This window comes from Lampetra fluviatilis, chromosome 19 (genome assembly GCF_964198595.1).
Source record: "Lampetra fluviatilis chromosome 19, kcLamFluv1.1, whole genome shotgun sequence".
NCBI lineage: Eukaryota > Metazoa > Chordata > Hyperoartia > Petromyzontiformes > Petromyzontidae > Lampetra > Lampetra fluviatilis.
The window spans coordinates 13370765-13659122 of NC_136293.1; the positions used below are offsets into that span (position 1 = coordinate 13370765).

The 288358-nt window shown below is 45.1% G+C and overlaps 1 protein-coding gene across 5 annotated transcripts; it reads right to left on the reverse strand.

Annotated features, from left to right (window-relative positions):
- Positions 1–7213: 7213 nt before the first annotated feature.
- On the reverse strand, positions 7214–239004 carry LOC144937706 (protocadherin Fat 1-like). 5 transcript variants are annotated; one of them, XM_078865139.1, is made up of 31 exons: positions 238793–239004; positions 208859–212158; positions 140339–140463; positions 138216–138405; positions 93474–93535; positions 79794–80108; positions 74049–74259; positions 72307–72446; positions 58225–58500; positions 57256–57466; positions 53284–56973; positions 51974–52363; positions 47342–47538; positions 44564–44717; positions 43306–43539; positions 42623–43012; positions 40945–41159; positions 38659–38796; positions 38160–38303; positions 35366–35563; positions 34308–34784; positions 33302–33635; positions 31794–31886; positions 31214–31368; positions 25380–25797; positions 24477–24585; positions 23840–23953; positions 21072–21757; positions 20020–20211; positions 11324–11359; positions 7214–9552 (listed from the first exon to the last, which is right to left on the reverse strand). In XM_078865139.1, the coding sequence occupies exons 2-31, from the start codon at positions 212133–212135 to the stop codon at positions 9002–9004; spliced, it is 13722 nt and encodes a 4573-aa protein (XP_078721265.1). In that variant the 5' UTR covers positions 212136–212158; positions 238793–239004; the 3' UTR covers positions 7214–9001. The 5 variants fall into 5 exon arrangements, with proteins under 5 accessions (XP_078721265.1, XP_078721264.1, XP_078721268.1 ...); XM_078865138.1 differs by having other exon boundaries at positions 57256–57469; XM_078865142.1 differs by lacking the exon at positions 11324–11359.
- Between the last annotated feature and the right edge of the window lie 49354 nt (positions 239005–288358).

The following is a 288358-nucleotide window of genomic DNA, read 5'->3' on the forward strand; positions in this document are numbered from 1 at the left end:
TAGAAACGATCATTTTCCTCATGAAGAAGTGTTTCAAACAGGGTAAGTATGTATCCATTAAGGTACTGTAGCACAAAATATGAACAATTGTGGTGACAATGCTTGTCCAAACATACCTTCAGTTTCATCTCCAGCATTGCTTTAATGAGTGCATCTGTGCTAGGCAAGAACAATAATCGCAAATACAAAAGTTAACTATCATTGTTGTATGTTTGTTGAACTTCTTTCGAACCGTACGTAGCCAACCGTGCTAATCGGAGGTGTGGGGGGAGGTCAATAAACAAAAGACAAAAGAGTTGTAAAGAAATTCGTTTTCAGTCTAAATTTGAAAGTGTATCGCTCCAGTGGTTTCCTTATAATGGCATTGTTATGATATTTGATGATTGAAAGGCTTTGGTCGATCTACTGCTGGATGACGGGCTCACACCAGGCTGAGGTATTCCACCTGGGGTTGTCCAGTGCAACACGCTCCCATGTTTGAGTGTCGATCCTGCACGCTTTGAGTGTCAATCCTGCACGCTTTGAGGATCGATCCTGCACGCTTTGAGTGTCGATCCTGCACGCTTTGAGGATACATCCTTCAACCCGTGTCCTTCAATCTGAGGATGGGCTTGTTGTGTACTTGCCTTTGTCGATTTTGAACGTAATATTTATTTGTATGTCTGTCTGTTTACAGCACTCCAAGAGTTGAAACACCACACGAAGCCATCTGCGATGTACCAGCAGAGCTTGATGTTTGGTGCGATAAGAAGTGAGAGGGGCTTTTGAAGTTGCCTTCCCACAGCGTGCTCCAGAAGGGCCATGAATGGGCACCCTGCTGATTGGAAAGTGCCCTCGCTCGGTTAAAAATCAAAACGTGCAGCACTCAGCAACAGAGTTGTTTGCTGTTTACATAAACAAAGTTCCTTTCTTGTTGGCGCATAAATGGGAATGGCTAAAACGAAATCATCAGTAAATGAACCTTATGGCGGGACCCCGGGGTCCCATAATCCCCCGGCTCTCGCATAAACATGAGATTATAATGAGATTATAATGTAAACAAACACTTTGCTCTTCTTCACAAATGGGTTTGAAGGATGGTGGCAAGTGCCGTCTTGTTAAACTATGCCGCCTTTAAAACTGAAAACTACTTACCTGCAGCACCTCTATTTAAATACACTGTCGAAAAAATAATGTACACCCCTCTGTCAATCATCGTGTTTCTCAGTGTGGATTTGTGAACTCACTTTGTAAACAGTACATGAAATAGTACGCGTTTTCAATGCGCTGTTCATAGTGTAACAAGCGTTTATACCAATGTTACTCTACAGAGTAGTGGGTGGCCGCTCCTCTTATCCGCATTGATACGAGCGGTATGTGGGGACTATGGCTTAACCGCAAAAAAAACCTATCTGCGCAGATGCATACGGACAAGAGAAGTATGATCAAGCAGGAAGAATTAACGGTGCAACGCATCTCATCTGTTAAATATCTGCAGGTAATAGGATTGTCATCCTGGCTGCAGACATTGGTAGGTCACAAATAATAATGAAGATAAGAGAGCAGTTTCACCGTATTATGCAGACCGTGATGACAATTAAAGAACTTGAGTCGTGTAGGCAGCTTGAGCAGCTTTGGGTAAGACTTGTGATCCTGCCCATACCCGAGCATGGAGTGCAGCATTCGCTTGCTCAGCTCTTGTGCGCGTTCGTCCTCGCTGCTGCTGCGCTTGGACACGACAACAGAATGATCTGCTCCAGGCGGGTCGCGGCGTTTGTGTGCGCGGTGGTACGCAGTCGCCAAAATAAATTAGTTAATTGCGATTTTGACTTCTGTTTATTCGGTACCCCGGGGTCCCGCCATAAGGTTCAAATGACCCACGGCAGAATACAAGTTATGTAGGACTGGAGCTGTTACATAAATCAAGACTGTTACATATCCTTGTTTGGTGCTGTTGCTGACAGAAAACAAGCAAGATTGTGTTGCGAAGCAAGCCGCTACGGGGAGGGTTTCCACACAACTGTTAGCACCTGAAGACGATTGCTTGTGTTGCGATCGAAACGTCGGGATCTATGATTTTTTTTTCTACCTACGTGACTTTACCGAAAGAACCAAAGAGTATAGATTCCTGCAGTCACGAAAGCTTCAAATCAAGACTACACGTTCTTCAATAAAAAAAAGCAAATTACATTAAGAGATACAACTTCCGACTCATTATTTTATGATCTCATTCTCTGAATGCCTCCATAACGTTTCCAGCATTTAGATTATTTATCAAATAATGCATATCTTAGAACCATTTTCTTGGATAATGAGAGAAAATAAAAAATGTAACTCCTCTTAGAGATTCATTTTTAATAATCATCAACCACACCAGCCTTGAAAGGAAACCTTGAAAAACAAACAGTTGTTTGAAGTTAACTTGCAATGCTTTATCACACGTTTCAAAGGGTTTGTACATTTCTCTGCGATAAATAAAAAACATGTTTTCAATCCACCACTGTATGTCTGTTGAACTTATTATGCACCGTACGTAGCAGAGCCTGCCAATCGCGAGGTGCGGGGAAATGACAACAAACTAAACACAAAAAGTAGTTCTAAAGAAATTCCTTTTTAAATACTAACTTCAACTGTGGATGAAGGTGTCCCAATGGCTTGTGGTCTATGGGGACTGTTTGACCATACTTCACCATGCTGGTCTGTGCCGGTTTGTGAAAGTAGAGGCCCCAGGACCAGTTCCGATCTCGCTCGTGCTTCATGTTAGCTGTGTCCAGGAATCGAACTCAGTGCGCCAGGTTCTTAGCGCAGTGGACTGTCCATTATGGACAAAACATTAATTACTTTAGCTCAGTTCAGTTGTGCTAATATTGATTCAAATACAGAATCCAGTGCCCGCATACACAAATAAGACACATCCTAGACACACACGAACAACACAAAACATTCAAATTAACCAAACACCCTTAGACCATATGAATGCAATGTTTAATGCGATATGGAACTTTGCTTAGGAGTTGGAGCTGAACTATCCATTTATTTTTAAATAATCAAATTAACAGTTTGTAAAGATGTCGGGTTGATTGATGATCCAGCGCATACCGATTCAGTCACCCACAGTTGCCTCCCTATCACTCTTCTACCACTACGATGGCGTGGGTTAACAATGCTTTGCCACGTGAATGTTGACTGCCAGGTCTACTTCGGCTGCGCTGCAAATAGAGGATTGACACAAACTTCCCGTGGGTTTCTTGCGACTCTGCTTTTCTCGTAAATACAAAACTGAATGTTTCCCAACTCTGACCTAAACCTTTCTTTCACAAATAACTCAACACCGCGTCCAACTTTATTAGTGTTACAAGTTTAAATGAAATGGCAGTGGACATTCCCTTTCAAAGCATATTACATTACAGCGAACCTGACTGCCGCCTCGAGTTGGTGTTGGCCATATGGCGTCAGCATCGGAAGAAGAGGCTCAGATGCTATCAATCATCTGCACAGAAATATGTTTTAATGGGTTTTATTCTGCACATGATTAACCCTTTTTCTTTAATCAACTCAAGGTCACACTCTTCCATTTCCAGAGCCGACATATCGGTCACATTTTTTAAAAGGTGTACCTTTGAATGTTGGCATAGCAGTGGCTTTGAAATATAATTCTTTTTGTAACCCAATAAAAGACAGGCGAACTGAACAACTTGGCCATTTAGACGACACAGTACAGATATCCATAGATTCATGAAGGGATGCGCTCTTTAAGAAACACACGCATATAATGGCATTTCGTAAATGGGAATGGCTTTTCCCGTTAATTGATTACGAAATGTATTCATGTGTTTTGGACAGTCATTCCAACTCTACTCCTAAACTAAAAAATATACACTACCTTAATCACTTTTTACAATACAAAAACATAACAAAAAATGTAAATATTGAAACGATTGAATAATAATGTATTAATAATTAACCTTTTTATCGAACTCACCAAAATATGTGCATGTTGGAATGACTGAGAAGGTGACGTGGAGGCGTTTCTGTTGCACTCCAGATACACCGTGACGCTGTGGTTGTTTGCCGGGGTGAAATTCCGTTAATCGACGTGTCCATAATTAGTCTATTGTGTGAACGCGACAATTCGTGAACCGAACATTTGTGGATTGAGGGATAGCCGGATTGCAACTATTGGATGTACTTGTAAGGGCTCAAATATAAACAAAACATAATCAGACTGTGTCGTGTAACATTTCATCAGCCAAATGCTTCAGGACAGGTGTATGGATAAAATTTAGATTTTGTCTTTAGGAGATTAGGAGTGGGCTCACTTGACATAGTGGATAAAACGAATGCTCTCTCAAAGCTGCGAAGGAAGCACTATGGGGGAGTAATCAGATCTTAATACACAGCGCACTCTTAACATTTAATATAGATATACTTAATGAAACTACACAGTTAACAAATAGGAAAACTTTTTGGGAAACCTTTAAAGGTTAGAAAAGTATCAGATGAGCCAGTATCTAAGCAGTAAAATGCATTCCTGCTGCTATTTATGCGGGTACAAACATATTTAAATCTCATGCAGAAAGTGCTCTTTGAACAGTGAAAATGTCAGATTTTACACACATTTTTTGAAGGAATCATCATCCATTTACTCTCTACCACATCAAAGTGTGATCGTTATTTGGAGATAATATTCAAATTATAATTATTTATAGTAAATTTTATATATTTAGACTCGATAAGATGAGCATTTCATTTAGAAAAAGGATGACGTGGATTACAGAAGATCAATCAGGTTAAGAGTGAATTGGGAAGGACACGTCGCTCTAAGGGGTGCTGGATGATTGGTCAAGAATAACAACGGAATGGCAACGAAAGAATGGAACTAATCGAGGAGCACATCCACCGAGGAGATGGAGTGATGCATCGGCTCATGTCCAGGTGCAGGATGGATTATCACATCACAGGATAGTCAGAGGAGACAGCAGCTCGGGGAGGCCTTATCCAGCACTGGATTTATTGTAGCTGACAACAAAGATTATTGTGTCAGTAGCAATAGCTCAGTGAAGCTGATAACAGACCAATATGCAGACCAAACACAGCTGCAATACCACCGACATGTTTAATTTTCTGCTTTTAAGCATCTTATCTCATGTCCAGGATTAAGGACAAAATGAGAGGCTACATTGGCAGTAATTTTCTGCACAAATGACCACTGAGGCATCTCCCATTTATAATCGTGAGTCAGTGGTGGAAATTCCAGATTTCATTCCACCGGGCAAGCAGATTTTCTTTCCTCGTGCACCTTCTTTAGACAAATCTGCCACAAAAAGCCAAACAAATGACCCATACAAGAGGATATTCCTAGCAGCAGATACGAGATGTACCTGGTGCTGCCACAGGGAACAGCATCCAACCACAAAGGCCACGCCGTTCATACTCCGCTGGGATCAAGCATGAACCAGGCTGTGGGAACCATCCTTGAAAGCGTCATAATTAATTTGTAGGCCAAGTCACGAGAGCACAATGCCAATGTGTGTTATACACCCTCCTCCATCTGACACACAGCCAAATAAATAACTTTCTCAAGTTAACAAACGGGACAATATTATTGCTTTACCGCACCGGTATGTTGAAGAGCGATCCAAAACATTTAACAATTAGGCACAACCGCTTTGCAGGAAATTACAACCAGCATCAGCAAGGGATCACTCGAATTAAACTCCTGTCGTAAAAATGCCATCCGATTCCAGGCCGTAAATAAGAGACGTCACATCATCCACATACCCCCCACATGTGAGCAGGAGGTAATGCCTGGAGGTTAATATATTCACTTAAATTAGAATACATGATGTTATATTACAGGGCTGTTAGCACTAGATGATTACAATCAATGCACTTACCCATGAAGCCCATGCAGACACCCATCCAAACCATCAAAGATGCAGCCTCATGGCACCACCTCTCTCTCCTGGCCTCTTTGCAAAGGCTTCAGGTAAGGGCTGAGTGTTCCCCTTTTCTAAATCATGGTGATTGTGGAAACCCCCAGAGGCCATTGCCACATCCACCGGGGAAACAGCCAACATCTCAGCGCCCGTGACCTTGATTGCGAGCCGCCATCTCGTGGCAGACAACCCTGATGACCTGTGAGCTCCACCGCCGTTGCTGCGTGACAGCAGGAAGGAGAGCGACTGGGAGAAGACAAAATAAAGAGAAACACCAGGGCAAGGAACAGGCGCGAGCACCGGCGTCTGGATCAACCAACGTGGAGAGCAGAGCCCCCACCCACCACCCCTCTAATGTCGGTACAGGTGTGTGTGTGTGTGTGGGGGTGTGTGTGGGGGGGTGTGTATGTGTGGGTGTGTGGGTGTGTGTGTGTGTGGGGGTGTGTGTGTGGGGGGGGGGGGTGTGTGGGTGTGTGTGGGGGTGTGTGTGGGGGGGGGGTGTGTGGGTGTGTGGGGGTGTGTTTGGGGGGATGTGTGTGTGTGTGTGGGGGTTTGTGTGTGGGTGTGTGGGTGTGTGTGTGTGGGGGGTGTGTGTGGGTGTGTGTGTGTGGGTGTGTGGGGGTGTGTGGGTGTGTGTGGGTGTGTGGGGGTGTGTGTGGGGGGATGTGTGTGTGGGGGTGTGGGTGGGTGGGTCTCCTGAGCACGGGCTCGTGGCAACCGGAGAACACCACCAACAGCGAAGCCTCTGCATGCGTGCTGCCAGGCCATACAAACATTTAGTTTGTCTTACTTAACTCAGGACAATTAAGCAGCAAGCGCAACTCTGTGTCAAGTATATGACGTTTTGCATAATACGTTCTTCATAATGAGACTATATTATCGGGCCCCAGTTGATCTGGATCTGCAGAAACATTAATAGGACCCGTGGAGAATTGGATTTGAAATACCAACATAACCACATCAAGGGGTACAGTGAAACGCGTAATATGCAACCCTATTATATATCCATATCTATTATTGTTTGTCTATTAATTTATTTGGAAGATAAGCCCGAAACAAACTCGATTTCGACACATTCACACTTCTGTGAGGCAATGCCCACACGTGGGCATCATAGTTGTGCTAAACTTATTTAAAAATCAATGCCACTCTCAAAAGTAATACCGCTGCGGGTGATCCTTACGGTGGTACGAACAGACATTACCTCTCACAAGATTCATTAGGCCCTATTAATATATTGAGTACTGTATGCAGTTGAATGAATTGTGTGCACAGGTTATTTCACAATGTATAGTTTTATTCTAATATAACTTTGAACAGGACAAAGCAAATGGCAGTTTCCCAAGTCCCAATACACCACAAAGCAGACGCGTTATTTCAGTTATACTGGCAAATGGCAACACATCAATCTGCTGCAAGGAAGAACTAAACCACACCTTGTAACCAGCCTCCAAAACAGACAGGGTTAGAATACTCACTTGATAAATGGCTAATACCTACCCAGAGTTGACCCTGCAGATGTAAGCAGTTAAACAAGGCCATGATTTATCTGCAGGTATGTAAATATTTACTCTCTATTCTCACTTTTAAATTAAATAGTAACAGTGCACACAGCAATTTAAATCATACCATTGAGGCAGCCTCAAACGCAATCATACTTTGCCTCACTTATGCCAACTCGAGGATTGTGCTCTGTTGTAAATATCTGATTACATTTGGCCGTCAAATCATTGTATTTTAACACCCTTCGGTTTAAACGGTCCCGATAAGGCTGTGTGCCCGCTTCGTCTCAGATGTACTAATCACACAACACTTGCGAACTGACGAATGGCACATACAACTTTAGCAAAGATTGTGTTCCCATCATCAAGCAATTCCTCAACCCCGACCTGCCATCAGCCTAGATTACAGGCCATGTACCATTGCTCTCAGCAGCAGCAGTGGGAGCAGCAGCAGTGGTTATTTTGTACTTGTATTAGACAGTGCAGACTTTGCCTGTGATATAAACAAAAAAAAGGCCTACTTTGGTGAGCACCAAAGCTACTTCAAGTATTTGTTTTTTTCCTCACTTATTTATATCTGCAACATTTAAATCAACACGTTACAAAAACAACCACACTGTTCCGTTAGTGCAGTGAATGCTATTGCTTTTCATAGCACTGCATTTTCCCATTTTTATAAAAAAAACAAATCATTTCTTTATAAACCTGTTACCAAAAATTGCTTACAAATACAACATTTTTAAATCCACTTGAAAACAGATTTTTACACAGAAACTCAAAAAGCACGCGTGAGAAAACCTACGACATTTATCCGTAAAAATACATGTGGAAAAAATGGTGTGAAATTTGAAATGTGACAGCGAATGATAAACACACACACACCCGACTGCTTTGAGCTAATTAAAGGCAGTATTGTCCAACAGTTACACATATATATGACCTTCAATGGATGTGAAATGGAAATTAAAAAAATGTCAAAAGCTGCGCTTTTTTTCTTACACCGATTCAAAAAATGGTAAAAAAAGTCCTCTTCATATCTTCACGTAATTAGTCTTTTCATAGCCGTGTGCTTTTATGTTACTTTTATAATTGGTCTTGTTAAGAATATGTCAAAGCAAAGTCAGTTGTGGCAGAAATACATGTTGGGGCTTAGGCAGGCATCTTCAGAGTAAAATGTGGTCAAGGTGCTTTCGACTAACACATAGGCACAGTGTTTGGTTATTATAATTGTGCTTAGGTGCCAGGCATTTCCACAGTTTTTGTGATTCTGTCCCATGTATCGTGCTCTGTGCTTAAACTTTGTTTAAATCTCCCAATGCCTAGAGCAACGCCGTGACGAAATTACGGTGCTATTCACTATAAACATCCACACAACGGCGCTTGGTGGAACACGGAAACGTGTCCGAGCTGCTGGTGATAAAGTTTAGAGCACGCCGATTTCCTTTTCTTTTCATTTCTACGCATATGCGTTGGGCTTTCACGCCGCGTCGGTTCGCCGTACGCTTCTTCCTCAACTCAAAATCGCAGCGTTGGGGCCGGGGTGGCGGCATCAGCCAGCCGGGCAAACGTCCTGCCGGGCGGCTAGACCTGGGTGTGGTGCCTCGTGACGACGCCGGGCATCTTCACGTCCAGTGCGTCGTCCGGGCCCTCCCCGTCGACGTCGTCCCCGTCCAGCTCTGCGTCGGGCGCCAGCTCGCGGCCCGCCGACGCGTCGAGCCTGCGGCGGGCGCGCGAGGGCGGCGGCGAGCCCCCCGTCTCCAGGTCGTACTCGCCGTCGTAGCGCGTGAACATCGCCCCGTAGTCTCCCGCGGAGCGGCGCGACGGCATCTCGTGCTGCGGCAGGTACTGGCTCGGGTGGAAGTTGCGGCGGTGCCGGGCGGCCGTGGGGCCGCCGGGCGGCGCGTCGATGCTGCCCGTGGACGGCACGGCGCAGAGCGGCAGCAGCGGGTCGAAGCGCTCGTCGTAGGCGTCTTCGGGGAGCGGCAGCTCGCTGTCGATGTCGTACCCGCCCAGGTAGTAGTCGCCCTCGATCTCCGCAGGGTCGGCGTACTCCGGGCAAGGCGCCTCCCCCGACTCGTCGATGTCCGGCAGCTGGTTGTGCGGCATCCAGTCGGAAGTGTCCCACGTCAGGCCTGCGGGGAAACCATCGATTCGTTGCTGCCGTTAGCGAGACGTTGATGGGCGAGCGTTCAAAGCGGGCACGTGTTTTATTCTGATGGAGCAAGCGGTAGCCGTGTTCATCCTCAACACTTCACCCGTGGCATCATGCGTTTGTGTTCCTGAAACCCGGAATGTGTGCATCACAGGATTTCTAACCATCCTCACAGTCGTGTAAAATATCCGATTGTACAATTCTTACAATTACATTAAATACTAATACAACTGTGAACTGAAAAATATATTGTCATTTGAAGAGATTAACCGCTGAACTGTTAAAACAAACCACGGGTATTAATAATCCTGGGAAGATTATAATAATGTTTCAATAAATAATGAAAAGATAATTATTATGCTTGGTGTTAAACTATAAACTCCGTAAAAAAAACATTTGTAGTGTCAGCCAAATGTATTGGTTGATATATATCTATTTTATTGGGATGTAAGATGATAATAAAGCAATGTTTTCTTGTATATTTAATCTAATTTAAAGCCTCAATTTCAAGGCTACTTATCATTATTGTTGCACGAATTGAACATATTTATATGCAAGTTATTTTGACCAGTGAAAACAATGATCCTTATCGTTCATTTATGTTGAAGGGAGTCTGAAGTAAAATGTGTATATATAATGTGTAATATATAATGTATATTATCTAGATCGAACTTGTACTGAAGAAATATATCAGTGTCAATATTTGGGCAAGTCTTCCAAATGGCATGATAAGAACAGTGAAAGGTTCAGAACAATAAACATTTAATAACGTTTGACATTTATATGACTTTGGCACTAACGCTATGCCAATGCCATACAAATCTCTTTGAACACAACCAGAAAGGCTGCAATACTGACTTGTATCTTTTTTTAACGGCAGCAGAACCAGCACTGGACAAAATGCACACATATCGGTTTACCATGCAACCACTTTCCCTGCAGGGCTTTTACAACAGCCAAGCCAACACTGGCCACAAAAAAACACATGCAACGTTCCTTTTACCATCGCACAAGTAAGCAAGCAACCCATCCAAGCACAATAGCAGCATCAGCAACACAACATTTAAGCGCGATATAATTTTTTAAAAAGTGGATTCCTACACCATTTTGTGTATATTCTCCATGTATTGTAAAAGTTGCTGAGTTAATGATTCTAAAGTGTCAGCGATGTATTTTCACATGTTTAATATTTTTAACAGGAGAGAAATCCAGTGGGGGGGGGGAAATAAAAACTCGGCTCGCTTTTCAAAATTCCTCCGATTTGCGAAAAAACCAAATGCCACATTTGGTCACGTGACAACCTGACGTGATTGGCTCTGTCAGGTGGTGGAAGATTACGGTCAAAACTCGATATTATACACTGCGCAACCTAACCCAACAGAATCTATTTACGAATAGCAACATTGGTTGTGAAAACATGTTAAGACAGTGACTGAAATGAATACATGAGCAAATGAATACAAGAACCAAGAAGCAAATAAACATTGTGTTTTACTTGAAAGCAGCCACATGCCTTAGAATTCAGTACCTTAATTTTGTATTTAAATTAGTGGTCAGAATGCACTGCCATGCTCACAAACCGCAGAACAGTCCATGCAGACAGACAGAAGAGGAGCGAGAGAATGTGTAAACACACGTGGAGGAGACGGGCACATTGTTCAACAAAGCCAAACATGCAAGCACGGCACGCCAGCGTGCCCACATGCCCACATGCCCACATGCCCGCCACCGCTCTCATGCACACATGTCACCTCGGTGTACACTCCTTGCCGGTTCCACTATGGATGCTGAAATGGGAAGGAAACAAATAACACATTGTCGTAAACAGGAGGGAACATTTTCAGCAAAAGGCAGCAAACTACTGCTACTGTCATGATACAAACAGCAGCGTTGGGTGACGCCGCTCCCTGTGTACCATGACAACGGGTGTCAACCCATGGTACCCCGCCACGTGGCACAGCGGCTCGCAATCGGAAGTATTGCGAATTCAAATGCTGGTTGTGGATTGACTCGGCCCATCGTTCCTCCAGGGTTAGTAAAATAGGTACCACTTTGTGGTGAAAACTACATTTTCACCACTGGCTCTGGCCTGCAAACAGGGTGCTCGTTTTGAAAAGGAAATCGCCGTGAGTTTTCACTTAAATCATCCCACCATCGGCCCATTTCATGTCAAGCTTTATGGCTTATAGGTCTGGAACTACAGTGTACAACAATGTCAATTATATTTATTATTTGCGCCGCGCAAGATGTTAACTACCTCGCCTGGTATACAGGAGGTCGTGGGTACGACCCTGACCCTGACGATGCCTGTCTATTTCGAAATTGCATCTTCTCCTCGTGGTCAAATCGATTTTTCTCCGGGTCCTCTGGTTTTTCCCTCTACATTTAGAAACATGTGTTTAGAGTATTTCATTGTTGTACATTTCCACATGATAAGCCATTTCATTGGGCTGTCATTTGTGGCCAGGTCGTTTCTGCCTTCACCAACACGCACTGACGAGCGAGGTGAAGCGTGCTCAAGCCGTCTCTCAGCGCCAGCGAGCAGTGGGGAGAGGCCCTCATGAGCAGTGCACTAACTAAACGGGCTGCACGTACTTATTTCACTCTGTCGACTTGGAGTTATCTCCCCGTCCCCCGTGTTTGAATGGAATCTTTAAAGTCACCAAAATGGCCATTGCCAAACTGTTCTCGCGAATAAAATGTGTCTGGGGCACACTTATAATGTAAAAATGTGTATTTGAATGAAGTGCATTAAGGTCTAATCATTCTTGATTGTTTTTCAAGTGATAAAACATTCCATAAATTCTGAAAATAAACCCGAAGGGAAAAGTAAATATTGAAAGTTTTTCTTTTGTGGAACAAATATTTACAGAAAATGCAACTGGTATAAAATGTAATTTTGTGCTCAGTCATAACAATTTAAAAACATAAATAAACATAGGATCACACTCATAAATGTAGGCAATATTAATATTTTGTAAGTATGTTTGTTATTATAGTTAGATACCTTATTTACATTGGTCTAGAACATTGCGTACATTTTCAGTGTATCCTCAGGGAGAGAGGCACCAACGCGGCCTTGTGGTTCGCTCTAACGCCACTTGTTCCTGCACTTCCTACCACACGGAACACATCGATGGCCTAAGCAGTGCACACGAACGTGAGCTTCACGTCTCCTCACACGGTACACGTACAGGCAAGGGTGGTCCAGGCCACCAGTGTTGAGAGAAAGATGTTATATATAAACTTTCGTTATATACAATATAATAACATCTTGCCACGGTAGTGAGATGTGAGATGTTAACTACCTCGCCTGGTATACAGGCCGTGGGTTCAATCCCGACCCTGACGCCTGCTGTACATTTGGAGTTTGCACGTCTCTCTCCCCGTGGCCGCGAGAGTTTTTCTCTGGGTCCTCTGGTTTTTCCCTCCACAATTAAAATCAACACGCGTTAGTATTTGGCTGCTATAAATTTCCCCATTTGTGGCCAGGTCGCTTCTGAAAAAGAGCTTACATAGCTCAGTTGGGCCTTACCTGGTAAAATAAAAAGAGGAGTGATCGTAAATAGTAATAATGAAGTCACGCTAGAGCTTCTGGACCCAGGCTCTTAACCTTCAACAATGGAACTTCCACCCTTCATGATGATGATGCTTGGAAAATGGAGTTCACAAGGAGTGCCGAACAAACGCCTCACGGAAGAGTCCCGACGTAGAAGATCCCCAGCTTTGATCTTCTGAAAAGTCTCTGGGCCACAAACCCTCAACCGCATTTGAACACAAACCATGTGAGAGGTCCGGATTCACGAGTTACTAAATGCATACCGATTCCCTCTTCGTGACCCAAGAGAGTGTGTGTACATAGCACCAGGCCACTGGGGAGGTGCATGCTGAATGTTGTCACGCTTGAAACCGTCTGCGAAGATTCGGCACGTCTCCTCGGCTGCCCGCTTAGCCCTCCGTCCCACAGTAATCGGGCCCTGAACTCACTGTTGTGCAAGATGACTTGACGCGTACTTACAGTCGACTCGTTGAAACACGTCGCTTTAATCGAGTTGACTGTGAGGTCCATTAAAAAGAACGCGAATGCAATCTGTGAGTGTGTTGTGGCTAGCGCTTCTCAAAGTGCATTTGCATGCATGTAGGATTACAGTGAGCATTCAGTACATCTTTGAGAGATGCATTAAATGCATGCACATAATGAAAAACGTATTTTAATCTAAATATTATTTACTTCACAGTGAAGTGACCGCACCGCCCTTTTGCACAGTTAGCTACATACGGTGCGAAAGAAGTTCAGCAAACATTGCACGATTAATACACAAAGCTGCGTTAATCTTAAGACTAACGGTACCAACAAGTTGGTGACAGATGTCCTTAGTATTCCATTACATTTGTATGCTTGTATACAGTATGCAGAAGCAATTATCTACAATGCTTCACGGTATATCTAAACTTGCAATCACAGTACTTAATTTACATGCAACATATCAATCAGCTGCTGGATGAAGGCCTCCCCATGCCTTTAGGTGATGGGGTTTGTTTGACCAGAATGCACCGCGCTGGACCGGTGCTGCGTAATGAAAGGGGATGGGGCCCAGGGCTCGTTCAAATAACGCAAGGCACCGACGTTAGCCGTGGCTGGGAATGGAACTCTGGATCCAGATTCAAAGTGCGGTGCGCAAACCACCGTGCCACCATCTCTACCCTCCCAAAATGGACCCTGTCCCTGTATTTCCTACAGTTGATACGCACGAAGTTCAACGTGTCTCTAGATGTGCAATATAAAAAGAAATGTGCGACCACTGTGAACTACTGAGAATGCGATTGCCCGACAAAGGGTGGTGAGGGTCTCTCCAGCCCAGCCGGTCCCTCGCAGTGGTCCGTCCGTGCCTCCGCAACAGAGGGCCTTGGTGGGCAACAGAGGGCCATGGGGGGCCACAGAGGGCCTTGGTGGGCAACAGAGGGCCATGGGGGGCCACAGAGGGCCATGGGGGGCCACAGAGGGCCATGGGGGGCCACAGAGGGCCATGGTGGGCCACAGAGGGCCATGGGGGGCCACAGAGGGCCATGGGGGGCCACAGAGGGCCATGGTGGGCCACAGAGGGCCTTGGTGGGCAACAGAGGGCCATGGGGGGCCACAGAGGGCCTTTGTGGGCAACAGAGGGCCATGGGGGGCCACAGAGGGCCATGGTGGGCCACAGAGGGCCATGGGGGGCCACAGAGGGCCATGGTGGGCCACAGAGGGCCTTGGTGGGCAACAGATGGCCATGGGGGGCCACAGAGGGCCTTTGTGGGCAACAGAGGGCCATGGGGGGCCACAGAGGGCCATGGTGGGCCACAGAGGGCCATGGGGGGCCACAGAGGGCCATGGGGGGCCACAGAGGGCCATGGTGGGCCACAGAGGGCCATGGTGGGCCACAGAGGGCCATGGGGGGCCACAGAGGGCCATGGGGGGCCACAGAGGGCCTTGGTGGGCAACAGAGGGCCATGGTGGGCCACAGAGGGCCATGGGGGGCCACAGAGGGCCATGGGGGGCCACAGAGGGCCTTTGTGGGCAACAAAGGGCCATGGTGGGCCACAGAGGGCCATGGGGGGCCACAGAGGGCCATGGGGGGCCACAGAGGGCCATGGGGGGCCTCGGCACAGTGGGCTGTGCTGAGGCCAGCCACCTGGCCACGTCCTGCAATGGTACACTGCTATTCGGCACCGTCAACGCGAAATGTTCCAATTATATAAAGAAAGCTTTTGGGAAATTATGCATTATTAGAACTATCTGTTGAGAATGGGGAAACCTTTAGCAATTGAGAAAGGTTAATATTTGTATTGAATTAGGTTACAAAAAATACGGACAAAAGTCACAAAGGCAAGCGTTTTCAGATACCGCCCTTTTGGCAATTTTAGCCACGGCTTTTCCCGGGGGAAACCAGATTATAAACAAGGACGGGCGAGGGATAAACGCACTTACAAACTCATCACGAGCACTTTCAATACACGCTGAATAATTTCCTTTTGAGCTTAAATAGGTGAATAAAATTATCCATGACTGCACACAAAATTGGTTTTCATTGGTTGAATATGAACAAAAGATAAATATAATTCATAAGAAATACGGAGATTGGAATTTGAAAAGCAAAAAGCCTAATTTGATAAAATGTTATGCCACAAAAGTAGACATTGTTATGACAAAAAAAGCTTCAATTACCGTAATTGACAAATTCAGTAAGCTACACCGCGCTTGTGGAGAATAAATCACTAAAGATGCTTACAATGACGTACGGACAAAAAGGAAAAGCCTTATTATTATTCAGCAAAGGTACAACATGATTGCGGATAACCAACATGATAGGAATCCAAGATTTGAGTGAGAGCTTTACTTGATGGGCCTTGAAAGCTAGGACCGTGCTCAGACACGAAGTGCATTCATTGATGGACCCCCCAAAACGTCATCAACTTCCAACCTTTAAAATCACGGGGAGAATGTAATCCTCTCATAAGCTTCAGAACAACTGGAAACACAAATAAAAAAATACTTGGAGTAACATCAGCCCAGCAGAGGGCCCCTAACTTGTGGTGATACTTCAGTGAGAATACGTGTTCCCCTTTTTTCTGGGAACAAAACAGGTGTTGAGATGTTAAAACACCAACATGAAACCTTTTACAAGGAATCATGTCTGAATTAACCACAATACTTGTGGTCAGAATGCAAACAAAAAACATCCTCTGATAATAAATGCATTGTCTTTGAAACGTATTGGTCCACACCAGAGACAGCTTTCTTTTGAGCCTCGTCTCAAAACGGTGTTAGACCAGAGGACGCCAAAAGGCGTACTGAGAATGACTAATATTTGATTGCAGAGTGATTTTGAAAACTGGAAATAAGTGTAAAATGTTAACATCTTCAAATTCTAACATGGCATTATGTTTTCATACCAACAATTATTAGGATTAAAACTAGTGAGCTCTCAATGACGATATATTGCTTCAGGACATCCAATGAGGCATCGTCACAATTCAGGAGCAAACTTTAATTCGTAAATATACACACGACGTGATTCCCCTTCTGGTGCACGTAGCTCGTAAGCTGGCTGCGAGGTTTGCCAGCGCGAATCACTCGCAACGCAAACGAATCAGAAATAATAATAGCCACCATTTAACACATCGCCAAGAGTAAAGTTTGACGGTGACGGTGTCGCGTCCTGGTGCACACAGCAGCTGCGAGCCGACCTGGATACCTTGAATGCTGTGCCCCACTGTGCATGAACATGTCCCTGGCCCCGAGTACGAACGCTACACACACACGTCTGTGCCCCCTCTCTGCCGACTTGTTTGTTTTTCGAATGAAACAGCAGCATCGTAAATTGCGATGTAGACGTACACCTGTGCCCCGTCAGACTAATAATGAGCATGCAGGATCCCCGACTCAAACATTGGCATGAGTTTGACATTTCAAATACCACACGGGCTCCACATGTTTCTTTGCACAATTAATGGTTGTATCGGTTTTGAGTACAGTATCCTAGAGGTCAGGATTGGCAAGACAGGTTCCAGAACATTTAAACAGCTTCTATGTGGTAAGAAATACACGGTACCCACTTCTTGAAATTCGATTCGATTGTGTTTTAAACGTAACCGGAAAAGGCAGCTTTGAGGTGTTAATCACGACAGAGAACGTGAGGCCGAGGTCACGTTTCTGATTAGCTGCAAGCCATAGTTTAGCAAATGTCACTGTGTATTATAACGCACAATTCACTGATTCGTCAACCAGACATTGCACATACTGAAATTTGCTTCCAAATGTACAGTCCTGGAAGGAGTAATAATCATAATACAAAGATAAACTTGCAGCCCTTAGCCAACTCACTGCTCGAGGATGGCATCCCCGTGTTTTGTCAGTCGTGGGGGTTGTTTGACCAGATGTTAGTTACCACGCTGGTCAGCGTGGGTCGCTCTTTACAGAGGTGGGGGCCAGGCCCTGCTCAGATGTCACTCGCCACTTTTGTTAACTGCGGCCGGAAATCAAACAGGTCGCCGGCTTCTTAGCGCAGGGCACCAACCACTGCACCACGACTCCTCCTCCACACAGTTTCAGTTTCATTTCAGTTTCATTTATTTGGTATAGCCCTGTGAGCCATTCGGCTCTTGAATCGGGTGCACACATTGGGTATATACCGTGTTCCACTTTAAATAGTCACTGCTTTAAGGTGATGCCAGAAGTGGCACGATGAGAACAATTATACGTGATTTAAAATATATATATTTTTAAATGCTATAGCAATTGGGATAAGGGAAATATAGCATATGTGTATTTTATTTAAAAAAAAATGTGAACGCAATATGCTCATTCACATTGCTTGGGAAATCTGTGAGAATCCCATAACAACAAATGCAGTGTTTGACAGTAAAACAATCGAAGCCAATTTCATATTTTCTATCCTGTTGACTTAAGGTTCATTATGCAATATCTTGGATGACGTAACAGTGTCCATGAGCTAAGCATTGCCACCGTATTGACGGCACGGTGTCTGGGGTCCACTTGACTTGTGGGCGCATACAACGAAAATGTTTTGCCAAAGGCGATTCCATAAATTAGTGCTCATTTGCAAAAACAAATTAGCATGAGCGAGAGTGTTGCAAGATTCCAGGGGGTTGAAATAGACGTGACCTCATCTGTCTTGTGATTTTAATTGCAGCTGTTGAGAGTTTTATGCAAATTGCGGTTAAGCATGGCAAATGGGAATTAAACAAATGAGCAATTTACATAATGTTCTGATTACATTTAATCACCTAGACATTCAAAAGTTCAGCTTCAAAAAACGGATTTTAAGAATGATTTAAATCGCACATGTGAATGGGAAAGGGTAACATTCATGTGATGGGCAGCAGTGGACACATTCGCTGTTTTTAAGAAACAGGTTTTTTTTGCCTAAAAGGTAGCTGCAGGTTCAGTTCCTACCCAGAATAGTTACACGTTATTTTTAGGCTTTCTACTTTTAGGAGACTTGTGAGTATGCACCTCTGGTTTATTTCCCCAGGGTGGCATATGCTTTCTATCTATATCCATTACTATTTCAAAACTGACCACTCGCCAAATCACGCAACCAACCAAGAGGAAGAATAAAGGGCAGCGCTGCTCGACTGAGGAACGTGTCTAGACTTCGATGTAAATGCATTTCGGCTGAAACCAACATACGTGCAATTACCATCCCTGCAATAATCAAGTGGCATTATTTCAGGCCCATCAATTGCAGCATCGCAACATGGGTTGAACCACCAAAAGATAGATTAAAAGTTAACATCTTTAAAATGTGTCTGGTAAATTGCAAAATGTAATTGATATTAAAAGAGAATACAAAGGAACGTCGTGTTCTTCTATTGAATACATGGGATTGAGAAATACTGTTGAAACGAACAGTTAATAAATTAATCACGTCAAATACATCTTGTGGTTTATGCACTGCCACTAATGTGTGTTCCTTAAACAACACCAGTTAAGAGTTTTGGGTTCACGGTGTATCGCATCCCTTGAAGCCACACCCAACACACAAACAGCTCTTCTGACATTGGTCCTTGTAGACTTTAGGACACTCCTCTTACTGATGGTTGAAAATGGGATGGGTCAGTGTGACCTGTGACGTAGCTGCATGCGACATCAGCGGGGTGAAACATTTGGTTTTGTTCATTTTATTATTTTTCGAATGTTAGAGGAATTGCACTATCCGCATCATATCAGGACGTGAATTCCCATTGGTAAAGCTCTCAGAGCAGAGTGCATGCCCCGGTGCGTCAGAAGTCGGCCTTCAGAAGAAGATAATCGCGCAACTGAGATCACATCAAGTAACCGTTTGTACTGACATCAGGGAAGACACACATATTTTATTTTTGCATGGCAATCAAACCAATATTTCTTTTTGATTCTCAGAGCTAGCATCCATTCAAATGAAGTGAAAAACTGAATGTTACATGACGTAAATCTTGTGTAGTCATTTTAGACCAGACCAAGACCATAAACTCACTACACTTGCGAACCCGGTCAAACCTTTTCCCATTCCGATGGCGTACGTGTAAAATAACTCTATCGCTACGTCTTCAGGTTGGAAGACGTATCAATGATAGCTGGGGAAGTTTTGCGCCAGCTATCATCGATTGTGGTCTCGTCGTTGCAGTCTCTGCAGTGAGTACATGACAATGTCTTTAAAAATAGCGACACTACGCCTCTCTAAATAAAATTAACTGAGAACCCCTTGCATGTTCAGAGGTTCAGCGGTGAAGGGGACATCCACCCTGCAACTTGCAGACATCTCAGAACGGGACAGAGGGAATCAAGGTGTGACTGCCTGCATTCACACCCAGAACGTGTCAACCACCGAGCCACCCGACCACCTCCGAGCGGAATTTTGTATTTTTTTAGCATTGGAAAAGGCGCATAGCCGGGGTAAAAGTGACTCACCGTTGTCATCGCAGGACTCGGACTGGAAGGAGCTGAGCGACTGCACCTCCGACATGCTGTCGCGAGGGTTGTAGGCGCTCGGCTCGCCCTCGGGGACGTCGCGGGGGCACAGGCGGGGGTCCCGCTGCGGCGGGTAGGAGCGCCCGTCCGCCTCGTGCAGCGCCCGTGGGGGCACCGCGCCGCCCTGCTTGCCTGCAACAGCGAGCGTCAGGAAGCCGCTACAGCTGTGCACTTGTAAATCATCGAGACTGAAAACTCGTTTTTTAGAACCGCTCGTTGCGTTTAGTTTGTCGTCCTTCCCCCGCACATCTGATTGGCACAGATGGCTACGTACGGTGGGAAAGAAGTTCAATACGCATGCATTACGAGATCACAAAATATCAAGATGGCTTTTGGAGGCCTTCATCCAACAGTGGGCAGATTGTGGCTGATGATAATATACGGGAGACCCTTGAACGTCGCGGGTTCATCCTTCGCGGATTTGACCTTTCGCGGGCAACCTCTTTGTATACCAGTTTAGCTACCGCGGGGGTTAGTTTTGGCCATTCGCAGGTACACTGTACATGCGTGGCTACGTACGGTCTGCCCAAAGTAGAGAATTCCTGAGCATGGGATTTGATGTTTTTGGCAATAAGTTTGTCTAAGAGCTTACACCTGTAAATGTTATAAATGGGCCCACAATGAATCAATTCAAGACTATGGATGCATTATTTTCAATCGGCGCACACATAAAGATAAAGTACTCATCTGCATGCATAAGATCATAGACAAGCTATATAATGATATTCTGCGCAAATTACAGATTTTCATCACGTTGCAGCATCATGAGCATTGACGACGGCTGTGGGATGCCTTCACCCTGCTATGGATTTGACCATGGCTCTTGATCATGACGCTTCCTGGCTAAATCTGAAACACGGCCAGGCATGTACACTCACGGGAAAGAGGCGCCGGTAACAAACAAAACACTCGAGTCTCTTCGCACAAAACTTCACGGCGAGAGGAGTTCCACAACACTTTGAGTTCCCCGAGGTGCACGCCACGTGACCCACCATCAATGTCCTTCTGCAGGGACTCGCTGTCGGACGCCGGGTTAGAGGACGACGGCGGCGGCAGGTTGGGCGCGACGCTGCACACGGCGACCACCTTGCGCGAGCCGTGCACGGCCGCGGCGGCCGCAGCGGCGGCGGCGGCGGGGGCCTCTCCGCCGTGACCGCCCTGCGAGCCCTCGCCGGGGCCGCGCGACTCCCCGGGCAGGCTGGGCGTGTACGACATGGGTCGCACGGGCACCTGGGGCGGAGCGTGGGCCGAGGAGCCGCCCTGCCTGCCGTTGCCGTGGTGGCGCTTGCGGTCGCGGTTGCCGTGCTGCCCGCCGCCCGCCCGGCCGTTCGGCGGGAAGGCGTACGACTTCCCGACGAAGGAGGCCGTCACGGGGTCGCCCTGCACCAGCGCGATGTTCCGGTCGGCGTAGTGCCGGCAGCAGATCCTCTTGCGGAAGACGACGAAGACGGCGGCGAGGATGACGAGGGCGACGAAGAAGACGATGATCCCGATGAGCTCCTCCGAGCTGAGGGGCCACGAGCCGATGGACTCGACCTTGGGGATCTTCGTGCAGGTCGGGTCGCCGAAGCCGTCGGTGCAGTTGCACACGTACGAGCCGTACGTGTTGAGGCAGCGTCCGCCGTCGGAGCAGGGCCCGCCCGCCACCGTCTGGCACTCGTCAACGTCGCTCTCGCACCTGCGGCGGAGATCATCAAAGTGGCGATCGTTTGTCGCGCGTCCTCGATGTCAAAATGAACGCTCCCTTACGTTGAGCAATATACCGTGGGCCCGCTCCTCGATTATCGGACTTGCCACACTGGATTTCCAAGTGGTCGGTGTAGAAGCCGCCTGAGCGGCTTACTGTTGCTAAGTCGGAGCACATATTCCACTATCTCATGGTGAAGTTATCGATGTGAACGTTAACACTAAAGACCCTGTGATGTAATTTTCAAGAGTTGTTCGTGGTGTGTTGATGGCATTGGCTCCAATTTTAAAGCTGCCCACAACTGAAAACCTATCAAAAGAAGCGTCAATAGACTCCTTTGATTATCCCTGACCAGGCTGTTTTACCTCAATGGATTTCATACGTAATGTGAGAAACTGAACAATTAACAGCTTTATTTAATTGGCTTTATCAGGTGGTGTAGGGTTATAGTTAAAAATGTACATCATACCAACTCGGCCTTTCCCGAAATAAACTAATTATGAATCAAACGCCTACATATAAAATGAACAATGTGTGTTACAATCATCATATATATCAACAAAAATACTTGCAAATAAAGCGATCTTCATTGCTAATGAGTAATCAGAGAGAATGGTTTGTAACATCTCAAGCTAATCACATGTTAATCAGTCGAGTGCAGTGATTATGCAATTGAGGGGCTTAGGGCACCTCGACGCATGTTAGTTCATTGTTAAGATGCGCAAGTAATGAAACGCATTTATTCAATTTGGCGGGCATGAAAGCATGTTCTTAATTTAATATACCGTTATCCCATGCTGTTGTCTTTCATTTAAATTAACGCTGATTTATCACTTAGCCAAAGTGTACATTTTGAGAATACCGATGACTTCTTAAATACAAAATTGTGTTTCATGTTGCAGCAACCACCAATAATGGCCGACGTTAGTTTATGTTTTGAACATAAACCATCGCCTGCAGTCGTCAGTCGACTCCATTGGCTCGGCTTCCAACTGAGCGGCAAGCTGGTGGCTCTGGAGTTCTAAACCAGCATCAACGACTTTTTGTTTTTGCTTTGAGGGTCCTTTCACAAGGCAGTGCCACAAGCGTTTATTGACAGAGCAATTGCTACAGCCAGAAATACTTTGTGCGACTGTCAGCGTGTTTACCGACGAATGACATTGGCAACTAATGGGCCTCACCTCTCTCACCGGCTGCCAAGGGACATTTCATATCTGGAAAAAAACGAACGAACCCATCCAATGCGAAGGACCCCGGCTAATTTGATCATATTTCCCTAACACTTTGGAAATTGATGATCGGGGTGTGTGCTGGGGGCTGGGAATTGGCACTGCATTGTAGTATTTTGAGTATAGAGGTGAGGGACACATTGCTAGAAGAGGGCATTTGGAAAGCAAGGAGGTAAGAGCTTTCAAGAGGTGACATTGAATTGTATACAAGCCACAGCTCTGAACCATCCAGTCAGCCTTTAGGTTAAGCAGATAATGTTGCATTATAAACCTTACCAGCTCTCCTGAGCCAAAAGCACAAATGTCCTTGCGGTGCAAGCTTCTGCACAGTCCACCGCATTGTGATATTGAAACAGGCTGTGGATTTTACGAGGCAAACTTAGCTGCCTCGGTGAGATCAACAATGTAGCTCAGCAATTTGCTGAATACCGGAATACAGGAAATGATGGTGAGGTCACGGGTTAGTTTTATATTTCTCTCACAGTCATGGCAATTGAAGATACGGTATTGCAGTGCCATGTACCCTTGATAATTGTTCATTGAGGATTGCTTCCCTCTGAAGAATGAAGGCTGTTGGTGCAATGGGCAAACTTCCCAAATAAATGTCTTTTGTAGAACGGGCACGTGACAGAGACATGCGGCCACTGACGGAGACGCTAAACGTTCACCGTTCCACCGACGGACGCTCGTGCGGATTCCGGGAAATGTTGGCGGTGAGAAAAACTCCGAGAGGCGCCTCTCATGCAGGTGCAACAGGTGCGACATGTAGAACGAAAGAGCGTCAGGGCAAGGCGACATGCTGCGGTGCGAGACAGAGGGAAATGGGGGGGGGGGTAGCACACACCTTCCCCCAGTGAAGCCATCAAGGCAGAGGCAGAGAGGCCCCTCCTGGCTGTCTTTACACATCCCACTATTCTCACACTGGAATGTGTACGTGCACAGAGCAGTGACCTGGCATCTGGAAGGGCAGACGAGAGTTGGAGAGAGACAGGAGCAGGGCCAGAGAGAGACGGGAGAGAGACAAAGCCACCACCCAAAATAGATCCATCACATGCAATAGAAAAAAAGTTAATTCATTCACATTCATCGTTGAAATTAAGCATTCCAATGTTTTTGTTCAATATTAGTAAGTGTATATTTTGAAATGGTTCTTGACCTAGGCAGCAATGCCCTGCCTAAGTGTTTCTGAAAAACATCTGAGATAATTGTACAGTATGGGAAAAATTAAAATTTGAAAATAACTGAAAAAAATTGCAAATCAATTGATAATGAAGTACGCCTTAAAAGACACTTAATTTTAAGGGCCCGCAAATTATAAATATTTAAATGGGTCTAAAGTTGAAAAAACTAAAAAAAAAACATTCTTCACCTTTTAAGTAAAATATAAGCTTGAGGCTGCCGCTTCCAAGGTCAAGAACTGCTGGATTAATGAGAGATTGAGGTGTAGCAGCAGCAGCAGCAGGTGGCACGCGTGTGTGTACCTTGTGCCAGTGAACGCTCGAGGACAGCTGCACGTGTATCTAGAACCCGACATTTGGCAAACCCCTCCATTGGCACACGGCTTGGAGGCACACGCATCACACTCCACACCTGGGAACGACAACAACAATGACAACAACAACGACAACAACGACAACAATGACAACAACTCCTCTCTATTTAGCCGAGACGGTGCATCTCGTCGTCACAGCAACATGCACTGCAATGCCTCGGCTAAGGTGCAGCAATGCAATCTCTTACTCACTCCACTTGCTGGCAGAAGACCTCCACGAGAGAGGTTCCTCTCAAGGGTATTTGGCCTTCTGCTCCATGCTGGGCAGACATCTTAACAGGGGTGAGAATACCCCACACCTGACCCCACCGCACACCACCTGCCGATTGGCTGTAGTTTCCACGCTCGTACTGCCGGGTGGTTACAAACTGGCGGATTTAAGAAAATTACCTCATTGTGTCTGTCCACTGCTACACTGCCAGATCGAACTGGCGACATCTGGATTGCAAGTCCAGTGTGCGAACCATTACACCACAGCGGTATCCCCGAATGTATGCCCAAAAAAGGTATCCAAAATTGCCGTATTCCAATTCTTTATCAGCATCCTCATCACCAACAGACTCATGGGAACAGAGGGTTCAAACACATGTCCTTGGCTGCTGATCTCGGCCAAGCGGGGTTCCTATTTTAATTCCTGTTGCTCTATGCCCCCTGTAACGTTCCCGTTCCATTGTAATGTACACCGATGCCTACTTTATGGAGGGCGATATTGGCACGTAAAATAAAAAGTGTATTGATTGAAACACAAGCGAGATGCGCGTGCGCGCGCGCAAGTCCGCGCAGAGCGTCCCGTCCCACACACGTCTCGCACCGACATCGCGCGCTCGCCTACCGGGCTCACACTCGTCGAGCGGGCACGAGGAGGACACGTCCACGCTCTCCTCCAGCTTGACGAGGGCGGACGAGGAGGGCGCCTTGAGCGGCAGGTCGAAGCCGTTGAGCGCGGGCATCTCGAGGCAGCCCCGGAAGCCGCTGCTCACCATGACGCCGCCGTGAGCGCTGCGGCCGCTCCGGCGCCGCACGATGCCGCCCAGGTAGAGCCGCGCGTCGGCGGGCAGCGGGCCCCGCCAGCCCGGCGGGCATCGCAACGGCCCGCTCGCCTCGATGCCGTTCACCGTCAGCCTTGCCCGGGTGTCGTCCAGGGCGAGCGCCAGCGAGTGCCAGCCGCCGTCGCTCACTGGCTGGATGGACGTGACCGAGCCGGGCCCGCCTCCGCAGTCAAAGCGGAACTGCGGCCTACCTTCGGAGAGCTGTGGGAAGCAGACGGCTGCGCGTTACAAGAGGGACGTAAATGGTTTTGACATCGAACCGGCAATGGATACCCACTGTAATTTATATGCATTTGTAACGGGTTCCGGAGACACTTGTAGAGGTAACTTCTTTATTCCAATCCAACACTCCAACTCTCCAACTCTCCAACTCTCCAACTCTCCAACACTCCTGATACTCTGTTACAGCCTAGGTACACAGCCTAGGTACACAGCATAGATACTCTACTCTGGCTATGCTCTGGAACTCGCCCTCACAAGATCGTAGAGTCGGGAGTTCCAGAGTCCCACCACTCGCTCTCACAACATCCCAGGATCTTCAGATGGCTGGTCGTGGGTCTTGGGTCTTGAGTTACAACTGGCCCTGATCGTCCAGGGAGCTCCCCTTTTATGCCTAGTCCAACGAGGGGTGGGGCCGTGTGCGCCACCAGACATCCCACAGAGCACACACAGCCCCCCCCCCGTTGGCGGCGCCAAGAGGCTTAAGCGCCTGGGAACCCAACGCCTGGCGCCAAGAGGCTTAAGCGCCTGGCCCACCCAGGGTCCCAGAGCCCCCAGCAGCCCCTCCCTTCTTATGTCACTACACATTCATTAACCCCCTCCCCTTGGCACGTGAAGTGCTCATAAATGACGTCATCACATATATCCCTCTATTTAATGAACGAAACAAGATTTCTCCACAAATCTGGCTCTCCGCCTGATAATGCCGGTTGTAGTAACTGGCGAAATGTCGTACTCAGATTGTAAATGTTGTGGATTTTTTCTCCAACACACCGGTGTGCTGTACTAGTAACGAATTGGCATGTTCTGTTTACGTGACAAACCTCCCTATTTGGCTGTGTCAGGTGGTGGCGGGTTTAACGACACATTTATATTTACGCGACCTAACACCATTTTTTTATTATTATGGATCCATTAATAGCACAGGCTGAGAACAAAAAGTTAGGGACAGGCTAGACTAGCAGTCTGCATTGCACCCGGGAGATCAAGTGGCTGCAGAGAGGTTGTCAAGAGAAACATATGAAAGAGTGAAAACAAAAATGCAGCTGGCTTGAGGCCCTGCCTTGTACTGGCTTTATGCTGTGGCCATGCACCTTACCGATGTTATCTGTGGAATGGACTGCTGCTCAAGAATGTGACTTTTTAGCCACTCGCAATTCTGCAATATGACGCACACTCACTGAAGCACTGTGGTGCTTACACCATCAGCTGTTCGAGATGGAGAGATGGCAATCTAATCCCGTGATTGCTACAGAGATACCTAATCCCTGCAATGGGAACATTATAAATGTAACAATCAAGAGCAGAACTCCAATTGCCATTCCATTACAGCAGCACACAATGGCTTTGCTTTCAGTGTGCATGAGCAATTTGAAGAAAACATCTTCATGCCCCTGCAAATAAAAAATAAAGGCAGTGTGTGGACTTATCCATTGGGACTTTGGTTATATAAATATATTTGTATATATCTGCAAGTTCTCCACTGCTCGGCTTCGCTCAAACATTGTTTCAAATGGCAAAAGGGCGACTCAAGTTCTTTAAAAATATGACGGGACTTCGGGGTTTCAGCAGGTCTTCACAAGGTCCAATCGTAAAATATTAATACATTGGGAAACATGCCTATCCAACAAATCCTATGGGGTCAAGTCAAGTGGAATTGATGAACTAGGTACGAACTCAGGGCACCAGCGTAGTCCCATTGGCAAGAGTGATCTGGGAAGAGTTAGAGGGACTGCTGCCTCAGGGATTATGATAACTTTCCTTAAAAAAGACCTAAAAAAAACATTAAATTTACTTAACTTTGTCAATCCAATGCTGGGTAAAGGCCTCAATATGCCAGACCGGTCATTGTGTTGTCTGACCATATTTCACTACACTGGCCAAGGCAGGATGTTGAAGGAACATGCGAACTCCAAATATACAGGCGTGAGGGTCGGGATCAAACCCACGATCTCCTGCATACCAGGCGAGGGAGTTAACATCTCGCCTCCGTGGTGCAGTGCATTAACCAGTGCACCATCGCAACACAGTGCCCCATGGTTCCCTAGAAACTATGGCACAGTGTGGCTAAAGAGGAAGAGAATTGGAGAATACAAGCAATATCAACGGTTCAAATAGAACAAATATCCAAATATAAACATAACCCTACTCCAACCCTCGTGATGTTCGCAATAGAAGGATGAGTTGGCTCTTGAATTGAGAGCTCATTCATTTATAATCTTTCCTGTGCAATTATCTAGTCTGGATACTACATTGGATACTATATTTAAAAAAAAGATTACGTAACATATTGTTGTGATAATAATGTAACAATGACAAAAGCGAACCTTTTATTAAAACGCTCAAGTGAATTCTCAAATAAATATCTGTAGGAGTGCTGGCGAAGTGATTGGTGCACTGCGCTATAAACCTGTTGGCCTGAGTTTGATTCCCGCTCACGGCAAACATTGGTCCAGGGCCTTCTGTTCAACAACCCACATTGACTAATGTGGTGAAGTATGGCCCAACAACCACCATGAATGGCATGCTGTGGGGAGGCCTTCATCCAGGGACTGTAATATATGTAAATTAAATGCGAATAATAAACTGTAAGTTTAGGCTAACGGAACGAACAAAACTGCATAAGTGTGACAGAAAAAAGCTTCAACATCGTAAGATCGAGAAAGTAAAAAGAAGACCTGAGAGAAGTGACGTTTGAATCAAATTGTGACTCCTAATTGTGACAATTCATAATGGTGCCGTGGTGTGGGCGGTACATTGTTACACAACACATTTCAATTACGTGATGGGTGCATCGGTGAATACACAAGGCCATAAAGAGTATGAGAGCGCCACCACGAAAATAGGCGATAGCTTTTGTTCTAAAGTCATGGGCACTCACATACCCTGACGTGGAAGGGTCTCAGGTAATCTGAAGATGGAGGAAAGGGCAACAGATTCTAGCTCTCATGATGCAACCACTCAATGTGAATTTTCACAGCTATGTGAGAAACATCTGCGAGCCAGTTGGGGGGTTCTACATACCTGGTGCGGTGTGCTATCGGTAAATTATCCAAGTTAACTCTCAAGGTGCAGAAATCGCGATTACAAAAGAGCACACTCAGGTAGCTTGCGAATATGAAATTATAATTTGCAATGTAGATTCATTCCTCAGTTTCATCATCTTCTCGCCAGATCAATGCTAATCTCTGCCCTTGGCGTGTAGAGAGTAAGAACTGAAAAACAACTTCAATCCCATTCTTACACCACCGCTTCTTTGTGCGCTCAGGGAACATGTCCTTCCGGCATGGCAGGATGCTTCCACAACGGGGAGGGTAACATTCATTTTCCGGTTGTCTACCCCTGCAGCCCAACACCAGGCATTTGAAGGGTTCTGCGTGAGTGCTCTGACACATCATGTCAGAGCACAAAGCCACCTGACCCACCGCCTGCAGTCTGCATGGCTAGCTCGTGAATGCTACCAGCAAACCCAACTTCGGGGCCACTGCATTCGTTGGTTCCTTCTATGCGGCTTTGCTGAATTGCCCGCCAAACATTGCACCAATGAATACAGCTCACAATGTAGGTCATCGTATTGTAGGATGGAAGTAAAAAGAGAATGAAAGCCAGCAGCTTTAGAGACCATTGCACTCTTCATGTTGCTTTTACTTTTTTATACCGAGCTATTATTGGAAGTCCGATGGGTTGCTAAATTTAGATTTGGCTTTTACGGGAAAACTGTTGTTGGATTTAAAATAGCATCTCCCTTCACTATAAAATACCATCTCCCTCCACTATAAAATATCATCTCCCTCCACTATAAAATATCTCCATTCATAATAAAATATCATCTCCCTCCACTATAAAATATCTCCCTTCATAATAAAATATCATCTCCCTCCACTATAAAATATCATCTAACCTATAAAAGTCATTTTTTGTGTGTCTGTCCGTCTGTCTGTGTGGCCGACACTTGCAAGGGATTTGACTCGCGAACCGTGAGGTTTACGTTTAAAAAAATACCCAGGTAGCATGCCATAAGCCCCGTGGCGAGCCAGCGCAATTCCCATTTCACATCCGTCACCTTTAAAGTAGTTTAATTAGCAATTTAGAGATGTTTTGGTTATTTATTTATTAAGTCGCGCCTCCGAGCATGCGCCAAAGCACGCGTCTGCGCATGCTCGCCCCTACCAAGTCACACGTGGGGGGGGGGGGGCCCTACCAAGTCACACGTGGGGGGGGGGGGGCCCTACCAAGTCACACGTGGGGGGGGGCCCTACCAAGTCAAACGTGGGGGGGGGGGGGGCAATTCTCATTTGTGTGGACACTGTGCAAGGTAACACACACGCAGATTTACAGCTCCCTTCAGACATTTATTACCATGACTCTTTACTCATTACTATTGCTGTTATTAAATATTTGTAATTGAGCTTTCCACACCTCATTCACAAGTTAAAGTGTTCACTGTTCTAAGGAGCATCTTGTGGTGGTCATTCCTCTGGACTGTCGGGTCAAAGACGGCAACGGACAACTACTGGGTGACTTCCCATCATGTGGTACTCATTTTATTCTGTCAAATGTTGCTTAACTTCCGAGATCTGGTGACATCGGGCCCATGTCATGGTGAAGAGATTGTCACAAACGGCAGAGCTGAAGCCCATTGTTACCCCCACCAGTCTGCTACAAAAATAACAAAAAACATTTTATTTTACCAGGCAAGGCCCATTGAGCTGTGTAGCTCTTTTTCAGAAGCAACTTGGCCATAAATGACAGCTAAACGAAGTGTCTCATCAAGTAGAAATGTATAGCAGCCGAATATTCTAATCGCATGTTTCTAAACGTGGAGGGAAAAACTGGAGGACCCAGAGGGAAATCCATGCGGCCACGGGGAGAGAGACACGCAAACTGCAATTAGACAGGAGTTAGGGTCGGCATGGAACCCACGACCTCCAGTATACCAGGCGAGGTAGTTCACATCTCGTCACCGTGGCATTATTTCCCCATACTTCCCCTCACTGGTGAAAGCTGGTTGGTGAGAGTGGGGAGCATAGAAGTACATTGCAGCAACGGACTTCCCCTTCGCTGGCCACCGAGTGGCCTCCGTTGGCCCAATGGCAAGCCGCCCGTCCAGCGTGGCGATGGCTCACGCAAGCACCTCGATCCTTGCTCAATGCAGGAAGGGTGCCAACTCCTTGTCTATTCCATCTCTGACTGTGCCGGTTTTTGTGGGCAATTTGACATTATGGGTCTTTTTTTGCTCGGCATCTGCGTAAAAATAAAAGATAATTATCCTAGCTCGACTCTTGCTTAGCTTCTGAGATCTGATGAGATGAAGCACTTTCCGGGAGTACTTGTATATATTTAGAATGTATCCCAGGCAACATTTATTGTGTTAAACAGAAGCAAATGAAGAGGGCACCTCTAAGATCATGTAGTCCGTTGTTCCGCGTGAGTACGCGATGACGCCGTGATTCTGCGTGGAGCGCACGTGCATGCTCAGGGTCACGTCTTGCAGGTCGTGCACCGTCCGGAACTCAGCGTAGCTCCCCTCGGCAAACGACACGACGGAGACGCCTGCAGCCACGGCGGACAAAGCATCGACAAAGGTGAACCGCCGTGGGGATATGCAAAGTCCGTGCCACTGGCAACTTGTGTCAAATTAGCGAAGAGCGCTGTAATTTGCTCATTCATGCGGTCGTTTAGAAAAAAAGTGACGTTAGGAATAAAACGTGTGAACGTTCGCGACCCTACTGCCTGGTTCACATTTGCTAAAATTGTATTTATTGTGCAATTTACGTTGATCAAAAACCAAATGAGTACACACACACATGCACATATATGCAACATGTTTATAGCTGAGCAAATATTACAAATTTAACACAACAAATTAATGGGTCCACATTCCCTTAATAAAAAAATGTCACTTGCCATTGGCATTTTGTGTCATTGCATTTCCTCTGCTGTAACAAATTAACAATGAAAACCAAAATATAACTTACACACGAAGCCTGTTGGGTTGGAGACATCAAGCACGCACTCCCCCTTACTCAGACACGGGTTTGTCAAGCACGGATCACGCACGCAATCTTGTTCTGCAAAACAAAGACCGTTTCAATAGCACATACACCAGGGCATGCACACACACACACACGGTTAACACAAGGCCTCACAGCTACTGTGTAGGTGTTCGCCATTGTCCCGTTTGGCTCTCCAATGTAATTTGGAATTGTACCGCGTGTTTTTCAATCAATCAAATCCATCTATATTCATTTGTTACACAGAAAGTTCTATTTAGCCTGTTACCCAGTCAGTGTGCAACGGAGATCCGTGGTGCACCAGCACTGAACACGAACAACATCAGAGTGGTACGTATGGAGGGATACGCAACAACAGAATGCGTCAGAGAGGCAGGCAAATACAGAGGAGTGATGTCTGAAAAATTCAGAGGAATTCAGTTCTTGAAGAAGCTCCCAGCATGTGGAGGGAAACGTCGGACATCAAGCTGGACAACCCGCGGCACAATCCTTCAAACATCATCGCGAGACCTCACTATGGACAAGAAGAAATCTCACTATCAACAACTACTCGAGTTCCAGTTGACGCCGTGGATATATCTTGCCATATCAATGCACAAGCTCTGCAGTGAGCGTCAGGGGCCAGTGACTGGCTAAGCAGGATGGAGAAACCTCAAATCACTTTCTGATAAAACAAATTAAGTTTGATTTCCCTTGAAAACTGAGCAATACAAAGGTGAAATTTGTGATTATCTGCACACCTAGTCAAGCCAAAAGGCAGTGTCAAGGTCCCCTGTCTGTGGATTTTTAATGAAACAATTAAAATGAAGACCTATTAAACCTACACAATAAAGCACTATCCCCAACCGAATAATAGCTTTTTAGACATTTATTTTACATTTCTTGTCGTATGACCTGCACAAGTTCTAAAACATTACCGTGTAATGTATTTTAACATATCACTTTTCAAGCTGGAAATATGGTCATTTTGTAGTGGGCACATGCTGCCGCAAAGTCACCTTCTAACGCTCATTTTGGAAAATGAAGAAAATGTGGGTAGCATGTGGGAGCCAAATTGAGTTTTATATTACAGAATTAAAATGTAAAAACGCAGGTATATTTTAGTCATTAAAGTTTTGTAGTTATTATTCAACCCGTTATCGACTCAATCTCTTTGGCCTCTAGATCTAAAGCAAGCCGACACTGCTGACGAGACACCGAATATCAAAACCAGTGAAGAGTTTTCTTCGTGTTGAACCAATTCTGCTGAAATTATGCACTCCCCAGAATGTCATATGGCTGATGGGATTTGTATTTTTTTTTTGTAAGTGGAGGGTCATAAATGTCAGAGGCACATTGTATGCTAATTTATTTTGCTATGAAGAATGGCCATTACCCAAAACCTCCCCTATTATAAATGTATCCCTCTTTAGGTCAGCGCCATCGACGAACACGTTGGCTTTTTGTTATCTCTCGCCATGGCCACTACGAACCGGAGCAGAGGCAGATGCCGGCAACGCGGTGCCTGGGGGACACGAGGCTGAGCCGCGCCGTGCTGTGCGTCGACACGGCGCCATCCTCCAGCGCCGCCCGCTGGAGGCACTGATCCTGGGGGCAGCCGCCGGTGCCCGCGGCGCAGGAGACGAGCGGGACGCCCAGCGCCCGCACCCCCGTGCTCTCCTCCAGCCGCGCCAGGCTGGCGTTGAGCGCTTGCGCCAGCAGGGCCGGCCTGTAGAAGTAGGCGCTGGGCTTCTCGGCCACGAGCAGCACGTCCAGCTGGCGTGCCCCAGCGGCCGTCTGCACGCCGAGCACGCGGATCCCTCCGTGCTGCACCCCACGCAACGCCATCAGTCAGCAACAACAACAACGACGACGACAATGACGACAACAAACTAAACAAAACTGTGACTGTTTCTGTCGTGGACGCATAGCCTAATTGTATGCCAGACTATGTGCACTTTGAGGCCACGTAAAGTGTCGAAGGCTCGCTGGCAGGTCACGGGACAGACCTAGGTGCCATGGGCTTGACGGACCGAGATGACCGGCAGATGAGTGAACGAGCGTGCGCGTGCGTATCCGCATAATTGCACGAGTGACAAAGACGGCCCCTGCAGCCATGAAGACTGTTGGGGGGGTAGGTTGTCAAATCAAATCATGAGCACATCTAGTTTCTGCGCCACTTTTATAGCGCAAGGCTATGACGAAGAGCCAAGTCTGTTAAACAACAGCTGAAGGTTGCCAAATATAGGCCAGACGACACTGGACCTTCACGACGGGGAGCGTTCTGCGGTGGCGGCAAGCATCAGAGACGATCGTGTATTCTTCTTACTTCTTCTTCATAAAAATGTACGAGAGCCTCGGGCACGCACTCTTCGTATGCATCATCTTTCTGACTCTGAGCAAAAGTGACCATACTACCGCCAAACTATTTGCACACAGAGACATCATCTTCCCACCACTAAAGCAACAAGCACGAGCGCGGTGTGCGGGCGTGCGTACCTTGAGGTTGAGGATGCTGCGCAGGGCGCGTTGGAAGCTCGGATACGTGACGCCGACGAACTTGTCAGGAGAGATGTCGGCCAGGCGCAGCACCACCGAGGCGTTGAGCTCCTCGGCCGACACGCGATGCGCCCGCACCGTCACGTTGGCGAGGCGCGCGTGCTTGCCGTCGCTCACCGTCACGTTGAGGTCGTATCGGCCCGGGTCGAGGCCCGGCAGCGCGATCACCGTGCCGTCGCGGCTGTTGACGGCAAAGAGTCGGCCGTGGTCCGAGTGCAGGCTGTACGTGAGCGTGTCGTACACGTCCTGGTCCGTGGCGTGGATCTTGCCGATGACGCCGCCGGGAGCCTCGGCGTCTCCCGGCACGGTGATGGCGATCTCGAGCGGGATGATCGCCGGGGGGTGCACGCTCTCCTCCGTGATGCGCACGCGGACCTGGCAGGCCGACGAGAGGTGCGGGTGTCCGCTGTCCTGGGCCTGCGGTGTCCGTGTCCGTGGAGTTGAACAAAGTACAAACACGCAAATGCACACGCGCGCAAAATGTTTTCGTTAGAGACAAAAATAACAACGTGTATTCTTAAACAGGCGATAGGCTGAAACTAATCCGTGTTGTATACAAACTCATTACGCATTGTTGTGGAGCATTATGGGTAAAAGCCTCTAAAACCAAAGGGCTGTTCTGTGTCTCCACATATAAATACACGCATTTGTTTAGTCCATCGGCCAATTGGCTCTCTGGCTCGCTGGCTGACTAGCTGGCTCACTGGCGCGCTGGCTGACTAGCTGGCTGGCTCACTGGCTGGCTCTCTGGCTGGCTCTCTGGCTCGATTGTTCTCTGGCTCGCTCACTGGCTCACTGGCTGGATCTCTGGCGTGCTCGCTGGCTCACTGGCTGGCTGGCTCTCTGGCTCGCTCACTGGCTGGCTCTCTGGTGTGCTCGCTGGCTGGCTCTCTGGCTAGCTTGTTCACTGGCTGGCTGGCTCGCTGGCTCACTGGTTGGCTCTCTGGCTAGCTGGTTCTTTGGCTGGCTGGCTCGCTGGCTGGCTCACTGGCTCGCACCTGCACGGTGAGCAGATGCTCGCGTCGGCCACCGCTGGCGAATCTGACGGCGGCGGTGACGACGCCCGCCTGGTCGATGGCGAACTCGCTGCCGTTGTTCCCGGCGACAAAGCTGAAGCCGAAGGGGGGGCCGTTGTGCGACGCGTCCATGTCCATCACAAGCAGCCGCACGATGCTGGTGCCTGGAGGCTGATTCTCCTGGGGGGCGGCAGGGGGTGGGGGGGAGAGGGAGTGAGTGGGGTCACACATTCCACCAGTTGGGTCACACGTGCCACCATGTCATCAACCCGTTACAGAAAAACACCAGACCTTGTGAATGGGAACAGCTCTTAACTGTGAAAATGCGAGACATGTCACGTAAACTACAATAGCTGAATAGACGTGATCACCTGCTATAGCAGGGTATGGTAGTCTGAAGTGTAAATACAACGTTAGTAATGTAATCTGCGGGTTTTTCCATCGCCATCAAAAAAACACTCCATAATATATTTTTTAGACAAAAAAACGTGAAATGAAAAATGTTGAGGCACTTCAATATTGGATTTTGAGATGAGTTTGTTGCAGATGATAATTTCCATCACCATAATGGTTGGTGCTTTGGTCAACACATTTTCAACAGGGGTATTGGGCTTTTCATGGTGAGCCACATTGTATGAGAAACTTTTCACACATGCAATACGTTTGTCCTTTTTAATGAGAGTGGATTTCCAATAAGGGAACGTCCATTTTCCTTTAGACTTTAAAAGTGTGTCTTTCAGTATTTGCCAAAAAAATTCCGTGTAGAAAAATGACAAGTGAAAATATGCTGTCTAATGACCTTAAGATATGAGAGCTAAGGACATAGAACTGCATCTGCTTGTCATGATAATCCAATGAATACCAAAAATAAATGCATAATCAAGTGTCCTACGTGTACCGTGAAAGTCTTTTTTAGCCAGTGGCAAGGATTCTTCGATCCACTATTGTCAGCAGTCTTTCAAAACTAAACTGTGGACACTAAAGGGCTTACCACCCCTGAGACAAAGCAGAATATTAAAAAGCCACCATGCAGTGGCTGCCAGTCTCGTTATTGAAGTGCGTGGAGAACTAGCGGTGAAGAACCGCCACATACCCTGGGTGTGCGTGCCACACAGAAATGATGACCACGATATTTTTGGGATAGAAACTTCATCAGGGTCCGTTTACCCTGAATTTTTGTCGCCGTCGTCATTTGGAAATAATGAAAAAATGTATTAAGGGACCTCACTTAAGATGTCAACAAACAAGTCAAATGGAAGTTGATGAATGGTAAATCACAAAGAGCAGCTGAGAGGGGAAGATTAAATAATACCACATTATAGCCATTGAGACAAATAACACGGGAAACAATTTCACTCACGTAAGCCTCAGCCCATGACAATAACAGTAAACAGATTTGTTCGTGGCATTTACATTGCTGACAATTCCAGCAGCAGCAGCACAATTGTATAACAAAGCAAGCGGAGGTCAGGCTCTTTGATCATCAGACAGCGAGCGAGTGCATTCGCGCTTGAAAAATCCACTGCGAAACAGGATTATGGAAGTGAGTGCATATTGGGTTCAATTCCCAGTCTGGAGCAGCGCTCTATAAAGGATTACCCACGAACCATCAGAGCATCTCCCTACACTTTCACAACTTGCAAGGCCAAACACACTAATGCAGTAGCTTAACCTGCAGCCATATGAATCATATATGTAAACATGCACATGAGCAATTGCCAAGAGAAAAAAATGCAAACATGTAAAGGGTTTTAAACAAAATATTTATAATCATAATAATGTGGCCTCCAATGAGGCTGGAAAAGGCACTTTCAAATATTGTTACAACTCGCTAAAGCAAACACAGAGGGTCCTTTTCATGGCGTGCACACAGTTAATAGCAGAGATCTATATTAAAATTAGGGTATTATTTATTTGCTTTTTCATTAATTGCTGTATTCCAAAGTCAAAGTTTTGTTGGCAGCATCAGCCATGGCTGCATCCCTCCCCAACCATGTTCTGAGGCAGCCCTGTACCACAGTACCACAATACAGGGCTGCTGCCTCAGGGCTGCAGAGTGAAATCAGCACGGTGTGGTCATAAACGATTGCCGTCTGGGTCTACATCTACCCTTTCTTTGTCTGTCATAGCGGTCACCCTTTATTTTTAAATCAACCTGCAATCATTCTTCACATTCAATTGTATAAATCTGCCTTCCACATTTCGACTGTCAGAAATGTTCTTCATATGCAATGTCATCCGATTCAAAGTATTATTCCTATTGCAATCAATGCCCAAATTCCCAGACAGTACACTTTCATCAGACAACATTCATTCATATGCAAATGCATAGAGCTTCATGACACACACATTTATTGGTGGGTACATTATGCCAGACAGGAACTCGCAGGAATCATTCGGTTTGGAGATTGAGAAACATATTTTCTAGTACCGGCGATGCATTTAGCCCACTCTGATGAGCATGAACAAATCTCCGACTGTTCCCAACTGCAGCCAACTGCGGCCTTTCCAATGAATGTAGTTGGAGAGTCGGTACCAATCCATTAGGTACACTGGACAAGACTAACAGTCGGTACTGATCCATTAGGTATGCTGGACAACACTAACACATAAGTTGCTTTCCAAAACGTTGGCCATGGTTCACGCTGAATAAGGAGGGTTCAGTTTGTGAATAAATAAACAGCGCAACGTTTAAAACAAAGGTGTGCGGAAGGAAAAAGAGAAACCAGAAATTTGGCTTACGTCGATGCGATGGTAAACACGATGGCAAGCTTACCTGGATGACGGCCGTGTAGCTTTGCTCCGAGAAGGAGGGAGGGTTGTCGTTGATGTCAGAGATGTCGACGTTTACCAGCACGTCGGCCGACCGTGGCGGGGTCCCGTTATCCGTGGCCCGTACCGTCAGCGAGTAGCCAGACACCTACGCACACCCCCAAAACGGCGTGGAGTTAATGACGCCTGGCCGTGTCGAATACCGCAATCGATGTGTCAAGATATCGCATGCACAAGGACGGTGCAGTGGTTAGAACACCGGACTTGCAATCCAGAGGTAGCTGGTTCAATCTCCAAAGGATGCAGTTAAAACAGTGGGCTAGTTTCTTAAATCCACCCGGCAGGATTAGAGAGCACACCACAGCCAGCACTTCTAATGCAACTGGAGATGAAGAAAAGGTGGCGATGACAAACAGCCATTTTTAAAATGCACGCATACGGCGAACGGTCAAGGCCCCGCGCGACCGGAGAGCGTGAGGCGGCCGTCGCGGCAAGGGGTTCACCTTCTCCCTGTCGAGCTCCCGACGCACGCGCAGGGTGCCCGACACCTCGTCGACGGCGAAGCGCTCCTCCTGGTCCCCGCCGACGATGGAGTAGCGCACGATGCTGTTGAGCGGCCCGTCTCGGTCCTCGGCCACCACCTGCAAAGGAAAGCGGCGGAGATGACGACGATGAGCGCGACGATTATGATGAGCACGGCGATGACGACGACGAGCTCGGAGATGATGACGATGAGCACAGAGATGATGATGAGCATGGCGACACACAAAGAGCAGTCCGTGCCAAGGCATCTTACACCGCTGTGACGTTCGTCCAAATACCGCTCGCAACCTTGAGTGGGAATAACCTAATAATCGTGAGGGTCACGTGCGGATTTTATCTTTAGACGTGACTTAACCGAAAGAACCAAAGAATAATTCCTGCAGTCACGAAAGCTCCAAAAATTAAGATTGCGTATTGAAATTCAGGTATGGCGAGCGCCTACTTGCAAGAATGCAACTTAGACTCGAGGCAGGGTAAAGTTGAGAAGACAAGTGGCCTGCCACGTCTGCACTAGAGGTCGGGCCTGTGTGCGCGTGTGTGTGTGTGCGTGTGTGTGTGCGCGTGTCTGGATGTTAATTAATTGTTTTTTATTTGGGTCAGCCAAAGGACAAAAAATGAATCCTTGTGGAGGAGCTTCATACCCCCGATAGCCCCATCCCTCGAAGCAGTTGCTCCCCTCGTAGTTCATGTTGTTATTATTATTATTACTTTCTTTCAACACGGGTTAGTGCAGCACACAAAGTGATTGTGGCTTGAGCTACACAAATTATCCAACGTGTCAATCTTCACTGTAACGGGAGGTTTTATTTGTAAAGTCAAAATTATGTAATTTGTCTGTCCGTTTTCTGAATAAATAAGTTCACATGATAAACAATGTGCAAGAATAGAAATTGATAAGAACATATTTGACAACAATGCCTTGGATGTATATGCTGTTCGTTGGTGTTTATAGGTCTTCGAATTACTTTCTAAATGTACAACTAATGGTATTTACAGCTTCTAATGACTTTATAAATGCACAACTCTTGACAATAAAGGATGTATACATTTGAGTGAATTTGAAACAAAACATTTAAGATTAACATATCAGGATAATCGAAATGGCACAATCAACAACAGAATAGGATGTGTGTGTGTTTGTTGTCTTGCACAGCAGATTGATGGGAGGCTCTCAGAGCCACTGCCAGGGAGTTTCTGAGATCCTGCGATTACACCTCGGGGTAGAGACAAGTGACAAATAAATGTTGTCTCCTCGTAACCATCTCAAGGCAACTACGCGACCAGGCAGATGTCAAACTCAATATTCGTTGCCTTTTTTGCCTTGGCATTTATTTATTTAGTAAAGATTTTGTTACTTTATTCTTTGTTTCATTTTTCTTTTTAATCACTTAATATCGAATTTTTTTTTTAGGAAATGGCTCTCAGAAACTGGGTTCTCATCGGCGAGCGGAAAAGAAACCCGGATGTGATGTTCCATCTTCGGAGGACAACTCGCACGAGGGAATAGACGGAGCACAAGAATAATGTTTATATGAAAATATTTAACAATTCTCAGCCAATCAGAGGCGTTTGTATATTTACATATATATGTGCATGATATAGAAGTAAATTCAACATGATTTATTATATGACCATTATTTAAGAAAGTCATAATTTTGACAGAAACTTATGATAATTTTCCAGAAATTGAGACCCCCCTATGAGTGCGATAGAACAAATACAGACACTGAAAATATTGTGACCGATATTTGTGAACAGCTGTCATCTTATTTTGTGGTGTGAATAAAAACCAATAAACATTTTGACCATGTAAGGTCCAATGAGCTATAAATCTTTTTTTTCAGAAGCAATCTGGCCACAAATGATAGCCCAACGAAGTGGCTTATCACGTGGACATTTTTAGCAGCCAAATACTCTAAACGCATGATTCTAAATGTGAAGGGAAAAACCGGAGGACCCGGAGAAAAATTCACGCGAGCACCGGGAGAACATGCAAACTCCAACTATACAGCAGGCATCAGGGTTGGGGATCGCAATAATCTTTGAAAGACTGGCCTCAAAAAGAAGACTGTCTGGTAACACCAGGACAGGTGGCAAAACACAGCTGGAAAATGCCTTCCAAGTTAATGCCGTTAACGTTATGATGGTATCGTTATAATGAAAACGCGTTGTTATAAGTTAACGGTGTTACCGTTATGACGGTGTCGTTATGATGAAAACGGTTTGTTATAAGTCAACGGCGTTACCGTGATGATGGTGTCGCCAGGCAAGGCGTCTTCGCCCACAACGGCGCTGTACACGTGCCGGCTGAACTCTGGTGCGTTGTCGTTGACGTCGGTCACGTTGATGTTCACCGTGACGACGCCGCTCAGCGAGGGCGTTCCCCCGTCGCTCGCCTGCACCGTCAGGTAGTAGTCCCGAGACGTCTCATAGTCCAGGGCCTTCTCGACGCTGATCACACCTGGCACACGCGTCGTGCGTGTGAGATTCGACCGAACGACCGGCGCCGACCGAGTCCACGTGACGCGCGCGAACGTTGGGAGTCTGCTGCACGTCGCCTTCGGAGGTCCCCGAAACCGGTTCTGAAACTTTTAACTTCATGTTAGGGGCCTAGCGAACTACATGTATCTTGAGAATAAACAAATAGGTCACAATTTCGGGGAGAGAGGAAAACTACGAGGAAATGCACCGTCTTGAGTATGATCCTGACCCTGACACTTGTTTATTTGGGTTTTGCGTGTTCTCCCTGTGGTCGCGTAGATGTTTCTCCGGGTCCTCTTGTTTTCCCCTCTATATTTAGAAGCATGCGTTTAGAGTAGTTGGCTGCTGGATAGCTCTTCTGAAAAAGAGCTGTACAGCTGAGTGGGCCCTACCTGGTAAAATAAAAATAGTTGAATAATTTAGTTTTCGTTAAGTTACCAACACCATGGCAAACATAGTGGAGGGTTAGAGAGACGAACCTCAAGTAAATCTATCTTCACACGATCAAGCGTGTGCGTGTGTGCACAGCGTCAGTGGCCAAGCTTAAGCAGCTGTCTAATTATTATTATTTAATAACGGACATCAACCTTCTTGACATTCAAGCGTTTAGAGGCACGCACAGGAGACGCAATCCATCACGGAACGCCTCGAGCGTTCTCTACGCATCAACCACCCTGCGTGCGCGAGGCGGCCACCGGCGAGGGGCTCGAGGGGTCGAGGTCCCGGGAGCGCTGCACAGACAGCACCCTGTGAAGACCTCTCGCCATCGAGCCCCGCGACTGGCAGCAAATGCGGTTTGCATGTAGCACATTTGCATGGAAGCAGTCCGATTCATACTGAAGAAAAATATAGACGTGGATTAATGCAAGTGTTTGTAAGAAAGGCAATTTCACGTAACATTTGGCTGAACAAAAGCCAAATTGCCTTAAAATTGTTGTTCTTGCCAACCTTTTCTCTGACAAAATTCCATCAAATCTCCTCACGAGAAAAACACGTGAATTTGGCCAACACTCTTGCGACAACGAGAGGCCCCGGCCTCGCAGGTCCATTCCCTCGGTGTTCACAACCATCATATTAAATCCTGCCCGCACGACAGATATTTCTGGTGATTTCAGAAACACAATTTTCTCAAGTAAAAGAAAAACGATGCACATGCAACACAACACAAAAACCCTTTCAGAACGTGCACAACCTCTACACATGGCCAGCCACAGAGCACACGGAAGTGAAGATTGCCAGTGTTCATTCCCTTCAGCAAATCTATGATGGAAATATACGTTATCAAAGTTTGCATTTATTTTTAGTCAACGATGGCCATGGGTGGATGAAAATCGTCAATCGTAACGATGACTAACGACTGCCCACCAAAGATCAAAGTGTGACGAGGCACACTCAGCTTATCTGAATAAAGATGCCCCGCCTCTAACCGCCGCCGGCCCTTACCCAGCTTCTGGTCGATGCTGAACATGCCGTGCTCGTTGCCGCTCACGACGCCGTAAGTGACCTCCGCGTTGGCGCCCGCGTCCTTGCTGATGGCCAGCACGGAGAGAACGGCGGAGCCCGGCGCCGTGTCTTCCGGCGCCGCCGCGTGGTACTCGCGCTGCTCGAAGGCCGGCGGGTTGTCGTTGACGTCCAGGACGGCCACCGAGACCCCCACGGTGGAGGTGAGGGGCCGGAAGACGTCACCGTCCTCCGCGCGCACCGTCAGCTCGTACACGGCCTGGTGCTCGCGGTCGAGCGGCCGCTTGAGGCTGATGATGCCCGAGCGCTCGTCGATGGCGAAGTGACCCCCGGCCGAGTCCAAGAAGGAGTAGGTCACCTTGCGGTTGAGCCCTGCGGCGCGGACGGGGGATCAGAGAGGGGCTCGCCCATGAAGGAAGGCGCGGAAGCCGCCTAGCTGCTGCTGCGCTGCTGCTGCTGTGCTGGAGAGCCGAGTGAACACTTCGTGTTCGGCGACGCAATGGTGGCGGCACAATCGGGACACGAAACCGCGGGGGAGAATTGCGCACGCGTGCAAAAAAGACACCACAAACACACACGCACGCACACATGTACGCACACACACACGCACGCGGACGACGGCGTCGCCCGCCGAGCGTCGAGGCCGCGGCGGTGGCGGCACGTACCCAGGTCGGAGTCGGTGGCCTGCACGCGCGTGAGCAGCGTCTCCACGGCCGTGCTCTCGTACACGGACACGGCGTAGTGCGACGCGGGGAACTGCGGCGCGTTGTCGTTGACGTCCTCCAGGCTCACGAGGATCTCCGCCTGGCAGGAGCGGCCGCCCCCGTCGGTGGCGCGCACGCTCAGCGCGTAGGCCGGGATGGCCTCGCGGTCCAGCGGCGCCAGGGTGAAGAGCTCCCCTAAACGACACACGGTTGACACGTCGCGAGATGTTAACTACCTCGCATGGTAGGCAGGGGGTCGTGGGTTTAATCCCGAACCTGATGCCTGCTGTATATTTGGAGTTTGCGTGTTCTCCCTGTGATCAGGCCGCTTCTGGAAAGAGCGATCTAGCTCAGTGGGCCTTACCTGGTAAAATTAAAATAGTTCAGTTATGTTTTGATTTAAAGCTTTCGTGAGTGCAGGGATTCATATTATTGGTTCTTCCGGTAAAGTCACGTAGAAGGGAAAAAAACCAATACAATTCTCACGACGTTTCGACTGCAACACAAGCAATCATCATCAGGTGTGAAATCCATAGCAAGAAAATTTGAAAAAAGTGGCAGTCGAAACGTCGTGAGAATTTTATATTTAGATGTTTTCTTATTTTATTATTTCCCTTCTATGTGACTTTTACATTACAATGCTGTACCGCGAATGGTTGTTGCCAAATACATACTTGGCATCGATGATGGCAACAAGCCTACCACAAAATCACCCAGCCATGTGCCCAATGCCATCAGATCTTAGAAGCTAAGCTGAACCGAGCCTGAAGAGTGCTTGGAGGGATGACCGTGTGGCAGTATTACAGGCTGTAGAGGTGTATTGTGGGTAGATAAGGATGATACAACAAAATCCATTGTTGCACTGCAATTCTACGTTCCCTTGTCAGATAGAGGAACGTGTAGATCCATGCTCAGGTGTGTGCATGTTGACCTTCTTTCACAACGTACTTAGCCAACCGTGCTAATTAGAGGTGGGTCACACGGGCCTAGCCGCACTTAACCAAAGTGTCGCTGAAAGTGCTGGATGACAGCTGTTTCATTTTACCGATCGGCCGCTTTGAGTTTATTTTGTTTAACCAGGTGAGAGCTCCAGAGACGAGGACAGTCTGGGCCACCAAAATGGCAACAGCAATAAAATGAATCAGTCGAGGAAAGACGCACGCACGAACGCGTACACGTGCACGCACAGCAAACTGTCGTCGACGGCTGCGTGCGTTACCCGTGGCGGAATCCATGCGGAAGTGCTCTGCTCCGGGCCCGTGCAGCGTGTACTGGATGGCGGCGTTGGCACCGACGTCGGCATCCCGGGCGGAGACGAGCAGCAGGAAGATCCCCGGAGCGACGTCCTCCGCCACGGCCACGGCGTAGAGCAGCTGGGGGGGAGGGGGGCAGTGCACAGGAGAGACGGCAGTAATTGTTAGCGCACGCACGTACGCACACACGTATGCACGCACGCACGCACACACGCACGCACACACGCACGCACGCACGCACACACGCACGCACACGCGCACGCACGCACGCACGCACGCACGCACGCACACACGCACACACGCACGCACACACGCACGCACGCACGCACACACGCACGCACACACGCACACACGCATGCACACACGCACGCACGCACGTACGCACACACGCACGCACGCACACACACACGCACGTACGCACACACGCACGTACGCACACACGCACGCACGCACATACGTATGGCCGGGGCGGGTGCTCACGCGCAATGACCTGCACCAGGCCACATGGCTGGCGTGGCCGAGTAATCTCTTGGCTCAGTGAGCACCGGTTCACAAAGAGCCCTGCCACCTGATGAAGCAGGTGGAGACCATTCTATGCCGCTTTGAGGATGAACAGATCCCGTGCCATTACTCTAAAGAACCTTCATCATCCACTGAATCACAATAATGGGTTAATATTAATGAATGACTATAGTATTTAATAATATATATAGCAGGGAAAGTCCACGTGTACAAAGACTGCTTCGGGAGAATACATTACGTATTTACGTGCGCGCGCGTTTTAGCCCTGCATAATTGGCGTTTTCACTTGTGTCGTGACATCGCAGACACCCCGTACATGTGGGTGTAGTACCAGCCCTAGAGGGGCTCGGTGAGCGCTAAGTGACACCACGCTCAGCGTGCAGTGCCGACCCCTATAGGAGGGCGTGTGAGGGTGCCGGCCATGAATGGGGTTAATGTAGGCCATGGCACTCTGGTTGACCCTGAAAGGCACGTGACGGGTCAAGTCTACACAGGGGCCCCAAGTGGGGGCTAGGGGTGGTCACGTGTCGGGGCGAGATCCTGCTAGAGGATTTGAGAAGGTGGTCGTGACCAAGGGCGGAGCCAGCCACGACCAGGGAGCATATAAACTGGGTCCCCAGAGGGATCTACGTTCTACGTCAGAGAAGAATCACCAACACGTGGACCTGGGACAGTTACCCCTTTGTGTTGGTATCCATAAATGTGTTGCCTCCAAAGAGTACGTCTGCGACTCAGTTGAATCCACTACACTTGCATACACCCAAGCTAACGTCATTTTAACTGACAGGATAACAACTACTTCCATATTGCAATATTGGCCACCGCATTCAAAAATGCCACTCAAGTTTACTTCGACATAGTGGGGGGGATGGGGGAATCAAAAGCTCGCCAGTTGGGTGCTGCGCAGGTTTCACCGCTTAAAGCCTGGGGACAGAGGAGAGCATTTAAAGGGCAGCCAAACACCGCGACGGTTTTTGGGCTTCATTTGGCGAATGAAAACAAAACAAATTAGCGGGAGAGTAAAAAAAAATAGTAAAAAATCAATCACCTGCATCCCGGCCGACGATGGCTTACGCGAGTGTCGGCACATGCAGAGGCATTTGGGCAAGGGATCTTGGCGAATGATTTTACCAGTCAATATTCCTCACCTGGAATTGCTTTTGGATTCAGGCTTCAAAAAAAACCCAACAATATCCACTGTCGATTCTCAGCACTGAAATGAAGCCACGCTAAATAAATTGTCGGACGAAAGACTCGTTCGTGCGAACAACATCGCCCGCTCAGCACAATCCCTTTTGTGTTTCTTTGCTCAGATAACCCCCCTCTGCTGAGCTGAGGGAGTTGCCTCTCGGCTAATATTTCAAAAAGACAACTTACTGCTGAAGACGATGGCAAATGTGTTCATATGTTCTTTGTGAAGAAGATAATATATTTAACTTTCAGTTCCGGGGCAGCAGGTTTGATGTACACTGAGTGGCTATTGATGACCACACGATCTCTTCACCTGCCTACGCTATATAGGTCGAGTCAAGAAACAGCTTCAGGTGGGGGGTACGTGTGGGAACCTACAGCTTTAACAAATCATCTAAAAGGTTTAAATTGTCAGCAAACTTGAGCTGAGAGAGCACTATGCAGGGGACCGATGTTTACCTTATGTAGATGCAATTTACTCACCAACCTATTTTGGCATCTAAATATTTTCAATAGTGTTGAAAATGTAAAAGCCCAAGTGAGAGTTCAAGTGAAGCTACTTGCTTCAGTAGTTTAATCCGCCAATCTCTCTGTGCTTGACTTCTGCGTAGGCTAAGGTTGTTGCGACGTGTCTTATTTCACACCACTGAACCCCTCTAGATAATATTTTGCCTACTCCTCCTCCTCACAGGCCACATGTATTGCAAGAGGAACGAGCAGCCACACTTCACCCCACCACACATGACCTGCCGATAAACTAACGGTAGCGTACTAATCTATATCTCTGGGTGGACAGAGCTGAGCTGCATTTTTTTCAAATGCCGAATTATTTCAACTGCGCGCATACCAAGACACCGCACGCACGCGCGTCGAACTTCCTCCGCACCATACGTAGCCAACCGCGCCAATCGGAGGTGCGGGGGGGGGAAGGACAACAAACTAAACGCACAAAGTGATGGCCACGGACGACACGGGCGTGCAGGTCCCACGAGAGAAGGGCGCGGTTCTCGGGACCGCCCTCCCCCCCGTACCTTGTCGCACACGGGGCTGTTGTCGTTGGCGTCCAGCACGGCGACGTCCACGACGGCCTTGCTCACAAACGCCCCGTCCGTGGCCGTCACTTCGATCTGGTAGCGGTCCCTCTCCTCCCGGTCGACCGGCTGCTTCAGGTGCAGCTTCCACTCGCCCTGAATGTAGCCGATGGCGAACTGGCCGAGCGGGTCGCCACCTGCGGTGCGACACGGACGCACGCCGTCTCTGTCACACTCCGACATCGCCGCCGCCGTATTTCTCCGTATCGCGCCTCGCAACGAGGACGACGACGCACGCCCCGAAGCGCCGAGGGAATAGAGGAGCACGATTGAACAGAGCGCTGCACGCGGGAAGTTAGAATCGTATCAAAATTTCCAACGAACAATAATGTTGGTTTCCCACTGGAACGTATAAAAAGTGAAGATTTTTACAAGGCTTTAACACGGCGAGTTTTCAATTTCCTGTAAAATTGGGATACATGTTCATCGGGAATTATTTCAATTATCGGGGAAAATCTGAGCCACTTTTTGAGGCCACCATAGCACTCATCATTATTGCTCATTTTCGCTTCAGTTCTCCTGGGATTTGAATTCTGAATCTCAAAATCTTTTGAATGTGAGTTTCTCTCTAACCACCACCTCCATGGTGCTTAGCGAGCAGCTGGTGATGGTAGCATACATTTTTTAAATATATAAACTTTATTTTACAAAGAAACAGAACAGTGACCGTGCATCTAAGTTCCCTCAAGGAGAAAGAAACCCGTTTAATTTGGTTTGAAATAAGCGAGTGCATTCAGGACACCCCACTTGAGGCCGGTTGAAGGTCAATTAAACAAGATCCACTCTCATTATCCCAGAGAAATTCCGTTGTTTACCGCAGCAGTGACACCGTCATTCGAATCTCTATAACCGTTATCATCTGTGGAAATCCACTGATTAATGCATTCATAAATGCGTCCAATACACTGAGCTGGTGTGCATTTGACTTTTTTTGCTAAAAATCCTCATGGAGTAAACAAAGTACAGTGTGCGGTTCCCTGTAAAGCCAACGGACGCAGGTTCCACGGGTCACAATTTTGTCCAAAACAATTTACGGCTTCTTGTCCTTGACGCTGACCCTCGGCTCCCAGTCGAGGCACACAACAGCTGACAAAAATCAAGGTGATGGAAGCCCACAAATCCTGCTGAGCGTTCCGTCGCCGTCACCTCGCAGCGCGCAGACAAAAAACACTCAGCACGGTCACCCCGCCGAGACTTTTCAAAGACGTGGCAGAAAACGTTCAAGACTCAGTCAGGCCATAGCGTCCTCCTGAGAGTTGGAATAACAAGGCGAGGACACTGCGTTGGAGATGAGACTGCCTTTGGGGTTTGACAATTTAACTGTTAAGTGTGCATATTCATCTCCACTCAATGGTTCTCATCAGGACGCCTGGCTGTCCTTACGAAATATTTTTTCAAATGAAAAATATGTGTCGTTCAAAAGGCATGAACCAAGTGATAAAGATTGGCTGCGTGTGCATCGAGTACGAGCTTTACTGTCCCTACCCTTCATTCGGTGTTGGACTTTCATTTTCCGCTCTCTCACTTCTGCAGTGTGAATGTGTCGCGTGGAATCAGCAGAGCCGGCATCAAAAGGGGAAAATATCCCTGAATATGGATGGAGGCACCTCACAATGAAATAGATTAATGCTGCGAGGGACTCCGTCTGAGCTGTACTGCATGAGTGGAACAATATAAAATCGGCGATGGTAAAGCGTGGACATGAATTTTGTTTGGAATTCTGAGGTAAGGCAGGTGACCTCCGAGGTCAGAGCGTAGAGCTGGCATTGCTGAGATCTTTGGTTGAAATTGAGGCAGCCATCTGTGATTAAACGGGGGGATTCCCAAGTGTGGTGAGTTGATGGGCTCAGCCAAGTCGTCATTGACCGCTCATTTCATGAATATTCACTTCTGCACTTAATTTGGCCAAACGTTCTAGCGTTGAGAAGTAAATAACGGTTTGTCTCTCTTGCGAGGAACGTTCCTCTCGTACGCAGAGGGGGTGGGGGAGTGGTGGCCCTCGACTGTGTTGACCGGAGATCACTTGAAGGGATCGCAAAGGGAGCTCTGTGACATCGGCTTCTGTGGACCGTCATCTTTAACACCACGAGTTGGACCGCTCTGCGAGAAATACGAATGGGTCCTTGGTCTCGTGACACGACGCCGATAGCACATTTGGATTTATGGTTGTGGAAAAACATGACAAAAATGTGTGGCGATCGAAACGTCGTGATCTATGATTTTTTTCTACCTACGTGACTTTACCGAAAGAACCAAAGAGTATGGATTCCTGCAGTCACGAAAGCTTCAAATCAAGATTAAAAATGCATTTCATGAAAACATATGAAACAACCTTCAGCCAAAATTTTCACGTCAAAAATTAGCTACTACTGTGAGCATTAACTTTAAGTCGAAAAAATCCGCCCATCACCTTTGAAAACAATTCAACTAACTAAAAAATTTAATTATTTACTTTGAAAGCATACAGTAGAACAGGAGTACACGACTATCTTGATGAGATATCACATCTCAGATGTAAGTTCAACAGCACCACACTGTGGACTGGCTGGGGATTGCACTTTAAATGTTACTTAAGAGTTGTCAGCATGCCTTATCCCTCTCTCACTGCAATGGATCTGTCACCACTCCGTTTTGGTGAAGGCCAAGCTCATTAAACACATCAAGTTCAGAAGATCAGCCTGGGTTTCGACTACGTTTATGAGCCAGGGTTCACAGTCTGGAAAGATCGACCATCACGCGAACTCCGGTCATTTATAATATTTTGTAAGGATCAATGGATGTGTTATTCATACCACTCATAGAGAAGTCATCCATCCTTTACAGGCTGTCCCAAGTTACTTGTCCTCATATTGACAAGATTAACAGGATTCGTGGGAAAACTTTAACCCATTTCTCACAAACAGCGGCTGCTCACTTTGCACCCCAATAACTGTCCGAGAATGTGGGAAGGTCACGGGAATGTTTGACAGAGTCGCCACCAGTGGTACGCAACTTAATTTCCCAATCACTTGCACGTAAATAAATCAAGCCCTTTTTAACAAAAAAGCCACTTTTCAGAGCCACCTGCAGTATTTCCTCTGAGTAACATTTAAAGTGTATTGTATCTGCGAATTAAGAATAGAAAGCACCTAATTTCTCTCCCTGGGACACTTTCAAAAGCAGCAGGAACAATTATTTTGACTGATTAGCATAAGTGGCAGATAAACCACGTGTAGATGAAAATTGTCCTGTAAAATGCACTTACTCATGCAATCAAACATCATTTGCATGAGCTCCTAGACAATAACTACATTTGAAATAATATTTTTGGGATAAAAAATTATAACTGCCTCATTTAACTGCCTACAATAAGCAAGCAGTGCAAGTAAATATGTTTCGGATTTCTCCACCTTGCGTGCAAAGTGGCAGTAATGTTGAATCCTCAGAGACAAAGATCGTCAAAAATAGATCCGATTATATCTACAGCTGTCTGCCGAACCATTAAACACAACATTGTATTTGTAGACGTTACATTAAAAAACACTCACAGCCGGTGAGCGAACTTCCTGATTACATAATTTGTCTTTGACATTTAACTGAACGAGCTCAATACTGGTAGGAACCTCCTGGTTACACCAGCCCACAAGGGATTATTGTGTCCGTCGTGCAGGGAGGGGCTGGGTGGGGAGGGAAGGGCTGGGTGGGGAGGGGAGGGTGGGGAGGGGCTGGGTGGGGAGGGTGGGGCTGGGTGGGGAGGGTGGGGAGGGGCTGGGTGGGGAGGGTGGGGCTGGGTGGGGAGGGGAGGGTGGGGAGGGGCTGGGTGGGGAGGAGCTGGGTGGGGGTGGGAGGGGTGGGGCTGGGTGGGGAGGGGCTGGTCACCCCGTGGTGCCCTTATAAAACTCAAGGTTTAACCAACTCACGCCGGCTTGTGCCAGCCCTCAGAGTCGGGCATATTTGCGGAATACACCACGCCGCCGTTGACCCTGGCCATTGACCGAGCAACCCAACGTTCCTACCAGCTCCCTCCGCAGGAATGTGTTGTGGGCAATAAATGCTTTAAAATGTAATTCTGAAAATCTAAAACATATGAAATTGATGTTCAATACAATCACCAGCTTGAGTGCAGATTATAACCCATGATATTCAATAATTAATGTGTTTTTTGTCATTTGCTAACATTGCAAGCAGCAGGTAAATTTGATTTGTAGGACATACATGCTGGACAATGCAACTGGATGGTTATGCCCGTTCTTCAAATTCGAAGACTTGTGTTTTAAAATCACTCAATGCAGGCAATTTTCACTCTTTAAAATAATTTGAAAATGGCAGCCCTTTTGGCGATGACGCCACAACATTGTTCATATTAAATTCCCAGAATAAGGAAACGATAACAACACGCAACGACGCGCACGCAAACACTTGAAACCTAAAACGTTCACAGCGTGACACACCCAGTGAAACCGCGTAAACAAACGCACGAAGAAACACGTCAACAATTCGACGCCAATCGCCACCGTCCGCGGCTCGCGCAGGACGTGCAATAGGTGGCCCGGCAGAGCGTCCGCCGCGATGCGCGGGGGGGGGGGGGGGCACCTGTCAGGTAGTACGTCAGCTGCCCGTTGTCCGGCGTGGCGTCCGCGTCGTCCGCCCCGACGACGGCCACCACCTGGCCGGGCGCTGAGTCCTCCGGCACGTCGCCGGCATACGTGTCGCGCGAGAACCGCGGCGGGCAGTCGTTGGCGTCGGCCACGGCGACGCGCACGCTCGCCGTGGCCGACAGCCGCGCCGGGTCGCCCAGGTCGGTCGCCACGACCACCAGCTCGTGCCCGGCCCGGGCCTCGCGGTCCAGCGGGCGCAGCGTGCGCACCCAGCCGCTCTCGGCGTCCACCGAGAAGAGGTCCCGAGCCGCGCCGCCCTCGACGACGGCCTCCTCCGCCAGGCTGTACGCCAGCTGCCCGTTAGCGCCGCCGTCCCGGTCCGTCGCTGGAAGTCAAAACGGAGCGGCGGGAACGGCGAGTCGGGAGGGCGAATGGCGCCAACTGCGGAATGCGTGCTTGGAGGTGCGTGCGTGCGTGTGTGCATGTGTGCGTCTGTGCGTGCGTGTGTGCGTGCATGTGTGCGTGCGTGTGTGTGTGTGTGCGTGTGTGCGTGCGTTTGTGCGTGTGTGCGTGCGTGTGTGTGCGTGCGTGTGTGCGTGTGTGCGTGTGTGCGTGTGTGCGTGCGTGTGTGTGCGTGCGTGTGTGCGTACGTGTGTGCGTGCGTGCGGGCGGACGGTGCAGCGTGTGGGAGGCAGCACTGTGGACGGTGCGTGCGAGCGTCGCGTACGAGGGAACGTGCGTGGAATGCCCAACCTGTCGCCGGCAGAGGGTTGTGCCACCTGTCCTGGCATTTCCAGGATCTTCTTGTGAATGAGGTAGCCATTCTGGACAAGCTGTAAGTCTTCCCGGGACATTAAAAGTCCCGAATTTAGTCAGTTGACCAATATTACATCACTTCCTCCCATGAAATCTCCGAGAGACAGCAACCCTACCAGTGGACCAAGTACACTTGAGAGCTATCTGCGTGATCTTGTTTCACGCGATTGTCATGTAAGTGTGGGTTTTCCCCAGCTACTTCGATTTGCTGCAACACTGCCGCAGAAGATGCGATTTCTGCGGCAGTCTTGAACGCTCTTACTTCCGATATTTGGAAGCCACTGGAGCTATGCCCTTTTGAATCTAGATTGAAAACAAATTTTTTGACAACTGCTTTTTGAGTTTAGTTGGTTGTCATTCCCACGCACCTCCAATTAACACGGTCGACTACGTATATGGTGCGATAGAAGTGCAACATACGCACGCACATTTGGCGATTGGCAAAAGGCAGCGGTGTGAAGCGAGCATGGCTGTGCGCAGATCCATTACCTCTCACTTGCACGACCGGCACCCCGGCAGGGAGGTTCTCCATCACCACGCCCTCGTAGACGCTCGACTCGAACACAGGCCGGTTGTCGTTCACGTCCCCGACGTGCACCGTCACCAGCACCTGCGCGACCACGTCCACTTCGTCCCGCCGGTACGTGGCTTTGACCCCGAACCGGTAGCTCCTCACTGTCTCGTGGTCGAGGGCCTTGGCCACCTTCAGCCGCCCGGTCTGGCTCAGCACCACGAACGTGTCGTCCGCGTTGTTCTCCGCTCCGCCGCCGCCGGGGACCGCGGCGTAGGTGGCGCTGTCGTTGCCCGCGAGCCTCGCCGCGCCGATCTCGCTGCCCACCTCCGCGTCCTCGGCGACCGTCAGCGCGTAGGCCGCCTCCGTGAAGGCCGGCAGCTCCGCGTCGGCGGGCAGCACGGAGATGGAGACGGGAACGACGGAGTGCTTCCTCTCTGGCCCCTTGTCCTCCGCTTTGATGAAGAACGACATCCGCGACCCTTCCAGGCCAACGAGGCTCTCCTTGGTGACGATGTGTCCCGTCAGGGGCTGCACTTCCAGGACGTCCTCCGCGGAGTCCGACTCCCCTTTGTAGAGCGTGTAGACGAGATCTGCGTTGCTTCCCTCGTCCGGGTCCGTGGCTAAGACCTGCAGGATCGCGGTCCCCTTGTCCGCGCTCGCAAGGACGTTCCCAAAATACTCGTTGGTGACAAACGTGGGCTTGTTGTCGTTCTCGTCGGTGGCGATGACTTTCACCGTGGTGAAGCCCACCCTGCCTCCCCCGTCCTTGGCCATGATGTTAATGTCGAAGACTCTTTCCAGCGGCTCTTCTCTGTCGAGGGGCTCGCTCGTGAAAATCTGCCCGTTCTCGTCGATGGTAAACCTGTCACCCGCAAACTGATTCACGATGGAGTACGACACGTGCCCCAGCGGGCCCCAGTCCTTGTCGGTGGCCTGCACCAAGGTGAGCAGGGTGCCTACCTCGGAATTCTCCGGGATCTCCTTCACGTACTCATTTTGGCCGAAGATGGGGCTGTGCAGATTTGCGCTCTGGATGTTCACGTGCACCTGGGCCGTGCTCGTGAACACCCCGTCCGACACGGAGATGTTGAGGCGGTACTGCGGAGCCAGCGTTTGTTTGCGTAGGTTGGAGATGGAGATTATGCCGGACTTGCTGTCGACCACGAAGTTCATGTGGTCGTTGCCAGAGAGGATGCTGTACTCAAGCTTGTCGGTGTCTGACGCGTCGGCGTCAGAAGCCTGCACCCTGGTGACGAAGTGGCCGCGCGGAGCAAGCTCGCTCACAAACGCTTCGTACAGCAGTTGGTTGAACACGGGAGGGTTGTCGTTTATGTCGGTGACGGTGATCGTCACCGGAACGTCGCTGGTAAGGAAGGGCATGCCACTATCCGACGCCCTCACCAAGAAATTATGGACCTGGTTTTGCTCGTAATCCAGGAATCTGGAGGTCAAAATAAGCCCGCTGCTGGAGTCGATGTAAAAGCACTCGCTGCTGTTCTTCCCGTTGTTGATAATTTGGTAGTAGAGCGCCTTGTTGGAGCCGATGTCGGCGTCGGTGGCGCTCACCTGAAGGACGGAGATCCCGATGAGCGCCGCTTCAGACAGCGTGGTGGCGTAGGCGCTCTGAGAGAAGAGCGGAGGGTTGTCGTTGACGTCCTGAACGAGGATGTCCAGGTTCACCTCGGCGTGCGAGCCCGTCACCGAGTCCGTGGCTCGCACCGTCAGCTTGAAGGTCGTCTGCGTCTCGTGGTCCAGCGAGCCGATGACATTCACGACGCCCGTGTTGAAGTCGATCGAGAACTGGTTGAAGGGGTCACCGTCCGTGATGCTGAAAATGAGAGGCAGGCCCTCTGGACTCTTCGCCTGAAGGTTAAGAATTGGCGTGTGCGGCTTAATGTTCTCGGGTACCGACTTACTGTAGAACGGCCTTTCAAATATGGGCATAGCCTTGTTAATAACGGTCACCGGGAGGCTGACTTCGGACGATAATGGAGGCACCCCAGAGTCCTTCGCCACCACGTTCACGGTGAAGTCCTTGCTCGACATGTCCGCGGTGAAACTCCTCCTCAGCGAGACGTCGCCGCTGCGTGCCTCGACGTCAAAGTACTCGTGCTCCTCCTTCAGCGAGTAGCTCACCTCGCCGTTCCGGCCGACGTCCCTGTCGACGGCCGCGATCGTGTACACGACGCTTCCCGGCGCCGCGTCCACCTCCACGACGGCGTAGTACGGCAGGTTGACGAAGATCGGGGCATTGTCGTTGACGTCCTCCACGCGGACCGTGACCACGGCGTGCGCGATGTTCGGCCGCGCCCGGGCGTCGCTCCTCACCTCCACCAACACTTCGTAGCGCTCCTGCTTCTCCCTGTCAAACGGAACGCCCGTCGTTTGCAGGATCCCCGCGGTCGGCTTGATCTCGAACATCCCGCTCGGGTTGAGCACGCTGTAGGTCAGCGGCTCGTTCACGCCGCTGCCCACGGCCGCGATCACGGCCAGGACGACGACCTCCGTGCTGTTCTCCGGAACGCTCGCGGAGTACGTCTGCGGAACCCGGAGTTCGCCGGTGGATATCTCCCGAACCGAAACCTTCACCTGTGCTGTGCTCACAAATTTCCCGTCGAACACCTTGACCGCGAGCTCGTATCGGCTCCGAAGGTGAGTGGCATTCTGTACCGAGATGTCGCCGGTCCGAGCATTGATGGCGAACTTGTCTCCGACGTTTCCAGTCGAGATGCTGAAGGTCAGCGAGGTGTCGGTGTCCGGGTCGGTGGCCGACATGCTCAGCAGGCGGACGCCGCTGTAGGTCGGCGTGAGCAGCACCGTCTCGTACACGGCCCTCGAGAATATTGGCGGAGAGTCGTTGGCGTCCAGCACCGTGATGGTCACGTTGGCGGGCGTTTCGGCGGAAAGCTTCGGGCTGCCGCTGTCCGACACGCGCACCTGGAAGTGGAACTCGGGCGTCTTTTCGTGATCGAGCACCTTGATCATCTTGATGGCCCCCGTGCTGGAATCGATGGAAAAGTACGTCTGGGCTTCGTGCTCGACGATCTGATAGACGAGCAGCGAGTTCTGTTCACTGTCCAGGTCGGTGGCGCGGATAACGAGGGGGACGTTCTTGCCGTTGAGCACCACGGTGTGTGCCTGCGCCTCCTCGCTGACGACCCCGCGGTACTGCGGGCAATCGAACACGGGCGCATTGTCGTTCTCGTCGCTCAGGTGGATCGACACGGACGCATTGGTCGAGAGCCCCACCATGTTTGTGGCCTGTATTGTCAGTTGGTACGACGGCTTCCGTTCATAGTCCAGGAGCTCTTTGGTGGTGATGACCCCGGAGGTCGGATTCACGTAAAAGGTATCCTCGAAATTCCCGTCCCTTATTTCGTAATTGACCGTCGAGCGACTGGAGGCCGTCACCATGAGCACGAAGCTCCCGGGCCTGGCCCCTTCGCTGACCTCCGCCGAGTAGTCTTTGGAGGCGAATTTCGGCGGGGCGTTGTCCGCGACGGTGACGAGCACGCGGACGGCGGCGGTGGCGCTGCGGGGCGGCTCCCCCCTGTCCACCGCCCTCAGCGCCAGCTCGTAGGCCTCCACCACGGCCCTGTCCAGCTCCTTGGCCACGGAGAGGATGCCCATCGTGGGGTGGATGGTGAACGAATTCCCCACGTTTCCTGTCAGACGACGCGCGGGGCGCGCGGGGCGAGAAAAGACCACCGCGAACGTTTTAAAGTAGCACGCGTAAATAATACTGACTTATTTTGTTCCTCACTGCGTTTAGATACATTTTTACTTATTGACGGGTTTTTTTAGTGACTAAACGAGTGAATTTGTAGACCAAATGGAATTGTTACCATACATTATGGGGGAAGCTGTAGCATGGATGAGGTGGCTGGGAGATGTGGCTGGGAAAGAAGTGGCTGAGGGAGAGGCGGCTGGGAGAGGCGGCTGGTTACCGGCTTCGATGCTGTAGGTGACCTCGGCGTTGGGGCCCCTGTCGCGGTCGAGGGCGACGACCTCCAGCACGGCGGAGCCCAGGGCGGCCGACTCGACCACGCGGCCCTCGTAGTGGCGGCTGGTGAAGAGGGGCGCGTGGTCGTTGGAGTCTCGCACGTTCACCACCACCGTCGCGTACGCCTTCTGCACGGGGATCTCGCTGTCCCTCACCTGCTTGCAAAGGAAAGTCAAGCAAATGGTTATTGTCAATTAATTTAATAATAATTGCTGCCATTATTTTCCAACGTGTATCCCGCTGCCAAATCCATTCTGAACTCTCGCAGAGCAGTGGACCCTTTCATGTTGATAGAAGCCCTTGATGTGCATGCCGCAGAGCGACCTTCGAGATACCTGCAAGTGACCCCTGGTCTGCACAGTCGATGGAACCACCTTCCCACCCGCTCTGCATATAAGAGTAACGTCTTTCACATGACAGTCAAATTCATATTTTAACATTAATGGGATTTAGCCAGAAAAAGTGGAAACCAAATGTAATGAGATGTTTTATTTTGTACTGAAACGGGTGACCGAGCTGAAACCATCAATCCACTATACACTTGAGAAGCCAGTTTAAGCACAGACCTGGATTTGAACCCATGTCCTTGAGCCATGTGGCCACCTCAATGTGACATGTGTCTATGCTTGGTGCCAGAACCTGTGGGTGCCACCGTGGCCATTCGAGGCAGTGATGAGGTGCAGAGAATCCCACCACCCAGAAGAGCAATATACGACAATGCCCAGCCAGCTCTGAGGCAGTGTGGGAAATTCCACATTCCCTCGGCACAAATCCAACACCTTCAGTTAACGCAGCGGGAACATTCACACAGGCTGCACACAAATAAAATTCAACCACAAAGCAGCGCCCCCCCCCCGCCACCCCCCTCCCCCCCCGCCGTGCGTGCCTCTCTGTGAAGCAGCAACGTCGTTACCATGACGGTGAGGATGTGGCTCTGCTTGGTCTCGTGGTCCAGGCTCTCGACGGTGGAGAGCGCGCCCGTGTTGTAGTCGAGCTTGAACTTGCGCAGGCTGGCGACGTCGGTGCTGCTCACGATGGAGAAGGTGAGCGAGCTCGTGTCGTCGCGGTCCGTCGCGTTCAGCCGCAGGATCTCCGTGTTGGGAGGCGTCTCCTCGGAGACGCTCACCTCGTAGCGCGTCCGCGAGAACTGCGGCCGATGCTCGTTGGTGTTGATGACGCTCACCTCCACCTGAGGCCGGCACAAGGGGGGGCGGGGGGGGGGGTAAAGTGTCAGCCCCGTGCTGCAGATGTACAAAGGCAACAATCTCCCTGCGTGGTGCACATCGATATGCCTGCTCATTCACTCAATCTGAGATTGAGTTTGTGCGTATCCTGCCAATGCATACATGCTGCGGATTAATTGTTTCAAACACGGCAGTATTTTATTCACTTTTTGTTATTTATTTTGTTAATTCGTAAATTTCAAACCAAAGACAAATTAATGTTCGTCCTTAACCAGTTACACATGTCATGTTCTTTTTTTGTGAAATACACAACTTTTATTTTTTATTCCACATTCCCTCCACTCACATTGGCTGGCCGCATGTTTTGCTTGGATAATATGAATCCATTCCCATCTATACTAAATTACTCGCTGTGAACTATAAAATATATCATTCATTTCGATCTGAAACCGTTTAAGTGAAAGTGTTTAAGTTGGCACGAAACCCATAAAAACACGACTTTCAACTTGTGAGAGTTCAACCTCTCGGTTGTCAAGAGCGGCGACTCCCGTTGCTGCCCTCCATGCCACACCAGGGACTTGCGGACTCCAGCAGCCAGTGAACCCAACAAGCAGAACACTTTATGGGCCACTTATCGGCAGTCTAAGGGTCATTTATCACAGGTCATGAGGCACAACTGACCCACTGCCTAGCAGTTACAAGCAGGAGTGGGGGGGGGCCTTCGTCCCGGGTCACGTTTCACTATCATGGTCGACTGCAACAGCCTCAAATTACTGTCAGCAACACGATCCCCGACTCTTGCCCCATATGAATATGTATGTTTGTTTGGTTGGACTTCCTCTGCACCGTACATAGCCAACCGTGCTAATCGGACATGCAAGTGAATTACATTTGAGTCAGACTGTACCCCTTTCTGAAATAAAAAACGAGTTTACACGTTAAATGTGTTACAAGTTGTCCATGAAAGTCGCACACAATGCTCGTATTGATAGGTTAAGTGCAGGGGCATGATGATATTGCACTAAAATCCATGCAAGGTATGTGCAATGCGGTGCTACGAGCAGCTGGGAGGCTTGCATTCCAAATATCAGTCGGCAGAGGGCAGTCTAGGCACAAGGGAAATGCACCACCCAAACGCGGCAAATGACCAAGCAGCTTCACACAGACTGACACGGAGTTGAAAAACTGTGTGACCTTGCCACTATCGCACATTATTAATCTGGCAATTATGCATGACAAAAATTAAACAGCTCAGACAAAAGATTACAAATAATGGAAGGGAAAGGCTGATTATGTCTAAATTGTTAATTATCCCAAATCCTGGCTTTCTGAGAGTGATAGACCCTCGGCTTTTTAATTTCTATTTGCATACACAATTACGTTTACACAATGAAAGGAGTTGACACTCAACAATTAGCAAATAATAACTAAAAGGCTACATTGCAAGCTAGCGATGACGTGCTTTGGAGCAGACGAAGTGGGATGATGTATTTCTTGACAAACGAGCTAAACTTTTATATTTTAATCTCCAAAATGTAAAAATAGCACGCACGTGTGTTGCCCATCTGTTGTACTTATATCACGGCCAAGGTCACACGTGCCCTGCATGTCGTCGTGAACACAAGACCAGTTGCAAGGTGGCTCAGGAGACTCGTAATTTCTGGGTGAAGAGCGCCAAGCCTCTCTGTGCTTGTGGGTTAGAACCTGGGTAACCAAATTCGTTCTAACAGCAAGATGATGGTCTCATCCCAGTGACCAGGTAATTGCACACTAAAGGAATGGTATAAATGTGATATTTAAAAGCAATGAAAATTTCTAATTTGTAAAATATAAAGGTCACGTTTAAATGCGAGGAACACTCATGGCAGAGCGGCAGAGCACGAAGGAGTGCCCGCCAAGTGGTAAGTAAAAGATGAAAGTTGTTATGGAAGCAGAAGTAACGATGCGAGCATTCCAGAAGAACTTGTCTTCATCTCATGCCATGCCTCCAATATCAACAAAACAACGTTTTGCAGACAGCTGTCAATCCACTGCTGGATGAAGGCCTCCTTGCCCCATACTGCACCTGCGAGTTCGCCATTAGCGGGGGGGGGAGCCAGGACCAGTTAAGATATCACGCGCCACTGATGCTAGCCGTGCCGCCGGCCCTTCAATGTCACAAGTGACAATTATTTTTTGGTGACGAAAACCCAGATAAACCTACGGCCGTGACACTGAGCAGGCGAGCAGGCGAGAGCAGTCGTCAATAAATTGTCTCCACCAAAGGGGCGGTGGTGAGTTGGGGAGCCACAGAGGAAGGCATCGCCACGCAGCTTCAAGGAGACGTTTTCAAGAGTCACTACTCCGCTGATGAAAATAGCTGACGTCATGTCTTAATAAAATACACATCTGCGTCAGGTATTGTATATTCTGCGCACATAATTCACATTGGCCAGAGTAAACATATTTAAGTTCTCTTCAGGGTTTTTAAACAAACTTATAATATTGTTGTGCAACACATTTAACAAAAAGCCACTCTATTGTAAGGGATTGTTGAGTTTGTTCAGTAGTAGATAGAACAACTAATTCTTAGCCTTACTCTTACACGAAGACAACTGGCTAAGTACATAAGCAATGAGCAATTGGATGCAACTGGGGGGGGGGAGGGGTTCCAATGCAAAGTTCTCAAGTAATATACAATAATTAATATTGGTGACTGAGCTCAATGGAAGGCGACGGTCACCAAAGTCTTTGCGAAAGGAGATAGCACACACAGCGAGAGACAGGGTCCAAAACGTACAATTCGAACAACAATTATTGACCCGTTCATTTTCTTCCGTGTGTGTTCACACACCCAGGGTCCGATATAGATTCAAGGAGTAGTCGGAGCTAATGGTCTCAGCTTGACCAACCGACGCAAGTGCACACTCGAGCTCTGCGGTATACGAGGCTCTGCCTCTGCGTTCAGCAATGAGTCACTCCAGCCGCGTGTTTTCCACTGCAATACAAGTGGCTTCGTTCCCATTGCAATTTACTCGCTCTCCAAACTATTTGTTTTCGCTGTGACATCAACATAAACTGCGCCACACACAATGGGACATCTGTATCGTTGTTGGGCACTTGATGTGTTTTGTTGCAGACGAGAACAACAGAAGGGAGAACTGTCAAGGCGAGCAGTTTTTCCGTCTTCCCTGCCGCCTCAACGACCGCTCGGTCTGGGCGGACACACACGACGAGAGAGCGATCCAAGTGGGGAAGGGGAAGCCCGACCACCGCGGTGGGGGCTGCTTGCAGCGACGAGTGCACGCGCACATCGATCACGAGCACATTTTGAATCGATAAGCGCCGCGGGGCGAGTTGTAACTTTGTGTGGCCCACGAAAAGTAAAACGACGGAGGACTTCACTTGCTTGCGTGCGCATGCGGTAGCGTGGCGATTAATGTGAAGCATTTACCCAGGGGGTGGGTGGGTGGGTGGGGGGGACACACCAAGTTTCGAGACTCTTCTCCGGAGGGTCCTGCATTTGGATGTTTGGCTAATACGATTAATGAGTGTTGGGAATAGTTGTGGTGGGAAACTATGAAGGGTGCCTTATAAGTGCACATTATTGTTATTATTATTTGAAGAAACCCAAGCAATTCGAGGGCATTGCACTTAGCAATGTCATCCCGTGGCCACCTCACAGCCACAACATCTGGCAAGCCGACAACTGCACATGGCAAGCCATTTGTTGATTCGGATTCTGAAGCCCTGGTGCTCACCCATCCGAGGAATAATGGGGCTTCTGTGATGACGTGCCTGTAGGGTGACCGGTCATCGGCAATAATACATATTCATCATTCCAGTGGTAATCAAAACAATAACAATTCCAGTGACGGTCGTTTAAAATACTCTTTTTACACGATCACCACTTACTTAACTGTGAGCGGGTATGTGTACGAGTCCATTCGTGGTGGAATAACGATGAAGGAAGGCGTTGTGCTACAATGTCAGCGACCTGGGTTCAAATCCCAGGCAAGCAAAGAAACCAGTGTTCATTTGTATCTGCACCCATATCGGGTCAACACAGGTCAATTAAACCCTAAATGAGTCGAGTACAGACCACATCAGACCCTTGTCCCCCTCGTGTGCCTCGCCAGCGATAATCCTGTACACGCTTACTAATGGCACTCGCTCGATGGCTATAACGAGAAACCTTGTCCTCACACGTCTGCCTTTGTTATGAGACTGGAAGGTATATTACATCAACCATTGCTGCCCACCTTGGTCCACTGAATTTTTTCTATGTTCAGTGGATTTCAGTAATGTTTCACCCAAACTGCACTAACTGGTCTTGCTATTTCTCCATCGCTTCAGACACCGGTGAGCCAACAATTGGCAAAGCCCAATTACACCCAGTGGGTGGCTGGGTGTGATAAATAATTATAACTCATTAAGTGAGCGTGGATGAGTGCAATGTCCTTGAAAAATAATAAGCTCTGATGTTGCCAGCTAGACAGCTGCTTACAACTTACGGAGGCCCCAAGCTGTTCATGAGAAATTATCAAAAATTGGTATGTGAAATGGAATAACCGTACAAGGCAGGGTGACGTAGCAGCAAGGTTAACGCTGCAATCCACCGCAGCCCTCGTGTGGTGGTTCCTTCGCCACGAGACAAGTGAGCGATTGAGGAAGCTTGGGAACGATAACAAATGTTGGTCGCGATTAATTTTTTTTCAAATGACAAAATTAACGTACGACCTGGGCAAGAACACAAGGGGGGGGGGGGGGTGTCAGGTCAAAGTCACGTGGTTCAGACACAAGATTACGATTTAGCTTGTAAAGTTGAGGTTTTGGTCAATAAAAGTGGTTTACGATTGAGATTGGTGACATTCGTTAAAGGGCGCCACAGTGGCGAGATGTTTACAACCTCGCTGGGTATACAGCAGGTCGTGAGTTCGATCCCAGCCCTGACGCCTGCTGTATATGTGGAGTTTGCGTGTACTCCCTGTGGTCGTGTGGATTTTTCTCCGGGTCCTCCAGTTTTCCCCTCCACATTTAGAAACAACGTGCGTTTAGAGTATTTGACTGCTAGACATTTCCAGACGCCACTTCGTTGAACTATCATTTGTTGCCAGTGGACCTTACCTGGTAAAATAAACAAAACAGTTTAGTTTTAAAGAGTTTAGTTCTATGTAACGTTGTGGAGTATCCATGCCACCTTTTATTTATACCAGTATCATACTGTTTCATATAGAATCATTATAGTTCCACATCTCCCATGAGCACGCTTGGCAACGTACGGTGCTAAAGAAGTTCAACTAACATCCATCGTCATCATCAGCCACGGCCTATCTAATGGCTGGATGAGGGTCAGTGATGACACGGCACGACCCAAGGCGTTTCCCCCCCCCCCATCCCTCGTGATCTTGCGATGTCACCACCTACCGATCTACCGATCCTCTGCACCCGTCCCGTCCCACTGCGCCGTCACGGCAGCGGCTGCGGTTTGTTCGCTCTCTTGGCTGCCACTCCATCGTCAGCCTCGACCGTCAGCCATGATCCTCCCCAGTGATGTGTCCTGCCTAAGCCGACTTGCCTTGCTAAGCAGTCAATATTATCCCTCTCAACTTGTTTTCGTAACCTTATTTGTTCGCGTATATCCCTCCACGGTTCTTTACGTGGAGTTTTCGGATTTTTTTTCCATCCATTTTGTCATTGGTCAAAGCTCCGTTGCGGATGTAAGGGCAGGCAATGTGCACCTCAGTGAAACATTCCAGGAGGAGCATTGTCTTGCTCCTTGTCGATTATCCAGTTTAGTCTTTCAAAAGCACTCAGCCTGGTCTCCCTCGCCTCTTTAAGTCATTACTTCTCATCCCGGTTTGCCTCTAATAACTTCCCCAGGCATATGTCTTCTAACGTGTTTTCTGTTTGTGTCTGTCATACAGACATCCTCAACGTACGCGGAACTCGTTGTTTGCGACTCTCATTTTGCTCACATTTATTTAGATGGGTTGTTGTTCTTAATAACCGAGTCATCAGACCGTTGCTTAAAAAGAACGCTGACAATGTCTGGATGCTCTAATGCTCTGATGTGCGTCTACATGTGCAGCAAAAACTAATCCTGTTGCAGATTTGTTCATCTGTGTAATTAAGGCAGAACACAGCTCCTCCTTTGTAAAGAGAGAGATGATTTTCAGTATACAATGTATTAATAAAAACATTATAGAAGCGTTAATAATTGGGCAATTCTGCCCTTAAAAATCCAGATGCAATGAATGTAAAAAACGCAGCCAAAGAGAATCACAGTGCCAAGGTTCAGTGAGATTCACTTTAAAAAGGCCCGGTGATAATGATCGCCAATTTACTGACGGCGGGAGTCATTTTCTTTATTTAAACTAATCCATTGCATTGAGACCCCTCTCCAAAGAGGGCACTTGATATTGAACCTGTCCATCAGTGGCTAATTCACACAGGCTCCACCACAAATAGCATCTGGAGTAACTTATCAAGGGGTAGCACGTTCGACCAACCACATGCAAGACCAAAGCCCATATGCAAGTAATCGTTTGCACATGCAACCAATCTTATTTTATGTAAACAGTGTTGCTCTACATGTAAATGACTTCGTTGATTAACTAAAACTCCCTTTCTGTGTAGTTATCGCTGGCATTCTTTTTCGGTTGTTGAAATCCACGCGCAAGACTTAAAACTCAGTTCTGAGACATAGTTTCCATAGAAATGTCATAGTGCGTGACGTTCTATTTAACATTAGCTTATAAAACCATGAGCACACATTGCTGCTATTTTTTTAGTTCTATTTAAAAAAAAAGAACCTTTCGACCCCATAATGGAAAAACCGAACAAGAAAGCGCCGCATGAGACGAGACATAAAAAATAAACCTTTGAAAAATATCCCGGATAAAGAAAGGGGCAGGTGGGTGGGCTGGAGGTCACGCACGCCTGCCTCAAACTCCACGGATTTTTCGTTCCACCGCCCAGCTCACCTACGGCGACTTGTCTTGTGGGCACGTGGGGATCAAATAAAGCGCACATCCGAAAGAGGGTACCTCGTGAGGGTTGGTAAAGTAAAAAAAAGGCCCATGGCAACCATCATGAGCCTTTGTGTGGCACAGACGATGTACCCACACGTATGTACGTATGCATGCATGCTGAACTTATTTCGTACCGTACGTAGCCAACCGTGCTAATCGGAGGTGCGGGGGGGGAAGGACTGTCAACTGAACACAGAAAGCGGCACTAAGGAAATTAGTTTTTCACGAACACGTTTAAAGCTGTCTCTGATGATGCATCGCCTAAACGTATGGAATATTTTCCACAGCGTGCATCTAAAGCAACACACACACATTTTACTGAATGGCTAAAACAAAATGCATAAGTGTTATATAAGGCTCCCAATAAATAGCGGATTGGGTTGAGGGCTCCTGTCAAAAAATGTGAAATTGTGCACACCGTTCATTAAATCACTTGCAATCAACCCTTCAAATGATGAAGTGTCTTTTCATGCATTCTTGAACATGTGAAGGGCTGTAATTCTTTCATATTACTACTATTTGAATTAATGGATGTTTTCCAGACACGTCGTATGTCAATAACTATCCTTTATGCTCCGTGAGCCTCTATCCAATGTACTCAGTGCAAGATTTCATCATATCATGATTTGTTCTTTTGCCTGCGAAGTGTTATTTGAGACACACACACACACTGTTTTTTCCCAAATATGTTCTCATGCAGTTTACAGAAGCGATATCACTGACGAAGGTGCTCACACGGGCACACTCCTTGCAGATGAATCTCTTCTGTTGTCACCTCACAAGGCCGGGTAAGTCAGTCTCCTACCTGGATGGCAGGACAGGGACAAAGCAGTGCGGTGTGAAATGTGGTGTTGGTTGTGCAGTTATGGACGCTTTAATCGAGATCCTAGCACTGTGCTAAGAGACCGTTTGTTTGATGGAGGTGTTGGAATTGAATGTCAGATCAAAGTTCTGGCCACTGTCTGCACACCCTGTTGTAATGTTTACGAATGATTAATCGACAGAAGTACCCGCAGCATGGACGATAAACCTCCACAAGTGGCTAATAAAATATCTGGCATAGGTAAAGTCTTCCAACAGGGCTCGCACAGACACACACACGCGTATCTGCTTCCCCTGTGTCGGCTGGACTTTGCTCAGAATGAGTTGTATGAAACTCAGTGGCTCCTTAGAGTATATGTATGCATGCATGTGTGTTTAATTGCACACATGAAGACTAAAACAATAATCCCAGGCTTGAGCTTCAGACTGATCAAGTTATTTTGGCAAGTACCTATCAAGGTTTACGGGGTGCATGGGGGTGTAGCCAGTACCACGCCCCGGGCCACATTTGCTTCCATAGGGGCCGATGTTACACACCGCACCAAGCACTCAGTCGAGGCCGAGTCAACCGAGGAAGAGTCTGGGAGAAGCGCTGATATCATTTGCCGCATGTCAGCCATGGCCGGAAATCAAACTTTGTTGTGGGACATGCCGACGGCTCTGCCACGGCAGCACACTCGCAAGCAGGTGGAAGGAGGGGGGGGGGCTGAGCCACGCCACGAGGATGAACTAGTTGGACACGTCCCGTCCCTGGATAAATGGAACTTGATGACCCCCTGCTTGCAAAGACAACGGTGCCTTCAATATGGAAATCGTGCCCACAGTTCAATCGAGCTGGCCCACATGACGCGGCGTTTTAATAGACTGGCTTCTCAATTCATTTTACAAGGTTTGAGAAAATTGACCAGCGATGGTCAAAATGGATACAAGTAGGAAAAAAAAATATATCGCTGCTTTGTGATGTATGATACCGTGGTATTCTTGTAATATATAGCTCCGTACCCCTTAATGTATTGAAGGGAACAATGAAACTGTTGAAATCACAGAGATAAATGTGACATTTGCGAGAAGGGGAGATCAAGAGGGACCGGTGTATTTAAAACAGAGCCAACCAAAGACAATTTAGCTGCTCGACTGGTGCTATGTACTACAAAATTATTAATATTCATGAAACTAACTGACCTGACTAAATCGCTGCAGAGGGCATCTAGGAAAACAATCAGCTCAAAAATGATTCCACTCCCTCATTAAACGAAGAAAAAGCATGCACTTTGCAAGGGCAGGTTACAGATATTCCATCTCAATTATGCAAATTCGGGAGTAAGTGATATGCGAATATTAGGTTGGATTAATGCTCGACAACCCAATGTTTACACATCACTTACATTCTCTCGAACGGGCCTGCAATTAAATCAGCTTAATGTGTTCATTTACTTCCTGTTGCTTGAGGCTCTGGTCAACAGGTCGTGAAATCTGACTTTGTATTCCGAAACATTTAATTACTGCTATTGAAGCCCAAATGTTCATCTCTGCAATAGCAAGGTCGCGTATAGCCATTCAGATTATAATCCTGGCATGAGCAGCACAACCACTGATACATTGGATCTTAAAAAACTAAACATTATATCGTAATTATTTACCTTCCAAATAAAATATTGGATAGTCGCTGCAACAATAAAAATGTGGATACACGCACGTACTGTTCGCTTCATGAACTGTATTTGTAAAAAAAAAATGTATACAGTCTCAATTTTAAAAGCATAATAAATGAATGCAGTTAGACAGTACATAACTTAAAAATACCGTGCTGTGATCCATGTATTAGTCTCATGAACGATACATCTACTGGTGAAGCATTCACATAAGTGTACATCTTTTTTTAATTGTGGGGTATTGATATGCAACAATGTACTGTACTCTATTTTTTCTCCACATTTCCTATTAATATGAAGCCATGTCGCAAAATACGATGCGTATGTTTTTTTCTGCGGTATTTATTACACTCAAGGGTTCATGATGGTCATCCAAAAGCACGTCATACGCATTTCTTGTTGTGAACATAACAACCATGTGAAAGCATTACGCATAAAAAACGAACATTGACTGGAATTAAAAGCATTCACCAATGTGTAGACTCCATTATGAATAATTTGCCAAATGACCTAGTTTCTTACAAGTGAGCTGCTTCTTACTGCTTGTTCTGGCCTAATAAGCAAAACCAATGGGCAACGTCCAGAGGCTTCAATCCTTGAGCACAATGTACTTGGCTCATGGACTTGTACGTACGCCAGCTGCAACAATTCGCGATCGTATTGGAAGCGTAATTAAGAGGACAATGCAAACACTGGAGCGAAAGTTGAACGATCCTCCTCCACTGATCACGCATGTTAGCTCTCCCGTGTCCACCTTCACTACTCAATGGAGTACTACGGCACTCAGGGAAGAACTTTACAACATCTGCACCAGAGCTCTAGGTATTGATGTGGATCAACAGCGAGCATTAAATTCATATTGAATGGGCCACTCCATAAGCAAATGCTGATATGAAATACGCGGTTTTGGCTGCGCTAAACTAGACGCTGTTCTGCCCTCACTTGCTGTGGCATTGTATGGCTTCACACAGAAGTTCAGCTTCAGTTCAGCTTCAGTTAAGTGTTTACATTACTCAGTGTCTTCAGCACTGGAACTGGGCGGCATTGGGCCGAAGCATTTGTGCTGGATAAATCTGAACCCTGACACCTTGAGAGTGATCTTAATGCAGTTCTAAATGCGCACTCTTGCACAACAGGCCTCTTTGTGGTGGTAATTATTACAGAGAGGAAGTCACGGCAGTCTACAGCAACGCTTGTCAAATCCCTATGAGAGAGCTTAACACAAATCTCTCACTACAGAGCATCCACGGGAAACGTGAGGGTTGGCGACCAGGTGGGAAAGCCATCTGATTCTGTGCTCAACACGTGCACCGTGATGACAATGAGTCCATCTTGCAGGCGGTGGGGTCACACACAGGGAAAAGGTTACGTCAGCCGGCGAGCAGATTCCTACAAAAGAAACGGTCGCTTGCGGTGAAAAAAGAATCGGTTCTCTAACGCAGACCGATCTTTCACGTTCCCCGGAGGGATGCCCACTGCGATCGCATAATGCCCCTGAGCGCCCAGTTTGCATCGCAGATTCATCGAGAGAGAATACCCGCGTCCCTTGAAGCCGTGACCACTATCAAGTGCGCCGCCTCTTGCCTTCTGAGAGAGGCGCTGTTGTCTCTACGACAAGCAAAGTCGATTGGCAAGGCAGTTTATTCGGGCATAATATTCAAAGCCACGAATATGACTGCACAGAAGCGGACGGTGATCATTGGCACTCTTTGGAGTGACACTTTCTCAATGCCGCTACAAGAGAGAGAACTGCCAAACCAATGTAGTACATTTCAAATAAGTGGTGCAGAAAGGTTGTGTTTTCTAACATGAGATAGGTACCCAATTAACTGGGTGGAGTGGTGGCACAGTGTTTAGCTCACGGCACTCTGTCCATGCTGCCTTATGTTTCATTGCTGACCATAGCTAATAGCGCGTGGTGAGTGATCTATTAACTAGTCATGGCTCCTTCCTTCACAGCCTGCATTAACCTGCGTGGTGAAGTATGGTCAAACAACCCCTATGATCAGCATGGCATGGGAAGGCCTTTATCCAGCAAAGGTCTCATCATCATCATCAGGATTAGTAGTACCATTCTACCCACTTGGCACAAGCCTCAGCATACCACCTGAATACACATTAGAAGATGTGATAATGTTTAAACTCAAGAATACTCTCACTCAACCCCTTTCTATTTACATATAGTGGAAAAGGTTTTATGTTGCAAGGAGCTTTGAAACGACTGAGCAGAAATCAACACTTTCTTCACATGTTGAGGCAACTCTTGCAGCACTGCGATGAAAGTGAAACGCCACAATGCACAGTGGTATATCTTTTATGGGAAGATAAAGGTCGCAATGAAATATTATCGACCTGATCTATTGACAGGTTTGCCTTTTTGAACTTCACATCCCTTTCAAGCTGCTTCTGTCAGTAGCCGACAAATATACACACGCTGTGGCAATTATACGCTTCACAAATGCATTTTTTTGGATTATATTGCATAAAAAAAATCTATTTAATGCTGATAGTTAGCAGAATGGTTCCCCGGAAATATAAATAAAGGTTTATAACGAAAATGTAAAAATTATTTAGCATGGCCCTGCATGACAGTACACAGCAAGATACATTCTAATTGTTAACTTCAACTTGCAATTATATACAATTAGAGCAAATATGGCTGCCGATTTCTGAATTCAAAGGAAAAATGAACCCCCGTTTTAATGTTGCTTTAGAAATGTTAACTCATGGGAGTATAGCCAAGCTGTATCAAAAGGGCTCAAGTATGCATCCTGCAGTCTGTGATGCGCTTGCGCAAAGGCTCGCGGCTCGAAACGCATGGCCACCCTGGCTAATACTGTGGGTAAACTAACAACATAAAAACATCTGCTTCACGACTGGAGTAAAAGACGTTCTTTTAAAAAAGAACAAGCCATGTGTGCCGGGTGCCACCGTCCGAAATTTGGCAAGTAACATTTTTGTTTCCAACAAGCGACCTCGTTTGGTAAAAACCCATTGCCACGTTGCCGCTGCTGGTGGTCGACACCCATCCGTGTGCATCTTTATTGATTACGTTTACTCTGGGTGGCGCGCATACAAATCTACATAACACGTAACAAAATAAATAAACAAACGCAGAAAAGAGTTAGTTCCCTGTGAAAAGGCACAGTAAATCTGTATTACGATAATTTATATAAATTAATGTAGACAATATGCATGCCTTCTCTTTAAGTGCCATAGCAAATCCATATTCGTTATTGCACGGTCGTTTTCAGATAATCGCTGCCTATTATGAAATTTAATCTAAAACTAATTTGATTTTGCATGCTTCCAAAACTATTTCTGGCGAGGTAGCATGTTAAATCTGAAAGCGCTTTGAAAGTATTACAATTTATAGGCATGAATGACTTGCTGAGAGGACCTCATGCATGGCATCACCGAACAACCTTTTGTTCAAATAGAAGTTGGTGGATTACGATTGAACAATGAAACTCGTCACGCATTAGTCTGTCTCCATTCCAACGCTGACATTCCAACCCTTCGAGTGTATTTCTCTTCCCATCAAATTATGCCGATGTTGGTTTAACCACTGGGAACATTGATTTTCTCAAATGTGATCTTTTGCATGAATTTTCACGTTAAAAAACATCTCCCTCCGTTTTCTCTCGGTCACATGAACAGGTCTTATTGCAGCAGCACATATTGTTAACGAGAACATGGCGATGTTACCACCACTTATTTTGAAATGACCTTGGCAGGGTACATTTTGTGTTATTTTTACATCTGTAAGTGAAGGGAGAGAAGACGGAGATGGGGCAGGGTGGGAGGTTGAGAACAGCCAGACAGAAACAAAAAAAGCATTGATGTTAAAATGTCCACGACAGTTGAGGTTGAAAGGAAAACCCTCACGGATGGTTCTTGAATTTTTCAAGTTCTTTAAGTAAATGTACCATGAGTGCCAAGCACCTTTCAGTCAACTTGAAGCTTGCGCATAAAACCATCGCATTTGCGTATGTGTGAGAATGGCAATTGCTTTGAGTCACAAATGATGAGCCATGTTATTACCACTGACACATCCTATACCCAAACCTTCCATGCTGCCAAGCTCAAGGCCATCTCCCCCACTCGATCTAATAGCTGAGCATGTGGACACAAGCACTGTGACATTTTCCCCGATTTAAGGAAGTTTCCTGCCGAGCCTTAAGACCCAATTCTCTCACATCCTTCCTCAATCTAATAGCCCTCAATCTAACCCACCTAAAGACACCCTCATGCCCTTAATTCTATCGAACGGCCCCTTGCATTAATACCTTAGCCCTGCCCTGAACGACGCACACACACACACCTGCGTCATTGCAGAGTTGGTTCCATCGGTCACCATCACAGTCAGGTTGTAGAAGGACATTCGCTCAGCATCGAGGTTCTTGGCCAGCTCCAGAGTGCCGGTGTGTTTCTTAATGTGGAATTTGTTGTCCACATTGCCACCTGTTCAGACGAGATGACCGCAAGCAGTGAGCGCGACGACCGTCATTGTGTGCCGATTGAAATTTGTTCGCGATCGAGATTGGTTCTCCTCGATGCGTCATTGCACATCTGACCATACTAGCTCAGTTATAATACAAATGGAGAAGCAGCGTCAACAGCAAGTAGCACACTGCGCGCTATGGACCCAGCAAGCTAAGCTTGATTCCTGGCCATGAGCAACGTCAGTGGGAAGCGTTATCCCGGGGCACCACTCCACCAAGCCGCACGCCAATCAGCGTGGTGAATGATGGTCAAACAACCCCCATAACTGACACGGTGTGGCAAGGCCTCCGTCCAGTCGTTTGTTGATAAAGGGCTGCAAATAACGATAATAATAATTTATTGTTACTATTGATTTTAATATTACGTTACAAATTTGATCCAGGCACGATGGATGAATAAATATATCAGCTTGTCAATGGTGTCTCATCGAATGACGTCCCTGTTATAAGCCAAATCTCCCGCAATCAAGTTGGATATGCGTGTGATGAATGATTCAAATGGATTAAAGGACATTATGTGATTGTTCCTCAGTGTGATTACAAAAAAGAACGTTAAGTTTTTTTTGTTATTTTACACCTACAACCACCGATTCGCACGCAGGAATGAAAAAATTTTGACCGGTTTGGTAATGCACACAACCACAATAGCTACATGAAGCCTACTTTCTTTTAACATGATTTCAGACACGTAATTTTTCGATTTTATCACTGCTTAAATTTAATATACAAGTGTATTCTAGAAGCGTTTATTCTTTTAGTGTTTGCTTGCACATTTAATGTTATCACACTTTGTTTTGTGTTATTTTTTTTCATCATTCGCGGTTTTCGCACTAAAATTGAATGCTATGTTCACGCTGGCTCCGACTGCATCCTTCTGCTGTGGCCGTGGTGCTAATGGTGGTACTGCTGCTGCCACTGGGTGCTGCCAAGGCCTCATGGCATTTGTGGGCGATGAGGCTTTGGCCATGACGACGTCCTACCCTTGGATTTCCTCCAGGCAAAAAGCCTGCGCTCCAATGTATAATTTACTCTCAATTACACGGTTTCAACAAATACAATCCAGAGAATGGGAAATGTTTGATATGTTATTAAAGCAAGATCATTTAGAGCACTCTGTCAATGCACTGCTAGATGAAGACCTCCTCACACTGGGTCAGTCATGATGGGGTTGTTTGACCGTGCTGCATCATTCTGGTCAGTGAAGATTGGGGTGGCGAGATGTTAACTACCTCACCTGGCATACAGGAGGTCGTGTATTTGATCCTCACCCTGATGCCTGTATATTTGGAGTTTGCATGTTCTCCTCGTAGTCACGTGGATTTTCTCCGGGTGCTCCGGTTTTTCCCTCCATTTGATAAGACACTTCGTCAAGCTATTATTTATGGCCAGGTTGCTTCTGAAAAAGAGCTGCGTGGCTCAGTCGGGCCTTACCTGGTTTCTCCCCTGGGTAAGAATACACAGTAGTAGGAAACCACTCTTGACTTAGCAGAGGACAACTTGAGCGAATGAACTCGAATAATTTGGCAGGTGAATGAGGTGCGAGTAACGAGGCATTTCTGACCTGTGATGTCGAACCAGCGGAGGCCATTTGTGGGCTGCGTGGGCAGTACGAGCAGCATGAAGCCCACAGGCTCAATCTCGATGATGGACACCGCATAGAGGCTCTCGGTAAACGCCACCGGTGTCTGCGGCGGGTCGGGCCTGGCTATCCAATCCACGTCCAGCTTAGCCAAAGAGGACTTCAGAGGCCTTCCGTTGTCGACGACTTTTATCTGGAGATAGAAAGAAAACGAACATGATGAATAGGTGAAGGTGTATGCACTGGTTGTGCCTCTTCTCAAGGCATTCGTCTTCACTTTGTTTTTGATTGCATGTTTTGATAAACAAATGCATTGCAAGAATCTCTTACTTGTGAAAATGTTACGAACAATTCCCGCCAATAATCCAGTCTCAGAGGAACAAGCAACGCTAGATGAATCTTGACTTAAAGCTTTCGTGACTGCAGGAATTCATATTCTTTGGGTCTTTCGGTAAAGTCACGTAGATAGGTTCAAAGAAAATAACAAAAAAACTACGACGTTTGGATCGCTTGTGTTGCGATCGAAACGTGGTAGATTTTTGTTATTTTCTTTTAACCTATCTACGTGACTTTACCGAAAGACCCAAAGAATGCTAGATGAATATCGTAGAAGCTAACACTCGGCAGAACCAAGCTCATTTCAAGTAATTATCCTTGATTAAATACTTTCTGCTCCAGGAATAACTGGTGTTTAATCTTTAGAGCCATTGGCGATTCAAGCCACTGCTGTTAGAACGATGAAAAAAACGTATATTTATTTATCTTATTATAGGAATAGTTGTGTGCCCTGCCAACATTTAAGAGTAGGGTTCATAATTAAATAAGTTATAATCAAGATACTTATGGTGTTACCACCTCAATGTACATTTAATAAATATTGGAGCACCCAATAGTGCCACTACAGTAGAATCTCGTGGAGCTGCGGGTTGTAAATATGCATTAAAACTTCATTGACATTGCATTGTTGAGTAAAATAAATAATGTCAGCTTTATTTGTGCACATTAGGTTTCAGGGATGCTTGAGGTTGGTTTATTGTTGACATTGTTCCCTGCACCCAGTTCAAGCACCAAAACTTCTAGTAAATAGCCACAGCTGAGAACTCTCACAAGCCGCTGTTTGCAGCTCAGCTGAGTGAGGATGGATTGTCACAATTCCTGCCGTGCTTATAAAAAGTTAGGCAAGCATGGGCAAAACACGGTCGCCTACATGATTTGTAAGGTGCAATTATTTCAGCTTGTGTTAAGGTAACAACTAACGCCTGAGATTATGTGACCCAGCGGTAAGTAGACCGTGCAGGTGTTCACATGAGATCACCTTCCTCACCTACATATACAAAGCGATTACATTACACAGACAATCTAATAATCTAACATACCACGTGAATGTCTGAGAGGAAAACAACACCGTGAACGAACTTAATTTATCAACGTTATTTAGAAAGAATGCTGAGGGTCAGTGATTTTTAGAATATAGATGTCAGCATCACCCAACCCTGAATGTTTATTTTTATTTTCCAGAGTAACTTTGGCCAGCATTTTACTGCGGATTTAATGACCACCGTGCTGAACAACAGCACGCATGGACCAAACTGAATTTCAGCATTCTCCATTATATGGTGCTACCAAGTAAATTCACTGCGCTGAAACCAAAAGGAATGGATTCTTGCATCAATACCGCAGGCACACATCGCGACAACGCACCAAGTATCTTGGGGGAGGGGATGGCAATAACGAGCCGCCGAGTGCCACCTAACTCGACTATCTGAGTCGCCAAAATGTGCCGCCCTCTTGATTGATGCAAAACGCCCCTGTGTGTTGACTTGCGTGGGTGAAAAGCCGCAGCGGCCATGGGCGCACGTTTGTTGCTTCACCTTAACTTTCGCTTTTTATTGCCATATGATTAAGTAAGAGAATCCGGGAAATAACAGGACAATCGCTGGGATCGAGAAAAATGGGCTGGAGGTCACACGGGAATTAAGCAACAACAGAGCCTCGCACATTCCCTGGGGCTCAGATTTTTGTCTTTGTTGTGGTAAAACAAACCCTCGTAATCTCAATTCATCCTACGATAATAAACAATTGACTGAACAAAGTACCAAAAACAAGACCGCAAAGGTTTTTGTGGCATCAGCCATCACCCAATATATCACTTAAAGCCCATTTCAATCTTTCCCGGTAGAATATTTTAAATACAACCCATAAACAATGCCCTGGAGAACTCTTTTGGGAACATTTATAATGGTACACGGCTACAAGTGAAGGACATTTCCAAATCTCTGTTGCAGCCAAGAAAAAGGTCTTCACAACAAGGTTAAAGTTGCCAGCGTAGCACAAAGCTTTGGTCAAACATAGAGACGACGAGACTGTAGTTCAAGTAGCTACACATCACAAGCCACCACCACCCTTATTCAGTCTGCCCCACTTGACCCACTGCTGTGGCTCTGCAAGCTGTGACGTTAGGCGTGTGAATTTGGCTTGGCAGTCACTGGTCTTGTGTGTTGTTCTTATCCACGCTCATAACCATGAGAACTGGTCTTGGCTGATTTGTGCCGGCCTCCTCTGAGGACTGGCATAAAACCAGGATCAACCCCAAAGATTAATTCATTTGACAGGGCGTTTGCAAACACAAAATCAATCGTTAGATTGCCAACGAACGCATTAAAAAATCATTTCAATTCTTTCCAAGCTGCAGATAAGTTGTAGAAATAATTGGCTTATATTTATACCATTTTCTGTTCAGGTTTGAAATGTTAAAGCTCAGATAAATACATTTTGTCGCAGTGCCTCTGTACTTTTAAAAATTAAATAATAAACATAACACAACTTTTCTGAAGGTTATTATAAGTGGTTATTGCATTTTAATTGAAGTCTCGCTCAAGTGGAAGATAACGGAGGTAACTATAACAATTTGCCAGCCAAAGAAAACACTGTTTCTTAAAAACATTAAAATATGTATTATTCATCACAATTAACGCTTTAAGGAATTGTGAAACAATACAAATGAATCCATGGAAATCCCGATGTAATACAATGAATTCACCGTAAAAAATAAATAAAGAAATTTAATATATAGTGTGTTAGAAAGTCAGTGTAGTCTGTGTTTGGATTGAATATTAGAAACAGATGATGACCTCCTCCTGTCTGAGTTGTCAATTAAATGTATCTCTTCTCATTACTCAAGAACAAAAAACAAATAATTGATGCATCACATGACGAGCGCCCTGCATATTAAAAAGCAGCACCCATAGCAACTAACAACTGGCAAAATCTTCCTCTACAAGGTTTTATAGAACACCCGATAAGTCAATTCACGATCAGAACGTCTGCTCTGCTTCAGCGAGCGTGGAGGGGGTATTCATCCCAGCCATGACAGAAACGAGTAAATAGGTCGCTATCTTGCCAAAGTATTGATCGCATTTTGTTCACAGCCATAGTATTTACACAACATCCATTGTAAAACAAATTACATAAATAAAGTGCTTGTGGAGTTCTTACTCTGAACCATCCCGTCCCTTCAACGCCCAGTCTCTACCGACCCTCTCTGTGCCCGGCTCTCGTTCCCTTTCCCTTCTTGCTCCCCTTCACTGGAACAAATCCCACTGCAGCTCACACAACAATCACCTTCACTAACCTGCTTCCGCTCCTCCCTTTATAACCACATCTCTTCTCCCTTGCTATCCTACTGCTGCTACTTCTGGCCCCCCAGTTTGGACCATCACTACCCCGATCACCGCCCTATCACTATCACTACCCCATCCACTATCACTACCCCATCCACTATCACTACCCCTACCACTATCACTACCCCTATCACTACCCCAACCCCCGTCACTATCACCACCCCTATACACTACCACTACCCCTATCACTACCACTACCCCTATCACTACCCCTATCACTACCCCAACCCCCGTCACTACACCTACCCCACCCTTCCTTAACCAATTCCACTTATGCTCCTTCCTGTCACCATAGCTAAACGACCACTTTGAATAACCCCACTCTGTGTTTGAACCACTTATCAAATGCACTATGTAATAATTGTTGTAAAGTGCCTTGGACTAAGGCGCTATCTAAATCTAAATAAGATAAGATAATGGGCCTGTACCAGTGGTAGAAATTCCACTTGCCTATGACGGAAGTCAGTCGGCTCAAGATAATAACCTGGGCCGTGATCATTTGCGACCACCGCGATTCAACGCATTGTTGCAATTCAGGGTTGTGATTTGATTTGAGAATGTATTTGATCTCTGAATGTAGTGGGCCTATAGTGGTTGGAGTGGTCACGTGGACCCACTGCGCACAACATACACAAATGACAAAAAAACCCACATTAATTATTACACGTTACGTGACGTACGCATCGTGAGCTTATTAATCGCAATTAATTCATGAATGGATGCATTCCTATAGCCCCTTTGTTAATCCATTGCTAGACGAATGCCTCCACACGTTGCTTTAGTAATCGGGGTTGTTTGACCATACTTCACCACAATGGGGGGCCTAGGGCGGGTTCAGATAACACGCAGTACGGATGTTAGCTGTGTCTGGGAATAAACCCGGGTCGTCTGGTTAATAGCTCTGTGCACAAATAATCACCGAGCTGCCACTTCACCCCTATTTTTAGTAACGTTACATTAATTACATTGAGCTCTGCTTTCCATTGTGCCGAAGCAATTAATCATCGCACGTGTCTGTACAGTTTTGTTATAATTTATACGACTTTGGTTCTTAACCCATTGTTATAATGCACTGTTGCTTAGAATTAACCAGCAGTTCAATAGGATAGATGTGCATCTCACTAGAGGTTAGTAAAGATAATTTCATCACTGTTGCTCAACAGAAATCAGAGAGTAAACAATGAAGGTGTCAGCTCAAGCACAAATTACTCCGTCAAAACAATATCGCATATACTATGGGAACCTCATTTGCCAGTAAAAATATGATAATTGGTTCTTTACCCTTCTATCTGGCAACAAAACTGACACCTTTTTACAAGGAGTCATGTTTGCATAGACCGCAATACCTGCAGTCATAATACAAACAAAAGAACATAACTCTGATAATGTGCACTGTCCTTGAAGTTGATTGGTCCACACCCGAGACAGCTTTTATTAGAGCCTAGTCTCACATGGGTTGGACCAGATGACGCCAAAAGGCGCCTTTTGGCGTCATCTTGTAAAAAGGCGTCAGTTTTGTTGCCAGATAGAAGGGTAAAAAACCAATTATCATATCGCATATAATTTGGTTCAACTCTTAATTTGGCTAAATTCCAGCTCTCAGAATGTTATGCGATAAACATCCCTCTCGCATGTGGAGGGCAGGTGGGAAAGTGAAGCCCTCGACTCTGTGGGTCAGAGGTCACTTAAAGGGATCTCAGAAGTAGCTCTGTGACATCTGCTTCCGTGGATCATTCCCTAACACGAAGGTTTCTCACTGCTTTGTGAGAGATCTGAGCGGATGCTTCTTTCCGTGACATTATGCCGACAGTACAATGGGGATAAAACTGGTGAAAGATCATGACACATAAATCTAACCGCTAAATGTGGTTGTGAGAATGCCAGGTCACGTGCTGAGTACATTATTTTGGCCACGTCGGGTGGTTGGAGGGTTCTACAACACAAAAGTTGGCCAGAACATTACGTGGCCTCACACAACAAAATAAATCGTGAATTGACACACACACACATATAAAACAACAACAACAACACAAATGTCACACGGTACCGTGAGGAAGTCGTACGTCCCGACGGGACACGGGTTCCTGGTGGAGATGACGCCGTCCTTGGGGTCGATGAAGAACTTGCCGGCCTCGTTCCCCCCGTCGATGGAGTACGAGAGTTCGGCGTTGGCGCCGTGGTCGGCGTCGCGGGCGTACACGCGGCAGACGGCCTCGCGCGCCACCGAGCGCTCACGCGCCAACGCCTTCACCTGCACGCGCTTCTCCACGAACTGCGGGGCGTTGTCGTTCTCGTCGGAGACGCGCACCACCACGCGCGCCGTCGTCTGCAGCGGGGGCTCGCCACCGTCCACGATGGACACCTGGGCGGCGAGCGGGCACACGCACCGCACGCACACACACGCACACACACACGGGCACACGCACATACACACACACACGGGCACATGCATGCACACACGGGCACAAGCACACACACACGCACGGGCACACGCATGCACACACACACGCACGCACACACACGCACACACACACACACACGCACACACACACGCACGGGCACACGCACGGGCACACGTACGCACACACACACACGGGCACACACACACGCACGGGCACACGCACGGGCACACGTACGCACACACACACACGGGCACAAGCACACACACACACGCACGGGCACACGCACGCACACACACACGCACGGGCACACGTACGCACGCACACACACACGCACACACACACGCACGGGCACACGCACGCACACACGCACGGGCACACGCACGGGCACACACACGGGCACAAGCACACACACATGCACGGGCACACGCACGCACACACACGCACACACACACGGGCACACGCACACACGCACATACGGGCACACACGCACATACGGGCACACGCACACACGGAAACATGTACGCACGTGAGCGCTGGGGCGGAGGGTGCATGAAAAAGGCACGCGGCTCTCCCGTACGGACAGCGAACAGAAAACGTCGACGTGCTTCCCCCCCCTCCCCACGCTTGTTTGTATGTACGTATGTTTGTATGTACGTATGTTTGTATGTACGTATGTTTGTATGTACGTATGTTTGTATGTACGTATGTTTGTATGTACGTATGTTTGTATGTACGTATGTTTGTATGTACGTATGTTTGTATGTACGTATGTTTGTATGTACGTATGTTTGTATGTACGTATGTTTGTATGTACGTATGTTTGTATGTACGTATGTTGAACTTCTTTGGCACCACGGTACATAGCCGACCGTGACAATTGCAGGTGCGGTTCACCCACACAGCCTCACTGAGCCTCAACTCTTTCTCAGGAGGGGAGCCTGCCAAGTTGTCGCAGCAGCCGTGTGGGGTGCATGTTGCTTTGGCTCATCTCATTTGAGTCGTTTGTAAATATTGGGATGTTTGACCAATATAATGTTTTCATTAATTAAATGCATCAATTAGTAACCATCATCGTCCTAGTAATTTGACAAGATAAATCCACCGCTGGATGAAGGCCTCCCCAAGCCGTCACCAATATCTCACGGTACAGGGATGATATAACGATCCACATTGTGCCCGCACGTGACAATATTTAATGGCTCCATCTCTACATTGGGTGCGACTCTCAGGCCCCGTTCCCACCTTTGGTTGCCATTCCGGCATCATTCTCAACCACTGTCCATCCACCGTTTGAAATACGTGTGTTAATTTCCACGTGTTGTGCTACTCATTTGTGTATTCAATGTGTCAGACAAGCTCCGCGTTCGGGTGTTTGGCCCATTCCATTTTATAGTTGTTCCCTGCCACATTGCATGAGGTTAAAATGATGAATTCATGGTAATAAAATATTCCTTTATCCAGGAAAGCATCACTGATTCTCAAGGCCCTTTGTGAGCAGAAGCCTGCATTCAGATATTTAGCTAATTTCTTTGCATACATTCTGTACGTATTCAACTATAGCCTGTACCTCCAGATAATGGCCATCTCAGTCCTACACTTGGGTGTTTCAACTCTGTGATGTGTTCTTCGGGTTATACTGCATGTGCGTTGCGTGTTGTAGAGCCACTGACAGCACGTGGAGCGAAACGTCGGACATGGTGTCGAACAACAGCAAGTGGCGCGGTCCCAAAAATAATGGGGGAGCCCTGCAGCACAGCCGCTAAAACCTGCGCAGCGAAACTCGGTGGCGGTCCGGACACTCGCACACGCACCACAATGTCTACGCAATGCACCAGCGCAATCTGTTCAGTTAGTTTCACCCACATAGCCCAACTTGTCCATGCACTAGTGAATTTGGGGGTTCTTTGACCATACTTCACAACACTATACAACTCTTGGAATTGTTTACAAGTGGCTAAACATGATGAAATATTGAAATAAAAACATTAACCTCCCCACCCCCCCCCCCCCAAAAAAAAACCACACGAAATACAAAGGACAATGGCATCTGCAGACAGCCCTGATGGTTGGACAGGCTAAGGAGGTCTCGGCACTCCGTGCTGCGATATATGATCCGGTGGCACCTCTTGCGCTCAGGGATTCGAACTCCCCCGAGGCTGGGAACGTGAGCCACCTCCGGCTCCTGCCCAGTGATGTTCCTCAGCACTGTGGGCGCTCGTGCCGAGTTCTCATTCTCAGGCAGCGCAGGGACAGCACCACGCACTTGTCGGTGAAAATCCAACATTAAAGCTACGCACGCACGTGTGTGCAGCATTCTTCGTGAAAACAATACCGAGCCAAGCCGTAGATAATTAATGCCAATTATTTTACAGATGTTACCTGGAAAGAGAATGTAGCAGGACGTTTGCTCAGAATTGTAAAAGTGCTTTCCTTTAAAACACTTTTTTTTAGTTTCAGCTGTGTAAATCCTGAAACCAAATATCTGGCATATCAAAATGAGTGGCACTACAAAGATAATATTTGTTCGACTATGTTTTAATTCATTTTGGAATGTATGCACATCTGCAGGCTGTGCAGAATGATTGCTGGAAGCTGAACGAGCCGACATGCATGCACGCACGCCTACAAACCACAAACATAGAACACATTATAGGCGCACATTTACCCGGTGAAACCTTTATAATACCGTCTCTATGTACATAGCATTAAAAGGGAGAGGGGCATGCTGACATGCAAACAATTTAACTGCAGTGCTAACAGCAGCTCAGTTTACTTCACTGCATTGTGAGATCACACGGGCATTTTAAAAAATTGGGTAGCGCCGCCGTAAAGAGCAAATATCATCAGGTTACCGAACAAAGCGCTCAAGTAGCACATTTCAAAGCGTTGTTAACGATCTTCGTGCGGTAACTTGACCATACAAGCAAACGCACTTCATCAAAGTAGTATTAAATAGTCTAGAGCCTGTCTAAGGCAATGACGACCTACGTTTTAACACAAAGGATGACTGCGTTTGATTCATGTTGCCAGCCCAACAATTCTGTTGGTTCAAACATTAAAAATTGCGTGTTACCCATAATGAAGAGCTTGGCCACAGCAGCCTATTGTTTTTAATCTCGCAAGTGACACTATTCAACTACAGCAAGGAAATCATCGTCATCATCATCAGTGTGAAATGTTAACATCGTGGTCGTATTGAGTAGGCTACAATAAGATGAGGTGAGAGATGAGGGCACGGGGTGGTCAGTCATGTGAGGCAAGTTCAGACTGATGATGATGATGATGACACCAGTTTCATTTTCAGGCCCGTGCTGTGTACGCCCTGTGGTGCGTAGGGGTAGCTGCCACTGGGGGTCTTCTTAAGTTAGTCTACCGCACGGCAATGGAATAGAGTAGTTGAGATACGATGTATGGCTCCTTAAGATTCTGAGGAATTCAAGCTGTAGTTGAATTGTCTCACTCGTCCAATAGAAAACAACTGATGTGTTCTAACTGGCCACCAGGAGTGTTCACGATTCACAATATTGGCTGCTAAAACCAACGGGTGAAGTGAAGAGTGTTCATATGTCCAGCCACCCTACATATACTTAACCTTAATGTGTTTGTTAATATCATGTCGGGAGAAGCAGATGGTGCCGCAGCATCTTTCCGGCTCCGGCCACGGCACCGCTTGTTCACAACGGACGCGTGTGCGCCACTGATTTCTTTTGGAGCCCGGCACAGAGGGAAAGGTCTGCTTCTGGACAGTGCCTCAACAACTTAAAGACTACACCGCTATGCGTCAACGTCTGCTTTGTTGAAGTCCAGAAGCCCCGAAACCCTGGCGCCTCTACCGAGTTTGCATTCCCTCCATTCCTTTCCCTTTACAGTGGAGCGTGGTCCCTCATTGTCACCGCTGCATGAACACATTGTTCACACAACCCCCGGGGCCTTCACGTTCCGTTATAAATACAAGGCAGCGGGGGGGGGGCAATGCTTACAAAAGCTTTGCATGTCTCTAAATTACTGATGCAGTAAATGTAAGCGACAACATCTAAAGCACGAGTAATGATTATATTTCTCGAGCTGTTGAGAGACCATTCGAATTTGATGGAAATTTTGTAACGACTGTAAAAGTTCTATGCATTGTTTAATAATTCACATGTCCAAATTTCCATGAGACGTAATATATATTTATCTGCATGCGGTTGTCTGTACCTCTTTAAGCCAAAAATGCACATCACCTAAAAACAGTGTTGATAATGTATCACTCATTAATGAATCCACTACTGAAGGCTGAGGTGGGGAACAGGTTGAGAATGTTGTCACCAGTGCCGGGTTGGGGAAAGTGAGTGGCGGTATCATTCGCCACCGGTGTGGAGCCACGGCTGGGAATCCAACTCAGGTGGTCGGAATCCAAGAGCAGTGCGGTCACCGCAGCACCACATCTCCTCGCACTCAACGCGAGGTAAAACAACGCGAGGTACAACAACGCGACACAACTTGAGAGCAAAAATGAACCGTTGTCAGTTTATTAAACTTTTAAAGGAAAGATGAGGGCCAATTAATTGGGAAAAGCAGTAGAATTTACGATATTTTTGTTAATGGTTCTCAATATCATAATCGAGAATAATGCTTATGAAGGCATTAAAATGTAATGATAGACAACGGAAGTATTGCAAATATAACCAAATGCATTCACCGATGCCGCTTATTGAGATTTCTGATTAATAAACCTAATCATATCGTGCAACACAGGCATCTTGAAGCTTTTCACGAGTCGAAAATGGACTGAATTAAAATATAAACTAAGCAGGCTCCAATAGACAAGAATCAAAGCGATTTAAAAACAATCTTTACACGATCATTCTCCACAGAATAAATTAGTCAACCGGTGGTCACGGCTGTGGGTTAGAGGTTCCGTCCATGGGAGTAAATTGTAAAACTGCTGTGCCGTGGAATAATTTCACTTAATCTCAAGATTCAAGGCATATTTGGCAACAAATAATTGGCCCAAAGACAAAAAAAATAATGGAATCGTGTCATACCAAATGTGTGTTGCATGAATGAATCAGGTTCACAATGCAGACACATCTGCTAGGTGAGGAAGCAGGCAGGTTTTTTGACAAAGATAATGAAGCACAGCACAGAGCTGTTCATTAAACTGTTTGTCTGTACAGTAAAGAGTAGGCCTGCCTGAGAATGTGTGCTCTTCCGAGTTCACGTGTGTGAACAGAGACACACAAAGAGCTCATTAGCACATCCCTGAATTGGAAACAGATATTGTTTGCCTGGCACACAAGTGCATTAAACCGCTGTAAGCGTGTGATAAGGTGTCTCATAGGCCTTTCAACAGATGGCATTATTATTTATTGCCCTAGAATGCAGACTGCAAATGAGTGAAAAAGAGAAAATAAACGTAGGAAAATACATTTGAAAACCAAAATTAGGAATTCAATAGGCGAATCACTTAAAATAAGACTATGTAGCTGCTTGTGTGAAAATAATGAAAGTCACACGTCACATTTAATTAAATGTATTTGTGTGCAAATTAATTAACCTCCGTGTGAGTCTTCAAAAACACATGTTTATTTTTTTACTAAATGGTAGTCTTCCAATAATTTTTTTACGAGGATTTGACAAAATGAATGGTTGTAAATGTGTTTTTTGAGGGATTACAATGCAAACAAACACCAAAGGATGTTATTAAATAAATTTGTAAAGAGGCGAAGACAGCATTTGTACGAGTACGAGGTGATCAATACCTTTTCGATCCATTTTGAAGGTCAACTTTTATACCTCTTTTCTATCACCACATCGAAGCCCTACCAGGATGAGCTCGATGCGAGCCAATTCCAAACCAGGAACCTCTGGCCTCACAAGACAATTTAATCTGGTTTGGGGCCAAGCAGGGCCAGGGGCGGCATGGTGGCGAGATGTTAACTACCTCGTCTGGAATACAGGTGGTCGTGGGTTTGAACCCGACCCTGACGCCTGCTGTATATTTGGAGTTTGCATGTTCTCCCCGTGGTCGTGTAGATTTTTCTCCGGGTCCTCTGGTTTTTCCCTCCACATTTAAAAGCACATCACGCGTTTAAATCAACATCACGCATCATAAGTCACTTCGTCGAGCTATCATTTGTGGCCAGGTCGCTTCTAAATAAGAGTTATACAGTTCAGTGGGCTTTACCTGGTAAAATAAAAATAGTTAAGTTGATAATTTGTTTGCATATGCATCATCTAGATGTACGTTAACCTATTACGCAAACATAAATCTGGAACTACAAGAAAAACATGATCCTATCATGAACATCGTGTAATATTGCAGCTACGACAGTGAGCTTGGGAGAATATTTTAAAAGCAATGCCATTTTTACCATAAACCATTCATGATACTATACTTAGCTTGCCCCGTAATATGAACTTGTTTTTGTATTCATAATCCATAACACCTTATTGGAGAGTCAACTTATTCTGCAGTGTACACACGTGGCGATTTAATTATGAAGGATGTATTAGCATTCTAAGCATTAGGTAAACACTACAACTCCGGCTATAAAAACTTTAAACACTACATCGAGAATTAGAAAATGACTCTACGTTGTTCCGGAGAAAATCTTCTCCAAGACTCTGTGTAACACCGTGACACGTAGCTGAGGTAGACACGAACTTACACTAAGGTCCACTGCCCGAATACGCAATACTATTTCACCCACAAACAAATCAATAGTTACGGATTGGCGGTCAGCTGAACTGATGTACATGAAGTTGGTGGGTCAAAGTGATATTTAATGACAACAATAGATACGTGAGAAGTACCCATTATGCCCGCTGTGAACACAATGGCACGATGATCTGATATTATGATACAACTAAATCACCAACAGCTTTGAAAAAAAAACACTTAGAGCGAGGTTATGTTCTGCACATACTGCAGATGCTACCGCATTTGGCAGGCCCCGTATTGTTCAAGGGCCATGTAATATACTGTGTTTATCTGGGAAAGGCTCACTGTGTCTCAGCCTCTATTTAACCTGAAAGAACTGTGTTCACATTAACCCTGTCCCAGCGCAAGACATTCAACTTCACGTGGTTTAACCGATTTTACAGGGATGCTGTGTCACAATGGCGAACAATCTGGACTTGCAATCCACAGGTTGCCATTTCGATCTCCTGGTGTGGAAAATTCAAACAGTGGTGCAAAGTTTCTAAACTCCTCCAAGCCTCTTGCCACCCGATTACAAGAATAGGTTGCATCCTTGTCAATCGATTGACAGGGTCATGTGCAGTGGCGCAAAGTGGGGATGCTTCCACTTCTCTCCAAGACAATAGCGTGGAAGAAGAGGCCAAATACCCTCCAAAGGGAATCTCTACACCGCCAGTAGGGTGAGCGAGTAAACGGAGATTAAAAAAAAAACTATCCCTATTGTTTCAAACATTGTGCCGGGCTCATTGAACCAGCAATGAGGGTCGCAAGTCCGGTTTGCCAACAATTACAACCGACGCAGCAGACTTCGTTGCTCATGAAAACCACAGAGCGACAAAAAACTAAGCACGAAGAAAAGTAAAAATGTTTCTGCAACACTTGTTTCTTTTGCGTTAACTAGACTCCGATAGTCGTGCGATATTACGGCGATTTCCCTCTGTGAGCAGCCACGCGGAGATGGGAAAGTTGCAGGCTACCCCGAGCGGTACGAGTTCCCTCGAAATTCAACTGCAACCATTCACGCCTTCACCCCCGGTGCATGCCATTGATGGATGTAATCCGGCAGGAATTCACGCGCGTACGACGTAATCCGGCATGAATTTAAATCTCCTGTCGTGCGGCAATGCGTACGGCGCCTCGGACAGCCACGCAGCGCGCTCTTGCAACATTTGTTTACTAAACTTAATGACGATCACATGCAATGCGCCGTATAAGAAACACATTTCTCTCTCTCTCCCGAGGACCCATGTGCGCGCCTTGTCTTCACGTTCTATGGTGTGTAACACACGAACACGCGTGCACATGCGTGCACACACGTGCACACGCGTGCACACGCGTGGACACACGTGTGGACACACGCACGCTCGACTGACTCGCCGTGACTCCAGGGACAAGCGCTGTGTGTGTTGAATTTGGCACAAAGGCTGGCAGAGTCTTGGCTCAGAGAACAGCAGCGTCTAACCTGCTCTGGCAGCAGTTGTATGAACGGGATCTGCAACACAGTAGAATGTTTGCCTTGGACTGCCTAAAAAAAGCCTTGTGCCGTCATGGTCTGACGGAATTATTCTCAAGAGCTCGTCAATGTAGCCTGCACAGCTGTGCTTAATAGATTTAACATGAATTATACAGAAAACTTTAAATAATTCAATTTACTTTATTGTCATGGTCCCAACTGGCATGGCCACTGGAAGAAAATGTGAACGACCTTTCTGCTGCCTCTGTCGACACAGAGGTGCTTACGCAAACATCTATTGTTAAAACGAAACTTTCATCAATTCATAGTCTCCAACACCTCACTCAACACAATGGCCATGCTCGAGACAGGGAAGGTGCAAACACTTTCAATGCAGTTGAGCTTCCAAACTTTTGACAATTAGCTAAACAAACAATAGTACATTCCTACACAGGATGCTTACAGCTAAGCTGCACTGATATCAATAACCAGCGAAACATCTGCGGCACAATAGAAAGGTTTTCTATTGTGTCGCTATGATTTTCCTTGTTATATCTATGGCACCTTTTTGCCAGTATCAAAATGATGAAGCAATAAGAATAGGTTTTACCCTGTCTGACTGTCTCTGGTGGAGGCCAATCCGTTTCAAAGACAATGGACATATAACACGATGTAACACGATTTTTGTTCCTGGGTACTAAGTGTTATTTTCTAATTGCTTATGCCTCAAAAGTATATAAAAATGGCTATTATTCCCCACAAACTGTGCTTTTGTGACCAGGACTTTATGTGAAGGAATGACACAAATGCACACCACGTTTTCTCATTGAAAATAGGTAAATGACACATTGTAATCAGCCCACGTGTGTTTGCATGGTTTGCCACAAGTCCGTGTGGTTAATGCAGACCTGATGCCTTACAAAAGGTCTCGACGGTATTTGGTGTTTGAACATCTTAAAACCTCCTGTTTTATTGCCAGAAAGGGTAAAAAAGATGATTATTGTTGCATTATTTTCCTTGCAAATTAGCAAGTGGCCTGTGTGTTAGTCAAATGGTTCATATTTGCTGACCAGTTGTGAGCCCACATCATCAAAGGGTGGTTGGAATGAAGCAGCCAGTGTTCTCAATAAACCACTGCTTCCATATACTCTCCCTAAATGGGCTCACTTGCAGTCCAATGAAATAGCGGATGGCTCCTTGTTATCCTCCTCATTAAGGAGACAGCCTAGTGTGTGTGTGTACACGTGTGTGTGTGTACAAGTGTGTGTGTGTACACGTGTGTGTGTGTACAAGTGTGTGTGTGTACAAGTGTGTGTGTGTACAAGTGTGTGTGTGTACACGTGTGTGTGTGTACAAGTGTGTGTGTGTACAAGTGTGTGGGGAGCGGTAGTGTAGCGGTTAGCGCGCTGCGCTATGAACCTGGCGACCCGGGTTCGATTCCCGCTCACGGCCAACACCAGTGACGATTATCTGAACCGGTCCTGGGCCTCCCCTAGGTCGACTCAGCCTCGAATGAGTACCTGGTGTGATGTGTAAACATCGCCGCTAGGGAGACAAAGGCGGCCGGGCTGGGTGTTGGCCACCTACCGCCTCGTGTGCCGTGCCGGCCTTTATAGGTGCTCGCTAACAGCACTTGCCCCTACAGTCTGCCAAGGCATACGGGGGATCCTTATCTTTGTGTACAAGTGTGAGCTGCACGAGTGTAGCGGTTGGCGCACTGCGCTTTGAGCCTGACGATCCGGGTTCGATTACCACTCATGGACACCATCAGTGACGATTGTCTGAACCGGTCCTGGACCTCCCCGAGGTCGACTCAGCCTCAAATGAGTACCTTGGTGCAGTGTGTAAACATCACCACGAGAGAGACAAAGGCGGCCGAGCGTGGTGATGGCAACCCACCACCTCGTGGTCCGTGCCGGCCTTCATAGACGCTCGCTAACGGCACTTGCCCCAACAGTCTGTTAAGGCTATATGGAGGATGCTTGTCTTACAGAAGATTACATGTATTATATACAGCACACACATTCCTTTTTTGTTTTAACAACTGCAGCATCTAAAAGCAAAAAGGAAGTGATGACAAGGCGCAGTGGTATCAATGGCATTGACCTTGGTTGCCCTGTTGACCTTGACTTTTAAATAAATCTAAGTAATGTCATCCACATTCCGGGCTGGTGCTGGCAGTTCACCCATTGAAAGAGATTTACGATTGCATGTGGTTCTATGTAATGTGGACCGTTCTGTATACAGGAACAACAACGTTCGGATCTTGAACGTGCCATGAAAGATGACCGTTGCAATTTTTGGCAAGAATATTTAATTCGCATATGTGGCGCAAACGTTGACCGCTCAACATTTGCAAACACATCTACGAGCTACCAACAATAATATTTGGTTAAATCACACACCTGTGAGCTTGATAAGCCTGGTATAAATTACATAAGTGAATCTTGTAATTTCAACGCGTATATATGGATGCGGTATTTAGTATTAAAAATACATAAATAATGACAAGTAATATGAACAAAATAACAGCAATCTGCCGTACGCCATAATTTACCCTCTTGCAATGTTCAATGGCTGATTTAATGCATATTTCTGAAATTAAAAACGTCCCCTGGTTGGCTGAAACATTTCATTTCTTTTTAACCACATTCAAGCAATGGGAATGTTTTCCATTCACGTAATGGCTGCAAATAATCGAATTAAGAGAACACTGTGACCACACACACACACACACCTGTAATTATTGCATATCTGAAAAATTGCTTTTAACACTGGGTAAAAAAAAATGGAAATGTACGTCATAATTTTCATGCAATGGATTATTGGAGTTGTGCACGTGCATTTGCTGAGTAATCATGGTGTGCAGTGTTTCACGGACGCTTTCTTTCCAGAGACGAGGCTGCCCCGTTTTGTATCAGTGATGAAAAAAGGCAAGAGTCCAGTTGGCTTGTTCCAGCTCATTGAATTTGTTACAACCTTTAAGAGGTCATTAACATTTTAACAAAAATAATTTTCAGAGTTCCGCTATTACCGTGCAGTTGCATCTCTTGATTCTGTACGCATGTACTGTACAATCTACCACTGTCATGGGTTTTTATTCAATAATTTGACATTCAAAGTCATTTAATGTGTTTTCTTTGTCAATTTAACATGACTTTTTATCCATATTTGATGAATAATTAATATTATCAGCTAATGACGTAATTTCTTGTTCTATCAAATATAATTGAAAGCCTTTTTCCGTACCATTCCTGGATGAATGTCAACTCATGCTGTGACAATCATGTTTGACCAATTTACCACAATGGTTCAGTGCGGTTTGGTAAAGGGGAATGGTCCTGGGACTGTTCAGACATCACTGGCCACCGATGTTAGCGATGGCCAGGAAACGCACCGAGGTTGCTCAATCCACAGCACAGTGCCGCTAACCACCGTGCCAATGATTAGAATGTGGAAATAAATATTTGACCAATGTCATTATTTTATATAATTCCAAATGTACCCCTGTGCAGTGTAGCATAATTATACCTCTGTCATGCCAGTCGATATACTCCACACACACAAAAAAAACATTGTAACATAGTCTGCGCCTAGATCAGTCAGCAAAATAGTCTGCGCCTAGATCAGTCAGCAAAATAGTCTGTGCCTAGATCAGTCAGCAAAATAGTCTGTGCCTAGATCAGTCAGCAAAATAGTCTGCGCCTAGATCAGTCAGCAAAATAGTCTGCGCCTAGATCAGTCAGCAAAATAGTCTGCGCCTAGATCAGTCAGCAAAATAGTCTGTGCCTAGATCAGTCAGCAAAATAGTCTGTGCCTAGATCAGTCAGCAAAATAGTCTGCGCCTAGATCAGTCAGCAAAATAGTCTGCGCCTAGATCAGTCAGCAAAATAGTCTGTGCCTAGATCAGTCAGCAAAATAGTCTGTGCCTAGATCAGTCAGCAAAATAGTCTGCGCCTAGATCAGTCAGCAAAATAGTCTGCGCCTAGATCAGTCAGCAAAATAGTCTGTGCCTAGATCAGTCAGCAAAATAGTCTGTGCCTAGATCAGTCAGCAAAATAGTCTGTGCCTAGATCAGTCAGCAAAATAGTCTGCGCCTAGATCAGTCAGCAAAATAGTCTGCGCCTAGATCAGTCAGCAAAATAGTCTGTGCCTAGATCAGTCAGCAAAATAGTCTGTGCCTAGATCAGTCAGCAAAATAGTCTGCGCCTAGATCAGTCAGCAAAATAGTCTGCGCCTAGATCAGTCAGCAAAATAGTCTGTGCCTAGATCAGTCAGCAAAATAGTCTGTGCCTAGATCAGTCAGCAAAATAGTCTGTGCCTAGATCAGTCAGCAAAATAGTCTGTGCCTAGATCAGTCAGCAAAATAGTCTGCGCCTAGATCAGTCAGCAATTGCCATTGCTGAACTGATCACTAACAGCTGAGTGGTTTCCGTGAAATGGAACTGGGGTGGCAGTGAGGGCCTCAGAGGCATCTGCTGAATCCAAGCACTGCCTGGCATAGAGACACATTTCCCTTACCAAGAGCTCTGTCCAAGGCATGCCACTCAAGAGTGCATTAGGTCAACCACTATATCTGTTTGGAAACAAAAATAATCCCTCGACAGTATTGGCAAGATGACAATTCGACACAATTTGGCTCCATAAGGATATACATTATGAAAGTTTACCTCACTTTTATTTCAAGGTAATATAAGGGCAAGTAAAACTCGTTTTTAGATACAGAGTTCAATACCAAAATCACACTAATTGAGTGCTAATGCCATTTGTTTTTCAGGAAAGCCTCACTGAGTGTTAAGACTCTTTTTCAAATATTGGGATGTTTGGCCCGTTACATTTTCAGTATCAGTGGAAGGAAATGGAATACCCAAATAAAATCCTTCCATGTGAGTGGCTAACACTCAACGGCTCCACAGAAAGAAGTCCCCAAAGCCATCCGCTGCGCTGCCATCTTGGACATTTCAGAGCCCGGTGTGTTTGGGCATTTGATATTTGTGATCCACCAAATCCTGCCTCCAAAGCACTGGACTGCAGTGTGGCACAATGCCCTGCTTAATTGTATTCATATTAACGTTGTCATAACTGCAGGTGCCGTGCACTGCATGCACAGTGGCAATGTGAAGAATGACCGTGCACAGCGTGAGAGAGACAGACTGCACGGGAAAAAAAAACTCATGCGTCTCTTACCTCTAGATTGTGCTCGGACTGAGTTTCTCGGTCCAACTTTCTGGCAGTCGTGTTGATGACACCTGAAATGAGTAATCACGAAGAAAATCTCGATTAAACATTGGTCACACATGAAGCGGATTTCTTTAAGAACTCAATCGCATTCATTCTACTCCAACGTTAATTCAACAGCGCTTTCAGTTTCCCTCACGCTGGAAGCTATTCATGTGATTTATTTGCTCTGAAACTAATTTTGCCCCCGGAAGTAAATGAGAATGTTTTTTTCAAGTTAGAACATCTTCTGAACGTAAATAATCAGACACTGCAGCAGCATTTGCTTCAAAACAACTAGAGGCTAAGTTTCTAATTCATATTCTAATGTTCTGCTTCGGGTTCCGTTTCTCCAAATTTCTACTTTCACCATTAAAACCCGGCTAATTAAACTCAGAGACCTCTCTCAATATAACACACCAGGCTAACGAGCCTCCGGGGAGGCATTTTGCAGCAACAGAGGAAAGAACACGAAGTGTCATATGCTTGCAAGGCTGCTGTAGCTATTCTTGAATTGTAAAACTAACACGAGTGGCCTTCCGTAATTAAATGTTGCGATTTTTTTTGATGTTTCAACTTGTAATAATAGTAACAGTGATTATTTTTAGCTGCTTGTCAAGTCATTGCTGGATTAAAACCTCCTCACACCGTATAAGTCGAAATAGGGGTTGTTTGACAATATTTCACCACGCTGGTCAGTGCGGGTTTGCAGGAGGGGGGGCAGAATCAGATCAGATATCACTCACTGCTTTTCTTAGTCATTGTCAAGAATTGAATTAAGGTCACCGGGTTCATCGCGCAGCGTGCGGCCATCATCGCGCACTGTGCCACCGATGGCCCCATGTGATTATATTACTATAATGAGCCAAGAATGTGTGTGTGTCCCGCGCGTGACGTCACTCCACATGAGGCCCACCCCCTTCATTAATATTCATGAGTGGGTGGATTTTTACGCTAACGCACAAAACTAACGCACAAGGCCGCGCACTCCACGTGCCGCACCCCTCCCCTCATTAACAATCATGAGTGGGTGACGTCACTCCCAATCCCGCACCCCTCCCCAATGACCATTAGCGGGTGATGTCACTCCAAATGGGGCACCCCCCCCCCCCTCATTAATAATCATGAGCGGAACAATTTTTCTATTGAATTTTTCAGATTTACTGCAATATACACCCGTCCTTGGACGGGCAAAAAAAGCTGGTTTTATATTTAAAAAATAAAATTTAAGTGGAAAACAACGGCAGTTAAATGAAAAACGATTATACGTGTTTTTTCTAAGTCAACTCATATTTTTGGTTCCCTTTTTATCGAAACTCACTTTTGTCATATAAAAAAGTGCATGACACACATTTCTTATTTTATTCTTTTCATGTTGAAAGTGTAACACTTGCAGTAGAATCATGTATACGTTGTTGTTTTTTTTCTTCTTCACCGGATCGAGTGAAGAAGCAAATAAATGTTACACACACACAGCCGTGAATTGTTAAGGGCATGTCTGCAATGGTGCATTCCATTCATCTCGTAGCGCGAGTGGATCTTTGGGTGGCTAAGTGTCGGCAGAAGAGTGACTAATTGGTTATTGCACCAAACAACATCTCAATGTTTCTCCTCATATGTGGTGGGCTGTCGACAAGTAGCCCTGTTTCATTCAATATGAAATAAATAATGTTCATAATGATGCACTACTGTGTTTATCCAGAAAGGCCTCAATTAGTCTGATTTCGTTTTCAGGAGGTTCTTGCATTGGAATGTTTTGCTTAATCCCATTAATAAGTGTTTGATTAATTAAAAGGAAATTGGCAAAAACATCCTTAAGCAGGACTCTGCTAAAAGAAACATTGAGACTCGTGAGGCTGAGACCCAGTGAAGCTTTTCATGATAAATTACAATTATTATTAATCCAGGTGAAGGTATTTACAGATAACAAAATAAATAAGCAGCTTTTTATATTCTGCAGAATAACGCGAATGAGTATTTTGCGTTACATTTACAGATGTAGAACACAAAGATTGGAGATTTAGTTACAAGCCATACAATAATAATATTAATTTCAACTATTTAGCATCTAGTCACTAAAATCCTAACTGCAGAACGAACTGATTCCTCTCAACAAAACAACAACTAAAATCATGAAAGACAGCATTTAGGATATTTGCAATTGACACTATGAATATACACACGATAACAATGGTGTGTTTAAGTTTAGTTAAACGTGAGAGCACTTGTTTGTACACTACTTCTCTGAGAATAAACAAGGTGATATGTTTTCTTATTGCACCAACATTTTAAGCCACTTAATTTTTAAGGAGTCATTTCACTATTGCGTGGTCTCAAAACGTTGGCCACTCATTGCACACACATTGACTGTCACACAAGCATGGCAGGGGTACAGCGGTGGTGCAATGGCTAGCACAAAGCTCTCTAAACCCACTCACCTAAGTTCAATTCCCAGCCAGAGATAATTAAAATTACAATTACAGCAGTGACTGACCCCAAGTGTGGTGGTTGAGTGATATCCGACCATGTCCTGAGAGCCCCCTTGAACCCACACTGACCGGCACGGTGAGGTATGCTCAACCAATCCACCATGACTGACACAGGGTGTGAGGATACTTCTTCCAGCCATAGATTGACAAAGAGCCTTAGATTAAAATGCAACTATTCTGCAAACAATGTGCCTATGTATGTATGTATGTTGAACTTCTTTCGCACCGTATATAGGCAACTGTGCTAATCAGGAGGTACGGGGGAAGGACAACAGACTAAACACAAAAAGCAGCTCTAAAGAAAGGAATCTAAATTAAAAAGTGCATAGCTCCAGTAGCTTCCTAATATTGAAGCAATACGAATTACGATCATACATTCGTAAATACGGCCATACACACTGTCTCACGATATATAAATACAGATTTTGTGCGAATAAAAATACCGATGTTTTTAATGACCTCACAGTTGCACCATACGCAAGCATAGCAGCATGAGATTGCGTCGTAATTGCGTTTCATGGTTGCCCAATGGAAGGCAATCTCTGCCATCTGGGGGTTGTCTTCTTCTTCACGCTCAGGGACAGCACATGATGTATACGTCCCAAATGCGCACCATGCACGAGGTCATTAGGGCAGCGCACGCCTCCTTCTCCTCCTCGGCGGCTGCTGCTGCTGCGCTACGCACGGGAAGTGAGTCCCTTTGTTTCATTACTGCCCCAGTTAAAGCATTTCGAGTTCCAAGAATAATCAACCAGGTAACTGTGTCTTTTCCTCTTCTGTCACTCCAGCGCGTTCCCATGCACGCAGGCATGGCGGCTGCTATTTATGAACAGTTCTCTTTTGCACCAGTGGTATTGTTTATATCATTGTTTATATGGTTGCTTTAATGAGATGTTTTGGCCTCATTATTAGCAACAATGAAATAAGCTTTACTGATCTATAATGAGATGCACATCTATCTTATTCAACTGCCAGTTCATCCCAACAAAATAACACCGAACACTGGGGTAAGAGCTAAAATTGTCTAAAAAAAAAGCCAACACGCAATGATTACTTCCATAGGCACAATGAAAAGCAAATGTGAATGCAAATAACGTAATGCATCAAATAATAGGGGTGGACCGTGCAGTACAGTAGCACACTGTGCCCTGAACCCATTTTACCTGGGTTTGATTCCAATCGTGGCTAAGAGTGCTGGCGAGTGATATATAATTTGTGTGGCTAAGAATGGATAAATAGGCCACCACGACTGACACTTCATGGGAAGGCATTCCTCCAGCAAGGCATAGCATTATTGATTATCTAACGGCATGATGGGAGTGGTAGTGCGAGCGGTTAGCACAGTAAGCTATGACACTGACCTCAGTTTAATTTATCTTAACATTTTAATGTAACATTTCCTCCTATATTTACCTTCATTTAAACACAGGTGATGGGCACATGGTTTTTACATCAGTCGAAAATTGCATTTAATAGAGACCAGCCAATTGACTGCTGACATCCGTATTTAGTCCCATCTTACACTTGACCTCGCTTTGGCGAGATCCAAAGCACCGTAGATCACACAGGGCAGGAATAAGTGACTGCGATATTTGTCACTAACTAAATGCCAGCGCACTGGAGGTGTTCGCCGTAGAGCAGGCAGGCTTATGCCTCTAAAGGAGTCGGAATGATTAAATGCTGTATAGCGGTGTCTGAATGCAAAGTAATTCAATTACTTTTCATGTCGCGTGAACACATTTACATTTTCCTGAGATAATTACAAAGTGTTTAGAGTATGTGAGTTAATTAGAAGTAGAATAGGTCAAAATAAAACAGTCTATAACCATTTACTCAGTAAAGTGTTTTTAATGGCAGTTTAATGCACACTTATGTTGGCGCTTCCCCCCCATCCCACCCCCTAACAGGAATAATATGCAGAAGACATTCATTAGTCACTCGCCATTCAAATCATTACGATGCTCATAAACATCATTGACATGTAACTATGATTCCAAACTACTTAACATTACAATCAAGCTAAACTCCAAAAACTCCCTACAAAAAACATTCTGCTACATTTAATTACATTACCATGAACAAAGAATTGAGGTATTAAGAAATACTCTTTGGTTCTTTCGGTAAAGTCACGTAGGTATAAAATAAAATAAATCACGACGTTTCGGGCGCATCACAAGCATCCGTCATCAGGTGGGACAATCGCAGCAGGGAAACTGCTGAAGCAGTTTCAGCAGGTTGCTGAAGCAGTTTCCCTGCTGAAGCAGTTTCCCAGGTGGAACAAGCTGCTGTGATTGCATCACCTGATGACGGTCACTTGTGTTGCGATCGAAACGTCGTTATTTATGATTTTCTACCCACATGACTTTACCGAAATAACCAAAGAGTTATGGGTGGGGTAAAGTGTGGGTAAGCCCACCTCTTCCAAGACATCAGGCCAGTGTGGCAGAGGAAGCCAAACACCCTCCAGCTCTCTAGAGCTGCCCTCTCGCGAAGGCCCTTCAACCACCAGCATCAGTGACGAGAGCTGGCAATCGCAAGGCTGCTGCTCACCTTTACCTTTTATATACAAGCGGCGAGCAGTTTGTTTATTCGCTTTGCTGTTGTTAATGGAAATGAGCTTTGAGGAAAGCCAATCACTTTAAAAATACAGTGAGAACGTTTTGGCTATAAACAGTGGCATTTCACAGCACGAGGATGATGGTATGAAGGAGGCAGAACTCGAATGAAAATAAATTATAATGCAGAATGCCTTCAGTTAGCTGCCACTCAAAAGGGATGAGGTAAACACAAATGATGAGTGATGGTGGTAGAAATGTATATATTATGCAGATATATGATGTGTTATATTTAGGATGCACCGTGAGAACCAGGAATTAAAATATATTTTAAACCTTGCAATTTCAGCTTGCAAGAGCTTTTCATGCACATCTACCCTCCTTCAACTACTTTATAAACAGATTCAAATTAAAATATGACGCTTCAATGCACTTTAATTTTAAATATGACAACTGCAGGAACAACGGTTCTTCTTCAAGAGTTTTATATATTTCTGTATTTTCTTACGTGAGTTATGGAATTACAATGATCGAATACACATTTGTAATTTAACAAGGGTATAGGCACTTTAAAATACTGCCACAACACTTGATCTGCACTTTCTTATATATATGGAAATTGCATTTAGTTTTGTAAGATGCATATTTCCCTGCCTCTGCCAACGCTGAAAAGCCCTTTAAAATATAACAAACTACAAAAGGGACCACAATTTAATCAACACAATGATAATCGCATTGCTCAGCCAGCAAGTCGAGAAATGAACGACCTTTTAAAACGAAATAAAAAACCGAAATCTTCTTGCGAAAGGAGAAATGTTTGTTTCTTGCACACAACCTCGACTGATCGCGAACAGGGTTGCACACAGGCGTCCAACAACAACACTAATAATAATATTTAGCGGCGGTGTCTGAAACTATCGCAAAGCCACGCGGAGCTCTGCGTGGTGTCGGGACCTCTGGAGGCGCTCTCAGCCGCTCCGCGTGCCGAAGCGACACCACTCCTCCTCGCTGCTCAACACAGCCCCGAGGGCAAATACCTTCTCCCCTTGACAACAGGAATAAGGAGTGCCTGTCAGGACCCAAGTGTACATTCACGTACATATACAGCCAGCGCGCGCGCGTGTGTGTGTTGCGTGTGTACGCTTTGTGGGTGTGGGCAACAGGTTTTAGGAAGAGCCGCTAATAAAAAAGCCACAACCAGTTAAAGTTGGGCTTTCTGAAGCCCTGTCTGCAAGCCTCATATTACCGTATTAATCATTGACTAATCTTGGACACTGAAAACTATGGTAACAAGCATGAGTAGTTATAATAGCTTGTTCCTTAAACGGTTTTGACTGCGCTCCATTATTACGACACGGATTTTTTTTGGTTTGCCCCTTTGCTCTTGTGTTTAAGAAGCCCCGAAATAAACACATTGCCTGCGTGTACACACTGTGCTACACACACGGCGATGTTTGGACAACAGTTCTCCCCCCCCTGATTAAAGGAGCTGGGGGGGGGGGTCTCTTGCACACCGTCGACACTCTCGCCACGTGCACGCGGCAAGCACCACAACGACTTTGCTGGCAGTGGCCACCGGCCAAATGGATTCGAAGTGGAACGCAGCTGACTAAGGGCCCTCTTCCAACCTGGGCCAGCTTCCGCGCTCAAACCACCGTGGCAGACGGTTTCGGCGTTACATGCCTGTACGCATTAGAGAGTTAATATATATTTTTTTACATTTTTATTTCACCAGCCATATGAAAGGCTGTGAGAGCAGGTAATAAGCAAAGCGAAGATTGATGGTCAGGAGCAGCGAGCGGTGTAAACGTCCTCCGTTTGTGCTCGCGTCAGTCGTCAGCCGATTCCGCACGGCGAGTTATGTCGCGGCGCGGGGCATGTTTAAGGGTTTATCCTGGCCAGGGTCAGTCAACTGGCCATAAAACACGAGGCGTGACACGCTGAGTGCGGTGGAGGCCAGGAAATACGCACGCATGCCTAACAGACATCTGTGAGAGCTCCGAGCATCTTTCAAATCCCAAAAAAAGCCTCCTGCCATTTGGTTCGTTCCAGTCCCGAAAGTCAAGAGGACAGACAGGTCTATACGTGCGTGGTATTGTTATTATTGTTACACGCACAAGAGCAGGTGGCGGCTAATCTCATGGGCACGTTCTTTATTGAAATAAAATAGCATTAAAAATTGGTCACAAACAAATTATGAGACCAAATTAAAGTTAGTGATTTTTACGTTTAATGTATCCTCGTTATATAGTTTGTATAGCAGGTTCCTAAAGGCATTACACAATAGTTTACGTTTCATTATAATACCCTCGCAAACCCTAACTGCTGTGTTTCAAAGCAGATCGATACAGCTAACAGTGTGAAAGCGGACAACATTCAATAAGAGGAGAGAAAGAGACAACTGTTCTTCTGTTCCATTGCTTCTGCCGACGTAAAACTAAACTCTTTATTTTAACCAGGGGATGCCCACTGAGCTGTATAGCTCACAAGCGACCTGTCCACAAATGAAAGCTCAATTAAGTGGCGTACGTGGACATGTATAGCGGTCAATTACTCTAAACGCACATTGATTCTAAATGTGGAGGGAAAAATCGGAGGACCCGGAGAAAAATGAATGCGACCACGGGGAGAGTGACAAGCAAACTACAAATATACAGCAGGCGTCAGGGTTGGGGTCAAATCCACGACCTCCTGTATACCAGGCGAGGTAGTTAACATTTCGCCACCATGGCACCCCTAAGGTAACGTGAAAGTAAAGGTAGCCTTCATTGTAAACATACCGTGGAGTGTCAATTCACCAGTTGTTACCATTTACTGCATACAATGCATGAACAAGTGTCAGCATTTACATAGTTTGTGATATACATGGCTAATTTAGCACCAGCAAATCACGGATGATGCTTTTCAATGCAAGTTTAGCTGCATGGAGGTACCTTGATAGTACACAGCAAGAATATTTCAACGCATGATTGTTGGGATCCATGCCAAAGGTAATTTTTCATCCCTTGCACAAAAGTTTTCTCGAGTCATAACGTGGCAATAGGTGCGTATTCTCGCAGGAAGAATACACAATAAATTCAAGCATTCAAAGTCAAACCGTTCCCGCATTCCAACGAGCACTGAGCTGAGCTCATCCCCGTTGGGAGTCAGTCTCTGTGTGGGGAAACTGCTGTTGACTTCCCCACAGGAGTGTGATTCTATAGATCACCTCAGAAAGTTGATGGACTCATTAAAGTTCCTGCTGGGATTTGAACTCAGCACCTTCTCACTGTGGCTTGGACACTCTTGCACTATGCTACAAAAAGAGTCAAATCAATTTCCGGCTCGGTTATGTGTTTCAGGGGTGAGTCTTGCTGCACAGGGCAAACATTGTTGACTTGCCCACAAAGCAATGCTATTTTATTGAGCTGAGAGGAACAAATGGCCGAGTTGACCACTGATCAAGGTTTGTATTCACAACTTTCCCAATGCAGGCAGCGCACTCTACCAATGCACAGCATGGTCAGTCATTATGATACTCCATTTACTGTACATCAAAGGACCGGAAAAAGTCAAAGCCCAGATGAAGAGAAATAATTGAGATCAGGCTCCATATCCAGTAATTATCAAGATAAGCTTCCGGATCCAATTACCACACACCCTATTACATTTTTCACAAAAACACAATTACATTAACACGATGAGTTACCTCATTATGAATTATCTAAGCCTAAATGTGACCAACAATTTCGATACTGTACATCTACTAAGACAGAACACAAAAGCACAATTTATTATTTAAAGTGCTTTCCTAAAATATGTTTATCTGGAACACTTTAGCCTAAGGAAACGGTCCACTTGTGTTCTTGCTACCTCTGTGGCATGAATACGTGAACGTTTAAATTGCACTGAAGGAATTCGAGAGGCAGCAAGTTGGGGTACTTCAATTGACAAACTTAAATGAACCCACATTGCTGGAGGAGGCACACACAAGTGGGTGGCTGTTTATTTGCTCTTACACATCACTTCCCTCTGGAAATCCATACTATATTATTCTTATTTGCATTCTTCAAAGCCTAGATTTTACCACTTTTATCCTCTGCATGCCGTAACGTATCCATTCTAGATTTGAAGCTTTCGTGACTGCAAGGATTCATATTCTTAGTTTTTTTCGGTAAAGTCACGTAGGTAAAAAATTAAAATTTATAAAAGTAAAATAAAAATAAAATAAAAATCACGACGTTTCGGAGGCAACACAAGCTTCCGTCTTCAGGTGGAACCGTCACAGCACGATTGCTGTATCAAGTAAGTAAAGTATCCAGCCAAAAGGTTGGTGTGCTGAGAGTGCTCGACTCCTAACCAGAACATGACAAGTTCCACTCTGGCGGGGGTCGACTCAGCCCATCGTCCCTCCGGGGTTAATTAAATTAGTTCAGACTCGTCCCCAATCATGGGAAAATAGATTTTCACCACTAGCTTAGGGTCATGAACAGAATTTTTGTTCCACTGTATTGCTCATTGAAGCAGGAATCCAACGTTTTACCTATAAATCTCCATTTTTAAAATAACTGAAGATGCTTCAGGAAAATCCCTAACCCCTACACATTACGATATTCAAATTTCAATTAAAGTTAGAGATGAAATGTCCCGGTCAACGTTATCACATAAACCGCATAACGTACAAGAGTGACATGGGACATCCTGAGACTGAAGGATCTTAACTATTCATGGCTTCGTGCGGTAACCCTTCTGCACGGACTTCATTTGGCTGTGGCTCTTCAGAAGGTCAAACGCAGGCCCACAAAGTCATTTGTTGGGATAGCTACTCAATGGGGTTGAGGGGTTGAACAAACCGTGTACTTGTCAGCTTTAATCCGTTCACGTCTGCTGAGACTTGACATGAGAACAAAAAAAGAGGCTTTTAGCATTTAACTGAAAACAAAAATATAAGAAAGAGAAAAACTGCTTTCGTTAATGCTGCCATTCAAAAGCAACTAAGTGTTAAGCGTGAGAATTCTCGTGCATGTAATGTTATTCAGCGGTAGTTGATTGCTATTGTTATTGTTATGTTGTTAATGGAATTCATGTTTGTGCTGCATTGGTTGTCGTTGCTGTTGGCATAATTGTGCATGAATTTGAGCGTTCTAAACAAACACCTGCCAGCTCAGGTTTGGGAATGGCTTAGCATCCACATACAAAACAATGCCAACATGCCTATATAATTAGGAACATTAATACAACATATCTGCTCTCACGGGCATCTGGAAAGAGATGGCTATGGCTGCACTGCTGCCATGTTTTCACAGTTAACCTGTCAGCAAATATTTACAGACATGGGTAATGTCCTTTGGAAAATTTCAGCCTTGTAAATGGAAGGAACACATTTCTTTTCAGCAAAGCTGTCATGTTGTGTAAACAAACTTCATGACTGAATCCTTACATGAATCATGATGGATTGCCAATGTGTAAACAAGTATGACCTCCACATGTACAACCCTTTAGTCAATCCACTGTCATGGGGGTTATTTGACCAACATTCACCACGTGATTGCCAGTGCAGGTTGTGAGGCAGGGAGCATAGACATGAGAGAACAGTAGAGTACAACAATGGATGTCTAACACCCGTTTGGATTTTAACCTGAAATTGCAGCGCTGCCAGGACGGTGCTAAGATAGTTTTAGTCTCCTGAGCCGCCCAGCACTCTCATAAATAATTATTTTTCCCTTCATATGTTTTCCAATTATGCTATTGGTAACATGTTTAGAGATAAAGAATCAATTTGCAAATGCTACGGAGCATTTTCACTCTTTTCTACCAGAGAGTGGTCTGCAAAAGCAATTTGACAGGACTATTAAAACATCCCTCAGATGACAGAACCATTGATACAGGATTGTATTTTAATTCTAAAAGCTGAAATTTAACCAAACAATATGCAAAGCCAAACAAAGATAAAACAACCAATTTCGTATAAGTATTTAATCTTTCTTCTGTCGCTAAGATTATAAACTTTTCCACCAACTGGTTTTCTTCAGGAAATTATTTTCCAAAAAGAGCAAAACAAATCCTACTTTTAATCAGTCTTTTATATTATGTATCGCTTCACTGGCTCTGCATCTTGGTAACACGTTGAATATCGTTGGTGACTGGGTCGAGGCCTTCAACTTCCCACACCTGAGAATCTACTTTGATCGCATGGCTGCCTGGAGTTGAACTCGTGTCGCAGTTGTGCTGACCAAGTGCTCTGACCTCCGAGCCTCCAGGCTAATTCATTATTATTTTATTTGTCAAATTAACTGGCATGTGAAAAAGAACTTCAATCACGACACACATTTTCGAATAGTACGATATCGTTATTATTGTGAATGAGGGAAAGACAACGTGAAAGATATGCACACACGTTTTTTATATGTCCACATTATTGAACTGTCATCAGTTACGCTCGGTGATAATGAAAAAGCTCAGGCATGGAATTGCAAAGCCTTGCGGGATTTAGTCAAAAGGCAAAGGCTCTTTTTAGCTTTTTTCACAATCAGCAAAAAGAGATCTACAGTAGCTCAGTTCATGTCTTCAATAAAACTGCTGCAATCTAATTACATGAACAACCTTTTTTCTTAATGGACAAATAATTTTACTTACATTCTTTCATCGTTTAGTGAATCCCAACTCCACGTTCCAAAACGCGATGACAAAGAATGCATAAAAGCGCTTCTTGTGTGTGTACATATGTATACATGTCGACATTATTTCCCCATAATATCTGGTAAATTAAAACATTTAAAGCATTACATTACTTGTGAAAAAAAACACATTACAACTCAGGGCAATGCTAATGGCAAACTATTTGACAGCAGGAAAATGCGACGGTTATGGCAAAGGCCACAAGCAATTGATTGCACGGTTACGCTTATTGTGCCGAGTGGTTTGGGCCACAAGCGAAATTGCACAGTTGGGCAGAGGGGATTTCTTGATGACCTTATTTAAAAAGGTCAACTGTGCAGGCAGTGGCAAACAATATTATCCATGCGAAAATGTCACGTGTTTAGTTTAAACAGTATGCAGTTTTTGTGTACATTTCTTTCCTATTAGCCTGCTGAAGTAATTTGAATTCAAAATGTGTGCAAAAATAGCACCCGTTACTGTTACCAGTTTTATTAGTAAAAAGTGACTTTCAAGAGACACCCAGGCAATGGCCGTAAACCAAAAGTATTTGTTTAGCAAGGCGGTGCTGATAAAACCCCGAAGGTCACAACGAGACCAGTGTCATGCTCTTCGTTAGCACAAGGTCAGGGTCCACCCTCAACTGTATCCGCACACAACGTGCAACGACGCAATGCCCGGTCCACAAATACGAAGGAGACATCATCACAGCGATACACTCCGCACCTCCTGCCGTGGTTATCTGGCTTGACCACCTGAATGTGAAATTGTGTTTATTGCTCTGCGACTACATCAGCCGTACGAAAGAAGAAGCAGACGTTTGGGAGGCTAATGGGCTGATAATTCATAAGATATTACATTTTATGTGAAGACAGAATGCGAGTCAGTTTACATATTTTATCACCCATATTTCTCCTATATGTACATGATGCTTTTTTCAGAATACAAATTGTACTTGTGAATATGTCATATATAGTTTTATAGGAAATACAGTATAACTAATATGCACACACGTTTTCACTTCTCAGAACATTTTATTGTGGGGTTGTGTATTTAATTAGTTTTTCATGTTTCTGGTGGGATATACCAACACATTACAGAGCTGGTGCAAAGTTCTGTTTCCATAAATATTAACTATGAGAACGTGAGCAAATTTACGGTCCATAGCAGATTTTACAGAACTTTACCTGGTGCAACGTTTTACTTGACACAGTGCTGTGATTTGTTTGTGTTATCTCCAAGATCGCAGCAGCAGCAGCATGGTGTGCAGGTTGGCTCTAAGCTTAGCCAAGCCCTCATCATGAGATGGGCAGTATATATACCGGTACATACAAAAATAATAATGGCCTGAAGCTGCCTTCCTACCACTGCCACAGCTCGTCATCCTCTTGCATGCTAGGGATTAAAGGCATTTATGAAGAAAGCTTTGCCACAGCTCAGTAATGTGAAGTCATGACTTCATACTTCGAGGTCTATTCATCACCTCCACGAAAACCCCCTCAAATAAATAGAGAAGCGTTGCAACTCCATAACACCATTTGAAATAAAACATACATATTTAAGTAAAAATGATGGGATGAAACAATGTGATTAGAAGTATATGAGCTTACATTTGTCAGCAGGATCATATATTTACGTCATATATAGGGGGTTTAATATAGACCGTGCCAGGGCATTTTTTTTTAATAAAACGAAAAAAATCAATGGGCAATGAATCTAGCTCAAAACACACTAGCTCAAACAAATAAGATTTACATCTGTTTAAAAAGCTTTGATTGTGCGATCATTCCAGATGTGACTTGGAAGAGAGTTCCAAAGGCAGACAGCACAACAATTGAAGGCTCTGTCTTGTTCCTGCTGATTTTAGAAGACATTGGGGTGTAACTCGGAGCAGTGCCTGTGAATGTAAGGGCCTAAGACCCTGAAGGGCCTTATAAGCAATAAGTAGAACACAACAAATGTAGAATGCATTTAGGAGTAACCATTCCAAAGCAATGCCTTTAATTCTCAAGATATTATGTAATTTCTGAAATATCAAGTTATATCACCTCATTCAAGTTTATTGTCCCTATAAAGCCAGATGAGAGGTACTAGATACAGTATTTTAACGCATTGTAGTTTTGTATTTGAAATATCTGATATTCAAAATTGATTATTATGACTCTAGTTATTGCGTGAAGCATAGTAGTAACTGTATATAAAGTCAACAATAATAACACAATGATAACATTATAATGTCACCATTACTGGGACTACTAGTATAGTGATAGTTGTATTAACATTTGTTTTGATTTACTTATGGATAAAGCATTATTGATAGCTAGACAAATACGTACTATTCAGAACATAAACATTAACTTATCACAAGATTGCAAGAATTCAAAACATCAGACACAATCTTCTCGAACGTTGCGTCTGTAAACCGTTGTGGCTTCTGTGAGCTCAAGGTGGACGCAGTTGAGCACGGCTCGACAGCATCACGAAACGCACACAGTTACAGTCGGCAGGTCTATGCAGAACAACTGCAGTCAAAAACGTGAGGAATTAACACAAAATAAGTCATTGATGCTGGGATTACCAGATCATTGTAATTTCAAAAAAAAAAACACAATTGTAGCCTGTTGCTTTTTTCAAACGCCATACAAAATAAGATAATTACAGTGAACAATCGCATTTTTAATGGCATAGTTAAGGAAGTGAAAGATTTGGGATTAATACCGCAATCGTTTTGCCCACTTAAGTCACTCAGCGGCAAGCGGCACTGCCATCAGCTCACTTCGTTCCATCGCGGCTAGCGGCACAGGACGCTCTCTGCACAACCGCCGTGACTGTCTGGCGGCACGGAATGCAAACCGACTATAGACGAGAGCTTTGTTTGACAGCGGTTCCCCTGGTGTACATGAAGCGAGTCACAGTGACATCCATCTTGTAAACAGGAAAACCAGCGCCCCTACCATCCTGAGCAAGAGCAAAGTGCATGCAACTACCTGGTATAATTCCTTTGTAAAATAATAAAAAAATAAAAATCATAATCTCCACTCCTAAAGTACCTTTCACCCACCAGAACACTTTGCAAGTACCTGGCCAGCAGATTTTCAGGACGCTTTCTCAGCATTAGACACATTGGAGTGTTTAAACATCCATTTGTAAGGCAATTGTTGAAATGGAGAATGTTATCCAAAATCAGATTCTGCATTGTAAGCTATATGCTCATTTCCCTTCGGTTGACGCTTTAGTATTCTTTTTCTACTTTTCCTTGGCACACACAGATGTGTGATTGTACACGTGGCCGTGAGCTGTGAATGCGTGTGGTGTATGGGAAACAAAACAACCTATGAGAACACATCACTATCGCAACTTATGAAAAATAAAAGGACCATAAGAGCTAACGAAATGTACGCAATTATCGCTCTTCTATCACTGACAGGGTCCCTCTTCCCATGAACTTCACTCGCCGATTCCTCCACCCACCCTGAGGACTCGGTCCACCAGACTGACTGTGTGGTCCCACGCGTACCGTGTCCCCCCCACTACCCTGCAGGTAATCATCACTTCTACTTCTGCCCTTGTTCTGCTCGACTTAGGAATTCCCTCCCATAGTCCATTTTCTGACATTATTATAACATTGCTCAATGCAAGACACGTATTACAGTAATTTTTATCTATTTACACATTTTGGTTGTGCCGTTTGTTTCTGGCTACCTGGCGTATTGGGCGTTTGAGCCTTCGCTCAGCAGCCGTGATTAAAAAAATCATCACGCACAGAACAAAATGAATTGGTATTTATTGTGTAGATGTACAATGGACCCCTAGAGTGGCCCTTTGCCACACAGGAAAGTGTGGAAGCTGTAAAGCAATAAAACACTTCCTGAATGAGTTGCTAACAACGGCCTGGCAGAGACACAGTTGGGACCTGTTGAGTCTAGCCAGGGGCAACCTAGCTTCTGGGTACGGCAGCTGGCAGCAAATATCCTTCAAAGTCTTCGCAAAGCTGCTCGCTCTCAGCAAATAATCTCCGCTACAAGTGCAGACGACCGGAGTGTGCGCACAAACACAACGCGTACGCCGTGCCAGGGCAGCGTACAATAATAGTGGCTCAAAATCAGTATGGCCAGATTGCACACAATTTTCTAAATCTTCTCCTTACCCTATCTTAACTTAATTCCCCTCTGTATTATCCAGTAAGCCCTCCCATTAAGATGTAAATATGAGCGAAGGTCAGGTGGGTAGTCCGGTGGGGCTTGAAACAACCGCCTATTGGGTCGCTACGACGCAAGCGCTCCGCCTTCGCCCCTGGGCGAGTTCGAATGCGCTTCGAGGCACTCACCGATTGCCATTAATCCCAAACGGGTGGTTCGTAGGACGCACCACGTGTGCCGCATTGCTCCGCGGCTCGGAAGCAGGCGGCCGACGCGTGAAACAACCCGAGACTGTCAGTGGATTCGTTTTTTAGGGGATTCGTTTTTTTTAGGGGATACAAAAAATGCGTGACACTTTCATTTAGGAGCACTGAAAGACCACGGGAAGATTTCAAGGTTTCTGGCTGCTTCAGATATGCGTGTTCTTTTTGAAAATCAGGCCAAGGCATTACTTGCAGGGCATTGGTTCGCTCCTAAACGTGCTTAGCTGAGCTTAAATCAATTCTATGACTATATCACAGTTTTCACATTTGTGCTGCAGCACAAAAATATCGAAGTAATGCATACAATATTTTTCCTTTTTACAAAACTTACAATTTTAAGTTACTAAGTTTATTTACTGAAGTTAATAAAAAAATGAACGTCCAGAAACATGAGAAATAAACATTAATTATAAGTCATGGGTCTGCAGCCAATGCTACTTTATGTTATTTCAATCTTGATACGAATCATTATAAAACTTATCAAACTTCTAATGATGATGACAATTATGATGTGAAAACAGACTCAGCATATGTAATTAAACTTGAGAAATCCAATTAGCTATAAAGCTCTTTTTCACAGACCTCTAGTCAGGGCTGATAATAACGTTACAATAAACAAAACAAAACACGATAGTCGTGCAGAATACAATAAAAACGAATCCGCCAAAAAAATACAAATAAAACTAAACCATCCCCATCCTACCAGGAAAAGCCCACCGAGGTATTAATTTTATTTCCAGAAGCGACGTGGCCAACCCTCCTGAATAGGGTGCACATCTCTCTCAAAGACCTTTTGATGGCCACCATGGAAAATTACATTCCTCATAGAATCTAAGTCTTTCTGTAAAAGTCATCATAATCAGTGTCATCTCACGTGAAACATCCACAAAGAGCAAAAAAAAGAAAACGTTTATTTTACTCTCGTCTCCACTGGGACCAAGACACCGGATGTCTGAGCAATGCTGGAGCATTGTAACACAAACTGGTAAATCATTGGAGCAATTGTGAATTTACTATATTAAATATATATTTTAAGTACACATAAAGAGCCACAACATTCCATGCACTAATATTTCACGTCCGTTTTCCTAATCAGTCATGGAGTGATAAATCTAGGAGGCTACTTCCTTTAGTGTCTGAAACAAGCGAGCACTCGAGTCATTGAGGATGTCCTGCATCCGTGGCCTTCAGTTTGTTCCGATGATAGCGGCAAAAAGAAGCCCTTCGTGTTCTACCTTAACGTCTTGTATCTAGGTCATCCACAAATATAAGCAGATTAAATATGTCCTTACCTACGGTGTCAGCTCAAACCATCTAAACCAAACAAGCACGCATGAATGCATTACCATAACGTTTTGCATAGACAAAACACACTCGCTTTAAGAACAGCAGAGTTATTTTGGCTGCGTGAACAAAACAAAACTTGGGATTGAAAGATAAAGTGATCCAAACACTCACAAAAACAATGGACAACATCTGTTTAAGTAAAATGGCACACATCCACCATGACATTTTAAAACCTCTCTTAGCAGCATGGAAATGTTAGCCATGTTCGTGTGACAACAACAATTAATTACACGATGTAGCAGATCAGTTATCGTTCAAACGTGCATTCTACTTGTCTCGCTACGCACACATTAACAAATTAGCTGTACTGCATGATGACAAGCGGATGCACACCGCTAAAATCACAATTATCGCATTGTCATGTCAGATTACCTTCGGCTGTAAAATATAATGCTCCATCATGTTTTCTGCACAACAAATGAAGGGTACATTTCAGACAGAAGGAAAAGGATGGGTAATTTGTATTGTTGTAAAATGTGTAAGGCAAGACTTACAATAAAAATCATGCGTGGCTTAATTTAAAGAACCCAAAAAAACACGAGTAAATTATGATTGCCTTTGTTCTGCTGCTAGGGCGTAATACATTTCCTCTAAACATCATAAATCCCAATTCTGCTTTCATCAAAATTATTAAATTCATAATCCCTGGAGTGATCACGCGGAGCGTGACGGAGCGAGCTACTTGGATGACCGATAGTTCTCAGTGAAGTTCTCATTCGGTCTGCTGAGCTCACCTGGCAGAGGGCATTGTGGAGAATCCCCATTGATTGATTCCGCTAATCAAGGAGGAATTTAAATCATGCCTTGACCCCAAGAGTATTCTTTTGTAATTGCTAGACCAGCAAAGCAAAGGCCCTCCTCAAAATGCCTCGGGCTGAAACGATGACCAATGGGTGTCCCTGCTCTTATTTTTTTTGCCACGACAGAAGAACGCAACGAGGGTGACACCACCATGGTGTTAACTAATGAGACGGTATTAGCATCTTGGCTTGGTCTCCCCCCTCTTCCCTCTATTACTCCCCAAGCATGCACAGATGCTTTCAGAAGGGGCCCACATTCCCAGTGGCAGATCACATTAATATGGATTTGCACCCTAGAGAGATGTGAAATACGAAATGCGGTGTCCACGTTATTTAGAATATATTTATGCCAACGTATATTTATTAATTCAATGCAGGCACAAATGATGCAGAGTAATTAAGTGTTACTAGTGGGCTGTATCAAGCAGTATCAAAAAGTTGCAAATGTATCTGTATATTTTTCAGTTTGTCTTTTTTTCAGGTAATCTAGTGTCTTCTCATATACAAAAAGTACTTAAAGAATTGGCCAAACATCTCACGCAGTACCCACCAGTGAAAGGGTCTTGAGACTCACTTAGCCTTTACCGGGTATTTTATTTTATTATCATGAAAATGGCAATCTTACGGATTTTATCATCCAAATCTGTCACTTTAAAATCACATTTTCAGACTCTCCAAGTCATTAGACACACACACACATTTTAAGACACAAAAAATAACTTGGCTGATCTTTCTTAAACAAAACAAATTTGATTAAAAAAAACATTGTGAACTTAGAATAATATTGCTGCAGGAGGAAAATAAGCAATCCATGAAAATAAGTGGCTTTGACAATTAAAGCACATTGAGTAATCCGTGTTAGTTATCTAGACATCACTTTTATTGCTTTTGAACTTGAGTTCATAAGATCTCAGATCACCAAAGGAAAGAACGGCAAACACGAGTAGAGGCCGGAGAAATTTAATCTCAAGAATGATTCCATGCTTTGTGAACCATTTTGTTGGGCACCTGGGGGTACAAGCGAGGGGATGGGGGGGGATAGGGGAGGGGGTCGTGGTAGGGATGTGGGTAGTGGGGTGGAGGACACACAACAAGGAACACCGCGCTATATAACGAGGGTCAAGTGAACCCAACACCACCAGGGGTTAAGAAAATGAAATCTACCAACAATTGGAAACATGCATGCACTGTATACCACGCATATTTATACTGTATAGATGAACTATAAAGATGGAAGCAAGCTTATATTACGATTACTTACAAACACACATATCTGCAAGCCCTGTAAGTGGATACATACAAATATGTTTTTCAAAATGATAGTAAGAATGTATAGCCCTTTGTCAACTGCTAGTGGGGGGTTGTTTGACCATACTTCGACACACTCATCAGTGCGGTTTGGTGAAGGTGGGAGACCAAGAGCAGGCCCAGCGGTAGTACAACGGCCTAACCAGTGCACCACCACTCACCCCACGAAAGCAATGCATTCGTAGACATGCATATGTGCTGTATACGTCAATACCAGCATACACACATATATATGCGTGTGTGCACAATGATATGTATAGTTATATTTAGGCACGTATTACACAACACTTGATTGAGTTTTGTATATACTGTTGTATAAATTGAGCGCATTTGAGGTTTCATTCCCCATAAGATGCTTCAGTGTGCCATTATCAGCATGAGCGGTAGAGTCTTTGTTTTCTGTGTGTCCATAATTAGCATACACGACCCATTTACTCCATGGTACCAAATCACCACAACATCGAATTGAATGTCGCCTATGGCCAATTACAATAGCAAGGGCAATTCACAAACCCAAATTATAGTACTCCATTATGTGGGCGCATGTTAAAATGCATGTAATATGCACTTTAACAGGCACCCACGATGTTCTATATATATGCACTTTAACAGGCACCCACGATGTTCTATATATACATGTATATTGTGCGACCAGTACGTTTGCTGCTTTGCAGCTCATTATCACCACTGGAATGCTTCACTTTCAAGGCAGAGAATTACCAAGCTTCAAGAGTGCAGTCTAAATTAACTCACTTACCTCTTGAGAGTTGTAGATCATCCCGAATAAAATGGGTATGCAGCCTCGTGTCATTATAAGCCTCCGCTCGCACGTAATCATAGAAGTGTCACTCGCAGAGCTCACTGCCTGCTGGCTATTTATTCGCTGCAATTATCTGGTTTACAAAACAAAATCGTGGTTGTGTGCACATTTATCATCTGTCCCCCAATGAGGAAACATAACTTTTCACGCTTGCATAATTACTTGTATAAACATAGCAAACTTTTATTCCTCTGGAGACAAAGCACATCTCGCAAATCTGGCGCCAATGCGCTACGAAGCTGAAGATTGGTTTGGCGTCAAAATGCGTTATGAATAAATAATGGGCACGCTGATAATAGAATCGCCTGCATAAAATCACTGTCAACAAGAAATCACACGCTGATTGTTATCTACCAGATCTGCATGCAACCCATCCACGTGGCTTTGTCAGCAACAAAATCTAGGAAAGTTTCCATAACGCCCAAGGCCGTTTACCTGGAATGAATGCTCTAACCATCAGCAGCTATAAGTGTCCACCCAGCCTCAGAAGCAAATGGTATTCTTCAGCTCGACATGTTATAGGCACCTAACAATTTTATGATGGTGTTAGCCAAACATTCCAATGCTGAAAAATTACCTGCAAATTACTCAATAGGGATTACGCATAGCAGGAACATCGCCCCTTGCTTCAAAAAGTGGACATGATTCTCCTGAAAAAGAGTCGTGAGGCTCAGTGATAATAACACAAATCTGGATCTCTTCTTCATCAGCATTTATACCAATGGACAGGCACACGCCTTTGTGAAGGAGTGCGTGTGGGGTAGACTGTGCCATTTATTCTCAGTGGCTGGTGAATATCAGGTAAGCGGTGAATGTTTGACAAGGGTCAAGTGAGCATCGATTGAGTGTCTGGTCATACCTCGGCCATAGGACGGGCTGACCACTCGTGATCAACATGAACACAGTCCAGTAAAGACACTCCGTGACTTCTGTACCTCACTCGCGATGAGGGCAGATTAAGGAAGAGCAGGCCCCCAGGTAGTGACATCATGGAAGGGAATTGTTTCATCCCAAGGACCAAGTAACTGCTAAAGCTAAACGTTAAGGCATCGTAAACCCAGACTAAATCGTATGTTCCTGTAGTGTAATGATCGTGCACTGGACTTGCGATTGAGAGGTCGCTGGTTCAACCTCTCAGCGTGGCAGTTGAAACAATGGTGCAGGAATCTTGAACTCCCCTTCCTCTGTCTACCGCACGGTGTAACTGAGGTTCACCACAGTCATGCGATCGGCAGGCCGACGTGTGGTAGCGTCAAGTGTGTGCACTCCCACCTCTTCCAAGACGTCTGGCTAGGATGTAAGAGCAGGCCAAATTCCTATTCGCCATCGCCGTTGCTGTTGTTTCCTCCTAGAGCGTGTAGACCGTAGACCTGCTACATTTGGGTGCTTTTTTCACCGCCCTGAATGGGTCTCAAACGACGTGGCTAAAATGCTAGAAGCTGATCGCAATGAATGAAGGGGGACATCTCTCACTCTTGGAATTTCTCTTACTTGATACAGCAATCGTGCTGTGACGGTTCCACCTGAAAACGGAGGCTTGTGTTGCCTCCGTCGTGATTTTTATTTTATTTTTATTTTACTTTTATTAATTTTAATTTTTTACCTACGTGACTTTACCGAAAAAACCTAAGAATATGAATCCTTGCAGTCACGAAAACTTCAAATCTAGAATTTGGCCAAATTCCCTCTCGGGGGGCTCTTCAGAGCTTCTGCTGACGGAGGCACTTCAGCTCGCAGTGACTTTGGCAAGCTATTGTAGGGCTGCTCCTTTGCCCTTTAGCAAATTAAATCATAGATTTGAAACAATCTATACAACTTGAGAGTACATTAATACAATTAATAATATTGAGAATAATATAGCAGGGCGAGGATTACATTGCTCGCCCTGTACAGCTCTCATGTATTGTCTCCGTGGGGAAAATAATTCACGTCCCACCATGTATATTAGAAACGTGGAGCTTGCATACCCTTATATATCTCAGAGCAGCGAAACAAATGAGGGTACCATAATGAAAGTCGGGAAGGATTTCATTTCATCATTATACATTCCATCGAATCTGGTGTCAATCATTTATATTAGAATTGTCTTCCACGTTTCATATTCACAAAAGGCGTTTGTTGGTGCAAAGTCATTCTGGAAAAGCAAACCACAACGTTTGGCCGGTGTTCCGCGGCCAATTTAATTTCATGAAAAACAAGCGAAATGTTCCGTGTGGAATGGACGTCTCAGCTTTCCTTAGGCTCTAAGGAAAGCTGTCTCGGGTCTGGACCAATCAACTTCAAGGACAGTGCACATTATCAGAGTTATGTTCTTTTGTTTGTATTATGACTGCAGGTATTGCGGTATATGCAAACATGCCTCCTTGTAAAAAGGTGTCAGTTTTGTTGCCAGATAGAAGGGTAAAAAACCAATTATCATATTTTTACTGGCAAATGAGGTTCCCATAGTAATATATATTCACAGTTTGCAAAAAAAACAGACCACCAGCTCATAACTAGACTACAAGTGAATCAATCAAATGCACAACACTGATATGTAGGTTTTGGCCAGCAGGCTATGCTGTTCTCACTTCATAGCCTCTCCCATCAAAACTTGGCAGGCATTGTGCTCTGGGTGCATCATCGACTTTGGGCACCCAACACAAGCTCCCCCCCCCCCCCGCTCTCAACCCCCAAACGATTTGTGGCGTATCCCCCCGGGCCCTTTCAACTCTGCCTAAACTTGTTGAAGAAAAGAGTAAAGCGCTCACCAGAAGCCCAACCCCGGCCCATCGAGGGAAACCGCAAGTGCCCCTGCTCCACATTAACTGCGAGACAGGAAAAACGGGATCGCAGAAAGAAAGCAATCCCACAGAGTGTACAGTGATAGCCCAAACAATTGATGGTTTAAGATGGGGGAATGGTACACTCATCACACCCATGCACTACGCTTGTATCAACACGCAGCCATAGAGTCGTTGTAAATTCGTGTATGAGAAAACTTATTTTGGAGAGAGTGAGGATGTCTCATTGTTTAACACGGTGGTGCAACAGCACAGAGAAACAATTTACGTACCCACACAATATATATGATGTGTTACTTGCATATGTTCTTTGATCCATGTTCTTTTTCTTTCAGTGCAATTCCAATCATACACATCTTGACGCTTATTTGCATCGTTTCCAGCTTGTTTAAATATTATTTGTCAATGTTTCTGAACTATATCATAGGTGATAACATATACTTATTTAAATATATTCTGTAGGCACATTGGTATGTTGCTTTTCATTACTATATTCATTTTCTACCTTTTCATCTCGCCATTTAAGATCCTGGACTGCCTGTAATAACTGGCCGAAGGAAACTTCTGGAAAAAAACGATTGAACGTCAAACACCATTATGTCTGGTCTTTGTAGACTATAAACGGCATCCGACTTTGTTGAAATTGATGCAGCCATCCAAGTTCTGACAAACAGATGCCAACATTTTTTTACATTTTCATTTCGAAAATGTAAAGGATTTAGATTGAGATTTCTTTACAAAATTGGAACAGCTACACTAACATTCCAATAAAAAAGTAATTCGTTAATATCTAAGGATAGTCGGACAATGATACAACGCACGTGACAACATTATTTACAGCAATATTAGAATACTTTTCAGAAATTTGTATGAGAGAATGAAGAGGTTTACTCAAATGAAAAAATACGAAACAACTCAGATTTGATGGTGACAATCATTCTCCCAAATGTTTTTTGGATGTGCTAAATGTATACGTGCTTGAATACACCCATAGACACTTGGGCAGCACTGTGTTTAAGACTCAGCGATTCCTAAAGTACAGTAAAATTTGCATTTGAAATTCAAATTCGCTTTTTTATCGTTCTCATCCGTCTTACTGGAACTGAAACGGAAGTTTATTAAACCACCTTTTCTTGGTAAAGGTTCTGGTGTACATATGGAGAAAAAAACGTCAACCACACAATCTTTGCACTTTATGCTGGCATCGTCAGCATTGGCAGTGAGGGATTTACAATCCCTGGGATTTACAATCCCTGGGATTATAAACTAGCAACGTGAGGGGTGTGCAGATACAGATTTTTAAATTGGAAGATGCGAGGTTTTGGAAGGGATTATACATCAGAGGGCATGTATAGCGGACGATAAATCAGGAGGTACATAAGGATTCTAAATTGGGGAGGCATGTGCGTATGATAAATCAGGGTTGTGTGCGGGGTTTATGAGGCGCGGGGGAAAATGCAGCAGGTCAGTTTTGCAATATCATCGTTAGCACGCGTGCTCGTGAGCATGCGGCATCCACACAGTCCTCCTGGAACCACCAAATGGCACGAAAGATCAGGTGTGGGAAAATATCCCTTCATTACTGCAGCGTTTGGAAACTCATTCTGATCATAATAATAATTTAAAAATGAAGAAAGGTAAAGAACAGAGTGGTAAAATAATATCCACGGAGGAACAAAAATAATTTGGAAAAATATTTTAAAAGATGGGTTTTAAGTCCAGACATAAAGATATCATAAATATTTGAGAGCCTGATCTCCACAAGTCGAAGGTTCCAAATGTGCACAAAATCACTTATTTTAGATTTACATCTCAAAGCTATGTTGAATATCTTTAAAGTATACAGAGAGAACAATAAAGGAATACTACTTTGTGAAAGAAGAAATCAACTTTTCAATTCTTGAAAGTATATTTAGCATTATATCATAAATATTTACAAATAATCATGATCATCAGCCATGATCAATCCACTGCTGGATGAATGGCTTCCCCAAATCGCCACCATCCTTCGCGGTTCCAAATTGCGATGTTCAATCCACCGAGTACACGCATACACACCGATATATATATACTCTGGGAGCCAGGCAAGGTGACAGGCACACTTTCGTTTAGAGTAATACCAGAAGGTATTTGGATTAGAGATATTGTCAATTCTGAAAATATGAATCCTCTCATAATTGCTGTCAGTCTAGTCATTACAACTGAAATGAACTACAGGAAATGTTTTATATATATCAAACTCACATTTCATATGTGGTGCACATATGTACACAACGTATTGGGCGCTATATCAGGAATTAAAGCTTACCTTGTGAAATTGTTTAGTTTCAGTTCATAGAGTTTTCTGAGGAAATTGTAAGGTTTATTTATGCTGTTTACTCAGGAAAGCCTCCCTCTATCTCAAGATGCTCCTTCAGGAGGGTCCTGCAAAGCTTCGTGGCAGGGGGCAATGCTGCTGTGCTTAATCCCAATTGATAAATGTGCAGGTATTTTTTTGCATTGGGATCTTTAGCCAATACCAATTATTTACATTGTATGTGTGTTGTAGCTTTGGGAGGAGAGTGTTCAACCCGGATGAAACCCATGCAGAACAGGTGGAAGATACTGACTCCATACACAGATGCACCCGGGTCGAGAATCAAACCCAGGGGTTTCTTGCTGTGAGGAACAAGTGTTAGCACTGTGCCACCATTCTGTGTATTGGCGCTACTTTGAGGATCCCCATGTTTTTTCTCTGTTATCCTAACTCAGAATCAAGGTTGAGACCGAACACAAGGACATAGAAGTGTAGGCAACATCAGGGCATCAGTAACCCCCACACACACTGGCAGTTAAGAGCTCATAATAAGTTAAGAGCTCACAAAATGACCAATGCAGGAAAAATATTAAATAAAGGGAAAAAGCACTGTGCATCTTAGTTGTAAGACATAGCTAAACATTCCAACAGGGCTTATGTACTGCACTTGTATCCACGAAACATATTTCCCATTGAGCCGTTTAATTGTATAACACTGCATAATACCACCAGTGGCTATATCTGCAGGATGTTAGCAGAGACAATTTTGTGTAACTAATTAGTATCGGGAAATTATGGCTGAATTTAGCTGAGCGGAAGGATAGGGGGCAGGGCGTTAATGAGCGCGTGTTGGTAAAGATAGCGGCAAGCAGCAGGAATTATTATAATTTGCAATAATGAGCACAAAGCCATGGAAGCTGGCGCTATGATCTAAATGGCTCCGGTGAATGTCATGCGTAGCTTTTACAAGCGCAAACAGTTCCAGTGATCAAATGCGCGTTCGCGCTGACATGATGGGTAGGTCAACAACCATGCTGTGCCTGGGTACGGAAACGCGTAACTGCATTATAGGAGGTAAAAAACGTGCTTCAGTGTAACGAGGCCAGGGCAGACCTTGCCTGGGCTAATGCTGCAGCAGTATTATTTAAGGATATAATTCATGCCTAAAGCATGTCTGGTGCCGGTTTAATTTATGTCTAACAAAAAAAATCGAGTTTAAAGTGCTGTTAGCAAGAACGCTCGGCTAAATTGGCACAAATGAGACCAAAACCAGCGTACGCATTTGTCATATTCAGTTATCCAGTTAGGCCTTATTTAATAATAAAAGTCATTGGTAATCATTGCCATATATAGTGGTGTAATGTATTGTGGAAATAAAAAGCATGGGCCAAAAATACTCAAAACGAAGTAAAACATAAAGTTTACCCAAGAAAAGTCCACACAGCATTTGTTACGTCTCACCAATTTTAGCAAAGCTGAATAAAAGCAATGTACTTTAGAAATGTTCTCTGTGCACGGATTACACAATCTATGTCATGATGGAATAGCTGCAGAATTTTTTGGAAATTCTGTGTGAAATTGTTAAAATGAATGGACAAAGTGTTACAGAAGAGTAGTTTACATCTGATTTCTCATTCAGCCAAATTGTGAGCTGACAACCGCATGCACATCAGGTACAAGAGAGATAAAGAAAAAAAAACCCGAGATATTCTAAACATGTCCCCTAATTTGCTCTGTAATTATACAACACTCAACAGCTTGTTTTACGTGGGTTGCAGCAGAAAAGTAAAAAAATATAAACAAAAGCACACGCACGCGTGAACACATGCTCACCACACCGCGCGCGAACACACAATTAGCGCTGTGGAACAAGTGTGAGCTCCTCTTGTTGTTGTTGTTGCTGCTAACGTGCAAATGAATACTGAAAAAGAGCACGCTGCACACGGTAGAGGAAGCCGGTGGGGAAACAGAATATTCAAAAAGTGATGAAGAGAAGTCAACATAAAATCAAATTACTTGTTTACCGTACAGCCTTTAGTTGTTAATTTACATACAAACAGTGCTATAGTTTTTTATCCTTCTGACATGCACAAAGCCACGTGTCGAATACTCGTCACATGTCATAATCTAATTTAAAGCATAACATTTAAATGGTAAAATGTGTACGATTATCAACGTGTCATTTTTGGCAATTTTATTAAGGTACTGCAGTACAATTATTGTCAGGTAACTGTTTGGCCCGACTTTTTCTCAGAAGTGACATCTCATTAACATCACTGTCTATACAACACAGTGCTGGGGTCCAATGTTTTTACACTCCAGCATATAGAAACAGCCATTACATTACCCGACATGGCCATCAGTAGCCATTGGAAATATCTTCTCAGCAATAACAACATACAGCATACATTTTAATATATCTGTATGGCTACTGTATAGATGTGAGTAAAAGAAGCAAATATATCACAAGTAAACTTTTCGCTGGTTTTGACATTCATTGTCTCTCATCAGCAAGTCTGACTCTGCTGATGAGACGCTAAATGTCAAAACTAGTCCGGAGTTTGATTATGTTGAACCAATGCGACTGAAACGATGTACTTCCATAAGGCCGTGTGGCTGATGAGACGTGTATTACTTAGAGATATATATATTACGTGGAAGGACATGTGAAGGAGGTATGTTGTCTGCAAATTAATTGAATATCAGATGTGCAAGCTTTGTGCCTTATTTATTGGCTCACTCTCAAACCTTTCCCCTTGTTTACATGTATGTATGAAGAATTTATTTCGCACCAGACATAGCCAACCGTGCTAATCTGAGGTGCGGACATGTCTCCTGCATATACAAAGTACTTATTTCTATGTTTTACATGTAACAAAATACAAGGTAATAAAAACAATTCAAACAAAGGGCCAATTAACATGATTTTTTTCAGAGCCCTACAACAAACCTAGGCGAGTGCACGAGGTCCCAGTGTACACGCAGGTGGGCCACTCGGCCATTAAGCTCTCGAGACAGACACTCGGCTGCTCAGTGGAGAGAGAGAGAGTGAGTGAGGGCGAGTGGAACGGCAGATGCAGGTGGGACACATCGACCCTCAAGGCTGTCACACAAGCACCCGGGCCTGCCTGTTGCGTCGCCCGCCAGCCGTGAAGGAACCCCTCTAACAAGCTGTCAGTGCCGGGCGATCGGCCCAAATTTGCGACGATTATTCAGAGATGCGGCGCGCACCCACTCCAAGAGCAAATGAAACGGTGTTGATAGCGATAACGAGTCAGCAAGGAGCCAACGTGCAAATTAATCCTTCTGGAGTAGTCCCTGGCATAGGAGCCAACTACATGATCGTTGTGACGTTACACCGAAGCTTTCACGTAACGATTGGGAGCAACGAAGCCAGCTTCTCACCTTTACAAATGCGATACACTCCGTGCATCTGCACATGTGTGAGCACGTATGCAGATGTACTGCATTTTCATGAATATGGAAATGGAAGTGAAGTATATACTAGACAAGTGTTATTTTCTTACATAGTTATCGCACTATGTTCGTTTCCTGGATATGCGCACCATGGAAAACAGACACCTCCACCTGGTCATCATGTCCTATAGGTCAACCGAACTGACCTATGCGACATATCTGTGGAATTGGCGACACCCATCAAGATGTAAGAGTCACTCCCAGGTGTTTGCCAACATTTATGGTTTGATCGTTTAACATTCTTCTCACACAAGCTCCTCAGGAAAAAAATAACTCAACTATTTGTAAGGAATATGTTGCCAACATTTCAACCACGCAGTGCAAAATGTTGCCAAATTAAAGTCCTTCAATATTTAATGTGGTTATTACTAATATCACCCTCCCACCAATGTAGACTAGAAGGAATATTGTTGACATACAATGAATTGTACAAACACCACAAACATATTGATCTATTCTTGAGCTACCACCATGCGATAGTAAATAGAGTTTAGCATGCATTTTTTAAAATGTGAAAATGGAAGACATTATTTTCAACTAGCTTGCGCTAGGTAGATAAAACGAAGACAAAGATCACCCATATATCCTTAACAGACTTATAGGGCAAGTGCTGTTAGCGATCACCTATGAAGGCTGGAACGGCACCTGAGGGGATGGCCAGCAACCACACCCGGCCACCTTTGTCTCCTGAGTGGCGATATTTACGCACCGCACCAGGTACTCATTTGAGGCTGAGTAGACTCAGGGGATGCCCAGGACCGGTTAAAATAATCATCACTGGTGTTGGCCATGAGCAGGGATCGAACTCTGGTCACCAGGTTCGTAGCGCAGCGCGCTAACCGCCCCCCCCCCCCCACACACACACATGAGTTTAATCGTTCTAAACCTCCGCGTCCCAACCGTGGCGTTGGTGCACACACCGCAATGTGAGAGGGTCCCGGGTCCAGGCCGTTTGCTGGCATCTTTCGTGAGATCGTGTCACATGCTTTGGTTGTGTGCTGCTGAAGATCACTCAGGCATTTCTGATTAAAACAAAAAATCCCCAGTATTGAGAAATAATGTGTTGCCATCATTTTAATTGAGTAGTTCATACGGCCGTCCAATTATAAGGATTTAATAATTGATGACGCTTAATGGTCACCCTGCAACATGTGTACAAATTCATACTTTGTCAGAGCCGTCATATAATCTGGGGTAACACTAAAAGGTGAAACAAAGCAAGTCACGGTGGCTTTTCCAGAACACTGGGTGTATACACTGCAGATAATTGAATAATTGATATTTTCCACATGATTGTACTTTAAATGAATTTGCTACAACAAAACGCGGGCAAGATGGCGCGTCTTGATTTGCCACGGATTCACTCTGTGGGGTTTGGATTGAACCCTACATTCCCATTCTGGCTAGCTAACCAAATAAAACAATGATTTAGCTATGAAGCCCACCTCCTTTTATAGTTTCGGATGTTGGTAATTGTGTGGGAGAGGCAGAGCAGTAGAATGGTAAAGCTGTGTGGCCGCTAGACAAACAGTGTTGCCTTTTTGTCGTAAAGGTCATTACAACCCGATCTCTGCATGATTAAAGCTGTGGGAAAAGATGCCTCTTGTTACTCCATGCAAACGTAGCCAAGCGAGTGCCCATGGATCGAGGAAATACAATAACCCCTAGCGACTGCGGACTGTAATTAAATGCACAGGTTATTGTGTAAGTCTTAATTGATTTTTCGTGACAGAAGAGCTTTAGGTTTGCTATTAAACACATGTTTTACTTAAAGTGACTTAAAGTATTTGGCCAGAATTATTCCTATCGTTTTCCAGGGGATAAATGCTTAACTGCAATTAATGACTAAGCTACGATTACAGTTACCTATTTATTAAATTAAAAACTCACTAAGCCACATTTGGAGATTTCTGCAAATTTCAATATTGCTGTGCGTCCCCGCGAGGGAATAACCAAATTCCTGCTTTCATCATTAAGTGGGTCTCCGTGAATTAAAATTAAACACAGCCGCTAAAAGTCAAGGACACGGGCATCATTGAAGGAATGCGCAGATAAACGTCCCAATGACGCCATGAAAAACATAGTAATCAAGCACTATGAAACATTATAGCTTATTCTATTTCTTAACATTGTACTCGGGAAACATGGCATTTCGCCGACCAGCAAGTTGTGTACGACTAATCATTCTGGTCGCGATCCCACGAGAGTATTTATTCATTCGAAGCATAGTTATGCAAGGCTAGAACATTATAGCAAGAGTAATTATGTAACTTTTAAAGTTGGCAGAATTGGACCAATATCCTAATATGCAAGGACCTGCTCTTGTAGCTGACATCACTAAGCAGCAACATTTAGTCTGAAACAGGCAGCATTAACTTCGTAGGGTATAACCTGCCATGGGCGCAGCATTTAAACCTTCATTCCCTTGCAATCTAGCCATGACATCCATGCTAAATGTTGTGCTATCCAGCTGCCTTTTATCTACTCCTTGTGAAGTTTATGTCCCTAATTAACATCTGTGTAATTTGTGTTATATATTTTATCAGCTTACAGGTCTAGACCAGGTCTGCCCATCAAATGAAATGTGAACTGCATTGGGCGGAGGGGGGTGGGTGGGACGGGTGAGGTTCCATGGTCTAAATGGGATAATCGCTGATCTAAACGTCACTTTCATAATAGCCATCCAGCAGAGCAAAGAGCCCCATTTCTGTTGTGCTTTTTTGCGAGTAGGCTTAAGTAATTGCTTATAGACAGATCAAGGGTCCGATAGAGTTGTGCCATACATGTACACCGACCCAGAGACCAACTTCAACAAATTGACGATGGGCGGAGGCTTTCAAAAGAATTCCTTTTTTGAAGAACAACGACAAACTGTGACGATAAACGTGAACAGCAACAAAAACATCTAAAGCCAAGACCCTCCCAAATCCGAACAAACATCTTTGTGACCACAAACTGGGCAGAATTTTGCTGCACGAGCAAACAACACGTTGGGCCATTTAGAGATGTTATAACATTGTGAGGCTTCACCCATAAGATCCCCGTTGTAAAACTCCCTGCATCCCATTACTGCGCCATGGGCAGAGGAGGTAAGGTGGCAGGGAGGAAGGGCACGTTCCGAGACCCTTGCAGGAATTGCTAATTGTTAATGTTAACTCAGTTAATATTACCTCAGTTAGGATGACCTCAGCTAAGATTACCTCAGCTAAGGTTACCTCAGCTAAGATGACCTCAGCTAAGATTACCTCAGCTAAAATTAACTCAGTTAAGATTACCTCAGTTAAGATTACCTCAACTAAGATGACCTCAGTTAGGATGACCTCAGTTAGGATGACCTCAGTTAAGATGACCTCAGCAAAGATGACCTCAGTAAAGATTACCTCAGTTAAGATTACCTCAGTTAAGATTACCTCAGTTAAGATTACCTCAGCTAAGATTACCTCAGTTAGGTTTGACCTCAGTTAGGATTACCTCAGTTAAGATTACCTCAGCTAAGATTACCTCAGTTAGGATGACCTCAGTTAGGATTACCTCAGTTAAGATTACCTCAGTTAAGATTACCTCAGCTAAGATTACCTCAGCTAAGATTACCTCAGTTAAGATTACCTCAGCTAAGATTACCTCAGCTAAGATTACCTCAGCTAAGATTACCTCAGTTAGGATTACCTCAGCTAAGATTACCTCAGTTAGGATTACCTCAGTTAAGATTACCTCAGCTAAGATTACCTCAGCTAAAATTACCTCAGTTAGGATTACCTCAGTTAAGATTACCTCAGTTAAGATTACCTCAGTTAAGATTACCTCAGCTAAGATTACTTCAGCTAAGATTACCTCAGCGATGAGTGGGCGGGGGCATGGAAATGCTGTATGTCGATTAACCAGGTGTACAAATGTCCCTCATTTCTGCCGGTTTATCAAAAATAGAAAATAAAGGTGCAGTGCTGAATGTATTTGCCAATGACACTGCTGGCAGAAGGGCCTCCGCTAGAGGGAGGTTTTGAGAACCCTTCTAAAGGGTATTTTTAATGTGGGAGCACTCACACTTTCTCCCACTTTACTCGAATTGCCAATCAAATAACTGTGGTGTACCCATTTGTACTGCTTGGGTAGAAGGCGGGTTTTAATACATGTAAAAACATTTGATTCAATTGACATTGGCAACATATAGGTATTGCGTTTTACAATGCTCAAAAGAGTGTTGTTACCAATTGTTTTAGCTTCGACCTGGCCAAATGTAATGGAGGCGTAGAACAGGATGTCATAGCCACGGTCAATTATAGGGCCGCACGAAGGAAGGAAGCAGGAGTCTTCGTGAATGTTCCGGTGCCAAGCTGACTTCATGAGAACTCAACCCAATGTCTCTTTTTGCACAGCGATGTAATCCAGCACTGCAGCTATGATCTCACTTACGCATTAGGGCTGAGTTACATTTTCAAGCCGGATTTGTAGGAAAATTAAGTAGCCCCATATGTTAGCAGAGATCAGATCTTCTGCTCAACCTGCACGGATATCTGCCGGCTCATGGATAAAAGAGATATTGGAACACAGACCTCGAGGTAAACCCTGTAAAGTCGAAACACGCGTTCGATAAAGCGGCGTTGGGCAAGGTTTCCCTGTACTTATTTGCATTTTAGTCAGGGTAAATAATTGTACGGATAAACTTTATGTTGAGTTGAATGTTGAAGTGCTTTTTTGATTTTACGTTTGGGTGTTTGCACATCCTAGGCAATGCCTATCAGTAATGCATGTCTGCGCATTGGCAGTTAGCTGCATTAATGGCTGCATTAGTGGATCTTTTATAAACTGTGTAAGGGATGTCAGGGGAAAGATTCCCACCGAAAGGAATGGGGAGTGGGACGGTGACAGCAGAAGGGAGAGGAGCAGGTGAGGAGATATAAGAGAGAACGGGCGGGAAAAAGGGAAAGAATTGTGGGGAACCGGATCGAGAAGGCTGGGGACGAGTGTGGACTGGGGGAAGCAATGAAAGACGAACCCCCTGCAACCTTGTGTCGGCTCTCCTTTACACGTGTGTACATGTTCATGCAGCATATTTACAATACTATGTTTTATGTGCTGAGCTAGAATGGCTTTCTCCTCTTTACTATTACATTTTCTGCAAACAATATGATACGTGGTAGTCAAATGACAATGTATAACTACTTTCACGTACTGCATCCACACAGAATGAGCCCACAGCGCGTGCACCTTAATTAGGCCACCACCACCACCGATTAGGGGCCACAAAAAGACACGTCACGATTCCCCAGGCTGAAGGCCTTCAAGTGCATTTCCTGAGGCCGCACAGCATGGCAGCCCTGGGCTATGTCGGTGACATAATGAGGCATAAAAGACGCTGCTGCTGGGCTACCCTTGACCCGAGGGTTGAGGGAATGCTCGTCGTAATTGCACGCGTTAAAGACAGGTGTGTTTGTACCATTACAGCGCCGCCGTGGCTATCAATGCTTCAACTCTTCTAGCGAGGTGGGCTATAATGGGCTGTCCCAACAATGGCTGCTGCCCGATGTGAGCTTTGAAAATCCCACCACCACCCCTAATCAACGGATTAGCCACTGCAAACAAGAACAGACAAGTAGCCTGGGCCACCGCTAATCGGATGATTGTAAAGCGAGGCCCTGAACCATCGTGCAGCGATTAGGCCTGCCCCAGCAGTCGAACCAATTTGCTCCAGATTAAGGCTCCGGGAGCTTCTTCAGAAAATAAACGTGGCGAGGCATCGCCCGCCTCGGCCGTGAAGCCCCCAGGCAGCGCGGCACCGTGTCGTGAAGCACTCGGTGCCGTCACCTCCCAGAGCACAGTCACTCTTGCGATTTGGAAACAAGTGCTGGCATTGTTATCGTTGACATATCAAAACGCCTTATAAGTAAGAGGACATTTTGAAAAAAAGAAATGATCCCGAACTCTTTCAGAGAGACGTTTTAAAGATTTTACACTGCCCGCTGTACAAACCCTCGGTTATTATTACGTAAAGTAGTCCTACCATTGTACTGACTGTTAAGACTCCACAAATGTCAAAGATTGTATACGTTTTTATTCATTTGCGAATGGTAGACTTTTACGCAATATTTGAGGCCCGCTGCGCTCTGTGCGGTTCACTTACACGGCATCCCCACTGTTTAGTTTCAGAGAATATCGCCCATTTACTGATGGGTGGGTAAACTTTGGCTTGGATAGCATCACGCAGCGGCATGTGTTGGCAGGGGCTGCTGAACGATCTTTAATGGCCATAGACGAGCACACGGCAAGCGGTTTTTGTTGATCCAGAGCCCTCGGTAAGTGATGGGGAGCACAAACAGGCTTCAATAAGGCAGGTTTCAATACAACAAACCCTGTACGTGCAGGCGAGCTTTTCACATATCAATCACCAAGAAGGCCACGTTTATTTACATCATCATCATCGGCAATGATCTATCAACTGCTGGATGAAGGCCTCTCCAAGCCGTCGCCATCTCTAACGACCTCGCAATTCAACAATTAAATTAGCTCTCCATTCCATCGCTCATCTAGGGCGTGTTCCGTCATTTGGCTGCTAATCCTTTGTTAGTCTCAACTACCAGCCAACATCCACTCTAGCAATTTGTTGTGCTTACGGTAACTCGTTTTTCTTAATTATCAGTACGATGTCTCTAACTTGAATATGTTCTCTGATTCGTGAGCCCTCTTCGTATATCTCGGTGGAATTCCAAGGGACGCTCTTCTCCATGCATCTATGCACGCATAACATTTTCTTCCATTTCCTTTATTTCTCTAAAACTATTTTGCAAAAAAATGTTTCAATGTCTGTGAATAGAACTGATGAAAATTGAAAATGTGTCTCCTTATTGGACTCCCCTTCTAATATGTATTTTGTTACTATTTAATGTAAATGGGTTTTATTGCTTATGCATTTTCATTTGTTGAGAGTATTGTCAGCGCTTGGAAAAATGCATCAATTGCGAATTAGTAAAATACCTTTTCACAGTCCACAAAAGCGAGACACAGCAGTAATGAAATTGAGATTGTGATTTATAGTATGTAAATGGTCATTGGGTAGAGAAACCTTACCTAAAAATGGCTGTCTCATGTGGTTGGTTTTCCGATAACCTATTCCTGGTTTAACAGACGGTTTGAGAGGCCTATGCATGGCGTTGTGGAATGAGCAATTTAATTGAGATGAGCTATTTATTGATAATAACGCTTTCACTCAGTTTTATGACCATTTTTTTTATTTTAAAAAAGATAGAGGGCATTATTACATGAATGAGGTACTTCATATCTGTACAAACATTTCGTAAATGTCTGCCAATTTTATCCCAACAGCTGGTCCCACTTCTCTTGATGATGTCCAGCTATACCATCTGGTCCCGGACTTTTACCTTTTTCGTCTTGTGAAAGGCAGTGCTTACTTCGTCTAGAACTCCCTCCCCTATTCCTCTGATAAATGATTTGATTCCTTGTTAATAAGGTTGTTTGCTTCCTATTGAGATACATTTGCTCTTCTAATTTCAAGATTCTATCTCTGTTGTGTTATGGCTTCATGTCTCCCTGAGGGGTAATGTTTGCCAATCATCAGCCTCCTACTGCTTTTATGCTCCCATTACTTGCTACAATGTATTCGATAATTTGCGTTGCGTTTTCTTATTTCTTTTCTTGATATTATTTCCATAGTAAATTCACGGACTTCTGTGTATCGAATTTTATTTGCTGAGCATTTCCATCTCATTTAAATTTATCTCATCCTCAAAGTGTATTTAGTGGTTTCAGACAATTTAGTTTCTGTTTGACTCTTAACCTTTCCTCTCACTTGCAATCTAGTATCCATTACTATATGCTAGGTGTTGCAGTATAGTGAGGACATCAACTTCACTGTCTTGCTGCTGTAGGTGTTTGAATCCGTTGCTTATAGTCTAAAATCATCCACTGCCTGACCTAGGTTTTTTGTGCAATAAACAAATATGTTTCTTACGCCTGTAAATAGCTTTGACCTCTGGTTGGCTACATTTAGGTTTATCATGGCTTCCTTTGTTGAATTTGTTGAGGAAAGAGCCATAACTGGACAAACCGGGGGTTGTTTGTTGGAATGAAGTACATTTTATTTCTAATTCCACCACTTAGGCTCCTCCAGTTAATTCCATATATTCTTTCTTTTGGGTAAAATGTGTAAATTATGTTCATGTCCTTGGTGGCTGCACACTAAGAGAAGCTCACCTCCCATTCCTCACTCCAATTCCGAATCCAGAAATCGTCCCTCGTATCTGCATCCATTACCTACTCTCGCATTGCGTTACCCGCTATAACGCCGCAATTCATTGTACCCTCATTTTACAAATGCAATCGTATGTTCGTTCACTTTGTCTGCTTTTCTTCATCCGTGTGGCTTGTTACTTAAGCATTATCGTTTGCAAATCTTTATTTGTCACATAAATCATGTTAAATATAACATTTCTGGCAATGGAGAGTAGGCATCATGTCAGACGTTATTGACTATGTATTTTAAAGAGAAAAACGCAAATACATTTGAGTGCTGAGTCCATATAAATGAGGAAAGCCTTAGGCATGAAACCTGAAGTGCCCCTTTCTTTCGGATAGATATTTGATAAAACGCCCCTTTCCATCTCCAATTTACCAACAGAAAAGTAGAAAGCCCATTTCCCTCTTCAGAGCATTTTAATGAAAGCATCAACGTGAGACTTGGCATAGAAAGTGTGCAGGAAGGCACAGTGGCAGCTGTTCAGTATACGGGCCTGCTGAGAGAAATTTTGACCTCTGACCTTCATCTGCCAGAAGAATTAGCAACTGCAGCTCTCCAGCTCACAAAATTGCCTTAGCAGGCCTGCTTTAGAGTGAAGATTGCCTATCAATTTCCACTGTGTTGGCTCATTTTACAATTTCTCTTCCTACCAGTCTCACTTCCTAAAGGTTATAAATCACTTAGCTGAATGCACCAGAGCCTGCTCAACATTACTTGTTATGCTGCTTTGCTCTTTTCTGTTCTTGTCTGCTTCTCTTGTTTTCATCCCCAGTCTCTCTTTAAAAAATACCTTTCTTGCCAATAGGCCCTCATGTTGATCATGATGAAGTTCAGTTTACACAACTCCCTGCCTATTAACACCAACAACTAGGCCATGTGCGTAGATCTTATCTCAACTCAAAATTAACTCGGCTGGTTGAAAAGAGTAACAGCTTGCCGAACCTAACAGCAGGCTGCTAGTCTGATATTAAACAGCTACCAATGTGTAGTAATATTAACACGATCTGAACACACGTGTAAATAGCAGTGACGGAGGATTTTTCATTCATTCCGAGTGTGGCTATAGCATCCGCTTCTCTACTCATGCTCTCCTTGTGGCAATTGTGAAGCATCTTATCTCACTCCTGCTCTGGAAATGGGAATGTCAGCCCCATATGGACTTCAAGAATGTGACAGTGCTGTTGCACCAATGCACGGTTTTGGCAAAGCTACATTCTAGGCATCAGATGGCAATCCAATATATGCAAGCATTTTAATCTATGTTTTATATGACTCGGTGTATAACAATTTATAGCCATGTGTTAATCCACTGCTGGATGAAGGCATTTCAACCGCCGTGCCAGTCATGCAGGCTGTTTTACCATACTTCACCATGCCGGTCAATGCAGACTGGTAAAGGTAGGACCCCAGGACCATTTCAGTTATCACTGACCAATGACAATAGCAGTGGCTGGGAATCAAACTCGAAATACTCGGTTCACCGTGCAGTGGGCGAACTACCACTCCAGCTACAGTAAATATTAGGGGGGGGGTGGTACAGTGGTTAGTGGTTAGTCCACTGCACCACCACTCCATCTAACTATCCCACTGCATCACCACTCCCCCGAGTTTTTACTTTAGGGGGAGTGGTGGTGCAGTGGTTAGCATCCTGTGCTAAGAACTCCATATCGAGAGTTTAATTCGCGGCCACGGCTAATATCAGTGGAATGTCATATCTGAACCCATCCTGGCCCCCACCCCTTCATCAACCTTATCTGACTGGTGGTGGCAAATGATACAGGTAGGCATTTCAGCTGCCAGTGTAACCCCAGAGTGGACACTATCCCATACATACGGATAAACCAGATTATCCCTCTGCCAATGCTGAAAAGGGTTAGACGCCACTTTGTTCATTTTGGAAGCATCCCAAAAAGTAGTGCTGGCCACAAACAAACACATGTTATCTAAACAATGCGGTGATGACTATTTTATTATTTATGGCAGATACCTTTCCATACTAAATCAACTCACTCCATTAATTTGACCGTGTGATTTAAATAATATAGTGTATTCAATTAATTTAGGTAAATTGGCATTATTAGATGTAGAATTGCGGTGAAGATGTAGTTTCATGGGAGACCATTTATTTGCAGATGTGGCCCCATGCATTGAGCGAGGATGAAATATGCACGCTGGAGACCACGCTAATGCTCTCTCGATGGACGCGAAGGCTGCATTGCATGGGCCTGGCACGTACTGATGAGCCACTCAAACGCACGCTCACCCTTCTCCTCTCACAGCACAAACTGACGCGGGAGTTGTACATTAAAGTCTCACTGCGAAAGCCGACAGCTTATTGGAAGGAAATACATTTTTTTTATCATGAAATGTGGGCCTGTCAAAACGGAGCATTTAATTTAACATCAAGAGTCTATATTTAGATCTGTTGCCAAGCTTAATTACAAAGGGCGTAATCATTCGGCTGCTTTCATGAGTGCAGAACACCTGCCCCCATGAACACACAAACACACACAGGCACACACACAGAGACAAACACACACACCCAACACCCACAGACAAGGCCCCGTATAGCCTTAACAGTCTGTTAGCGAGTGGCTCCTATGAAGGCCGGCAAGGCACGGCACACTAGGCGGTGGGTGGCCAGCACCACGCCCGGACGCCTTTGTGTCCCGACTGGTGATGTTTACACACTGCACCAGGTACTTATTTGAGGCTGAGTCGACCTAGGTGAGGCCCAGGACCAGTTTAGATAATCGCTATCACTGGTGTTGACCGTAAGCGGGAATCGAACTCGGGTGGCCGGTTTCGTAAAGCAGCGTGCGAACCGTTGAGCCACCGCTCCCCACTAAACAGACACACTCATGTGCAAGTACACTGCATATGCAAGCCATTTAAATTATGTGTACATTTTCCACAATTTTCGAAATTACACAGAAAATTCCAATTACGGGTATGTGGTTGAACGGCCCCATGCAAATGTAGTTACACATTATTTGCATACATTGTTGGGTGAATATATCTCCGCATTTACATTCCTACACAACGTCACACGAACAATAACACACGTGTATGAATTATTAGTGTTGAAGGGGGAGAGACAACGATCCTCCTTTTTAGCCAAGTGCTGTTATCGCAAGCACTAATGAGGGGTGTTACTGTGTACGAGAGAGTTTTGTGGCCAGCACCACACCCAGTCCGTCGTGTTTGTTTCGCCAATACTAATGTTTACACACCATACGAGGTGCTCCATTTAAGTTTGAGCTGACATAGGTGCGGAGGGACAGCCAGATCAGCCTCAGACACCAAGTGGCCCCCAGTGATGCGAATGGCCCGCAAGTGAACCTGGCTCAGAGAGAAGTGTAAAGGGAAATGGTGCAGCCCTGCAATTGTCAGCTGCCATCACCACTGGTGGAAGAGGCTTCACTCGTGGAAGGACTCGTGGAAGGTCTCGTGTGCGCGTTTAGAGGGCATTTGGACTATTCTTCCAAGACGAGCCTTTTGTCCGTCCAAGGACGGGTGTATTGCAGTAAATCTGAAACTTGCAAGCGAAAAGCAGAACACGACGTGATATTCATTACATCAATGCGTGTGCAATTTGTAAGGGCGCGGTGACACAGACTTATTTAATTAAAATGTTATAATCCCTTGTTCATCACGACGTCCTTTTTACTTCTATGTCTCAACAGCGTTACGGAGACCACGTGACGTGAGGGTTCTGACTTTGTCGTGAGGGTTGTGAGTTGACGCCGAAGAGGGGGGAGGAGGTGCCTCGCCCCCCCATGTGGAGTGACGTCACCCGCTAATTATTATTGATGAGGGGGGGGGTGTCCATTTGGAGGACGTCACCTTATGATTATTAATGAGGGGGCTGTTCGATGTGGAGTGACGTCACCTGCTCATGATTATTAATGAGGGGTGGAGGGTGTCGATTTGGAGGACATCACCTGCTCATGAATATTAATGAGGGGGGCTGGTCAATGTGGAGTGACGTCACACGCCTTAAGGACAAACATTCCTGCGTGATTATAGTAGGTTTGGTCAGATTAACATGGCTGGCTCCGTACGGTGCGAAAGAAGTTCAACATACATACGTGCGCACATGTCTTGGAAATAGTGGAGTACTCACACTTTACCCCACCACATGCACCATGGTTGGAATTTAAGAGACTTCCACCATTGTTTGAATTGTCTCACCAGGCAGATCAAACCAGCAACCTCTGGATTGCAAGGTCGGTGTGCTAATAATTACACCGCGACAATCAGAGAAATGTATGAACGGTGAAATCACCAATCACCCCACCCTCACACCCGCTCCCATACGTGGATATTAGGCATGTGATGATTCATACATTGATGAATTAAAATCAAAATCAATTCTTATGTGTAAGAAATAATTTTGATAATTTTAAATGTTAAGTGTATTATATGCTAACACAATCACTGAGGAAAATGGAGCAACTAGATCGCTTGGGAGGTGACCCCATAACGTACCTAATAAATCCATGTCCACTGTACCGTTTACATGTGTGTATTTATAAGCACGCAGATTCCACCGCCCTTGTGAATGTATCCACAATGAGTTAAGGGTGGGCGCCGATCTTTTAATCCTTTTTTTTACAGAATCAAACCACGTTAAAAAAATGTAATACAATTGTTGTATTTGTTACTGCTGTATGTTTCAGCAGCCCTCTGACATGGGCAGAAATGAAGGACTTGCTGAACGCAACGTCAATGGCGCCTGTGGTGAGAGAGGGCGATGCTTGGGTCACCCGCAGGGTCTCTCGCACAATGCCCTAGAAACAAGCCACCCTTAAGGTTCAATGCTGCATCATTTTATTAACCATGCTATTATCATTCGCATGGGGTTAAGAGTTAAGGAACAGCCATAAAATGGTCTGTCTTATACAATCCATTACGGAAATCATTCTGGCTTTGTCAGAGTACCCGGCTTTAAAGGCTCTCCATTTGTCTTGCATGTTCACCCGTAGATGGTAGAAAAATTGACTACTGATGATAAAGATTTTTTATTTATTTTATTTTACATTCAGACAGGAGCCATGCATCATGACTTAAGTGTGATTACTGTCTGTCCGCAAAACGACACTATCAATGTAAAAGGAGCAGCAAAAATGCATGGAATGCACAATTGCCACGTTGAAGGGTATCCTTGTTTGGAGGCACTCCGCTTACAAGGGAACCTGGCTATCATCAACCTATTATGGCTCCCTGATAAGTGCCACTTCCTTCCATGCTGCGTATGGGCCCTGCTAACCTCGAGAGTGAGCGATGGAGTCAGAACCATGAACCCAGTGCACTGACGCAGACAATCTCAAACACCAGGCATCACGGTCGGCCTTCACTGGACATTCCGCCAACGTGTGAAATGCAGTGGTTAATATTTTTGCTTGAATAATGGTGACAAAAGGAAGCTTTCCAGTGGGGCGGCTTGAACATTAATGTTTAAGAACAATTACCCCAGTGGCTCTTCTTTATTTTGTATTCGTGTCCACATTCAGAGAATAACACCTGATAAACTGATGGAAACTGTACCACTTTATATTTTAAAATCACATTTTTTTAGAAGTATGTGGTACCTGTCTGATAGGTATTCTTTCTCCCCCACTCTTACCCGGTGATTCGAGGAATTGTCAGGAATCTGGGTCGTGGTTCGATTCGAGGGGCTTTTCGGTTTGTGTTTACTGCCTCATTCATATTCTCACTTGTTCTGTCCTGTTTGTCCTCTCTAGTTTTTTCACGTAGCAAAAATGTACACTTTGTACATGTTAAGCAAGTAAATAGTTGGGAATAGAAACAATTCTCACATCATGATTCCATGCGTGTATCACGAGTGTAAATGATCATTAAAGTCGATTCATTGTTAAAGGATTACTGTTTATCACATTACACCTTGGAGCTTAACAGACAGTGGCCATTTATGGATGTACATTTTAATGACTATGTTGCTAGAATTAATCCAACATTTTGCTCATGGCCCTTCTTGATAGCAAAGAAGAGGTTTTCCACATCATATTTTGGTACTGGCAAAGAAGGTCCCATGATGAAGCAAATACACAATGTATTTGCATGCTATAATGAAGGTCCATTGCCCAACATGTCCCCCAATATATATTTTTCATTTTAAGGCCACAGCGTTGTTGACGAATGTGTTGAGTGTTTTCCTTAATTCAGCTGTGTGCACAAACTGCTAAATGCAGTACGACCAAATCATCTGTTTAAGTTTGCTCATAGGATTTTTAAAGCTGCTACCTCATTTATCCGTGGATGTTAATGTTGCCTGCGTTTCTCGTGAGATGTGGCTTTAAAGCAGTAGTCACATGGTCACATGAAACCACCAGCAAATAAACAGTCAAATTTTTTATGAGATGAATCAAATGTGACTGCTGAAATGCAGCAACAGGGTATGCACACATTTGTTTAATAAGCCATATATCACTAAGGCCGTATGCCCTTTAGCCTATATAAAATGAGCTAGGCAAAGCTGTCAGCAGACCATTATTATGACTTGCATTCCTAAAGTCCCACAAAGGCATGCTGGCCTCACTGTTCGTGGGTACACTGTCTTCAATATTTTAGGGAATGTATGAACCTACAACTGAAAGTATTTCAGAGTCAACATTTTATTACCTACTTTATAGAATAATATTTCAACTACCATGGCATGGGTGTATTTGTACATTGTTTGTACTATCGGCATCATTGAATGTATATCTGCTGAACTTACTTTACACCGCATGTAGCCAACCGTTCTAATCGGAGGTGCGGGATAAGGACACAAAACTAAACACAACAAAGCAGCTCTAAAGAAATGTAGTTTTCAATCGATATTTAAAAGTGCATAGCTCCAGTGGCTTCCTAATATCGGAAGGAAGAGCATTCCAGACGATTGCAGAAGCATATCTAAAAGGGGGCGATGCAGTGACCGTCTTTGTTCGATGGTTTGCCAAATGCCGTTGCGAGGATTACCAGAGTTGGCATGATGGTTTAAGTTCCTTGACGAGATCAGCAAGGTATTGGTAGCAAGCACTTTGTGTTTAATGAATGTAACCCTGAATTCTTCCTAAGATGAAGATTCCATTTCTAAATCTCACAGGGCATTGTGCTGCATGTGTCAGAATAACTGGGGAAGCGATTTTCCACAGGACATCAATGTTTTTCTTTAAGACAATCGGGGTTGCACTTTCCCATACACTTCACTATGAGACTGTTGTGTAGCATGACCATCGAACCAATACATTACTCATTCTTAATAGATGTAATTTATTCAAATTAAGTGCCAAACCTAATATCATTTTTGTGCAGTCGCTGGTAAATTCGGCTGAGACCATCAACTCACTCCACTTAAGAACCAGGTTTAACCACGGGTGGGGGCTCTTCAGATGCACACCTAGGGTATGTATGTGTATGTTTAACTTCTTTCCCACCGTACACCAACCGTGCGAATCGGTGGCTGCGCCACCTGGCCACCACCACCTCTGACGTTCGTACATTCGGTGGCAACAGTCGCACGCCGCTGTGCCGCGTGCCACCCACCTGTGCTCGAGTTGATGGCGAAGAAGCCCTGTGGGTTTCCGCTGACGATGCGGAATTTCAGCCCCTCGCCTGAGCCCGTGTCTGGGTCCCAGGCGTCCACGCGAACCACCGGCACGTCTTTGGGGGAATTCTCCGCCACCGCGGCCAGGTAGATGGGCTCGGAGGTCTGCGGGGCGTTGTCGTTGACGTCCTGGGCATGGGGGGGAGAGGCACGGGCTCGTCTCGTCTAATTTTGAAACACAACGGTGCGTGTGTTTGTGTCTACGCGTGTGGGGAGCGGAGTGTCGCAGTGAGCGAGCGCTGCACTCGAACCCAACAACTCGAGTTCGATTCCTGCTCACGGCCAACATCGGTGATGAATATCTGAGCCGGTCCTGGGACTCATCTAGGTCATAAACGAGTTCCTGGTGCAATGTGTAAACATCAGTGCTGGGGAAACAAAGGCGGTCGGGCATGGTGCTGACCCCTCATGTGCTGTGCCGGCCTTCATAGGTGCTAGCTAACAGCACTTGCCCCAACTGCCCCACCAGCCTGTTAAAGGCTATGCGGGAGAAAATATTTGTCTTTGTACTCAAAAGCCACCTCCAAAAATGCTAACTACATAACACACACACACGACTCAACTGGAGGGCATTGCTCAGGGTGCTCGATTCGCAATAAAGGCGCTAAGGCCTGGCCGGAGGTCAACTCAACCCACCACCTCTTCCTGTGTCAATAAATAAATACCACTTGTTGAGATTTCCACAACGGTCGTCCTGTGGAATGTTCACCACTCATAGAGGGCTGCCAACACAACTGAGCACCGCCTCATTTTTCTTTTGAGCAGGGATACAGTTGACTTCGACACAATATGGGGTTAAGTTCAAGTCGAAAACTTGAAACTGATTTGAACTCACAATATTAATATTGGGCACCTGTTGCTGTGCCAACGGAAGTAAACAAAGACTCAGCTTTGCATGCTGAAGATTTGTTGCTATTACTTTACAGAATAAGCCTAATCCCTCTTGTTTATAATGAGGGCCTGTTTGCTTTGGGTGTACACATTTCAACTGACAGCTGATTAGCCCTCGACAAGAGTGGACGTGAACCGTCTTTAAGAAGCTTATCCCCGACGAGGCATGCGAGAAGTGTTCCTTAAAAAAGCAAAAGTACAACTTTGTAGTCGGACTTCCCCACACAACTGCAGGATTATAGCTTAAGGTGCGTTACCAGCATTATGCCTCACTAACAGTTACAAACATTCCAAGAAAATACACTGCTAGTTAAACAATGGGATAAATAAAAGACTCTCCCCTCCTAAGTACACAAATTATTGCATTATATATTCCACATTTAAGCGCCCAACTCAATCGGAAGGTTGTGAGTTCATATTTTAGAGGTTCAACTTAGCATATCATTCCTCTAGGGTTATTAAAATGTATAACAATGAGTACTTCTGTCTGGAGAACCCCTCCAGATGGTATTTGGCCTACTCGTCCACGCTGGCCATCAACTTTTGAAGAGGTGGGTGTGCCCACACTTTACTCCGCCACACGCCACGTGCCGGTCACCTGTCCGTTACCCGTTTACATGGCTCTGGGTAGACAGAGGCGAGAGACTTGAAGGAACTCAGCCAGTGTTTCAAACGCCGCACCGGGAGGACGAACCAAACTGGCGACCTCTGGATCTTCCACCAATGTGCCAACCGTCGCACCATGGCGTCTTGAACGACTGCACCAATCTCCAGCTAGTCAAACGATTTATAAAGTGACGATGACGATCATGATCCTTAAACGTGGACCTGTACAGTTGTTTGTTTGTATGTATGTGGGTATGTTGAACTTCTTTCGCAGTGTACGTAGCCAACCGCGCTAATCGGAGGCGCGGGGGAAGGACAACAAACTAAACACAAAAAGCAGCTCTAAAGAAATTAGTTTTCAGTCTAGATTTAAAATACATAGCTCCAGTGGCTTCCTAATATTGGAAGGAAGAGCATTCCAGCCACAAGCCGCTGCTCTGAGGATGACCGGAGTTCGCGTGATGGTGGTTTATGCTCCTTGACGAGATCAGCGAGGTGTCGTGGTTCATTTTTGCGTCGTGATAGAAGCAAGCGGCCTCTCTGGAGGCAGTGAGTCGCGGCTTACCTGCACCTCCACGTACACGTGGAGTGTGGAGAAGCGTGGGATGACGGCCCGGTCCGTAGCGTACACCATGAGCCAGTAGCGGCTCGCCGTCTCGCGGTCCAGCAGCTGTGCCGTGCCGATCGCCCCTGCGACGTGGAAATGGATGACATGACAGAAGCACGTGGCAATGAGCCGTCGTTGATTTGCGCGGTTGGCTACGTATGGCGCGATAGAAGTGTAACGTACATACGTACGTATATATACGGGACGATGCAGCTTCTGCGACGGAGTGCGTCGCTCACAACGTGAGCAATTTGTACGACTTGCACGCATTCCGTTTGTTATCAACGCGCGTTCACAACAAATGCATCAGCATGCACAGAGCAAAGATGAAAGGGATGTAAATATATTAGCGCGATCCTTTCCTTGTAAACGCACGCCGTGTCAGATGTGCATTCATGCATCAATTGATACATTTATGCGTTCATCAATTCCGAGTATCATCAAAGAGACAATGGGGTGTGAATGCAGTGTTACCTGTGAACACCGTCAGTTGTCAATATGGAACACAACAGTTTTATAGAAATGCCTTTACATACACAGAGTTAAAGCGACTTCCTGCTTAGATGAGCACTGAGGTAGAGTGCTGATGTTCGGTGAACATCCCTGTGCGGTCGGAATACCACATTGCTATGACGGAGGACGTTTATCAATAGGACACCCACTTGTGACTTTTTGACAAAGTGGTACGCATGTATCGACCCCGGAGGGGAGATTTACATACACCAATACACACACATAAACAAAACAGTACCTTACAATAAGCACACACATACCTGATAACTACAACTGTACGCATTAAGAAATTGTCCAACATTTTTTTTATCTAAATGGCAACATGTATGATATGCTCCAGCAGATGTCTCAATCATGAAAATGAATGTCTCTGAAAGCACGACATGCTGCTCGCATTCGCCTCTTCATTCCATCATTTAAAATCCTGGGTTCAACCTTCAATCGTTGCTCTGGATATTCATATTGTACTGAAAAGCAATGGACCAATATGCTTGAAGAGAACGTTATTTCTTATGTTTCATATTAACGGCCGTGACACGTGGATCAGAAACACGGGGGTCGACAAAGGGAATCGAACAAAAGATGTGCAAAGAAGCGTGTATCGGGGCGTACTTGGTATTACATTAACAACCGGAAGGTAACACATTGCATCAAATTAGAGGCATCGCCTTGACTGTGAGGGAAAGTGAGGGGGCTTAGACACAACCCAGAATTAGCGGGGATGAGGGCTGATGACTGGTGATGACATGGCAGCCACAGGAGAATAAAATATTGCAGAGGACCACCACTGGGGAGATGGAGTGATGGGATCAGCTCCATGTTCAGGAGTGCCGCTAGATCGTGGCGTCCTGGGACCATGAGGAATTGTGACAATGTGGAGAAGATGTTATCCAAACGTAGATTGGCAAGTCTTGATGATGATAAGATTACTCATGGTACACACTAACGCTTTGAAAACGAATTTACACAAAGGTTTTCTTCACACTTCTGGAAAAAATGCCTGATGATGCTGGTTGTAATCACCAGGACATTGTCGTACTCAGTTGAAATGTCGTGGGTTTGCTCTCCAACACATCGGTGTTGCTGAAGTAGTAACCAATTGGCACCTTCTTACTGATATTTTACCGTGCTTATAAAACTGTATTGCTGTATATACAACACGGAATACCATACATCAAAGAACGTATTAAAACCACAATAACTTCACGGTTGTGGTGTGTAATGCATTCCATTCAAATGCATGCAACTTCACGAAATAATCAAACATTCACCCTCTGCACGTCATCTTCACTGTTCTCAGTTTTCCTGCTGCGTTTGCGATCCCTCCAAAGAGCTTCTCTGGGCAAGGCTGCGCTAACATGCAAAACCCAACACTCAATCCTTGTTATCTTCACAATGATACCTGGTGCAGAAAAGTAAATTATCCTCGCCAGCCCAGGGTTTAGGGATCATCCATGCCTAGGATTGGATGGGAGAGGAAATCCAGTTAAACACGTACGGCTGGTTTTAGCACCGCTGACAGCGTACACACCACTGCCGCTGTGGAAATGTAAATCCACGCCATCTGACCTACTTCACCCGTGTCTGTGGGTTCGGGTCAAATCCAAGGTTTCCATCGTTGCCGTGGTGTAATGGTCAGCAATCTGGAATTGCAATCAAGAGGTTGGTGTCCTTTTTCACAGCGTGACAATTGAATTAATGGGCCAATGTTTGTTGTATTTCCGGCCTCTGTACACGAAGCAGTATGGGGACACCTCCACCGCAGCAGCTTGTTGTTGTTGCTCAGCAGGTCACGTGTTAATTGTGGGTACTCCCACCTCTTACAATATGTCTTGTATCGAAGAGTAGGCCAAATACTGCTACTGTTATTTACTACTACTATTTAATTTACCAGGTAAGGCCCACTGAGCTACTATAGAGCTCTTTTTCGGAAGCCACCTGGCCACAAATGATAACTCAACGAAGTGGCTTATCACGTGGAAATGTATAGCAGCCAAATACTCTAAACGCGTGACGTCGATTCTAAATATGGAGGGAAACACCGGAGGACCCGGAGAACACGGGGAGAGAGACACGCAAACTCCATCGGCGTTCTCTCGAGGGGTTCTGTAGAGTTCCCCTTCCACCAGCAGTGGCACAAGACATGAATTGCATGCCTTTCCTTTTTTACCTTCACAGGTTTTCGTTTTTGGGTTCCACACCACTCCAGGTTGTTTCCTGATATGTGTGCAGTATTCATATATCCGGCTGTACATGCACATGTCGTTGCATGGCTTGACTTACAATTCAAAGATTCATCTTCTTGGTTCTTTCGGTAAAGTCACGTAGAAGGGAAGTAATAAAATAATAAAAATAAAACATAATAAAACAATTCTCACGACGTTTCGGCCACAACGCAAGCAGCCATCCTCAGGCGAAGAATGAAACACCCCAAGCTTGGAGCGTATATTTAAGCTGGGTTAGAGGGGGGGGAGGTGGGAAGAAGAGCGCCTAAACAAAATAATTTGCATATCAAGAGGAATTCAGCATATGGAAAATGCGTAGGAGGTGGGCGGGGGGGGTTCCAAATCAATACTATGCCCGTGCATTATGCAGGATTAGCAGCATCAAAGGGGGGGGGGGAAGGGGGGGAGCATTAACAAAGGAAAGGAATGTTAATAGTATGTAGCTGTAGTTACTAAACAACCACGTAAAAAACTACAGTATAAACTGCATGACAAACTAAAGTATAAACTACATAGCATCATCAGTAAACTTACTATACTCTACAATAAGCTGAGTTACTAACAGTAAGTAATACATGAAAAATTCTACGTTGTAAAAAATTATATAATATGCTTCCATCTAAACTTTATTCTCTTACATCACACGCGTCTATACCGTACTATATACTTCCATAGGCAAAACCAACATTAAATTACATACTGTATTGCTATAAACCACCCTATACCTTATACATTTTTAATATAACACTATGTATTATTCTACCCACCCTAATGTGTATCAAAATGGTTTATTACGTCCTTCCAGTGATTGCTAAGCCAGAATCCATCTTCTCGGTTAAAATTGTCTCTGTGTTTGTAAATGTGGATCGCCTCATGTACGAATCTCTCATGATAGCCAGATGGCTTGCAGAGAACCTCTGTCTTGGAGAAGTCAATGTCATGTGAGCCCACTGAGTTGTAACAGTGATCTGCCACGGCTGAGGTGTTTGTCCTACAGTGTTTCAGGTCAGCTTTATGTTCACGGATGCGGTCCGAGACATGTCGTTTGGTTTCCCCAATGTAACTGCTACCACAGAGGCAACTTAGTTTGTAGACACCAGGGTACTGTATGTCTGGAACCACATCTTTTACAGACGGTACCAGATCACGGATTTTATGTACTGTGTTGAATCGGACCTGGATCTTGTGTTTAATCAGGATTTTGGAGATCTTTTTTGTGACCCCAGCAATGTAGGGTAAGGTGATGGTCTTGAAAGGCTCCTCAACAGGATCTTTCTTGGTGGTTGGAGTGATGGCTTTGCGGATTGTGTAGTCGGAGTAACCATTAGCCTTAAGAGCTTGGCGTACGTGTTTGAGTTCACTGGAAATGTGTTCATGGTCGGAGATGCATTGGGCTCTATGATATAGAGTCTTGATGAGAGAATTCTTCTGGGATGGATGGTGGTGGGAATCCGGTTTTAGATAAGCATCCGTGTGGGTGGCTTTCCTGTAGACAGAGTGGCTCATTGAACCATCAGGTCTCCTTTTGATTAGGACATCCAAAAAGGGTAGCTTGCCATCATTTTCGACTTCCATGGTGAATCTGATGGCTGGGTGTATGGAATTGATATGGTCGAGAAATTGGTCTAGAGCAGGCCGGCCATGTGGCCAGATGACAAAAGTGTCGTCTACGTACCTCTTCCATAAGGTCGGGCGTAGAGTCGCAGTCTGGATGGCGTCCGTCTCAAATTTCTCCATGAAGATGTTGGCTACAACCGGAGATAAGGGGGAGCCCATTGGGGTGCCCTCAATTTGCTTGTAGAAGGTTCCATTCCAGGTGAAGTATGTATTGGTTAAGCAGTGTCTCACCAGGGGGGGTACCCCAGCATTCAGTCCTTGATGAACCAAGTCTTCAATGATTGCGATGGTGTCAGGCACAGGCACCTTGGTGAACAAGGAAACCACATCAAAACTGACAAGCAGGTCGTCTGGGGACAGGGCAATCCCCTTGATTGTTGATACCAGGTCAGTAGAGTTTAGTACTGCAGAGGTGGTTTTTCCAGTGAAAGGCCGTAGGATTTCGGACAAAAAACGAGCCAGTTTGTAAGTCGGGGAGTTGATAGTAGAGACAATGGGACGAAGAGGTGTATCTTCTTTATGTATCTTTGGCAAGCCGTACAATCTTGGTGGCCTGGCTGCAGAAGGTTTCAACGAGCCAAAGATACATAAAGAAGATACACCTCTTCGTCCCATTGTCTCTACTATCAACTCCCCGACTTACAAACTGGCTCGTTTTTTGTCCGAAATCCTACGGCCTTTCACTGGAAAAACCACCTCTGCAGTACTAAACTCTACTGACCTGGTATCAACAATCAAGGGGATTGCCCTGTCCCCAGACGACCTGCTTGTCAGTTTTGATGTGGTTTCCTTGTTCACCAAGGTGCCTGTGCCTGACACCATCGCAATCATTGAAGACTTGGTTCATCAAGGACTGAATGCTGGGGTACCCCCCCTGGTGAGACACTGCTTAACCAATACATACTTCACCTGGAATGGAACCTTCTACAAGCAAATTGAGGGCACCCCAATGGGCTCCCCCTTATCTCCGGTTGTAGCCAACATCTTCATGGAGAAATTTGAGACGGACGCCATCCAGACTGCGACTCTACGCCCGACCTTATGGAAGAGGTACGTAGACGACACTTTTGTCATCTGGCCACATGGCCGGCCTGCTCTAGACCAATTTCTCGACCATATCAATTCCATACACCCAGCCATCAGATTCACCATGGAAGTCGAAAATGATGGCAAGCTACCCTTTTTGGATGTCCTAATCAAAAGGAGACCTGATGGTTCAATGAGCCACTCTGTCTACAGGAAAGCCACCCACACGGATGCTTATCTAAAACCGGATTCCCACCACCATCCATCCCAGAAGAATTCTCTCATCAAGACTCTATATCATAGAGCCCAATGCATCTCCGACCATGAACACATTTCCAGTGAACTCAAACACGTACGCCAAGCTCTTAAGGCTAATGGTTACTCCGACTACACAATCCGCAAAGCCATCACTCCAACCACCAAGAAAGATCCTGTTGAGGAGCCTTTCAAGACCATCACCTTACCCTACATTGCTGGGGTCACAAAAAAGATCTCCAAAATCCTGATTAAACACAAGATCCAGGTCCGATTCAACACAGTACATAAAATCCGTGATCTGGTACCGTCTGTAAAAGATGTGGTTCCAGACATACAGTACCCTGGTGTCTACAAACTAAGTTGCCTCTGTGGTAGCAGTTACATTGGGGAAACCAAACGACATGTCTCGGACCGCATCCGTGAACATAAAGCTGACCTGAAACACTGTAGGACAAACACCTCAGCCGTGGCAGATCACTGTTACAACTCAGTGGGCTCACATGACATTGACTTCTCCAAGACAGAGGTTCTCTGCAAGCCATCTGGCTATCATGAGAGATTCGTACATGAGGCGATCCACATTTACAAACACAGAGACAATTTTAACCGAGAAGATGGATTCTGGCTTAGCAATCACTGGAAGGACGTAATAAACCATTTTGATACACATTAGGGTGGGTAGAATAATACATAGTGTTATATTAAAAATGTATAAGGTATAGGGTGGTTTATAGCAATACAGTATGTAATTTAATGTTGGTTTTGCCTATGGAAGTATATAGTACGGTATAGACGCGTGTGATGTAAGAGAATAAAGTTTAGATGGAAGCATATTATATAATTTTTTACAACGTAGAATTTTTCATGTATTACTTACTGTTAGTAACTCAGCTTATTGTAGAGTATAGTAAGTTTACTGATGATGCTATGTAGTTTATACTTTAGTTTGTCATGCAGTTTATACTGTAGTTTTTTACGTGGTTGTTTAGTAACTACAGCTACATACTATTAACATTCCTTTCCTTTGTTAATGCTCCCCCCCTTCCCCCCCCCCCTTTGATGCTGCTAATCCTGCATAATGCACGGGCATAGTATTGATTTGGAACCCCCCCCGCCCACCTCCTACGCATTTTCCATATGCTGAATTCCTCTTGATATGCAAATTATTTTGTTTAGGCGCTCTTCTTCCCACCTCCCCCCCCTCTAACCCAGCTTAAATATACGCTCCAAGCTTGGGGTGTTTCATTCTTCGCCTGAGGATGGCTGCTTGCGTTGTGGCCGAAACGTCGTGAGAATTGTTTTATTATGTTTTATTTTTATTATTTTATTACTTCCCTTCTACGTGACTTTACCGAAAGAACCAAGAAGATGAATCCCTGCAGTCACGAAAGCTTTAAATCGAAATTCAAAGATTGTCACAGTTGGATTGACTCAGCACATCATCCTTCTCAGGGATGTGAAATGAGTTCTGCTTTGTGGGAAGTCAACAGTGGCTCTCTACACACGCAACGGCCAGTGGTTATGGTTGACGTGCTTGCCACTGATGAGATGCTGGTAGGCATATAATGATGCTTCGATTGGTTGCTCAAAATGCATATATGCAATGTCAAACACGTCTGTATAAATACTCAGTGCCAGCGCAAGGAATATTTAGCCAATGCAAACCTTATGGGTTCGATACAATATATGAAGACGTGAATAGCACAGGCTACACTGGTCATGTATACTAAGATATATGAAAAGTAATTATTTAACACATGGGAAAAAATATGCATGCCGTGATATGTTACACCCTTATATTTGAAGCATTTTAAACGGGAATTTTTTAAATACAGTAAATTAAAATCAAAATAATCAGGCGTTAAATCTCTCTTGGATATTTCAGGAGGAAAAAAAGATAAACCATTGCAACTTTGTTCCGTTTCACTCACTTCAGCAGTTTGAAATTACATTACAGTGAACCTTTCCATCCGTGCCACACGTTGCAGGCATCCGCCTGGTACGAGCAAGGAGTGGTTAACAATTCCGACTCTCTCCAGTCCCCCGAGAAAAGCGCTTGCCATTCCACTTCCTTCTGGCCTACGGTCGCTGGCAGCTGCAGACATTTTGTCATCTCTCAGACATCCACCGACGAAGCCTCCAGACGTGTCGGGCATTCGCGGAGAGACCAGCTGGCACACTGCACGTCCGCACCACATTCACCGCGCAAACTGCAGGCAGCTTGACCAGAGTCACCCAGCACCCAGCACCGCTGTGTAGCATCATCCAATAATGCACGCTTACAAATAAATAAGCAGGGCCAATGTCAAAATTCATTCTCAAGCTTTATGAGATTCAAATTGGCTGTCCATCTAGCTGTCACAAAGTGTCACCTTCTGAAAACGTTTGCAGATTGTTTTTTAAAGCAGATTCTCGGTTACCTTGCCTTTCAAGGCACTTTAACAGAATGAGGAAAGTGCTAAATGCCATTCTCTCCATATACATGTATCATCCGTAGTTGGCACAGTGCCTTTAACATATTCAGGTCAAAAGTAAGAGGAGAAAGTGACTCAAAACAGCGAAGCGTAAAGGAGTCTCCGAAATGTGCCCTGTGTATGTGCTCCGTTCATCCTGTTTGCCTGAATACAGCTTCCACCGTTCTTGGCAACATCTTTAGTTATGCCGCCATGGCTCAGTAAGCTGCATAACATTCAGTGAGCTCACTCGAAATTCTTTTGAATCCACGAAGATTTCCATGCAATGAACTAATGGCTTTCTAGATTACATCTCAGCTCAGGCATACAAATGTCAAGTAAGATACTCCTCCAAATCCACCACATCACAGAATGAAATGTCTGACTTAATAGACATGTGCTTTTTTTAAAGATCTCTTCTAATATGCTCATCATGATGACTCGTATTGGAATGAAACATCACTTATTAAGCACGGTAAATTGTTTACGTAACACGTTTTACTACTATGTTTGGTTATAGATGGCATCTTAAATAGAACTTTGGAAAACATTCCAGTTCCCACGTGCTATTTTATTTCAGTACTGCGTGCATTCGCCAGCGCGAGCACGAAGCCTCCTTATACACAAACCACACAGTGAGCACAACAGAACTCAGCTTCTGGGCCCATCAATGGGAAGAGTTGAGGCTAACGGAGATGCTCAGTGCTACTTACGATAAACAGCCGAGTTCTTACAGGTGGCGAGTGCCTCTTCTAATACAATACGGATTGTTCCACAAGCTTTGTTGAAACACTCAAGGGAATTATGATGATTCTCCCTTTCCTGTAATTAGGTGTTAGGCTATTCAAAACTGGGATATGAGTTATATATGTTATTTTGAATCTATTTTTGAGATGTATACGGCCCTGGAATTATTAAATCATGTCTACATTCTTTTTACGTCATGTCATATTGGATAGAGTGGCCTTTAAAATTTAATTTAAGTGCATTAATACACAAGAGAGAGTGCATTCATAATCTCTGTAGGAATCGAAGTGGCTATGGTTATAAGATTGTGCAAGAGTGTGTGCGTGCTAAAACAAAATGCATGCAGATGCTACGTGCATACATTGAGTAGAGCAAAGAATATTGCAGCACTGGACTTCAGATGAACGAAGACAAGCACACCATTCAGATAAATCCGAGCATTAGAATGTCCGCACACCACTTACAAGATGGATAGCTGTGTGCCATTATCCTTTAGCATTTATGCAGCAGCCTGGGCTTGTATTTTAACAGTATCCACCCTGCCTTTCCTCCTCGCAGCAATGTGATAATGATGATCCTCAAGCAAGCCTCGCATGAGATCATGGCTTGAATAAAAAGCCACACACCTGCAGCTTGGAGAGTTATCAGAGGGCGGTCTTTGGCTCCAGACAGTACCTCCTGTTTAGTGCATAATTGCAGCAGTTACTTCTGCCCAAGTACAAGATCTCATTAGAGCCCTTCTCCATTCAAGTGGAAGCATAACATATCAATGTAGCCCAATGCATTTTGGGAGAATGTATTTAATCACGACTATTAAGTGGAGCCAACCCGCTGAGTACGCGTTTACTCTCCATCACGTGTTCTACGCACATGACTCACTTGCACCTTACCGGGCTGTCTTCCTCCACATCTGTCATCTGCGCATTTTTTATTATTATTTGTTCTCTCCCACTAATCCATGTGACCTTGTCGGTCCACCTCTGTATACGTTCCGTAGATATGGACAACCAAACTTCTCTTCGTAAAATTGTAAGCGTAAATCAGAACTGTTATGATGTCTCACCCATTGCTGCATAGTTTGTTTAGAAGGGGTTGGTAGAATGGCAGCATAGTGGTTGGCATACTGTGCTATGAACACGGGCATTGCGAGGCTTTAAACCAGCCATTGATTGGCAAAGGGCGGTAAATTCTTGTTCTCATTATCTCATGCATGAAGACAGCGTGCAGGAGTGAGACGGATTGTGGCATCGCATGGCGATGAGGGATGGTGATGGCATGGGAGGGGGGGGGAGCCTTGATCCAGCAGTGGGCAGGCAATAGCTGAAGAGGATTGTGAAAACACTTAAACAATTTAAATACTAGGGATGAGTCCACGTCTCATGATATAGGATTATCAGTCGTTTGTTTCAACGAATTAATTTTAAGGACATTATTTTACAAAAATACCGTCAAGAAAATACTTTTGATAAGTTATTTTTGTGGGTGGGGGGGTGGACACAACCCGCTCCACTTCATGAGAACAAGGGCATCCAAAAATCATGAAACACCTCCAATATGAGGCTGTTAATACAAAGTGAAAATTTATATTAATAATTAACCAACTCTTGCATAGTGTTTAATTTAAATCTATTTAAAGCAACGCCTTTTAATACTTACGCGTTAATTATAACACAAATAAAGCGTTCCCAATTGTCACGTCCATTACAACTCCGTATTGTGAAAACTACTCACTCGAAAACCCGTATGAAGTTGGGGATTACGCCTGGCAATGCACACAAGTTACGGTTTGTGCAAAAAGACAGGCCGAACGCTGTTGAGGTCTAAGACAAACTATTCCTTGCCTCGCTTCACAGCCTTGCACCACGCAAGCACCCGTGTGTACAATGAATGCATCTCTGTCTGATCTCAGGTGACGAACTCTGTAAACTCATTCTGGCTCTATGCAGCTCGGCCTCTCCTGCCGAATGAGCCTGTTGTGTCAATGATGCAGCGTTCGTTCCGGCGCACTCCGACGCAGATGTAAACCGCACGTGCATGAAGAAATACCCACGCGCACACTGAAGGGGTTTTGTTTTTGTTTGAACACTGCAGGGGGTAAAACACGGTTGTGTGAAAATAAAGTAAAGTAAAAGGAAACCTTGCAACCCACAAGCCGGAGCGAGTCTTTTGACTTATACATTTTGTCCTGTGGTAAAACGTTTCTCAGCTGAAGGTGATGCTACTTGGGTAGCAACATAAATAAAGCCCCCTTCCCTTATTTCTCTCCCCTTAGTATGGTTGTTTTTCCACATAAAAATACAAGAATCCCCTGATATACACAAGGGATGCGTTCCTGGGAAATCTTACTTAACTCAAAATTGCTTCATGCGAACTCAAATTTCCCACAGACGTAATGTTAAAATCAGGGGTTGCGTTCCTTGCCGACATTTATGGAAAAAATGCGTGACTAAATGTCACGAAGGGTACAAACATGCATATGATTATGAGTTAACATCCATTTATACTAATAATACACGCAAATAATAAAAAAAAACTTAGCAGAGATGGTTTAAGAGCTTCCTCATCGAGGCCTCTTGGGGAGAGGCGTTATGCAGATGAAGAGGCAGGATCACCTGCCTCTTCATCTGCATAACCTCTTCATCAGTCAGTGGTGGACATTCCACATTCCGATTGAATGGGCCCAATCTTTCCATAGGTCAAACACTCTTGGCTCTCAGCAAAAACATACTAAGTCAGTATCATAGACTTGGCAATGCACGTACGCAGAGAGGTGAACAAATGTGCTTGTGGTAACTGCTGTGTTGCTCGTCATCTGGCTCTACCAAGCAGGCATGTTCCAGTTCCTTGGTCCAGGTCTGAGACCATACAGTGTGTGCTGGCACGCACAGCAGGACAAACAGTAGATCTATACGTTTGAAATCACATCGCTTACACAATCTGCTCAGAGAGTGGGCACGCTCTCTGCAGGTGTAAGCGCTTCGCAGAGGCACGCGCGAGAGAACGAGAGAACGAGAGAGCGAGAGATAACCCCCGGGCGCGGGTTATCACGGGCGGCAGTCATACGACTCGGATTGTTGATCCTGCTCTGTGAATTGAGCGCACTCGCGATCCTTCACAAGAGTGATTACTTTCAAACAAGGTGGGATTTGTACGCGTCCAGTGGAATGGCTCGCCAGCATGCACGCGCAGGCGGTTCTCCCAGTTACTCTGCCACCAATTCGCAGAAGTCTTTGCTAAAGAAGGAAAAAAAAACCTAACAAAGCATTTTTGTACAGAGTAAAAAAAACCCGTAGATCTGCGGGTACGCACTCTTAAGTAAACGCACCAATAGGGGTGCCAGCACTCGGCCTTTGGAGTGTAAATCCTGTGCGGGCTCGAACGGCAGAGTAAGCCTACACTGAATTGCACTTCTGTCAACCATGGCTTATTTCCCCTCTATTTGGCACAAATACAATCTGAGAGTCTCAGAGCAGCGGCGTTTATTTCCGTGAATCTGGTTGCTAGCACTTGACTCAGCAAGCGCCTGGTGTGCGTAGAGATGTGGCTGCAGCATGAGCGTCTTCCATCACAGTTTCCCTGCCTAATGCCGACTTGATGAATGACATTGGGCTGAGAATGCTAAAGAAAAGAGATTAAATGCTTTGAGTCTCTGTGGGGGCAAAGGTGACAGAATTGTCCTGCTTCCAACCTTAAGCATAGCTGAGAACATACAAATTGCTGTCAATGCACTGAGACATTTGCTAGGTTAGAAACAATGATTGAATTGTGACAATCCTTACATAACTTGACTTGTTAATATGCTTACTAACATCCGATAGTCATTTGAATGCATGTTTATTGAGGTCACAGCAACATTGACAACAAATGCAAAACCACCACTTTTAAATATGTATGCTGTTTGTTATTTATGACTATTATTAAAAGTATAAATTGTTATCGATATAGTATTGTGTTATAGTATACGTTTCCTAATATTGTTATAATCACTGGATCCGCTGTTTTCGTGATATCTACAATTACACCATCTGGTCCAGAATATGTAAAGAAAAATGTATCCTGTGAAAAGAAAAATGTACCTCTTCTTCAATATTTAGAAGTAGAAAGCATTTAGAAAAATGAGACTGCATGCAGAAAGTAACACATCCCAATAAAGGGTAGTTAGAGGCACGCTTTCAGCAACGTTTTTCACGATGAGTTTCGGAGATGTTTTCTTTGATTGGAGAATTCCATATATAAATGTAAATTTATAGGATATTAACAATCTTATAAATGGCTAATGAAAATTGCCAGTGGGGGCGCCACGGTGGCGAGATGTTAGCTATCTCCTCGCCTGGTGCGCAGGTTGGGGGTTCTATCCCGCCCTGACACCTGCTGTATATCTGGAGTTTGTATCTTCTCCTCGTGGTCACGTGAATTTTTCTGCAGGTCCTCCACTTTTTCCCCTTCACATTTAGAATCAACATCATGAGTTTAGAGTAATTGGCCACTATAGATTTCCGCCTGATAAGCCACTATCATTTGACACCAGATCACTTCTGATAAAGAGCTACATCGTTCAGTGGGCCTTACCTGGTAAAATAAAAAATAGTTTAGTTTTAGTTTCAGTGGTCGAGACAAATGATGGAGTAGCAGCCAAAGTAGAGTTCACACCCCAGAGGGTGTGAACTACCAAGATGGGACGATGAAATCGGCTCGTGCGGCAGCTGGTCGGATTGCTACATCGCAAGACGATGAGAAATGGTGATGGATTTGGGGTGGGGCTTTATTTAAGCAGTGGCTAGATCATGGCTGACATTTACGATGCTTTCCAACGCTTGTTAATCGGGTGCCACAAAATTGTCACTTTTGAAAGTGAAAAATACGTGTACAAATCATGCAATACAATCTGCAGATTGACATTAGGCGTTATTGTGCGTTATTGTGCGATATTGGATAATCTTGTAAAGTGACACGCTTGAGTGTATGCGTAGAGTACCTTTAATATCCTGTTTTCAATACAGAGTGCCAGTCACAGGAACACGAGACTCTACACCGAGATTTGGTGTCGGGACTCAGCTCAGAGGACATGTGGCAGGCAGGGGGTCTCCTGATGCTAAAGCTAAAAATCCTTTGGTGCTCATGGACAACACTTATAAGAGCTACGTTCTATGGATAGAGCGTTAAACCGGATGTTCTCTTGAATTTACTATGCTGGCAGCACAGCGAGAAATGTTGCTTACTCAAAGGCAAATTAACCAGAAAGTGAAAAATAACATTCCACATCCTTGTGAACACATTGATAAAACGACTGAGTGTTTGCTTGTCCTCATAAAAAAAACGATTCTCTCTCAAATTTCTGCTTTCTGGGATTTTTTGTATTTTTTATTGCAGTGTCAGTGAGAGACTCACTGAAGTTTCAAGAGTTTTTCCCCCCAAGGGTTCTATTTGAAATGTTAAGACAATTACTGATTGTACGTTTTTAACCATTGGGGTCAAATTGTAGGCAAGATTTATACCAAAAGAATGCCTCGCTTTATGCAACTAAATGGTGCAGAAAATGGATTTAAGTAATGCCTTGTGTGAAATCGTGTGTATGTATGTTGAACTTTGTTCAGACTGTACGTAGCCAACCGTGCTTATCGGAGGTGTGGGAGGCAGTGAATTCAGTATTCATTGTGGAATCAACCGTGTTCATAGAAAACATTTGCCAATTTAAGTTGTAGATCAGTTTTTATTGCTGCAATGGAGACGTATGTATTTTTAAACGGTATGGAGTGAAAATTAGTAAAAAAATAAACTTATAGCAGTGTATCAAGTGCCCAATAATGAAAAATTAAACGTATTCCCAAAATCATATTTGTGCTTGGAATTGTTGAGGAAGATAAAAAGGCCAAAAAACAGTGTATTCTATTTTCATCAAAACAATGAAAATCTCTGTGTCAGTGCACTCCAAGTTTTATGGTAGTAGTTTTGAAACATGCAATGCATTTAATAATTTTTTTGCAAGTCTCAGGAAATGTCACAGAGTGGCTCAGAGTGTGTCGCAGATTTGAGGGCTAAATCCCAGCATTTGCAGCTGCTGCGTCCTACAAAATAATCTTCGTGTGAAACGCACCGAGTTCCTTCTGAGGCCTATTTATTCCAAGTTGAAAAGCTCTAAGTGTGTCAGCGAAAGACACCCTATACTTTTTTTATTTATAGAAATCTTTTTTTTATGAAACCCATGCTTTTAAAATGGGTTTCAAAATCCATTCAAAAGGCTACGCTCGCTGGGCCAGTATTTGCTACTGATACCAAAGGTTAGATGGAAACTATGTTTTTTTTGTGTGTGTAAATATTTCATGTCATTTCACCACGCTGAAAATTCCAGACCATGTCAAACAAGTGGCAGAATAATTAAGTCGGCCATCATAAGAAGATAACGCATGCAAATATTACAAATAAAATTGCATCCTTTCTTCAGTAAAATGTTGGCTTTGGCAGATAAGAATGCAGTAAACTTTGGTACACATGAAATTGGTAGGAAAGGGATCTCATTCAATCACTTACAGTCAAAAAATAACAATTTGGAAGTGTACTATAATGCATCCAATATTAACAGAATGATAATATTTATTTATACTGTAGGAATCTGATGAGCTTTACAGCTCATTTTCACAGATATCTGCGCCTCTTGGTGTTTAAATACACTCCAATAATTAGCATTCATATAATTCTTGATTGGATATGAATTATACACAAGCATAATCTCTGGATACCTGGCACTTCTACTTCGGTTTATCGCCAATTGTGCCATATTAATTCCTCATCACTAAACAAAGCAATATTTATGTTACCAGTCAAGGCCCACTGAGCTATATATCTCGTTTTCAAAGGCGACTGGACTCTAAATGATCGCTCAACAAAGTGGCTTATCATGTGGAAATGAATAGCAGCCAAATACTCGAAACACATGTTTATAACTATTGAGGGAAAAACCGGAGGACCCAGAGAAAAATCCACGTGACCACGGGGAGAACATGCCAACTCCAAATATGCAGGCATCATGGCTGGAACTGAACCCAGAAACTCCTGTATACCAGGCGAGGCAGTTAACATCTTGCCACCGTTGAAATAAATTGACAAATGTATTATTAAATCAGGTTTACATTCATGTAGCTAATTTGCATGAACAATTTAGAATGGAACTCCAGCAGGGACATTTTCTGGATAAAAAGTACATTGAACATATCTCAATACAGATACCTGCAGAGGTACCGTATTGTACATAGTACGATCCATTCATATACGTACGGTAAAGAGCAACACTTTAAGACTGACATACTAAGCATCAGATTAGCCTAATGTTAGTTACATTCTGGAGCAACATCCTCACATACTATAACAAAATAAGTGATTTACCCTTAAATTTTTTGAAAAGTTATCCTCAATAAATAACTGTTTATACATGAGCAGAAATAGTTGTACATTCTTAAGGTGCCATTCCAACCAGATTATTTAAAGCAACTTAATTTAAAACAACTCAAATCGGGCCACAATTGCGTTCTTTGCTGTAACGCATTTATGGCTGTATTCTTTTATAAAATGCCATTTTAACGAGTTAATAAGGCCTGCACAATAAACATGCAGCATTAATCGTAATATGTAATGTGTAACAAACTTGCTTTTGGGCCGATATATAAATGTATTATTAAGATGAAATATGTCTCTTATCAGCTCTTTTAATTACCACATTGCAATACAATGTAAACGTGGACAACCGCAAGTGATTGAATGAGAGAAGTGTACACTAAAGCTTTTACCATTTCAGTACTTAACAAAGGATCAATTACAAAAGCACCAAGATAATTGTAATTAAAGACACTTGAGATAAGTAGGTTTTCATAGACTACATATGCTGCTATGTACATTAAAACCATGAACATTACTATGAAGATAAATCAATATTTTGATCAATAAATCCTTTTCCCAACGAGATCTCCAAACTTCATGAAGCAGATCACTTGCACAATTATAATGACAAACGTTATTTCTCCCAGAATCATTTCAACAGAACTTGCTTCAATTTGTCACGTACGGTGGAAGTTCTCTATATTAATGGAGACTTACAGATGGTTGGTCTTAAGATCCAATTTTTTTCTTAATCAGAGACCTCTCTATCATACAAACCGTTCTGTTTTGCTGTGATTATGGATTTCATTGTACAAGGGCATTTAATTTCAACTTGCCCATGACAATGTGGCTCAAGCAACTGCAATCACCGGGGTTCCCCTCAGCCATCTCATTATCAGATGGGCTATTTCATTAGACGCCTTCCATATGCACCTGTGGGTCACATCACATCGCTCTCAGGGTTAAACACGAGACAGAAGGAGAAATGTAAGCAAGCGTTGCATTTTCAAACGGCTATCTGGGTGCGTTACATGTTCACCGACACATAAAAAAATATTTTTCTGTCACTTTCACAACAACAGAACAGAATGTCGTTGTCATATTCTTGATTCTTTCGGTAAAGTCACGTAGAATGGAAATAATAAAATAATAAAAATAAAACTATAAAATTCTCACGACGTTTCGATTGCAACACAAGCAATCGTCATCTGGTGTGAAAACCACAGCAAGAAAATTGTGTTGCAATCGAAACGCCGTGAGAATTTAATTGTTTAATTTGTATTATTTTATTATTTCCCTTCTACGTGACTTTACCGAAAGAACCAAGAAGATGAATCCCTGCAGTCACGAAAGCTTTGAAATCGAAATTTGATTATGTTTTATTTTTATTATTGTATTATTTCCCTTCTACGTGACTTTACCGAAAGAACCAAGAAGATGAATCCCTGCAGTCGCGAAAGCTTTGAAATCGAAATTTTATTATGTTTTATTTTTATTATTTTATTATTTCCCTTCTACGTGACTTTACCGAAAGAACCAAGAAGATGAATCCCTGCTGCAGTCGCGAGAAAAGCTTTACATCGAGATTCAATGTCGTTGTCGTTTGTGTGTTTTTGCCATATGGGTGCACTGCCGCTCCTGTGCTTGATGGCAGAGGATAAAACAAACCGTGACAGTGTTCACGTCTGTGGACCATTCTGCGTGAAACGCACATCCACATTCGCTCTCAAAGCACTTCCCAATCCATAATTGGTCGGTTACATGAAGGTGTACTTCCCATTTTTAAAAGCGTGACACTAACCAAGTCTGCTATTAAAAGTTAAGCATTCACAGCTTAAAAAATTGCCAAACCACTATATTCAGTATCTTTTGTTGCTGCTTATGTATCATTACTTGTCTCCACTTTGAATTATTAGTTATTGCTATACTTGTTTAGCAAAGTTCCACGATCAGCCAATTACACCGGAAAAACACGTACACAAAACCACCCGAAGACATGCTATTCTGTCTCAAAACTTGGTCACAATAGCCGTGCCCACTGCCATGAACCTTCTTCAGCTGATCCTCCACCCACGCATATGTTCATTGGCAAAGTGTCAAACCCCAAAAATGCCTTGTCCATTGCGAAGTGGCAGCACCGCCCAGGACCAGTTTCAGATATCACCCACGACTGATGTTAGCCATGGCCAGAATCACATTTAGATAACCAGGCTCACAGCAGAGCCACTGTGCGATCGCTCTACACACACACATATATATATTACACACACACGTGTGCATGGTGTTTTTTAAATAGTGGAAATTATTCAGAACCAATCATGTTAAATTGAAAAAACTATTGGGTTAACAAAACCAACAAACAGTGGCCAAGGGATCCTTTGATGATGCAAGGACCGAGACGGAGTGGATGGGAAGCTGGCCTCGGATTATTTAACGCCTCTCCATTACTCTCCACACGAATGGTGCCCAGGCAGCATTCTGCATTTAAAGCGGGCCACGTGAAACGTACGGTGCAAAGCAATGCAGTCAGTTCGTAATAGGTTAAAATGCTAAAAAGATAATACTTCATATCTAACGGACACACTGATGATGCAACCCAAAGAAACCGAGAGCACTTGCACCTGGGTAACTGAGCTGTGACTTGGGCTATCCAGCACAAGTGTGAGGCTACTTTAATGAGAAAGAAGAATTCAAAGCGACAGTCAAGTGTGCCATTATGTCCCTTTAGTAGTGTCACTTTGACACAAATTCCACTTTAAAGGGAGGCACCCTACAATGTCAATGCAGTCCTGTGACAGAGCACTCGACCATGAATTTAAAGTCTGTTTTTTTCTCATTTACGAAGCTTCTAAATCATTTCAAAAAGACCCACTCAAAGCCTCGATGTATCTCTACAAGATAAATGCTGGTTTTTATTTAGGCTGCACCCTCTGTTAAAGCAAAGGATGCACTTGAGATGATGCATATCCTGGGGAGATGGAGCAGTGAGATTAGTTCAGGTGCAGGAGTGAGGAATTTACATGGCAAGGCCTTCATCCAGCAGAAGATAGATCATGATTGATGATAATATTAGGCCTGAAATGAATACTCCAAACAAAAATGTTTGGAGTATTTATCTTCTGTTATTTTCACGGCTGATTCTTCCATATCATAATCTGATGAATTTTCAAGTCAGGGTCGTCGCAATGTGAACCCATTGCATATCAGGTATATGCATTTAAAAAAAAAATCTATGAGCTTGAGAATACATTTTAATCAATTAAATTACACAATTCTACACCCTTAATGACCACTGTCCAGCATAGCTTATCATGAAACTTGGAACGAACCTGAGTTTCAATGCAAAGTCAAGCAGCATATTTGCAGAACCCTTTGTATTCAGAGATGACTGTTCAATCACCTAGCAGGCGAGTGCGGGTTCTCAAGAATGATGGAAAGTTACTCATGAAAGTTGGCAGGGTTGAATGAGAACTCTACATTCTTTTTCTGCAGCTGAATATGTTCAAAGGCCGAAACTTAGCCGGTGTGTCATAACATTTCAAGTGAGGTAAGTGATACATTTGCTTATGCTATGTATCATGGCCTTTTCGAGGACTATGCGTGCAAGTGCATCTGCAAGTGCCAGACGTTTCCACAAGTAGCAGCGCGAGGCTTTTCGTAGCCCAGAATGCAACGCGAAATAAGAAAGTTGTTTTCTGAAGCGTTGCCATGTGTGCGTTTGCTTTCTTAAGATATTTGGCTAAAGCTGTGCCAAGTAGATAAAAATGTGTAAGCAGGGTACTTATGAACAAGGGCCATAACACATCTGAACGTTACACTTGTCTGCCAAAGCGTTTAGCGTGTTTACGCAGATGGAAGCGACGAGGATTTCTAAAAGTTAGCATAAGGCTGCCAGATGCTGTTGACTCCCAGACTATGCATGTCCCAGGAGTTTAGCACTCTCTACCTTACACACAGTTTGATATGGAAAGCAGACAGTTTAAAAGCGGATGCTTTCCCATTGGTAATGCAATCCAACTGTTACACACCAACAAATTCGTGATATTATGTATATGTGAAATATTGCCATTACTGCATGTTTGTTCACAATACATTTGTAAATATGTATGTTGTTATCTTTAAACAAAAGATATGCCTTAAACTATTTTTTTCACAGTTTGAGCAATTGAGTCATCATTATTGTTGGTAACATGTTAGATGTAAATGATGGTAACATATTGCTCACATACAATTAGACAATTATGCTGAGGGTGCATATTGCCATTGAATCAGTTAGTATCAGTCAAAGGCAGACCTTATCTTTGTTTAGAACTAAACCGCAAAGTACGGTCTACAATATGGTAAACACTGACACGTGAAACTCCATACGCAAGGTAAGACCATTGTCTTGTATCGCAGTCCGGTATCATAGACCAATCCTCAAAATATTAAATTGCCTGCAATTTAAAACGATTATATATGTCACCGAATAGCAGAAGTAAATTAGGAAATGAAATAGAAGATAACAAATCTCGACAGATTGTCACCCAGTACAATTACGATAATTACACTGCAAGAGATTACAAAATCACATTTATGTGCATTTCTTGAAGACAGCATTTTAAGGGGAGAGGTGGGGGGATATAAATATGATGCTGGTTGCAGGGCTTGGGACTTGAGCAGAGAGTGAATTATGGAGCAAGCACTGCCAATGCTCATCTCATGCCAAGTCTAGATTATTTACCCTTATCTGCACGCTGACAGACCCAGTAAGCTGAGAATGCTGGCAACGAGAACAGCTCGGTCACGCAGCAATAATAATCAGCTATTACATCTCTGATATAATTGCAAGAGTACTGGAAACCATACTTTGTTTTCACCAACGACTGATTTCATTATTGGACGTCAATTTGAAATAAAACCCAACTGTGACTTGTCGTGATTCATTTTCAATCCGTCCATTCGAAATGTCACGGTCGGCTCCAACACAAATCGGTTCGCAGGGAGCGAAACGCAAATCTGCGCCCCTGCACAAACATATCTGCTTTTTTAAATGTTGTTGACTAAAGCCGCGGTATCTGCTCAATAGTTGGGTCTATTAAAGTTGGTCAACAGTTGTGTGCTATTTAAGATCGTAGAGAGATGCATTGCTAAGTTTGCCGGATAAATAAAATTTTCCTTGAGCTCGGAGCAATCTAGCGCTTATCGTTTATCACGAGCCACCCTCATGCATCAGCCCCCGTCTTGGCAGGACTGTATGCACACATATACACACATACACACACACCCTGTGAACACGCACAGCCATTCATCTCGGGCTGAATGCCGGTCGTACGGAACTCTGCCGCTCGCTTGGCTTTATTTTGTGGGAAACGTGACGGAATTGCCAATGCGTCTCCTTTCACGACTCGTAGCTAGGACGCATTACATCCTGCCTCAGTTTTGTCCCATTTAGGATCGTAGAGATGGATTGTTAAGTTTGCCGCCAAATAACAAAAATCGTTTAGGAGGTGAGCGGAGCAGATGGTCATTTGAGCCGGAAACGGAGCATTGGAGCTGCTGTGAAATAAAGAAAACATCCTTTTAACACATGCCTAATTAGGGGCCCGTGGCTTTACAGACACTTTGCCAGTTGTGTTTGATTTCAAAGACACCAATTTTAACATCGTATCCTGCATCGTAGACTGTAGGCTATTATTATGGATGACTAATCATTGTAATCAGCCAATCGCCACATTGTCCTCATGTATAACATGAGTGTGCAAAATGCAACATGCTGCGGTGTACCTACATTTTGTTATGAACACGAGGCACCCACAAGACCCTTGTTCAGGCGTCTTCATGAACGCTGTTCAGCGCTGGGAAACAACAGACAGGTCGCGTGTGACAATTCACAGTGTTAAATACCGACTGCTCCCTCTGTGTGCGGGTGAATGATCAGCCAGGGGTCGTGTGGGCTTATTCCTGCGTAGCCTGCCTACCACGGAGCACGAGCGGACTTGCTTAATGGCATCATCTGCCACCCACTAAGAAGACCGCCACCGGGCGCATTTGTCAACCCTCCCGAGGGAAGGAGAGGTCCAACGAGCCACGCGCCGCAGGCAGCGTCATTGCCACTCAGTGGGACTCAATTATGGTCACGACGAAAGCGGTATTTTTGCCACGTGGCAGTTGAAAAAATAAATCGCATTCCCCAAGGAATTGTGGCTATTTAATTCAAAATTAAGCACAATGGGCATTTATCCAAAATTGGAATCAGACCGAATGTCTTTGAGTAGAAATGTATCTACAATAGTAAATGCACATACGCTGTCGACGATGCTACTCTTAATATATGAATTGTGTCAGGAAATAAGGTTGCTTACGATTTTGTTAAAACATTTAATGAAAGCATCTTTAAAACTATAAAGTGGACGTAATTCATGTTCTTCCTCCAAAGAATATATTATTTAAAAGTGTTCCAATTTACAACGATCGGAGGCAAATGTTCCTTTCTTTATATTTTTTTCTATTATCGCATTTTCCAGAAACCAGCATGTCCTTTGAAACTGCCATCACCCATCTGTTTTCATGATTGCCCGATTCACTGCTGGACACAGAAGAAAAGAGAGCTGCTTCACAATAAGATGACCCCACGGGTGGGAAGAGCTCGATGATGATTCAAATTTGGCACACGATCACTACGCTGTATTGTCATGTTGCCGGAAGGAAATGTTTTGGCTCTGATTACGAAGAAATGAATGTATAACGGGATGATGCTGGGTATACTCGCACAACTGTAACCCAATCTCATTTAATCAAATTCTAATTCCAGTATGAAGAATGTTGCATTCCTCAAGCAGTGTATAACCAAGGCAATTGAGTTGGGATGGTGGAAGAGGGTTTGTACATTTGATTAAAGGGGGTTGGGGTAATGTTTTTTTTGCTCTGATCTCCAAGGAGGGTCACCACGTCAAAGCCATTTGCTGCGGCATTGGTACTCCACTGGAATCCAAGTGATAATGCGGTAACCTGAGAGATGATACAATCAGAAATGTGTGTGGCTCCCGGCTCGCCAAGGCAGAAGCTGTGCGTTATTCATTCTAAATAACAAAACATTTGTCAGCGCACGGAGAGAAATAAAACCAACAGGGCGCAGCCAAGCACACAGACACGCAGCTGAGTATGAAAACGCAGGACACTACGAAAATGAGAGCGTGTGCGTCGCACCAGCTCGCCATGTATCACGTTATAAACCCGCACCACACGTCACGGTCCCGGACAGCAAGGAATCGCTCTGCGCCGTACCTCACACGTGGGAGACTTTTCTCCCCCAAGGAAAACCTTGCGAGTCAGATTCAACACAGCCCCATTCATGAAGACCTCCAACGCAGCGCTAGTTGCAGGCCAAAAAGACAGGAATCAAAGAACACCCGAACATCCAAACAGGCCTCCTTTGAGTTGTGGCCCACCATCCATGGGAATGTCTCCTTTCAAAGTCTTATACTTTTAACCCAGACCCAAAAAGCCACACAGTTCATACATTTCCAAAGGCACTGAGCGATGCCATAAAACCTTCATCACAGCACTGTGCACTCCATTATCAATTTAAATGTGAAAAAGGAGCCTATCTATTTTCAATGAGGTGATACAAATATATTTCCATGTCAATGATTGATTGTTTATAGACGATGACACCATTAACAAATGTACAGCAGCACTGCTGATTGTTCTGTATGTTAATATATGCGAATGCAAGCCGTGATATTTTTGTTTGGCACGTGGTTTTATATTCGTATACGTGGGTGCAGCAGTGGTAGTGGTTTGTGCCAATGCACGGTGAAACCCAGCCACTCGAGTTGAATTCACGGCCACAGCTGTCGTCAGTGGCTCGTGATATCAACACCGGTGGTCCTCGACCCCCATTTCAACTGCGGCACCTTCGCTGACCAGAATCATGCAGCACGATCACACAGCCCCATCATGGCTGGCCCGGCGTGAGGAGGTCTTCATCTCGTAGTGCATTGACAGAGGGCTCTAAATGATCTTGTTTAAATAACGTCACAAAATGCCATTCTCTGGATTGTATTTGTTGTAACCATGTAATTTAGAGTAAATAATTATGAGTACTTGACCAAATATGTCTAAGAATTTTGCTAATGTAATGTATGACCCTATCAAAACACTCTGCTAGAACGCTGGATACATTTTACATTTCATAATTCCGTGAAGAAAACCAAAATTATATTCTGTAATGCAATGCTGTTTTGTTGACAGAAATAGGACAAGCAACAAAGTGGCATTAATATTTTAATTCGATTAAATAATAATAAAAAATGAAGTTTGAGTAAATAAGTGATTATGCATATTATTCATTTCACTTTACTTTTTAAGGAATTCACTCTCCAAGGTTCTGAAATGATCAGCCGTGCAAAACTAAATTTTTACTTTTCTCCTGGAAAAACAACACTGGCAGCATCGACAATATTTACAATATATTGCAAATTGAGGTATCATTCTTCGTTGGTGTAATAACGTCCATAAAAATACAATTAAATTCTTGATATTTTCATGCTTTTATAGGAGGAAAATGTGTAAAAACAGCCACTGAATTTACATTTTAACTGCACGGCTCATGAAATATATACATGTGCAATATATACAATAGATGCGGCAAATCTCTAGATGGTGACAGGTGTAATTACTCACACGTGACAGGCGGTAATCTGTCAGTTTCGGCACAGGCGCGATATAATAAGCAAGGACTGGCACTGCTGGGCCAGCTAATAATACGTGCCCACGGAGACCTCAGCATAAGCAATAATCTAATCTGGTTCGCGTTATAATTCTTAATCAGCTCCGTAGCACTCTAGGGCCTTCAACATTTTGAACACGGGTCCTGTTTTGAACGTTCCAATATACGTGCTTCATTTGAAATAAGTTCTTGAGCAGCAGGCACTGACTAGAGACAATAGATTTCTCTGCACGCATTGTTAATGCCACGTACCGCATTCGGCAGATTATACGAAGCTCCGGACAGTAATATTCACCCCAAACTGGTGTCAATGAAGTTCTATAAATCTGGTCTCACACACACAGAGACCTAATGGATTATAAAACACATCGTCGAATTTTTCCTTGAAGCTGAGTGAAAGAAATGACGCCTTATAATGGTGGAGAATCTGGTAACAAACCAGTCATCAACACGCCACACGAGCTGAATATGGGACGGGCGTTTTTAAACGGCACCGTCTTGCACTGTACTCGTGACGCGGGCCTGCGGCTCACGCCACGGACAGCCGCATGGCGCTGCGTGCGAGGGGCATTCAAGGCCTCACGTCGCTTTCATCAATGGAGGGGCGGCGATGGTGCCGCTCGTGGTCATGAAGTGCGGCGAGGCGCCAGTGCCATGCGAGCCCCTCCAAAGCACTCGGGGGTCACGTCGCGACCCTTGTCAGTGCCCGGGCCCCCCCCCTCCCCCCACCGCCCCCCCTCCCCACACCGGCCCCCCTCCCCCCACCGGCCCCCCTCCCCCCACCGGCCCCCCCGGGGGCAAGCGAGAATGTTCCCACCGTCGGAGGGAGTCGAGCTCCACCAACTCTACCACGGATCCCCGGCCCTGAGCCACACGGCCAATAAGTAAATAAATAAATGTCAAATTGCGAGGTGCCCTTAAGCAATGAAGTATGTCCTTCAGCCAAGACACCTGCCATCATTTCCTGATATGCACTGATAATAGACGGCACGACTAATACTGGACACTTAACGTTGATAAAAATAGGCGCTGACCAAGGCGCTCGATGGGCCATCCGACTTCTCCCGGCTGAGGTCCAACAAAATGTCAAGTCCTTGCCCATTTGTGAATCTTTGCCAAGCACCGCACCGCCATGCGAAAACCTTTGTGTGGTTGGACTAAGCTATGATATTATATATACACGCCCTTAAAAATGAGTGCATATCATTTCACGTAATGCAGCCCCAAAGCAGTTTAAGAATGGGTAAAGCATGCATTCAACATCGTGAGTCTATGAAGCTGCTTATGAAGCTCTTTTCATTTTGAAGGCATCCAAATAGATGAGGCCCCCTTCAGACGGTATATGGCATGCAGACTGGGTAGTGTTCGGTAAACGATGAGGTTTTATCCCACTCGCGGCAAACTCTCAGGTTAGTGAGATCGGAGTCAAAGGCATGGCACAAAACACCCCAATCGAGCATTCGTGTGCTGCTTACATTACATTCTTGACTCCTGAGTAATCAATGGACGCTACACCTGTTTACCTTTAACACAAACAGGCACAAATTAAAAATACCACACATGGCACTTATCACCAAACATCCAATTTATCCTGGCAGAGTGTAAAAAAAAATCACGCACAGACCATCGCTAATAATTATCCTAAACCCATTAACAGCACCTGTCGAAAACGTTCTAATCCTCGTCCGTGGCAGATGCGCAACTTCAGCCAGGCGTGCACACGACGCCGCTGCCAATTGGCGTGCGTGTTTGACCGTCGGCTCCGCCTGCGCGGAGAGCTCCTCTCGGCCTGACGAGTGCGAGCTGGCAGGGCGGCAGGTGGAAAGCAGGAGGGGCATCGTAATCCCCGCATGCAGAGGTCAAATTGGAAACAGCACGCCACTGCTGGGATCTCCTCCTGTGCCCTTGCTGATTCCCTCAAATGAGTTTCAGTGCGCCTGCCTCGCAGCTCCGCCTCGCGAGCCGCATCGCATGGCAGGGAGGTCCAAACACTTCACCGTACGCACAAAAACACGGCTCGCCTGCACGGTGATGTCTGAAGCAAGAAGCGCGCAAGAAATCTTGCAGGTGTCTAATTGCTCAGCGGGATGCGTTACCAGAAATGTAAACTTGAAATGAGCCATCTACCTGGTAACTCTCCTGTAGAGCGAGCAGCTCCCCTCACAATTAGGTCGAGAGTTCAAATCCTGGCTGGAGGTTCACTCCAGTCCATCATCTCGAACTGTGCTGTACTCACTTCATGCTGCTGGGCAGATAGAGGCAGGAGGATTGAATAAACTCGTGTGTCGTTTCAATTTCCACTAAGGGAGATAGAACCAGTGACTTTTGGATTCAAAACCCCGTGCGCTAACCATAACAACTGGGCAAGTGCGTGCATCACGTGATAAAAATCCGGTGATGAAATTGACACCTGCACGCCGAATCATCAGTTCGAACATCTCGAGGGAGGAGCTCTAAGACGCACGGTCGACTGCGCCAATCCACGGCAACCAGTGGCGCCACGAGCACTTCACCTACAACCGGAGGGACATTTTGAAGGTGAACACGACAACTACATTCACAAGTAACATGACCAGCGACCTCGAGGTCTAAGGGCTGCGTCGCAACACCGTCAAAGACGGTGATGGCTTGGGAAGTCCTCATCCAGAAGTGCATGGATCGTGGACATTTCATAGGGCTTATCCTAAACTCCAGATGCGGTATTATATAAGCAAGTGACGTCAACTTTTAAATTAAGTGACGGTGAAAATGCCGATTAAAATTTAACTGCAAGACAAGTGAATTGACACTTAACCATATTCAGACGGACAAAAAAGATAATTATGCTTATTTATAAAATGAAACTTGGCTTGAAATTACTTCTTTCTATCCCTTGTACGTCCAACCTCCAATTGACATCAGTCTCACGAGTTAATTTCGCATTCAAGTCCAGTTCCCAGCAGTCGTAAGGAAGTGTCTTTGTACGCAGACCTTTCCCTCAATTACAATATATAGCAATAAAACACAGCTATTAATATACAACACTCGCACATATGCCAAAAATACCCAACGTGTCTTGAGGCGCATATGCAAATTCAGCAGATTAGAATAATTAATGATATTCAGGTGAATCACGGCCTTCAAGTGCGCAGTAACTGTGTACGGACCCATGTCAGACTGAGCCCCCTACAACCGACGGCACTGACGTTGCTCCGGTGTCTTCTTCCCAAGGACGGCTCCCACCCAACACCGCTCTCCCACCCCACCACCATCGTCTCCACTCTCTGGATGAGCCAATGGCTTCTGCAAGGTGCGGCTGCTCGCACATCCACAATCAAAGCCGCTCGTCGCACGGGCGGGTGGCGAAGTTTAAACCGCGTCAAGCCGGCAGACGCGTGCAGCTGCAATGTGCGCCCAAATGGGTCACGCCGAGCGCAACCGTCACACAAAGCAGCGGGCAATGTCTGAGCCGAGGACAACGCATGAATCGGAGGGGCAAGCGGAGGTCGTGCAGCGTACAAAAACAAGCAACCGTCACCATCCTAACGGCTGGCCTGACGCCCACACTTTAGAACGACAATTTATTGGGTCCGTTCGCCGAGCCACAAAACACTACTTTAGACGTCCAACTGCTCCCCAGCTCTGTAAGTTGCACAAGGAGAGACGACGCAGCAGCCGACGCTCGCGCTGCGGAGTAACGAGAGCGCGTTCCAGCGTCCCGCCTCCCTCCACTCGCTGCGAAACCTCCCGTACATTGCGCGTGAGAGGCGCCGATTTATTTCCCGCACTCCGTCTGCCGGGGTTAGCCGGCGTCGGGCGGATTCCGGTCCCAGTTGACGCGTGGCGCGTAGCGCACGTGGAGATGTCGCGCGCGTCGCGCAGGAGAACGCTCGGAGCCCCGAGGCAGTGGAACGTGGCCCGCTCGTGCAGACTGTGTGGCAAGTGGCCAAAGCTTTATTCACAGACAAGAAAGCAATGCGCTCATGGAAATTACCTCTCCAGTGCAGTGAGAGGACATTCTTTCCGGTAACTTACTCAATGTCAAGAAACTGAGCCTTGGTTTAACCCTGCAGATCTCTTCCAGAGCACTCCGAGTGAGAGAGGGCCATTGTGTGCGTGCGTGCGCAACTCGCGGCCAGCAATACCCACCTTGTATAATCGCGTTCGTATTCTAAGAAATACGCGTTTTTAAATAAGCAACACAAAATACTGAAATACAAAGACGCCTTTGCAAACCGCATTGAACCTAATGAGAATACCACTGAAGACGTTCCATCATAGTTTTACAAGATTGTTTTTCATGCAGCAGACTGCTATGTAGAGTATTACAACATTCTGATGCCCAACTAACTCACACAACACTCGTCTACAACCAACAGGAGTGGCTTTAGGCACACAATAATTTCCTCAAATTAAGAAAAAAGTGCTTATTCAAAATAGGAAATAAATGATAGGATTAATTCATGAATGCATGAAGTAAAGGTGTTTTTGAAACATCACACGTAGTCCATAGAGAACAGACTTCCATATTCGACAAAATAACATTTGGCTTGATGTTCACTCTATAGTGTAATGCAACCGTCTCTTTCATGTACGAATTATAACCATCATAGCAAAAACACTGGCAAATGGTGCAAGACTCAACAGGAATATTTAAACATTGCTTCACCTAATATCAAGTATATTTGTGATTCTCAACTGCGCTATATATCATATGGCTTTTACAAATGAAAACAAGTGCATTATCTGAGTGATCTCACTTAATGACAGTGACATTGTATGAACGCGCGTCTGCCGATCTCTGAAACACGAGCCTGCTGCAGCTGCATTAACAACCGTTCGTGACGGACCTCCTGGTCATTCTTCCTTGCGTGTTCCATACACTATTAAAGCTTCATTATATTGGAGGTTTTCTTGGATGCTGCAAAAACCTTTTTTTATTTAATACGTAACTCATATAATTATGCCAATGTCAAATGATAGGCCACTCAATTTCCTCCCGGCAGAATGAACGTTAACTAAAACCACATCCGTTAGGATTAAGGCAAGGGGATTAGCATTACTCTGCGATATATTCTTAAAGTCTTTTGAAGGAAAGCTTCATGCAGAGCTTCAACCTTTTCACCGGCGGAAGTTTCCATGTAGGTCATTTGATCGTTGGCCGTGACCTATCAACTGTTGGATGAAGGCTTCCTCTCGCCATTGCCATCCCACGTGTTCCTGCATTGCAATAATCCATCAGTCTACCTGCGCACGAGTCACGGTGGCGAGATGTTAACTGCCTCGCCTGGTTTGCAAGAGATCGTGGGTTTGATCCCAACCCTGCCACCTTTAATATTTGCAGTTTGCATGTTCTCCTCGTGGACACGTGGACTTTTCTCCGGGTCCTCCGGTTTTTCCTTCCACATTTAGAATCAACATGCGTTGAAAGTATTTGGCTGCTATAAATTTCCAGATGATAAGCCACTTCGTTGAGCTATCAATTGTGGCCAGGTCGCTTCTGAAAAAGAGCTACATAGCACACTGGACATTACCTGGTAAAATAAAAAAGAAGTTTTGTTGTTTTGTTCATACCTCTCCCTCTCTGCAGGAGACATCTTATTGGGTGCATTCCCTCCTTTGGCTGCCACTGCATCGTCAGTCTTGGCCAACTACCATCACGGCTCCGTTAGACGTGTCCTGCCCAAGGCCACTTGCTTTTCTTAAAATTAAATGAGGTCTCTATTTTGCAAATGTTCTTCAATCCAAGTTTTTTCTTCCTGCATGAGTGCCATTCAAAGCATGCATCTATCTACACCTATTTGTAGCATTTACAGATTGTCTGCATGTTGTTCGTAAACGACCATGTTTCTGATATATATGTTATAAGAGGTAATAAACATTAATGAATACAACGTTCTTCTTTACGTACATTGGTATGGTGCTTTTTTAAAAATAAGCTCACGTTTAAAAATGTACCACAACCTACTTTCATCCACCTCTTTCATCATTTTGATCCCGGCCTACCTTCACGAACTCACTGGTTTATAAATAGTCGGAGGTATCTTTTTTTCTCCACCTGTACCCCTCCTCCACGTCATCTTGAAATGTGCAGAAAACTTGTTGCTGTGAAGACCGCTGTTTTTCTTGTGATTTAAATTGAGCCCCACTCTGCAGCCCTCTTCATTAAGATCAACAATGTCCTTGTCGTTCATTTCCACTGGTGAGCAGAATGACTCTTGTCATCGGGACATCTGAGATGGTTCGCATGCTATTGACTTACGTCCATTCCTTTATTTCTCCTTGCGAATTTTTGGGAAATGTCTACCGATTCCGCTGCAAACAACGTTGGTGAAAGGCCATCTCCTTGTCTGGCTCCCATTATAATGTTTATACTTTCATGTCATCTCATTGTAGCTGTTAGATTTATCTAAATTGTTTTAACTTTTTACCCAGATGTTCACTATTTTTTGTAAAAAAAAATATCCCCAATAGAGTGAAGGTTTTTGACAGTCCATTGCACTTGGTAATTCCATAAGGCATTTAAAGAAGATTTTCTGGCAAAAAAGTAAAACCTCCAGATTTGCTAAAAAAAATTTCACTGTCTCTGAATTTATCTGATGGTTCCACGTGTGCTTTTTGTACATTATGAAACCTGGAATGTCACCGTTTCCCCGTCAGGGACTCGTGACACAAATGGGAAACGCAACAGGAATTCCTCAAAATGTGTGGCTTGCAGCTCAAAACGGGCGAGAACTGACAACTAAGTTACCGCCACAGGAAATACAAGCTAAAATGCCACCTTGTCATGATTTGATTTATTCCCTGCATTCTTTAAATGCCAGGTGAAAATGTTAATGCTCATGATAGAGCTCTTTGTCAAGAGAAATGGCAAAAAGTAAATATTTCATGAGGATTGAAGTTTTATTTAGTTATTTAAATACATCTTTACATATATATTCATGATGTGATGGACATTTTAATTGGGAGTGTAACATACAGCTGTATCACATTGGGAAGGCATCAATATGCATTCTAGTTTTAAGCTCAAAGATAAAGCTGAGCTGACAAGCTTCACAAAGTGCAACAGCAAGTGGTGGTGTTAGCGAGCACCTATTAAAGTCACCAGGGCACGTGATTGGTGACAGGTTCAGCACCATACCTGACTGCCGTTTTCTCCTCAGTTCTGAGATTCACACAATCACCCAGTCCACAATCACCCAGTCCACAATCACCCAGTCCACAATCACCAGTACACAATCACCCAGTCCACAATCACCCAGTCCACAATCACCCAGTTCACAATCACCCAATCCACAATCACCCAGTCCACAATCACCCAGTCCACAATCACCCAGTCCACAATCACCCAGTCCACAATCGCCAGTCCACAATCACCAGTTCACAACCACACAGTCCACACTCGCCAGTCCACAATCACCCAATCCACAATCACCCAGTCCACAATCACCAGTACACAATCACCAGTACACAATCACCAGTCCACAATCACCAGTACACAATCACCAGTCAACAATCACCCAGTCCACAATCACCCAGTCCATCTAGGAGCATCAGAATGTCAAAACCGGTCCAGAGTTTGCTTTCTGAAACAGATGCTGCTGGATAATATTGGTCTAGAATACCGATAGGATGATGGACTATTTATTGTATTTATATGTGGGACATACAACAGCGATCTGCTCTAGGTAAACATCAGGCCATTACATTGCTGTTGTGCATGTCTAGAAACTGTACGAAAGTTTCCAGGACGATTCTGGCAGTACGCAGACCATCTTTCCACCGAAACCCACCCGGAACAATACACACACACACACAAATCAAGTATGATTATTTCAAAGCGAGTAGTAATATGAACTTATGGCAATGTGTAAAGTTTGTATCTGCTTAGAATGCACCCACAACACTCGCCAGCCTCAACACACAAACAGGGAGATTAGTTCCGAGCAAGATTCCTGAATCCACTTTGCGCAAACCCATCTGGACCTCACCGTGCACCGCTTGCCATTGCCCGTGGCACGCATCACATTCACAATGCATGAACAGAATAAGACTCTTTTTTTTTACCGCTTTATTATCTGGCGTGATGTACTGCGATACATGGAGCGTATTAGAACACTCGTTACGGGGTAATGGTCTGAAACACGCCCTGCAAATGAATGGGTGGAATGTGCATTGAGCACGTCGTTGGAAGAAATGAGGAAAACAAAATATACGCGAAAATTAACAATGTACCGAATTGTTTCCTTTTAGCAAGGGCATTGTTAACTTATTGTACATGTTATATACAAGTAATAATGAGGTGTAGGGTAACACACCTACTCTCTATATACTCTCCTATGGTGTGCACACAGCACATACACTTAGAGGCAATTGTGCCATTCATATGAATGTTGTGGTTTGGGCACGATCATCAATATCACTGCACAACAGCGTACGAAAAATATCATCGAAAATGCTTCTCGGTGATTCGGCTTTCAGGATTTCTGCCGATTTGAAACTCAATCGGTGTCACAAATAAATTCGAAAAAAAGAGTAAACAACCCTCACTTTTCAGCCACATTTTGCAATTCTATAAATGTATTTTTTATTAAGCAAATGTGTATTGTGGTGCCCTGTGTATTAGCTGTGATAAACATTACTCAGTATAAACATGCGGTTCTCAATTACACTCAGATGGCACCATGAAAGGTTCACTTGAAAAATTGTGAAATGCAAATTTGGGCACTTTTTATTTCAGCGCTTGCAATTGACACCAAAGCCACACACAGCAGACTCTTCATTGGCACCGATTCGCTGGGCGTCTGGAGAATAGCCTGTCAGAGCACAGCATGGCCAAGCTCACGGAAAGGACAAAAAAGTCTGCCTGATTAAACTGGGAGCATCGCTTGACATATCTTCAAAGAGGTTCTTTAAGCACCCAGCACAGAGAGCTCGAACACTTTTGGGCTCTCCTTAGCGCGACAGTGCAGACAGCCAAGAGCCAGGCTTCAGGATGCTCCAATCAATTGCGGAGCGTCCTTCATGATGTTCCCGTCTCGGGTAACCAACCTCTGTACAAACAAGTCAAATTCAGCTCTTGAGTTGCGGTGCAATGAGAACGCCCCTGGTTTAGCTTCGCATGACCAAGGATGGACTGAGTGAGGTCACGTTCATCGAACGAGGAGGTTTATGCTCGTTCAGTGAAATTGGAGTGGGCAAAGGAAGAGATGGGAAGCTTGAAATACAATTGCAATATTGTCGTGCTGTCAAAGGTCATTGTTGACTCAAGGACACTTGCCATTTGTAATCGCCACTCAATTTAGAAACAAAACTAAAATTCCATTGTGCAGAACAAACGCATTTTCTTCAATCATCCGTTGGTTCAAAATGAAAGATTGATTGTTTTTGCTCATTCAGAATTCACAAATTCCATAGCCACCAATGCCCCAGACCCCCATTAGGAATGGCTCAGGCTCCACACACTCAATGGAGTTGCTATCAATACTGCATTAAACATTGACTTAAAACGTTCGTGACTGCAGGAATTCATATTCTTGGTTCTTTCGGTAAAGTCACGTAGATAGAAAAGAAAAAATAATAAAATAAAATTATAATAATAAAAAATACATTGAAAATAATAAAAGCAAAAAAACAGAATAAAAATAGTAAAATTAAATAAAAAATGTAAATACATTTGGAGGTTTGCCCCCTCTTTTCTCTCCGCCTGATGAAGACCGCTTGTGTTGCGATCGAAACGTCGTGGGGTTTTTTTGCTTTTATTATTTGAAATGTATGTTAATTTCAAATTTTATTTTACTATTTTTTATTGTGGTTTTTTGCTTTTATGATTTTTTTTTAATTTTAATTAATTATTTTCATTTAATTTTATTACTTTTATTTTCTATCTACGTAACTTTACCGAAAGATCTAAGATTACTGCATTAAACACTCGCCATGTCCAACATACGTGGCAGTGAGAGGAGTGTATTTGTTGTGAACAACTTTGACAGCCAAAACCCATTTCTTAATATGAAAAGTACAGAAATAGAATGTTTATTCTACGCAATGACACGAATACAGACATGTGGCCGATGGCAACTTCCCCCATAATCCTGCCTCCCGAAGGCAGGAAACCCCCTACAAGCCATACCCACTGTGACGTGCCTGATGATGTCGTGGACATCACCTAGCCCCGCCCATAACCTCCTGTCCAAAGGCACAGAGGTGAGAAGAAGAAAAAATGTTTCCAACAATGTTAGTGTTACTCGATTAGTGAAATACAGTAATTAAACTGATAATCTGAAAAAGTAATCAAGAAATTAAATAATTCTGCCTTCACATGCACAATGTATAATTAGAAGAATCTCACAAATGTGATACCCAGCACAGGAATATGAATTGTATTGTTGTTAAACGTACAATAGTGCCCCTTGGCATGGATTTCTATTATTTATAAGCGAGAAGCCTAATATTAGGTTGGTGAAAGTTTATAATAATTCTCTGAAGTGTTATGACGGCCCCACAAAATATATATATAAATATGCGAGTACAAGAGTTTTAAACAAAATAATGATTGCAATGACAACTCCATGGGATACAATTATGACAGCTGTGATGCTTGTTATGCACTTTGCAAGAACCCATAACTTTAAAAAACACCGCTGACGGCAGGTCAAAGCAGGCGGCACTGAATCACTTCTCGCCACGGCGACAGTCGTCTTGGTCGGGCACAGACAGCTTTTGAGCACACAAAAGGTCGCATTGACAACAGCACTTGGAATTGCAGTGGCCTGGAAAGCATACCTTGTCGATAGCACGTGCTTGCATTCGACATTAAGTTTTATTGGTCTCACGAAGGGCATATCTGTGCTCACTCTGGTACGGTTTTACCGGACCACAACAAAGTATACGAAACCTATGGGCTGCGTCTTCTTTCATTGCTCATTCACGTCACTGGGGCTTAGTGGTTGACAGGGATGCAGGCGCACCCCGATCCTGCCAAAAGCCTTCCAAAGCGACGCGTAATTACGTCTTGGCGGCGTCGCGCCCGCGTTGTTTCCCGCACACCGACACACCCAGTTCGGTGGGTGCCCCCCGTGCACGCAATTTCAGGTAGAACATTCGCCGTGGCGCGAAAAACTTCCAACTGCAACGCTGCGAAAGCCCCTGTACACAAACGCATCGTTTTGCACAACGGCGTTCGCCCTTGCCTGACCAACAAGCCGGCTGCCAAGAAGTGTGCTGCATGTGACTCGCGTCATGAGATTAGGCGACAGAAGAGACATTTCACCTAGATGGCAGAGTTTGCTTGAACATGAATTCAACATGTTTGCATAAAGTAATAAACAAGAGAAGGTGTGTATGGTTCACTGTTCCATTTATTTACTTATTTCTCTGCCTGATCTCCAATCTTCAATTGTTCCCTTTTTCTAAGTATTACTTCTTGTCATTGCTTGCCAGGTCTAGACGCCACTGTGCTGAGCTCAAAGATACACATATCCTGGCCAAATTTGCCACAGGGCAATATTTGACGTGAATAATTTGAATCAGAATGGTAATACCTGTATAAACTATTATGCCAATTTTTGGATGAAGATTTCTTTAAAATTTTGCTTAAAAAAAGAGTATTTTGTAAGTTTTTGCATGATTGTGTATATAGAATATAGAATAAATAGTACGTCCCATAGCTGTGTGCCCACACGTGGGCTGTCTTCTTAATTACTCCAATTTAAAATGATAATGGGAGATTGCATTTTTGAGGGGGAAGTGGACACGCCAATGAACCATGAGGCACGATGATATTAGCCTGGAAATGTAGCCTTAGCCTCCGAACAAGAATGCTTGCAGCTCTTAATAACAATTACGTGTGTGTTATATCAATGGTGAACGCATTGCTCAGTCATGTGTGGACTCAACGCAACAATGTAGACATGGGAAGGGCTTCATCCAAGATGAACAGATTCGAATATTAAATAGATCTCTCATAGGTGACATTGATGGCAAAACACTGGCCATAATTTAATTTCCACACTATTTTCAGTAGATCAGAGGTTACAGGGTTCATGAAGACATATGGAAAAGCCAATGTGGGCAATGAGGCAGTGAGGTTATTTTGTCTATTCCATTTCTTCAGAGGAAAACAAAAGCAAATGCAGCCACCGGAGCAAATGTTACACTTTAAATTCAGCGTCTACATGCCAGACAATCCCTGCATGGCATTAAGAGCTCAATTAATAGACGTGTGGGTACTGCTTTGAAGCAGATGATACATTTCATTCAGTTATTCATTCGGTCATTTGCAATGCTTTCCCAGGACATACTACGGAAATGCAAAACCTAATTTCCATTGTGGTCCTGGCTGTGACCACAGGGCTACAAGCCATCACAAATGGGACAGGTGGTACATTTTCCAAAATGCTTTACACAAAATGGAACAGCGCAGTAAATAACATATGGTAGGATAGATGGCTTATGCCGGACATCTCAGGTCTTTACAGTAACACGTTTAAATTCAGGCAACTGCATGTTTTCTTATTAGCATATTCCAGTGATTACTCTGAACATAAAATACAGCACTGTGTGGTTCGTATTTTAGGAATTTAAATGTCCCAACTTCTCCCATTCGCTTTCATGTGCACCATAACGCATATCTCTGCGTTTGATTTTGGAAAGAGGCTCATCTCAGTGGGTTTCACGACTGGTTTTAAAGAAAAATTTCACTGTATTAGCTGATTGACACACATTTGCATGCTAGTTTACATACGTGACAGCCAAGCAGTCGAGCAGACGGTGTGCTTGCAATTTAACCTATTACGAAGCGGATGAATAAATCTCACATTTGGTCAGTAATGCCACGCTAATATCAAAGCAAGCCATCCATACATACAGGGAAGGAAATGCAAAAGCCTGTGATTGATGGAACAGAGAGTGACATTGGATTGCATATAAACGATATCCTTACTTCTGCGCTTCCATTGAGCTAACAACACTCAAATTATGCTTCAGATGCAGGACTGAATAAAATAAAACGTATAATTAAATTGTGCCCAAACAAAAATCCCCTGTATAGCCTAAACAGACTTTTGGGGCAAGTGCTTTTAGTGAGCGCCATGCCCGGCTGCCCTCGTCTCTCCAGTGGCGATTTTTTTTCACATCGTATCAAGTACCCATTTAAGGCTGAGTCTACCCAGGGGAGGCCCAGGACCGGTTCAAATAATCGTCACTGGTGTTGGCCGGGAGCGGGAATGGAAATCCAGTGACTGGGTTCGTGATGCGGCGCGCTAACCGCTGCACCACCGCTCTCCACAAAGACTCCCCATAGAGTGTTGATCAGACTGTTAGGGCAAGTGCTGTTAGCAAGCACCTACCGCTCCCAACACACAAGCACACACGTCCTGTACCAGGCATGATGCGTCCGTAAAAGCAGCTGATCCCTGCGCACAGTTCACAGGCGAGCGAACCTGTTAGATCAAGGTTGGTATATAATGAATAACCTCCACTCTCGACCAGTAAATATATTTTAAAATACAGTACAACAAATCTAGATCTATGATAAGCTGCTATTCTGGATGTATGTAAGCCCGGAGATCTTCCCCTATATCGCTCTTACATTTTCAGTGAACGAGGTGTTATTTGAAAGGTTACAACAATATGTAGTTCATGTGATCGAGGTCAAAATTACAACTACAAAATGACCTTTGATCTTCATGGAACTAGTGTTGGTTATCATCTAAACGATTTACAATAACCCAGTATGTGACATGATCCCCATTTAAAATGAATACAGCGAATAGGTATGTACCATTTTGGAGGGGTGTTTAAGGATGGGAAGAGCCATTGAATCTCGTGGGCACTCCCACTATATCGAACAAGGGTCAAGTAATATGATGACAGGTGAGTGGTGAATGTCTGATGAGAGTCGGGTGAGTGTCAGGTGGGTGTCAGGTGGGTGTCGCGTCATCCCGTCCACGGGATGGGCTGCCAGCTTGCGTCTGCCTGGGGCGCCACGGTGGCGAGATGTGAACTCCCTCGCCTGGTATGCAGGAGGTCGTGGGTTCGATCTCGACCCTGACGCCTGCTGTCTATTTGGAGTTTGCGTGTTCTCCCCGGAGTTGCATGGATTTTTTTCCGGGTCCTCTCCAGTTTTTCCCTCCATATATAAAACACGAGTTCAGAGTATTTGGCTGCAATAAATGTCCACGTGATAAACCACTTCATGGACCTATTATTTGTGGCCAGGTCAATTCAAAAAAAGAGCTGGTAAAATAGTAAATAGTTTAGTTTCATCTAATGACAGTCATGACGAACACAATTCAGCACACAACGTGACGGAGGGCTGAATGTGTTGTACTTGATAACGTCTTACATTATTTAAATTTTATAGCGTCTTGACCAAGGCGCTGAACAAATAATTAACTATTTCTACAGCAGTATAGTGTGATGAGTTGATGAGAAGGATGGTAGTACAGTACATGAATACGATGATGCGTGGAATAACGATGATGAACGTGACAATGAGTGGTGAATGATGAGTGAGTGTGATGGATGGGTAGGGGGAGTTGGGAAGAGGGATGGAGTTAGTGATGTGGAAGGGGAGTTTGGGTAAGCGAGGGAAAATAAGTGAGTGTGTTTTAAGGGAAGAATGAAAAATGGAGGGTGAGGCTGATTGTTTGACATGTAGGAGCAGTTCCAGTTTAAGGGGCGAGAAGTGAGACGGAATGGAATGGTGATTGGGCACAGGGAGGAGTGGGAACCGACAGAGCCAGCTGGGATTGTGAACGCAGAGGGCGACAAGGAGCGTGGAACGAAACGAGGGAAGCAATTTGTGGTCACCGACGGATTAAGGGATGTGTGTATAAGCAAGAGGAACGTGGAAACGCTGCAAAGGGAATTCTACCGTGAGCACGAGCTGCAGGTGCCAAGTGTTCTCTGCGCCCCTCGGGGTCCCCTCCACCTCTGCCGCCATCGCCGTTTCTTTCACAGTTTATACAAAATAAAGTGAACGATGTAGGACTTCGTATATAAATAACTGAAGCGGCACAGGTTTTGGTTATTGGGATGTGTTTCTCATTACATTGCTTGTAGCAAAAAAGAAAACATAGTGTACATGCTATGACAGTGTCTTTTTAACTTTGTCCTATATTTTGTTTAAACCAGTCAAAAAATAAAAAAACCCTGCACATTTTCCTTGCCTCTGGTGGAGCGTGAGCCAGAGCATGCAACGACTCGCCCGCCCGCCCGCCCGCCCCCACGCAGGATCACCTGGGAGCAGCTGCCCGACAACAATGCAGCCTTTTACACCTGCCAGAGCAACACCTTATACCTCCCACACGAAATAGAGAACCGCCTTCCTCCTGTTAGTCCACCAGCAAAAACCGACCACGTTCACAAGCCTCCGATTAGCACGGCTTGCTACGTACGGTGCGAACGAAGTTCAACATACGTACACACAAGCCCTCTGTCTTCCCGTCCCCTCTTGAGGGCTGCCCCCAGACCAAGGCCAATCATCTTCGCGAAGGACTGAACAGGCGTCGACCACTGACTGCGTCCTACTTGAGTTGAATATTAAGCAGCCGGAGCGAGAGAATTCCCACGTCTTCCCACAATTAACATCAGAACTTGCTTAACATCGCGTCGCTGTTCACGACCGTCCAGTTACTGTCAGCGCATACAAAACAAAACAAGCAGCCAATCCTGCTGATTTGTCTGGTTTGATTATTGTCACTTATTGTCACAGTCTATTCACAGCCCAACCAAGTGACACTAATTGGACTCAACTGCATGGCATGAAAAAAACATGAATATTTGAAACCCCTCCGAGATATATAAATATTGCTAATGGACAAAATATTTAAAATATGTAACAACTCTTGCTTGGAAATCTTTCTTTTAAAATCATCCTCGTCATTGCTCACAAGTCCGTTAAAGCCAGGGGACATCCCATTGAGACAAATGTCTCCATTACGAGGAAGATATGGGAGTCAAACAAGGTAATACAATGTTTTATTCTTAAATATGGAATGTTGTTGTTGAGTGTCAGCCGGGAACTTTTATAAGACTGGGAATAGGCCACCCCCATTTTCCCATTCCGTCCTTTAAAAATGAATTAAAATGCGTCGTAGATTTTCGCAACAAATCATGAAACAAATCCTTCATCTATATATTAGAGCGGACAATATTAAAACTTAACTTGTAATTATCAAAGAACCTTTCCTGAAAATTAATGAGCTTGACTTTTGGCATTTTTTAACGCGTACAGTATTTGAAAACACCACTTTTTCTTACTGCCTGGATTATAAAACACTCCGGAAAGTAAGATCCACCCTAAATGTGTTCCCAGTGTCAAAAAATTACGTAAATCTAGCCACGCACACACATCTAACAGGTTATAAGATGCACCCCAAACATTTGCTCTCAAACTCGGGATAAATGGGTTGTTTTGCAATTGGTAGAATACAGTAACTGTATTCACAAGTGATGTTAGTGGCCAGGCTGCACGAGACACGTCATACACTCAGACAGAGCTAGAGTCATGTTCTCCTGGGCCTTCAAGCCAGGATAGTATTTAGGGCTTCCTTCAATAACTCTGGCTCTTCTGACAGCCACCACTTCCTGAAACCTGTGAAATGGCATGGGTAGCAGTGTGCTGAGGCTGTAGGATAATCAGACCCAGAAGGGCATGACTCATGAGAATCAGAGCCCGGCCTTGAGCTCCCCTGCCATGCTAAGTAGACAGCCTTGTGGCCGTGGTGCTGCGGGAGCCCGATGGCGACAGGCCCATGCCGTGGCACGCCAGGCACGATGGATAATCCAGGGCACGGCACGCCAAGTCTGCCAGGACCTGGCCCCATATTCACCCACGGTGCCATCGTCTGTCAGCGCGTCCATGTCAGTGTGTCCGAGTGGTGTATCTGTGACATCCGAAAAAACTGAGCGATGCCACGACGTGGGAAAATCAGTCCGTATGCAGAACACAAAACAAGCAGCGCGTGCAAAATGCAACACCATCTCTCGATGGCACAAGGTACAAAAGAATAACCGCAATTAACGAACACACAAACACAAAGTTGCACTCAATATCCATTACGCTCTTAAAAATATTGTAAGGCAATGGTACCAACACAACAACAGCTTCGTCTACTGTGCCATACTTGGTCGATATTCATAACAAATCTATTGATACTGGCTAGAGGTGTCATTGCACCACCCAACGCCCAAATTCTAATTGACTTTCACGGGGTGAGAGGGCATGGGGTTGGGGTGGATCGAGGAGACCCCGAGGGAGACCAATTGGAGCTCAGCAGGAGAGAAAGGTCGGAGAGCAAAAGGGACAACGCACCACGAGACGAGACGCGGCTCCTGCGTGAAGCGTTCTGTGTCAAACAAGCTCAGAATACCCACGGCTACGTGGCAAGGCAAACTTGACATTAGTTCTAAATCGATTGTTTCTGTAAAAAAAGACACACTTTAGTGTTTTTGGTGCATTAAATCGTAGGGTTAACATATATTTACTTGTAAAATATTGACTGAACATCAACAATGTTGGGTCATTTATTTATCTCTCCAGAAAAACCTAATTGAGTCTCAAGACTCATGTTCAAGACTCATGCAGTGGCATATGTAGGGTAATTCCAAAGGTTAAGTTTACTATTTTAAATTCAGACACACATTGACTTAAACAAAGATGTATATCCATATAATACGAATGATATGCCTAAGTCAAATGCTTTTCCTTACAACAATGAGAACCAGATGCCTTGTGCAGCGCCTTATGACCTCCAGGTATAAGGCGTTATAAAAGTGTAAACTATTACAATGTATTACTACTACTACGCGATTCTGCGAAAGCAATTTCTGGTTAAACTGTTATAAATTAAGGCTTGACTGGAGCGGCTGATGCCCCTGTCCACAGTAAGGCACTATCTCCTTTCAGCGCGAGGTTGCGGCAAATCACGGCCGTGACGATTTGTCCGGCTTCTCGCTGCAGCGTCGCTGCGTGATCTATTGTCTGTGTTCCATGGACGTAGAGCGCGAATTACTGTCACTCACAGGCCCTGCCTGCGTTCCCACCCCCTCGCAGTCCATCCATCACCACCCCAAAACCAATTAAGTCTGCATTCAGCCCATAACATTATGCGTCGCTGTGCATGCACATTATTCGTATTTTTAAATTCAGCTATGTCCCTGATGCTGCTCGATTCCCCCAGCCACCAGTACCTGGAAACTCCTCCCGACATTACGGGCTTGTCGAGGATTACCCTTGCGACGCCCTGGCCTTTTTGGGCAGCAGAATGGCCTACGGATAGTTTCACGCAAACGCAGCAGAGCACTAGGGTTTGGCGGCTTGTCTCCAATTTATCTTTGTAATGCTTGCAAGCAACTGTGTCGCAAATAAGACATTAGAGATCCCGTGACATTAGCCAGCCCTTTAATGTTTGTGCCACGGTGAAAATGTGTTTTTTATTTGAATGCAATCCAAAGTAGCTTACTTAAAAATGCTTACTTAAAAATGCGTACTTTCCCTATGGTGGATGGTCATCGTGGCAAATGACACGTACCTCACTGCGGATATATAAAGTAAATTTTCACATAAATTAATAAAATACGCTGAACTAAACGAATACGACGGTTTTGTTTGGTGACTCCACACGCAGTAGGAATTGTGCCCAGTCTTGATCTCCCACATCGGGTGCAGTCAGTGGGCACTAAAAGGAACCACGTGAAAGATGCCGAGAATTGAATTCCAACACCTGGACATGTGCCTTCTGAGGAATCCGGCATGGATTGTATTTGCCGCACACGTGGAACTCAAAGTTCTCCGCTCAAACGTGCCTTTTGTTGCGTGCACAAGAGACGTTTAAATGCCACCCCTCGGGCAAGAATCCAAATATTGCCTCGTGCCGTTTTGACCAAGGACACGGACAGTTTACGTCTAATGGTTGCGACCCAACGCTACACGATTGTGTTTATGAGCATTTAAAAATATGGGGATCCGTTTTGTTGTTATTATAATGTCTCATCGCTTCTCATGAAGTGTGTATATGGTAATGACATGCGGGGCTGGTTGATTTAAAGTGAAATGGAATGAAAGAAATGGGAAAAGTACATGCACGTAGCCTGCAAGATAACTACTTCATGTGACCCTCAGCAGGCAATTGTTGAAAATTCTCGTAAATAGCCATCACACTCTGGCTATAGTAAACACGATTACTTGGCGATACTGCGTTGGCAGTGGTGCACAAGCACACACAGCAACAAACTCAACACATTCATCAATAACACTGCATTAAACATAAAAAAGTAGAGAAATGGCGACATTTCAGGTAATATCACTTCTTCACAGCCCACTGAGATGCCAGGAGGTATATGCTGTAAAGAAAGGCCCTTGTCCTAAAGGTTGCCTATTATAGACGTGTTCGTTAGTAACACTGCCTTTAAAATAATGTATTGAGGTTTTATTTATTGTAAGCAATGATAGGTCCTTTGTGCCATTTTGAAATGCCATTGATTTTTGCCTCGGGGAAAAGTGAAACGAACATTTACCTCATGTTTAACTCCAAAATAAGTTGCATGTTTATTTGTTTTGAAATATTACTGTAAATGCATTCCATTCTGTTGACATTCTTTCGCATAGTTGTGCTGTACTGCATTGCATGGAGGAGAGATGTAAACATTAGCTTGGAGGAGACTTTGTGTCAGGGTATTGTGCTGAATTATTTATTCTGTAAGAACAGAGAAATCAAGACGAATCTCAAAATTGATTCCTCAATATCCATCATCACAAGCATTAAAATAAAAACTGGGAAGCGTCCAACGCTACGTCTATGTTGAGCCACCTACGCTGAGCATTTTACAAACTCATTATTTACATTCAATCTGATTATCTGGATGAACACCATCCAGATGTTTGACTTTGCCACCAAGAGTATCACCAATTGATGGGTGATTTTTAAGCAAACCTGGCACACTGCAGATCGCAGAACAAGAGACAATGGAAGGATAGCAGTCTCTTATTACTTGCTAATGTAATTCATGAATTAATAGGTCACACACCATTATCTAAAACATCTACAAAAAACATGAATATATGCATGTCCGTGGTCCATTCTTGTTAAAAATTCATGGGAGAACATTAAAAAAATAACACATATACAACCAGGAACAAAGCAAGCCTTACTTGCACGCATATTTCTAAAAGGCCGTGTGTGCGTGGACACTCCGCACGCACAAAAACCTCATTCATCAAAATACACCATGCACTGCCCAGACTCCACACATTTATATATTTTTTAATAGCCATCATGTTAACGTGCAACACAAAAGCTTTTTTTTGCTACTGGCATTTGGAAATATCACATTTTTATTTTCCTTAGAAGGAAGCCTATTCCGGATAGATAGTTGGGTCTGGTATTAAGACAAACATGGATTCAGAAATATTAAAATAACCACATACTATTCTGTAGAAATCATCTTTATAATATCCAGTGTTCATTATTTTGCCTTGGTACATTGAAATTCACTAAATGCCTCAAATTTTTAACATTTGACTTTTGGTGCCGAGTAAGCTGCTTTGCCATTTTCCCAACGATCTGCCGTGTGGACCCAAGATTCAGAGGCTAACATTTTCAATTGCAGAGGCGAACCTCGCGAAGACTGAACCGGCAAGGAGGCTCTTGCACCGGCAGCCGGAGATCTCTCCTCCTGCTGGGCCACTGGACAAGGACGGGCATGGGTTTCCTCAGGGATACTTGAATGAAATGTAATTTGTCCTTCACTGCATAGCTCACGTTATACCATATAATTGAGACAAAATTATTCTTGGACATGCTGGGGAGGGGGGGGAAAGAACCGATATTAAAATGAGTCACGCTAATATGGCCACACATTTTTTTTTTACTTAAGACAGTAACTGTAAGGTTATAAATAATTGCCTTGCCCAATAGTTAATAGTGATTGATAACCTTCCAATAACAAGAAAAACTGATAAACAAAGCGGCAGGAGCTGTAGCCATGATAAGAAAGACTCCATTGTTTTCCCTTTGTTTAAACCCAGACAAAAGACCACTGAGAAAACGGAACACCTTTTGAACATGAGACCTGTGGTAAATACACACGGTTGTAAAGTAGCTGAATAAATTGTGTTTTAATATGGCCCATAGACAGTTCCATGATGAACGCATTAGAGAGCTATACAGCACAATTGCAAACGACTACCGAGTAGGAAGCCTTCAAGTATGAAGTAGAACTTGGGGATAAGTGATTAGCTAAGGATGCACGTGAACTGAGAAGAACGATGTTTACACAGCAACAGTGCCAGGCTGCCAGCATAAGCCGCGATTCCACGGCCACTGCAAAGCGAGCCGGAGAGTTCCTTGAACTGGGCCAGTGGACTCGACCTGGATCCTCAGGGCACTCTCAGTGGGCCGACCCGACTCTGGTACGAGGCCTGTTTGCTCGCTTCCGTAAGAGAGCCGCATCCTATCGTCACCCTGGGCCGGGCCACCCGTGGGACTAGTCGCACTCAGATGGGTGAAACAAAGAGGAGATCCACGCAGCTGAACTTCATCGGTGCGCTTTTGTAATGGGTAGGAGATTCTTAAAAAATAAAAACAAGATAGATTATTGCCTTGCGATAGCATGACCTAGCATAAGCATACGCTCAACCTTGTTTAAAAAAATAAGCCATATGATTGCTTCCCTTGAGCCGTGGAGCGGATGGGAATGAGGGGGGGGTATGAAGGGATAGGGGTCACGTGTCAAAAAAAGGAACCTCGATTATTGGGTGCTTGATACAATGGCCCAGCACATGTTGGGTTTGCTTTCCAACGGTCATGGAAACCTAGCAACAGAAAGTCCTTCAAATGGCAGTGGATAAGACATTGCTGATGATGTCAATCAAGAGACGAGCAAAGGGTCATATTTTCATTATGGCCTCATTCAGGTGAAAAAATTCAAAACCTGCTGCTGCTGTTCTTTACCAATGTGTGAATTAGGCCCCAAGTGTTTTCCTTTTCAAAGCTTATTAACAGATTCAGCCACCAATATATACTCACAGTGCTCTGGTGGGAATGGCTGAACGGGAAAGCTCTCCCTGCATTTGCACAGTGGAAGTTATTAAAAATAGAATGTGCATTTCTAAACTTGTAAAATAACGTTTATATTTTTTTTAAACTACACTTTGAAAGCCGCACTTATTTTGTGACGTTCTCATGGAGTCAGTTATATTTCTGCATGCAAACATGCTTCTAAATTCTTCCAGCTTTTCCTACCAACAGAGAAATGACTGCCAAATGCATTAGCACGGTTTGAGCAATGAGAGTTGACAAACAAACTCAATAAAAATCGGCCCAAACCGATTGACAGTCGCACCTGCAATCTCTCAGAAGAGGCAACATTTGTTTTAGTTTCCTTAAACGCTGCACGCACAGGACTCGCACGTGTGACAATTCACTAAAGTGTGGAGGGTTATTGGCTGCGAAACACAACGAACGACACGGAGAGGAGGCCGCTCGCTCGGGTTCTTGGAAGCCCGCAATGAGCCGGGCGCTTGTGAGCTGAACCCGAATGTCCAGGTCTCATGCTTGTTATGCAGCCTTCCACGCTGGCTTTAACCCACTCGCACTTGATTTAGCGCCACTTGCTCTGGCTCGCCCTCTACATCCCACCTTTCCAGCTTGCTTTCCCATCAAACTCAATTTCCACACCGCCTCTTGCTCATTCATGCCCTTTCCCCCTCCTCCTCCCCCTCCTCCTCCTCCTGCCGCGAAGCCGCCCACGACTGTAACTTGGAAACCGACTGCCGAGTTATGCACCAGTCGCATGGAAATGTGGAATTGTTAGAATATAAACTCGCGTTGTCTTCATTTCCTCAGTCGGTCACTTTGAGCACCATCGTTTTTCGTCGACCGCCGCACTTGAACGGACAGCGCAAGAAGAGCACGAGTCAAATTTTGAATGCTTGCTTTCATGTCAATTATTTATGTTCTCCATAGCATAGACCCCAGATCACCATCATCAACCAGTAATTACATCCTATTTGAGTTCTTAGCTGGATTGAAATTGAGGCTTTGATTTAAGAATTAGATGTCATGTGTCTTTTAACCGAAGTTGCCTGGTCAAAATTGGATTTCATTGACGAGCTAATAGACACATATACAATCATGAATTAGTGCAAGAGGTTTGCTTATATCGCTATGGCTGCATTTATACAGGGTGGTGCTTCAAAACAATGTGAACACTTCTGAGAGTTTGCATCAACACCACAGGAAATGAGCCTCCTCCGGGCTCTGGAGACCACGCGTTGACAACGGTGATGAACAAGTGGAGACTCGTGGACTTGTTGAAGCTGTTGAAGCTATTAACATCCATTGTTTTGTATCATGTTACAGTGTATTATGCGTTATTTTTAACATTAAAAACGTAGTCCCATATAAGTGTTAACATTTTTTTGTAGCACCCTGTATTACATGCTGTAAACATTTGTTTAAATTTAGCACCACTACAACAAAAAGTGATTTATACATTTTCCACCTTTGCTGCCATTACATTAATTCTGAAATAAAAATGACGTTATTATTATTCACTAATGTGCATTTTTGGAAAACAATACATTATCGTCATGAAATATTAAGTTAAATTTAAAAAATGTGTTTAAATACGACTGAAATGTAATCGATTTTATAAACATGGCATGTTAAATAACACCTCAGGAAAACAATTATGAAACAAATGCATTTAAATATTTCATCTTGACTCAAAGCTTTCGTGACTGCAGGAATTCTTATTCTTGGGTCTTTCGGTAAAGTCACGGAGATAGATTCAAAGAAAATAACAAAAAACTACGACGACGTTCACTTCATCGTAAACACAAACACCACAAATTGAAGATGAAAAAAATAATGCAGTACCATGGGTGGTTTCGTGAATGGATGCGGTTTTAAATGTAGGGTGGCTCCAACATTAAGTGTAACCCAGGGGCCTCATCTACCTCGCATTACTGCAAGTACTGAAATTCATTTCACCTTGGGTAGAAGGGTGCTGTGCAGAAACATAAATCAATGTAGGGTATCTTTTATTTATCTTTCTCTCTATTTATATACACACATAGATAGCCTGCGACCAAATAACCCACAATGTGCCAGATCTCAAATCTCAGCAACGAAGCAGCACCGACCTGGATAGCGCTCGGATATGACCACCATGCACGCCAGGTAACTATAGGTCACTATAGGTCACTATAGGTGGCTGTGGGGCTATGCTATACGGCGAACAGTGCAGATATCCACTGTTGTACTGTGCTTCTATGCTCCCCACCTTCACTGACCAGCATGGTGAAGTATGCTCAAATAAACTCCACAACCCACACGAGGTGGTAAGGCCCAGATCCAGGAGTAGGACTGGAAAAAAACGGCCATACATATGTGAAACTAAATAATTGTTATTTTACCAGGTAAGGCCCACTAAGCTATCTTTTTCAGAAGCGACCTGGCCACAAATGGTAGCGTAACTTTGTGGCTAATCATGTGGAAATTTATAGCAGCCAAATACTCTCAAAGCATGTTTATAAATGCGGAGAGAAAAGCTGGAGAACCCAGAGAGAAATACACGTGACCACGTAGCGAGAGACATGCAAACTCCAAACATACAAGTTTCAGGGTCAGGATCAAACACACGACCTCCTGTATAGCAGGCAAGGTAGTTAACACCTCGCCACCGTGGGCGCGCCACCATGGTGGCGAGGTGTCAATGTACCTTCGTATCGTCTATGCATATCCAAGACAGCGTAGTAAGGAAGCAATGAGCTGGATACCGCACCACCTATGAGCACGGTTGGCTATGTACGGTGCAAAAGAAGTTCAACATACATGCCCGCCTTCAAGGTAGAAACCCATGGTGGCTATCGTTAGCTGTTGTTGTCGGGTTAAAGTGTGGCTGCCGCAACTTCTCCCTGTCACGCCGTCTACTTTGCAAGAAACAAGAGTCAGAAGTCAAAGTGATCGCTCGCTTTAATGACACAGGGTGCCAGTCATATGTTGTTTACAGCCCTGAACCAGCGGTGGAAATTATATATTCCTATGGCTAGTGGGGGGTGTTCGTTTTCAACAGGACCACCACTGTTGACTTCCCCACAAAGGAGTCCTCATTTGATCTCAGAGACCCCAGAAGGATGCAGGGGCTGAGTCTACCCCCTACCAGGATTTGAACTTGCTGTGTCACCCACCTGGTATTGCATGATATAAATATTCTATACATTTAAGACATGTAAGCCGTCTGTACTACCTGCTATGACATACAAGAAACAGGGTCATTCGCACACAAAAAAAATACAAAAACTGAATATATGGAATTGAAGCTATCAGAGGTACATGCTTGGAAATTCACCGAGTGCCGGAAAGGGGAACACACAGATTAGAGAACATTGGCAGGTTAATGACAGCATTCAAGCCATTGCGCAAAGTGTGGTTTGGCAGGACATGTCACCAAAGAAGATGATGGCCGATGGTCATGGAGTGGCAGCCAGGAAATGGAACATGTCTAAGAGTACATCCATTGAGAAGTCAGAGTGATGAAACAATTGCGTGTGCAGGTGCTAGATGCACTTAACACATGGTAGGATCATGAGAGACGGTGGTGGCTTGGAGAGGCCTGCATCCAGCAGTGGATTAACCATGGTTTATAATGAATTCGACTAAAATACACAATGGCAGGCATGTGTTTACTCTTGAGCACGAATAACTTAAATTAATTTGGAGCATTAAATAAAAGGCAAATAATTCCTGGAAAACAGCGACAATGCAATAGCAAAAACAGTGACAACACAAGGATTATCATACATTACATTTGCTGGCAGGAGATGGGAATTAACTACCAAATTTCCCGAAAATAACTTCCTGTATAGCCATGTATACCACCCTCGTACACTGATGGTAAGAGTCAAAGGCTTGGTAATGATGCACACCGGTACATCCCCTTGCATTTCTTTTTCATTGTTCTTGTCACGCAAAGTGTTTTACTGATAATATCCTTAAAATCAAGCAAATGTCAGGTACAAGCAAGGACAAAATGTGGAGAGCCATATATATTTTTGTATCAGCGAGGCTTTCAGCTACAAAAATCCAATAATAAGGGCTTTTATTTTCCAGTACGACCCAGGTATGTGAGTGACAATTGATCAAAAAATTGCTACACTTCACAAATCAAACATTACATCCACATTCGGATACACCATTAAGGCGCGACAATGGACTAACAGCAGGTGGATTTTATAGCTGAAAAGATTCTTACTTTGAATTTGGCTGTCACCACTTATGCAGATGTAAAAATGCATACTTAATATTTTGTTTAAAGTGTAAAAAAGAAAAAACAACGATTGCCAATGCCACGAAGCAGTTTCTCAAATAAATATTGTTAGGCCAAGGATAGGCGACCGCTCACTGAATAATCCGTCAAACGCATGTCATGCCATTTTACATACAAACAAATCTTATAGTCGTGCCATCTAGATGAGCTAGCAAGTAAAAGCAGCTTACATATACATATAGAAACACTTGCAAAATAAGTCATGTAGACCAATAACACGTGTAGAACACATGTAGACCAATAACACGTGTAGAACACATGTAGAACAATAACACATGTAGAACACATGTAGAACAATAACACATGTAGAACAAAAAAAAGTACCAAACAATTTCAATTTCAATTGTAGATGGAATGGAATTAAAATTGGGCACTTTGTAACATTCCAAGGACATTGGCTTGTAATTTTCACCCATTTACTGTGACCACATAGATGGCTGTAAACTACTTCGAATTCCAATCTGTGGCTGAGCTTTAGCTCCACTTTTCATGACTATTTTTTAAGGAAATATTAAACCAGCTTTGTCTATTCACCAAAGCTCCTCACCAATTATGTCGGGAATTCATTGCACATTGAAGACAACATGATGGGTGGCAGATGCCCAGATTAGCCACGTTGACAGCAATGGCAAAGCACGTGGCAAGGCACCACTTTCTTACATGGTTAATTAAATGTGTGGCTTAATACAAAAAAATGTGCTGCTCTCGAAAATATGAAGCCAAATCACACCTGTATTACTAAAAATAAAACCATGCGTATTGTTAAGCACAAAAAAGTGAGTGTCTTTGAAAATAACACTCCATCTCTGGTCCATATGGATACCTTCATTATGCTCCTATGGAGAACATCCTTTTGTTTTTCTCTAAATTGCCATTCTATTATGGCATTTATTCTAAATCGCACATCTCACCTGGGTGCAGAAGGGCCCAGCCTTTGATTGTTGCTCCACTAATGCACAGGGCCATGCCCTCCCCCACAGGTCCCTTCACTGCTTGCTGAGAGTTTTAAACGCATTCGCACTCACCAACACCATTCCCAATGCACACAAAGGCGCAACAACAATGCCATCTCCCCAGAGATTGTTATCTTGCTTTTGGCAGGTAGTTGGTCCAATAACAAGTGCAATCGCAATGTCTATCACAGAGCACTGCAGTCCTCGAGTCCCATCGGGCCACGAATACCCACCCTACCTCACAACTTCAGTCAAGTGCCTCCAATGTGCGTGCTGAGAAAAAATTAAGGAATTAAGAAAATGTGGAAGGAAGCACTCCAATATTTAAAATAATAACAATACGGATAACCAAAATGCTTTTAAAATATGCAATAAATTATAAAATTAATAAAAAAATTAGCTTTAATTGCTTTGGCTTACATTTGACTTGATCAAATATAAAAAGGAGCCTCTTTGCTCATGTATCTATTATTATCTTATAAAACCGTATGTATCTACTCGTCGATTCGATCTCACCACGTAAATAACTACACCGATGCAGCCCACGATCCCGGCACATCCCGAAAATGTTCGTAATGTTCCCAAGAGCAAAGCTTACTTTCTTCTTTGTGAATAATCGCTGAATAAACGCCACGTGAAAGCTGCAGAGATGTATACCTCAGTGTTATTAAAATAAATTAATTTGAATTTGAATGTTTTATACATGTGAGGCTGGATTAAATTTGATTCAATTACCCTGCTCGTCACGTGGGAGATGTATAATTCCACTTAGTAAATATTGAACAAATCCCACTTCAGCATGCAACATGACCACAATAGAAAACTTCAAGCCGACCATTTAAAATCCAAAAACAAGTGTGGCATTTTCAGAAAAATAAACAATCCAAAATTATGTATTTTTCATTGTATTTCCGATCTAACTACCAACCCCAGCAAACATGAGTTCAATTCCAGACCATGGATAATGGCAGTGGCTATTGATATTTGAACCGGTTATGGGCCCCCCACCATTACCCAACAGCACCGAGCAGTGTTACGAATTGTCAAACAACTCTCGGGGCCTGACATGGCATGGGGAAATCCTCAACCAGCGGTAAGTTGAGAAACTATGATTTAATATGAGAGAGAGTGAGAGTAAAAAGGCATCTGAAGCAGACTTTGCAGCAGTGAGCATTGGTGCCTATACTGTGATAATGAGTCCTAGTATGCATGAAAGCAGTCTACAGTTGTCTGAAAACACCGTTTTTATCAGTCAATCACATTTGTTTTAATTTATTTTCATGGTGGTCGAAGGAAAAATGACCAAAATATTTTAGAAATTTTTGCTCCTTGTTTGAAACTTCTCTGCTTAAGATTTAGGAAACAATTTGACCACATGAACGCCCGAATTGTAGCACTTGAGCTTTTACCCAAGCTGAGTCTGACTACGCACCCTCGGGTAAATAGTTCACAGGAAGGAAACAATGAGCAGAGATTATACTGAATATTGCTTTCCCCGTAGAATAAAAAAAATATATTTTTGGAACTTCACGTAAATAATATAAAAATAAGTTACGAAAAAAGTCCCATGAGTGGCCATGAATAAACCAGCCGATGACAAAAACGTAGCGAGCTGCTATGCAAAGATTCCTACACACACAACGAATGTTGGCACATTCTACCAGGAAACCGCTGACATAAAGTACCACTGTGATCTACAATCAGCTCACCGCGAGAGCTAAATGAGGCATGCTGGAGCCATCGCCTGCAATGTGTGCATCCCCGTGTGGCCCGTGACAGCGAGCGCCTGTCAAGTGTGCTCAGAAAACACCAGCAGGGCCCGCGCTAACCCGAGTTCTGGACTTCTTGTTTGCCACCGCTAAGCTGATAGAGTCTGCAAATATTAATCACACTAACCCAGAAATAAACACTTTATCTTGCCTTCTGAGGATACTCTTCGAGCTCAAGAGACGGAGAGAGGTTACTCTGAAACCTCAGGGTCCTTAGGGCACTTGACTTAAAGTGTGCGAGGGCGGCAGGAATGAACACAATTTGCACACAAAAGCTCGGTCTGACTTGGCATGCTGTAACAAACAGCGTCAAGAGATCCTGCAATAAGAAGATTCGTAATCGGAGCGTTTGCATTGTCCTGATCGATCCACTGATGGTGCCGCCATCTCTGACGATCACGCAAGACAACAAGACCAAGAGCTTCACCTCGCTGCTGCACAGGGGTCAACGGGCAGGTCACGCACAGTGGGGAAGTGTGCGTACCACAGCCTCGTCCAAGATGCCTGGCCAGCATAGCGGAGCCAAATTACCCCTGAGAAGGCTCTGTAGAGCTTCCTCGACTGGCGGTGACGTGAGCATTATTTGATGATGCTGCTTTGGCAGCAGCATGTATGCATGCATGTTGAACTTATTTCACGCCGTACGGAGTCAAGTGCGCTAATCGGAGGTGCGGTGGTGCATAAGCACAATTAACAAAAAACTGAAAGTCGTCAACAGCAAGGCTTTAAAAGATAGTGAGAGGGTGTAAACGTGCTGCGGAGAAGGACCATTGCTCGAAACGTCGCCGAGTGAATATATGTTTTTATTTATTTTGAATCCTTGCTGGGTGGGTTGAATTGTGATCCATTTAATGCACATTTTCCACCATGTACATTTTTCCATAGTCGACAAAAACATACTGCCAACTAACTTCTGCCTAAACTGGTCAAAGCAAAAGCGTGTGCAAACAATACATAAATGTAATCCACATGTGTACAAGTGCACGTGTGTAATAGCTGTACACAGGTACGTTCGTGATTTAATTTCTATTTATAAGTTACATCTTGCATTAATAATTCATGCACACATGAATGATGTACGTGTCGTACTTGTAAGTTTGCATACAAATGCGTGTGTGCATGTGCACGTATTGCAAACTCCGATAGTTACAGCCAAATGGAGTGAGCATTTTCCACACAAAAAATAATTTGCAGATATGGGACATACAAAATGTGGCTATGAATTGAATTAGAATGTGTAAATAAAAAAATATTAGGTGCATATATTATTTGTGCGCTTACACAATTTTCTATTTGTCACGTAAAAACATGCCATAATAGCATCCCTCACCACCATTTAACTGACATAACTGATACAAGTAACAACGATCATCATGATGAACAGGCCTCTGTCAGTCCACTGCTGCACAACGGCCTTCCCATGCTGAGTCAGTCACGGGGGTTGTGGACCAACACTTCACCTTGCTGGTAAGTGTAGCTTGGCTTGGGTGGGTGTGGTAGTGGTGCAACGGTTTTCCTATTTGCTGTGAACCCAGAAAACCTAACTTTGATTCCCAGCCATGACAAACATCAGTGGAGAAAAATATATGAACTAGTCCTGGGACAACCCACTTTACAAACCTTCAATATTGCAGTTTCACAAAATGTGAAATTTGACAGCAATAAGGCGATCACGCGCAAAACTAATGTACTTATTCATACTTATAGGGTGCTGTATATGCACTGTATATGGCCATGCGTATGTGTGCACGTGAATGTATATTCATTTGTTACACGGTTTAAATTATAAATAATATATTTATTCGTTTTGTACTATAATTTGTACAGCATACATATAAATGGTATGAGTATTTTCTAAATACACGGAGCACTATGTATGTAAAAAATGAGGCTTAAAAATATAAAAGTATAATTATTTCAGGGCTTTTGCCAATAGGCTGTCAAGTCTCAACTCAAATTTCCCTACCTCAGCAGTCATTTTAATTCCCTTGAATGTTTGTTGGCCATTAAGAAATGCTGACTCGCTAGCTGGAAAGCAATTTTTTTGTGTTCCTTGGAAAGCTTTTTGTTGGAGATACACAAGAACTGCCCCCTCGTGATGTCCCCACGGAAGCAGAAAACCCCTTGGCTGGATAATTTGTGAAAAAATAGGAATAGGCTTTACCGTTCCTGGAAATAAAACTGGTGTTAAGGAAATTAAACACCAAATAGAAACCTATTGTAGGGCATCAAGTCTGCATTGACCACACATACCCGTGGCAAAACATGCAAGCAGCATGCTCTGTTAATAAACACGCATTGTCCTTGCAACTGATCGGCCTGCACCAGAGGCGGCCTTCTTCATGGCCTCGTCTCACCAGAATCAGACCAGAGAACGACAAAAGGCGAACAGCACAATGGCAATGCAAATATCAAAGTGTGAACAGCTCGGGTTGAGCAGTCATATCTATGGGACCTTTTTCCCAGTATCAAAATTGTGTTTTATTGCCAGAAAGGGTAGAGCCTATTCTTATGTTTTCATCGTTTTGATACTGGCAAAAAAGTTCCCACAGATATGGATAATTAGTGATGAAAACAAGTCACATTTTACCTACCCCGCAACCACAATACTTACTCGCTTCCTGATCCTACGAGGGCATTAGGACTCAAAGTGTGTTAATTAAATGCCGTGGTATAAAGAATAACCATTTGCATTTCACAACAACCCTACTTTTGTGATGCAGCCAGCCGAACATGCATCCGTAATGCATCATTGCCTTGAAAAAATAATCGTACGTGACAATAGTTCATGAATTTTACAGCAAACTAATATAACTGTGCAGACAATCAAAGAGCAATCTCGGGCAGTAGGGTCAATTGTGAGGAATAAAAATAAGCAAATAAACAGATCCCGAGGTCTCTTGAACTGAGGTTTCTTAAATCCCTTTTACAACTGTCCACTCAACAGATCCAATGGGCACACCACAGTGAGTCGGTGGGCAGGCCACGTGTATCGCAGTGTGGCCACCCCCACGCCTTCTGTGCCATCTGACCGCTGTGCAAGAGCCGGCGACATAAAGTCGAGAGATGCTCTCTGGATTATCCCTCCAGTAGAGACCCTTCTGCCAGCAGCGGCATGAGCAGGATCTCTCAGGGCTGCACCTGTACCCGTGATTAATAAGCAGAGGCACCGTCCGTGCAGTGCACAGGCCAAGCAATTGCAATTGCCTAGCATTTCCCAATTTTCCCAATCCATGATTGATAGACAGCCATTGCGGAAGGCGCGGCCTATGCCAGGAGGATGGATAATGATCACATTATTGACGAGCCCCTCCAGCGCCACGATTCGGCGCTCCGCAGTGAAAACGACTGGCGCTCCTCCTCTCCTGCAGAGGCATCAGAAATCTGCGGAATGGCACGCCTACCGCCTCTTGTCTTCAAACATACCAAAGAAAATCCCATCCGAAGATTGTAATGGCAGTGAGCCAATTAACGCTGGTACCGGTTTTGTCGTTTCATTTGTACAGCCGTGATGACTAGAAGGTGAAAGTGCAGCACTTCAATCGCTTGCTCACAGCACTGCTGGCGGAAGGGGTCTCCTCTAGATGGGGATAGAGAAAGCCCCTTCTCTAGAGGGCATTTGACCTATTCCTCCTCCTGGAATTTGTTTACTTTTTGAGATCCTCCCTATCGCAGTCACGGCAAATGTGATGATGCGGTGGCAATCGTGTCTGCTATTGTCATGCAAAAATCATCGCCAAGCTTATTTTATACAAAAAAATGTCTAAATGCAGGTCCATTTGGCATGGATGGAAGTTACAGCGGAAAGGAATTAGTCTTTGCTTTGTGTGTGAAAAGGCCAATGTTTGTACAGCTTATACAACTCTATTGTAAGATACCATCATCTTATACAGAACACACAGGCCCTGCCTTGTAAATAAGTCCTGGCTTAAACTATACCTTTAAAACGAAAGATAAAACTCACAATGTTTCTTATCGTGAGAATTAATGCAGGTGTATTATACAAAACATACGATTTTAGGTGAACTCCGTTGTATCATATCGAAATCGAAAAGAGTACATGTTTCAGCAAAATCAACTGGTAAATCAGCAAAGTTGTCAAATGGTCCCACTATTGATGCTGCAAGGTCTTTGAGAGTAAACAGATAGAAGTCTAATAAAAAGCTCAAAGTAACATCGTTCTATCGTTCTATGTTACATTAATGCATTTCACGTGCAGTAACTTTACACTATGTCATGGAGCGGTGGCACAGTGGTTAGTGCACTACACTCAGCACTCAGAGTGCGTTATTTACCCAAGGAATCCTACTCATTCGATGCTCCCATGAGTAAGTAAAGCCTCCACTGTCTTTTCTTAGACGGATCCCTTCTGCTTTGTATATTACGCCGGTTTCTTATTGAGTATCTTCAAACAGCTGGATTAAAGGAATGTGCCGCAATGCTTGACAAGGTTTCAAAACAGACTATTTCTGGAAGAACCAAATGGATAAAAGCACACTGACGTTGGAAAAAACTACTATGATGGCTATTCAAGAATTTAAATATTTAAATAATCTTTCTTCACACATTGAACGTCTTTTTTATTCACACATCCTTTGATCCCCCTGCTCTATGCTGTGTGCGTCTTATCTTGGAGTTGAGATCATAGTCACTCCATTGCATATTCTTATCAACTATTCCTTTTCAACCAACTCCAACATCCCTATTGTATTACGATTACTTATTAGCAAATTATCCGGGGAAATCGATGACACAGTCACCTAAGCTCTCTCTCAAACCGAGGTCTCCGTAAAAATATATACATTTTGAAAGAATAACAACCATTTACAAACATGGAACTGCTCCACTGTGAATGCAATAAATACATATATAACAAAAGATGTATAAGGGGAGTGAGGCAAATTAGATAAAATGCTAAAGTTATTCACTTGGAAATTAGAATACATTGTTGTTACGATGGATTCGAAGAAAAAATGAATGAATCTAAAAAGAGAAAATGTTAACACTGTCGGGTCTGCTAATGACATAATTATAACAATAAATGGAAATGAACTGCATGGCAATGTGCCCAACGAAGGACAGATCCAGTCAGTGTATATCACCATGTGCATCAGAAACATGGACATTGACAAATAAAATAATACAAATGCTGAAAATTCGACTAAGAAGAACGGAGTGGTGCATTCGTGGAACTACACTGAGAGAGGGAAGAGGAATACACGAATTGGTGAACATATCCAAGTTAAAGACATCACGTTGACTGCTAATAAAAGTAAGTGGGCTTAGGCAGGAGACGTCGCTAACACGGATGATGGGCGGTGATTGACACTAACGACTGAGTGGCAGCCAGGGGAGGAAAGGCCACTGAGAGGTCATGCACTGAGAGGTCATCCACCGCAGAAATGGGGCGTTGATATCAGCTCCCGTGCAGCAGCTCGCCGTATTGTAGGATTGCGAGATTGTAGGATTGCGAGATTGTAGGATTGCGAGATTGTAGGATTGTGAGATTGTAGGATTGCGAGATTGTAGGATTGCGAGATTGTAGGATTGCGAGATTGTAGGATTGCGAGATTGTAGGATTGCGAGATTGTAGGATTGCGAGATTGTAGGATTGCGAGATTGTGCACTACGGCGATGGCTTGGGAAGGCCTTCAGTCAGCAGTGTTTAGATCAAAGCCGATTATGATGATGATGCTTCATCTCGTATTCAGTAAAATTTCAAAACTGTCAAATATATTCCTCAACTATTTACCAATGCTATGTATACATTCAAAAATGGTAAAAAAAAATAAAAAATACCCTTGACTCAGGAAAAAAATAATGCATATTGCTCAGTGTGCTTTTGCGAATGTTTTCCCTCCATAAATTGCGTGCTCTCGTGGATGTTTATTTTGCACGGTTTTTACTCGTCACATTAGCGACCAGAAGCCTCCCAGCGCCGTGTTTAAGTCGGCAATCCTCCGGGGGGCTGGAGCGATTGATTGAAGCTCACTGCCAGCTGAAGGAGTAAGAAACCCGCAGTTGATGGAGGAAGCAGAGAAACAAAATAAAGTGGGGATTTTTTTCCATCGCTCAGCTGTCAACATAGCGCATTCATTAGTTGTAGAATCACACACAAACAATGCACATTTATAAAAATATATACCGACTACAGAAGATGAACAATGCAATAAATTCATATTTGCACACTGAATCTATTTAATATGTGTGAAGAGTAAAACAAGTGCGTGTTAACATTTACCGAGATGCATATCTGCAATATTTTCTGCCGAGAAGCAGACTTGCAAACACCCCTCAGATTGTGCATTTCTTTAGCAGGAGTTGGTGGATGGGGTGCGGGTGGGGATGTGAACAATATTGGAATGCGTTTGTAATGGCGAGTGGCCTTTTATTTGACTTGGGTGTTTGGCAGAGCGTCTGCAGCGTTCTCCACAGAAGCACAAAGATCTTTCACTTTTAATTAGGCAGCACAATTATATGACGGCTTACAAAGAAGGCACAGCCAACTGACAACAGCACGCGGGATGAGAACACGTGCGCTGCACGGGGAGCACTGTGTGCGCGCACACAGGCATGTGTGTGTGTGTGTGCATGTGTGTGTGTGCATGTGTGTGTGTGTGTGCATGTGTGTGTGTGCATGTGTGTGGGGAGCGGTAGTGTAGCGGTTAGCGCGCTGCGCTATGAACCCGGCGACACGGGTTCGATTCCCGCGCACGGCCAACACCAGTGACGCTTATCTGAACCGGTCCCGGGCCTCCCCTAGGTCGACTCAGCCTCAAATGAGTACCTGGTGCGGTGTGTAAACATTGCCACTAGGGAGACAAAGGCGGTCGGGCGTGGTGCTGGCCACCCACCCCCTCGTGTACCGTTCCGGCCTTCATAGGTGCTCGCTAACAGCACTTGCCCCTACAGTCTGTTAAGGCTATATGGGGGATCTTTGTCTTGATCTTTTTGTACACTACATGCACACACACATGCCTGTGTGTGTGTGCATGTGTGTGTGTGTGCATGTGTGTGCATGTGTGTGTGTGTGCATGTGTGTGTGTGTGCATGTGTGTGCCACACACACACACACACATGCCTGTGTGGACTGGGACTGGGGACGCGCTTCAGGATTACAGGAAGAGCATTTGGCTAAAAGTATCGGGTGCGCTATAATCCCTACCCCGATGAAAACTGCACAACACTACATCCTGCACGCTCGACCGCTGGCACCTTTGGAGGCGATGATTAGGACAGTAAGTCAGCTGGCAGATGCAACGGATCCCATGACAATGCTTACAAATGCGGACCTCCATGAGTCAGGGTCAAAATTAACCACGAGCCATGAGATGCCATTCAGAGCATGGAGACTTGCTGAAGATAATGATTCTGAATACGTATTGAAGCAGAGATGCACACAGCCTGGATGAATGAAATACAGCGAGCCTCGACTTCCAACCCAGCCCAGCGTGTGCGAACCACGGCCTCTCCCTGAGCACCAGCTTTGTGCCGTGGATTCTGCCTTCATCTAGGACAAAGTTGAGAGGGCAGATAGTGAATGAATCTTGGTGGTCAAACAGCAAGAGAGGGTTACATTTGATCATGCTGGCAAGTATACAGAAGAGCAAGACCAATAAGAAGCAATGGATTTTTTGACAGTTTCACAAACCTACAGATTGTCTACAGATCTAGAAGATTGTCTACTTATTGAACCACACCTGTAACATCACTTCATCTTGACAGTAAATATGCCATGGGAAGCTCAATTCTTCATCAAATAAAATCGCCATAAACATGCTATAGAACTTCACGTTTGTCTGTACGCACCTTTAATTATAAGCAGATATTGAGAACAGGATCAAAACGGTCTTAAATTCACATCCTTGCAGGGGCGATGCTGCAATCTACTCCTTCGTAAAAGGCCAATGGGAACATGCAAACCGGACCAATGACCTATGAAAATGCAAAGCCGCCGATAGGTTATATTTGGCGAGATTTAGAAGCTCTCCCATTAGCCTAGCAGCAGCATGCCGGGCTCACCTTTCCCAACTCACGGGTGAAAAGAGATTTTAAAAAATGCACACACTTTGCTGCCCGTGGTGTAATTGCGGTTGCATCTCCTTGGCGCGCCGCGGCCAGCGACCTGACCCACGGCGGTAAGCGAGACGGATCGCGCGGCGCACTCCGCAACTCTTCTAAGTACGCCGCGTTTCATGCGGTAATTCGTGAGTCGATATACACCGTCTTTGTTTTCTAAAGCATCCAGTACCACGATTCGCGTGCAAAAGAAAAACTGCTATAGCCGCTGAATGATTGTATTTTCACGCATCGATTTTCTTTTTTTTACATTCAACTGCTGACAACAGCCAAAATATTGCATTCTATTCAATGCCCCGTCTGGATGTTGAACTTCTTTCGCACCGTACGTAGCCAACCGTGCTAATCGGAGGTGCGAGATATGCAGCGAGGGAGGTTGTCTGCGAGTCATTTTAATTGTAAACGTTTGTAAGGTTTGGTTTGCTCTGGGGGGAGCTGAATCCCGCACACAGGTTGTACGCCTTGTCCTCATTGGCAATGGCAATGGTGGATGACTAAACGACTCAACCGAAATGTTTGTCATTGCTATTAATATTTAATTTCTACAAAACAGTTTCAGATACATTTCAACAGTGAAGTTATTGCATGCAGCTCTTATTCTTCTTCTTTTAGCGTCTATACTATCTTATGAAGCGAGTTTTGTTCGACATAATCAAGACATATTAATTATAATTAAAGCATGCATTATATTGCAATAGAAGGTGCAACAGCATCAAGGCCAAGGTCATGAGGGTCATCACCGCTGTGTCTATATTACTGCAGTTGATGTCACTGCCCCATCACCTCCTCCTCCATTCGGATAGATGTCACAAATCTTACACGCTCGACATATGACCTGCAAGGTCAGTTCTAACAGAAAATAATAATTGTGGTAGCCATGACGCCAGACTCACCTAAAAATGGTCAAAATGACATGGACAAGTGCTGGTATGATAATTATTCATCATGCAACCAGGTTCCATCGGTGGAAATGTCACTGTGAAGGAATAGGAACCTTTCTGAAAAGTTCTGTATCCACGTTTGGTGTTCTAAGAAGCTTCGGCCTGCTATGCCATCGTATACCGGTCGATATTGACCACTGAATAACACAATAATAATTATCATAATACTCAACAATATTCCACGTCAATAACAATCTTTAACGTCACTGAGCATGTCGGTTCATAGTGCAGCATGTCGTGTAAACGAAAGCAACGGCTCTTAAATGGATGATGAGAAAGCCTGTCAACCCCCATGCACTCGCGCTGAGAGAGAAGCACGCAAGGAACCGTTTGCCGATTCATTTGCAAAAAAAAAACCTTGCCCTGAACTGTACCGCAACAACGAGAAGGGACGTGGAGCTCACCACAGCGAGAAATCTTTACGGAAGAAATCCAATACAACAAATCCGAAGTGCGGATGCAATATTAATGGACTAAGACTCCGCAAGACACCCTGCAGTGAGCCACCCTGCTATGTAGCTTACAACCTGTTCATTATTGCTTTATTTTTAGAAGCAATTCAGAAAGTGACAGTATTTCAGCTTAACCTTCAAGCTGTCCCATTAAGTGCCACCACTGGTCAAGGAGCAGCCAATCTGAGGTGCTCTCGTTTAAACCCAACCCCGCTCAATGAGCCAAAAACCCTGTAGAGAGGGACTCAAACGGCATGGAAAGGCAAATGTAAAATGTTGCTATTCGGCGTGGCGATGAAGCCTAGGGCCTGGCGTGCGCGTGCCACCACCACCGGAGCGGCAGGTCACAAACAGTGGACAGCAACCACCCCGCCGCGTCTGCTGGGTGATGCTCAGAGGTCGCAAACGGGTTTTGATTCCTTACCCGTACCCGGCCGCACCAGGGTCGCAAATGGGTACCCGTACCCGTACCCAGCCGGGTACGGGTAGCCGTTCCCTACCCGTACCCTACCCGAAATGAGTGACAAACGGTTACTCACCAGTGACTCACGGCCTACCCGTACCCGGCCACACCAGGGTCGCAAACGGGTACCCGTACCCGGCTGGGTATGGGTAGCCGGGTATCGGGTAGGGTACGGGTATCGGGTACCCGGTTGCAACCTCTGGTAATGCTGCCTCTGCTGTGGACGTGGTTGCGCCACACTGCCACAGGCTCAAGAATGTAGTAGCGCAGTAAACGGATGCAGTGTGCAAATAGAGAAGTCACACTATCGGCGTTAATAATAAACAAAAAATAAAATTTGCAAAAGTTTTTTTTCGGAGTTCAAAGGGCGCTTGGTGATAAAAGATAGCCATTCATACGATCCCCCATGCACAATAAACCCAATCCCTCTTTGTTTAAGAATCGGCTTTACTTAAATGGTCATGCTCAGTCAACCTTTGGTTCAAGGTACAGCAGTTTCGGTCTGAGAGAGCATTGTGCTGTTTTATCGGCATCCGTAATTATTTTTGTCAACTTTAGACCGATTACTGAGTGTGACTGGAACAAGCGGCAACGATGGCCTCGTGAAAATAATCCATTAATCTATCCACGAGTCGATGAATCAAATTCAAATATCACGCAACGTTCGTATGATTTGAATAAAGGATCACTTTTTGTACGCACGAGGCTCAAAGCGCGAGTTGTCGCTGCGCCCGACCTGGGGTCGAGGTGTCGTCGTCGCCACGAATCGTCGTCCCTTCGAGGGAGTGGCAGCCGAGAAACAGAACGTGACCGCAATGGCGTCAACCGAGGAGATGGAGCGATGCAATCAGCGGAGACCCCCCCCCCTTCCTTTGCCCGGCTCCCCCCTACAGACCCCCTTTGTCTCCCCAATGCGATGCCTAAACACTTTCCATTGCGCCCCAGCCACGGCCAGGTCTAACTCGACCCCTCCTCCTCACCACTCGCTCCTGTTCTGTCGTCACTATAATTACACCACCACTTGTAATTATAACACCGCAGTTGTTCATCTCAAACCACCATCATCTGAAGTAAAAATGTATATTCGCTGCAAAGTGCCTTGGAAAATGCGCTATGTAAATGTCGTCAAGATCGGTGCTGGGTGGATTGATACATCACAGGATTGCAAAATGTGGCGGCAGCTTGCGGAGGCATTCATCCTCCAGCAGTGGATTGACCACGGTGTATTAACCACTCTTGGAATATATCAGTTGCTACCATGCAGTGCACTTCAATTACTACTACCAAAGTGGAGTGTTTATTTTTCAGCTGTTACAAACAGAATGGAAAATTATCAAAGTAAAACATTTGATTTACAAAACTCACCTAAAAATCATTCATCACCATGGCAATAATATCTACCAATACTTAATGTGAATACCTTACGTACATTTGCGTGAAACTATTAAAGAGAGTAGGGCAGTACATTACAACTAGGGGTATAATGTTGCATCAATTAATTTAAATTCTTAAGCTCACGTTACAGGCATCAAATTCCCTGTGTAAGGATCGATATTTAGCGATGTGTATATGTACGTCGCATAACATGGTCTCAATGTATTGCTACAGCCACGACTGGGCTGCTACATTCCCCGCGATGTTAAGCAAAGAACCGATGCTCGATTTGAATCGTAAGCCCGATCAATCGCAACAATTCATCGATTCACTGGGGAGAATGAAGATGGGCAGCTACACTCATAATTAAAGTGATGCTGTACCTCTAAACACACTGTGACACGCAACAGAGGCCATGGGAATTATACCCACTGCATATGAAGCTCCACATTGCGCGTGCGGTGCTGCAGTGCCAAACACATTTATCTTGAAGATTAATTTTCGCCTGTTCAAATTCAAGACCACCCCCGGTATTGCGATGCCTACACATTGTCAATAAGTGCGTGGTGCCTTGCAGACATCAAAGGCTCCATGAATCTAATCGCAGGCCATTGTGATAAATGTCAATGGACAAATGAACAAATGAAGCTTATGCATTATAATACCTGAAACTATAAAAAAGAAAAATAGTACACTTCATGGTGGGTTTTTGGGAATTTTCTTTCGACTTTAGGCTAGCCGCTGAATTTCCTCAAAAGTGGAAAACATTAAAATATAATATGAAACTGAAACATTATATATTATTGGTAAAACAATTATATCAATTGCAGTCCCATCTCTCACACACAAATTGCATTCTAGCTTAATAAACTGTAACATCAACGACCCGCAGATGTTGTTGCTGTCAAGCGAGAGCAATTTAAAGAGACGTGAAAATATCTTTCGCTCAATCTTGTTAATGTGGTGGTCGCATTAACGATGAATTCCAGCGTTTAATTTTTACGCCCCACAACTCCTCAGAGCAGTGGGCACCTCGACGCCCTGCGGCCGCTGTGTCCAATGCAGAAAGTGCCCCCCCAGTGTCTGTTCACTGACGGGGAACGCCTCGCAGAGCCGATGTTCCCGAACATCTCGGTCGTGAACGCCCCCGGACCTGTGCCGTCGTTGGAGTGCAAGGATACGGAGATCGCCAAGAGGCTGGCCGAGAGGCTCCACCCCATATCGCCTGAACAGATTGTCGGGGCAAGTGCTGTTAGTGAGCAGCACCGATGAAGGCCGGCACAGCACACGAGGGGGTGGTTGGCCAGCATCGCGCCTGGCTGCCTTTGTCTCCATAGTGGCAATGGTTCACACACCCGACTAAGTACTTATTTGAGGCCGAGTCAACCTAGGGGAGGCCTAGGATCAATTCAGATAATCATCACTGGTGTTGGCCGTGAGCAGGAATCGAACCCATGTCGCCGGATTCATAGCGCAGCGTGCTAACCGCTACACGATCGTTCCCCATACAAGACAAAGACACACACAGACACACACACAGACATACACACAGACAGGCTCTTGTTTGGCAAAGCTTACCCTGTCGAGGTTCAGCGTGCCACAGGAGTGTGGCAGGAGCGATAAAGTGATTCACGGGAGGGTGGTCTCAGCAAGGTGGCATAAAGGCAAATTGCCTGGGCAAATGAGGGCATTCGTACCCTGGGCCAGCTGCGTCCTATTCATGTGAGCAGCGCTCCCTGGGGAAGAGTGTCGCGCTCCGACTGCCACTCATTCATTGGTACCATTGGAGTCTGTTTATGAACATTATATTTACACACGCAACACACGCGCACACACACGCACGTGTAGTGCTGCATGCATTCAACAAATACCGTCATACACAACGACTGCACTACTCTAGGAGGTGAAGTGAAGATTTCTGTGCATGTAAAAAATTCCGTTTGAGGCCATTACCATACATTTTTACATTTATCTTCTGAGAGAGATCGCATTACAGAAATTCAATATACTGTACTGTATAGAGGAAAGGATTTTCAATTAGTATTATCTTCACAAAGAGATTACGCTCAGTGCGATCATTATATCCGTAGCCCGAGAATAATTTTTAATGATTGCACTTGTACCTGTCACCAGAATCTGTACATGTACAGCCGTTTTTTGTCAATCGACCGCTAGATGAGGGCCACCCCATAAAACGCAGCTCGCGGGGGCTATTTGACCATACTTCACCACGCTGGTCAGCGCGGGTTGGCAAAGGCGTGAGAGCACAGACGTCAAAATAAATGGAACGAGGGCCGTGGCCCTCACCACCGCTGTCAATGTGTGCATGTTGAACTTCTTTCACACGATGCATAGCCAACAGTGCTCATCAAAGGTGTGGGGGAAGGACAATAAACTCAACACAATAAGCAGTTTTGAAGAAATTAGTTTTCAATCTCGATTATTTAAAAGTGCACAGCTCCAGTGGCTTCCTAATATCGGAAGGAAGAGCGTTCCAGACGGCCGCAGAAGCGCATCTGAAAGCTCGCAATGCGGTGACCGTCTTTGTTCAATGGCCGGTCAAAAGCTGCTGCTGCTGCTGTGAGGATGACCACCACCGGAGAGATGCCCTATGTTCCTTGACGAGATCAGCGAGGTGTTGTGGTTCCTTTGTGGCAAGCACTTTGTGTGTAATGAGTGCGACCTCAATAATGTCAGACATGGAGAAAAAAATACACAAGCAATGTGAATGTGCTTCTATGATTGTGCATCCTCTACGTACAACACGAAACAAAGAGCTACATGATGAAGGGTAACAGTATCGATAGAGAAACACGAATGTTTACTATTTTTCATGGTATGGCCATTTTACTCAATTATCAAACCTAGCCAAAAACCATCTTGCCGGGAATCGATGATGAGAATAGTTGATGAAGTGAGAGGTGGCTTGATATCATCAGAGAATGGACCGGATTAACTGATGAAAATCTGTTCACCGTTACCAAGGACAGCACAGGATGTAAGGAGATTACATCAGAGGCATCTAAGAAACGCCCCGGCGATCGTTAGGGTCACCAGATAGAAGACTTCGACCTAGACGCTCACGCACATAAAATTAGGAAATGGCTTTCCACAAAGCACATGCGCCAAGCCGAGCCAACGAATCTCACAGCTTGCGCAGAAGTCGTCGATGTTCTGAGTCGGCTGCGTGGAGGACGAGGCGTACCTGTTTCAGGATGAATGTTGAAGACGCCGAGGCCAGAGCCGTTTCGGATGGAGTAGCGCACCTCCCCGTTCATCCCCTCGTCCTCGTCCGCGGCTTCGACGGTCAACACGTGACTGCCGACGGGCGCGTCCTCTGGCACGGCGCAATCGGCCACGAATCTGGAGAAGAGCGGCGCGTGCTCGTTCTCGTCCACGTCCACCACTTCCACCTCCACCTGGCAGCTGGACGAGAGGGGCGCCGACGCGTCGCGGTCGCGCAGGCGCAGCGTCAGGTTGTAGAACTGCCGCGTCTCGAAATCGAGCCGCCGCGCCAGCCGCAGGGCGCCGCTCGTCCTGTCCACCTCGAACGTGCGCTCGCCGCCGCCCTCGTCATCGTCTTCCCGCAGGGAGAAGCGCACCTGCCCTCCCGGCCCCAGGTCGGGGTCGTGCGCGTCCAGCCAGCCGAGGAGCGCCCCCACGGGAACGTCCTCCAGCACGCGGAAGCGGAAGGTCGGCGGCACGCACGCGGGGGGGTTGTCGTTGACGTCATCCACCTTGACGATCACCGTGGCGACGGAGGAGCGCCGCCTCTCCGTCCGGGCCTGGTCCAGCGCCTCCACGAGCAGCGTGTGCTCGGGCCGCCTCTCGCGGTCGAGCGCGGCCGACAGCTCCAGCACGCCCGTCTCGCCGTCGACGCGGAACTTGTCGGTGTCGGACAGCAGGCGGTAGCGCACGGCGCCGTTGTCGCCCTCGTCCCTGTCCACGGCTTCCAGCTGAAGCACTTTGCGTCCCGGTTGAGCGCTCTCAGACACGTTCACCAGGTACGTCCTCTTTGAGAACTCTGGCCGGTTGTCGTTGGCGTCGAGGACGACAATTTTGAGGCTCGTGCTAGCGGCCCGCTGGGGTATGCCCAGGTCGTAAGCGGTGATGTTCAGAAAGTGGGAGTCTACAGCCTCGCGGTCCAATGGTAACAAAACACTCAAGACGCCCGTCTCGGTGTCAATGACAAAATTGCTCAGATCGTTCCCACCCGACAGAGCGTAGACCAGCTTTCCATTGAAGCCACTGTCCAAATCCTTAGCCTCTATTTGCATAACTTCTGCGCCGATGGGCAAGTCCTCGCGTACCTCGACAGCGGCTGTCCGAGAAGCATCAAATGCCGGAGCGTGCAGATTTACGTTGTGAGTGTCGGTAAAGGAATCGTCCGAGCGTAGTTTATCTCGCAGTTTGCCCGCCTGGTGGAGCCTTTCGGCCAGCCTCTTGGCGATCCCCGTATCCTTGCACTCCAACGACGGCACGGCTCCGGGAGCGTTCACGACCGAGATGTTTAGGAACATAGGCTCTGCGAAGCGTTCCCCGTCAGTGGCCGTGACCTTGAGGCGGTAAGCCCCCGATCCGATCGGAATGTCGGTGAGGGCGCGTTTCAACGTCAAGACGCCGGAGTCCGCGTGGAGGTGAAACAAGTCCTGCTCGTTTCCCGACACGAACTCGTAGCGCACCAGCTGAAGCTCGTCCATGTCGATCGCCGACACGGTGGCGATCTGCTCTCCCAGCCGCACGTCGCGGGGAAGCGTGCCCACGCAGTCCACCTTCTCGAAGATGGGCGCGTTGTCATTCAGGTTCGTCACGGAGACCGTCACGATCGCTTCCGCCTCCCGACGGTAAGGAGTCCCCCAGTCCGAGGCGCGCACGCGCAGCGAGTAGACCTGGCTCATCAGCTCGTAGTCCACCGGGCCCGCCGTGCTGATGTTGCCCGAGTAAGGGTGTACGCTGAACGGGACGGGGTTGACGTTGGCAATGCTGTACGTGACATAGCCGTTCTCCCCCTTGTCCCTGTCTGTGGCATGCACGCCGAGGACGAAGGTGCCCACCGGAATGTTCTCGCTCAAGGCGGCGCTGTAGGCGGGCCGATCGAACACCGGGGCTTTGTCGTTGGTGTCCGTGATGTTGATTATAACCTTGGTCACGCCCGAGCCGACGTCGGTTCCAATATCCAATTCAAAATGGTCTTTTTCCACCGCCGCTATAGATTTGTCGACGGCGATAAGTCCTGTGGTGGGATTTATGTTGAAAAAGCTGCTGTCTGCACCGCTTTGGATGACGTATTTAAAACGCTCCGTGCTGGAAGAGGCTTTGACCATGAGGACGGCGGCCTGGGGAGGATAGCAGCGCTTGACGCTGCCCCTGTAGACGCTCCGATGGAACGCGCTGACGGCACTCGTCCGAGGCCCGCGGACCGTGACCACGCGGAGAGGCGAATATTTGGGAGGCTTCCCCCTGTCTCGGGCCTGCACGGTGAGGTTCACCCCGAATGGAAAAGCCGCCCAATCCACCTCCCCCGTGAGCTTCACTCCGAAGTCCAAGCCGCCGTTGCCGCGCATCGGAGAGACCGAGAACTTCTTGAGCGGGTCGCCGGCGACGACGTCCACCGCCTCGATCTCCCCGTCAGGGCCGGCGTCGCCGTCCTCCACGGCGAGCACGGCATACAGGGGGTCGGCGTCCGACGGCGACGGCACGAGCGCGGTGGCGGCTGCGACGAGCGGGGCATGGGCGTTGGCTCGGCCCACGTGCACCGCGAGCCGCGCGGAACTGCTCAGCCCCCCGCGGTCGACGGCCAGCACGTCGAGCTCGTGGCGCGCCACGTCGCCGTGCTCCGTCAGCCTCCTGGCGAGCGTCACCACGCCGCTCGTCGGGTGCACGGCGAACGCGTCGGTGCGCTGCGCGAAACTGTAGTAGAAGCGCCCGTTGGGGCCGACGTCGGCGTCCGTGGCGGTGACGCGGAGCACGCTGGTGCGCGCCGGCGTGTCGTCGCCGATGCTCGCGCTGTACGCCGTGGGCAAGAACAGCGGCCTCAGGTCGTTGAGGTCAATCACCTGGACGAAGACCCTGACGAACGCCTCCGCGTGCCCGTTCTTGACGGCCGCCTTCACCGTCAGCGTGTATCGGTCGCGCACCTCGCGGTTCAACGTCGCGCTGTTCCCGCCCTTGGTCCTGACGCGAAGGAAGCAAAAGTCGCCCACGACGAGCTCCTCGGCCTTGAACACGTTCTCCTCGTCCCCGGACACGATCTTGTACTTGACTTCGACGGCCGGGCCGGCGACGAAGATCCCCATCTTGTGGTGACTCTGCACGTACGTCCTGGCGGCGGAGTTCTCGTAGATGGTGGCGTTGTAGGCCGAGTCGGTGAAGCGGAAGGGGGGCTCCGGGCGGTCGCGTTGTCCGTGCAGGCCTCTCGCGCACAGCAGCGGCAGGAGCACCAACGCCGCGAGCGCAGGCTGCCGCGACATCTCCGCGGCCATCGTGTCAGATGTCCGCTCTGCACCTGAGAGGCACGCACACACGCAAGCGCGCACACGCACAGAGATGGGTGCGTCAACCTTCGTGAAGGAAACCGCCAACATCTCAATACCTCCGCGAACGGTCGGCTACGTACGGTGTGGAACAAGTTCAACATACGTACATACAAGCCCGTACATCATCATCATCTCATATTAACTAGCTTTAAATCGCACGTTTTACTTTTTACTCGCACAGTTTAATTCCGTTATTAACTATTTAATATAATATAAAATGTTAGGCCACATTTGTTACCCGATGACAACGATAATGCAATAATACAAATTATCCACTTAAATGTCTTGCGTGAAATAGTTTAGCGGTTTTATAATGCGTGCACATGCCCTTTCATGCCAGACCTCGGAGTGCCCTAAAATGTAGCTCCATTTGACCTGCCCCATCTGTCAATTACAGACAAGTGCCAGCCCATTTTATCATCGTCATAAACCAGGAGCGGCAGCAGCATCAGCATCTTTTTTCCAAGAAAGCCTTTCCAAAACTCATGGGTATAAACATTCCTTTGGATAAAGGGTCCCCCAATAAATGCCGTTCTTAAAGAATGTGAATGTTGATTACGTGTGTAACCCACCCCCCACCAAAACCCGCACTTGGGATTTTACTGCGGGCACGGCGATCCCTGGGGCCCCTGATTTGCACACTGGCCACACACTCCCAATAGCATTGGGCCAGTTGCTAGGCAATGGCCATTACCCCGATAGGTAATTCAATGGCCGTTGCCAAGCAACTCGACTAATGACCACCTGGTTACCACTCGCGTTACATGTGCAGAATAGGACACAATTACTCGGTTACATCATGCCGTTCACGTGTGCGCTTCCAATCGTATTCCAGTCCCGTTGTTCTAGTTCGGAGGGCCCCGCGGAATGTCCTCACGTGAAACGGTTAAAATCTAAATTCTCGCTTGTTACATTGTTTAAAAGGTGGGCAGGTTCCAGTGATACGCTTGAGGCTGCAACATTTTTGCACGCCTAAGATTCAGCCTCGTGGGAGCTCATTAACACGTTGCACATGTCACCCCAACTGTCAAAATGTGCAACAAAACACAAACTTCTTACGGTTGAAGCACCTATGATAAAATAAAACCTTGTCAGTCTTCATTATCAATAAATCGTAGGCAATCAAAAATATCTTTATAATGAATTTATCCCCAACCCCTAGAGATAAAACATCATTTACACTTGCATTTGTTTAAGCTTCTCGAATGAATAGGTGGGTGAATGTTTTCAAGCAAATTACAGCACAAGTGTATTTAGCCACAATCAGAGCCTCTTCCCTTCACAGCACCGTCGCCTATCGTGACAAATTAATTTAGTTTTGCATCGGTTTCACTGAAAGTTTTGACGTTATTGCTCGGAGTGGACTAAGTGGTTTCACTCTGTTCTACCCAACGTAAATGTTTGAATTACCAATCAATATCCTTGGATGGACTAGAAACAACATTATCGATAACCCATTTAAAACAAAAAGGCCAACAATTTCCCGACAGCAGTCATCTTTGCTCGTGTTCCTGGACCAGTGGTGGACATTCATCATTTCTCCGGTGTGGTCAAGTTTATGCGCACTGTATGTTATAAAGAAACGCGACTGAATGCTGTTGATTTCCCATGACGGAGGATAGATTAAGTGCCCAGTCAACCCCCACCAGGATTTCAACCCGCGACTTCTCATTGTGAATCAAGCGCTCGCTTGACCACAGCATTAGCCGATTCGAAAAAACTAATATTTCAAAATGATTGCATTTCTCTTGCAATGAGCAAAACCAGAAATACTTTTTCAGCTACCCTTGATTGTTTCATCTTTCCCTCACCCCGGTCCAGTCCAAAATGAAAAAGTGAAATCGTGGTAAAGCTCTCCGGCGCAGTCATCAGTGACTGGTCAGCAACCATGCAACTCTCTCCAGACCAAGCAACGTCGCTCGTTTTCTGCCTGTCTGCCCCAAGGCCTCAATCCAACATCTCAGAGGTGCTGGCTCAGTACGCTGTCACACTCTATTAGAGGCCAGTCACCCAGCTAACATACCTTTCTTGCATTTGAGCAACCTGAAGATTAGCCCTCAATGTGTGAACGCGTTTTTACATCACACCTTGCTGGGGCAAAGGGGGGAGATTAAACTAAGGACGTGCATGGCCCTCTTCTTATTAACATTAGCCAACTGGCTGCAAGCAAAAGCTTTCCGAACAGATTACAAAAGTTGAGTTTCCAGACCAATGTACCACTGCACGCCCCCGAGGCAGAATACCCAAATAATAGGTTTAATTACAATGAGTAGATGAAGCAAGACGTGCAGACACGCACTCGATGATAATGATACACAAACCTTCAACTCCATTCCGAGTTGACGGTACACGCCTGACGTGGAAGATTGCAATGGCCAATTCCTTGGGGACACAATTGGGCTAACAAATAGAAAACGCAGAAATATCCGACTTAAAAGTAGCAGACAACTGTCTTGCAGTTTAACACACGGCATGGTGAATCTCAAAGCTCTAAGTGTAATGTAAGTCATGCAATTAATTTCAATGATGTGGACATTAGAAATAAAAAAGGCACCATCTCTAAGGTTAAATGAACATTGACCAGTTCTAATAATTTCCAACAGTCGACCCTAAGCCATTGGTGTAAACTCCACATTACTATGGCGGAGACCAGTCTCTCAATAGAATAGCTAATGTTGTCTTCCCACAGAGCAGTGATAAACCACACACCAAGCAGTGAACGTTTTGTCAACGTTGCCAGCAGGATTATGGGTTGAGTTGACCCTGGCCTGGATATGAAATCAAAATCTTGACAAATGGCAGGCTTCTTGCTCTCCCAGCCGAGCTTTATCCTGGCCACATATTGGAAGATGTTGCCACATCCTAACACTTACAGCAGCAGGATTCAAGCAGTAGAAGAGACAAAGCAATAACTTATAGTGAATACATGTGCTGGTTTGCATAGGATTGGAAATGTCTGTAAATAATAAGAAATCGGTGTGCCAACACAGATAAAGGCATTACACTAATTAGTTGGGCAGACAGTTACAAATTGTGCAGGCAAATGTAAATGTGGTAATAAGGAAGAATATAAATCAGATGCCTCAACAAAACTGTTTTATAAAATGATTCTATTAAAATTGTGGGATTACGCTTCCAACAATGAGTTGGATGATAATGGTTTGACTGTGATGGACCTGTTCTAGCATTTCGTATGGAGGATACCCAGTGTCACTATAGCTAGACCTGGGTTAGGCTACAGTTTAGATGGAGGTGTTGCAAAGCAGAAAGATTTAAGAAAAACCATTATGGCTCGGACTGACCTTGGCAGAGAATCTTATCGTCACTAAGATCCGCTGGTGTCCCGAGGAGGACAATTTAATGCATTTGGATTACCCGATGATTTATGATGACGATCCCTAACACCACTGATGATGAATAATGATTCTGGTTGTGATGGTGATGATGTTAGATGATGGTCAGAGTAATGACATCCCAAACACATGTCGCAGTGAGCGTATCAATAATTTAGTTGCTTCCTTTATCCTTATGTTTTAACTATCTTAATGGCTTCATTATTTATCCTTCCCGAATGCAGTTTCCTACTGGTTCACATCCTCATCATTCATATTCCACTTCTACATTTGCTGTTTAATATTCCTTTTCCTGCACAAAGCTCTGCTCCATAGATCAAGGGAGACTTAATCACTACCTTAGGGATTTACAATTTCCAAATTTCACCAACATCACATTTTTGAATTATGTCACCGATACGTAACTGTTACCCTGCTAGGACACCTATTTTACTGCAAAAACTGTGCCCCATTATTTAACCATTTAAAAAAAAATCCTAAATATGGAAATTAATGAGCCAATATTAATCCACCTTTTTTTATATATAAAATACCATCGATCAGATTTACACAGCAAGTCATCATACATTTTCATTAAGCGTTTTTAAAACACTTTGGCATCATGAATGCTCTTCATTATATGCGAGTCGCAATACACAAGTGTCAATATAGATATATTACGCTGCTGCTTATGATAAATTTTTTCTCAATAATGTGACCAAATATTGTGTGCACACACCCAGCCAGGCACAGCTGTGACAAGAGTGCCCGTCTCACAGTCGGAAAGCTACGAGTTGAAATCTGCATTGGGAACTAAACTGAGGTCATCACCCCTCTGGAACCAACAAATGTAGTGCCACATTGTAGGAAGTCATATGCATAGGTTGGTTCCTGCCAGAGAAATGTGTAATATCCACAAATGGCTCAGCATCACAAGCATGATGGCATGCGTTTTAATTATAACAACATGTTTAATCCTGAATTACACAAAATACTCGCACAGCAATGCCCATCTTCACACGTACACGCACAAAAGTCGCTATGACCTATTTTAGGATTATTGCCGATGATCGATTCACCAGGGGCCAGTACGCAAAAACAAATCTATTGTTGTACTGTACTTCTAAGCTCGACGGTGCCCGCCAGAGGTGGGACAAAGTCATTGTTATGCAAGTCCAAGTCGAGTCGCAAGTCATCAAATTCATGACTCGAGTCTGACTCGAGTCCAAGTCACATGACTCGAGTCCACATCTCATAGGTGGGACAAAGTCATTGTTATGCAAGTCCAAGTCGAGTCGCAAGTCATCAAATTCATGACTCGAGTCTGACTCGAGTCCAAGTCACATGACTCGAGTCCACATCTCATAGGTGGGACAAAGTCATTGTTATGCAAGTCCAAGTCGAGTCGCAAGTCATCAAATTCATGACTCGAGTCTGACTCGAGTCCAAGTCACATGACTCGAGTCCACATCTCATAGGTGGGACAAAGTCATTGTTATGCAAGTCCAAGTCGAGTCGCAAGTCATCAAATTCATGACTCGAGTCTGACTCGAGTCCAAGTCACATGACTCGAGTCCACACCTCTGGTGCCCGCATTAACCAACACGCACTAACCAACGTGGTGACGTACGGTCGCATGACCCCACATAACCAGCACGGCGTGGCGAGGCCTCTCGTCCAGGAGCGGATTGACAAATCATGGCCGCACAAGTACATTTTTTCCTTTCACATTTTGTTTCGACCATGACACGGCAGGGCCAACAGCGATCAAACTTCCACTCTAAAACAAGCGCATTTAGCGCCTCCGTCAGTGAACGCGGTGGACATTCATTGAGCGGGCAATGAATGAGTTACCCAGCAGCACCAGTCATGCACACTGAAGCCACATTCGTTAAATCCCATCCCCCTCCTTTCACACCCGCTTAGTGCTGGACGCTAAGCGGACAATCACAGCGACTTCAAAAGCAGCGACGTTAAATCTGTCAGCCCTGGAGAGGGCGGTAGCAGGGGCCCCATTTTGCAAAGGCATTACCTCATCACGCTGCCTGGAAGCGTTTTAATGACCTGTGAAGAGTGTCGCCACTGTTACACGAGACGCCACTGCCAGCTAACATAACAGTGCGTTTTTGCGAGGCTCGCTCGATAATGCTTGGACCAGCAATAATTCTCACATCCAGAACATTAAAAACATAAGCCCATAAAACCACGCAAACTTACGTGTTCATTAATTTTCCATGCTGTATGGGTGCCGTGTCCTTAGCTCATTATAAATGTGGAACTGCTTTAATTAAACCGGTGACACGTGCTTACGGGACATCTAAAAACAAATGTGAATTACTTTGGTGCAATTACATTTTTAAAACAGTTTTTTGCGGTTACCGTATCGCGCGATGACATGCCCTTCATCGCTGCTCTCAGCCAAACATTTTTGTTATCCATTAACCTAAAGTGTCACTGTACTTTAGACCGGACAAGGGTTGAGCAGCAGCAGCAGCTAAATGTTTATTTGTGACGTTACAGCGGCGACGGGATTGTTTTTACCGGGACACATTTTCAAAGACCTCTGCTCACTTTTTGATGGCACCCTTAACAGATGATCAATTGACATTTTGTCATCTCATAGATGCGATTTTAAGTGCATTTTGTCGACATATGTAATAACCTTCTTCTGGGCCCATACAATGTGTTATCCACGCAATGAATGAGCGCAACATCATGACATTCCCCCATATACACTGTCAGCGCAAAACGGGAACTGTATATGCGCTTCTCGTGACAGATGTCTGAATAGCGGCTCTTCTCCACCCGCAAGCACATGCCGTGCTAATGTGAGCATGTCGGGTAATTTTTCCATTTATGTATAGAGGCCATGCACAGCTGGTGCCGCACAAAGCGAGCAGGAGGCCACGCGTCCTCACGGAGAGAGGCCGGCCACACCGAACAGCGACACAGATCGTGTGACTTTTGAGAGCGGCGCTCCTTGGGGTGTTTGAACGTCACTGTGCGAGTGTCGTATCGGGCATCGCAGCGGACTTTCGCATGCACGGCAGTCGTCGGGAATGCGCTGCCGTGCACGAAGTACATTGCTGTAGCTGGAAAGTAATTTCGTGACAAAGTGTGCAATTTTGAAATGTAACTCAATGCATGAAGTCCGGTGTTATTGACTTATAAAACTTTACATTACAAGCTGTATTGAAAAGCCATTAATTAAGCCTATCCCTTTAATTTACAACGAATTCCTACAGTTTGTGGAACAGCAATGCACATCCTTGAAAATGTGCATGTCGATGTTGCACAGTATCATTTAGAATTTGTCTTTATCAACATCACGGTAAATTACGTTGGCCAGAAATCCATGGATTGTTCATTAGCAGTCATTTCCATTACAAAAAATGTTCATTTCAAAAGGTATTCAGTATGTGACAATGATCAAATTAGCCAATCGTTTTCCAAAGAAGGACGGAGAGACAAATGTTTGGAATTAAATTGAGAGACACAAAGACCTAGATGAGAGAACGTATGCAGGCGAATTCCATCATTCCCACCACCGCATGAGAAGGAAAGTGAGCCGCCTTGGGCAGGATACGTCGCCAGAAGCGGGATGGCCGGCGATCACGAATATTGACGCAGTGACAGCGGAGGAATGGAAAGCATCTGGGAGGACATCCAATGGGTGGATGGAGCGATTAAACGAGCTTGTGGGCAGGTGCTCGGTGTATTGTTACATCCTTGGATTGCGAGAGATGGCGGTGTCTTGGGAAGGCCTTCATGATGATGTATGTATATTAAACTTCTTTCGCACCGTACGTAGCCATCATGATGATGAGGATGACTTTCAGAGCTGGATATGCGTGCCTCTTGCATGGTTTAAGGATCACGCGGGTCAGCGAGAGTCTGCTACCTGAGTGCCATCTTCACAGATCCCTGGCATCAGGAGCCATAACAGCAGCTCCAGGCGGATGTCAGCCTGGAGGCTGACATCCTTCACCGTGGAAGGCCTGTGCTGTATTCCAACCACTCCACTGATTACAACGGACTTCTGCACGTGAATATATTGGGCATGTAAGTTGCTTTCTCTGCATGTAGGCTAGCGGTCAAGTCAAAAGCTACGTCTCCATGACCCCTGGCAAGCTGGCTCCGTGCCCCAGGAATGGTCCTGGGCTGTAGCAGCACAGCCGGGAACCTCGTTTCTCTCTCCAGGAGCCGTGCGGCTCCGTGGCCTCAGCGCCGCCTCCTCTGTGTCCTCTGTCCCCTCCCGCGTTCTACCCTCTGCTCACAGAGGGAAGCAATCATAATTGTTTTACCTTTAAAACAACTATTACCACTGGCTCAGGTGAGATCAGACTATTAAAAATGTACGTCTATTATTGTCGCAATTATCCATGATTTTTATTTTACACAGCCGGGAAGTTGAAACTAAGTGAGGGCTGCCATTGAGCATTTGTCTCGTGCCCACAGCGGCCCTGTGATGTCACGAGTGGCTCTGAGCAAGGCTCACGTGAAGGCATTCGCCTCACTTTAGAGAGGGAGCCACATGGCCCACTTACAGAGCCCACTTGCTGCCAGATTGGCCCAATAATGGTGCCCTGGGAACCTGCGCTAAGACCGTCAGGCGTTCAGAGCCGGCTCGGGTTTTAGTGGTCGTAGAAATGCTTGGAAGTGCAACTCTGCTCATCTCTTGACCCAAAACAAGTGGTGGAAATTCCACATTCTTGTGGCAGTGGAAGTCCATCTGCAGAAGAAGGAGCTAATATGTAAAGCAATGTGTTATGCCAGGAAACACATCTTGCGTACATGAGCAGAGTAATGATGATAATAATAATACACGGTATGATCCCATGTCTGTAATCCAGAGCAAGGGTTTATGGATCACAGAATGTGAACATAAAACAGCAGCAGAGCTCACAGGCTGCTACACTCTATGTATTTAGGTGTTGTCCCCTCATGGAGGCTGCCTAAAGCTGCAATGGTTAGCCTTACTGTGATCCGCCTCTTTTAGGCCCTCATTTGCATGGACTTTCACCATGCACCCATGGTGAAAGTCCAGAAAGCATCCCGAGACTCAATTAAGACTTCTGCGGGTAAGAACTTTATTACTTTCTATTATTGGAAGCAGTATTTCATTATTATTGCGTAGCATCTGAACAGCTTGAAACCGAGAAGGAGATATTGTATATCGTGCAGATCGACTTGCAGGTGAAGTACGTCAGTTGGCAGAGGCCTCACAATGCAAGTCAACGTTACACGCGGGATCCAGATCACACAATGCACACAGCTTACGCTACTCGCAAGTAAAGACCTCACCGGTTTGATATCACCCATAGTTTTAGGAACAAACAAAATTAATATGTTCGGCAGCCAAGGAGGACTTTAAACAATGGACAATGACGTTGGCATTTCATTTTCCACGTCCTGCTTGCACATCAAATAGAGTACAGTTTGGCGATGTATCAAGGCAGCAGGTGCACGGAGGGCTAAAGAGGATCCAAGAATAGCGCAAGCGGGTTTGTTCTTCTCGTGATAAATGGTCGATTCGTATGCAATTGTGAACAACACTATTTACACAAAACAGAGCGACGTACGGAAGGAAAACCTGTTTCAAATACAATGCGGGTGCAGTATCATGTAACCATCGCAGAGGTAGGCAACGGACTGGGACACACGAGGGAAAGAACCAGCTTCTCGTATTTACACATTCCACGTGTGAAATAAATCATGTTATAGTTACAGTATAGGAGATTACTATATTGATCACTCTATACAGAGCAAAGCCCCGACCATGGGAATGTGGAATTTCCACCGCTAGCTCAGCGTCAAATCTGGTGAGCAGGGAGACCCTGGGCTTTGACTCGACTGATATGAGTGTAAGATTAAGCAGCTGTTTTACTCTCCAAACGTAATACACTGCCCATGAATTCAAGTCACTGGTAAACTACGAATTGATTCCCGTGCAAACGAGCGCTGTTAAATTGGTGACAGATGAAGGGAGTTTAATACGTAAGCTTTTGCGACCAATATTATTAATAATAAAGGTTTTTGGGTTAGATCGCTTTATTTATTAAATGTGTGTCATTCTGGCAAATTGCCCGATGATGCTGGATTTAATTATCAGCGAAACGTCATACTCAAAATTTTAAATGATGTTGATTCACTCTTCAACACACCGGTGGGCTAAAGTAGTGAACTATTTGTCTTTTGCAAACGTGACACTTTTTAATTGTTTGGCCATGTCGGGTGGTGGAGGATTACGACACATTTATAAATAACGCGATCTAACCCAAAAACCTGTATCATGAAGATGAAGGGAGTTTCAATGAGGAGGCAAATTGACGGCCAGTCGAGTGAGCGTCGGTTTGTGTGGGCCACGTCTGCCTGGCCACCAAGACCCAACGAGCCACAGGCAGACACGAATCTTCACGCCATAGCGCAAGATTTACTCTCAAGCACCTTAAGAATTGGTGCACAATTTATCCGGCTCCTTTCAAAAAGACTCCACCTGCAACAGCTCCAAATAGCGTTCTGGATTTGTTTGGTTTGTTGTTCTCTCGCCTCGAGCAAAAGTAATAAAAGCCCGGCGCGAGAACGACGGTCGCACTGCTAACGGTGCCAAACCCTCGCTTGGAATCGCCGAGCGCGTGTTCTGGAGAGAGAGGGGGGAGCGCGAAACTGAAAATTGCAACGCTTTGACGGGACGCACGGGGCACCATGATGAAGCTGCGGGGTGCCGTTAGTGGCGTGCGGCGCGCTGCCCAGCGATCTGCGGACGCGAATGCTGCGGACAAAAATGGGCACGGAAAACAGAGGGGGGCGAAATGAGCGAAATATATTCATTCATAAGTTTCTTCAACGCGTCTCTGTATTCCGCACACGGCATGGGCACAGTTGGGTTAAACGGCTGCACCATATGTTCCCAGTGAATGCACAGATGCTTGCTACAGTCGTGCACAGGATTGCGGAGCCATAATCAACTACCTAAACACGTACATGATCTAAATACTCCGGCACTTAATTACTCAGCCTGCTTGGAAACATATGCCAAAGTTTAATACTAGGACCTACACTCCAATTAACTTTACGCCGCCAGTTTCATTACATTACTCAGAATGGAATTTAAATCCCCCAATGGTTTGTGAAAAAAAAATTGTCTGGCCGAGGTTTTCCCAATGTCTTCTTGTCAGCCATGTCAAATTAAGTTAAATGAGTGATTGATAATGGCATACATAATTCAAAATAAAAGACAGTACTGAATATACAGCGTTCATATCCATGCATACATTATGCATGGATTTCCTTATGGGAACGTGAGCTTCGGCTCCTAGTTTGCTTCATGGAATGGAGCTCATAATTAAACCCCATGGCCTCCATGGATGCCTCTCCAGCAACGATGGTGAGTAGTCTGTGCGAGCTACAACCTCTGGCGACTGAGGCGGGGTGACTGCGCAGCTAGCTGGGATTCAGACGAATCCGAGGATGTGAAAACAAGAATAATTTCAGCTGTTAACTTTACAGTACAGAATCCTCTCGCAAAAGTAATGTTGAAGGAATGTGTGTTGAACCATCTTAGCACCTGTACCCAACATAAACAACAATTGCTACAACTGAATCCTCCAGAAATCGAGTTGCTGGAAGCCTACAGTAGACGCACCACGATTGTCACCCTTGATACGTGACCAGGTGCCAGCCCACTGATATACTGCAGCGAGACCCGATCCTTGAGATGGGAATTAACATCAGAAGCTCTTGCTGGCTTATCTGCTGAGCCATTCTTCTATGATATCGCCGTATCACAAATCACGTCATAAGCGTGTCCCCACAATTAACCGATACGAGCACGAGCCAATGCACCTGGCTTGAACCACACAACGTCATCATGAAAGGACTCATTTTCAAAAATGTGTTGGCAAGTCTGGGGAAAACTGAAAAACTCACGTGTTAAAACACAACCATCATAAGAAAAAAAGTTTCCACATTGGGCGACGTTTCAGACAATGGCCGTTCTTCACGGCACATGCAGGTGCCAGAGAGGTGGAGTGTGGGAAAACCGCACGTGCGGTTATCGTGAAAAGTGCCTTTACATTAATTGCAATGGGATTCTGCTGGGATTCTGCTGGGATTCTGCTGGGATTCTGCTGGGATTCTGCTGGGATTCTGCTGGGATTCTGCTGGGATTCTGCTGGGATTCTGCTGGGATTCTGCTGGGATTCTGCTGGGATTCTGCTGGGATTCTGCTGGGATTCTGCTGGGATTCTGCTGGGATTCTGCTGGGATTCTGCTGGGATTCTGCTGGGATTCTGCTGGGATTCTGCTGGGATTCTGCTGGGATTCTGCTGGGATTCTGCTGGGATTCTGCTGGGATTCTGCTGGGATTCTGCTGGGATTCTGCTGGGATTCTGCTGGGATTCTGCTGGGATTCTGCTGGGATTCTGCTGGGATTCTGCTGGGATTCTGCTGGGCGCACAAAAAGCGGTGATTGAAGCGAGGGCATTATTGCATTATGCCTTCAGTGCATGGTGCGATTCAATTAGTACAAACGTGGTGTAAGTCCTGTCATTTTACAGCTGTTAGTACGCTACCCTAATACTATAACAGTGGAATTTCTCTAATGCTTGTGACAAAAAAGCACACGCTCGTTCATTGTGACCGCCACGACAGCAGCTGGGGACAATGAGTCGATCCGTCAACCAAACGTTGTCATCAGCAATTTCTTTGGGTCGATGACTCAGGCTCCTTCACAAAAAGTGGAGAAACCCCCTGAAAGCGAGCCCAGTGAGGTGCAGCTCGCGCCTTGCCAACGGCGTCATCAAGTCCGGCCCCATGACCTCTCATCCTGCGGCAGGCTTTAGTTGAGTCGAGTAATTAATTATGCTCGTTAAATAATCGGATAGACAAGACTCTAATCATGACCATATTTGCATGGCTAATTTCCGAGAAAAAAAATCATTATTTTTGGTCAGAATGAATTGAACATCGCTTGTAATTTCAAATGAAGAGAGTTCACTTGCCTGAAATAATAATAAAGTACCAATATCTTGCTTTTAAAATGCATCCCTGAATACCTTTTATAGTCCAGTCCACTAAGCCATACACTGTACAGTTCACATCAATGCAAGAACCCATACGAATCATGTTGACGATGTGATGCTACGTACACATCATTCAAGAACATTCTGCAATATAACACGACGTGATAACAATATGGAACGTCAGGACAGGTTTGGGCGGCCACTGCGGGCTCCGGGAGAAACCGGACACTGCCACAATATTTAGATATGGCTCAGCGACACGCGCGACCTTTTGGACTAACATCATGGTATTTTTGAGTCTGTGTTTTTTTCTCTCTCTCCAAGGAGGGCCGAGTGAAGGTGAGAGGGAGAGACAAGGCCAAGGATGTTGCTACGAGGAGCGTTTTGGTCTCGGGCTGAACGCCGCAGACGGGGAGAGGGGAGGTGACAACGCGAGGCTCATCCGGCGACCCCGATCACAAACGACACGGGGCTAAAGGCGACGAGGGTGAAGACGTTTTCCCTCGCTCCAAACAAGGCGACGTGAATGCACGATTATGCTGATGGCGGAGCCTTGAAAACCTCCGGTCTAAATAAAGATTCTGATTCTAATTTATTTGGGCATGAGCGCACAAACAGGAGGCTCAGTACCGAGTTGGTGGCCGGTAGTTGTGTATACATATCATGATTACACAGTTGTACAACATAACTGTTATCCGAGAAAAAGTCACGGGCGAACTTCGCAGATCCTCTCTGCAATCTACCCGGTAACGACCGACAACCCTTTTATAGTAGAACACCCACAACCACCAGAGTGTGGGGGGGGGGGGTGCCCCCACAAACCTGCTCACATTAAAGATGAAAAGTGCTTCTCCTATGAAAATCGTGCCTGATCTTGTGAGGTGATATGGGCCCCGCCTCTAGTGGAGCTCTGCTCCGGTCGAATGATATTGTTTTGAGACGATCCCAGTCAATGCCCTTTTATTTGAGTTGGTGAGTCATTTTGCTAACATCGACTGTAAGAATGAAACCAAACTTCCGATTATTTCCAGTCTGGCAGGAATGAGGTAATGGCTGGGACTGGACCATTATCTTAAATCCAGTAACCGTGGCATCTAGACAGCCGTGTAATATTGCGACTGTAAATACATGGGCATGAATCCCATGAGATTCTTAAAGGACGAATTTTAATAATTGTCGAAGATGAACTCTCATATATGATAAGGGCACACAAAAGTCACGTCATTAACATTTTACACCATACACAATCTTTAAGCCACCATGTTGCTCATATTCTCGCATCAAAACATAGCAGGGCCAAGCATGACCACATGACTATCAATCTCCTGGTATAACTGATAGCGGATCTTGCATACAAATAAACTTGCAGTGGAAAGAACGACGTAATTGCATAGCTGAGTTGGGAACAGTCCCGATAATTAGTAGCAAAATCAGAAAGATCTTAAGTACAGACAACAATACAAAAATTCACAGCAATTAAATATCTGCAATGTATTAGCAGCCATAGGAAAGACAAATCACACAATGTTATTCGATGCTCAATACTTGGAAAAAAGGCTGCCTTTTTCCACTTGGGATGCCAGTCCTGAGAAGCAGGATAACCAAGAGGAAGAAGTTCTCTCTCCATTATCACCCCAGCCAAAGTTGTTAAGTTAACATCAGCCAACATTTCCCAACAGGGCATACTAAAACTCCATCAGCCAAGTAATGATGTTAATGAAGCTCCAGAGGGGAAAATACATGTTTGAAAACAAATGTATACCCATTAGTGCAGACAAAATGCGTATCGCTTTTTGCTGAAATTAGCGTTGGGCAGTGCCCATCTCCATTAGAGACCTTAATCCAGTGCCGGAATTCCACATTCTATGGACGGGAGCCAGAATATCCCCAGGACAACCACTGTTTACTTCTGACAAAGTGGTATGTATTTTATCAACCATAGTGGGATGGTAGGTCAAGTTGACCTTCATGGAGAAAGTAACCGATAACCTTCCGATGATGATGCAGGTTGTTTGCCACAGCATGAGCCACCCATTGGCATATCAGCTCAAACAATCACAAGCCGATTACAGTATTACCATGGGCTGCTGGACAGTCCATAGTACTGTATTTAGTGTACACCACTACTGTACCAAATGCATCGTGCCATCAGCCTGCGTTCGGGTTATCCTGGGCACTCAGCCAGGATGCGACTTTGGGCTCGTTCCCATGGCTTTGCTTCTGCCATCACCTATCACCCATCACCCTGTGAACTCCATAGGCAGCAGCCGGCTCTGGCAGCTGGGTAATCAGAACCTGACTGGCAGAGTTCATTAGGATCTCAGCCTGGCGATGGGCTCATCATTGTGGCAATCAGTGGTGCGGCTCCGAGGTTGTGCCACCCTTCGCCACTGGAGAGCTGGAATGGATGCTGAGCTGGTGAGCATGGTGTTGCAGAAATCAGGCCCTGGTGAGTCAAAACACTGAAGTCCTGCACTGAATGAATACTTAATTCTCAACGAGGATCTATCTGCTGCTGCATGAAGGCCTCCCCAAGCTGCTGCCATCTCTCAACAGTCACATGATGCAACAATTCAGCTATTAAACCGATTTGAAGTAGAGCCATTCACATCGTATTGCACATATATACATTGCATAGATCAATAGAAACCGATGACTGTTTTGGAAAATGTAGAGGCCACCAAACCACATGAGCAAGCCAGGTTTATAAAAAGGTTTCGCTCCCGTCAGCCACATTACACACTAATAATCGGAGATTGTGTGATTCATGAATATCAAATACCATTATCCCTAGCCTTTGAAGGGCATTTTGAGGTAGTAGACTATGAAGGGACAAAGTGTGGGTGCTCTCTCCTCTTCCAAGAGGTCTATAAAACTAAACAATGTTTTTGTATTTTTACCAGGTAAGGCCCACTGAGCAATATGGTTTGTTTGCAGATGGACCCTGGCCACATGACGGCTCAACAAAGTGGCTTATCGTGTGGAAATGTATTGCAGCCAAATACTCTAAATGCATGATAATTATAAATGTGGAGGGAAAAAACGGAGAACCCAGAGAAAACCCCCACGCGTGGGGAAAGAGAGAGACACGCAAACTCAAAATAGACAGGCGTTGGGGACGGGGTCGAACCCACGACCTCCTGTATACCAGGCGAGGAAGTTAACATCTCCTAGCCACCGTGGCGCCCTGACTCACGTGCAAGAGTTGGCCACAATCCCCTGAAGAAGGTGCTCCCTTGTGCCCCCTGTCACAGACGCCCTTCCACCTGCAGTGGAGTGCAATTCACATCCTTACTCTGCTCGAGTGTTCAGTCAATCCCACAATGAATCCATAAGTGTGCAAAACACGCGTTGAAATACAGTAAATAATACACCACAATGCACAATGTGTTACTTAAACGAACATGTATTTTATACTCCAACACAAGCTTAAACATGTGGTTGTCGAAGTTATATATATATACATCTCAGCATTGGTGTAAGAAAATAGATATCGCCTTGGGCAGAGGTGTGTGTACAGAGCACTTTCCAGACGGTCTGGGGCAGTGGAACATTACAATGATTACATTTAAACACTCGCATACTAAACGTGAGCCTGCCTTAGTGTGATAAACCACGGCTAACTCGATGACATTAACTTGGGCTACATTAACGTTCCCAATTACAGAGACGTTTTGGAAATTGTGGGCATCTTGAGTGACTGCTTTATGTCACCGCCAGCAATTTAACAGATCACCTGCAAACGGCAAAGATTCGTCTCGTGTGACAACATGGCACGCGTGAACACAATGCACTGTAACTGGCACAAGCTACGATCATACACCGCACGTATCACATTACTTTCGGAAATGTGACAACAATATCAATATCTGTGACATAATACATTGTCTTTTGTCTTTTGTCACGCCGCGATGGTTTGAAATGTGGGGCCTTGCTCGACGGAAACAAAATATTTAGGGGAATAATTAACAAATACTGCATCGCTGGATGCGTGTACTAAACCAGTACGCCAGACTCCGTGCAAATCCATTCATAGCAATATAACAAAGCATCGATTATGGATTTTTAAAAATGTGTATGCTCATGCTATACCGGAGTGTAAGAATTGATGTATAACGTATGCACGTTTTACGGCAATAAACATGTCATCGGATGAGAACTACGAATGAGAGACCTGCAGCACTTTGCATGGCGTTATAAACAAATGAACACTGCCGAACCAGATAATACAAAATAGACCAAAACGTTACTTATTCTTTAACTGAATCATCAGCTCAACCCATGGCAATTTATTTTATTGTGGAGAGGATAAATACATCCATGCCTACTGCTTATATATATAAAACACTTAATATGAAGTACATATCAATCACTCGACTATCTATAGCCTGATGATTAAATTTGGGCACTCTTATGAACCATTATGGCACAATAGGGAGGTAAAACCATCAGGGTTCATTTTTTTAAATTGATCTAATAAAGAGGAGATAATGCTTCTCTCTTTCTCCCGTTCAATCAGATTTTCCCCTTCCAAATCTGATTCAATGAAATAACGATGCATCACGCGAGCTCTATTATGCACACTCGATCGTGTGATCATGCTCCTGTGACCTGCCACTTGAAATTATGATTGACAGGTGTTATGCATTTATTTTCATAAGGCTTATATCTGAATCCAAGAGTTGGCTTAGTGCAGTATTTTTCACCCACTACTGGAGCATAGATTTCAGAAGTACAAGACACACACGCACGTTAGATATCATTTGTATTCCTTTTTATATGAAACACTTTCACGTGTACGTCCTGGCACGTGTAAGTACAGACAGAGAAACACGATTCACTATCAAGGTGAGTCACGTGACACGTAACTTCCCTAAAACAAACTGTATTTGAACATAAAACCGCGCGTCCGCTACATTAACTTGCTGCGTGTAATTGTGCAACCTGATTTTACGGGCAACTTTTACGTACGTGCCACTGGAACTGTAAACGTGCGGCCACGACTCGAAGCCACTCGCTCGCAAGACATCGTGCCGACGGGACACGAGAGTTGGGGGCTATGCAACAGCACGTGGAGTGCGCGTGCAATCATAGCACACAAGTCAGGTGGACAGACTCCCTCCCCCTGAAACAAAAACAATCCTGCAATGCAGCAACTGTGTCATGATGGTCTCAATAACACGCAGGGAAATTGTCTCGCTCAGAGCTTCAAAAATACAGAATATAATTATTGGGATACATCAGCTCTGTTGAGCGGTTGCGAACCAGTTTATCTTGTGAGGGATAGTGGTGGTGCTGCTGCTGCATGCTTGAGCACACGAGCCGGTCTCTCATCCTTACGAGCTGATGCAGTCATGCCCAGACTTGCAAGCACTCCGTTTGTACGCGATCTGACGGATGGTGTACCTTGCTTTTAAAAAAAAGTGCAACTTTTATGACTCACTTGTAAATGTACTGTCCCTCATGGCGACTTGACAACGGAAACGGAGCTTCAAATGGGATTTTTTTTCTCCGGTGGCCAACATCTGTTAAATACTTTTACAACGCATTAAGCAGAGTATAATTAATTACGAAAAATTAACTACCTAGCTTTGAGCCGACAGCAAATCTATGCAATTATGTGTTCAAAGGCTTTTCCTGCTGAAGCATTGCTTTCATGAAGAACTAAGAATGAATGCACTTAGATGTGCGCGTTTTGGCGCACGACATTGCGATGATTAATTTAACGCTTTCGAAAGTGACTCCGAGCTCCGTTTGACCCCGGAGAGGCTCCCGTCCCGCTCGGCACGCGCACGGCACCGGCACCCAGCGTGGGAATCCGAGGCGCCGTCCTGTGGCAGGACACCTGAGCATTGGACACACACAGCCGCTGACACACAGCGGAGGGCCACCAAGGAGGGCTCCGCAGAAGCCGAGTGGTGTTACCGCAAGGGTGGGGTGTTTCACGCTGGATGTTTGACTTGCTTTAAGTGGACTTCACGTGCCTCGCGGTACGCGAAACGTGCCCACGCCACCACAGTGGAAGCCGACATGAAGCGGCGTGCGACGAACGATTCGCAGCCTTCACGTATGTCTTCTGTACGTTGACCTTCTTTCGCACCGTACGTAGCCAACCGTGCTAATCGGAGGTGCGTGGGGAGGACAACAAACTACACACAAAACCCATTTCTAAAGAAATTGGATTTCTAAAGAAATGGGTTTTCAATCTAGATTTAAAAGTGCATAACTCCAGCGGCTTTCTAATATCGGAAGGAAGAACATTCCAGACGGCCGCAGAAGCGCATCTGAAATCGCGTGATGCGGTGACCGTCTTTTTTGGCAGATGGTTTGGCTGACGTTTCGCTTTCTGTTTACTTAACGTTCTAAAGTTCAATCCAGTGATTGTAGCGGCCTTCACCTTTATACACCCCTGTGCTCTGACTCATGAGCAGTGCCGGCCCGAGCCTCTTGGGGGCCCTAAGCAGAATTTGATTTGGGGGCCCCCCTCCCACCACGCAGACTCATCTGTGCTAGAAGGTGGCCAGGGGGCCCCAAGCAGCCGCTTAGTTCGCTTATGCCTCGGGCCGGCCCTGCTCATGAGGATTAGGTGGCCATTCCACTGACACGCCTTGAGCGGACATTAAATCGCCGAGTGAGAGTACTCCACCGCCGTGTGTGCGCTGCGGTAGCGAGATGTGTGAACCGAGGAACTGGGTTCATAGTGCAGTGTGAGAACCACTCGTTCACTGTTCCAGGTTAGAGTTCATTTGCCAGAGGAACACACGGGTATCTTTGCATAATGTCTAGTTTGCATGATTAGTGACATTGTACACATCAGTTGTGTCATCCAATCGAAACTTTGGGATGTTTTTAATAAATAAATTATATTTTTGACAGTTTAAAAAAAAATCTCATGGTTTAATCCTGCAAGAAAAGGAATATACCGTATAAACGATGGTCATTGTTTCCTTTGTGTGAACACTTTAGCCAAGGGTGTATAGGCATACTGAGCTTGGGTAAAAGCTCAAGAGCTGGAATTCAGAGGTTGATGTGGTCAGATGGCTTCCTAAATCTTAAGAATAAAAGGTAAAAAGATCTCCAGATTTCCATTTCATTGTATTCCATGTGAGAGATTTACATGCACAACCTAACATTTTACGTTTACTGCCTCTCTTTAAACAAAATGTACAGCCCTTTCTCAATCCACTGCTGGATGAAGGCTCCCCAACACTCCATCAGTCATGGGTATTGCTCGGCCATACTTCACCACAGCGGCCAGTGTGGGTCGCTGGAGGGAGGGTGGGTGGGCGAGGCCAGGACTGGTTCAGATGTCACCGGCCAATGATGTTGGTCATGACTGGGAATCAGACTGAGGTAGGTCACTGGGTTCACAGAAGTGTGATAACCACTGTGCCACCACTCCAGAAGAGAAAGTTTAAATCTCGTCCAAAACTGACCAAAGCCATTCATCCTACTCAGGGCAATAATATGGGTCGCACCTGAATATCACGACTGTATATGGTAGGAAGTCAACCGTAACGTGGAATTGCCACACAGTGCAAATCGACGCTCATTTTCACACGTGGGCACTGACGTTTTTCTTTGCAGACACATAATGTGTATATATAAACTCTGTGGCATGCACACCAACTATTTCGTAACACTAACATACTGTATATACAAGGGGTGGAGCGGTAGCATAATGGTTGGCGATTTGCATCATGAACCCAACAGCTTCGGTTCAATTCCTGGCCACAACAGACATCGATGGGATGTGATTGCCAAACCATTCCCAGGCACCCTTCCCGACACCAACCCACAGTGACCAGGATGGTGAAGTTGTCGTCAAAAAACCCCACGACCAAAAATGTCTTCACCCAGACGTTTATTGTTAAAGAGGTGTACATTACATTATTATTAAAAAGTAAAATATAAACAAAATCTATAGATATATAAACATTGCATGAATATAAAACACTGACAAAGCAGAGCTTTCTAATAACAGTACATTATTTATAAGTGCATTGTAACCATTAGTCCAAAAAATATGAATGCTCAGCGACGTCCTCACAAAGGTGCCATCTCTTACATAAAAACTAGTTTTTGTATTTGATCAGGTAAGGCCAACTGAGCTATAGAGGTCTTTTTCAGAAGCGACCTGGCCACATGTGATAGCCAGAGTGACTTATCGTGTGGAAATGCATTGAGTGACTTATCGTGTGGAAATGCATTGCAGCCAAATACTCGAAATGCACGTTGATTCTAAATGTGGAGCGAAAAACCAGAGGACCCGGAGAAAAATGCATGCGACCACAGGCAGAGAGACAAGCAAACTCTAAATATAAAGGCATCGGGGTTAGGAACGAACCCACGACCTCCTGTATACCAGGCGAGGTGTTTAACATCTGGCTACCGCAACGAGAGATGTATGGCAATTTGTAGAGGAATAACAGCCACGCACACACATTCTGTGACCAACCAGTGAGCATGCACACTGAATTAATGCAGAGTTTGAAACGAGCAGACTCCTCCTCACTCTTGCTCGACCTTGCACAGGTTAAGTGCAGCCTAAATGCAGATCAAAGTGAACATTTGGCACCGGATCATTAATACAAATGATCGAGTCGAAGCTTTTTTTTTATTCCGTTAATTCATTGAAACGATCCAAGCTCGGCTGATAGCCGTGAAATAATGTGCACCAGTTAGCCTGGCAAATGTGATCCATATAATAATGACAATATATGAAGATAATGTCATGCGACCGATGTTAATTAATTGTAATTAAAGACAGAAATTAATGTAAGTCTCTGTAACCATTGCTGTAAATCCCTTTTCGAGGTCTATGCAATTCCAAATCTGAATATGTAGAGCATTACAGCATAAGATCAGAAATATGCAACTTCTATGGTTTGATTTAACAGGACACCACAGTGCACACACCTGTGTCAGGCAATACATTTTTGAAACATAATTCAGTAAAAACCAAAATGACTTTTGCCTTCATCATAACTGAAATATATAATGAATGGACCAAGCATACATAATAGTAATGATGCATGGATTTACCTATTAATATTGATTCTCAAGTCAGCAATAAATACATCGCATGTGTAAGTCACTGGAGGTGCTACCATCCACCCCTATTAAATATATATGGCCGAGAAGCAACACCATACTAATGTGCCTAAAGTTTGAATGAGTCCACGTCACCTACGATGACACATGGAACTGAAACATTTATAAAGAAAATGGAAAATATGCAAACTCTCGTGCAGGCTTGGAAATACATTGAAAGACAGAGAGAGAAACAGACACATCAGAGTGCTGTACGAATGCAAATAAGAGGCATCATACCAGAGGTCAATCGATAAACTTTCCAGGGGGGGGAAGCAGTCCCAAAATTTCAAGCTTTATAAAATGGGTACTACATTTTAAAAAAAATCTTCCGGGATCTGCCGCTGCATCATGCTAACTGTTAAGGGTAGTGGGCTTGGGCAGGACGTATCGGGAGAAGGATGGATAGCTCATGATAGAGACTGATGATGGAATGGCAGCCGAAGGAGGGAAGACGCTCGAGAGGCAAGCCAGCAGGGCCGATGGAGCGATGAGGTCAGCTCACGTGGCGGAAAGGAGCCCGATGGAATAATGCGGTATCACGGGACTCTGGATTGATGGCGATGACTTGGAGATGCCGTCATCCAGCAATGCAAAGATCATGGCTCACGGTGATGGTGATACAATACTGTATACATCAGAAATGGCCCCAAATTGTACTGCCTGAAGTATGTTATATATTAAAAAATAAGCTATAACCGGTTAAGTTAAAGTAAAAAGTGATTTTATTTTTCCATCACCGACATTTTTGTTACATTTCTCTGTGCGTGCCTCTCGGTGACAAATGAGTTTTAGTTTTACTTAGCCCGTCATATTTATATGCAGCATTCTTTGGGAAAGTGTGATATATAATTTGTAATTCTTTTGTTCATCTAGTTAGACTGTTAGACGATAATAGTGAAAAGTTTTATTTTACAAAAAATATAATTCAAATGCAGTTAATCATAAGAGTAAAAGTCTCACCTTTTTTGGGTCAGATAACGTAAAACCTATTAATTATTCCTTAAGCTTGTGGAACATTGCTTATGTGGAAATACTCCATTGCCGCACATATAAACTATTCAAGATATGTTTATTTGACCGCGAGGGCATATATAACACACAAATGGAATGGTCTTGGTGGGGAGGAAGGCAACTGGCATATTTGCATTCTTTATGGATGTTGGGGATAGTAGGTTGTGGTGGAACTTAATAAGGCATGGCTCATTGGAATTTCCGCCGACGAGCAAGGTGTAGTATGTACTCCTGTCAACTGGGTTGTCACTGTGATTAAACGAACCCGACTGCATGATTGGTCCACTCGGCCCAACAGAAACGATCGTACGGCGCATGTTTCATCAACGTTTTTGGAGAAGTGAAGGTCACGGGAAGGGGTTAAGCGTGGCGAGGAGGGCGCCGTTGGGGAGTGGCGCGCGCCGGTCCCGGCACGGAGCGATGGGCGCGCCAACACCAGAGGGGGGAAATCGCACTCCCAGGGCAAGATCGTGCACGCACGCAGTCCCGGGACACGCGGCCAAAACACCGCCTCCAAGCACTCCTCCACCGCACGCGTGAGTAATAGTAAGGTGGAGCATGCTTGAGGATTTTCAATGTCTTGCCGCAACAGGCCCTCGTTTGTCATAGCGCATCAGCCACATCGCCACTGCATTCAGCGAACATGCAGCGATCACAGGACATGCTCGCCTTGTAGATGAGTAAGTCACTTGACGTTTTTGTTTGTCTTCTTACAAGGCCAACGTCGGCTTACAAAAACGTAACTAAGGACGTGCACATCGAGGGTATTTTTGCAGTGTAATGACATCAAAACAGTTTGCTTTACCAAAACGAGCGTGTAAGAACGCCTTTCAAGGACTCTGATTTTTAAGTCAGCAAGCTCTTTGTGAGCTTTAGTTTAACTCACAAACACGAGCCAGGCAATGTGTTTAAAAGCGAAAGTCCAATATTAGTTTCCTGTTTGCTTGAATAGTCGTTTGCACATGCCAACACGTGATTTCAATCCCTCAACTTTATGGCCAAAGTGAGAATGCAGTACAGCATGCAGCAGGGCTTTCATGCACGACTGAGATTCTGTGTGTGCACAGCAGACATACCAAATTAATTCAGTGTCAAGGGAGAGTGAGCCATTGCAGACGAACATCATTCCTCTCCCCTAAAAATAACAAGAATGGCAAAATAAGACCCAGTCTCCAGCGGTGATCACAGGAAAGCGCGAGGTGGGAAGGAAAACCACAAAAAGCATTAGGAGCCGAGAAACAGTGTCAATATTGATCATAGGATGGCTGACGAACTTGAGGAATAGCCACACTGGCCCGGCAGAGCCAGACACGCATTTATACTCATCTACATCAAGAGCGTGCTTTTATAAAAGTTTAACAGCCACCATGAGGCATTGACACCCACAGACACAAAATGGATCTGTCAGACAATTTAAGCGGAGAATGGCGCTGAGGCCACCACGTGCAGCTACACATTACAAGTGGCATGCATGTCATGTGTGTCATGGTCTATGACAGGTGTATAGCCATCTTGCATCAATTATTGAATACGATCCATTTTCCCCCATGTAAATGTATACATCAGGGCGAGGATTGTATTAAAATGTGTACACATATTTTCTGTTTACGCAACTAAGGTGCCACGCAAATTGCAATGGGGCCCTAAAATGGTAAAATATCGGCAAATGTCAGAAAACTTAACATAGTAATGTACATAAAGACCCAGATGCCACGTGTTGACCGACCACCACGTGCAAGCTGCCCATCAACTGCGACCAACCCACTTACACCGCTGGATGAATAGAGGAGAGGCGGGATTTCAGAAACCTGCACTCGTGTTTCTAATGATATGCCGTGAGATACAATCGAACTTTGTATTTGAGCTCTGTTGAAGTTGACATTCATAACTACTCAACTGTTCTTATTATTATTAGCATACACAGAGTAGATAATACTCATACAACTATGTAACCAGACACTTCTAATTTTACACACACACACAACAAGTTGCGTAGCTATTTCATTTTTTAATTTTGACACTGCTTCCATGTGGGTTTTGTTTCCTTTTGCCCTTATTTTCGTATTTCACAGAGACAAATACGGGGCTAAAAGGCATACAAAGAGAAGCACACACGCCACATTTGGTTCAATCCAGTCTTCACAACGGCTCTATGCTTTGGTAGCACCAAGTCATGCACGGGCATACATGGCAGGCAGCGTCAGGGCCCCATTCAAACACACACACACGAGCCAACACCGAAATGGTCAACATTCGCCCGACAGGCTTCACACACACACACACAGCGCCTATGTTCTATCAATTGTCGTCTACACGTTGACACACACAGACAAACGCAGGTGCTCCATCCACTCCAATTCGCTCCAAGCAGACGGAGTGTGACACGGAGATGGCCACAGTGGAATCCGTGCCCTCTGCCACTCCGGTCCTTCTCGTTAATTCACTGTAGCTGCTACCACGCGTGGAGTCGTCTACGGCCTTCGGATTAAACGTGCACATGTTTCTAACCTTGGCCGTGACAACTTTGAAAAATAGGCCAAATACGCTCTAGATGAGCTTCTTTAGAGCTCCCTTGACTGGAGGCTTTTTTTTCCCAGCAGGGGCATGAGCACGCACTTTCTGCGCTGCGCCTTTACGGAATTGTTGTGATCTTGGCCATCACAACACCGCAATCCTGGTAAGAGTGACAGCCTTTAGCCAACTAGAATCGCAACAACGACAACAGTGTTGTAGTTTTCTTTTTGTAATATAATCGAGGTCTCCCTTCGAGTGGCTACGTTTAGTCTCAATGGGCTCGCCGCACCTGCTTCGTCAATGGGCGCAGACACTCCAGCAGCAGCTCACGCACAGCAGCTCACGCACAGCAGGTCACGTACAGCAGCTCACGCACAGCAGGTCACGTACAGCAGGTCACACACAGCTGGTCATACACAGCAGCAGCAACAGCAGCAGCGTGGTGCGCTGCTGCTGTTGCTGCTGCTGCATGAAGGCAGAGCGACACTCTCTGTACTCTCAATAACCACGCAGGCGGCCGCTGCTGACAACTCAACCCAATCCACGCTGAAGGTGCACATCGCAACGAGGAGTGCGGGGCGATGTAAACGCACGTACGGAGAGGGCCATATAAGTCGACGGGGAGCATGGGGGGGGGGGGGACGAGGCACATTCAAACACACATACCACACACACACAGACACCGACTGATCCTAGACTCTGTGCGCATATCCATGGCCACGCTTCCACAAGTGTTTGCAAGAGATTATTTCTTAAGTCAAGCGCACACACACACACTCGCATAGTTCATAACTTGCCCATCGTAACGTTTTAAACGAAGACAAATGCGCGTCTTGCACTGCTACTACACGTGGCTCGTATCACAACATTTACAATTAAACACACTTCATCCCGTATACCACTCACTATACACACACACTGTACCGTACCTTCATACCTTATTCCAGTGTATTGTAACACTTCCCTCAATAAATACACATCCCATACAAGCACGTTACCCTGTACACACACACACTCTCTATAGGCACACTTGATCCCATACATTCACAATCATCCTATAGACTCTCCCCTATAGCCACATACCGTCGATGCATACACATCCATCCCACCCGGACACTCCACCTCTCCACACAATACGCGGTGCAGTCTACTTAGCGCGCACACACGCACTGCCATGCACCTCGCCCTGCTCCAACACTGCCATGCACCTAGCACCTAGCACGGCCCTGCTGCTACTGCTCCTGCTACTCCTGCTGCTGCTGCTCCTGCTGCTGCTGCCATACAAAGAGGCGCACAGCGGCGCCAGCTCCTCGCAATCGCGCCCCGGCCCCGCTCGCAGCGACCCCGAGCAGAGCCACCACCACCACCACCGTCGCCTGCAAGACGCAGGGAGCGCTGGCGGTGGTGGTGGTGGCTTCTCTCGCTACATCCCCCCTGTCTCTCTGTGTGTCTCTGTGTTTCTGTGTGTGTCTCTCTGTGTGTCTCTGTGTGTGTCTGTGTGCACGGCAGCCGTGAGAAGCTGGCAGCAGCAGCAGCAGGCGCTCTCACGAGAGAGGAGGAGGAGGGAGACGGGGAGGCGAGCTCTGCGGCAGCAGCGGGAGGGGAACAGGGACGGCGCGCGGGGTACCTCTCGCTTCACTGGAGGCAGAGGGACATCTTCTTCATGCGCTCACTGGCCCGGGTGCACGTGTTGTTCTTGTTGTTCTTCTTGTTGTTGTTGTCACTGCTAGAGGACGTCGTCTCTCGCCAAGCTGCTGTACGCACAGTCGGCGTGCGTTCCTCTCTGGCCCCTCTCCCCCCACTCTCCCCCACTCTCCTCCTCCTCCTGTGCCTCTCCTCCTCCTCCTGTGCCTCTCCGCTCTCTCTCTCGCAAAACTTCAAGGCGGAGCGAGCAACAATCTCCCGAACCCCTCTGGAGGCCGCCGCACGAACTGTCGCCGTCTCCCGAGAAGCTGGCGACTTCTTCTCCTTCCCCAGGCAATGACGGTGCGACTCCTGTGCGTGGACACCTCATCGCCCACACCCAGGGGCAGATCTCAACACCCACACAGCCACCATCCCAGCCACTCCTCTCCTGCCCACCGCTCCCCACTCACTCCCCTTGTCAACTGAAGCCCGATGCAGATCAGCGGACCTCCACCCCCCTCTCCTCCGTGACCACCACAGCCATTCCCATCCCCCGCCTTGGCGTTCACCCTGCCACGCCGCGTAGCGTGCACGTGGGGGGTGTGTGGGGTTGTGTGTGGGGTGTTGGGTCTGTGTGGGCTGCGTGTGGGGTGAGTGTGGTGTGTGTGTGGTGTGTGTGGGGTGTGTGTGGTGTATGTGGGGTATGTGGTGCGCGTGTGGGGTGTGTCTGGGGTGTGCGAGTGTGTGGTGTGTGTGGGGTGTTTGGGGTGTGTGTGGGGTGTGTGTGTGTGTGGGGTGTGTGAGGTGTATGTGCGCGTGTGTGGGGTGTGTGTGTGTGGGGTGTGTGGTGTGTGTGTGCTGTGTGTGTGGAGTGTGTGGTGGGTGTGTGTGGTGGGGGTGTGTTGTGTGTGTGGTGTGTGTGTGGGGTGTGTGTGCGGTGTGTGTGGGGTGTGTGGTGTGTGTGGTGGGTGTGTGGGGTGTGTGGTGTGTGTTGTGTGTGTGGTGTAGTGTGTGGGGTGTGTGTTGTGTGTGTGTGGTGTGTGTGTGTGGGGTGTGTGTTGTGGTGTGTGTGTGTGGTGTGTGTGTTGTGGTGGGTGTGTGGGGTGTGTGGTGTGTGTGTGGGGTGTGTGTTGTGTGTGTGGTGTATGTGTGGGGTGTGTGGGGTGTGTGTTGTGTGTGTTGTGTGTGTGGTGGGTGTGTGGGGTGTGTGTTGTTTGTGTGGTGTGTGTGTGGGGTGTGTGTTGTGTGTGTGGTGGGTGTGTGGGGTGTGTGTTGTGTGTGTGGTGTGTGTGGGGGGTGTGCGCGCGTGTGCGTGATGGTGGGGTTAACGTGCTGACCCCTCAGTGGGCAGAGCGATGTGCATGTGCTAAGTTTGCATTACCAACGAGCAACTTGTCGCCAATTTTATATTTGTTCCTTTGCAGGCAACAGTGCTATTGACGAATGTTTTTTTTACAATAATATAGCAGATTTCGTGACACTTAGTGGCGAGAAACAGCACCATGATAATGCAACAACAATCATTTGGAAATGTACCAACATTCATTGCGGGACCCAATAAACAATTTGGTACGATCATTACGTGGCCTAACGAAAACATCAACTCTGAATCAATGCAATGCAGACGACGCGAACACGTTATGCTGTGCTTGTGCACTGCCACCTTTATATTTAAGCAAACTACAACTTGGAAATGGGCAGCCTTTGCAAATGCATATTTGAGCGTATTTAAGCTCATGGCGTTGCTTTCTTGTTGTTTGGATAAACTAAAGGTATGTAGCAACGCTTCGCGAGATACGTGCATGCCTTGCGCACCTCAATGTCATCTCGCGAACACTTTCACTCTTACACAATCCGGTGTACCCTGTGCCTTTATGTAATCAATGGGTTCCTTCCACGTGCTTCGATTTATCAATTATCTATTCTTAATCTCACCATACGTACAAACATGCGTTCACGCATCAAATCGCGTCCGTCCAAATATGTGTTGTTTGCCACTGGTATGTCGTGGTTCATGAGTTCACGTGATACACGCAAGCCGCTAGAGGCCGCGACATTCACTGTTATGTCAAGTAGAAGGGGGTATTTCATCCTAAATTATATCTGTAACGATTCGCCTCTGATGCACAACACTGTATGTGCCCAATTTATTCCAGTTATAGATCTCATACGGGAGGAGCGGTAGCGCAGTGGTGAGCACACTATGGCCCCAGTGATCCTCAATTGTATTCCAAGCCACAGACAACATCAGTGGCGAGTGATATTTGAAGCTGTCCTGCCCACACCGCCCCCATCTCCACCCATGCATGCAACGACCCTCACTGACCATCTTGGTGAAATATGGTCAACCAACATGACAGACACTGCGTGGGGAGGCCTTCTTCCAGCAGTGGATTGACACATCGCGATACATTGTATTTTATTACCAAACACTTGCATGTCATATGCATTTAAAATGTCATATACATAATACACAGTGTGATTTTAAAAAAATGTGTAAATAGTTGTATTGCATTGTGGGTGGATTCAAAGGACAGTGGTTTTGAAACACCATCCCATGTGTAAGTGTCCATGGTGGTGCCCTGTGTAAACCATCAAAAGTGACCCCCTACTCGGAATAACCCACAGAAACGTTTCACATTTCCGTGTGGTGGAGTCAGCCTCCGAGCGATTTTGATAGAACAGCGTTTCCAGCGGTCACAATCAGTGGGGGTGGTGCTAAGCCCATTGAGGGCCCGAAGCAGAAAATGTTTGTGGGACCCGCTCCCTTTTAAATGTATACAATCCTAGTGAGATGACAGGAGATATAGCTGTAGGGAGATAAGAGAAATACAGATGAACAAAAGATCTAGTGAGACGAGAGCAGAGAGATGCAGACAGGATCAGGATGACAGAGATCAATTGGCCTCATTCATTAGATTGTTGTGCTTATCAGGATTTGAATTTGAGCGATGCGCCCGTATTTTGCATGAATGTGGGGCCCCCTTGAGTTAATTTGCCCGTGGCCTTAAGCTTTTGCTGAGTTTGCTTATGCCTAGCGCCGCCACTGCTGAAGGCGGCGTTCACGTTTGCGGCGACCCGACTTTACCCTCCCATCACAAACGAGCGACTGCGCAATTTTCTGATCACAATTAGTGATCGTGACGGCCAGGGTCTGCGGTAATTGAATGGTGCAGCCCGCCACTGTCGTGTCCTGGCGCTCTGCGACCCGGTAACCTTCCCCTCCTGTCGGGAGAGCAGCGCAGAAACAAACTGGAATTTGTTTCTTTTTACCAGAAAGGCAATTAAGTTTAAAAAAAAACTTGATACTAGTGCGTTTAGGTTCAATCAACGTTTCCTTCCAAACTCATTATCGATAAAAGGCAGTGATGGGCAACAACGCATGCTGACCACTCGCTCCAACTCGAGAAGACCTCCCACGTGGGTTGCCTGCATGCATGGTGTGTGTGTGGAAGGGATGATGACGCGTGATAATAATTGCAAGTTTCGAGGCATGCACATGTTTTATCAAAATGACTGCATGATTAAATTCATACCCAGCGGTCGTGGGGTCGCCGCTTGTTGCAGAGATTAACGGTCCCAATGCAGCGGCCGCCCCGAGAGTGGGTTACACGTTTTGTGTTTAGTTTGTTGTCCTCCGATAATTATCGGAGTTGGCTACGTACGGTGCGAAAGAAGTGCAATATACATGCTGCGGGAGTATTCATCGCACAGATACGCGCCATCTGCCTCGCAGTGGCACCTGAATGACCCCTTGATGTAATCCGCAAGAGTAGGTCAATGTGTGCCACATTTTTTTGCAAAAACTAAAACACATTGCCTTCAACTTACTCCATTGGAATATACTGTTCAGAGAAAGCATCGTCTCCTCGGCAGGCTCTTCCTGAAAAAGAGCCATAAGACTCGCCGAGTCTTCCCAAGCATGATCATACTCAGAAGAATGATCACACAGGATGCAGGCAGCACAGCCTGCTGCTTCGCGTTGCCTGTTTCCGCCGCCGTGAAATTTGTGCGAAGGCTGCGCAGTAATTGGCGACCTTAGCGACCTCAATAATGATCCTTGAATTATTAATTACAAAGTAGCGTTGAAGCAGCGAGAGTCGGTACACATTAGTCAAGTCTATAAACAGGTATAGTCTGAAACATCTGCTGGATTTTAATGGGCTTTTAGGGAAATTGCTAAACAATAATCACGCGTTTTCCCGACGAGACAAACAACCTGCAGGAATATTCAACTATGAACATTCCTCTAAGTCTCGTTACTGCCGCAGGTACACTGTTCTGCGGGGAAGTAAAGAAACACCACAACATTGCGCCTGGTATCAATACAGGCATACAACATCTGGTCGCATACAACACCTACTGCATAATAAGGCATATTCCCAACCGTTATTTTAATCTATAAGGTGGAAAAAGGTGGAGAATATGCAACATTTGAACGTCATTGGTTGTGATAACCTAGCGAATGAATGTTTATAACCCAGAGGGTCTGCCGACGACGACGACACACGAGGGAGAGCTTGCGAGTGCGTGATGATGTGATGGTTCACTGTAAAAGATGACAATTTGTGACAATGCACAGCCCTTTGTCAATCCACTGCTGGATGGAGACCTGCCCACGCCGTATCGCCAATGGGGGTTGTTTTATAATGTCTCGCCGCTACGATGTCAGTGCGGGTTAGTGAAGGGGAGGTGCGGTTTGGGACCGGATAACATCAATCACTCGTCACTCGTGTTCGCCTGGAATGAATCACAATGGCCGCCCTGCTCAGAGCCTTCTGCTGAAACCAATGCTCGACTCGAGACGACTCCTGGCGTTACATTCACGAAGGATTTCGTCCGCGGATTGAGCCAGTGACCAATTAGCACCATTAGTTAGATTAAAATAGTGAAACATCCTTTTGTCATCTTCTTGGTTCTTTCGGTAAAGTCACGTAGAAGGGAAATAATAAAATAATAATAAAACATAATAAAATACAATTCTCACTACAGAATTTCATTTAAAACATAATAAAATACAATTCTCACTAGAGAATTTTATTTTATTATGTTAAATGTTTATTATTTTATTATTTCCCTTCTACGTCACTTTACCGAAAGAACCAAGAATCATCTTAATTAGTTGCTCTGAGCCAGGGGTGCAAATTCCACATTCCTCTGGCGGGAGACCGATACCAGTTTGCCTAAACCACTTGCAGTAAAATATTCGCTACGTCTAAAGCAGTTTGCCTTTCGAAAAAAAGAACGTACTTCATTGTTTACACAGCTCCTACAACAACTGTCCGCACAAAGCAGTACTGGACTGGTATCGACTCCTGTGTGGTGATGTTCTTAACACACACACACCGTGCTGCGCAGACAGTAGGCTCGACTTCACACTCACTCACCCCGTCATGTTGCATCTCCGTGGCTTTTGTCCGTAAGTCTTCGGGGAGGCTGTTTAAAATTTAAAACGCCTCGCCTCGGAGTTCCATCCATCCCAGGGAAATATCAGCGCCCTGGGGGAGGCTTCTTGGAGGCTACACAAATGGGGGCAGGACGTGATGGGGGCGGGGGGGGTCTCCCACCCCGCGGGGCTCAGAGCAACTCTGTAGCTCAGCCCACATCCATGATGCATTCTCATCACGACCAGCCACCGTCAATCCACTGCTCGATGAAGGTCTCCGCCAGCCAATGCCACCTCTCGTGATCTCTGGATGTCATAGCCCACCGAGTTGTCGTCTGCACACGGACCACCTCCATTGCTCCATCTCCTCCGTGCACGACCTCTTCGATGCGTTTCATTCCTTGGCTGCCACTCTGTGTTCGTCTTGACCATTGTTCTCGATGGCGACCTGCCCTACACACGTATTGATTGATTGATGTCACGACCTGCTGCGCGTGTTCTCTCATCCACGTCGATCATCACGCGTCTCTGTATACTTCCAAGAATACATCTCTCTCCATGTTTCGTTTCACACTTTTCAGTCTTTTGATCTACAGCTCCCTATCCACGACTGTGCATATGGGGATTCAAAGTTTGTTCAAAATTGGCTGTATTGTGCCCCCCCCAGAGTGTTTGTTGTATGCCCCCCCCCCCCCATTGTAACAAGGTCACGCTACGGGGTTTGCTCAGGTCACGCTACGGGGCTCAGGCGGCTCTTGGCTGCTGCTGCTGCGCTCAGGCAGCGCCACTGGGTGGTGGCGGCGGCTCTGCCGGGAAGAATAAACTGAAGAGGCTGCTGCTGCTGCTGGACATCGCCAGGGGCTGATCGTTTAATCACTCGCAGGCTCTTGCTGCCCCTTTGAAAGAAGCCCTCGCCGTGGCTTCTCCGTGTGGCACAATGCGTGGCGATGTCGCGAATTGGTTCGCGCACAGTTTCTGAGAACCCTGCCACCTGGATTCGATTCATGGTCACGACTCACAGCGCCAGTGGCCACGACTGGTTCTCGAGCTCGCTTTTAGACACTCTCACATCCTTGTCTCTTGTGGTCAAACAGCAATGGATATGCAGCACGGCCATTTCTCACATCCCTGTCTCTTGTGGTCAAACAGCAAGGGATATGCAGCACGGCCATGTCTTCGTCACGTCACTGCTCGCAGAAGGGCCCCACGAGACCGAGCTCTCGAGAGCCCTCCTTGTCGGAGGGGTTTGCCTCCTCCTCCATGCTGCCCGACGTCTTAGACACACGCCTTGAGAGCGTTTGCCTGCTCTAGATTTCCGCGTGATAAGCCACTTCGTTGAGCTATTTGTTTGTGACCAGATCGCTTCTGAACAAGAGCACTGTAGCTCGGTGGGTCTCACCTGGTTGGGATATCCACTCATTTACCTCGCCACACCCGGCACGTCGACCCACGCACGACGGTGAACCCAGTGATGACGCTCGCTGGACAGATGCGGGGGGGGGGTTAGAGAAGGCAACGCCAGAAGTCCTGCGTGGCATGGCTGACATTGGCTCTGGGGAGACGAAGCTGACCAGGTGTACATGGTGCTAGCCCCAACGCTGCCCCTCATGTACTGTGCTGCTCTTCTTCATATGTCATCGCTAACAGCACCACCTTTGACATTCCACAAAGCGTTGCGGTTGTCACTGTACCAGTACACACGTACACACACGTACACACATACACACACACACGTACACATACACACGTACACCTCAAGTGTATGTCGCACGGAGTGGGACACCGTTGAACGTTGCACAATACGAAAAAGACGTCACCACCTTCAGCACTAGCAACCCAGGTCACAATATACACGGTGTGTTTATTACATTTATGGTTGATCGGTTTTTTCCTGAAATATTTCACCTGGAAAATCGTTTCGGATGGAACATCGCGTTCGTGCAGGCGTCCAGGGTACAACTTCAGTCGATTGCATCTGTTTGCCTCCCCTGCATATATTCCACAATTTCATTCCAATTGTGCCATGGACAGTGTGTCACGAGACAAAGCGGCACACAGGGTGGTGCCGCACGGTGTGCACCACCCTGTGAGCCGCTTTTGAGATCCTTTCAAGTGACCTTTTTTCATCGATACACTCGGGGTAATGCGCTTTGGCACGTGCCCTACGCTTATCGAGAGATGTTCTTCACGTGACATTAAAACTTGAATTCTTCCAAATGAAGAACAACACCAAACACAGCCGATGGTGACCGACCTGAAACCATCAACTCACGAACATTCGAGAACCCCGGTTTAACTAGGGGTGGTAGAAATCTGTCTTCAAACCCCCCCGGGTTATCAGTACTGCCAGCTCGGCGATCTGATCCCTGGGCCTCCTGGCGACCTCAGTGCACCGTGCAGCATCGAATTGTACACGGACAAATGTGCGCAAGTACACGCACGTGTGCAAAGGGTAGAATAAACACGCGATCCCGAGCCTCTGGCTGTGACCCACATGCACTGAAAACAAGCAGGACGGATGCTCACATCTTTTATGCAATGTGCTCGTGTGATCTTTTAATTTAAAGCTTTGAAACGCTGTAGTCTGAATTTTGAGCTATTTTTGTCAAATGTCTAATGATCACTATACGGAGAACGCTGCCTTAATGAGAACATTCATATCAATACTGCTTCTTTCATTTCATCAATACTGATTGCCAGCCTTATTAATTCTGGTGACATCTCTGACCTTTGGAATAACACCCTGGGAGACCCCGATTTGAGGCCGTGACCTGCAGGTTTGTAGCGTCAGCATCTGTATAATTTATCACCTATAGCCTCCAGCACTCAGAATCGGTATCTATTAAAATACCCTTTTTCTGACTTTCAATTCTATTCACCTAAAAAGGTCACGCAGCTGTGCCCGTTTTTTTTCAGGGCCTGTTCATCACCTACAGTATTGTGTGTGTGTGTGTACATATATATATACACACAGCATTGGTGTTACCATGCTAAGATTGTGTCAATAGAAGCGTGGTGCAAAAGGCATAAAATATGATAAATGCTACAGAGCAACACAATATGCTGCATATCATCCTTTCTTCATTAAAGCTTGAGGGAAAGTACAGTCGAGTGGCCGTTCTCACGCAATACCTTTGCTTTTGAAGTAACAAAACAAGCAGACAATACGCCTGCTTCACGTAACTGTCTCTTCATGGAAAATAAATGTAAGCATTTTTTACACATCCCATCAACCGCATGGAATTCTTGGAGTGCACCGTTACAGCAGCATTTGTTCCACACAAGCAAACTGACGACTTTCATGGTCTCATCAGCAGAGTCACGCTCGCTTGAACCAATGCTGGTGGACTGCAGCATTGGTTCCTTTTTAAGGGAAGATGTATTTCCAACAGTGAAGATGGACACTGTGAGCAATTACTCACAGATGCGTGTGCTGTGTTTTGTGCGTGGTAATGTTTTGAAGCAATGCACATCTCTAGGCGGAGTAATCCATGGTCCTCATCCGGCACGCAGAAAACCAAGTAATGGTTGTAGTGTTGTGCGGTTGGCACAATACATACATGTTTATTCTACAATAGATCACAAGGCAATTGAGCCATGGTTTTAAGCGATTCTGATCGAGACAATGAAAGCTAGTGACGAGAGGAATCTGTTCACACAGCGCAACACACATGCACAGTGTGCCGTATTCTTCCTGGATTTGTTCTCATTCATTCGGAGTCTGCCTTCCTGGTCCTCTTTCTCCATTTATTCCCATCCCAGATCAACTGAAAGTCCACTCCACAGTTATTTTTCTTTCATCCTGCCACCACAGAATGATATGTACCCTGTTTCAGGCTCACGATGTGGCCCTGTCTGTCGCCGCGGTGAGCTCTTCCGCAATGCACGGCTCCTCCAGGCGCCGACATAACGATCTGTGTCCCGTCGCAGTCGCACGCGTCGGTGTCGTGAGAGGAGCCCCACTCCCGCACGCCGACTCGTGAGCTGTTTTCGATTTAAACATATCCAGGTTGACCAATCATTCTCTACTCGAGCGACAAGGTGTTCGGTAACGCCGATGTGAATTGTTGACATCCTTGATTATTGCGTTGAGCCAAGGTCGCCAAACCCAGCCGTGTAGCCGTCGGTGATATTTCAGCGGGGAAGAAGCTTTTCTGTTGTTTCATTTAGCTCACAGCTGCGATGTGGCGATGATGTCCTCAGTGAGTCGTGATCGTTCCACGTTGCTCACGACCATCCCCGTGGTGCCCGGTGTGGCAATTGCAGCCAGCACGCACAGGCTGCAACATGGGACCCTTTTTGCCAGTATCAAAGCATGAAAAAACAAGAATATGTTCTACCCTTTCTGCCAATAAAACAGTTGTGTTAAGATGTTCAAACACCAAATAGAAACCTTTGCAAGGAATCATGTCTGCATTAACCACACGTACTTGTGGTGAACGTGCAAATAAGAAACATGCTCTGATTATAATTATACACGCATTGTCTTTGAAACTGATTGGTCTACACCAGAGACGGCCTTCTTTAGGGCCTCGTCTCACCAGTGTGAGACCAGAGAACGCCAAAAGGCGAACATTATGAGAGCATGTTTTTTGTTTGCATGCAGACGTGATTCCTTGCAAAATGTTTCTAGTTATTGTTTGAACATCTTAGCACCTGTTTTATTGCCAGAAAGGGTAAAAATAAACTAATCTTATTTTCACACACACACATACTGTCCACGTGGTCGTTTTAGGGGCACGGTAATGCATCGGCAGGTGACATTCAGCACAGGATCCAAGATTCTTTGCTTGGGCCAATCCATCCCACACTGGACACGACTTTCCTTTCACGTCCTGGGTCACCATTTCGAACTGCCTCTTTCTAGACGCACCTCTCAATCTCTCACCCTAATGCTCCCATGTTCATCACATTTCTTCCGATGTGGTTGTCCTCTCTTCTTCTCACGATGTGTCCGAGCCACCTGCGTCGACATTAGCTCAGCTTGTCTGCCACGGGTGCTGCACTCTCCCGAGTCTATATTTATCTGACCCGAGCAAGTTTGTGCTCCCGGAGATCCAACTTGTCATTTCATATCAGTGTGATGTATATACGAATGTTTTAGATATATATGAATAGATGTTAGAGATGTATGTGTGCGCAATGTGTGACATGTACGCTACTGAATTACATTTGTACACGGACTTTGGGTGTTTCATGCATAAGCATTGTAAATGTGCTTAGAATTTCGAACAGATTCTATTGAGAATGCTGGAACCACGTACAAATCACGAATAAGGGCATAGTAAGAACACTCACTTGCTCCACACAGCTTCCCTTCAAAATAATTCACTCCAATATTCAGAAGCTTAATTGTGTAAAGTTCAGGAAAGACTGATAAAAGTTGACGAATTAAAAAAATAGACGAGCCAACTGTAAAATGTGAAATCAAATTTTAAATGTAATATGCATCGTCATGTATCCCTTCTGCCGTGATCGTGTCTTCCTTTGAACCGTAATATTTACATAATTGTAAAACTCCAGCATCCCATATTAAATCAGCGCTTGCCAAGTAATAGGTGAGCTCAACTTGTTCACAGTTGCTGAGCTCACAACCCATGCATGGTTCCTGCGGCGACACACACCTCTGATGAGGTGAGTGTGTGTTCATCTTTCATGTAGCTGCACACGGAATAACACCACGTCTGTTTGCAGGTTCGCGTTATCCTTCAACGTGGAGTGTAAGGAATCGATTCTCTCTCTCTCTCTCTTGTTCAATAAAGAAGGATTTACCACTGTATAGGTTCTTTGCGGCTTGTCTGCGCCACCCCCGCTGCTGGCGCGATGTGTTTGTGGGATGTACCGAGTATTGTTCGACACGATGCTGAAGAAGCTCCCGGCGTGGACGACACAAGGGAGAGCTGGACAACATCTTTGCCGGGCCATTGCCAAAACTTCACTTTCATTCTAGCAAATACCGCTGATTGGCTTAAACCCGTGTCAGAATTAGCATTTTCCTGAAGTGGTAGTGACTGTATATGGCTGAGATGGATAAAATGCAAAGTCAGCCCCCTGACCTACAAAGAGACCATCTACTACTTACACTTTAATCCACAGACTTTCATAAGACCGCGTACACCACTGTACGTGTACACATGAAGGCAATGCATACTGCAGTTGGGTAAACATGAACTTGACAACGCAAGCTCTCCGTGCTGATGGCACAAAGTTAACAGCAGCAACTTCTGAATGCCACCGCCATGTGATGTGACAGTCGTCTCCACTTAAGGACCCAAACCACATTCTGTGGGCCTCCAGCAGCTCCATAGAAACCACCCTCGCTTGGGTATTTGAATGTAATATTACATGCTGTTCTATAGTGTCCGTGATAATGTCAAGTAGCCTGCCCTTGCGTTGGTGGCCCTTGTTTAGCGATCAGAGTTGGAGTGTGTTGGTGGGCCATTGGTGCGATGTCGTGCTGAGACAAATGCTGGAGTAAGGAGAGCATTGAATGTGGGCACAATACACACGCCATGTCGAGCATTAACGTGCGTGCACATTAGGTGTTTATCGACAAACTAGTTCTAATTTACATGGCAAGTGTGTAATTTAGAGCGAGCGTATACAGCCGCACATTACCGTACAATTACAGCAAAGGAATTTAAAATGTTTTGACTTGCGTCGGCCATAGACATTATTGCCAAAGGCGCAAACGTTGCGAGTGGCATCACATTGCACGCACACTGTTGTGTGACGGGGCAGTAAGAAACGTGCATTCCCGAGAACATGGAGCCTGTGCTTTTCAGACCTCATTTCCCAGCATGTGTAACCGACCTGAAATCGAGTGGCTAACCCAGGGGGTCCACGCATTTGTGTTTTCTTTCTTTCTCTTTCTGCCCAGAGTCGGTGCGTTGCTCAGCCGCCTCTCCGCTTCATCGCACGCTGCACAAACGGCACCCTCCGCTATTCAGGAGCACAGCACTATTCTACAAATGCTGTCATAGGAAGGTAAGCGCAGGTATTTTGAATGTTTGTGATCTATCGCCGGCGCTCATAAAATCACGGTCGTGCTCTCTCCGTGCATTAGTGAGGAGCGTTACTCGCGCCGTGTTAAGCAAGGGCTAACCCCGTTCATCTAAGTGATTTGCGCTCTGTTAAGTACGTGTTATTAGTGCTTCATGATTCCCGCTGGGCATCCCATATAACATTAATTATCACAGAAACATTAGGCAGCGGAGCAGGATTTGAATAGCTTTTCACGTGGCTTTAATATTGTTTTGATGCAAGAAAAGAATTGCACATTTATTGTACTTATACCGGCATACCATTCTTAATTATGATTTTTCAAAATGATGTTCGTGAGCAATTTTCAGTTCCAGGGGCTGCACTTATACGAGCTATTAAAATGTAACACATTGGCAGAAGTTGTGAGCAATTTACAATAATTTTGGATTCATTTGAATTTTACCAGAACCACCGGGTTTTTTTTTTTCAAAAACTGTATCTGGTCATTAAAAAGCATACATTGCATAATGACACGATAACGGGCACACAGCACGATAGACTTGTTAACATCGCCACAAACATTACATCTGGAGCTTTTGTCCTCTTGTTAGCCACAGAACACATCAATTACGTGGCAGAATAGGTCTACATGCATTCAGTTTGCTTTTCCACATTGGCCAGACTTGTTTAAAGAGAAATAGCCAGTCGAGCTGGGTCTTAGCAACTGATTTGTGCAACCGTTTATATCTGCGATCATATAGGCAAAATCCAGTAGAGGTTCACAATACTTGGCTAGCACCCGCACTTGTTTGGAATAGTCTTGTGTTTTGCTATTGATGCAATAACACACCACGAGGCACCATTGCTCAGCGGTCGTGCATTCAACCGTTTGTTGCAGAGGTTCGTGATTATAATCCAAGCGGCCGCCCTGGTTAATACTGCAGTGTCTATTAACAATATATAATTGCACGCCGTCTGCTTTACAGTGGACGTTAACGATCCCGTGATGTCATTCGTGAAAGTATGCCATTGCTGGTGACATGGTCCGAATTTGAAAAATTACCTGCACAATTACTCAAATGTAATACAGTATTCCCCATTATTCGCGATGAGGGATACGTTCCGAAGATGTTCGTGAGTAGCACATTTCGCGGATAATGATGCTGGCCTACAAAAACCTACGTTAAGAATTAATTACCTGAAATAAATACGTAAAAAAACGATTAAATACATGAACAAATGCATAAGACATTTCTTTATCTCATCAGTTTATATATCATCACTGTACGTCTCATTCCTTTATCTCATCACCTTCTTTCTGTCTCTCTCGAGGCAGTCGTGCAGAGTTCCAGATGCGATTCGCGGACAGCGAAAATCACGGATAGCAGATTCGTGAATAACGAGGGAATACTGTGTCCATAGCAATTATCGCCCCCGACTGTGAAAACCTGGCAGGACCCACCTGAAAAGGAGCCCTGAGACTCAGCGGGGCTTTCCTGGGTAAACAAGCGACATCATAAAACTAAGGAGGGAGACACGAATCGAGGCTGTGGACCCGGACCCGCACCTTGGACTGGGAGAACAGTGGGTTAATGAGATCATGCATTGCACAGGTGCCCTGGAGAATTTACTGGCAACAGTCGTGGGAGACGAGGCCGTCGGGTGATATTTGCTTTGTTTGTCAAGGACAAGAAGCGAAATTCTTTACTCTTTAGCGAGAATATGAGTCACCTTGTCGTAACTATCGGCAAAGCACGTGGAGAGATAGCGAAGTGTGTTTATCGCATTGTTCTTAATGTTATATAATTGAGCTTCATGTTTTTTTTAAACATGTCTATTATGTTGTATTGTGCTGAACAAGGCCCTGTAGTTTATAAGCACGAGTGTGTGTGTGTGTGTTTAACTTCTTTCACACTGTATGTAGCTAATTGGAGGTGCCTGGGCAGGAAACAAACGAAGCACAACTTCAGTGCTGAAGGAAGCATGCTTGACGACTTCATCGGTTACGATAGAGTATTTAGCAATTTGCCAATTACATCTGTCAATTCAGCAGTACAATGTTCAACAAGCCCCATGCTTCGAATGAGACCGTAATGCTGAAAGCAATCTCAACGTTCGTCCTAATGAGCTCGGAAATTTCGTATTTTTTTGTACGTGGAGAGACAGAGATGTGTGTACATCTAATAACTACATTACCATATCAGTCTTACTGGTAGAAACCTCCTGGTAACACCAGCCCACAGGGGATTATTGTGTCCGTCCGTCCGTCTTGCATCCAAAAATGGGAGGGGTGGGGCTGGGTGGAAAGGGGAGGGGCTGGGTGGGGAGGGTGGGGCTGGGTGGGGGGTGGGAGGGGTGGGGCTGGGTGGAGAGGGGCTGGTCACCCCGTGGTGCCCTTATAAAACTCAACGTTTAACCTACTCACGCCGGCTTGTGCCCGCCCTCACAGTCGGGCATATTTGCGGAATACACCACGCCGCCGTTGACCCTGGCCATTGACCGAGCAACCCAACGTTCCTACCAGCTCCCTCCGCAGGACAATGTGTTTAACTGGCTGTGCTGTGCCTTTGTGGCTATTCATTCTTGGATACCTGTCGTTGTGTGATGCTTGTGTTCCATACTGTGTCACTTTCTCGGAGTTATCCTCGTTTTGTTCAGCTGTCTGTACTTCATTCATGTCGGGAAAATATTACAAACCTTGTATACAAAAGACAGACAAAATTAGATTCTTCACTGTGCCAGAAAATGTAAGTATACCTTTGTCAGACTTTGTCAGACTGTTGTGTTCACCCAAAGCTGGTAGGAAACCAAGGAAATGCCTTAGAATGTGACATTGGTGCTATCCCGCGTGGCCTGCGAGCTCGCGAGAGGAAGGCCCTTTTGCCGACAGGCAATGATTGACATTCTTCTGAACTGAGACGTGTTTTTTTATTCTGGAAATAGCCACATTTTGCCACAAAGAAAAGAAACGCGACTTTGTGTCCCCCTGCCTTTGTCCCTGCAGGTCAATTTACTCACTCGTGTAATGTTACATGACGCGCATTCCATTGCTAAGGAGACTGATTTAACTCGGTATAAACAGACATGTGGTTGATCAAATACAACTGGTGACAATTGACTTGAATGTCTAATTTGGTCCGTAAAAAATATATTTTTGTTGTAAATATATTTCTGCAACCGTATGAGCAGCTGTGGGGAAAAAATGTAAATGTGTTTTGAGTGATTTTGTATTGAGAGGTGGTGCACGTAATGAGATGAGATGATTAAGTAAAAATCACGCCTCAATTAATAACACGGTTTAATGAAAATAAAGATGTGGTTTTATGTCCTTCATAAAACCTGCGTGAATTAAAATTAATCATGGGAACATGAATAGGTTTAAAATAGCGAAATTCTTACGATGCGATATAACAACGAGCGTCACCGCAATTTATTATCATTATGGAGATATGAGTTTGTTAATCTGTAACCAACTTGTATCAAAATGCAATTAACAGTAATCACTTTTCGAATTATATTACTTGAATACCAATGCACTGCGTCTGTGTGTAACTAACTCAAAATGTATGACGTATGAGGTATAAATGCAATTTATAAACGTGTGCAATTAGTCAAGCATGTCCTATCTTAAAAGTACCAGTGCTGTATTTTATAATGAGGTCTTCTCCGTAATCAATCTTGAATGAGACTTCCTTGGCAATATCCGTGAGCTTATAAGCTGGAACAGTGGCAAGCCTTTGTTGAGTTACTTTAAAAAATGTGGGCCTCAGAATAAAACTAAGACAATAAATGCAATATGATTTTTTTTAGGATAAAGTTTCACAAACACCATATTTTAGTTTATGAACCAAAATTGTGCATGAGCCAACTTGTGTCTGTGTTACAGTTGTCTTCCTTCTTACACTGAGCGAGTGATGCGGGAAAACCACCACAAATAAAGCGAATGTCTTCAAGATAACAGCAGCAGAGAGTGAAGAGACACAGCATCGTCGTCATCGTCAGATGTACTGGGTCATCTGCTTGCCTAGGGAACCTTTACTTGAAGTTGAGGCTAATCTGTGGTTAAAGATTTACAAGACTTTTTACATGAATAAATTGCATGTCCCTATTATTCTGCAATGGCGCAATAATTACGGACTTCGGGATTATAGTTATTTAATTGTCGTCAAACTTTATTCAGAGTTTATGAACAAAGCAATGAAGAGTTCGTGCTTATTGTATGCATTTCGTCGCAATACAATGGCACGCAGCTTGGGAAGCATGTGTCCTCTGCTGAAGCATTGCGGATGTGCGTTCCAGTGTTATCATCACAGCTGGCATTTGCGGAGCTATACCATTTATCTTATGAAAACTCTGTTTGCAGTCGCCGTACCATTGACAATTGTATTGTCCTTGCTGTTCCTGTATTAAATATTTAATCGTTTCTCAGCCGTCTAAAATAATCATATATATTCTTTTGTGCACAGTAAAATAATGCTTTTGACATTACTGAATGCAATAAAATGCCCTTGCATATATCATTCATGATATCAATATTTTATTATGCATAAGACACCATTGTTGTTCCTTTGTTAAGGTGTGCATGCAAAGCATAATGCTCTCGTGACAGTCGTTGGGTTGTGTGGCACGTTCACTTGCAATTGTGAGTGGCAGGGTGGGGGGGCATCATGATGGTGTGGGTGACGCGACCCATAAAATGTTTTATTTATATCAAAGTTAAATATTCCAAATCTTGACTTAAAGCTTTCGTGACTGCAGGAATTCAAATTCTTTGGGTCTTTCGGTAAAATCATGTAGATAGGTTCAAAGAAAATAACAAAAACCACGATGTTTCAATCGCAACACAAGCGTTCGTCATCAGGAAAAGGGGGTTAGCTTCTAAAAGCAAACTGTTTATAAAGGTTTCAAATGGGCGTAGCCCAAATGTCAGCAGCCAATGATAATATAAGTGGTGGGCAGCAACCACGACGGTGGTTGGTTTTGCACCAATCAAAGGGCTGCCAGGTGAAAATGAGCATGTTAATGTAAGATCGTTGAGCAGCCTCCACGGCGAGCGCGCTGAGGTGGCGATGTTAATGTGAGAGATTAGCATGTTAATGTGAGATATTAGCATGTTAATGTGAGATATTAGCATGTTCATGGGAGAGATTAGTATGTTAATGGGAGAGATTAGCATGTTAATGAGGATCGCAGAGCCGCAACCTCTAGGTCGGCGCGCGAAGTGGCTGTGTTAGTGTGAACCTGTTAATGAACAACTAACTTCGGAAGGTGGTAGGATGGTTGATAACATCCTTCCAATGATTGCTCAATTTGTACCCATCTTCTCGGTTGAAATTGTGTCTGTGTCTATATATCTGGATGGCTTCATGAACGAATCTTTGTTGATCGCCATTGGGCTTGCAAAGTACCTTCGTCTTAGAGAAATCAATTTCGTGTGAGCCCACCGCAATAAAATAATGATCAGCCACGGCCGAGGTATTGGTCCTACCGTGTTTCAGATCTGCCTTATGTTCACGAACACGGTCCGAGACATGTCACTTAGTTTCCCTAATGTAACTACTGCCACAGACACAGCTTAGTTTGTAGACGCCGGGGTATTGCATGTCAGTTTTTTAACGGGTCACTGGATTAATTACGCGAGAAATATGAATGAAATCCCTTTAAAAAGTGTCTATATGTACTCGTACAGTCCGTTCCGTGCGAGCTATCAGGATTATTTAACTGTACTTCACCACGCTGGCCAGCCCGGGTTGGTTAAGGCTTAGCAGATTGACATGGGAGCATATAAGTACAGTGCAACAATGGATTTGGCCATACTGCCCTTTGCAGGCTGACTCTGCCTTGCTTAGCTTCTGAGATCCAATATTCTGGGTGATTTGGTCATCTGCTGTTTTAAAATAGCTCCTTTAAAATTCTATTAAATCTTAAATTGCTCCCTCATTTAAATTTGGAATTGTATTTAAATTAAGTTGTTCTTATTTCTTAATTTGTATTTTAAACGCATGTTCCTTTGCGTCATGCTGTTTTTTATTCACTTTTATTTAACATTTTGTTTACACTTGGAATCACGTGTTTTACGCACTTTCATTTAAATGTGTTGATCCTGTATCATTCGTTTAATTTCTGCATTTTTTTGGCATGGAATATGTTTTTACCCAGATCTTTATTGAAAAAAATGATGGCGCCTTCAACTTTTGGTGACCTTGAATTCTGGTGTCAATGGGCTCTAATCTGGTTATTAAAGGTCAAGCCCATGTGTTGGTGTTCATCACATGCAGTCCTTTATACTTATTTTCGATCTCATTTGCAATAACAGCAAAAAAAAACACTGCATGGAAAATCAATGCGCCACAATTCAGCAACAGTGTCGCTGCTCCAGTCGTTGGCCACACAACAGTCAGAGGCCAGCCGAATGTTGCAGACATCTGGTGAAGGCCACATGTGGTGCTGGCCTCATACCCACGCTTTGTGCCCTTGTGTATTATCACAGATACACCAAATCACGTGCATCTTCACAATGTTAATATGAACCCTAAGACTCCCTATTAAGAATATGGACACGTGTATGTCTTGTTTATTTATGAAAACGCATAATATGCAGCAATACGTGTGTGACTATAAATTACGAAAACATGCCCTTGCCCACATTACAATTGTGTCTCGCTCAATAATTGAGGCTTCCATAGCTCAGAACATCCTCTCTGAAGCCAGATTACAAAGAGTTATTTGATATGGAGTGGCTACACAAGAGAAGAGAATAAAGCAAGCGTCAGTATGCACAATGAAATACGCTCGTCGCCATACATAACAACACGACGGTAACAACTGGACATGTCCTGCATTTGTATTGAGTCATTTGCCTTAGCATATGTTATTTACTGCGTCTTTTTTCTCACATAGCACGTCGTGAATAATGCATCCGCACTCTCTGTCCTGTCTGTAATACCACGTGACCCCACAAGACCACAGGGACATATGTGCAAATGAGATGCTGCATCTCCATGCCTCTAAAACCCTACATTCGCGATCCACACGAAACAATGCGCCTTGAGTCTACGCGACGGTAAGCAGTGGTGTGTTCAGGTGGTTCAGTGACTTAGGGAGCTAATGGCTTTTTCACACAGTACTGTGCCAGCACGACTAAGACCCTGAGTTTGAATCCTGGCAACCATCCATGATGAAACTGTGTCAAGTGTGGCGAGTTGATACATTCAGCCCTGTTCCCAATATCTGCACGTGACATTTATTTTAATATCCTTATATTGTACGTGGTTAATATCTGGTGTTTGGTGAGAGACACCTACTGATTGTCAGTCAAGATGTAGTTCAGTGGTGTCACCTGTCGAAGCCTTTCCCTGGCCGTGATTCTCTGCTGAGTGTGGCATCGACAACTGCATGTGTCTTTGTCTCTTGGCGTGATTCCAGTGGCACAATCTGGACATATTAGGTGCTGACGATTTCCTGAATTGTACAAAAAATGTTTATCTCATAGACCAAGATAATATCCGTTTAATAATGAAATGTGACAGCTGTCTGATGTCTGTTTCAGTTCAGCATGTCAATAGTAATCAGCAGTAAATCGCCATCGTCACATGGCAGTGAAAAGTATTTAAATGTCTGTGTACAGGATATGAAAACATGTAACATCATTTTACTGAAACAAAAAATATTTTAAAACAAAAAACGGACTGTCGCTCCAATTCTTAGAAAAAAAATACGTTAAGGGTTAATTATTGTTTTTTTAAATACATTTTCCAAAATCACAAATATTTGTTGAGGTCAATGGTGACGTGGATATCGCATTGCATCGTGTAGCTGGTGACATGAGATGCATTCTCAGCCACGGCTAGCATCAGTGGCGAGTGATATCTGAACCTGTCTGTGACCCCCCCCCCCACTCTTCACTCACCGACAATGATTGGTGTATGTATGTTGAACTTCTTTCACACCGTACTTAGCCAACCATGCTAACCGGAGGTGCGGGGGAAGGACAACAAACGAAACACAAACAGCAGCTTGAAAGAAGTGAGTGTTCAATCTGGATTTAAAGTGCATGGCTCCACTGCTGTCCTCATAGCGGACGGAACAGCGTTCCAGACAGCCACAGAAGTGCATCTGCTGCGCGCGATGCGGTCACCCTCTTTGTTCTATGGGCAGCAACTAGCCGCTGCTGCAGCGGCAATCGGAGTTTGCGTGGTCGTTCATGCTCTGACGAGATCAGCAATATGCAGTGGTTCGTTTGTGGCAAGCACTGTGTGTGTAATGAAGTATGATGAAGAAACACAGCAAGAACTAGATTGATAACTGGTGGTAAATTATTATTTTAAAAAATATTTGCGTTGGCTTGTGGGTGTATTGCCGAACATTTTCTAAAAATTTAGTTGCACAAACAACATAATAAATAGTGTCAATAATAATGAGATTTCTCCACAGTTTATCAAAGGGTTGAGTCCAATACTAAGACTAGGCATCAAAGGTAAAGGTGCAGCCCTGCAATTGCTTTCCCACACCACTGCTGGCAGAAGCTCCTCCTGTAGAGAGAGCACCAGAAGGCCCCCATCGCGTTGGGTCATTTGACCTTCCACGCTGGGTGGGAGTGCCCACACTTTACCCCACCACACATGACCTGCCACTCCACTTACTATGGTGTACCAATTTATATTTCTCACTGGACAGAGGCTCAGCAACGTAATAAACTTGCCCCGTTGTTGTAACTGCCGCACCGAGAGATGGAACTGGTGCCCTCTGGATTGCAAGTCCAGCCTGCTGACCGTTGCACAATGGCAGTCTCCCTCTGCGAAGCTCCCAGGCTGTAAATATCTCTCGAGCAACGGACTGCAGCAGCTCAGCCTTACAGATCGATGCCGATTGCAGATTATATTATCACACACTATGGAGCGTTTTCTCGGGTCGTTTTCAATGCGCTGGAAAACTATTATGTCCTTAGTAGTGCTTGTGGTTACAGTTATTAGCAGGCTTCAAAAGACATCTGTCGACAAAACACAAATATCCAGACAAGTCTGGAGGGGGAGTGCCGTCAAAAGGTGCAATACATTTATTTTATTTTGCCCTTGTTCTGTATTTACACGGAATGAACAAAAGCCAAACAGCGTTGTCCCCCTGATGCAAATGCATACTCTGAAGCTAATGCTCACAAAGCCCCCATTTAGCTCACGCTATCATGACAGCCTGAGCCCAAATCACCCAGAGATTGCATCCAATCTTGTGAGACTCTAAGCAGGGATGAGCAATGGACGATGCGTGGATGAGACAGGCGATGTGTACTTGGCAACAGAGGCTACAAGTGCAGACTCCATTCTTCTCCAGCCGATTCGCTCTCTCCTGCTCGCTCCGACATTATAACATGAGCTACCCGCCCATCTCTAACCCGTCATAAACAGCCTGCCTCAGCAGATGCCCACATCTTTTTCACCTGAAGACGGTTGCTTGTGTTGCGATCGAAACGTCGATCTATTATTATTTTTTTCTACCTACGTGACTTTACAAAAAAAACAAAGAGTATGGATTCCTGCAGTCACGAAAGCTTCAAATCAAGATCAGACTCCATTGTTGTACTGTATATATCTATGTCCCCTGCCTTCATCAACTGGACCTGCCCAGCGTGGTGAAGTATGGTCAAATAACTCCCGCGGGCTGCACGGCGTGGACAGGCCCTCATTCAGCAGTAGTTTTACAAAACGCTTCACTTGGTCCATAATGAGACAATTAAAAACCAAATCTATGTTCCTTTAATTGCCGCCAAAATACGTAGTTTTAATTAAACTTACGCAATGTTATTTCCCCGCTCCCAACAAACTCGAGTTGCATTATTCAGCAAAACAGAAGCATCAGGAGTGTACAGTTTGCCAGAATAATGTTATTCTTGGATGTGCCTCTGACGGATTACTTTTTGAGGTTCAATTTAAATGATTTTAATTCAAGCAAAAATCTGGGGGCAAATCCAAACTTGGAGCTGAGGCAATTATGATGCTGGCCGCGTTCATAAGCAGGTGTTGGCTTTTAAAAGGAGTAATTACACACACACAGAGCCTAACGTCTGTACGTTTAGTAATGGCATTGGATGATAAAGCATAGCAATCCATTATTAACCACTTCAAGGTTCTTAACATTCATAACCTCCCTATTATATTGCGCAAGCTGCAGGTATGTGTGATGCACTATCATCACACTACGCATACATTACTTGTTTCTGAGCGGAGGCAGTGAGATATGTAATCTGATTGACGGAGCACTATGGGTAGGTATTCGTGATCTTTGTTCATAAATAGCGAGCAAATTATTTTTATTTTTTACAATTGCATCACACTCGCATCCACGAGCATGCTACGGGCCTGGCTCTGTGAGTCTTCTATATCGTAGACACCAACCATACTATGTCTGCAATGTGATCTTTATAGCAAGTAAATATTTCGGTAGGCAATAGCACAACTAAAATAACAAATAAAAACCCACTGAAACGTAATCTTACATATACATCACAAGAAAAGTTAATGCTTAAAACAAAAACCGACTCTTGTGATTGAAACGTCGCGGTATCTTCTGCGTTGGCAACGCGTGTGCGCGTTGTCCCTGCAAGGAAGGCGTCAAGGATGGATTGGGGACACGGGAGGCGGTGTGCGTGTCGAGCACAGCCCCACGCTGCTGCCGACCACGTTGGCGGGCGAGCCGCTCGCCCCCAACACCACCACCCAGAGAGAGGGACAGGGGGGCGCTCACCACGCACTCTCCCATCAGAGCCGAGTCTCCGCGAGCCCAGACGCTGCCGCAATAGACCGTGGTGGGGGTGGTGGTGGGGCTGATCAATCACCAGAGGATGCCAGAGTCACCATGGATATCATTGTGTTCCTTGCCCTTTGCAGTCGTTTGAATAATCGTTATCATCATCAGCAACAGCCATGGCCAATCCACTGCTGGATGACCGCCTCCCCAAGCTGTTGCGGCCGTCTCGCGTGATCCGGCGATGTGACGATCCGTGCGTGATCTGCGCACGAGCTGATTCGGTCGTTTCATACCCTCGAAGTTTGTACTCTCAGACTATAACTATTACTGCAATTTTGAATCGTAATAATATGACAATAATACTCATTGAGTATCGAGGTTCATCTTGAAGAGATGCCTGCACCCCCTCTCCTGCTGTGCTTTGTCCCTTGACTTCCCCAAAACTCTCCGTGTCGCCACGTGAGTCGTGGTCCTCGTCGGGCAGTGAGGCCCTCACCTGTCTCCCTTTCCCCTGCCCCGCAGTACCGCGGATTCTCCGCGTGCCTCGTTACATTTAGTTTCATCGCTCGCGCTCTGTACCGGAGCTCTTGTTAAAATAAAAAAAAATCGAAATGTTTGCACGGGATGTTCTACCGGTGACTTTGTGAGTGTTTTTGGCATGTTGGATTAAACTCAAGTGCACGAGGAAAACCAACATACGCGGGGTGGACGTGGAGAAGATTGCGAATCCCTACAGCGAGGTCAGTGACCTGCGCGGTGCCTCCTCGTCACCTTGCAAGCGCCACGTGACACACTATCTCTACGAGGGATGAGTTTTGGATTTTAAAATGTCAGATGTTCAGATTTTTTTAGATTTTCAGATGATTAACATTATATATTAATGTCACGCGCCTTCGTGCCAACAAAAGTGTTGTCACTCGATGCCACGTGAACCCACTTTTGGCAAATAAATAAAAGTTGATAGTATGTTAAGCCATTCCTGCGAAGTCATACTTTCGGATCCATTTGAAACAAACAAAAATGTACCATTGCAAATGTTGTGTTTAGAAGCCCAACTTTCACATTTGTTTTTGATCAATCCAAAAATAAGGATAAAAATCCCTAATCTTTACACGATCCACCAACCCCACAAAAATGTCAACATTACAGGCATGACATGGCACACCTTTTAAACAAGGACTCAACAGCCCTCCGCAAAACGCTTCTCATCATCCAGTCGACGTGTCCTTGCTGACGAGCGAACCAACACAAACCAACACGGCAGCTTCCATTTGAGGGCCAACATTCGTTTGAAAGTATATCCACGTGCACGTTAAAGTGTGTGCAGGCTGAAGAAACAACGACTGGAGCCTATTTGAAAGAAGCAAAATCCAATCCCCGCTACAAAAAACCTAATTTGGTCTCCCTGTTCCCGTGGACAGGGTAATGATGCGTTTGTTACTGCAGCCAGATATTTCTCAGCAGTTTTCTATACACGTGTTTATCATTGCATATAATACGAGGCAGGCATGCACAGATCATTTAAATCGTTGCAGGAGCATAATTGCGTGCACCTCGCAAAATTAAAGTCAAAATGTAAAGGCAGTCAAGCCAAGGTCAGAAGAGATTGTTGTTGGCTTCTCTGTTTGTTTTCGAGAGAACACATCACATTGTGCAACTTCCAGAGCAACTGCAATTTGTCACACCCAAACTTTTCCTTTACGTAACAATGAACATTTGCGATGTGTTTTCTGTTGCTGGTGGTACACGCCCGTATCCCATCGCCTCGGAGGCCGGCTCAGCACATCACGTTGAGATGCAAGATGTAAGTAGGATTGTCACCCGTCCTGGTTTTCTTTTACAGGATCCTTATCTCATTGCGGCAGCTGTCCCAGGACATATGTCAGTCTTCTCTGGACATTAAAAGTCCCAGTTATTGTCAGTTGCGAAACAATAAACCACAGTGTTGTACCATACGTATTTGCTCCCACTCTGACCAGCATGGTGAATAATGTAGATGTAGTATTGTTGAGATCGTCTTATTGCCATGATGTGTCCCAGTTGTTTGTACCACAGAGGGAGCATCAGTAAACGTGTGTGATGCACCCACCTGCTGAGCAGGACGATGCCTGCATATTGGAGGTTTCCTACAACGCGTACACCAAGTAGCGAGCACTACGACTGCGTTGCTTACATCCAGAGACAAATCCTCACAACCTCACAGATGCCCGCCCAATACATCGCACCGTGTGTGAATAATCCGCTTGGACTGGCATCATGCCCCTCAATTCTGAAATTCCTCGGCTACTCAGCTGCATCTCAACATTATCCCGACCACAGCTAAGTCTGAAGATACATTGATGAATATAGACTGTATTTTGTCAAATGTATTTATTACGTTGTCAAATGTATTTATGAGGCTGTATTTAATTTCGTGTTGCCACGTACTGCTTTATAACAGAGGAGTATAGAGGCGGCCGATGTTTGAGGCAATGGCTCTTCTTCAGACCAGAGAGAATAGGCAGACAGATGTACCTGCTTATCATGAGAGATTGTATTTTACACTGCGGACCTCTGAGAAGGTTGACAAACTGAAAGTGTTACATTATTTCACCGCATCACAAGGCAAATGACAAATGAGCAGTTTTCTATCAGCAGACACCGACGCGACAGCTCTGTTATACACCTTGGACATGACCTATTCAAGGCCATTGCCCAAAACATCGGCCCACTAAATATAAAATCTATCCAAGGGATAGATTATTGCATAACAAGACGAGCAGGTCATCCAGACGATCCTCTCCATAATTACCCATCGGCAGTTATTGTTCTCGCACTGCCAGAATAATGTGACAGTAACGTGTCGCATTCTTCTGGCAGCTCGGAATCGCAACAGAACGACGTGACACCAATGTACAACACTGCGACCAGAGTATACGCAGCGGTAGTTTGACATTCGCACGAGAAAGACGGCCAATGCACACCATCCCTTCTCAAGACCGCAGCAGCCACACCTGCTAAGAGCATTGCCAAACATCATCGCCTTCTCTTCCTATTAGGACTGCCCCTGCAGGAAGAAGCACGTGCAGGCTGCCACTCTGCGCACGCGTAGGCACATGGATGGGGTCGTGTTGCCTTTGGCCACTCCCAAAGGTGACATCATGATGATCGCCAGGTGCACGGGATGCCTGCTGAGCCAAAAACAATGAAATATGCCCACAGTCTTCACAGAATGGTGCGCCTATGCCAGACAGAGCCGACATATGCATAACATCAAAAAGAAAAGATAAAAGTTCAGTGTATTTTAAAACTTAGTTGTGTGCATTTCTTTACTGGATGATGAATTACCACGATCACCTGTGCATGTGGGATACAAGTACTCTTGCATATGTGTTTGGGATTAGATTATTGCGTATTATATTGTGGGGAGCGGTAGTGTAGTGGTTAGCGCACTGCACTACAAACCTGGCGACCCGAGTTGGATACCCGCTCACGGTCAACACCAGTGACGATTATCTGAACCGGTCATGGACCTCCCCTAGGTCGACTCGGCCTCAAATGAGTACAAATGAGTACTTAGTACAGTGTGTAAACACGGCCACTGGGGAGACAAAGGCGGCTGTGCGTGGTTGTTGGCCACCCGCCCCCTCGTGTGCCATGCTGGCCTTCATAGGCGCTTGCTCCAACAGTTTGTTCAGGCTCTACCTGGGATCTCCGCGTGGGTTTCTACTTGCGCTCTACTGCTTGATATGGCGATGGCTTTGGGAGGCCTTCATCCAGCAGTGGATGGATCATGGCTGATGGTGATGTTCAATCTACCATTACAAAGTGTGATTTTTTTTCATACCTTGCCGTACAAATATTCAGAATTAACAGACATTAATTTTGCAACATTTTACGAACAATTACTTCATATGAATGTTAAATTAGTCTCTTGCTAAATATATACATTGCTAAGGGATAATTTTACGTATTAAAATATATTTTTATTGCACTGAATGTTCACATGCACGTGTTGAAACAGAACTGTATGCAATCTTCATCTCACTGCCTGGGCATAACTCAAAAAAACATCTCAATTTAAATAAACATCTTGCAAATAAGGGGAAAAAGTGAACCTTCGCGGTGGAGAGTTCAACTTGTCAAATGTTTAAAATGGTCAACGGAAGTTTTTAATTGCTTCGTTACACCGGAAAGTATATACTTTGTAACATGTACACCATTGTTTTATAATTGAAGTTTTGGCTCCAAGTCATGCGTGACAATGTCCAGTGAAAACATCTGCTTGCGGATCAAGTGTTCCTCTGCCTCGACCACAGCTCGTAAGCACTGCAGTGTGTCACATTTCTTGGCCACTCTTCCCACTTCGCTACAACCCATACTGCTGCAATTTCTGTGGTTATCCTGAAGGTAAAATGATCTGCCAGCTGCCTACGATTTATGGATTCAACAGGTGCAAATAACATTGGCCATTCACCTAATTAACTTGGGCTCTGAGCCAGGGTAGAGTCAACTGAATGAGAAACGCATGATCCATTAACAGCCTGTGCTCGTCTCTATAGCCAGTAGTAACATCTCTATCAGTATAACACAGTGCTGTAAATTTCGATGTGAAGCTTTCGTGACTGCAGGGATTCATCTTATTGGTTCTTTCGGTAAAGTCACGTAGAAGGGAAATAATAAAATAATACAAATAAAACATAATAAAATTATTCTCACGACGTTTCGGCCACAACGCAAGCAGCCGTCCTCAGGTGAAGAACAGGTCTGTCGTTCTGTCATTCAGACACTGTCTTCCCGACAGACCTGTTCTTCACCTGAGGACGGCTGCTTGCGTTGTGGCCGAAACGTCGTGAGAATAATTTTATTATGTTTTATTTGTATTATTTTATTATTTCCCTTCTACGTGACTTTACCGAAAGAACCAAGAAGACAGTGCTGTAATTTAAAACTAAATAGTTAAGAGACCTTTGTCCATCTACTGCTGAATGAAGGCCTCCCCATGCCTTGTTGGCCATGGGCATTGTTAGACCGTGCATCACCGCGATGTTCACTGATGGTTAGACATGGCCAGAAATGTTACTTAGGTTTCTGTGTTCAGTGTGCTGATCACTGCACCACTCGATTCAGTTTCTTTGACAATGAAATGTGAGCATCATTGAAATAGAGAAAAGCAACTGACAATTGATTAGCAACTCAAACACGTTTTAGATTGATTATACAGAACATGTGTTTAAAGCTGTAGGTTTTCGCGAACAATATCCATAATAAAACAAATCTGGATATCCGCCTGATGATGCTAGTTGTAATTACTGGATTTCCTCTCCAACACACCGGCGTGCTGTACTAGTTTACTACACTATACGCAACTATACACTACACTATACACTAAACACTACACTATACACTACACGATACACTACACAACTATACACTACACTATACACTACACACTAGTGCTGTACTAGTAACAAATTGGCACGTTTTGTTTACGTGACAAACCTTACTAGTTGGCTATATCAGGTGGTGGCGGGATTAACGATACATTGAAATTGACGTTATCTCACCCCAAAAAAACCTATATTATGGAGTATAAATATAAATATAAAAGAGCAAGCCAAACATTTCATGATAATTAAATTGATCACGCTCATGTATTGACATTCCATCTGTCCTCTCTCATCATCATCTTCATCATCTTTGACCTTGATATTTCCAGTGTTGGATGACGGCCTTTCCCCACCGTCGCGATCTCTTGCAGTCTTGTAACGCCATCATCCATTGCCGCATGCTGCACTGAGACAATCTCATTGCTCCATCTCCCCGGTGGTTATCCTCTCAGACACGTTTCCCTCCTTCGGTTGCCTTTGCATTCCCAGTCTCCTCCCCCAGCCATCACCACGTGTATGTATGTTGAACTTCCTTCGCACGATACGTAACCAACCGTGCTAATTGGATAGCGATGTGTCCTGCCCAAGCCCAATCGCTTTCATCCACAGTCAGAATGATGCCTCTAACGCTTGTTCTGGTCCACGCGATCCGCTTTCAATGTTTCAGTGCAATTCCAAGCTTGGATCTCGCAGGCATTAACCACCACTGCTGGATGAGGTCCTATCCCTACCTTGTAGGTCATGGGGGTTGTTTGACCGCACTTCACCATGTTTAATACCTATCCAATCTCACGAGCACTATCCAGGCTCAGTGCTGCTGAATGTCCACGATCTGATGAGACGGGAGATTAGGTCGCAGGCAACTACAGATTGCCACTGCAATGACGACCACAATCACCATAGCAACTGTCATTACTATGTAGATCGTCATCACTGTGGATGTATAGACACTGATTTTGTTACCAAGAGACAGTGTTCTACTTTTACTGTTTCATATTACTGGATCCTTGACATCCATAATGCATAAGATAGGACTCTGTTGCCTCCAAAGGAAGGTGCACATGTTTGATGATGCTTCTAAGATGGAATGCTCAAAGGGTCACTGCACTTGAAGGAATCGAGTCGGGTCATGGAGGTCACTCTGCTATCTCGTGGACTAATACCACATTATTACTCGGGGTCCAATTTCATTCGATACCAAAAGTTGAAATGCCAGTGCTTCTGGCGGCCTCCTCTGTAACCAGTTTGTCACAGAGAGAGATGAAAAGGTGGCGATGGTCAACATCTAAAACCAAGGGTTGTCAATTCTCTGCAACGACCTTTTGCCCTTCAGTCGTGTGTGTGGCACAAAGAGCATCGTTAACACGTGCTGCCCTTTGATTGTGACATTAATTGAGATGTCCAGTCAGCCTTTGGACGCTCCAGATCCACACGAAGCACGAGTGTTTGGGTTTGACATGTTGCAACATGACGCAATTAAAACATTCCTGCCGTGAAATTACGTGTGACATGATTTGTTGCACTACATTGCAAAAATGTGCTTTAATTCTATTTTTTGGTTCAAACAATGACATCGTGTGGTTTTGTTATTTTACTATGTATTGCTGCTTAAAAGCGCGCGAATTCAAATGCACAGGAGGCTGCCGAGAGCGGCGGTGAACAGCGACATGCTGAGCGAGGGTGGCGTGGAGCGTGGCAGGGCGCTTTGCTATTGCCCTAAAGTGATTGTTCGACTCATTAAATACTCGTGTGTAGAATTTACTCAATGCCAGGGACTTTTTAATGGGTGACCAGACAATGCATTTTGTCGGCAATACATTGTCTAGGGGTAGCTGCTTCAGGGGTGGCTCAAAGACATTCGGAGGGGGTATGGGGTACGGGGCGGAGGGGGGCACGTGGGTTAGAGGGTGGGGGGCCCTCTCCCCGGCTCAAGTGCTCGCTTCGATGCCTCTGGCTTGCAGTGAAGTCCAGCATCCGAAATGGAAAACCGCCATACGTAGATATCATCCACAATACAACACATCAACGATAGTTGCAAGAGCAACATCGAATTAAAATGGTCATACCTTGCAAATAAAGCCGTGTTCAATGTAACAGAAAATGTAAGCTTTAAAAGTAGAACACTTGCTATCATGCTGTTGGTGTTTAAGGAATGCATAACCTACGCCATAGCTGTCAACACGACACCCATTTCAGTGAAAGGTGTTCACCCATAACCACGTTTTAGCTGCACTGGAGCATTCGAACATGAGATCATGTGTCCACAGTTAGAACGTACTGTATTCACATTCTCACAGGTAGGATTATACCACCTATCTCTCTATCTATTCACAACTTTATTTTTAAACAACCACTTTCCCTGTTGTTTATGTTTCATGTGATGTAGAAACCACCCTGAGTCTGAAGACTTGTTTTGTTTGGGAGGGATTCTATTGTGAATGCTTGGTTCATTCATATCTGATCAGTTTTGCATCACGGGACACCTAGGCACCACGGTAGCCAGATGTTAACTCCCTCGCCTGGTGTGCAGGAGGTCGTGGGTTCGATCCCGACCATGACGCTAATATATTTGGAGTTTGCACGTTCTCCTTGTAGTCGCGTGGATTTTTCTCTGTGGCCTTCGGTTTTTCCCTCCACATTTAAAAGCATGCGTTTAGAGTATTTGACTGCTATACATTTCCACGTAAACAAATTCGTTGGGCTTCATTTGTGGCCAGGTAACTTCAGAAAGAGAGCGATATACCTCAGTGGGCCCTTACCTAGTAGAATAAAAACAAAGTTTAGTTCCATTTTAAAATTCACATTCACAGCTCGGAAAGAATAAAACTCAAACATTTGAACAGATAAACCGGCAATCTATTTGCTGGTACTTAACACAACCTCCACATATTTGGGCTAATGTGACAACCCACGGTGTGGATGTGGTCAGTGACGAGGCAGGTGGCACACTGTCGACAGGTGACTCCTGACCTGACGGCGGCCTCAGGGCCCTGCCTCCACGCTGCCCACGTGGTGTCTGTCGCCTCGCTGGTCGCGAAGTGTACGACGACGACGATGATACTAATAAAATAACGTGACACGACATTATAATCACCGTTGTTACTTAGATTTTCGACAGCACATCTCATGATTACTTTGTGGTTTATTCCATATAATTTTGCCCATATCTAATAGAGAGGCACCCTTGCCTATACACATGGACAGTTCACCAGGTTTAGTTTCAGCAAGCCTGACTACTGATTCGACTGTGAATGCAACATTCATCTAAGAGTTTGTGTGGAACCAATGCTGCTGACATGATGGACTCCCAGAAGGCCATCTAGCTGGTGGTATAATAAAAAAAATGTTACGTAGAGGGAAAGATTTGTGTTTATTGTCAGCTCATTTGTGTTGTTACTTTGCTGAATTGCCTGAAAGAAGCCGCATTGCACCCTTTCAGCAGGTATGTGTCTCATACACACGCGGTAGTGAGTGCGCGCCTCTGATCTACCAATTCCTCCCCCTGATGCACGGATTCTTAAACGCACGCCATTTGTGTGCATACCAATGTGCTTGAGTGCGAGATAAAATCCACAATAGGCAATCTCCTTTGAAAATGGCATCGTGTTGACAGTTGCACTAAAGTCAGAGTTTAAAAGAAATTAAAAAGGCATTGTTGCAAAAGTGAAATGTTTTTTTACACAGAAGCCAGAGATTATTTTTCGTTAAAGTTTAACACGTTCACACTCCTCACCGCACTAGTACGCCTTCTGTTGGAACGTTATGCGTGCTTGGCAGTGCTTTGTTGGGTATTGAAATGGTCAGTGTTCGGGTTTATATATTTATAATAGTTTGCTGAGCACAGGCCCAAAACACCAAATGGCCAGCGGCAAACGGAAGCATCTCTCGTTGTAAAACGAGTTGTGAGTGCTCAGGTAAAGAGACGATGGGAAGGAATTCCCAAGTGGAGCAGTGCAAGGGAAGAGCAGGACGAGAAGCGTTGTCACCTGCAGGGTTGAACACGGTGCGGTTGAGACACAAGAGCACGGTCTAACAATGCCCATGGCCAACAAGGCATAGGGAGGCCTTCATTCAGCAGTAGATGGACAAAGGTCTCTTAACTATTTAGTTTTAAATTACAGCACTGTCTTCTTGGTTCTTTCGGTAAAGTCACGTAGAAGGGAAATAATAAAATAATACAAATAAAACATAATAAAATTATTCTCACGACGTTTCGGCCACAACGCAAGCAGCCGTCCTCAGGTGAAGAACAGGTCTGTCGGGAAGACAGTGTCTGAATGACAGAACGACAGACCTGTTCTTCACCTGAGGACGGCTGCTTGCGTTGTGGCCGAAACGTCGTGAGAATAATTTTATTATGTTTTATTTGTATTATTTCCCTTCTACGTGACTTTACCGAAAGAACCAAGAAGATGAATCCTTGCAGTCACGAAAGCTTTAAATCGAAATTTAAATTATTTTTTATTTTAGCAGGTAAGGCTCCGGCTGAGCTACGTAGCTCTTTTTCAGAAGCGACTTGGCCACAAATGAAAGCTCAACGAGGTGGCTTATCATCGTGTGGAAGTTCATAGCAGCCAAATACTCTAAACGCGTGATGTTGATTCTATATGTGGAGGGAAAACCCGGAGGACCAAGAGAAAAATCAGCGTCAGGGTAGGGATCGAACCCACGACCTCCTGCGTACCAGGCGAGGTAGTTAATTAATTTGTGAAGCTCACAGGAATAGTAATATTGGTATGAGCGATAGTAAAGTGATACAAAGGCAACTTAAATCTTGACTTAAAGCTTTCATGACTGCAGGAATTCATATTCTTTGGGTCTTTTGGTAAAGTCACGTTGATAGGTTCAAAGAAAAACAAATTACGACGTTTTGATCACACAAGCAGGCATCATCAGGAAAAGGGGGTTAGCTTCTAAAGGCAAACTGTTTATAAAGGTTTGAAATAGGCGTAGCCCAAATGTCAGCAGCATGGGCGGGGCAGCTATTGTTAATGTAAGTGGTGGGCCGCAACCACGACGGTGGTTGGTTTTCCACCAATCAAAGGGCTGCCAGCTGAAAATTAGCATGTTAATGTAAGATTGTTGAGCGGCCTCCACGGCGCGCGCACTGAGGTGGCGATGTTAATGTGAGAGATTAGCATGTTCATGTGAGATATTAGCATGTTAATGTTACAGATTAGCATGTTAATGTGAGATATTAGCATGTTCATGTAAAATCGGTGAGCCGCAACCTATAGGTCGGCGCGCAAAGTGGCTGTGTTAGTGTGAACCTGTTAATGAACAACTAACATCGGAAGGTGGTAAGATTGGAACATCACAGCCAGTTATGACTTAAACTGTTTGATAACGTCCTTCTACTGATTGCAACTCTTGTCAGTGACAGGACGGAATTAGTGAGTGCTGGATCATTAAACAACCTGACTGCTTACGTTGAATGCTTTTACATTGAATTTGATAGTGATACAATTGAAGTCTACCCTTGAAAAAAACAACAACAATAATTTACTTTAAAAATACATATGCTCTCAGAGTACGTTTTTTATTTGCATTCTGACCACAATTATTGTGGTTAATGCACACATGTTTCAGTTTCGTGTTTTAACATCTTAACACCTGTTTTGTTGCCAGAAAAAAGGGGAAAACCTATTCTCATGTTTTTGTACTGGCAAAGGAGGTCCCATGATTTATAGAGACGGTTAAACTGTGTGTCTAATGGGAACATTCCTACAGCCCACTTAAACCACACAGATGGACCAGATTGAACTGGTCCAGTTGTTGTCAATGTGCTGGAATGCGGCAACCCTTTCATTGGCTATATTGGATTACTCCAGTTTTCTTCCACAATACAAAATACTCAGTGAGGAATCAAAGGAGACTCTTCAAAATGAGGATCACACCTTGGTTGAAACATCCCCATGCAAATAACGAAGTATCTATGGCTTAGAGTATCTCATCACAATCCTCTGGACACCACCAGGAGAAGAATGATCAGACATATGAAACCTTTGTGAAAATGTATTCCCATAAATTTGCTTTAAAATGCAAGAAATCATCTACATAGTAGCCTCGAGGCAATGTACTAAGAGCTTTGCAGCTACACACATTTTTGAAAAGCACATTTTCAGATTGGATTTGAACCTATAAATCGAATACTCAGTGACAACAATCATATAGATGCTCACAATCACAATTTCGCTATACGTTAAGACCAGTTTTCATAGGTGGTCACCGACACACTCCGACTCCATACACACGGACTGGAGTGTGAGGACACCCACCGACACGCTTCCACTCCATACACACAGACTGGAGTGTGTTGACACCCACCGACACGCTTCCACTCCATACACACAGACTGGAGTGTGAGGACACCCACCGACACACTCCCACTCCATACACACAGACTGGAGTGTGTTGATACCCACCGACACACTCCCACTCCATACACACAGACTGGAGTGTGAGGACACCCACCGACACACTCCCACTCCATACACACGGACTGGAGTGTGAGGACACCCACCGACACACTCCCACTCCATACACACAGACTGGAGTGTGAGGACACCCACCGACACACTCCCACTCCATACACACAGACTGGAGTGTGTTGATACCCACCGACACACTCCCACTCCATACACACAGACTGGAGTGTGTTGACACCCACCGACACGCTTCCACTCCATACACACAGACTGGAGTGTGAGGACACCCACCGACACACTCCCACTCCATACACACAGACTGGAGTGTGTTGACACCCACCGACACACTCCCACTCCATACACACAGACTGGAGTGTGTTGATACCCACCAACACACTCCCACTCCATACACACAGACTGGAGTGTGTTGACACCCACCGACACGCTTCCACTCCATACACACAGACTGGAGTGTGTTGACACCCACCAACACACTCCCACTCCATACACACAGACTGGAGTGTGTTGACACCCACCGACACACTCCCACTCCATACACACAGACTGGAGTGTGAGGACACCCACCAACACACTCCCACTCCATACACACAGACTGGAGTGTGTTGACACCCACCGACACACTCCCACTCCATACACACAGACTGGAGTGTGAGGACATCCACCGACACGCTTCCACTCCATACACACAGACTGGAGTGTGTTGACACCCACCAACACACTCCCACTCCATACACACAGACTGGAGTGTGAGGACACCCACCGACACACTCCCACTCCATACACACGGACTGGAGTGTGAGGACACCCACCGACACACTCCCACTCCATACACACAGACTGGAGTGTGTTGACACCCACCGACACACTCCCACTCCATACACACAGACTGGAGTGTGAGGACATCCACCGACACACTCCCACTCCATACACACAGACTGGAGTGTGTTGACACCCACCGTATTTATCCTCTCTTACTTAGCGATATAATAAATACTTATACATACAAAAATGACGTATTTAATATCAGCTAAATGTGTTTATTTTCATAAAGTACGTGGACAAATACATAATTATTTTGTAGAGTAGAATTTTACGTGGGTTAAAATTATATATTTTTTTCATCTGACCGTGGAAGATCTTCAATATATATGATAATGCCATAAAAGTTTGAAATATCACCCAATGATCCCAATCTGTGAATTAAAATGGAGAAATTAAGTGACGCACTGGTGGCGTGCGGGAATGGGAACGGCTGTAAAAATCGCTTACACCAACCAATCACACGTCAATCATTACTTTGTGCGCAGCCTAAGAGCTCTGAAAGCTGAGGTCTGGAAGCCAGGATGGAGTTTCCAACCCCATCATTCAATGGCGCACCCCACAGCTGTGCTCTGTGCGCTCCTACGCAGTGACGCAGCGATGGGTGTGCAGTGCCTTGCTTGTCATTTTACAAATAACTGGCATCAAATCCAAGAACCGTTCTTACACATTGTGGCCGTGTGCCCCACCTCATAGCCCTTTCTCATCTGAAAGTGTGCATTTATTTACAGCGGTTTTATATGGAACCCATAATAATACAGTCCTTTGTCAATCCACTGCCGAATGAAAGTGTCCCCATGCCATGGTGGTTGTTTACCCATCATCCACCCCGCGAGGAGACATTCATTTTTTTGCTCTTCCCTTGCACCTCCGATTAGCAGAGTTGGCTACATATGGGGCGAACGAAATTCAACATATACACACACATACACAACATACACACATACACAACACACACATACACAACACACATACACAACATACACACATACACAACACACACATACACAACACACACACATACACACATACACACACACACATACACACATACACACATACACACACACACACATACACACATACATAACATACACACACATACACAACACACACACATACACACATACACACATACACACATACACATACATAACATACACACACATACACAACACACACACATACACACATACACACACACACATGCACACATACACAACACACACATACATACACAACACACACACATACACACATACACACATACACAACACACACACATACACACACACATACACACATACATAACATACACACACATACACACACATACACACACATACACAACACACACACATACACACATACACACATACACACACACATACACACATACATAACATACACACACATACACAACACACACACATACACACATACACACATACACACACACATACACACATACATAACATACACACACATACACAACACACACACATACACACATACACACATACACACACACATACACACATACATAACATACACAACACACACACATACACACATACACACATACACACACACATACACACGCTGGTATTTATTCAGAGCACCGTGGGTTAACCACTGCACCACCACTGCACCACCACTGCACCACCACTGCACCACCACTGCTCCACCACTGCACCACCACTGCTCCACCACTGCACCACCACTGCTCCACCACTGCACCACCACTGCTCCACCACTGCACCACCACTGCACCACCACTGCTCCACCACTGCTCCACCACTGCACCACCACTGCTCCACCACTGCTCCACCACTGCACCACCACTGCTCCACCACTGCTCCACCACTGCTCCACCACTGCTCCACCACTGCACCACCACTGCACCACCACTGCACCACCACTGCTCCACCACTGCACCACCACTGCACCACCACTGCTCCACCACTGCACCACCACTGCTCCACCACTGCTCCACCACTGCTCCACCACTGCACCACCACTGCTCCACCACTGCACCACCACTGCACCACCACTGCTCCACCACTGCTCCACCACTGCACCACCACTGCTCCACCACTGCTCCACCACTGCTCCACCACTGCCTGCACATACGTATAACCGGTATTCCTCACGTGTGTTTCTAATAAAATGATATACTGTATACAAAAGGTTTGTAGAAAGAGTTACTCTACCCTAACTCATAATATGCACGAGTGTTATTGTTGTGGCATTCCGTTTGTTTACCCAGGAAAGCCTCACTGAGGCTGATGGCTCTTTTTCACGAGGGTGCTCTCACATTCCCACAGTAGATGGTTGCTACGTAGATTCCATTTATGTATTTGCGGGTCAATTGGGTACCCCCCCCCCTATCCCAAGGCCTCTGACCAATGTGGAAGAGGAGGCCAACGTACCCTCTAGAGTCTAGAGAGGTTCTCTCTCTCGAGCTCCCTCTAGGAGATCCCTTCCACCAGCAGTGACGTGAGAGAATAATTTCAGGGCTGTACCTTTGCCTTTTTATTTATTGGGAAGTTGGTCTCTACGTTAAATTGTATGGCAGCAGCCATCAGGCACTGTGACAGTGATAAGCGTTTTCCAGGGCGTGCCATTCCTACTGCACTCATTTTGGAGTTTTGATTCCTGCAGGCTGCTGTGTGTGCTTCTCTTGGACCCAAAAACACAACCAACAAAACCCAGCCAGCCAAATAACCACAATACATCACGTTGCATTTTAACAGGGGCTCTGGGACTTTTTTCCCTTCGTCAATGCATCGGGGTTACAGGGTTAGCCCTGTAAGATATTGATGCCGATTGCAGGTAGTTACAGCACTGTCAGATGCAATAACGCTGACGCTGGAAAGATATCGAGCCCGCTGCAGCAATTGTATACGGCGAGCTGCCAGACACCCCTCCATTGACAACTACAAAGGATGCTTCGCTTATAGAGTGATGCGGCAAAGAGACCAACAATAGCGCTGTGGGATCGATCTCACGTCGAGAATGAACAACAATAGCACTGTGGGGTCGATCTCACGTCGAGAATGAACAACAATAGCACTGTGGGGTCGATCTCACGTCGAGAATGAAACCCGGCAGTGGCGAGCAGGTGCACGCCACGCGATCTTCAGCCTTGCGCCCCCTCTCTTATTAAATGTATTTGTGGTCGTGTCATTTTAAGTAATGGAATAATGCTGCTTGCATGTGTCAATGTTGTCCATTTAACATGTACTCAGGAGTGTTAATAATATACAAAGTGGTTCTGTAATCAGGCCAGGTGGCTTGGTGAGCGGATCGCAATTCAGATGCTGCACGTTTACATCCTGGTTGGGGGTTGACTCAGCCCATCATCCCTCTGGGGTTGATCAAATTCAGAACGCTTTGTGGGGATGTCAAGAGTGGTTGTCCTATGGAGAGACTCGTGCCAATTGTAGAGACATTGAATTTCCACCACTGTCTCAGGGCAGTAAACGGGAGATGAGCACAGCATCAATGTGCATTTGAGCAAGAAATCACTTTGACTTTTGAAATCCTCTTTAATGCCTTTTCTATTTCAAGTTTAAAATATTAAAAATGATATATCACCCTGCCAGTGAATTTTTGGGTTTTCAAAACAAAGTATAGGTTTATGAAATAGTTTTTTTTCCATGCCGATATTTTCACAAGTCAGCAGTGACATTGCGGACAGCTACAACTATCACAACTGTATTAAACGAATTACTGCAGAACCTTTATTTGAATATTTCGTTCGCAGTTTGTATAATTAATAATATAGTAGTGGCAGCTCCATAGAGATACAGACAGGGTGTTTGTAATGAGGATCCCTGATTCCCTTTAGAATATATGAGCTGTTAATAAATTGGCCTGTGACACCACAAAGGACACGGGCATTTCATGATCATGAAAGTATGACATGGACAGAATTCCTGATGCCATGGAGACATCGACACAATTTTCTCGAGGCAATTCATGCTGCCACTGTCAGTTTCAATTCTCACGAGGCACCCACATTATTCCACTTTGCCATGTTTTTGGAATTATGTTTTTTAAATTATAGCAATGATATTGTCTTATAATGTAAATGATCTATTCATTTTATGTAATTTCCCCCAATTGTATCCAAATTGACGATCAATGCCACGTGACGAAGTATCCATTCGGATCTCTCAGACATCAGTGGAACCCCGTTATGCAAAATAACAGCTAACAGAAGTGGAAAACACAGAACTCCGATTAGCACGATATCTAAGTACATTTCAATTCCTGTCACCTGAACACAGATGCTAAATCCCAAACTATCCAGGTATAAACTGGACAGGTGACAACCCTGGGTTGAGCTCAGTAGAAACGTGCATACGTGTGCCATCCAGTAGCAAGAAAAGAACGGCCTTTATATCCAGAGACTATCTGACACCATCGGAATGTGTAATTTCCACCACAAACTTAGTGGCACCAATGAAAATGTGGTGTGCCATTTATTATTTGAACAAGCAAAGACTTTGACTTACCATGTACATAGATGCAAGCGTCACCCTTCATGACTTACAAATGTAAGAGCACTTCTCAACTACAACACAGGCGCCTGGCCCTGCAGAAACGCAGACTGGCAGTAAGCACATGACACATGACCCATTCGGGCAGCTCTTTATACACGTGTTCATTTCATCACTTTACAGGTCACCAAACAGTTTTCAGTCAGAGGGAAGAAATGTTTAAACCTGTGGCGTGACAAGGTTGTCCTTGTTGGAGTGATGATGCAATTAATCTGTCTGAAGTGGCTGAATTTATGTTCGCGTTCCGTGCGAGGAAGAAGCCTCTCCCTCACTGTCTCTGCTCTGGGCTAGAGGTCATCTCCGTGCCCGTGCGTCAACAGTTTCATATTTGTTTTAAACTCATTCAATGCTCAGTCTTGCTCACACGTTGTATTTAGATAAATGAACATATTCAGTTTGATCTAGTTTCACCCAAGACACCTATACTACAATACATTTGTAATCTTTGTATTACATAGGATTCCTATTATTTACACTGCCCTTGAAGCAGTGTTGTTCCTCACATGTTGGTATCATAGCGGTACACACAAAAACACACGCAAAAACACACACAAAAACACACACACAAACACACACAAACACACACACAAACACACGCAAAACACACACACAAACACACACAAATACACACACAAACACACACACAAACACACGCAAAAACACACACAAACACACACAAACACACACACAAACACACGATCTGCCGCCACCAATATAATGGATGGATATTTTCTGCTATTATGAAAATATTTTCTGCTATTATGAAAATAATAAACAGGAAGAAATAAATTAAGCGTGAAGTGATATAAAGTAAAAAAAGTTATTGTTTGTTTCGTATCGAGTAATAAAGCCATAATTAAGCGTTAGATGGATGGTGAGAAGTTTATGGAGAACTGATTACATATTTGTCTCTACACAGATCCGGAGATCAGAGATCCTCACGGGGCATGACGGCACCGGAAGGCAGGATAGACATCATTTCCAAGATTGCCACTCAAAATCAAACGAAACATGGTCATGATCAGAAGGAAAATAATTGAGTTTTTCACTCAACATTTCTCACTGCCTCAATGCGTTTTCAGAAGAGGTCTGCCGAGGTAAATTGCATTTTCTTTAAAATGAGCAAAAAAAACATGCAGAAGGAAAATACCCACAATAGCCGGGCATAACACACTTATGGTGAGTTCCTGGAGAAGACCCAGACATGTGGAATAAAAACATCAAATAGAGCGGTCAGAAACCTATTTGCTGCACTGCCCTCTAACGGCTACCGTATTTAAGTGTATACATCATACCTTTAAAGCACAGGGCTGTACATGTGTCACCATTCCACACCCAACTATACAAGTTGCAATATTAGTTGGCTGTCTTAACACGCAGGAAGGTTTTTAATCAAATTTCATCTTCGCATAAACTTTTAATACCTTCAAATTGCATCAGTGCTTGGACACCTTCAACACTCCACAGACGTACACAGAGATGAGGTTTTGATATGAACATTTTATGACCTAAATTTTGCTGCAACTTTATACCGATGCCCTCAATAGATTTGTGCTTTAGAGGCCGAGTGATAAATCCTGAAGTCGCCGTGTTACTCCTGGCAATGTCTGGGATAATGGAGTGTTGGTGTCACGTGGCAACATCAAACAATGTAGCCTCTACCCAAAAGCGCTATGCTTTTTTAAATGAAAAAATAGCACGCAAGTTGCTTGAATTGTACATCGCAGACTTGAGGTGAATGTATATTATAAGTAAAATAATAATTCTATATCATACCACCACGTGTGACTTTTACAGGTTTATTTCTTCATCTATGAAAAATACTGTGTGATATTTTGCACGGTAGTAATTTCTTGTTTCATGTCTCATGAAAATTGAACGAAGTCGAAATGTCAGTAAGGCAATGAAATTAGATTTAAAGGTTCTCTCAAGGTAGAATTTAAATGTTGTTGAACAGTGATAAAATCTTTAATAAAAATGCATATTTTACTTGAAGTTTGTTAATCAGAAACCCCGTGTAGCAAAATTTAGCTAACGCATTTATGGCTATAATTCATGAGTTAATAAAATAACAGATAGTGGAACTTTACAGTTACGGAAATAATTCAAATTGACATTTCAGTCACTGCGTCAATAACAGCGGAATGATTTGCTGCCAGTGTTGCAATACAAGCAATCTATTTTGCTTGATAAGCATGCAACAATATTTTAGAATAGAGCTTGCAATCCATTAAACACATTGCGCACCTTCAGAACTACGATAATGCAAATTCTTGAAATGTATTCCTCGTTTTAAATAGAAATGTAAATAAACTATGAAATGTAAATGTTGACATTTCCTCAAATCTGTCGAAAACCATTTTAAACACTAAGCTTTTGTGTCACAAAGTCGTGTTCCATATTATTCCATAGACAAATAACAACAATAACAATACCAAGTTTAAACTTCATGATTTCTTTGCTTATGATGCATTATATTTTTTTGTGTTCGGCTACGTAATGTAGACCCTGCACCACCCGACATCAGCCAAACAAATCATGTTGTCACGTGGTGCACAAGTAGGAGTATTACTGTTTCAGCTCACCGGCAAGTTGAAAAACAACCATCAGGTTTTTTTAAATAAGGAAATAATAGCAAACAGCTGCTACCCACACCTATAATCTTGTGATTGAACTAAATGTTTTTTTTCTGGAATACAGTGAGAAGCATGCCGAACCATGCTTCTCACTCTTATGGTGTGTTTCAAACGGCAGGACTATGTATCAAGTGAATGTAGCGAGATGGTCGTATTGAGCAGGTTCCACTGAGTGCAATAATTCAGAAAAAAATGGCTCAATCGAAGCCAAGCTCGGCTTGCCAAGGTCACGGTCATCGCCAGGGCAGAGCAAACCCTGAGGTTGGAAGATGATGCCACGCCATGATCAGCAGACAAACAGACGCATCAGTCATCATCAGCGGCAGTGATCCATCCACTGCTAGATGAAGGTCTCCCCACCACATTCCTCACCACCTTTACACGGGCAGCAGTGCATGGTACTCCTGCGCACGGACTGGTCTCAGTGCTCCGTATCATGGCGAACATCCGGACTGGGACGCGCTCGCCTCTTCGGCTGCAATTCTGCCAGCGATCTCGTCCGTGTGCCAGCGCGTTTCCCAGGGGCACTTACTGCTCCGGGCGGATCGTCAGATGTCTCCTCCCGTGTTGTGCTGCTCTCATCCAAGTGCTCCCCCCTCCCCGCCTTCTCTGGCTCAGTGCAGAGTGCATCTCTGCATCCTTCTTGGTGGACTTCTCCAACCTTTGTTCCTCTATCCTTGTCAGTGGCCATTTGTGTAAAATAAGTTAGGGGCCGTCCATAAATGACGTCACGCACCTGGAGGGGGGGGGGGGTCAGACATTTGTGACGATGTGTGACGAGGGGGGGGGGTTAAGAAATGTGACGTCACATAAAAATGCGCAACTTTAAATAAATATAGACAACACGTTCTACTTAATTAAATAGACTTTTAATACATGTTTTCTCCTACAACATCAGAGTGCAGCGACACATTAAATACGCACTACAATGACAATAGTTTAAAGCGATTTGAAGCATGTTTTATATATTTTTTTTTGGGGGGGGGGGCAGAGCTTTGTGACGTCATATTTGAGGGGGGGGGTCTGACTTTTTGTGACGCCGTGTGACGAGGGGGGGGCGGTCAAATATCGTCCAAAATCGCGTGACGTCATTTATGGACGGCCCCTTATGCACGTCTAATATTAAACGTGCACGCTTCCGTGTACAGTGGATACAACAATGTGCATCGGTGTTGCAGTGACATATTTATATTTGCATACTAGATCTATACCAAGACTGGCCATATTCTGTAAAGTCAAACACCCAAAGGGAGGCGCACATACCCAGGTTGGCTAAACACAACTCTATACTTAAAAACATTAAAAAGTCAATAACAGATCTTGCATAGAAGGCAGTGTTCCTTTACTTGTATTGTTTGCCATTATTAATTTAAATAACGTTTTTCTACCGCTGTAGATATCCTTTGACCACATATTTCGTCATATCTGAGACGCATGGGTAGTGGCCGAGCGTGAATAGTGCTTTGATGAGCGACCACCATGCCTTACACATGTTGCAGGGGGCAGGCCGCTGTAGGGGACAGATGGCAGTCCCGCAAAAACCATTGCTGTACTGTACTTCTATGCTCCCGTGTTTATGCTCCTTGCGAGCACAAAACTGCACCGACCAGCGTGGTGAAGTATGGCCACATAGCCCCCGACAAGCCGCGTTGTCGTGGGGAGGCCCTCACCCGGCAATGGATTGACAAAGGTGGCTATGAGATGTTAACTACCTCGCCTGGTGTACAGTTGGTCGTGGGTTCGATCCCGACCCTGACGCCTGCTGCTGTATATTTGGAGTTTGCGTGTCTCTCCGCCCATAGTCGCGTGGAGTTTTTTTCCGGGTCCTCCGGTTTTTCTCACCACATTTAGAATCATCACGCGTTAAGAGTATTCGGCTGCTATAAAGTTCCACGCGACACTCCACTTCGTTGAGCTGCCATTTGTAGCCAGGTCACTTCTGAAAAAGAGCTACGTAGTCAAATAAAACAAGTTTTGTGTCGTGAAAGATGAAAGCATTTGTTATACAAGCCCTGCACGAAATGTAAACACTATGGTGGCTGGCTATTGACTGAAGACTCTTCCGACACCCCTATTGATTCGATGCAGGCAGAACTGGGAATGTTGCTTCCACAGTTCCTCCAGGGGACAGTCCCCTGTCTTGCCCTGGATGTTGCTAAACCATGACAAATCCACAGTCTCAGGGGAGCTCGGGGCATCTGAGATCGTGGTGCACACGCGAGACACAGACAAGTCGACGACGGGCTCGTGCTGGGACGCAGGACGGACAGGCAGGCTCACAGCCAAGGGGCTGTGCGGACGTGAAGGGGAAGTGAAGGAGAAGACGCGAAGGGAATCCTCACCGAGTTTTAGGGTTTATTTTCTGCTGGGACCCTGCTCTGGAACGAGTGGTTTTTTAAGTGGAGGGCAACCTGGGTGTCTGGAGAAAACCCATGCACACGAGGATATCATTCTCAGCCTCGAGAAAAACCTACCGGTTGTACTGCCTCCTACAGGCACATTGTTGTTTCCGCATATTGGTATATCAAACGATCTACCAAGCTCACGTCGGATTTGTTTCTTCAACATGATTAAGGTAAAAAACAACCCTCAAACTATTATTTCACAGCGACTTTTGTCAAGGCTGCTTATTTTAATATGGTTACAAACCAAAGAGAATGCTGACATGGTGTGATAGGTAGCACACTGGACTGACAATGCAGAGGTCACGTGGTTCAATCTCCCGGCGCGCCAGTTGAATCAATGAGGCATATTTCTTAAATCCATCTATCACAAAAAATGCATTCAGAGATGCATGCCTAGAATTACACCGAGAGACAGAAAGAGGATCACAAGGTCTAGAGATCATACTTATGGAAATAATACGATTCAAAATATTAAGAAAAGCAAATGGGCTTTGGCAGGACGATGGTGAAGGGATGGAACTTGTGCGAGCGGACGTCAACCGTGGAGATGGAGCGACGACATCAGGAGCTGTTGTGCACGTGCTAGGGTGGATTATTACACCGCAAGGTTGTGAGAGATGGTGGCGGCTTGCGGAGCCCTCAATCCAGCGGTGGGTTGATCATGGCTGGTGATGACTCTCACTTGGACTTATATTTCACATTTTAGGATGACCAAAAAGCATCAACACAAAAGCTGGGAACGTTTCGAATCACATCGCTTTCACACTCAAGTTGGGTATTACGTATCGATTTGTGCAAACTATAAAAAAGTACGAGCATATTTGCTATCGAAGTTGTCACTTTTTTCTGGCAGATTAAAGATTGGCCCATAAAATCATCGAGATCCAAAGCCTACGCGCTGTAATAACCGAAGGACAGAGAAAACGTGCAACTAGTGACCTGCACTTTGAAAGTCAAAGCAAAGAAAGACCCGCTTTCTCCTGGAAACAGTCAAAGAGCCACTAATACATCAAAACGAATGGACAACTTGGTTACGAAGTGGTTTGCGGCGAGGCCGGGCTGCCTGATTGCTTCCTGCGCCGATTCATCGCCGGGGCAGCCGCCGCCGCCTTTGAAGACGCGTGACGCGCACGGGCCTGTGCGGGAGCCACGAGAAACACAAAATTGTTGTGTCGGCAACGCTTCATTGGATGTGGACCACTCACCTCGTGCGGCAACAACAACTCCTAGCTAACTCATGACCACACACTTAATACAATAAAGATGTCTTCTTGGTTCTTTCGGTAAAGTCACGTAGAAGGGAAATAATAAAATAATAAAAATAAAACAAAAAAAAACAATACTCACGACGTTTCGGCCACAACGCAAGCAGCCGTCCTCAGGTGAAGAACAGGTCTGTCGGAAAGACATATATACACACACACACACAAAGATCTCCCCTATAGGCTGAACAGACTGTTGGGGCAAGTGCTGTTAGCGAGCACCTCTATGAAGGCCGACACGGCACACGAGGGCGTGGGTGGCCAGCACCACGCCCGGCTGCCTTTGTCTCCCCATTGTAATGATTACACACCGCACCAGGTACTCATTTGAGGTCGAGTCGACCTACGGGAGGCCCAGGACCGGTTAAAATAATCGTCATAGGTGTTGGCCGTGAGCCGGAATCAACCCCGGGTCGTCAGGTTCGTAGCGCAGCGCGCTAACCGCTACACTACCGCTCCCCAATACACACATACACACATGCACACATACGTTTGCCCTTTCTGTTAATTATATATTTCCAATCATGCCAAAGGCATCGGTTCCAGAACAAAGCTCAATCACTTTCTCTTTGGAGTTCTTGCAGACCGCGGAGTGGCCGATTTCCAGAGGCGACGGCTCCCCGTGAAGAGACCGGGGGGAGGCTTCAGGCGCTCACTCCCCCCCCCCCGCGCGAGGCGCTTGAATGTCCCTCTTGCTGTACCACCTGGGCCAGGACATGGCCACATGTCAGTGCCATACTCCTAGGTTTTTTCGGTAAAGTCACGTAGGTAAAAAATAATAGAAATAAAATAATATTAATAAGTGAAAATAAATCAATTAAATTACCACGTTTCGGAAGCGATTTAATTGATTTATTTTCGTTCATTATTATTTTATTTCTATTATTTTTCACCTACGTGACTTTACCGAAAAAACCTAAGAGTATGAATCCTTGCAGTCACGAAAGCTTCACATCTATAATTAGTGCCCTTCGTGCTTTTAACACACGGTGCTTGCCGATCACCCACCGGTGACCTCACCGAGGCCATCGGAACGAGTCCACACGAGACCCTCTCTTGTCGTCGTTGCGTGACCTGCCGCTTGAATCCTGAATGGCGAATGTGTTATTAGAGCAGTGCGTGGTTTAGTGAAAGGTGTCTTGCTTCACAACCGACAGTCCACCACAGTTTTACGCACACGTGATTTTAATTGACCATCGCCCGCAGGAAAACCGTGCAAAGAGAATTCGTTAAGTGACTTTAATGATTTCCTTCACCACGGTAATTTATAGCTTTTCGGATGTTTCCGAATTAAACTTTCCCCTCGATGCACCCTGGCGAAAGGGTGAGCGAGGACATGGCGGTGAGCTTCCTCTCTCTCGTCTGCCCGCTGGGGGATATGCAGTCCCGTGTGGGGAGCGGATGCCACGTGTGTGTGTGTGTGGCAGGCGTAAGATCATTAAAGCCCGCATGGCATCCTTCACAAACAACAGCGCATTGTCTGCCGGCATCGTGGCCAAATCAACTCGCTGCTGCCAATAACAATTGCAGACTGAGGCCCATTGACAACACGTTGAGTCTTGCTTTTGTGCATCTGAAGGTACAAAATAAACATTAACATTCCACTCGTTTAAAACGATCATCGTTATTGCTATTGTGTACAGCCCGTTTGTCAATGCAGGACACCTTCAATAGTGCTGGATGAAGCCTTCGGCAAGGTGTGCGAGTCTTGGAGGTGATTTGATCATACTTCACCACGCCGGTCAATGTGGGCTGGTGAAGGCGTGGGGGCAAAGTACAGTACAACAAAGTACAGTACAACAAAGTACAGTACAACAAAGGGCAATACAACAAAGTACAGTACAACAATGTATAGTACAACTAAGTACAATATAACCATGGATTTTTTCCGCACTGCTTCCCACCATGTACACATTATTAAATATGTTCTGACAATTTCACTTTCTAAAGTTATTTTTTTAAATGACACTCGCATTATAGAAAGCCTACTTTGTCTCAGTTATAACTGATGCTGATTCAGCGACACAATGTGTATGGTGGGTTCAGTGCTGTGTAGAAGGTAGCATTATAACTGCTGATTTCAAATCTTCTACAGGGCTGTCTTTCATCGCTGAATGTCATATATGTAGGGTATTTTGCCTCATTGCAAATAATCAGCACAAAGCCTACAATGACACATTTAAAATACAAACTTCAGTGAGAATCCATAATAGAGGTTTTTTTGGGTTAGATCGCGTAAATATATAAATGTGTCGTTAAAACTCGCCACCACCCGACACAGCCAACGAATAAGGGGTGTCCCCCCTGCAGCCGACCTCTCCATCGCTGCCGCGGGGTCCACTTTCTGCCCCGCCTCTTCCACCCCTTCTCTCTCCCCTCCTACTGCCGAGGCCCACTATACACTACACTATACACTACACTATACACTAAACACTACACTATACACTACACTACACACTACACTATACACTAAACACTACACTATACACTACACTATACACTACACTATACACTAAACACTACACTATACACTACACTGCACACTACACTATACACTACACTATACACTACTAAACACTACACTATACACTACACTATACACTACACTATACACTACACTATACACTACTAAACACTACACTATACACTACACTATACACTACACACTACACTATACACTACACTATACACTACACTATACACTACACTATACACTACACTATACACTACACACTACACTATACACTACACTATACACTACTAAACACTACACTATACACTACACTATACACTACACTATAAACTACACTATACACTACACTATACACTACTAAACACTACACTATACACTACACTATACACTACACACTACACTATACACTACACTATACACTACACTATAAACTACACACTACACTATACACTACACTATACACTATACACTACACT

Excerpts from the sequence above, each read along its gene's own strand:
- LOC144937706 (XM_078865138.1), bottom strand. The coding sequence starts at position 212,135 with ATGGCCGCGGAGATGTCGCGGCAGCCTGCGCTCGCGGCGTTGGTGCTC. Across the intron at positions 47,539-51,973 it reads GCTGACGTACTACCTGACAG|GTGGCGACCCGCTCGGCCAG; the intron begins GTGCCCCCCCCC and ends GTCGCACCGCAG. Across the intron at positions 25,798-31,213 it reads CGGACTACATGATCTTAGAG|CTCTCCGAAGGTAGGCCGCA; the intron begins GTGCCCTCTTCA and ends TGCTTCCCACAG.